The sequence below is a fragment of the Lepidochelys kempii genome, chromosome 9 (genome assembly GCF_965140265.1).
Source record: "Lepidochelys kempii isolate rLepKem1 chromosome 9, rLepKem1.hap2, whole genome shotgun sequence".
NCBI classification, from domain to species: domain Eukaryota; kingdom Metazoa; phylum Chordata; order Testudines; family Cheloniidae; genus Lepidochelys; species Lepidochelys kempii.
The window spans coordinates 26540448-26828805 of NC_133264.1; the positions used below are offsets into that span (position 1 = coordinate 26540448).

A 288358-nucleotide genomic window follows, 5' to 3' on the forward strand; every position below is an offset into this window, starting at 1 on the left:
GGACAGAGTCCTTTAGTCCCCACTCCAATACAACATCAGAACAAGAGTCTCCTGCCCCACTGGGCTCAGCCTTCAGCCCCCTACTTTACACAGGCTCCCAGTGGCAACACCTGGTCTCATTATCTAGCTACCACCTTCCAGGCTCCAATCAACTCAATCTTCTCATCAGCTTGACCCTCCTATCCAGGGTTTCTGGTAGGACACAGCCCTGTCATTTCCACGCTAGAGCCCAGCTTATTACCTCACAACAGAGCAGCCTGTCTACTCTCCTCCCAACATCTCTCAACTGCAAGGCTTTCCTCTGCCTCAGTCAGTCTGTCCACATCCCTCCCCAGCCAGGGGATTCTGCCCCACCTGGGCTCCTCTTCCAACTCAGGCTCCAAAGTTACCCTCTGTAGGTGCTTCACCCCAACTCAGCTGTGCAATCTTTTCCCCACTCTGCTTCCAGAGCAGTACCTTCCTCTGGAGGCCAGCCCCTCAGCTGTTAATCTTTAGGACTTCTCTTCTCTAGCTACAGGAAAGTCCCTACAACAGCTTTCCTCAGCCAGCATAATTTACTTGCTTCCTCTCCCTCTTCACTGGTAGCTTTGCCCAGGGATTTCCATGCCTGATGCCTTTTCCTCTTTTTAAGTCCCAAAACCTACAGAGACATAGCAGGGAAGGGCTAATTAAGGAGGGCTGACTGGCCCCAAGCCACCTGGGTCTTAAATGGCCATCCTGTTAGAGTTACGGGTATAAGTAGTTTGTATTTGAACCGGTTAAACATTCTCTGACTGGCCCTCCTGTGGCACTCACTGGAAATCAGCATTGTCAGCTGGTGGGCTGACTTGGCAGGGTCAAAACCAGTCACAGAGCATCAAGTCTTTTCCTCCAGGGATCAAGAGAATATAATCAGTTAACACAAATAGAACGTAAACAGAAAACTCCCCCAGCATGGGACTCAAGCCAGTCCTATGAACCCAGGTGTGAACCCATACTCTTCTTGCCTGCACCACTCTGATAGCTCTTGCCCTGAACACCTGCAGTGAAGCTCAGCTGAAGGTAACCTGTTCCTCACTAATGATGAAGTAGTACCCACGGGCCACCTCATATGCCGAAGGATAATTAGATGAATGTAAGCTCCCAGTATGATGCTGTGGCCAAAAGGACTAATGCCATCCATAGATGTTTAAACAGGGGAATTTCAGTAAAAGTAGGAAGGTTATACTACCTCTGTATTTGGCATGGGTGCAACTGCTGCTGGAATGTCTAGTTCTAGTGTTCACAATTCAAAATGTATGTTGATTGATTGGAGTGCGTTCAGAGAAGAGTTACAAGACCAATTAAGGGATTGGAAAACATGCCTTATAGTGATAGACTCAAGGAACTTTATTTAGCTTAACAAAGACCAGCTTAAGGGGTGTTTACTTGACTGCACTTCGTAAGTACCTATAGGGGAACCAGAAATTTGATAATGGGCTTTTCAACCCTGCAGATAAAGGTAAAATAAGATCCAACGGCTGGCAGCTGAAGTTAGATAAATTCAGACTAGAAATAAGGCACACATTTTTAAACAGTGAGGAGAATTAACCACTGGAATAACAGACCAAGGGTTGTGGGGGATTCTCCATCAATGGTGACTTTTTAAAATTAGCAGGAGGTGTTTTTCTAAGAGATCTACCCTAGTTTAAACAGGAATTAATTCAGGGAAGGTCTATGGTCTGTGTTATACAGGAGGTCAGACTAGATGATCACAATGGTACCTTCTGGCCTTAGAATTTTTGAATCTCTTGCCTTTAGCTGCGACTTCCAAACTTAGGCATTGAGTAAACAGGAGGTTTAGAACAGAGCTAAGCAACATAGTTGGTAAATTAACTCCCCTTTCACATAAGTTCAAATGTCAGCACATGTGAGACAAGGTGGGTGAGGTCCTATCTTTTATTGGACCAACTACTGCTGGAGAGAGAGAGAAGCTTTTGAGCTTACACAAGAGCTCTTCTACAGGTCTGCTGATTGTGTAAGCTCGAAAGCTTATCTTTCTTACCAACAGAAGTTGGTCCAGTAAAAGATAAACCTCACCCAATCTGTGTCTCTGATATCCTGGGACCAACATGACCACAACACTGCATAGCACAGGGTTGAGCAACTGACAAATAGAATGGGTGCAGTGGGTAGTGGAAATCTCTGTTTGTGAATCTGTTTGCAAGATGGAGCCCTGTTGGACAACAGCCAGATCACATCTCAAACTGATACATGACCAGATTTGGATGAGGGTTTCTGCAGTTAAGATGGAGGTGTAGTAGCTGAGCTAAGTGGGCAGATAATTCCACAGGCAATGGCCACATTCTGCTTGACTGTAGTCAGTCCTATTAGCCCTCGTTCCCAGGTGCCAAAAATTCACATAATTAAAAAAAACAAACCAAATTATTTAAAAATGAGTGCTTGGAAGGTTCTGCAGAGGTACAGTTAGGGTTTGCCCTCACGTGGGTAACTGGCAAGACATTGTTGGTATTTTCCTTGGGGGCACCAGTGCTGTATAATACCATCAATTTTTAAGTAGAATTTCCCACGGGGAATGCTACTCAAAAATGATTGGCATGATATGGCTTCATGTCTCCAATATATACAACACTGAATGGACAAAACCCTCAACAATTTAGTACTTTGCCTCCCTATATAAATATAAATTCTCAGAAGCAGAAATAACCTTCTTTAGGGAAATAATCTACTTTTAATATTTTGCTTTTATGAAGCGCCTGTGAACTGAAGCTGCACAAATAAGGTGTAAATAAGGTGTACAAAAATAAGGTGCACATTTTGAACCATTAGGGTAATTAACTATTGGAACTACTGAATTAGGGATTCCCCCTCACAGGAATCTTTAGATCTAGACAAGATATCTTTCTTAAATATACGCTATAGCTCCACCAGACGTTATGTGCTTTTTGCAGAACTTATTGGGTAAGGCTCTCAGGCCTGTGTTAGGCAGAAAGTTAGATCAGATGATCAAAACAGTATCTTCTGGCTTTAAAATCTATGAATCTATAAAGTCAGGAACTCAGAAAATGAATTTTCAGTAATGCATGGAACAGGTCTGTAAAGGATTGTACATGTCTGATTTGGATAGAATAGACTGTTTCATGGTCTGTATTGCATATGTAATATGGTGCACACTGTAAAATAAACATATGATAGCAGACAGTTAATCTTTTTCATTTAAATGATTCTCCCTTGGACATAATGTGTGAATCCATTAAAAATGCACACAAAACAAAACAATGTAATTTTTAATCTGAAATAGAAAAATATAATTAAGAAAGAGAAGTTTTATTAGGGCAATTTCACTTTATTTTTCCATACAGCAAGGTCAACTATAGCAGTAATAATAAAATAAGCATGGAAACAAATTGCAGCCCAGGACAGAGTACATAATTTGCAGCAACTACAAGCAAAAAGTAAGTCTGTGATTACATAATAGTAAAACCAAGCACATTTGTCCTTTCAGCAGATGAAAGTTGCAGGGTTGCAAGTAAGTGCAACGTTATTAATTAATCAGTGTGAATACTGAATATTCCAGATAAAATAATGGCCTAATTTCCACCTTTTGCTTATGTAATTACATGGTTTCTTGAGTGCTTTTCATTCAAAAGGTAACATTTGATAGGTTTTTGTTTTTCACCTGCTAAAAGAACAGGACCATTACAATAAAAAAATAATCACATAACTACAGCTACAGTGTGCTGTTTGGTTTGCCTGTTCATAATTTAATTTTTGTGAATGTCAATATCTGTTTTGAAGTTTCTTGTTTTGTGAACAATAAACCACTGAAATTGTCAGAAACTGCTTTGAATAGAATATATCCTTAATATAGTTGTTGGTTGTTGTTTTTTTTTGTCTTTTTGTTTTTTTTTTGTTTTTTTGTTTTTGATACTTTAAACATGCAGTAGTTTTTGAATAATGTACGGAATATTTAATCCATGATTTCACCTTGATGGTCTGAAATACCTGCTTTTTTAAAAAAATTTTTTTTTAAAGTAATGATTTTCAGGCAGATTTGAACCGGTGGAGCTTTTTTGTCAGTCATGAGATCTTGGAAGGATGGCATATCTTTCCAGCTGAAAAAATCCTGGCAAACTACAAGCTGTCCACATAAAGCAAAGCAACTTTTTTGAAGGGGTATGGAGTGCTAACTCTGTGCCACTTTTGCAAGCAATTTTGTTCAGCCTGTCATTTTATTAGCCTTAACAAAACTCCTTGTAATTATAGACATTTTTATTCAAAATAAGATCTTACTATTATACAGGTTTCTCTCTTTTTTGACTATATACAGAAGTGCAAAAAGTCAACCTTCTCTCTATACGTTCCCACATGCTAAACTGCAGCATAATCAACCCTCAAGAGTTTGCACACACGCTTTAATTCTTGTTACGTAAACTTTGAGTATTTGGATTATCAACAAAAAGTCCCTTGATCTATTGATTATGCAGCTTATTTATAACAAGGCCTGATATTCAGGGATTTCAAAAAATATTTAAACAATATTTTAACATTTGAAATGGATACAGTAGAAAATAAATTTTATTCTAATATCTAGGAACTAGATTTTCTTATAATAACTAATTACAAACAAAATAAATCATCAAAATATTATTCAATTGTCTGCCAGGATTGTTGCGATAGCAACAACTGAACCTCTTACTTAGCAATGATTATATAATTATAAGATATCCATATAAAAGATCTTTGTTCTTTTAATGAAAACTAGACAAGAACTAACGATGACTGACGTTCTTACATTGTAATATTAAATCAGTAAAATATAAATCATTTAGTTAACAATAATACAAATACTCATGACACTACATGTAAATTCAAAACTGAATATGTTATGAAGAAAAAAACCTACTTTTTATTTTTTATTTTTTTTTTGTATTTTGAAAAAGTCATCAGTATAATCTAATAAAACAAAATTCTATAAACTGAAATGGTATTCAACTGGTAATAGAAAATGAAAATGATCTAATAAATGTAAGAAATAAAAACTACATTTTAAAAAGAAAAAATAAGTAATATTCTGTAATGTAAGTAACTACAATAACACGTGAAGTCATCTATACTTTCTTAACATGATTGAAATTACATTGGTATGGGTTTTAACCCGTAATGTAATAATCTAAGGCTTTAATAGATGTACAGTACAATCAGTAAAATCAACACATCATTCTTATACTAGAAAGCATCTCTCTCAAGCATAAAAACTTGCAGTAAACTTGGAAGTATGGAAAGTTCTATAACTGAACTCACACTTCTTCCACTCCATGCTATACTACCAGTGACCTGGCCCCCACTTCAGCAGTTTGCTGAACAGAGCAAAAATATCCTTTACTAACTGCAACATCCAAACCACAAAAAGGAATTCCTTTGGATGAATCCATTCTTAAAAACTTGAATGCACATCTATTTTTTTATTATTATTATTTTGTAAAGGCTTTCTAAGGCTATAAGCAGTTAATCTGAACCAAAAACAAAACAAAACAAAACAAACAAACAAAAAAAACTCACAAAACTCACCCAGGTATTTAACCCACCCAATTCTATGCTAATTAACATCTCAGTTTTTTCATATTTTGGTTTATCATGCATCTGATGTCAGTGCTTCTTTCTTCTTTGTTTAGAGTCACTATTTTGAAGTGTGACTTTGATGAAACATTTAAGCAAAAGTGAAATCCATCTCTGCAAAGCATTTATAGTCTTTTGACAGAGGCTATAAATAGAAGCAAAATAAGTTCCTCAAACATTTTTGTTATTGTGTCTCAGAAATGGCTTTTCCCTTTTGTATATTGAGTTATTCAGTAATAATATGCATAAATTTTACACTACAATGCCTTAAAATAGTTTATATATATTTATATGTCCAGTATGTGTTACGTTAATCTGTACTGATAGTTTGTTTTTCTGTTGTCTACTTTTATTATAGGTTGAATTGGCCATTTCTGAGACAGCTTTGGTTTTGGAAACAGAATGGTGCCTTTGACTGAATAGTACTAACAAAATAAGCAAAAATGTGGCTCTGAAAATAACACTGCAGAAATAATACTCTAATCTGATGTACAGTCTATGGCACTTCATGAGAATCCTTAACAACATGGTACTTAAAGCCACTGATGTGCTTTAAAATATACACAGTTGTGGTTTTGCTTGGCACATTCATCTCTGTCAGATACCTCTCTTACCACGTCTTACAATCTATTACATTAAAAATATTACTCTTAAACAAAAATTACTGTGCATGCACGCTCTCATCTATAATGGCAATTTTAAATACAAGGTGCACCTTTGTTATTTGTAAACCTTGAAAGAAATAAACTTACTTTAAAAAATTATATCTTGGTCTACAGACGTACCAATACATAATAGATTTATGATTACATCATAGTCTGTCTTTTCAAGATGACATACATGATTATGTAGGAAATAGACTATGTATGCATATTTAAATATATAGGCATACCTCTGTGCTAGAAAAGATAGACAATGTTGTAGATTTAGACAATAAGATCACCTCAGCACAAATATCAATTAAATGTACAAAGTATATAGGCAACAGTGTGCAGTGGATTTCCAAGTTGTCGTTTCATCTTGTTAACATGCAGTATGTGGATGTCTTACTGCTGAGGGAATTTTTGTGTGTGGCTTGACGGTATATACATTATGGCTAATGCTCATGTCCTTTTCTCCATCCAAGCACACTGTCCTTTTCTCTTTAGTATGATCTAGAAAGGGAAGCAGGCAGAAAGAAAATTAATTTAGCATTTTCATTCATTTTCTTAAAGCAATCTCAACATGAGGCGAATCAGTCATTGAAGTCAAGAGGAATTTTGTTTACAAAAAAGGCTACAGGATTGACCCTCAAACAATTTCTTCACAGAAAAGATTTTCTTTGCAGACATGTTAGACATACTATACATATTGACCATGTATAATAAAATAGTATTCTGTTGCTCTTGAACAGTGGTTCTCAAACTTTTGCATTGGTGACCCTTTTCACAGAGCAAGCCATTGAGTGCAACCCCCCCTTAACAAATTGAAAACACATTTTTTTATATTTAACTCTATTATAAATGGTGGAGGAAAAGCGTGGTTTGGGGGTGCAGGCTGATGGCTCATGACCCCAAGGGGTCACGACCCCCAGTTTGAGAACCCCTGCTCTTGAATTTTACAGCCTCCTCTACCTAGTAGGATTGACAGTATACCACTCACTTACTGGCTTCGTGTTAGGGGCCATGTCCTGGTCCCACTGGAGTATATGGAGTCAGTAGACGGTATTCCCACCCACTTCATCGGAACCAAGATTTTGGGGTAACATTTTCCAAAGTGCCTAAGCAACTTAGGAGCCAAAATCCCAGTGACTTTTAATCAGACGTAAACACTTAAATCCCATTTGCAAAATGACAGACAATTAGGCCATTAAGGGATTAAGATCCATTGAAATCACTGGGAGTTAGGTGCCTGAGGCCTTAGGCCTAAGTCACTTAGGTGCTTTTGAAAATTTGAAAAAATTGGCCTAACAGAATAATAAGGAACTTGTATGATTCCATATATTAAACCAATAGTACAGTCTCACCTTAAAAATGCATTCTGTTTTGGCACATCATTTCATTAAGGTCATAGCAGAAATAGAAAAGGCCCAGAGAATGGCAATAAAAAGTAGAAACTGAGAAGGGGAAGGTGGTGTTTTATACAAGGAGAAATAAAATAGATGATATAATTGAGTGAGGAGACAAGTAAGGGGAGAGGAATAACTGGAAGTAGTTTTTAATGCAATAATAAATTAACCTGTGGAAGTCACTGTTGTAGGATAATGCTAAGGCAAATAGCTTAGTGTGAATTTTTTTAAAAAGGACTGGACTATGACTACAATATCTGAAATCACTCCAGCTAGGATAAAAGTTACAAGGGGGTATCAATCCTTTTCCTTCAGGACTGATCATCAACTAGTGTCAAGAATAAATTTCCTCCTCTGCTGAAGAAAGATTACAATGAAGGGGCTATGAAAATCATTGATAAAAATGGGAACGAGGTACCTAAATACTACAGAGGATCTTGGCCAAAGTGAATGATAAGTTTTTTACAGCTTGAACCTGACTAGTAGACAGTACCTCTGTCGTGGGATAGGGGGTGGGATTGAAGTGGTATATTTACTTGCTGCAGCTATTAAGCTAGCCTAGTGTAGTTGGGTAAGATACTATATCAGACAGAAAGAAAAATGAACAGCCCAAATCATAAATTTAAACTAGGATTTCATCATAGAAAGGTCGGTGGGGAACTCGCTACAGGTAAGTCAAGTAAAAGTCTTTCTTTGTGAAGAAAGGTTAAATTATAAAGATCTGACACATAATATCTAGGGCTGTAGTTCAAGCCAAACATATGCAAGTAGAAACTGAGCTTGTATTCTCAGCATGACCTCTCTCTACTAAGTACCCTATTTCACAAAAATACCACACATAATTTATCATAATTTGGCAGTCTGTGCTCAAGAGAAGCCACAGGCTGAGTTAGGCTGATGACTAAATTCTCATTCTCAGTTACAGAGGCTGGCTTAGCAGACACTGCAATTTAATAGGTCTTTCTAAAGCAACTCTCAGTAAAGTGACTTGTCCCACATACGGCCCCCGGGGCATAGGAGCTAGTGGTGCCTCTGCCAGTCTCAAACAAAAGTTAAATTCTCATTGACTAAACTCTGGTTTTATTAACGAAATAATACTATACGAGCCCCACCCTAAGCTTGGCCGGTCCCAGGGTTACTTTCCCCAGCAGGGCAGCAAGATGGCAGTACAAGCTGAAGCCCACTCTCATGAGATGGCAGCACTCTCCAGTTACCTCACCCTGTTAGAAGGTGTTGGAACCTTACAGGGAGCTGCAGGTCAATTATTGCTAAATCACTGGGGTAGATGTGGCCTATCAGACTCCACCTCCCTACACCTGCCACAGTGTGTCAACAGTAATTAACGTGGCACTCCCTGCAGGTTTCCAATGCCAGCGAACAAAGTGGGGCTATTAGAGCCAATACTGGTGCCCCAGCACAGTGACTGTCAGTGCCAACAACCTGGGGCCTCCCCTCCCCAAAGGCCTTTCATGTACTTGGGGTACAAACAGCGTTAATTTAAAGTTGATAACTGCTGTATCTTTTGGAGGGGACAAACACAGGGCAGATAAAAAGAAAACTGAGTTTGCTACATCCTGAGCCCCCTGAAAATGGGAGGCTGATGTTTTAAGAAGCAGATCACATAATTAAGGGTGAAATGCAGAAGGCTGGAAGCAAGACTCTCATAATCACTTAAGCCCAATGGTTGAGGAATGATCTCCTCACCATTCACACACATATGAAAAGAGTCTCTGCACCAACTCCAAATAGGCTGGCATAAAGGGTTTGGTCGCAGGTGGGATGGGGAAGAGATTATTGTTTCCACCATCATGTACATCACCTGCACAAGTAGAGTGGGGGGAACTCTGGTAAGTATTGTAGATTACAGGCTACTGAGTAGCTGCTGTGAAGAATCTGTGTGATCTGTTTCTGGGAAGAGGGGAATTCAGCTTTCTGCCAGTTCAACCCTTGGCCTCTGCTGAGAGTGTCACAAAGGTGACTGTTCATGCCAGATGCAGCAGCCTTGTGATTTTGTTGACTAGGATCGACTGAAATCACCAACTCATTTCACATACACACTTGTCTGTTTCTGTAATATTTTTTAAAAATCATTTCTATATGAATGCTGTGACTGACATGTGCCAGAAGTTCGGTAATGTCAAAGAAACCCATATCAATTCTTTCACAACATTTTTCCATAGCTTTTATTTTTTAAAAATCCAATATGTCCCTGAAAATGCCAAGTTATACACATACACAAAGAGAGTTTGAAAACTATGCAAGCAATACATTGGAAACTTACTGTTTGATGACAAAATGTCTACATCTGTGTAACATACTTGTGGCTAGTCAGATGTTCGGCAGATATTATGGGTATCTATAGGTAAAAATGTAAACAATGAATAACATGTGCAACAAATCAACCAAGAGAGAGAACATTTTATTAAAGAACATAACAGTTCAGAAAAGTGGGGATCAGCTGTGAGGTGGTGGACTTTATACTATAAGTTAAAGTAAACTGAAGTGCTAAAGTAGCAACTTAAAACTGAAAAACGTTGTGGTAAGTACTGTTTGACCAATGTACATAAGTATTGTTTGTTTAGAAAGTAAAAGAAGTTAAAATCTACAAAAGTTCATGCAGTGCAGTAATTGAGAAGAGCCCTTTTTGTTGGCCTACACAAACTTTTGTGATTTGGGTATTTCACTTAATCATTTGAAACAATAAATTCTACAGTTAAACAACCTCAGCCAAATTTTGCAGTGATCATTAACTTTGGGTGTCTCCATTTTTGGGTGCCAAATTTAAGATGCCTCGTATGCTGATTTCACAAAGGGTGATGACCCACAGTTGAGTTGAGCTGAGCTGTGGGTCCTTGTCCCCTATAAAAAAGTGGTACAAAGTGTCAAAGTTTGGTACCAAAAAAGGAAGGCACCCCAAACTAGTGAACAATTCTCAAAACGTTGTCAATAGAATTTGCAATGGCTCCTAAAGTTTATCAACTCATTTTCCATAGTATTTTTTTTAAAATTAAAACCACAAGATAATATTTAGAAGTAGCAAAGAAGCACACTAGTCAACCATCTCTCTGGAGCCCAATCCTGCAAGCCCTCCAATGAGTGGCACATAGTTGAAGTCCATGGGAGTGCATGTACACAGGCCTTGCAGAATAGGGCCCTCAATCAGGGAAAACAGTACTGTATTTTCATTGAACTACAAATGTGAAAGGAATTGTACATAAACTTTCATCACAAACAGGACTGGGAAGTGGAAAGACGCACTTATGTACAGAAAAACAAGCCCTGCAATATGATGTGATACTGATTTTTTCAAGGTTAACAGCTATTTACAGTCATACAAGTAATATTTCCCATCAGCTAATAAACCTGCAAAAGAAAGGGAGGGTGGAAATATTTCTCTAAAACAAATTTAATGTTTTTAGTGTTTTTTTTCCACCTCTAATGCCCTCTCTTTACCTGTCATCTTTATACAGTTTTACAGCATTGCCAACTTGCACAGAAATGTGCTCCAAGCATAATGAAGCTTCTCATACCATTCTGTCTACTGCTGCAGGAGAAGATGTTGCACCCAACTGTGTAGAAGCATCAGGGATAGTGCTGTCGAAACATACCAAGGACCTTCAACACCAGTCAATGAAGATGAAGGGCCAGATCTTAAGACCTTCTGCATGCATGCGCATTGCATTGTGTGGCATTAAGCAATTTCAGCATTGCTTATATACTATATACATATATTAATTATATATGTATATATTGAGGTTTGGCTGCAATACTTTACTGAAGTGTGTTATGAGGGTCCAGGGAGGATATGCATGAAATGGTCAGATTCTACAACAGAAAGTTTCCCTACAATCTCTTTGGGCAAGCGCAGGGTACCTCACATAGAGAACAGGCATTTTGTGGTTTTGCTCACGCCAGCAATTCTCAGGGGTTTGCAGGCTTTAAAATCAAAATTATTTAAATTGTGCAGTAAATGACTCATGCAGTTAAGATATGTCTGACATACAGTATATTTATTTAGCGGACGCTTATTTACAAGAATGATAACTTCTCCATGAGTATTCCTGGATATTATTCTTATTCTGGGCTAAATCTGTGAGAGACTTTTAGTTATTCACTGAAAAACAAAATTAAGCCTTTTTTCCTCTAGCACAAAGAGGTAGGTGGTGAGAAATTACATTCAGCTTCTGTGAAAACTGACCAGATTATTCTGGTTTGGGTTTTTAAAATATCTAAATAACACAAGGGAATCTGATGTGCACACTTATAAATCATTATAACAGTGTGATTTTCAGGCATGATGGCTGAGATGCCAATTGCTGCATATGCCACCAAAAAGTTTACAGTTGGCTTAGCAAAGAAGGTGGTGTGTAGCAAGCAACAATGGAGATACTCCAGGACAAATACTAAGGCTCTTGGCCTGACCCCATAAAAGGCTCAGAACTCTCAACGAAAAATGTATAGTGCTCAACACTTTGCAGGAACAGGCTCCTGATTTCTAGAACTAGCATCCTATTTTACAAGTGCAGTTGCCTGCAGGTTTAGAGGTGCAGCTGCAACAGATTTCAGGCACAAGTACTACTGTTCATAGCTCTGACTACCTGACTGGATTTTTAAAAAGTGCTCAGAGTTTAATGGAAGCAGAGTTAGGTCAAAGGTTAGCACTTTTGAAAATCCTGGCCTTAAATACTAGCATTTACCCCTGAAATTAACTGTGAATGCAAAACATCCCCCACAAAATTGGAAACTGAGTTAAGGACATTTTAAAAAACAAACAAAAAACCCTGAAGACACTTGTGGGCCTCTCAGTGAATTGACTGAGAGCACTACTTGCATCTTAGCACAGTATTTGGTGCTATGTTTTTAGCACAATGATAATGTGCAGGAATTCTAAATTTGCAGTATGGCTTATAAAATTTATTTCTCGGTACATTTAAATAAAAGAGAAAGGAAATGGTCTTTTAGAATGTTTTTATTCTTTCTAGTTAATGTTCCAACTATGATGTAGTAGAAAACAACTGAATTTTTAACAATCTAGTGAGCTAAAACACTGGGCCAAATTCCATCCTCATTTATGTAAGTGCAATTTCCATTGGAGTAAATGGGAGATGCACCCATGTAAATGTGGCCCACAACATTTATCTTTACAGAGTTGTTTGTGGCAGTGCAAGGAGAAGTTTAACTTACAGTTTAGCTTGTTAAGCATTAATTTTCATCCTCATTTTATACCCAGATAAAACAACATTCATAGTGGTAGTTTAGAAAGAGTTTAGTCAGGTTTTGAATGGACATTCAGTTAGTTAAAGTTTGTCCATTATAAAATTAATGAGGCCTCTCCTAACTAATTCACAAGTTGAGACAAAGATTTACAAGTGTGCCTCTGGCTTGCGTAAGCACAAATATTTTTGTTTTGTTTTTGAAGAGATTCAAAACACGTCCAGACTCTTAAATTCCTGATCCTGTAATCCCTCCACGCACAGCTCCCACTGGCTTTGACCAGAGTTTTGCATGCAAAAGAACTGTAGGCTTTATGTGCACAGAAAAATTGGATTCTGTGTACTATCCCTGTCTCTCTTTAGATCTATGAAAAGATAAATAAGCTACATGGCCTATGAAATGTCAAGAGTGCATCAGAAAGTCTCATGTAAAATACTTTTAGCATCAGAAATGGAGCTGTAGCACCTTCTGAGCCTGGACAAAAGCTTTCTAAGCTATGCTACAACTCTTAGAGAGAATGTGTAGGCCAACAAGAAGTAAAATCAAAACCCCCATGCTCATTAAAAGCACCAATTTCAAGTTGTTTTTAAGGAACAAAGCTGTAAATTAGCAAACCTGGTTGGCTGTGGCTGTTGCAGCGAAGGGGACACTTGTGGCAGATGTTGTTGCTGCAGACACAGTGGCTGGCGTAGCACCGTGCACCATGGGAACTTTCGGAAGGAAAATCACATAAGCCAACATACAGAAGAGTGTAGCAGTAGGGGAACCATGGCAACATGTGATAGAATAATTGAGCATGGTATTTATCATAGCAATAAGCCATGTGACGAGACATCATTGCCAGCGAGTGACATGCAATCACAGTGCAAAGCAGGACAACATTCCAGGGAGAAAGGGAGAAAGGGAAATGAAAGAGGAAAAAAAGGGAAAAATGCTTGTTACCATCAAATCAAGAAAATCAACACGAACAAGTTCAATTGTTTCAATATGAAATCAACAAAAGTATTTTAAAAATGTCCTTATGTTTACATTTTTATGTCTAAACAAAAACACAAACAAGAAAATCCAACCCAAGTATTTACCACACAAAAGTAAATCAGTTTGAATGAAAGTATGTTTTATATTACTATAGTAAGACACAGTATGTTACTTAATACAAGACAGTTTCTAAACACAAACTCATAGTCCAATCAAAATCCACCAAGGAAAAATGTGCAATTCAGAACACTACTATCCAACTTCTAGGTGTCCATGTCAATTAAATAAAACAACTGCATTTAATTGACAGGTGTTAGTGCAGAGGGTGTGATGGGGGGATGGACTGGCACAAGAGCTGCAAGTTAAAACCTAGCAGTGGATTTTGAGGGTCTGTGAGCTGCACCACAGGTTTAAGATAATCAAGAAACAAAGCTGGCACCTACCAACACTTGTAGCGGGTGTCATGCACAATATTGAGCCTGCCCATCATGCATTGCAACAGGAAGGTGGATTTGAAAAGGGAAAAGAATTAAAACAACCCATCACACGTGTAATTAGAAAATTTCATTTGAACAAAGAAGAAAAATTGTTATTATGGGAACAGTGGCATGTAACTGTCAGCACAATCAAATCATACAATAGCACAGTGATCAAGTAGAACTAGTCTTAAGTGAAGAAAAAAAGCTGATTGAACTGTGTGCTGGTACATTTTGTTTGCCTTTATTTCTATATAGTTTCATTTGTCTATGAAATATTACTAGAAAAGGTCTCATGGCTTATTTCAAAATTCAGTTTTAATCTGATTGATTTATCTTTCTGACAAACTTTGTTAGCATAAAAATAAACGTATATTTCTTTTTAACTATATTTTATTAAGATTAGAGGAAATGATCAAACATGTTATTTATCTTTAACACTCTCAGGGTAAGCCAGCACCCAAATTTATGTTAATCCTAGCACTAAGATTATACGGAGATATGCAGGATAATAAAGAATGAAGGAGTGGGATTGTTTCACCCGTTATCCAATCCATATGCACAGGGGATCCTCCACACAGAGTTTTCTCCCTGCCTAAGCCCATCAGTCTCTGATGCTGCTGAAGAAGGAAGCAGAGAGTGCACAGGTTGAGAGTTGGTGCAGGCTAAGTGAAACGTTCTCTTTTCTGCAGTTGTCCCAGGAAGAGATGGGGCCAGGGACAGTTGTAGGGGGCCTGCCAGGGGCCAGAGCTAGTGTGGAACCCCAGCAGTTCTTCTGAGTATTCACCACATTTGCCAGCTGAATAATAGGGGAGAAGAACCACATGAGGGGATGGATCCTCATGGAGTTTCCACTCAGGGCTACCTTGTGTGGGTTTTCCCATAGGAAGGGATGGATCGACCCAGAGTTAGTCTTGTGTCTTTTCCTCCAACCCCTCTAGAGGAATCTCATGTGTCTTGGTACTGCATAGGTGTTAGTTGGGTTGTGTGAAGAAATGGTTTCTCAGTTAACTGGCAGTTCCAAAAATTAAAACAAACCCATCATTTTGGGTCCAATGATGAGTTTTGTTTGAAATGAAACATTTTATTTTGATTTAGAGTTTTTAAACAAACATTTTGATTTTTTTTCTTTTTTAACAACTGAAACAATTTGGCAAATCAACCCAAATTCATGAAATGTTTTGGTCGACCCAAATCTGCATTTTTTGCCAAATGTTTGCTCAGCTGTAGTAAGGACAGTGGTAATTTTGCACACAGTATTATTTACAATACGTAGACACTGTGGGGTAAGCTGAAGATGAAGTGTCAGCTTCAACTCTGATTTTTCCTCACACTGTTTATTTTGTATTTTAAATGCAGGATAAGAAATGCAGGTCTCCCACATAGCTCCCAGCATGAGCTAAGCACACTTGATTGGCATTGTTTCTACACTGTAGGTCACACTTTAACTGACCATATGTTGTTGGGTCTGTGGACCCATTGGCCTTTGTAGAACATCAACAGTTCTTAGATAATTGTTCAGTTGAGAGAGACAATCTTGTAGCCTGTCACTCTCCTTGTGCTATATAAATAATAATTAATTAATAAGAAATCAATTCTCCAAAGAGACATCAATGTCAATAGAAGCACTGCATTTTTAGGCATGCTCAACTCCCAGTTTTCAAATTCCAGTACTTGGGCAATCTCATTTATTTTAGCTAGCTCCATATTGAGAAATCAGTATTTGCATGTTTTTTGTTTCCTACCCGAAGCTTAAAAATTAAACATTATAAACAAAGGGCCCAATTCTTCATAATCCATCATACTGAACATTTTTTGAAAAGACTTTCTTCCCTATTTAATCATATTGTTAGATAAATTTACTCTGATATGAATCAATATAAACGAAATAATGAAGTCCTGAAGATGGGGACCATATGAAACTGGAAACAGACTCTGAGTGACTGTCTGTGGGAGCTACTGCTATACTATTACCTTAGAGAGACAAGGTGGGTGAGGTAATATCTTTCATTGGACCAACTTCTGTTGGTGAGAGAGACACAGGCTTTCGAGCTGACACAGAGCTCTTCTTCAGCTCTGCATAAGCTCACAAGTTGTCTCTCTCACCAACAAAAGTTGCTCCAGTAAAAGATATTACCTCACGTACCTTTTCTGTCTAATGTCCTGAGACCAACACAGCTACACCACCACTGCACACTATTACCTTGATACCATATGGCGATAACAAAAGGAAATTATTGCGCCTGAATGGTGATGCATGTTATCTTCCTAGCTTGTGCTATGTGGTGTATAGATTTATAAGCCATGTTGCACCAACTTGTACAATGCCAAAGCCATGAGCTTTTGGAGAAATAAAATAGTAATTACTATCATTAATGCTGGGGATAACATGGACGTTAATGCCTGTAATTACTAGAAGACACATTTAAGGTTATTGGGAAAATGGCATAATTAATCCTTCTAATTATTTTACTATTTCTATTAAACAAAAAAGAATGTAATTATTCATGAAAGATGTTTAAAAGGAGGGCTATTTAAAGGAAAGGCCTCATCCCGCTTGCTTTACTCACAGGTGAATTGCTACTGAAGTCAATGGAACTACTTGTCGGAGCGAATATGTGGCCCCAGATTTGACCCTGAACTACAGACTATGTGCTAAACACATTGCTCTCAATAACACCCACACAACCGTCATGATGTCAATGAAGTTGCATGAGTATAACTGAAAGCTGTGCCACTCTATGTTATTAGACAAGTACAAATGCCCTTATGTTTTACATATTTTATTATACCTAGTATATTACATCAGTCCATGCATAATTAAGTCTACATGCTAAAAACAAGAGTTAGCTTTTTGTAATGATTCTCTGAAATATAACTGTAAAGCTTTCACCTTAAATTTTAGTTTGAGTTATCATCATCATTAATGTTATAACCAGTACACACAGTTTTGAGAGGGATTTGCAGCAAATGAACGTAAGGCAGCAATGAAAATACTAGCTAGGGTGCAATAACTTGCAAATATGAAGACATAATGCAGTAGGACCCACTTGCCAATAATAAAAATCACTTTTGCTATGACCTAAATATTAATCTTGACTTCAAAAGCTTTGATTTACCAATAAGAATGTATGAATAGTGAATTTGCTAGTTCAAATGTTCCTTGGCTTTGCAGCACACGGCAGCATTTGATTTCAAGCATGTGCTAATTTAACTGATTGTAATTTCTCAGATAAATTATGTCTAGAGAGAATGCAGTAATTTTGATGGATACTCTGTTTTCACTGGGATTTTAAGCAGTTCCTTTTCCTCTTTATATATATTTCCTACTCCTGATTCGCTGTTTCACTCAGTTTTTTTATTCAATTAAATCTAGAAAGCACCACCACATAGACCAGATTATTAGTAGAGAACATAAGTGCTTCAATCTGTATGAAGAATTAGTGTTACAGAGCCTGATCCTGCTCCCGTTAACATTTCAAGGGGAGCAAAATTAGTCCCCAGAGCCAGAGGCCCCAATTAAGGAAAATGCTTAGGTATGTGTCTAAATCCATCTCTAGTTAGGAAAGCACTTAGGGCTTGATCCTGCTCACACTGAAGTCAGTGGCAAAACTCCCATTGTTTCAGAGTGGTGCAGGATCAGACCTTTAAACACATACTTTTTAAAGGAGTTTAGCTAACTAATAATTCAGCTAGGCACCTAGTGGGATTTTCACAAGCGCTTTTTAGGCCTCTATCTCTTGTTGGTTTCAAGGAGATGAACACACCTAAGCTTCTGAAAATCTGAATGGGTGTGCCTCTGCTTCTTTAAATTCCTAAATTATTTTAAAAGTCTGGTCCATTATGCTTTCCTGAATTAGGGCCTCATTTGGAACTTTATACATTGATCTAAGGTCATGCTAAAGATGCACTAATCCGAACCAAACTAGTAAGATGGTACCAATTTAGCACAAACGGTGCAGTGCATCCACGCTGGATGTGACAGACTCATGGTGTGACGTGTTGCAGTTTTGTCCCACATCTATACTAGAGCTGTTCCAAACTGTTTCAGGTGAAATGCCCTCTGAGTACTTATCCCACAGTTCCTGAGACAGCTCCCGGAAGCAACAGATTCTGGAAGACTTCAAAAGGTCAGAGGTTCACAGTAGGAGGACTATCTGAACCATTTCAATCTCAAGTGTTTTAGGTCCAGATCCTCAAAGAGATTTACGTGTCTAACATGCACAGAAATCAGACACACCTGTGTCAGTTTACTGACACATGACACCACACCCTGCCAGTACTTCACCTGCAATGACATTATTACTAGGGACCTACCAAATTCATGGTCTATTTTGATCAATTTCATGGTCATAGGATTTAAAAAATAATAAATGTAATGATTTCGGCTATTTAAATTCCATGGTGTTGTAACTGTAGGAGTTCTGACCCAAAAAGGAGTTGGAGAGGGGACGGGGGGGTTGCGGTTCTGATATCCTTACTTCTGCAGGCGGGGCGCTCAGCCACCAGCTGCCGCTCTCCGGCTACCAACCACCACTCTCCTGCCTCCACTGGAGGCAGCGCAGAAGTAAAGGTGGCAGTACTGTGGCTCCCCTAAAATAACCTTGCAACCCCCCCCGCAACTCCCTTTTGGGTCAGGACCCCCAGTTTGAGAAAAGCTGGTCTCCCCATGAAATCTGTATAGTGTAGGGACAAAGCACACAAAAGACCAGACTTCACGGGGGGAGACCAGACTTCACGGTCTGTGATGCGTTTTTCATGGCTGTGACTTTGGTAGGACCCTAATGCTTACAGCTGAATTCTCACAGGGAGCATTACCACTGCTCTTTATTAGTACCAACTCCTGACAAAAGGCCGGAAAGCAATAAGACCTTGGCCCCATCCTTTACACTGGCCAGGCCTGAGGGGAAGCATGTGCTGCACCTGTTTAAAGGGCAGCAGAGCCGCCACTCCAGCATGCACTTTCCAAAGCCTGCAAAGGCAGGTGTAGTTATCTGTGTGAGACACAAGGGATGTATGCTAAAATGCTCCAGTCGCCCCTGCAGCAGACCTGTCCCACAAGAGTCTGGGCATAGCTCTAACCATGGAGGACAGGGCTTGGAGGCACTTGGAGATTTAGGTACTAGATGTGTCCCCTTTTCTCCTCCATGCACCTTTCCATGCAAGGCAGCTAAATCTGAGCTCTAGAATGTGGAGGGGTCTCTAGGTATGTCTAGGTATGTTTGAAACACAAATCCAACATTGTTGCCAAAGATGAAATTCAGCCCAGATCAGAGGACCCATGTAAGGGCCTCCAGACCACATACACCCTTAATGTGCAAGTCCTGGGGAGAGTCTTGCCTTCTGGGCCCTCTTCTCTCTGGTGAATTTCATCAAGACATTAAAAAAAACCCCAGTCATTACTCTTTGGGGCCTGATCCTGAATGGTGCTGAGCCCCCTCGACTCCCCTTAAAGGACTTAATGTTGAAATGTGGCAAGTGCCTTTTGGGAGGTGCCGGGCATCCTCAACTCCATGTGAAGTCAAGACAACAAGCCTGAGAACACCCAACACCTCTCAGGACTGGGACTGTTGTGTGAGCCTCCCAAAAATATGCTGTAAGTTCCCTTCCTGGTTCTGCTGGAAATTGATTGAAAAGTACTATTTCCACAGCTGCGCTGCTCTCACTAATGATAATGATGCACAAACAAGAATTAAACTAATTTAACTCCATAAAAACTGGGGGCCATAAAGAAAAGTGAAAAGTGTTATTTTAGTGGGAAATGTTGTTTTAAAGTTTCTGTGAAGGCATCAGATCAATGGAAAACTAAAATGGATGCTAGTCTGCCCCTTAACAGTAATTTTTAATAAAAAAAAAAATGAAAAACAGAATTGGTACAGTAGCCTGTGCAGGCTAAATCCTGAAACTACTAGCCTGTCCCCTCTGAATTCAGCATCCAGAGTCCCAATGGAGTTTCAATGAGTCCTGAAGTTCTTACTTAGGCCAAATGCCCACTGACTTCAATATGAAGTTGCCTGAGTAAGGTCTGAGAAAGGCCCCATGTAACTATTGACATTCCCTGTCAGTTATGTGATGCAAATTATAAATTTTATTTACACAAATGACGTTAATGATCCCAATGGTAATGGGCCCGATTCTGTGGAGGCTGAAAGTGCCAAGGTGCCAAACCCCCATTTATTTAAGGGAAGCTGAGGGGCTCCTTACCAGAGATGCACAGCTCCAACCAAGATCAGGGGAGCTTTTAAAATATGTGAAGCCTGCAAGTTGGACTGTGATGGTCTACTATGTAAATACATTTGAAATGTCTCTTTTAAATATGTATATTAGAGGCCTGATCCAAAGACCATTGACTTTCCACTGATTTGTCTTTCCATTGACTTCAATGGGCTTTGAATCAGACCCTAGACGCCCAATGGGCTACAGTGGCTCTAGAGAAGTTATATCTCATGTCAAGCAGCTATTCCATATGTGTAAATTACATGTATACATGTTGATTGAATGACAGACCACACCACCAAAAATGGAACGGTAAAAGTCAATCATGCTGATGTGGCTGAAACACATGTCAAAAATGGTTAGGAAATGATTTTTCTGTTTCTGATAGGCAGTGTTCTCATTTTTGTTACCTACATTTTTTAAAATGCTAGTTCTCTGCAGTTAAAATTTGACTTTCACAATTTAACTAAAAAAGTTATAGCAGAGTTTTAAACAAACTGGAAATACGGATTTTTATGAAGCAAGTAGTGATACAAACTTCTTATAGATCCAGTCCTGCAGACTTTATGCAACAAAAATTGACTGCAGCGAGATTTCTTTAGAAGTAATGAGTGCAGGTTTGGGCTCTGAAACAATCAAACTAAAATATTAGCTATCTTTTTATCACTCTTTACTAAAAGCAACTGAGGGTTCTATCTTTCTCACACTGAAACTAATGGAAAAATTTTGGTGTCTGATCCTCTGATTCCTTTTACAGTTACATCTTCCGTGTGCTTCCATATTAGTTTAGCTGTAATGCCATCTAACTGTGCATTTCATGATCACTAAGTAAAATTCAAAACCTCACCCTTTACAAAGTGATATGGTTCAGAAGTACTGTTGCTAAATAAGTTAAGGCAAAGGGGTCTTACAGCAAAAAGGAGTAATACAAAATAGCTCAATAGATGTGTAAAAAAGTATTAATTAGGAAAAAAGAAAGAAGAGAACAGATTTAAGAATCTGTTTTGAAATAATAGATCATGTGCTTCCAAAATATTGATTTTCACATTAGATTGGAGAACATCTACCCAGCTTCCAAGACAAGCATACACAGAAACAGCATTCTATATGATCCCTACCTGATCCTTAACACCTTAATTCCTAGACTTCCTTTCCTCAGTCTAAGCAAAAAATATCCTACTACAACTGTGCATATATCAATGACTATCAATACAGATACCTGCAGAAGTGTATTACAAATGCTGAATACAAATTTCGTAGCATACTTTGCTCTACAAAAAACTAAAGAAATACTTACCTGGTGGGAGGAAGGCTGTATGCTGTTGTAATTGCATGTTGGCAAGAGCTTGTTGGTATTGGAAAATACCAGTATTAAAGACTGCGGTGGCACCATTGGTTTTTTCAAGCGCAGGCCTCTTTGGTAATGGGGGAAGTACAGCTTGAGGAATTCCCTGAACGGTGGATGAGTATAAAAAAATAAATCCAATCCAAAAAAAAAGAAAAAAAGAAAAAGAAAAATCAGTAGAAGGCAAAAAAGAGGCAGGCAGCAAGCACCATGTTTATCCATGAGCAAGCAAGCACCAGAGCAGACTGAACTACCAGGTAAAAAGGCAAGGTGACAGCTTTAAAAGGACGCATTACTTTAGTTTAACCATCAAGTAATGTAAGTAAATGTATTGGAGCTCTATGTTATAATAATGTGCTAAAATACTGTATAAAGCTTCAGGTTTTCCGTAAGAAGCAACAATATTGGGAAAAAAGAAAGCTGCACTGCTAGCTCCATGAGGATTGACAAATAAAAGCAATGTTAATAGTAATCTCACAGAGTGAATGAAACAAGATAATATTAAAAATTATACCCACAGTTCCCAAAGTCTAACTAGACATGCAAAAATGTACCAAAGCATGCTGGTACTTTAACATTGCATTACAAATGTTAAATCTACATAAGAATATCGCTAAGCCATGCCAAGCAAACAGATACATAAAAATACAGTAATAAATACAATTTTAATGTCCTCAAAATGTACTTCATTTACAACAGTCTAAAAGGTGGTCAAACTGAATGTGGGCTGCTGCGCTTTAGGAACATTTGTTTGGCATATACATTTATGTGTATATTGTATTCTTTCCCACTAATTGGAACAGGAAACCACACTCAGTTTTCCATTGTATTTAAATGTTTACAAATTAATAAAAAAAGTGTATCTACAATAAAGCTACATGCCAAGCTAAAAGGTGAAAGGTCATAGTACCAGGTCAAAGGTTGCCTCGAGGGGTCGCTTCAGTGATTTGACAGCCGACTGAGTCTTAATTAGCAGGCAGCGAGCACATGATGGCAATGGGCCAGTGGGGTTCAAGCGCATTAACATAAACAGCAAGCAGAGGTGCATCATGGGGGCAGCAGTGCATTTTTGGGTAGGTGAGAAAAAACAAATAAAAAACAAATCATCGGAATGCCATATACAACGAATAACAAGACTAAGCATGCACAATAAAGGCACTACTAAGTTGTTATTGTGAGGATACAACCTCTATGTAGTTAATTACAAACAAGATAATCTAACAGAAAAGAGTGAAAGGCAAGAGAAAGAGAGTCTGCCTTCTGTATTTTTGCTCAAGTATCCATAAACAAACATAGAAAAAGGCCTCTCTCATGTTTATTGTACTATGCTACGGATAGCAAACCATGTGTTACATGAAGTAGTATTTTAATGGTCACATCATGTAGTTATGTAAAAATGTAGGACAATATTAACAGCTAAGCAAAGAACAAAGACTGGACCCATTAAAATCAGTTTTAGATCACGTTAAAAATTTACTTTAAGAATACATTTTAGCAAATAGCCTGTTTGTACTCATTTCTAATACCTTCAAATGTGCTGTAGTTTTCCTACTCCATGTAATTGCCATATTCAAGCATCCCTAGTTGTGCAATTATTCATCCACACCGTAATATTTAAGATGAACAAAATATGATTAAATCTCCCTCAAATAATGTTACAGTCTATTTGCTTGAAAACCTACTCTTAAGAAGTTTCAGATCTTATTTTTTAAATTAAGTAATTTTTAAGCATATTACTGGTGATACAAAAAACCTCCAAGATTAAAGAAGAGGAAAACAAAGTTTAGTGTAGAAACAGGAATACCATTAATGGTAATTTAGATGGATATACTTAAAGACAGAAATAACGATCCCTATAAATGGAGATTTATAGCAATACACTCACACACACACTATCTATATCCATCTATATAAATAGATAGATACATATTTTGAGTCTACATATAAGTACACACATGTATGTATACATACACACACACGCGCACACACCCCTGTATACATCGGCTACCAAAAATTAGTAAAATATTTTAAGTCTGAAACTATTTAAGAGTAGATCTGGCTGTAAATGCTGTAAAAGCTCATTACACTGTGTAGTGAATGGGATACCTGAACAAACATATCTTCAGCAAGAATAGTTAATAAATTAATCATTTTTTATCATCAATGTTACATTTTGAAGGTGTTTTCTGGACTCACCATGGCAGCTGCAGTAGCTGCTGCTTGGGCAGCTGCAGCTTGGTTGACCTGGTACTGGGCAGCCTTGATCTTGGCTTGCAAATGTGCAGGAGGGTGAAAATATTTGCACTTTTCCCGTGAACACCTCCCTTTGATGTAATCCATGCAGACAGTAACTGTGTTGTCGTTGGTATCGATCATTGCACTGTCAGCAGGATGAGCAAACCGGCAATCATTTTCTCCTCTATTACAATTGCCACGCTGATACTCTCGACATACCTGCAGCATCATTAAATGAAAACCAGTTCATGTGCCTGGATATCACACAACATTGTTGACTTGAGAAAAGTGATCACAGAGAAGGTGTAAAATATAGTCAGCATTTTCAAGGAACTCTTTCAAAAACAAAAACTGGTAGCGCAAAAGGGCCTTGAAGTTTGGCATCTTGAACTCACTTTACAGATCCCTTTTTACTGCCAATCTGGTATAAAAGAGCCTGAGTAAAGGTGAATCAAGCCCAGAGAGTCCAAATCCACTGATTTCTATAATTGGCTACATTTGGTCCAATTCATCAACGTGTACTAGTTTTGAAAAAATGGGTTTATGATGTTAATCTTGAATGATAATTGAAACAATAAGCCAAGGTCAAAACTACTTCACTGTCAAATACATTTCTAAAGTGAACTATTTGTTAAGAATTGCCTTATTAAGCTAAATATGGTACAATTATTGTCAAAATGACCTTCCTAATCCTTTGAGATCAATCCCATGAGCTACATTTTTGGCTTCAATGCATTACATACTTTTACCTCTATCATTTATAAATATTTATATAGAGGTATGTCAGCCATGAGCATCAACAGAAATACAGCATTTAATGCATTCTCTCAGCTATTCCATCCTTTTAACACAAGAGGGCAACCGAAAACACACAACAACCCACAGTCTGATTTTTCTGAACCTCCCTCTTGTTCCACAGTCTGCCAGCTAAACAACCCCTGGGTTTATCCCATGTGTGAGTAAGAGTAGGTAGGTAACCCTTAGGAAAACAATACAGGTGCAGCCAAGCAGTCAGAGGTCTCGCTGGCGTGTGTTTATGTTGCACAATCAAAACAAAAGCTTAAAGAATCAGAAATCCAGATATTCCTTTTGGCAGAGGAGAACAGCCACCCTACCTAGTTGGTCCAATTACAAAAACTTCCACTGGATGCCAGAAACTACGAAAATCTTTCATTGGATGTACAACGCCCACTAACAGAACAGTAACTTCTGTAAATGGTAACCCCCCTCTCACTTATTGCATCAAAACGTTGGGCTTATTTCTCAGTAACTTTGCAAATCCTAAATTTAAGGGAACTACATTCAAACTTTAGTTTTATTGTCAGCTCTTTACAAATCATGACCAATAATAATCACAGCAATGAGTTTTACATACTAACTTCCAACAGCCTTTAGAAAATGCAAAGGTTGCACACTGAACAAAACTAACATAACAGATAGAATTTTCTTTACAATGAGTTTGGAACATTTGCTTTTCCTCAGGAAGTCTGGTTCTGAACTTTACAACAACCCAAATAGTGTTCTTTGGTTTTCATCTACACTAGCTCTCCAGATACACTTTAATTCACTGTACTCCTTAAAACCTCAATCAGATGTCATCTAAGACTCCTATCTACAGTTCATGAAACTGAGCAAGTGGCTCTATTCGAGGGCGATAGCAGCACTATTGTGAGTTTGCCAGCTTGGAGCATACATTTTGTCTGGCCATTGTCTCAGACGTATTTGGAAAGTCCTCCATTTGGTGGCAGACTTGCCATCTGTGCATCTCGCATATTTTTATAGTCAAGGCCACAAATGAGACTCTCTTTATCTTTATGTTCATATTTAGGCAGTTATTCTACCGAAGTGATGATGTCAGGCCATATCTAATAGTTTCCCTTTGTTTGCTTCTTTACACTGAGTAGCGACTTTACCAACCTACTGCACATTTTACATGTAAAAAAATCTGTATTTTTCCACTTTGATCTCCCAGGTACCTATGCCCTTAAAATCGACAATGATCTCTGGGTTACATTTTTCTGGTAATAAAAAACACTGTGTCATAAGAAAATTCTCTCTCTTTCTCAGATAAGAAGCAGTGGCTCAAGGGAGCCCGATGTATCAATTCAGCCAGATCTGCAATGTTTGGATAAAATTTAAAATGATCCACACTGAAACCAAACAAACTTTTCTGAAATTCAGAAAAGTTCAGTCAACCCTTTCCTTATTTTTTCCTTTTCTGTTTCATGTTCTTTTCTACTTTGTGATTTCTGCCAGGATCAGAAGTAGAAATACAGAGAGGGGCAGCTTCTACTCAAGGTATTTTCAGCTAAATGTATGGTATACTGGAAATCTCCTGGGAAAGTTTAATCTCATGAAATCTCCATCTTGATTTCCAGATTGACTGGTATGGTTAAATCTAGCTAAACATCCAAACTTCTGCATGATTAGCTGAACCAAACACAACCTCCAAAACATTTCAAGTTGATCCTTTTACTAGTAACAATCATCCGCTTTATTGCAGGGATATTCACATTGATTCAAGGGCTCCCATGAATTGCACAGCATACAGTTGTGTTTTAGATTTGTCTTAAAACCAGATAGTTTTAATTTCCTTTGATGAATGTAGTCAAAGTAATAAAAGCTTTCAGTTATAGAACATCCTTAATTTAAGCTTCCCAGGCCATGTGTGTTAACTTAATGAACAATGTAGTATATTACTTCTGAAAATATATTTTTAAAATTGAAAACAGAACAAATAATGTTCAAGTTCTGACACTAAAATCCCATCTGTTTTTTTTTACTGGACAATGCCAAGGGCAGAGAGCTAAGCCACGAACCACTCTATAATCATATAATTTCAAATGATATTAAATGATAGTAAGAAATTCACTTAAAGAACCAGTACATGCCGTACAGATAAAGCACCTTTTTTCACTGAGTAGAATCAAAGACATGTGAAGATTTACAAGTCAGGAGAGCATTTTTATAGTCAATAAGGTGCTAACTAGGAAAGATTTGCCTTGTGAGTGTTCACATTGCAAAAGCTAGATATTCTAGAAGCCAGACCAAAATAAGTTCATGTCCTTACATTCTACAAGAAGAATAAATCAGATTCTATAAGAATAGTTTCTGGTTTTGTGAAGGAGAGAAGGGAAGGTCAGTATATAATTGTAGAGAAACCACTAAGTGAACTCAGATATAGTCTGAATCACAGTCAAAACAAAACAAAAATATCCAAAGATGGGAAGCACCTGGATAAAAAAAGAACACTGTCCTGAAATATCTCAACAAATCCACCGGAAAGACAGAAAACTGGCTTAACTAGCAGATGTTTGCTTTCAGGAGCAGTGAAAATAGCAGAGGTAGCAGAATTACTAGCAATCCTATTTCCCATTTAACACAAATAGCTAGTCTCCTTTGTACAGATGGCTCCCTGAGTCCAACCGAACAAAGTGTGGCATATCAGATTTGTCTAATGAGTCTGAGAAGGCAGGGACACCTCCAGGCATTTCTCCTCCATTCTGCTCTCTCATTCTGAACTTCACCACATCTCTCCACTCAGATCAACGCAGCAGTAGCTCCACTGCAAGCAGACAGCACAAAAACTCTTAACGACAGGTTTCAGAGTAGCAGCCGTGTTAGTCTGTATCCGCAAAAAAAGAAAAGGAGGACTTGTGCCACCTTAGAGACTAACCAATTTATTTGAGTATAAGCTTTCGTGAGCTACAGCTTACTTCATCGGATGCAAGTGAGCTGTACCTCACGAAAGCTTATGCTCAAATACATTTGTTAGTCTCTAAGGTGCCACAAGTCCTCCTTTTCTTTTTGTAAAAAACTCTTAAGTGTCTCTGGGCTGATGTAATACAGACACATAACTAGGGGCTTGTCCGCACAAGAAAATTGTAGCAATTTAACTAAATCAGTTTAAAAACTATTTAGTTAAATTGATTTAGCCAACACCCTTATGTTCACTTATTTCACTCTTATTTCACTTTTGCAAAAGCTGGTAAGGAATTTACTTCCACTAAATTGAGCATATAAAAACTAAATGCTTTGCTGGAGCAGGCTGTAATGTTGTTATTTGTAACAGACAGCAAAGGTGGAGAAGAGAACAGGAAGGCAGACAGTAGATTTGAAGCGAGGGGTGGAGGATTATTTCTTCCAAGCTCCATGGGCAGGGAATGAGTGGGCATCTGTGAAGAACTGAGCAGGGACAGAGGTAAAAGCTCTGGTTCAAATGGCCATTGTTTCAGAACAGGATTCTCCTGTTTTGTGCCACTGAATATGGGGGATGTGGCTGAAATGTGAGTAATCCATGCGACTGTCTAGGGTTCCTTAGAGGGCTCCCTGAAACATCAACATTCATGTAACTTTTGAGAAGCACCATCAATACGGTGGTGTTACTTCACAAGTGACTGTTATCAGAGGGAAAGAAGCTCTGCTCTCTCCTCCGTTTGTAAAAGTTTTCTCAGGTCAAAGTGAAGACCTATCCAGGACAAGTCCTCAAACAATTAATATTTTCCATCAGAAAACTTGTGACAAATGAGAAATTTCTTAAGCCCCAATGCCTATTTCCAGGGGTTTGTAACTTGGCCGTAACTTTTCTTTCCTTTTCTTTTTTTTCATCCAAAGTTCAAAGGAAACCTGCTTGGCCATTTTTTAAAGTTTATTGCTTTCAGATGCTTTCTGGGGCTTTTTAAATTTTGAAAATGGCTCTTAGTTCAGACTGAGGTTAGTGTCGTTGGGTGTTCTGGGAGGAGAACAGTCCTCTGTTGTAGAAGAATTTGGTTTGTCACTTTGCTAATGTTTTTAAACAAAAATGGCATAAGAACTGTAACAAACACATTCTGACCAAAAGCTCCATTTTGAAGATCCGCTGACTTTAGCTCCAAATTTCAGCAGCTTCCGAAATGTTATGGGTCACATTGTATCATTAAGGCACCATGCCTTCTGGAACTTCCTGAATGTGAAAAGAGTGCAGCATGCTTATGACACAACCAAGTAGATCAGCAGATCTTGGCCAGCACTCTGAAGGAGATTCCACAATAATTCTCACAGTAGCACTCTCTTATCTGAGATTCATTTTAGATTCCTGCATTGTTTATTTATCTATCTTCATTGGTCTTAATTCATCCCTGGCAAGTATCCACTATGATGTAAAAGTCATCAAAAGAAAGCCCTTGATGTTTTGGAAGTAACAGAAGAGTCAACATTGCATGAATAGGTCTAAAATTGCTACACCAGTTATCTGGCTGGGTTTCTGAAAGCTCTCCCCCCGCTTAAAAAAAAAAAAGAAAAAAAAAGAAATAAGCCTCCAAAAAGGGAAGTGAAGTGATCTTTCCAAAGAGGAAACTGTGGTGATCTAAACTCTTGTTATAGTTCAGACAGGCTTGGGAAACATTCAGAGCGTGATGACACTCCGGATGATATTCTACATTGCTTCTAACTTGCAACTTTCTACATTGCAATTTGGCAATCATGAGATGAGTTTGGGGAAGGGAATTAATTTCCATATAAGGAGACAGATCTCCTCCAGATGCAGGTCCCAAACATGGCAGAAAAGCACAAAAGTTATGAATCCCCTTATTTTAAAATGTTTGGAATGGCAATACATCATTTTTACCTCTCACATTTTTTCCAAGTACTGTTATTGAAGGGCCAGATTCAAAACTGGTCTAAATTGATTTAGAGAAGCTGAGGCTCTACTCCCCAAATTTTAACTTACATGAACATCAGTCTCTCTTAATTTAAAGAATATTACCTGAGTGATTAAAGATCTATCATGTGATTAAGCGCTTGCAGGACTGAGAGTTACAGATTTATTTTTCTATCTGTAAGATAATATAGAGATTGGTACTAAAAAGTTCTCATTTGTCAAAGTTACTGCACAACATAGGAAAGAATTGGGGTTACAGATATTATTGTGTGCTAACTATGGCTAAATGTTGCCTTTTTAGGGTGGGACCACAATATCTGAATACCCTATTAAAAGCATGAAACAGAACAACAAAGCAAATGATATGTTGCTAACATGGTCTTTTAACCTTTCTAAACATTTAATTATAAATATCAAGTCTGTGCAATTTGGGATTATAAACACCAGCCTGCAGACTATGCTGATAACTACAGTTAAGAGGAAAGCCATCTTTCAGCATATTTTGACAGTCGGCAGCACAGTGCTGGCTCAGGGCCTATGTCGCCACAGACATCATAAGGTGTTGAAAACACTGTCAGGCATTTCAGATAAGAAAAGATTCAGGGCAAGGGAGAAGAACAGCTACAGAGAACTAGAATTTATTAGGCCTGTAGCAAAAGATAAACAGGAGGCCTCTGAGGGAATTCAAGCAGCATATACACCCAGAATGGAAATAAGCTAGAAACTGAAGAAGATCTCTTATACAGGTAGCTAAAGTATCATTATACCAAGTCCTGACTATCAATATCTATCCATCACACCCATTAACATAGTTCTTAGGTGCTGCTACTCTTGTGTTTGGTTTAGCAAATCTTAAAAGGTTTCAGTGGTACCTATTTCCTTTTGTGTTAGTGAGAAAAGTGTATGTGTTATTAAGTGATTGCATGAGGGTCATGTCACATTCTGTTCAGAGGCTTTTATCAAGACATCGTATTAACCATCTGGATCAGAAGCATGCGCAGGGATTTAAATTTGACCCTTTTAGAGGAGCACGTTCTGTGACTGCACTGAGGCCCAGGGCTGGAGGAGCTAGCTGTCAGTTCCTGCCACAGCCCAGGATCTGGAGCTTGCTTCCCCCGCTGCGGCCCCAGGGCCTGGAGGAGCTCGCTCTCCCCCTCCCCCACCACAGTCCCAGGGCCTCCCTGCTTGCCCCAGCGCACCCTCCCCCACCTGGCCTTGTGCACACCCCTGGTCTGGATTGTAATTTATGTGCTGTTAGTTTCCTTCACAAGCACAGAACTGAAGATGCAGGAGACTAATGCATAAGATTAATAATACGAAATAAAGCATATTACTTCCTACCTCCAGCCTGTCCGTCCTCATTAATTTCTGTGCAGCAGCAGCAGCAGCTGCAGGAACGGGGACACCAGGATTCCCTGCAACCAGCATCGGTGCAGTTGGTAGGATCTCTGCTGGGACCAAGCCTGGGGAGACAGGCCCCAGGTAGGGATTAAAGGCTGCTGATGCATTGGTGGCTAAACTTGGTGCAACTGAAAACATTGGCTGGAAAAAAAAAGAAGAAACAACTCTTTAATGTTTATACTAGTCAGTATATTAAGTTCTACCATATACTCTAAAGTGGCTGGTTCTGGATGTCTTTTTACCCATGATAGCAGTGTATTTTTGCTATTAATACAAACAAAACATTTGTTCTAGCTAAGAAATATACAGCAAATATATGGAATCTTAATACACTCATTTAGTAAAAATTCCATTAAGATGGAATTCAATTTTAAGACTCCACTCATTTTTTTCTATAAATGGTCATTCCAACACGCATATGACATGTGGCAGTAGTATGACTGACCTTCGACTATCACCCCTTCATTTGCCCAGCCACAAGTCAGCACTTCCACATGGCCGTGTAAGAAAAGCATCTTACAACTGTGATATCAGATACCGTCATGTGCAGGTTTGAGGTGTGTACAAACAACCACAAATGAGAAAGGAATCTCAGTGGGTGAGAAAAGGCATCCTTCCATTCAGTCATTGTTAAACAGCACAGACATAGATTCTCCTTTTATTTTCTCAACTGTAAATAAGTACTGAGGCAGTGGAATTACACCAGTGTAAAAGAGGTCCAAGATCAGAATATAACAGCAACAACAAAAATTCTTTTTGGTAAAACTAAACAGGTTGCCCATCCAGAAATTCCGTATGAAACAAACAATCTCACTGTCCTGGATACTGAAGCCAACAACTGAAGTCTTTATAGGCTCCTTCAAGTTCATCTGTCACGAGAGAACTTAAAAAGGTCCAGAAGCTCAACGAAGACTATAAGACCAAATTCTGTGCTGTTACACTGGTGTAAAACTGAAGTAACTCTACTGCTTCACTGAATTTAATGGAATTGCTCCATCAGTATAACTGACAGGAGAATTTAACCCAGAGTCCGTACTTTTGATATCTGAGTAGAATAGCTGGTAAACGCACCATGAAAGCTCTCTTCAAACCTGTCCTCTTAGGCTACAAATGAATATGTACCTAAAAGCCTAAAGGATCTCCCTTTCTCTTTCTCGACTGTTTTCTCTTAGCCAGGCATGCTACACAAGGATATGTTTTTGTATTCTCTAAGAAGTCACTCAATTGCTTAGCAAGCCTGGAGCTAAAAATATCGGAAAAGGGCACAATATTTACAAAGATCGTTTACAAAGCATGGTGGTGTAAACTGGGAGTAAATCCCAGTGTCTGGATCTTCATCAATGTCAATGAGAAGAGAATCAGGCAAATTTAGTGTAAGTAGCAGCATATTAATTACATTTTGACAAATTCCATCTAATGTACAATGTACTTTCATTAAATATACTGTTAGTAGATGGATAAATTAGTACGAGAGATCAAGCAACAAAACCGGCCAGTTAGTGCTGTGACTATATGGATACCAATGTATGGCTAGAAGAGTCCCTCCTTCAGCTCAATATGCCAACTATAGGGTAAATAATATTTTTTCTATTCGTTTTCTATTTAGATAATTAGGAATAAACTGCAGGCTTTAGATCACTGCAACGAGAAGTGTAGCAGCTTTTACAAAAGCAGTAATTGCACAAAAAAAAGCACAAAAGCCTCAAATCATTCTGAACCTTGTCTTACAGGTATTTTGCAAAGTGCTGTATACATTTGTTGTATCAGATTAATAATTAATTACACTGACCCAGCCTGAGGTCCCTTTGCACTCTTGTGGTGCAAAGGTGACTTCAAGCTGCGATAAGCAGGCAGCACAGCATTTCCCCTGGATTGGGGAATTCGCAGGTGGTGTGTAAATCCAGCTCTATACATTAAGAGCAATTCTCAGACAGTGCAGGGGCCGCAGAGAACCATTAAGAGTAGGCATAACTTACAGCACCCGTGAGACTGCTCTCAGTTACACCAAGGCTAAATTATCTCTTAGCTGACCTCACGATGAAGTAGGGTAAAGATGGTATTAAGCCACCTTTGCTACCTAGATGAGCTGAAGGCATTTCTGTTACACCTGAGAACTGCACACACAGAAGATTATATATATAAATTATCATGCAAAGAGATATTTGTCCATTTTTGTACTCTAAAAACTAATTCTAACATCTAATTTTCTCCAAAGAGTTCTCCAAAGAATAAGTTTGTATTACTTACAATAACTATTTTCTCCAGGTCCCAGAGATTTCAGTTTATTCATTTCTTTCTACCACAATATTTCCATAAACTTTATGTGTAGTTAATATAGGAAATATATCCAACAAAACCTGGTACTAATTGTTTCTGATTAAACTAGGTAAATAAACTATGATGCAGTTGATCAACATACACAGTATCTGATAGTATGATACAGAAACAAGGTAAAAAATATACAAACCATAACTTCTTTGAAAAAGTTCACATTTTGTAACTGTGCCATAATAAATGGAAATAAAATATTAATTCACATTCTGTAATTAAACAAACTGAGGGAAGGGGATACAGGGTAGAGGCAAAATATTTCTAAATGCTTCACAACATGTCAAGGAAACTCCTTGGGTTCCCACAAAGCTTCAGCTTCAATTGCTCAGAACATTTCATTAAATCCTTTATACAAGGATTTACTGCGATCCAGAGTAAGTCAGAAGAGGGGTTTGTGGGCAAGGAGGTTATATAGTTTGTTAGAGCAGAGGAATGGGAGTTGGGACTCCTATATTTTATTTCCATCTCTGCTACTGACTCATCGTGTGCTATTGGGGAAGCCACTGGTTTACCAAGATATATCTTAATTTTCTCATCTGTAAAGTGTACATAATACTATGCAGTGTTGTTGTAGCCATGTTGCTCTCAGGATATTAGAGAGAGAAGGTGTGTGAGGTAATAGCACTTACTGGACCAACTTCTGTTGGTGAAAGACAAGCTTTTGAGCTTACACAGAGCTCTTCCTTCATTGTCTGCGGTTTGTGTTGCACTGAAACACTTTGACACAGAGTACTATGGACTGGTCACGAAATAATGTAAAATCATAAATATTATATAAAAATAAAAAAAATTAGAATAAAAAAAACCTGAAATTTTGAAATTATTCAAAATGAAAAATTTTCCCAAAGTTTCTTTTTATTCTGAAATTTTGTTCTATGGGAATTTTCATCACAATAGACACTTTTTTTCAAAATATTTTTGTATGATGAAAATGGCATTTTTCAGTGAAAAAACATTTCAAAAAAAAATTTCCAACCGGCTCCACCCACAATGATTAATTGCTCTCATTACATATCCCATAAATCTTAATGATCTCGTACATTAAAAACAAACAATAAATACATGAAGGTTTACAGTGAACAAGGAAAACAGGAAGACTTGATTTTCAGACAGAACTGGGCCTCTCCCTTTATGCATCTAATTTTGTGGCTTCAAACAGCAATTTTACCCAGATATCTAAACACCTGATTGTGCCTATATGTCATGTAGATGGATATTATGAGCAACAGAAACTGTTCATACAAATAAAAGCAGGGACAAAATATTTCCTGCAACTATTTGCACAACATGTTTCAAAATCTGGCAATGATCGCACAGCACCTCAAGCCGGGGGGAACTTGTCTAGCCTGTCAGGGGAAGGTGTGTACCTCTTTAAGGGTAGAGGCATGGAAGTTGCTGCAGACACAGATCAGGTCAGCATGAGGATGCTGACTCATCTCCTTCCCCCCTCCCCCGGCCCCCAGGGGGCTGGAAGAGCAGGGAAAGTACACAGGTGCAAGCTGGGAGGGCTTGTACAGAAGGAATACAATGATCAGATAAATGACTTGGTAAGGGATTTAAAAGGAGGTATTTGTTAAAGGAACGGAAACATTGGGGGTTCTGGGCTCCTATGACTGCAATAGTAGGGAGCCAGCCACCCCTCCATTACAGACCATCTCTTCACCCTCAGTTAAGGTGTGGGGGAGGATAAGGTCATAGCAGCTGGTTGGCTGGGGAGCAGGATGGACAGGGAGGGTGGGCGGACAGAAGCCCCTAGGTAGCTATTGAAATGATCATGGAGTTATCTGCACTGTACACTTTTATCTATCTATCTAACCCCCAGACAGTTAATAATAAAGTTGAAGCCTAATTAAAGCACATCCAGTGTCTCCTGCTCTCCTTCTGGTGAAGCCGGATAATGAGGCTGCCTTAACATTGTATGAATAACCTTTACTTTGGAAATTTCATGACTTTTGAGAGCTTAATTTTTCTAACCTTGGTATTTAGTTATTTCTATTTTTTTATCTTTACATTTAATTTCCTTGGCGCCTCAAAGCAAAAATAAATAAATAAAACATAGAACTATTTGACTTAAATTTGTTTATGCCAATAAATTCCAGGATCTGTAGGTACGATAAACTCATTTGTAATCCAACACGCTCCAATACAGCTGCCTGCAACTGACTGGGTTCCTTGAACGCTATTCCGATTGCAAATGTTACAGGCTTTAGTACAATGTCCCTTAATAAACATGTCTTTAACCCATGTTAATAAAGAGTTCAGAAAACTTCTAGTATACACATACAAAATTGCCAGTTTTGATCAAAACACATATGAAATGTGTTCTCAAGCTCATATACTTCAAAATTGGCTGAACTGGCTCACTTTTCAACACAAAAACAAAAAACAAATAAAAAAAAACCCCAACACCTCCGCACTGAAACCAAACATGGCAATTTTCATAAAAAAGGAATCTGAGAAAGTTATGAGAAAGAAAACCTATAATATAGCTTTCAGTAGCTACTACCTGTGCCTGGAATATTAAGTTATTACTTTAACAACAAAAAGGGGATTTCTTTAATCAAGAAGCCACCGAAAGTAAAGGTGCTGGCTGGCACACTCTGCTGAGAACTTCCCTTGTGGCTACATCAGTGAAAGAGAGGTCCAAGAACCAAACTTCACACTGTTTCAAAACTTAGAATAAATTCCCAGGCAGCTTTATGGAATGCACCGTTGCCTGACAATTATAGTCAAATCAAGGGACACAACTTTCTGGCAGTGTATAAGCAGTGGACCCTCAGGTGACTGAGAAAAGCCACACACACTAGATCAGGAAGTTTGCAGCACAAACTTGCTCCCACTGAAACTTCACTGGAAGCAAAATTTGTGCCCAGCACTGGCAGCACTCATAGGCTAGAGGCTCTGCCTGGTTTACAAGCACAAATCAATAATTTAAGAATCTTAGGCAATCCTGATAAATACAAGGAGGATGCTCTGAGAAGGCTGAAAGAATTAGTATATTTCTGTGGGGTTTGCAGATGTGGTTCTTTCTGACTCTCCACTGTGTTGAGTCTTGTGTAGTCACATACTTTACCCATGTAGAATGTAAGCAAGTCAAAACAGCAGTGTTTTATACGTAGTTAGACTGTAAGTGCCTCAGGGCAAGGACGGTGTCACGTTATGTATTTGTACAGTGTCTATCAAAATGAGACCTCAATCCTGCCTGGAGCTTCTAGGCACTAATTGTAATAATACTTTTTATTCACTTTGCACAGATATGACTATCTGTAGTCATAACTATAACTATAATAAACTATATAAACTATAATTTTAGCTCCTGATGCTGTAAATACTTATGCACATATTTAACTTTAAGCACATGAAATTGATGGGAATAAAGTTATATACTTTCTTAAGTGTTTACAGAATCAATTCATTTTCAATATTTTTGGCTATCGCAGTTTGTAAAATTCCAAAAAGATACCTTACTAGCAGTGGCCCCATCATCGAACATTTAGTTTATTATAAATTTTAATCTGAAGTTGTAAGAGCTCAAATTTTCAAATTAGTTTTATAAAACCTCAGCCTGATTTTAACCAATGATTTTTAAAAATCATGTGATATAAATGATTTACCTTGATTTAAATCTCTTCACTTTGGGGAAACTGACTATATCAGAGGAAATAGATTATACATAAAGGCTGACAAAAGAATGAAGTAAATAAACTGAAAAAGAGAGAGAGAATGTTTTTCCTCTAATCTCTTCCAGTTATAGTATTCACAGCCATTACTGGTATCAAAAATAATTAAAAACATTTGTCAAACAGAAGTATGGTTTTTGAATTGATCCTATCTCTTTACTTCCTCACTTCAGGTTCTTCGCTAAGTTAGTTCATTTCACTTTTGTTAAATCATATGTTATTGATTTTTAGTAAACAGAACACAAGGCAACAAGAACCAGAGTCAAATGTGATCATATATATTTTTCCTACAATACTCTGTAATAACATCAGTTTCAATTATGCTCAGGAAACCATTAAACAATTTTAGGGCCAGATTATTAGAGTGGCATCCATTTGCAGACAATATCGCTGGTGCACCAAAATCCCCTATTGTACATGCACATATTGAATGCACATGGCCTTTGAAAAAATAAATTCTATTGTTTTTGCACTCAAGTGATTACATATAAAAATTGCACATGTAAGAGTTTTGTCCCTTAATATAAAGGGCTTTTTGGAACATAAACAGACGCCTTTGTGCTATGGGTTAAAATACATTGATCCAAATTCTGCTCCCGATTTGGGACTGCATGGATCTAAGAAAAGGCAGAATTTGACCTACCAACTTTAATATTAAAGTAAATGTTACTTCCATTTGTTTATCTTGCAGAAAATTATTGTTCTAGTATTGTTTTAAAATAGAAATGTCATTGCAGCTTAGCTATAGCATCTATATATTAGTATGCGCAAAGCAAAGGACAAGTGGAAGCTATGTTTGGTTATACTGCATTATACAAATAAATTATGTGTTATGGACAATATTTTTCCAAAGCACCCTCCTAAACTTGCACAGCCAAGTTCTTGCATGGTCCAAAACTTGGATTTGCACAAATACATCTATGGTTTTGGATGTTCAAAAACTTGGATGACCAGTTTGGGGCTATTTTGAATATACAACCCAGAAGACATATTCTACATTTGAGCTATTTGACTGGTACAAAGAATGGAATTATTTCATATAAGAAAGCAGGCAAAAGTCAGGGGGCACCAACTCACAGGTTGAGGCCTTTGGTAGGCCACATTGTAGAGTACTGTCTGGGTTATATTTTGATAACATTATATCATCTCCACTGTTAGTATGGTACCTTAACATTCTGGAGTTAGTATGCTGTTATCAGTCTACTGAATTTCCTTGCTTTAACTAGTACTACTTTTAATTTGAAGAAAGGCCTATCACAACACAGCAAAAATTAAAATGTAATATTTTCTCACCTTGAACGTATGGTATTGATAATTGGTATCAATGTCGATGTAATATGGAGATCCCTCCCCCCCTCTTTTTTGGAATGACTGAGGCATATAGTTCTATGAGAGAATAATAATTGTATTGAGTTAACTAATTAAAATATGTTTAAAAGATTACTGATATTTTTAAACCCAGCAAGCGTGGGACCTTGCAACTGTTTTACACAACTATGATAATTCTTGCTACTGCTCTGATTTTTGCAATCTCTACTTTTACATTTAGGAATTTTAAATTATTACTACATTATTTTAAAATAAAAACCAAGTTAAAAAGACAAATCACAAATTATTAATGCAGTCTGCGAGGCAAGCAGGCAAGAGGAAGGTATCCAAGGGTGAATTCTATTTCATCAAGTTACCCACAACGAAGACAGGATGCTTGGGGAACAAACAGGGGAAAGTGCAGATGTAGGGTTTTCCATCCATTCACTTCTCATAGGCTATCACTTTACCTCCCTTCATCCCCTATATATGAAGTAAAAGAACCCCTGCAACTGGCAGTGCAGTGGACTGCCTTGTGTACTTTTTTGCATAGAACACACCAGTCCTGTTCATCTTTACTGGTGCCCTCCAGTAATTGAGTTAGTGGCTTGGACCTGAAGGATTGGGGGCCAAATTTATTCTCAGTTTAACTCAACTGACTTCAGTGGAATTAAATCAGTGATGTGTCCTGCACTGTGTGTTCAGCTCTCAACTGCGTACGTATATAATTGGCTGATGACAGTCATATTTATATACACTGAGGCTGTGGATCATTGCAGCAATATAAACTAACTCATCCCCTTGGAGACCAGCTTATGGGATACACTGCCATGTGCATATTAAGCAAGGTATCAGAAAAGTAGGACAGGCAATATTAATGCTTAGGTCATGTTGTAACCAGAAAACAGATTTCTGATAGGTTTTCCTGATTATTCCCATTTTTAAAAATGGGATTAATTTACTGATCCTTCTGCCTGACAAGCCTGATGTGTTGACCTGGCGTATCAAATTTACATTAAACACACAGGTCTAACTGACAGCTTTGAACTTTGTCTAACAGTGCACTGTGAAAATGTAATAATTTTAAAATTCCTATAGCATGTGAACTGTGCAAACGAAATCTATTTTGCTGGCACTCTGGATGGACATACATTTTTTCAAATTAAAATTAATATAATTAAATCAACAAAACAAGAATAATATTATTCCAAGTACAGTTCAAACAAGGTAAAATAAAGCACTATAAATGGTTACAGAAAAGCACTTTATTGTATTTGATTTCTCCATCATTTAGAGGTTGATGCCAAATTTTACTGGCATCTTACTATATATCTGATACTGGATATCTTACAGCATCAGTCTTAGTCTATTTGCCAGAACTTGTTTTATAATTATCAGTGGCTCTTCACTATGTTGCCCTGTTGATAAGTAAGAGTTGAAAACATGCTTACCACAGGTTGTAATGGGGCACCAGGCATCATGGCATTGGCTAGTTGCATTTGCTGGGCCAGCATGGCCATGTTCTTCTGCTGAATCAGGTTATTGCGTCCATTTATCTCCAACTGTGTTTTTAAGTGTGGGGGTGGGTGAAGATATTTGCAGTTCTCCCTTGAGCATCGACCCTAAACATAGGAGAAATGAGCATAACTGGTGTTAAAACAGCCACAGGAATATCCACCTTCATTATGTCACTTACCAAACAAAGTGACATATGGATAACCAAATATTTATAAGAGCAACAATAAATAAAGAATGATAACATTAAAGTAGTATCAATAAACTATATGTTTTTACAGCATGTCCTCAGAGAACTACTGTTGCTAAAGGTGAGCAAAATGCTGTTCCCTTGAAAAGAAAACAACTGTTTTCTGTGGTTACAAAATCTTTTTCAATTAAAAATACCCTAGCCAAAGCACTCATGTAGCCCACAGACCTGCCTCCACAAGTCTCCACATTGGCAAAAGGCTGTACAGCCAGACATCCAACTACTGGAGTGCAGTCCAACTTTAGAAGTGAGCCCAAGAAAGTACAAATACTACTCTGAACATGCTAAAGACGGATCTGTTTGCATTATAATAAGGGGAACAGGAAGCAATGAAAGGTTAGGCTAGCATTCAAGGGTAGAAATATTACTAGGGAAATAACACTGCAAACCAATAAGGTTCTACAGCTCTGATTATTGCCACCACATGGCACTCCTGGGAAAAGGTGATCATATCAAATACATTTTTTTTCTTTTTTGCAATGGCACACACCATCTATGAGAGGCAGAAACCAATTGTGGCGGTAATATGCATGTTCTATGCAACAAATTTGACATGCTAATTTTGTCTAGATTAAAAGGATGCATCAATGTGAACTTCAGTCATATTTTTTTTAAAATGAGGTAGAAGTAATTTCAGGTACATCACCTACCCCAGAGTCCTCCTGACAAGAAGACAACTTTGCCTGTTATTTCAGAACCGTTTCTCTCTTCCCTGGTGCTGTGTGAAAGACCCCACACGTAACAAAGGAAACTTACTTCAGAAAATGTTTTCAAAAGTGACCTCTGATTTCTGGGTACCTTCCTTAAAATCTGGGTTCCCAGCTTGTGAAACTATGAGGCCTCATTTTGGGGAGTGCTGAGCACTCAAGGCTCCAGCTGAAGTCACTGGAAACCGTGCAAGCGCTGCACTCTGAAAAGCTAGGCTGAAGGTTTCCCGCGTTGGACATCCAAAAAGGTGGCACCAAAAATCACAGGTCACTTTGGAAAATGCTGGTTTTACTAAATATACAGGAGAAGGAGTAAAAATGCTGCCAAATGCGAAAAGCAGGAAAAGCAGGGAAAACAATTTCCCCCAGTAAATCTCTGTTATAGTAATTATTGTAACAATACATATCACAACACTAGATAAAACATTACCAGAGAGAAGTATGATTTTTAAGATGATGGTATCCCTTTAACATTTCATAGGACTGAGGTTAGAAAACATCGTCATTCATTAGCAATATGAAAAACTCTATGCAATAATTGTTCTTAAACTTTCAACAATGAAGACCGTTCTTCCACTGAGACACTAAATCAACTGAAAAAACACAAATACAAGGAGAATAAAATCAATTGTTGGGAGAACCGATCTCTTAAACTGTAAGTTTTTGCTTCCTCTCTTAATCTTTGAAATGAATCCAAGCAGGAGCAGAGACAGAGCCTTAATTTAAGCTGTTTTCATCTGGCTTGGTTTTGCTTTTTCAGGAAACAAATTAACTCAATATAGTTTGACCTTACACTGAATTTTGCTCAAAAAACCACAAAGCTAATTTGAACTCTCTTTTTTAGTCAAAACCCCCCTTTTTTTCCTACCTATCTTTTTCTACTCTTGGCAGCTCAACATATATGAACCTCGTTTTCACAGCAAGCCAACTGGCATTTCAATGATCTTTGCATAAGGCAGTATGTCTGATAATGGGATTATACATAATTCTTGAAATTGCTTTGGGGTTATGTACCCATTGCAGTCACTCTAAAGAATACTGCACTAAAATATATTTTTCAGAGCACCTATTTATAATTATTTAGAACATTTCCATGAGTGAAGTATAGTTTCCATTACAAGGTGCAATCTACCAAATCCTGTTTATCCAGAACAAGGATGGATAAACATATCTACCAATTTATTACAGTCACAATAGAAAAAATGCAGGATGCAGGTATTGAACAAACAATAGCACTACCATGCTGGTCAAGCTGAGAGACATACTTGCAGCTTCTTGAGCAAGCAGCCCTCAGAAGGTCATGGACGATGGTTCTGTGACAGGCTGAGGCATATTAGGGAAAGGATACGTTGCTACAGAAAGCCAAAAATACTTCCATGATGAGGAGCTGTGGACCTGTCTGGAGGAAGAAGAACTTATACTCCCAACCTCCCAATTGTGCATCTATCCATACCCCCAGAAGGGATCACAATAGCTGTGGGAGTTAATACAGCCTCAGCAAATTCCCAGAGTATCCCTTCCCATGGTAAAACCTGTGGCATGGGGATCAGGTGGAGGAAATCTGAATGAGAATTCCCCTCACAGAGTTCCTTCCTTATTGCTCTGCTGTGTGGTTTACCCTCATTTAGAATGAGTCACAGGGCCTGCCCCCAAGTCCCATGGATCTCCTGGGATCTGCCGGAGGCCCTGACATCCATATGTAGGCAGAGAAAGCAACTCTCTGTGGCATGTATTCTTTGGAGCCACACTACTCCATGAGCTTTCCTCAGCTACAGCTGCCTTACGGACCCCTTTTGGGGGAAGGAGTAGGGGACTGTGGAAGTGGCTCTAGAGAAAAGCTCCAGATAATACAGCCCCAGATCTTTTCCAGGTAAAGTCCACAGAGACAGAGTGGGACACTCCTGCCCCTGGCTTACCCAGTCCTTGCCCTTTTTCTCTTTCCCTCCCAGTCTTCCACAGAGATCTCAGGAGCAGAGAGCCCTCTTTGAAGTCTGAAAGAAGGCCATTCCTTGTAGGAAGCTCACCTTCCTTACCAGATGGGAGGAGACAATCCATGCCTCAGAGGATTCCCTCTGCATGCAGATCTGGGGGACACAGTCCTCCATCATTTCCATTAGCCTTACACCTACGTAAGGCAATTGGATTGGGCTGAGACAGTGAGAAAGCAGACTTTGCAAGGCCATTTTGCAGCCCCCAAATATACACTTTAATATTAAAAATACCTTGTTATTCTTTTTTGAAACACATGAATGGAAGGCTATATTAAGAATGTACCCATACTGTACCTGAACTCTTAAATTAACTCAAGGTTAAATTTGAATAAATTGAAGAAATCTAATTTTAGTACCTTTATGACTTTTTTAGAGTTCCCTGTCCATCTCAGAGAAGAACACGTCTCATCCTTAAATAGCAAAACCCGGTATTTCCTAATATTCAACATTTACACACACACCCCTAAATTATATTACATCTGGCTTATGGACTGCATTTTTTTTTAAACAAACCTCCACAAAAAAAGTTCCTTCAATGATGTTTTTGCTAAGCCATCTAATCAATGAAGATCTCACATAGAGAACGTATGTATCCACACAGTGCATACGCTGTGGCATAAATACAACTTAATTCCCTCATGATGTTCCAAGCCACCATAAGGAGGATCTAATTGGCGAAATATCATATCTAACTAAAAACTGCAGAAATTTAACAAGACTGTGATGATCTGTAAAACAGTTTGCATCGAAAACCAAATAAAGTTCCCTCTGCCAAAAAGAAATTCTAATCTGAAATTGCACGCTAGGGTGGCAGGAAAGTGAGATATTTCTTATTCATCTTTGACACCTAGAGATAATCCTGTCTAATGCTACAACAGGACATGGCTTTATCTAGAAGACATAATGTATGGGCAGCATTAAACACAAGTCCGTGTTTAATGACACAAGGACTGCAGTGTGTCAGTTTTGTTTTGCTGAGTCACTTTATGTAATCCTCCTTTCTTTCATTAGTTTAAAGTCTGACTCAATGTTGTTTTAACTCTTTTTTTTTAAGTTTAGCAGAATGTTGAGAAAAAAGATGTAAGGGTTAAAAAGGTCACAGGACAGAGACTGGGGAGCCCACAAACTAAATTTTACAGTTTCCTTGCAATTTTTTCCTCAGGCAGGAAGGTTTGGACTAGTTTTGAAGGCAGCAGAGTACTGTAGTGCAGCCTTCTAACTCTTTGCATCCTGGGAATCCTCTGGGAAAGGAATCCTCATTCCCAAGAAAAGGCTGCCCTAAGATGCATCTCTGATTCCTCCCTCCCCAGCAGCATGGCTCTTATAGCTGGGAGGTGACTCCAATCCAGTGAGCTGCATTATCCACTTTAGAATCTGACTAGAAGCTCTGGATGGACTGTAAGAATACATATAATTCTGAGATTGCAGAAGACAGGCAAGCAAGCCAAAAAGAAGCTCCACTTGGAGGTTCTTCATATGTTAAAAGTAATTAATTTCACAGTAAGTAATTTCATATAATCACTTCTGTACTTTTATGTACAATACAAGGTCACTGTAGCAGGTCTTTAGCACAACACTACAGATCAGAATACAGTGGTGATAGAGAGCTAGGTAGAAGAAGAGGCAAATGGAGGGTGAGTGGTAAAGCACACAAAGAGAGCTTTCAGGCCAGATCCTCCACTAGTATAAAGTGCCATAGCTGCACTGACTTCAATAAAGCTGTACCCATTTACTCAAGTTGAGGATCTGGTCTCTAATGAACACAGTCAGGGGCTTCATTCCTTTGGCATAAACAATTGCTGGAGCATACATATTTGGAGTGAGAGGCCCATGCATAGCCTGCTTCTTGTCCTATACTATGTAAGTGTAACTGATTTGCTAGATTGCATTTGGTACATCTCCAGCCATTGTGAAGATTTTGTGAGATTCTTATTTACACATCTTTGTAGTGTGCCAGACAAGCTGGCCACAGATCCCTGCACTTGGCCAGAGTACAAATGGAGTCAGTGGGACTGTGTAAGGGCAGCGTCTGGGCTAGAATCAGGGTCTAAAGCTATCGGGTCAGATTCTGTTATCACTTATACTGGTTTCAAAGCCACCTAACTTCTTTTAGGTCAATGGACTCATACCTGAGTTAGTCCACTCAGAGCAGAATCAGCCTGTTAGTCCTTGTCCTCCATAATTGTGTGATACAGTTAAATGACAATTGGGAAAGTCTCAGTTAATGGCTATATGTAATGTTATGATTCTACTATGAATAAAAGGATTTTCTTGTTAGCCTGTAAAAGTGACAGCATACGTTTGATCAAATTAAGGCAGATGACAATTTAGCTGAAAACATCTGTTCTCAAACAGTTAAAAATTTGTTAAAACTTTAAAAAACAGGCCAATGGTACACATAGTAAGCTGTGCTTGGCGTCATCTTCCCTTGCAATATATCCTCAAATGTCAGCAGCAGGTAAAAAAATAAAGTCAGGGTGCAGTTAACGGAGAAAAATGCAACAATTACATTGTAGATAAGATATGAAATACTGTGTGTAATCTGACCAAATAATGTAGCATTTTGACACTGACTATCTGGGGGGACCCAGTTTAATATTTCAAATAAAGATTCGAACACTATGTGATAATCAAATCCTACGTAATAAATAAGAGATTTGTGGGGGGAGGGAGGTACATTAAAAGCATAAAAATAAAAAAATCCATAAATGAGCAAAGTGTTGAATTTTAGCTTGTTATTTCAAGCATAAAATGAGTACATACATCTCAATATTCAACATTACTATAAATACAGCTGGAAAAAAACATGCCCTCAAATCTGATATATTCTATCCTTCTGCACAGGACTATATATCATGCATGTGCAGAAGGATGCAATTGGTTTAGTAGGTCTTTATAATCTTCAACTCCTGTGATCTTATGACATTACAGCAGTCCTGAAACACCTTTGAAGCTGGAGTAATATCATCACCCCACATAACTGCAACTTTCACTCTGAAGTCCAATGGACAGATTTTAAAAAGATATTTAGGTGCCTAACTGCCATTGAAATAAATCAAACATCTGCCCCTAAGTCAACAAGTGATAGTGCTTGTGGGGTTTAGTTGCATAATTCTCAAAGACTTAATGGGAAGGCATAACTACTACATTTCCAGATGATTATGGGCCAGATTCTAGTTTGCAGTCTGGCTCCTTTACACTAAGTAACACAAAGGAGCCAGAATCTGACCATGATTACCAAGCTGAGAATTCCCCTAGCAGATGGGAACTTCCAACAGGCATAAAAGCTGGTGGGGCTGGCTCCTCTGCCAACTGCAATGCCCCAGGACAGAGCTTTGTCAAAGGAGGGAGGGGAAGAGCCAGTAATGGAACAGAGCTCTGCTCCTTTGGGACCATAATCAGCTGTCAGAAGTACAGAGTAGCCCCGAGGCTGCTATAATTGTCAGAAGGATCAGGAGAACTTAAGACTCATGGAGTTGTAACCAGCAACCAGAGTCCCCCTCTCTCCTGTACCAAGCTATCTTGGCTCAGGAGGGAATATGGCCCTTAATCTTGAAAGATTCTTTAGAACTGATTAATCCTGATTGATTTTTTAGCAACACACTGACAGCATGGACAGGTATTTAAATCAAATTTGCACAAATAAACCAACTTCATTTCAACACATGACTTTCCAATCATATTTAATATAAGTTGCAATATTCTGTAAAAGAACCAGAGTCTTTGGACCATATTTAGTTTGGTCTAACTTTTTTATATTAAAATCCATGTTAATAATCCCTGCTGATGATTTACAGAAAAAAACAACAGATCTTTACTAGCTGCCTGAAAGATGACATTTTACACTAAAGCAGTGTAGAAAATCAGACTTAATTACTGTCAAATGAGTGAAGTGAAACTACAGTATGAGCACTCTGTGAGTTACCCCATTTTTAGACTAAAGAAGAACTTGATTCACAGATACAATGTGGACACAGATTAGTCTCCTACCTTCCTATTTTCCCTATAGATTTTCATTGTCTCTTGCCCACTCCTTCCATTTTATGGGGGATTTTTATGAGATGAGCTACAAATAGGGAAATGTCACTGATTCACCTTGTGATGCTGACAGCCCAGGTGCCAGCTCATGCCAAGGCCCCATGTTCCAGGTGGACACTGACAGCTGGAATCTGTCTAGATCACTTATGGGTTAATATTGATAAAATCAATATTAGCATTCTAAGAAAATGTTTAATGTTTAGACTCTATTAAATGACTGTGACGTACTTGTAATAATATTTGTGTTCCATATTGTAACATAGTATTTGAGCGGTTGTATTGTGACTGTATGAATCGCCATACAGGAAAGGGACATTAATTTGTGTGAAGAGCTGCTCTACAGTAATTGTTATGCCCCTTTCAAAAGAGGAAGTCCATCAAAACCTGACAGGCTATGGGTGGATCTTACAACTGAAACTGTCCTATATCTGGACTAAGCAATGGTCAACAAAAGAACTAAAGACTTATTTTTTTCTGCACTCCTCCCCATTAAGATGAGTCATGCAAGTGGACTCCTCCCATCAGCCAAGTTTGCAGCTCAAAGCACATGGAAGGATGAGATTAAAAACCCCAAACAAACTCTACGCTGCTTGGACTCTGCAGGGACAAGGTGTTTCTAGGCATAAGCAAGAGATCCCCAGCTGCTTAGCCTGGATTAGCCCTAAAGGTCAAAAAGAGCCTGCTGATTATAGAAACCTGTATTTCCTTTTGAAACCTGAGACTGTAAACTCATTGGTTTGTCTATGTTTGTTTGCTTGCTTTAATCTTATAAACAACTCCCTACTTTCCTTTATCTATTTAATAAATCGTCATATAGTTTACTATAGAATTGCCTACAAGCATTATCTTTGGTGTGAGACTTAAAGTGCAACTGACCTGGGTAAACTACTCGTCCTTTGAGATTAGGAGTAAACTGAACGTTGCTGTGATTCTGGTGATTGGTGATTCTGACAACAGCTGTCAGTCAGTGCCCCTGGGAAGGACCCCTCCCGCCCAGGGCTGGGAGCCGGGGCCTGGGTGAGTGGGATTTGGCAGCTGTGGCTGCAGGGGAATGGACCAATCAACTGCAGATGCTGGGGAGGGACCAACAGCAAAGTGGATCAATCGTGGCTCTTTCTGAACCGCAGCCTCTGATCTGCAAAAACCCTGGACATTTCCTGTTATTTGAAAATATGCCCAGACAGAGGACGGAGACTCAAAAAGGAGGCAATGTCCAGAAAAACCCAGACATATAGTAATCCTAACTCTAAGTGTACTGGTACTGTGTTCTCCAACAGTCTCAATTTGGATATTATGGTACTTCAACAAAATGCATTTGGATGACAGTAAATGAGGAGCTACCAGGAAAAAGTTCCCCCTCCTTCTGCCCTCAGATGTTAGGGACAAGCAGAGATGTCAGGCAAAGAACTTATTTATGGTATTGCTACTGGAATGCAAGCATAGCGGTGCTTCAATATGTGAACCATCAGAATACATGCATCTTGGCCAAGTTTATTACTAAAATGTTCTCATCCATTAGGGCTGTAGTGAAGTCTTGAGGGTCTGGCCATAATAACCAAAGAACGTCTCCTGATTCAGGACACCATCTGTGTATCAGCAGTGATAAAAGTTTTTTCTGCACATTTCCTCTCCATGCAAAGTCAGTATTCTTAACTAAAATATATTTGGGATTAAATAACACAAAACAATGCTACCATCTGACTCTTAAAAATAATTTAAGAAATTTGTTAAGGAGGGAAGAGCAACTCTTCTATAACTGATGCCATCTATTTTTACTCCAAAGAAAAGCTATCACATTTCAGGTGCATTAGCAATTTAACATATCTAATCATGTTGCATCCTTTTCAGAGTTTGGAAGAGGTCAAATTACTGTTAGGCAATTAGCAAACATATTCATGCTAAGGAATACCGATAGCGCTGCTGTGACACTGGCAGGCCAGATGCCAGCTCGTGCCCAGGCGGCAGTCGTTAGTTAAGAACTGACAAACTTATAGCTGGAGACCAGACCAGTTCACCCATACGTTAGTTTTGCTCAGAATAGGTATTAGCCTAATAAGAATGTATTTAACATTTAGAGTCTGTGAAATGCTTGTTGGCTGCTGCATGCATTAATCACACTTATAATGTCTGTATTCTGTGTTATAAGAAAATTTGTACGTTTTGCTTTATAACTTTGAAAATGTTTGCTCTGAACTTGTGAACTGACGCATGGGAATTGACACCTCCCCAGCCAATCCAGAAGGAATTAATGGTTAATGGCCCTATCACACCCACAGAGGACTATGTGCTGGAGGCTTCCTCCCATCGCTTTTAATGCTGGAAGAAGGAAATAAAAATAGCTGATGAGATCTTTTTCACTGTTTGAACTGTGACAGGTCTGGAGACACCAAACTGAAGTCAGAGATCCCCAGGGGGTCCCCCCTGGGTCTGCCCTGAAACACACATTGAATAGACAGATCTCTGCAGCTCTGTCAGTCTTTAGATGTTAACTCCTTTGTGTGTATATGTTTGCTTGTTTGAATATGTAAATAACTCTCTTATTGCTAGCTAATAAACCTTTAGATGGTTTATTCCAGGACTGGCTACAGGCATGGTCTTTGGTGTAAGATCTAGGTTACCAGTTGATCTGGGTTAAGTGATAGGTCTCTTGGGACTGGAAGCAACCTGATGTGGTGTGATTGACCATTTATCACTAAGTCCAGTTTGTCTAGGTGGCATGATAGACTGGAGATCATACCTGAGGGACTGCCCGTGACTCCATGATAAGACTGTTATAGTGATCCAGATGTTCACAAGTGTTGCTGGCTTGGTTAAATCTAATTTCAGAACACACCACCAGTTTGGGGTGTCTGACCTTTTCTGACAATCTACCCTGAGGTAGGACTCACAGTTGTGATCCACTGCAGACAACGTGACACCCCAAAAAACAACATATAAAGCAAACCAATCAGACAGATTTTACTGTCAATTTACATTACTCATATAGTTAAAACACAAGCATTGTATATGTTACTTGGTCAAAATATGATATTTCTTCATCATTGCATAATTTTTCATAAAACCATAAGGCTACTGTATCACAATATATAATTTGGCTCCCATAAACCAGATCATCCGTATTATAACACCACTTTACAACACTCAAAGTGCTTGACTCCTGACAACAGTGTTACAAAGATAGTGCAATGTTTGATATTATAATTAGACTTTCTATGCAGACTATTCATAAATATGCATTAAAACAAGAGAGAAAAAATACGGAGCTGTTGTGAGCCATGGTAATGTCAGCCATGGTAACAATGTATCTTAATAAGTAGGAATGTGAAAGTGAGAGGGGAAAGCACAGACAGCTATCACATGATGTTTTTCTCCTGCTATCATATCAACGACATTTAGGCTGAAAGCCCAGGCTGTGCTAAACAACCAGCCTGAGTGTCATTAAATTAGGGCAGCGTTATGTCTGCAATATTTTTAACTGTCTAGCCTTGGCAAAAGTAGGTGACTGGGATTAGAAGTAGCTGGCCTGCATTTGCCCAGTCCAAGAGAATACTATAATACCTCTGCAGAGTTGCTTTTCCCTCGTGTATTTACAATGTTATACTTGGGCACTGTTGTGTATATTTTATCATGCTAAAGGGGAGGGAAAAATCAAGTCGCCAGTCAGTTGCTGAGTGCGTTACTTGCCCCACCTCCCTGCATAGGGAATGCATGCTTCTGTTGAATGTCTACAGTTACAGATGATTTAGGAGCAGGTTACTTTATGCATCCCACAAAAAGCAAGTTCATTGTAACAGCCTTGACTGATCAGGAATATTATCTTGGGCAATAGGTGCTGCAACCTCGACCCTTAAGGATCCAATCCTGTGAGAGGCTGAGTAACGCTTGAGAGACACTGTGCTCCCTCAATTCCCAATGAGTGGGACTTGTGTTGAGAGCATTTGGTACTTCTCAGGATAGGAGCTTATGCATAAAGGGCCTGATCCAAAGCCCACTGTCAATAGAATGATTCCCATTGATTTGGCTTGGCTTTGGATCAGGCCCATGTTGTGTATATTTACATAATTTCTAGTGTTTAAATGCCTGATTTATGTAGAATTGAAGAAGACTGAGTAGGGGCTGGAAGAGGAAATATATTTTCTGTATAACACTGAAATATTGACATTGGTTGACTAATCTTTTTTTTTTTAACGTCATAAATCACTCCATTTTCTTTCCTCACAGAGATTCAACAATATCCTATGAGATGCCATTTCACACCAGTAAGTGACACTTGGCCAAAAAGCTGACATCTCTGTCCACAACACACTTTCCAGGAGATGTGGATGGCACTCAGAAGAATTGGTTTATAACCCAATGACATGCTAAGCCCTTGAAACAAAAAAAGTACTTATGTCCACATCAGTCTTTCACTTTATGCCTGTTAACAGCCAGTTAAATTAAGTCAGTGGGACATCTGCCATTGACTTAAGTCAGTGGGAGATAAGGCCCTGCATGCACCTTCTCCGAAGTATGGCTTTCATTTGCACTGGGGCACAAAATATAGCAAACCGTGCTACTAGTATTGAGAGAAAACAGAAGTTACCATGCTGCCCAAACAGAAGTTGCACAATGTTTGGTGTTGCTAGCAATTCTAGAGCACATAGGCATGATGACATCATTCAAAGGGAGCTGGATTTGCATCAAGGCCAAAAATACAAGCATCAAATAAATGAAAAGGCACGCGCAGGAACAGCTGCAAAGACAGCAACAGCCAGAGGGTGAGATCTAGAAGAAGAGTCCAGTTCAAAGCTCAACCACAGGGTGCGGGGAGAACGACCCAGAACGGCCAGAGGCACTTATAGTAGAATCCTACATGAGAGCAAACGGCACTGTTGACCTATTTCTACCCTTTCTTGGCCGGGTATAATTGCCTAAGAAATTTTTTTTAAAGCCAACATACATGCAGACCTGAAAGTATTAAGAACAGGTTTTTGATCCGTTTAGTTATAAGAGCTATAACCTACCCACAAAAATCACAGGTCTTTTGTTGCGTATTATCATTATCAACAATGCCAGTAAAAATATTTTTAGTTGAAAAATTAGGTTTGTCAAAAATGAATGTTTCCCCACAAAAGAAAATTTATAATGAATTTTTCCATATTTAAAAAAAAAATCACCCCAAAACCCTGTTGAGATGGAAATAATTTTTTTACATATTTTAAAAACACTTTTGTTTCAAATAGTTGGGAAATGCCTAACTTTTCTCAGGGTTTTGTAACATGAAGTAATACTGGCTTCTTTTTTTTCCACTTGGAAAACAGTCAGAAAGTGGGGAAAAGCCCATTTTTCCACACTTTGTACCTGTTCTCCAATGGTCCAAAAAAATGGAAAAGAGTCAGAAAATGGACTTCCATACTTCCATAACTTTTCAAATTGTCTAGTGGGAAAACCATTATAATCTGACATGAACATTTTGAATGGACTTTTTTCCTGTTAAAATTTTCACAGGGAAAATTCTCATTTTCTGGCCAGCTCTAGTTATAGCATAATGTCATACTTTTAAATTAAAAAAACACAGGAAAGTAAATAGCTGTACATGCCACCAGTACAGAACTGATTTTATTTCTTTTTTACTCAACTTGTCTGTCTATCTTGCGTCGCCTCTCTTTTTGGTAAAAATGAAAAATATTTATTTAAAATTTTATAATTTTCCCCCCATTCTTAGTATTTTACTGTGAGTGTGAGTAAGGGGAAAAGAAAGGAAAACAATCAATGGGATTCAAGCTGAAGTAAACAGGAAAGGCCAGTTCTTTGACCAGAGAAGATAACGGTTATAATGTAAATGCAGTCGGGGCTTGATCTGAAATCCATATGTCTTTCTATCGACTTCAGTGGGTTTTGGATCAGGTCCATAAAGCTCACAGACCACATTTCAGTGTAAGCTGCCACTTTACAGGATTTTCAGAAGCACCTCTCCATTGCTATAGCATTTGGATATATGTTTGCTTATTCCTCAATAATCAAATGCTATTTGTGAGGAAAGGTTTCCAAGTAAGTGAAATATGTGTTAGGGTGAAGTTGGAACAATTAAAAGCTTGTTTTAAAAGTTCAAAGAATCCACGCAGATACATGCATAAAAATCCCATTGAAGCCATTTCTTAAATATGATTCACTTTAGTAGAATCACAGAACTGGAAGGGACCTCAAGAGGTCACCTAGTCCAGTCCCCTGAGCTCATGACTGGACTATTATCTAGACCATCCCGACAGGTGTTTGTCTAACCTGCTCTTAAAAATCTCCAGTGAGGGAGATTCCACAACTTCACTAGGCAATTTATACGACCGCTTAACTACCCTGACAGTCTAGGAAGTTGTTATTAAAGTTCAACCTAATTGCCCTTGCTGCATTTTAAGTCCATTGCTTCTTGTCCTAACCTCAGAGGTTAAGGAGAACAATTTTTCTCCTTCCTCCTTGTACCAACCTATGTACTTGAAAACTGTTAAGTCCTCTCCTCAGTCTTCTCTTCTCCAGACTAAACAAACCCATGTTTTTCAATCTGCCTTCAGTGATCATGTTTTCTAGAACTTCAGTCATTTTTGTTGCTCTTCTCTAGACTTTCTCCAATTTGTCCACATATTTCCGGAACCAGCGCAGAGTAGAATGGAAGAATTACTTCTCGTGTCTTCCTTAGAACATTCCTGCTAATACATCCCAGAATGATGTCTGCTTTTTTTTGCAATGGTATTACACTGTTGACTCATATTTAGCTTGTGATCCACTATGACTCCTAGATCCCTTTCCACAGTACTCCTTCCTAGGCAGTCATTTCCCATTTTGTATTTGTGCAACTGATTGTTCCTTTTTTTGTTGAGTTTCATCCTATATATTTCAGACCAATTCTCCAGTTTGTCCAGATCATTTTGCATTTTAATCCTATCCTCCAAAGCACTTGCAACCTCTCCCAGCTTGGTATCATCTGCAAACTTTGTAAGTGTACTCTCTATGCCATTATCTAAATAACTGATGAAGATATTGAACAGAACTGGACCTAGAACTGATACCTGTGGGACCCCACTTGATATGCCCTTCCAGCTTGACTGTGAACCACTAATAACTACTCTCTGGGAATGGTTTTCCAACCAATTATGCAGCCACCTTATAGTAGCTCCATCTAGGATGTATTTTCTTAGTTTGTTTGAGTAGGTAGAAAAGCCTTACTAAAGTCAAGATATACACATCTACTGCTTCCCCCCATCACAGGGCTTGTTGCTAAATTAATACTGTGTGTATCTACTAATTTACAAGGCCAAAGGAGTGTGCATGTCTGAAGGCAAACTATGGCCCATTATGCTTTCTCCAAGATGTACATACGCAATACTTTCTTCTATCCCACCCAAGCAACCTGGTGAAGGGGAGATTCTGGACAATGCCAATGTCATTCTGAGGGAAAAGCACCAGAAGGGTTACTCAAGACAGGACAGACAAGACCAAAGCTTTCTTAGATAAACCAGACCAGGAAGTTCACGAGTGTCTGGGGAGAATGGGAAGGGCCAGCTGTGGGGCAACTCTGTTGACACCATTGAGTGTCAGTATGACTCTTGTATTCGGGAAATGTAAATATTGAAGTTTGATATTTCTATCTCATTTCTTCACTGATGTTCACTGAATAAAAAGGGTAGATCTGTTGTTAACCCTAGTGAGTGGCTAGTAATGTTCTCAGAGGGTATGTCTACCCAGCAAAGAAACCCCAGGGCTGGCCCGTGCCAGCTAACTCAGGCTTGTGGGGCTCACGTTGTGGGGCTATTTCATTGCTGTGTAGTCTTCCAGGCATGGGCTGGAGCCTGAGCTCTGGGACCCTCCCACCTCACAGGGTCCTAGACCCTGGGCTCCAGCCCAAGCCTAGAAGTCTATGCAGCAATGAAACAGCCCCACAACCTGAGCCCCGCAAGCCTGAGTTAGCTGGCACAGGCCAGCCACAGGTTTCTCTTTGCTGTGTAGACATACCCAGGGGTCTCAGTAACTCTTGCTCTGAACCACAGGTGAACAACAGGCCACAAATGCCCCTTACAAATAACTGAATACTAAAAATAAAGATGATATATTTTGGGGTGGAGAAAATAAAGTTACTTCTCTTTATGTGTGTTATATCCCACAAACATTACTTAATAATGCTTTATATTTCTACTGTGCCTGACAGTAAAGGATCTCAAGACATTTTACAAACATTAATTTAGTCTTTGCACACCGTACTAACATGAGTCAGAGAAGTGGGAATACAACCCAGATCCCCTGATTTACAGCCCTGTACTTCAACCACAAGTTTGCCCTGTCTGGCTTTTTTACGAATACTGTATATGCACTGAACACTAAACAAACCCTGTTTGCCTAGAAACAAAAACTGTGTTCTCTATTATGTGCAGTTTTCCTTTTAGGAGTGTTTAGTCACTGCTTCAGCCTGCAATGTGGACAACATGAAGCTGAAGAATTTGACGTTTGTTTTGAGGCAGTGAGGAGGCACCTCTGAAGAATCCATAATTAGGCAGTCTGCACCATAAGACTGTTTAAGAAACAGACTTGGCTGACAGGAAATGTGGGCTAGACAATCTCAGTACAATCCAGTAGTGTCCCTTCTAAATCACTGAAAGCTGCAACCTCAGTAAACTGGGCTTCCAACACCAGTGCATGCTGAAAATGAGAAAAAGGCTCCCTCTGGATTTTCACATACCAAGATAAAGATAATCTAACTCACCTCCAACACACACCCACACAAAACAGCTCCTGATGAAAAGAGCAATAATGTCAACAGCTGCAAAGGCATTATAGCATTGAAAGCTAGAGGTATTTGTAAGAGGCCCAATCCAACTCCAATTTAAGTCAATGGGCAAGTTCTCATTAACTTCAATAAGAGCTGGATTGGCCCAGCTGGAGGGGGAAGAAAGGAGAAATCAAACATTAGGAGTGGGATTTTCCAGGCCAGGCCTCAATAAAATGTGTGTATTTGCCAAACACTTTTGTGCCTGACTATTCCAAACGTGCACACACACAAAAGACAAAAATAAGTGCAACCTTCTCCTTTGGAGCAACTCCTTCCCACTTTCATGCTTTCTCTCTCCTCCTTTAATGTACCACACTTCCTAGTATGCAGTACACGGCTGTTTTCCAGAACCAGCACTATGTTTTAGAAGTGATTCTGATTTTCACATTTGACGGCAAACAAACCTGCCATTCACTTCTGCAACTGCCAACAACGGGGCCAATTGTAGTCATGTTTCTGTAACATGGGGACTGAAAGCTTTTCCTTTTTTCTTGAGTGAACGTTTCGAAGAATATCCACAGATATCAGTATCTGATTAACAGCATCATAAACAGAAAACAATTCCTGCTTAGTGTTTACAGAACCCTCTCTGTCACTGTGCTACCGTAGACGACAAAAATATATATCATTAATGATTCTACAACGCATTCTGTATATTATCACAACTGTACCCTAAGACTCAAGGGAATCCTACGTTTAGCTTTTGCAAAACTGTGCGTCATGTAAAAATCTTCAAAGGACATTTATAAGTCCTCCTCATATTCCCTGAAACAACATTAGAGCAACAGAGATATCAGCAATCTCACTGTTGAAACCAGCCTCAGGCTCAGATTTATAAACTAATGGCACCCAAATGGCCCTGCTCCTACTATGTGCTTTTAATGAATCATTTCAGACTGGATCAATTCTAGTTCCTTTAAATGTGGCATCTATCTCTCCGGCATATATTGACGTATACTTACATCTGAGAGTGACCCGGAGGCTTGCTGGTTCTGCTTCCCTATCTGTTTCCTTTAATAAGTTTATGCACCAAAAATTCACCACTAGCTTAGAGGCTGGGTTGAGGCCACTTAGAAAATGCAGGTGAAAATTTTCATACTTGGGTGAATAAATCCATCTTTGAGCATCTAAATTAAAGCTTTTATTTTGGAGCCTAAATTTAGATACCCAAGTTTGAAAAGTCTGGACACAGGACTTAAAGATGGCTCCAAAATCTCACAAACATTTATTGTTTTCAGTGACTGGATAAGGTAGGGGCTGTTCAGACATATCCCTTGAGATGCATGAGGGGCAAAAAGTTAAAAAGGTACTAGCACTGTATGCTCAAATTGCAAAGGGAAGAATAGCAAATTGATCATGCTGATGATCTTGACTTCTTATTAAAACTTTCTTGGCAGTCCCTGTGTGTTTATATAAAAAATGAGTTCTAATTAGCAATCTGATATCACAGCTCATTCAGTCCTGTGGGTACAAATTATCTGTACCCACGGGAACAGCTTTACTGGAGCAGAAATTCACTTCTGCCACTCTCCCATAGGGATTTCATCAGCAGAAAGCAGGTGTAAACGCCACCTGAGGTGCCACAAGAGTCTCATGGCAGTGACTACCCTGGCAGTGACTACCCTGGAGTTCTGCTAAATTAGTGACTGTATTCCTTTCAGGGGTCTGATCTGACTTAAGTATCCCAAGTTTGACCTCACTTAAAAACTGCTTGTTTACAAAATCAGTCCTAAAAATACAAAAGTGTCACAGCATACTGTTACTGAAAAATTGCTTTCTCATTTTTACCATATAACTATAAAATAAATCAATTGGAATAGAAATATTGTATTTACATTTCAGTGTATAGTGCAGAGAGCAGTATAAACAAGTCATTGTCTATATGAAATTTTAGTTTGTACTAACTTTGCTGGTGCTTTTTAGGTAGCCTGTTGTAAAACTAGGCAAATATCTAGATGAGCTGATGTACCCACTAGAAGACCTCTGTGTACCCCCATGGGTATGTGTAGCCCCGGTGGAGAACCACTGTGATAGATCAACACATCTTTTGCTGGCCTGGCCACACCCCCTTTTCCTCTGGCCACTCCACGTTGGGGGTTCTCACCAGGCTTAAGTCCCTTAGCAGAATGTGTGTGTGTGTGTGGGGGGGGGTTACATATACTTTGTGCCATTACACCCCCATTTTTCAGGCAAACTTAGTGTTGCCAGAGGTTTGTCGTGTGGGTTCTTCGAGCATAAATTAAGCTCATTGTCCCGTATAGAAGTGAGCTCAAATTGAGTTCACACTGCACAATAACGTCATCCAAGTCGTACAAAATATCATTCTTGGCTCAGAGGAATGGTAGAGTCCACTTCAGAGTCCATTCATTCACCCTTTCCAGCTACCCTGCCCAGTTCCTGCGCCCCCATTCTCTTGCAATGGCTCAGGTTAGTAATAACAGGTTTTTGCCTTGAATCTATCCTATAGTATAGATAGATAGATATATTTTTATTATTATTATTATTCATTAGTGTTATTTGTATTCTAGTAGCCCTCGTAGAGAGGAGGTTATACTGCAATCATTCATACATAGAACACAGTATTTTTAGCTGGTAGCAGTTTATAGATAGATAAATGTGTGGTTATTCATTCATCTTTTTGGGGGCTATGTGAAGGGGCATTCTGAAATTTGCAAACATCAGGTGGGACAGAACAATAATACAAAGGCACTTGTATGATTTAGAAACAAGGACTGAAAATAACAATTAGATTCAGCTAGGAAAACTGTAAGCTAACATACAGGGGATAATCCGAAAAAGGACAAAATCTGGGAATCAGTTATGCTGAAAGAGACCTCAGAATTATCAAATGAAACATGAGTTTGCAAGGTGATCCGGATGCAAAAAAAAAAGCCTAAGCAATTTTGGACTGACTACCCAAAGACATACTGTCACGCTGCAGGAAGGTAACAGACCCTCTCTACATGGCGCCTGAATGATTGCACCTGGACCACTGCATTCAATTCTGAGCACCACATTACCAAAAATGAATTTTATTACTTTAGAAGAACTTAGAAAAAAAGACAAGCATCACACGGAGGGAATCATTTCTGAGGCAAGACTCAGAGAGTTAAAATACATATAGCTGGGAAAGACGACAACAGATCAAGTGTGTAACCATTTATAAATACACTAAGGGAGTAAAACTCAAGATTACAGAGGATTTTTGTAGAATGGTACACGTAAGTGTAAGCAGTGTCAGGATGAGCTCCACCCTGACATCTGGTGGTGAGGTGTGGCAAGTTGTGGAAAAGAACTTCAGGGGCTGAGCTCATTTGCATAGGCACACCCATCCCGCCTAGAATGAGGCCATAGCTGCCCAAATGGTCACTTTGGCTGCTGTGGGATCCCCAGTGTCTCTGTTATTGGGGCAGGAAGAATAAATTGTTATTACCCTGATTATGGGAACTGTGCTTGGAACTGTACTTGGCCTTTTGTTATGATGGAGGGACTCACCATCAACTAAGTAGCACTCGCTAGGCAAGGGTCATGGGTTCCAAAACTCTGTGAATAGAGAGAGGTTGGGGACAAGTAATAATACTTGGTGGCATGGGCCCCTTGGTGAGGGCCTTACATGCTAATTGCACTTCATCCTCTCTCCACTGTGGAATATCAGAGCTAATTTTGATTTCATTAGGAGTCTAGTTACGGGCTACTGAGCTCACTTTGGGCTAATGGTGCACCAGCACTGAGGCTCCCCTACTACAAGCTGAATTCACCAACGAGCTGAACTGACTAAGAGCTGAAATCACTGAGCGTTGTGTTAAGTAGTGTGGGAGCCTGAAGACAAATTGTGGAGAAGTTTGCGGGACGGCTGGAGTGCCTTGTGGACAGGCTGGTGGAGCAGTTCATAGGACGGCGGGAACTGCTGGTGGGATGCGGAGTAGTTCGTGGACTGGCTGGTGGAGCAGTTCGTGGGACAGCAGGAGCTCCTTGTGGGCTGCGGAGCGGAGCGGAGCTGAGCAAAGCAGTTCGTGGAGTGGCTGGTGGAGCGGAACGGAGCGAAGGCCTATGGAGCTGTGGGGCGGTCAACTTCAGATCATGTAAGGTGCCTTTTACCCCCGCCCCCATCTCCATCCAGGTTGGGAGGTAAAGCTCTGCAGATAAACTTTTGAACTCTGGGGCTGCCCTGACCAGGGACAGAGACTTTTGGGTCATTGGACTTTTGGGACTTTGGGTGATTTGGGGTTGCCGGACTCAAGAACCAAAGGGAAAGGGCATGCCCCAATTTGCTTGGGGTGGGTTTTTTGCTCATGGGTTGTGTTATGAATCCTGTTGCTGGTGTTTCCCCAACATAATGCCACATTGTTTCTCTCTGTTATTAAAAGGCTTTTTGCTACACTCAGACTAGGTGCTTGCGAGAGGGGAAGTATTGCCTCTTGGAGGCGCCCAGCGGGGGTGGTATATATTTGTCCCAGGTCACTGGGTGGGGGCTCGAGCCGGTTTGCATTGTGTTATTGGAATGGATCCCCTAGATATTGAACCCGGCCCTTGTTGCTGCCAACTCTGACCGGCAGAAGGGTTACATAAGTATAAACAGGAACAACTGAATGAAATTAAGAAAAGAAAATTTTAGGATAAGCATCCGAAAATACATCCTGACTCTGAGCTGCATTAGTCTATGGTGTCATCTCCTCATGGAAGAGGTGGAAGCCCATTGCTTGGCATTCTTAAAACTAGACTGGATAACACAACAGAAAATGTACCAATGCAAACAATCATGCATCAGCAAGGAGGGACTAGATGATTTAGTAAATCTCTTCCATCTCTAAGGTGTATATCAGAGTTTATGATAAATGGAGAAAATGACCTTGCTCAACCTTGGACAAATGGAGAAAATGCCTCATTAAAAAGACAAATGATAAAGATAAATGTGGGCATTTTTAAGTGAAGAAAGCTTCAGTGACTGCTTTCAGTTTGTGCTCTGCACAGCTTTCCCTTTTAAACCAGATTCTAGAGGATCTACCTCTAGATGAGGATTATTATTTCACAAGATCACAGTAATGGGGTTTGATTTTGTAAACACTGTACAGTGCACATAAAGCATAACATTACTGCAAGTATCATATAAGGTTTTGCTACTGAAGTGATATAAAAACAGCAAAAATAAAACAGACAGCAAGCTGGTGCACTGTATGCTTTGCAACCTTAAAATACAGCTCAGCTTGTTCATTTTAAACTTGAGTATCCAATGTGTAATATTTATTTATTCTGCTATAATTAGGTAATATTTACTTTATAATCACATATAAGAACACATTTCATAGCTGTATTTGGTCTGGGAAGGTCTTAAAATTAAGCTGCGCCTGCGCCTGCCTGCTGGGTCTGTTTACTTATGCTATTTTTAAAACACTGCAGTAGCATAATCCAAATCACAGAATACTTGCTATACCATTCTGCTCTGTGTTTATTCAAGAAACATTGCTTATAAAAAGCAAATCAGAAAGCATCTTGTTTTTCATAAGTCAACCAACACTGTACCATTAAAGTACCTCTATAGATGTTCACAGACATAAGAGAACTAAAGAGCACAAATATGCTATTTATTAAGGGTTGAAGCATTATTTGAATAGTCGCTTGTTCTTTCCCTAAGGTATTAGGCTCAACCTCTTTGCCCATATGGAGTAACTCAATTAGCCATTCACACAATTTCAGGGAACAGTCTGAAGTGACCGTACTAATTCTGTGCATCTTGTTAGACATATAACAGGTTGCTAGAGTAAGTTTAGACTAAGAGGGCCCAATCCAGCAAAACCTTACTCACACAAATAGCCCCACTGGAGCTATTCACTTGCGAGAGAACTACTCCACTCAGTAAAAAGAAAAGGAGGACTTGTGGCACTTTAGAGACTAACAAATTTATCTGAGCATAAGTTTTCGTGAGCTACAGCCGATGAAGTGAGCTGTAGCTCACGAAAGCTTATGCTCAAGTAAATGTGTTAGTCTCTAAGGTGCCACAAGTCCTCCTTTTCTTTTTCTGGATACAGACTAACACGGCTGCTACTCTGAATCCACTCAGTAAAGAGTTTTGGGGCCTATGTTCTTCTTAGTTTGAAACAATATGCAGTGCTTTCAAGTACACAAGAGTAAAATTATTAGCAAAACAATTCCTTAACCATAAACATCTTGTACATAAAGAATGATGCACACACACACAAAAACCCTACCTTTCCATTCTATCTGAGATTCTTAATATAGCACCATACTCAAAGAAAACACGCTGCTGGCATGATAATTCTCCAATTAAAAGTTGTTGCCTTAGCAACAGGTTTTAATACGTACTATAGAACATATGAGCTGGCTATGCTAACAATTCGGTCATTTGCATGCTAGCACAAAAATAAGAAAATGTATTGTGTGAAGAGAGGCGCTATCCTAAGGAACATTGGGACAGGTCCATATTTGGTATACATGCATCAAAAATGCTGAAGTGAATGGAGCTACGTTAATTTATACCAGCTGAGGCCATGATCTATCAAGTATATCCCCTTGTTCATAAGAAGTAGAAATAAAGTCCAGAAGAACATAAGGATGTGGCCAATGCCAGATGCTTCGAAGGGAATGAACAAAACAGGGCAATTATCAAGTGATCCATCCCCTGCTGTCAAGTCTTAGCATCTGGCAGTCAGAGGCTTAGGGACACCCTTGACTATCTTTGCTGATGGCCATTAACTGACCTATCCCTACATGAACTTATCTCTTTTCCTAATTGCAACAAATGTAAACGGAAATGTGGGCCAACTATTTTTCTCAATTATAACAGTACAAATCTAGATTTTACACCCCTCCCCCACTTTAATGCTTTGTTATCTTATGGTTAAATATATTACTCTGCACACAACAACATTTAGGGTCATTAGTGTTACCACTGAAATCAATGTGAAAACCTCTATATACTTCAATAGGGACAGAATCAGCCCATTAAACATTTTAAAAAGGCTTTCTCCTGAAAACACATTATCATCATATATACTTCATTATTCTTTTTGCTTTTCTCCCTTCCGCCCACACTCTGTGTTGAGATTCGTTCTAGGGAAAAACAATGCTACCCAAATCAAGGAAATGTTTGAGTCAATTGGGATGGAAAATATTCTCTTTTTTACTAATCCTGGGGAAGAAAAAGCTGATTGATTTGCTCATCTGGAGAACAAAGGAGGCAAACAATTTTAAAATCTAGAATAGAAATAAATATTTTCTGATCTCCAGTGCTAAAAACACTGTAGCTCTGATTCTAATCTCATTCATGCTAGTATAACTCTACTGACTTCCGTGGGGCTACTCCTGATTTAAACCAGCATATGTGAAATCAGAATCAGGCACAGTTTATCAAAGTCCTCTTCAAAACAGTAATCATGCTAAAACATGGACCCTTCTCCAAGAGGTCAGACACCTTGGTTTGTTTGAAGCAAATACACCCAAAGATAGCTCTCTAACTCCACTCCTATCACAGCCAGGAAAAAGAGGCCCAGTTAAATCCATCCTACATCTTTCAAAAACACTCCAGATTATCACTGGTGGTTCTGTCATTAACAGAAATAAATAATTATATGATATTCTAACACAGTGGTTCATTATGTATTCTGAATCAGTCATCAACTAAAATCTGGACTCACTCAACTTCACACCTGGATCTTTAGATGTCTGTATCAAAATCAAGTTGGTTTAGAAATAACTGGGGAAAAACCCAAGAGAGCAGCTTGTTGCCACACCCCTAAATTCTTTTGTTGAAGAACAGTAATCTCATCACACTGTAGCTGTACAATGTTAAACATTTTTGACCCAATACAAAAGAATCTCTGTTTTAGCAAGCAAAAGTGCCTTCTGCCAACAGAGATCTCAGTCATTAAAACCAAAAATTGGAAAATGGACACCATATAAAATCTGCAGTTTGCCTGTAAATTGTAAAACCACCTGTATAGATGCATATCTGTTTTGGTTCATAGAAAAGCACTTTAACAGACATGTCTCTTGTTGTGGATGTAGAGGACAGAGAGTACAATCTAATACTTTTTTTTTGTATAATAAATTGCTATCCTTTTACTATTGAGGCAGTTGTTCTGATGTCCCTGATCTTCTGAGCATACATTTTCCAAATGAATTTTTAGTTAAACAAAAATAATTACTTGAATGTGTTTTATTGACATTGGCTGGATATGAAAGGTACAAATTCCATTCTGAGTGAGTAAGCGGACATGCTTATGACTCCAAAGCAAGCAAATATCCAAAAGCCACACCTTTTTTGGATAAAGAAATATTGTATGTATGAAACAGATTTAAAAAAATCCCCACACCTAAATATTTTAGGGCCAGATTAATAACACCTTACTTTCCAGCATTCCCATTGATTTTATTGACTTACTGAAGTCAACAGGACTGGTTAGAAATGAAGGTGTTATTAAGTGCAGGTATTCACATTGAAAGGGTATCAGGATTTTGCCCTTAGTTTGCAGTTCTGGGGTACAATAGCAGCATTAGCATCATGAAGGTCTAGAGGGCTTTTTTTTTTTCTTTTTAAGCAGAGGGGATTCACATCAACAAAAAATGAAGGGAGAAAAATGAAGCTTGTTACATGCCCCACGCATTTATATATTTTGGGTAACCATATATGAGTCCATGAAAATATTAATCCTAAATAAACTACAGCTATTTTGTTTTGTTATCCAGTAGTAGTGGATGACAACAATATCTTTGCTTTAATTTATTTTTGTAAACCTAAAAAGATACAGTGAGCTCATTTATAACAGCTTTTTAAAAATCTTTCCATTGCTCATTTCCCAACTTCCCCCCCTTTTTTCCCTTGAATTTCCACTGGAGCTGGAGTTTGTAGACACAACAGAAGGGGAAGTTGACATGCATTTTTTTTTTGTTTTTCCTACAAAAATAATGGCTTTTCTAAAATAATAAATCCTCATCAGTGTTGTATATATTAAAATAAGACACACATTTATAGCCCCTCCCAAAATGCAATTACAATATACGAAGGTGCAAAATTTCACGCTGGCATGTGCAAAGGGCATTTGGATATGCACAATAATTGTAAAGATATATTCAACAGTCATGCATAAATATGTTTTTCTCCACATGTAACTGAGTGTGCTGCAAATACTACTTGTGTATGTTCAAAATTCCCTTGAAACTGTAAACTTGGAATCTTAAGGATACTCCTTATCAGATAGCAATTGCAAATATATAGTATGTCCTACTTTATGTTTGGTTTCCTTATAAAGTAGCATGTTTTGAGTCAAATTCTCCTATTAGTTATACCAGTGCAAATCCAAAATAACTGAGGACAGAATTAGACCCATAATCTTAAAAAAAAACCAACCAAAAAAAAAAAAACCCAGAAAAAAAATCCTGCTCATTAAAAACTGCTGCATATTTATCAACAGTGACACTCCGTAGTGTAACAAATTAGTGTAGCAAAACAGGCTGCCTGAGAACTTCATATTGGTAGAATTTCTGCTCCTGTTCCAAAAGTATAGACTCTAAATACTTGAACATTTTAGTACTTACGACAAACAGCTGAAGAGCTCTGATTCTACTTAACGGTGGGTAGGAGATATACATATTTAATAGCCAGTTCATTACATACTCCCTTAGTTTAGACAAAGCTCATCTGCAAGCATCTGGGATTCAATGGAATACAAATCCCATAGCAAAAGCCAATACTGTATAACTAATCTGGGCCACGTGGGGTGTGTCTACATTGCAATAAAACACACGTGGCTGGCCTTTGTCAGGTGACTCAGGCTTGTAGGGCTCAGGCTGAGGGGCTATAAAGTTAGAGAGTAAATGTTCAGAATCAGGCTGAAGCCCGGGATTGGGGACCTTCCCCCATCACAGGGTTCCAGAGCCTGGGTTCCAGCCCAAGCCCAAATCAGCTGACGTGCTAGCCCTGGGGTGTTTTATTGCAATGCAGACCTACCCCTAGAAACTTCCTGGTTATCGCTACATTGTACAACATAGCCATTTATAAAATCACAGTGCTAGCATGGCTAGAACTCAGACCCTGCTTCTCCAAAAGCAAAGGCCCTTAGCATTTGAGCTAAAGAAGTATCTCCATTAGCTATTAGCTGTATATGGCCCATATGACACACAGTTCTGATTCCATCTAGCAGAATCACACGCAGTCTATTACAGTATGATGGACTGTATTGTGATTGATAGCACAGGTGGACTAAAGATGCAGAAGCTTATTTTAAGACGTATACTTGTGAATTACAACACACAAAAGCGCTGTGTTAATATACTTGAACAACTTAATGTAAAATATAACCCTGCAATCTACTTGTAACGTGGTCCAAATCCAGATAACAGGTTCCTTTTAATTTCTGCTTCAGGCAGCATTATCTCTGTTGATTTTGCATGCTAATCTACCACCATTTTGATAGGAAACATGCTACTGCAAGCTCCTCCCCACTGCTAACCTGCCTAATTTTTCTTGCCCTGCCTATGGGTCATATGCCTATTTGGCAGACAGAAAGATGGCCTTGTGGAGAACAGGACAATGTTCCCCACTGCAGATCCCTAACAGGTTTTCTCTGCAGCTTTGTTCCCACAGCAAGTGAAAGTATATGGGCCAAAGTTACTATCCACTTTCAGCAGAAATCAACACTGAAAGAGCTGCAGAGAGCCCGTAGGGAAAACTTGAGTAACAAAAGACTGTAAACCTACACTTTAACACTCTATCACTGTTGCCAGCTTTTCCTCTTGGACTTTGGAGTCTATTCTCTGTTCTCCAGTGAACAAAAATCTTCCTTCCCCAAACCCCCATTGCTTGCTTCAGCATGTAACCTACTAGCAAACTTCATCCATTCCTCTCCAGAAGAAACGTGTGTGTTCCATTTCAAAACTCACTACTCTGTCCCGGGAAACATTGTTTCAAGTTCCATTTAGTTAAAGGGATTAAGCTTTAAAGGACTGGACAACTCAGGAGATGGACAAAGATATGGAGCCTTCCTTCCTTTCATTCTTGCCCAGAGAAGTGGTGGCCTATCTGACCTAATTATCTGTGGCCTACATGTACGGAATTGCTGGACTACGATCAGTTCTTAGCAAGAGTGTCCAAATTAAAAAAACCCACACTCACTATCATAATTGGCACTATTAGGCACACTTCTTGGCAGTCTCAGTAGAGAGGTCAAGCAATGAATGCACAGTGGAGACTGAATTACCTTTTCCTCCTTAGAAATGGCTCTTCCAGGGCAAGGCTGAAACACACTGGCATGACATTATGGGAAAATATGCACAGCTGATTGTATGAAACTGATCTGTGGATAATATATCACAGATCTTCAGTTTCCAGTGGAATCAGTCCATATCTTTGATGAATGCTACACTCATTTAGAAGGTTTAATAACTGTCCCCTTAACTCGTCCTGGGAATCCTGCCCCCTCCCCCAGTTTCTCTCTCTCTCTCTTTTGGCCCATGGTATGGTTTACCTCCTATCCAATATACCTACATGGCCTCTAGCCATTCAGCTTCCCATTTCCAGAGTGCCTCTGCACTGCAGCCCTCACTTCCTTCTGGTATTATCCACTCTTATACTTTCCCTGTTTGAGTAAGTAATTTATCCAATTACCATAATTTTTCCTAGTATCCAAGTAAATATTTTTTGCTATTGCTGCATGTTGTAAATTCAGAGCAATCACAATTTAACTGCAGTCAGCCTATATACCAGAGACCCAAACTGTGCCCTAGCACTAATTGCTTAGGCAGGTTATCATGAAATTTAATCTGCACTGATCAATTTTAATTGAGGGGAGCTAGAAATAAACAATGAGTCTTGCTTTTTATAGTACATGTATTTGGCAGAAGAAAACTGAGAGTTTTGGAAGACTGTTGCCATTCCTAATTCTGCATTGGTACAGCTAAGGCTCCACTTGATTTTTTTGAAGCGGGGGAAGATTTCCTACTGGCTTTGCTTAAAACTACTGTAGGTTTACATCTCTCCAGCTAAGAGGATTTAAGGTCAAATTATTTCATACTGGTATTTGTCTATTCTGTTATACATTAAGCCTACTGTTCAGTAAATAAGATTATATAAATCCTCTCTTATTCTGTTACTCTAATGTGTTGTACTATGCAACTGAACTACTCTGGTAAGTCTCAAGCACAATCTCTCTTTTACTCAACTCAGAAAATTCATGCTAACCATGAACTAGTCTCAGGCAAAGACCTGAGTAAAGGGTATTACATAAGCTGAGTTGCCTGAGTAGTAACCCCCAGGGATGTTGTTTCCCAGGGACTTCCCATTCAGGCACAATTCATCTGGTGCTCTCCTCTTGCACTGACAAGGAATAATCTACATTAGCCCTTTATAGGGTACAGCATATTTCCCCTGCCAGGTCCACTGGCCTGCATGCAAGAGGAAACTGAGCCATGGCTTTGTCCATTTGCTCATGCAGGGAGCATTTGGTGTGCCTGGTGCTGCAGTCACAGTAGTACAGAGTGGGTCAACTGCCCTCCTTCAACTGCCCTGCACATCCGCATTCAGCCACGGCACAATCTAGCCCCATCTCTGGATCTCTGTGAGCAGGTGGAGTTCCCACTGTGCTTTAAAAACAGAGCATGCACAGCCCATACATAGCCCAATCTTACCATCTACTTGTGCTTTGGCTTTATTGGTAGTTGAAAAACCACCACCACAAAGTAATACTCCCCAAGACTGTCTGCTGCAAGGATTTCCCTGCTCAGACATTGCTGCTCCAGACCCTAATTTTCTTTGGGGTGCCAACTTTCTAGTTGCACAAAACTGAACACCCTAGCCCTGCCCCTTCCTGAGGCCCTGGCCCCTGCTCACTACATGCTCCCTCCCTTCGTGGCTCCCCGTCCACAGGCACTGCCCCACCCCCTCCCCAGCTCCTATTGGCCTGACAGCCTGGTGGAGTTATAGGCTTCTACGGTCACGAGTCAGCAGAATTCACTCAGCAGCTTTATGCAACGTTCTTTTAGCAATTGCTAACAGGGTGGGTCAATAGCAAAGCCCTGCCATCCTGTTTGCCATCCTTTTTATTAAACGAAAGATAACACCACTCTCAAAATGTCTTTAGGTCAAGGAGTTCAGAAGAGCTCTTGTTCTCCATAGAATAAAAATTCATTTAGCAGATGTTCCTCAATATGTACTGTTAAGAGCTAACTTTATACACTGCAAGCCCCTTCCTACCCCCCCTCACAAACAGCCCTTGCCCTGAAACAACTGATGTTAGTAAGCTCTTAGCATCTGAATGTAACTGAAAATAAACATGTTCATCCCAGAAGAGTCTCTTCAGTGATGCTCATACAGGACTTGCTGAATCCGGTATGAGATAGTAATTTTATCAATATTTATTGTATTTAAAATTTTGGGGTTACCTCCTCTGGTCACCACCCAGTCTGAGCAGCTGTGTGCTGGGCAGATATGGAGTAAGACACTATCCTTACCACTAGCTATGGAACAGCTACAGAGCTGTGCCCCATGTGAGGCTTTTCAGAGAATCCTGTACACTTGCCAGTTTCTGCTATTTTAAATGACACTGATCTCACTTCTGTAGATTGCAGGAAGGAAGAATCCCATGTACTGCTGCAGACTAGACCGAGTAGCTAGGCAGCAGTTCTGCAGAAAAGGACCTAAGGGTTATGGTGGACGAGAAGCTCGATATGAGTCTACAGTGTGCCCTTGTCACCAAGAAGGTTAATGGCCTTTTGGGCTGTATAAGTAGGAGTATTGCCAGCAGATCGAGGGACGAGATCATTCCCCTCTATTCGGCATTGATGAGGCCTCATCTGGAGTACTGTATCCAGTTTTGGGCACCACACTACAAGAAGGATGTGGAAAAATTGGAAAGCGTCCAGCAGAAGGCAACAAAAATGATCAGGGGCTAGAGCACATAATTTATGAGGAGAGGCTGAGGGAACGGGGATTATTTAATCTACAGAAGAGAAGAAAGGACCGGGGGAAGTGGGCAGAATTTGATAGCTGCTTTCAACTACCTGAAAGGGGGTTCCAAAGAGGATGGATCTAGACTGTTCTCATTGGTACCAGATGACAGAACAAGGAGTAATGGTCTCAAGTTGCAGTGGGGGAGGTTTAGGTTGGATGTTAGGAAAAACTTTTTCACTAGGAGGGTGGTGAAGAACTGGAATGGGTTACCTAGGGAGGCGTGGAATCTCCTTCCTTAGAGATTTTTAAGGTCAGGCTTGACAAAGTCCTGGCTGGGATGAATAAATTGGGGATTAGGTCCTGCTGTGAGCAGGGGGTTGGACTAGATGACCTCCTGAGGTCCCTTCCAACCCTGAGATTCTATGATTCTACGTACACAGGCATAAACCTGGAGAAGTTCCACTGCTATCAGCTGTATGACTAGATCTGTGCTAGTGCAAAATCAGTGTAAGCAAGATCAGAATTGGAACCACAGAGCTTAGTTTTCAAATGTGGATGCTAAAATCCCACATTTGTGCATGTAAATGAGTACTGAGGCATACAAAACAAGTATTTGTATCAGGAGTTAAGTATGAAAGCAGAGCACCTGGTTTAGCTGCCTAAATTTGAAAACTGGGCCCACCGTGGAAATAGTTTATTTAACATGATATCACCTTGGGGTTACCTTTGTTTCCTTTGCAATTAGTATTTAATTACTTTACTACACACTTGTTATTTGGATCTCTAGACAGATTCACAGTAAATTACTGACTAACCTCAGTCAACTCTGAAGAGGAATTTGATTACGTTTTCACTAGTTTTGAAACACATCTGTGCAAAGCCTGTGGTATCCAGATGCTTGCACATCCTTCCTTTCATTTAGCATTTTCCAAGCTTATCAGTGGTATGCCCCAGCACAAGTAAAGCCTATGTCATTCTGCACAGAACCTTTTTGAAGACTGTCATTAAAGTAAGAGACACACAGCAGTGGAATGAAGCAGAGTGAAGGAAGGCAGTGTCCAAATTTCTCTACGCAGCTCTGCTGATGCACTTTAGACCTCACTTGCAGCAACACACCTACTACTCCAGTCCTGGGCCTCTCTTTAGTGGACACGAAACAGTGTGGTTACTTTGTAAGACCCATGGACAGGTATCTGGATGTTCCAAACAGTCATTTTCACATGTGACCTAAATCCAGATAGTGAATTCAGGTCTCCAGAGAGAAAAGGCTGTGCACTCATCTCCTAAATGCCATTTACCTTATCCCAGTTATGTGTCTGGCACACAAGGATGTCAATAGGTGTTCTCAGTGCACTGGCTTCTCCACTGGAGAAAATCTAGGTTCAAATTCTGCATTAAGGTCTCAAGAGGAAATGGGTTTGGAGACCTCATCCTTTTGTCAAAGTCACAAAACCAGCACAAAGTTTCGCAAGATCAGAAGTGAAGCCAAGGACTAGATTGGCAGGGATTTTTCAGTTCATGGCTAGAGCACTCCCAGCACCTACCTACACTTTGTCTGGAGCGATGACAGATTTATTCTCATGAGCAATGAATTCACACAAATGTTTTTGAAAGGACAACAAAAAACTTGTTACTCATGTTAAGAGATTTTGATTAAGTGAGCATTCTTTGTTGAGAGCATGATCACTCATCCTGTATATTAAGGCAGTGGTCCTCAACCAGGGGTACACAGAGGTCTTCGAGGGGGTACACCAACTCATCTAGATATTTGCCTAGTTTTACAACAGGCTACATAAAAAGCACTAGCAAAGTCAGTACAAACTAAAATTTCATACAGACAAAATGAGAAAGTAAATAATTTTTCAGTGATAGTGTGCTGTGATACTTTTGTATTTTTATGTATGAGTCTGTAAGCACATAGCTTTTAAGTGAAGTGAAATTTGGGTGTATGCAAGACAAATCCGACTCCTAAAAAGGGTACAATAGTTTGGAAAGGTGAGAACCACTGTTTTAAGGACTTCTATTATCTGATGTGATGAAACATGGCCAGTTGGGAGCATTTGATCAGATAAAAAAGCATGTTTCCAAGCAGGAAGCATGCAACAGATCAGACACCGTAATGCAAATGTGTGATTTTATACTGTTAACAAAACACTGTAGAGAGCTGTCCCTTAACTTTTTTATGTTGACCAGCTGCCTGATCTCTACATGCCAATGACCCTTCAGTAATGAAAACAGATGCATACCCAATATAGTGGGTGCAAGCACCTGGACATGCAAAAGTGGAGGGCTGGGACTGAAACTCTGGTCCCATCACTGAAATACAATACTTGCAAAAGCACTTTCTCAGAACCACAGGTGACAGTAATAACCTCTAAAAAAATACAATCAACTGAATCTGATTATTAAGATTAGTAATACTGGCTGTATTAGTAATACTGAATATTCTTGCAGACAATTTATTTTGATTCAGTATTGTTTGCACCAATTAAGAAAGGAGCACTTTAGTAACTGGAGATAATTTATCAGGATTCTGGAACTGAGCTACAGTTCCAACTGCGTAGATAAACAATTGAGGCTGCCTCAGGGAATCACTGAATTAGTAAAATAGAAATAAGAAATATTTCAAACCAGCTAATTTCATTCTGTGAAAAGTATTTCTCCATTAACTAAAATGAACTCTCCTGTGATATGCAAGAAGTCAAAGGACTTGCTGGCAGAAAAGAGAGTGGATGATGATAGATGTGGCAATCTATGTCTATCTGTCTTGTTAACAGCTCAAAAAGCCCTTCAAGACCTCATCTGTTTTCACAATTATCACCACCACATTCTGATCCACCCTAGACACACTTCTCTTGTTTGGTAAATTGTATCTAAATTGTCCAGTGAATGACAGATCCATTTCACTTCCCTGACAATAGCATCCTGCCCATTTTCAGCCTGTATCCTCTGATCTCAAGTTGACACCACAGGCTAGCTGATCAAAGCAAATATGGGAGCTGTCACTGTGGATCTGTCACCACGACAGGCTTGAGTGACTGTAGTGTTGCTCTCTGATAATCTATAATAGAGCTGAGGAAATACTGCTCTCAATGCTGTTGCTTACTCCTTGAGATATTGGTCTCTGACACAGCTTGCAGAAATCTGCACAGACATTTTCCAGCAGAAGATGTCTCCGAACATTTTTGTTTTCTGTTGATGTAACAGGAGGAGACAGCTGAACTAATCATACACATCCAGGAGTCAAATAGGGCAGGGGGGAAGACAATGAGGTTCTAGGTGATAACTTTTACTGGACTAAGCAAGCTAAGGAAGTTTCTTATTTGTAATAACTAGGAGCATAATCCTGCAATGCCTTCAAAAGCTCTCAGGAGCTTGAAAAGAGGTGCTCAGAAGCTTGCAGGATCCTGCTTGAATTACTGGAAAACATACTAAATAGCATGCTTAGTACATTCATTAACACACGGAGGAGACAAGCTGCATTTTATAACCTGTCAACATTCATGGCTTTTAGAATTTCTGAGTTGGCAGGAATGTTACATGGTATGTTACACCAGAAAAATAAAAATGACAGGAAGCTAGATTAAATATATTTTTTCAGATACCCCCAACTCTGTGCTGATTAAACTCAACTTTGTTTTAAGCCCCAGGGACATGAGTTTGCTTGGCCTCTGTCTTTATGTATTACATCAGTTGAGCTCATGGCAAATACTCCATTCAATAAGGTTCTTTGACCTGGTCTACACCTAAAACTTAGGTTGATCTAGCTACGTTGCTGTGCCCTGAGCTCTGTAGTTAGGTCAACTTAACACCTGCTTCCTCCTGGATGTAGCTGCAGCTAGGTGTAGGTTCTTCCATCATCCTTCCTAGTACCTCTAGGAGAGGAGGATTACCTAGATTGACAGAAAAACTCTTTTGTTGATGTAGGAAGCATCTACACTATGGCATTTACAATGGCACACAAGCAGCACCATACCTGTGCCACAGACACACCCTGACAGCATGAGATGCTGAGTCACTGATTCCAGTGAATGGTTTGAATAATCAGCAGCAGATAAATCAGTTCTTAAATCCTTAGCCAAAGAGGGAAAAGAGGAAAACGTGAAGGACTGATGAAATAATATGAGAAATATGATGATTAATGTAGACTCAGAATTTAAAAAAAGAAAAACCCACAAAAATAGTACAGTATTGTGAATTTCTACTAAACAAATGTTTTCACAGAATGACGGCAAAGCTATTCAGAGTGCTCTTGCTGAATATTTTCTTTTTAAATGCTGAAACTGAGTAGCACACGACTGTTTATTTTATGGTAGCTGCATAAAATCATAGAATGGTGATGAGCTATTTTCTAATAGTATCTGTCTACTTAAATTACTTTTTACCATGTTCTATGACATGACGCTTCTCATATTCCTTAAATGGATGCCAGAGGCACAGCTGCCGTCTCTAAACTGTAAAGTATCATATTATTTCTGTTAATTAATGGCAAAAATATGAAGCCCTACCTGCAGATAATTTTCCTTAACAACTCAACAACCAAAATAAGTGACATTACTGAATAAGGAATTTAATGTTACTCATTTTTATCACAAGTAGAAAATCTACAGAGAATGACTGGAAGATGGCATTCAAGAGCTTGTTCACCTGCCTAACTGAAAGCAATATTTTTTTGTTCATTATTATTCATATAAACTCTAATTTGATTTTGCACCTTCAGTTATATCCCCAATTATATCAGATTTTGGCATTTACCAATAATAATAATAAACTATAAGCTAACTACTTCCTTAACATTTAGATATGTCCCCACTTAAAAATAAATGTAGCATAACAAGACAATTTACAGAGCCCTTCAGATGAATGATCACTCTATGCTTTATGGAGACAGGTGGGAAACAGGAAGATGATGCTTTTGCAAAGTATAATATCTCACATAGGCAGAAAAGAAAAAAATGTTAATAACCATCATATTTTGCATGTTTATACCTCATCTCTCTCTGAGAATCTCAAAGTATTTACAAACATTAATGAACAGTGGCCGGATCCATTGTCCATTGAATTTATTGGAAAGACTCCCACTGGATCTGGTCTTAAGACTCAGAAAAACCCTGACAGGGAGGTATTATTAACTCCATTTTTTAAAGGGATAGAGAGGTTGAGGGAAGCATAGGCAGTGTGTCACAGAAATGGGAACATAACCCAGCTCTCCTGATTCCCCGTTCTATGCTTTAGTTTAGCCCCAAGATAGTACTTCCACATCCATATGTCAGAAAGATCCATGAAGATCTTTGTGTATGTTACTGAGCGAAGGGGAAAGGGGGAGGTAGCAGGGGTGGGTGGGGACACATCTGTCAAATTTCAGAGTAACAGCCGTGTTAGTCTGTATTCGCAAAAAGAAAAGGAGTACTTGTGGCACCTTAGAGACTAACCAATTTATTTGAGCATGAGCTTTCATGAGCTACAGCTCACTTCACCGATGAAGTGAGCTGTAGCTCACGAAAGCTCATGCTGAAATAAATTGGTTAGTCTCTAAGGTGCCACAAGTACTCCTTTTCTATCTGTCAAATTGTGCATACTTTATATAAATGTAAAAACCAAACTAAGTGTCCAAAAGTACAGTCCTTACTCAGGTATAACTTGAGAGATTGGGACTGGTGAATGAGTGAAGACTACAGGACTGAGCCCTAGGTGACATAAGAGAGCAGTCGTGGGATAGTCTGCAGTACAACTCAGAGATGACATTTAAATTTGAGCTGCAGAAGGCTGTTTATATGAGTCGAACCTTGGCGTAACACTCTGTGCAAGATTGCTAGCTGACAACTGCTTACCTAATAGGTTCCCTTCCTCATAATAATCTTAAAACTGCTGCTTGCCCATTCAACTGGTAATGAAAAGTTGTTCCAAAGCACACATCACCTAGTAAGGAGACTGGAATGGCTCCAAGTGCAGGAACAAAGGAAACTACTGAAACCATAAAGTAAGATTAAAAATGAAATGACTGCATCATGATCTCATTAGGAATGTAATTTTTTTTTGTCTGTGTGAGAGTATGGACTGAGTCAGAAAAGGGGCAATTACAGTTTTTCTTTTTAAAATATTTGAACCTGGTGCTCAGTTTGGGATTGTTAGCATTGACACATGGTCAATAGTGACTGAAAGTCTTTATCTTCTGGTGACCTGGCACAATAACTTCAACAGGTATCCTCAAGGAACAAAAATGAATATCAAGGCCCACTAATTGGCCCTTTCATTAGCTGTCCTTGCAGAGACGCCAAGAAATGAATGGGTATGGGGACTGATTTACCCTCTCGTCTTGAGTGATAGTCCCATTGGTACAAGACTGCAGCACATTCCATAGAGCACTCTCTGTTGACAGTGCAAGACTACAATCTGTTGCTGAGATAGCAAGAACTTAAGAACTTGCAGCAGCTGTTCAGCACTTCAGTGTGTGTTAGGACATTACAGTGCCTTTGCCTTTTGACTTCCAGCCACATTAGTTGTGGAGAAAGGCAGGGAACCTGATAATGACTCAGCACGGGGTGAGGGAAGGGATAATGATTCTGATTTGTGCTCAGGTAATGAGCCTGTTAAGGAAAAGGCTTGTCAGTGAAAGTGTTTCTCTATACAACAATTGTATGCACAGTAATCCCATTGCTTACCTTACGATCTTAAGAGTGTGTCTGCTCTTCACTAGTAAAAAAATCAGATCCCTGTATAGCAGCTATATATTATGTATATTTGACCTGTTAATATACGAACAGTATATGCCCAAGGGGTTACATTATCAGGGAGATTTATTTGATATGTTTCAATATATCAGTAAGAATCTTTTTTTCAGAGGCTATTTTTATAATCAGTTCTCCTCTACTTCATGAAGTTCTTGGAGGCCTAACTTCTTCCTTGTTTTTATTTTTCATTGACTTTAAGTTCTCCCTAAAAATCAAACTTTTTAACATAAGCAATAAATAACAAAACACAAAAAACCCTCAAAACAGAGCCTGCTTATCAGACTGACTTTCTCAAACCCTCACACCGGTTTAAATCTGTGTCTTTTAAGGGAGTCTAAGTCTGTAATATAGTGTTATATATTTCACCACAGAAAAGAAGAAAACAGTTTTGACCGAAAAAAACCCCAAACCAATAAAACGCACTCTGAGTTTTAATTAAGTGGTTGAAGTATGTATGTATTCTGTTCCTAAAGAAAAGTACCAAATTAAAAGTACTTTATTCATGATGATGGCCCTGAGAATTTCACAACTGAAACTGATTTTTATAGCCCTGTACTTCTTTAAAATTGCAGAAATGCAATAATATCTATTGACTGGTACAACAAGATAAACAGCAACATACAGATTTTCTCAAAGATATTTGAACTTGTTTACAAATCTGTGGCACAAAACCAATACATTAGTCACAGTGTTAACAATGCAAGGTTTTAAAGTATTAACACAACTTTTGCCTTTGTTGATTTTATCACATTTATATAATTTCAGTAAATTCCTTCAGTAAACAGTAAGGGTTCTATTGTGCCTTTAGCCCCTGATTCAGTAAACCATTCTTGTTTAGAAAGACCACAGAAGCAAGAAATCACCTTTAAACTATTCTTTTCTGGATCTCAGCAGTAAAGAGTAAGAAATTCTGCCCCTGCTGCCTCCCCACCAATTCTGGGGATCAAGCACTGGCACTGGCTCAAACTGTGTTCTCTTTGCGCTTCCTAGAAACTAGGACTGCCGCTGTGTCCCGCATTTGCACAAGGAGCTCCAACTTGTGCACTTATTTAAGGCCAGGCACAGCTGAGTCCAAACCCTAAGGGACCCAGAACACAAGACACATTCAAACAAAACCATCCAGTTGGTGCCTGCACACTTATTTAGACACTAATTGAAGAAATCCTGTACAAGAATGATTTTTCCTTTCAAAAAATTACAGAGAGTCAGCAGATACAGCACAACACATAAGGCCAAATCCTGCTTCCAGGAATGTCAATGGAAGTCCTGTCATGACTTCAGTAGGAGCAGGCATTAAGCTGCCTTTAAAGGGCTTTTAAGCTCAGCAAATTTTGTTATTTTTATGAGGCTCAATCCTGCTACCCTCAGTCACTGATTAATTCTGCTTGGCTAAAATCTGTGCTCATTTAGGACTTGATGTTGATGCCACTGAAGTTAATGGCAAATCTCCCATTGACTTCTTTAGTACAGGATCAGGCTCTTATATCCAATGCAACCTGAATGAAGTCAGTGGGTGTGTAACGGCCACAAGGGCTCAATCCTGCAAGGTGCTGAGCACAATGGCCTGATCCTACAAAGTGTGTGTTTAATTTTAAACAGAGGAAAAGTCTCATTAAAGTCAGTGGGACTAGATGTGTGCTTAACTACTTTGTTGAATTGGGACTTTAATGTCTCATTTAAGCTTAAAACAAACAGCAAATAGTTGCCCCCCAAAGAATTTTCCTAACTCTTCTCAGTTAATATATAACAAGTGGTGCTAACTGCTCCACAAAGCCATGCTAGTCTCACTCTGCTGCTAAAGTACCACTGAATTAAGAAAGGTTACTATAATTAGTAACTCGGCTTTGCAAAGCAGTGAATGGTATCCAAAACATATCACTTCTTGGTGCAAAACTGTCTCTCTCTTGGGTAAATGAGAAGGAACTAATCAATGAAAACATGACAGTGAAGGTGGGAATTTTATAATTGAGGCATGTTTTTATTTATTAGGCCAATTAAGTGTGATTAACTTGCAGACTACCCCAGCTCAGCCCTGGTCTACACTAGGACTTTAGGTCGAATTTAGCAGTGTTAAATCGATGTAAACCTGCACCCGTCCACACGATGAAGCCCTTTATTTCGACTTAAAGGGCTCTTAAAATCGATTTCCTTACTCCACCTCTGACAAGTGGATTAGCGCTTAAATCGGCCTTGCCGGCTCGAATTTGGGGTACTGTGGACACAATTCGATGGTATTGGCCTCTGGGAGCTATCCCAGAGTGCTCCATTGTGACCGCTCTGGACAGCACTCTCAACTCAGATGCACTGGCCAGGTAGACAGGAAAAGAACCGTGAACTTTTGAATCTCATTTCCTGTTTGACCAGCGTGGCAAGCTGCAGGTGACCATGCAGAGCTCATCAGCAGAGGTGACCATGATGGAGTCCCAGAATCGCAAAAGAGCTCCCGCATGGACCGAACGGGAGGTACGGGATCTGATCGCTGTTTGGGGAGAGGAATCCGCGCTATCAGAACTCCGTTCCAGTTTTCGAAATGCCAAAACCTTTGTCAAAATCTCCCAGGGCATGAAGGACAGAGGCCAAAATAGGGACCCGAAGCAGTACCGCATGAAACTGAAGGAGCTGAGGCAAGCCTACCAGAAAACCAGAGAGGCGAACGGCCGCTCCGGGTCGGAGCCCCAAACATGCCGCTTCTATGATGAGCTGCATGCCATTTTAGGGGGTTCAGCCACCACTACCCCAGCCATGTTGTTTGACTCCTTCAATGGAGATGGAGGCAACACGGAAGCAGGTTTTGGGAACGAAGAAGAAGATGATGATGATGATGATGATGATGAGGTTGTACATAGCTCACAGCAAGCAAGCGGAGAAACCAGTTTTCCCGACAGCCAGGAACTGTTTCTCACCCTGGACCTGGAGCCACTACCCCCTGAACCCACCCAAGGCTGCTTCCTGGACCCGGCAGGCAGAGAAGGGACCTCCGGTGAGTGTACCTTTTAAAATACTATGGTTTAAAAGCAAGCATGTGAAAGGATTACTTTGCCCTGGCATTCACGGCTCTCCTGGATGTACTCCCAAAGCCTTTGCAAAAGGTTTCTGGGGAGGGCAGCCTTATTGCGTCCTTCATGGTAGGACACTTTACCACTCCAGGCCAGTAACACATACTCGGGAATCATTGTACAACAAAGCATTGCAGTGTATGTTTGCTGGTGTTCAAACAACATCCATTCTTTATCTCTCTGAGTTATCCTCAGAAGAGTGAGATATAATTCATGGTCACCTGGTTGAAATAGAGTGCTTTTCTTCAGGGGACACTCAGAGGAGCCCGTTCCCACTGGGCTGTTTGCCTGTGGCTAAACAGAAATGTTCCCCGCTGTTAGCCACAGGGAGGTGGGAGGGTTGAGGGGGTAGCCACGCGGTGGGGGGAGGCAAAATGCGACCTTGTAACGAAAGCACATGTGCTCTGTACGTAATGTTAACACCAAGGTATACCCTAAAAGAGTGTAGCCACTGTTTTATAAAATGTGTCTTTTTAAATACCGCTGTCCCTTTTTTTTTCTCCACCAGCTGCATGTGTTTCAATGATCACAGGATCTTCTCCTTCCCAGAGGCTAGTGAAGATTAGAAAGAAAAAAAAACACACTCAAGATGAAATGTTCTCCGAGCTCATGCTGTCCTCCCGCACTGACAAAGCACAGACAAATGCGTGGAGGCAAATAATGTCAGAGTGCAGGAAAGCACAAAATGACCGGGAGGAAAGGTGGCATGCTGAAGAGAGTAAGTGGCGGGTTGAAAACAGGGCTGAAGCTCAAATGTGGTGGGATCGTGATGAGAGGAGGCAGAATTCAATGCTGAGGCTGCTGGAGGACCAAACCAGTATGCTCCAGTGTATGGTTGAGCTGCAGCAAAGGCAGCTGGAGCACAGACTGCCACTACAGCTCCTGTGTAACCAACCGCCCTCCTCCCCAAGTTTCATAGCCTCCACACCCAGATGCCCAAGAACGCGGTGGGGAGGCCACCGGCCAACCAGCCACTGCGCCACAGAGGATTGCCCCAAAAAAAGAAGGCTGGCATTCAATAAATTTTAAAGTTGTAAACTGTTAAAGTGCTGTGTGGCATTTTCCTTCCCTCCTCCACCACCCCTCCTGGGCTACCTTGGTAGTCATCCCCCTATTTGTGTGATGAATGAATAAAGAATGCATGAATGTGAAGCAACAATGACTTTATTGCCTCTGCAAGCAGTGATCGAAGGGAGGAGGGGAGAGTGGTTAGCTTACAGGGAAGTAGAGTGAACCAAGGGGCGGGGGGTTTCATCAAGGAGAAACAAACAGAAGTTCACACCGTAGCCTGGACAGTCATGAAACTGGTTTTCAAAGCTTCTCTGATGCGTACCGCGCCCTCCTGTGCTCTTCTAACTGCCCTGGTGTCTGGCTGCGCGTAACCAGCAGCCAGGCGATTTGCCTCAACCTCCCACCCCGCCATAAACGTCTCCCCCTTACTCTCACAGATATTGTGGAGCACACAGCAAGCAGTAATAACAGTGGGAATATTGGTTTCGCTGAGGTCTAAGCGAGTCAGTAAACTGCGCCAGCGCGCCTTTAAACGTCCAAATGCACATTCTACCACCATTCTGCACTTGCTCAGCCTGTAGTTCAACAGCTCCTGACTACTGTCCAGGCTGCCTGTGTATGGCTTTATGAGCCATGGCATTAAGGGGTAGGCTGGGTCCCCAAGGATACATATAGGCATTTCAACATCCCCAACAGTTATTTTCTGGTCTGGGAAGAAAGTCCCTTCCTGCAGCTTTTGAAACAGACCAGAGTTCCTGAAGATGCGAGCGTCATGTACCTTTCCTGGCCATCCCACTTTGATGTTGGTGAAACGTCCCTTGTGATCCACCAGAGCTTGCAGCACTATTGAAAAGTACCCCTTGCGGTTTATGTACTTGGCGGTTTGGTGCTCCGGTGCCAAGATAGGGATATGGGTTCCGTCTATGGCCCCACCACAGTTAGGGAATCCCATTGCAGCAAAGCCATCCACTATGACCTGCACATTTCCCAGGGTCACTACCCTTGATATCAGCAGATCTTTGATTGCGTGGGCTACTTGCATCACAGCAGCCCCAACAGTAGATTTGCCCACTCCAAATTGAGTCCTAACTGACCGGTAGGTGTCTGGCGTTGCAAGCTTCCACAGGGCTATCGCCACTCGCTTCTCAACTGTGAGGGATGCTCTCATCTTGGTATTCATGCGCTTCAGGGCAGGGGAAAGCAAGTCACAAAGTTCCATGAAAGTGCCCTTACGCATGCAAAAGTTTCGCAGCCACTGGGAATCGTCCCAGACCTGCAACACTATGCGGTCCCACCAGTCTGTGCTTGTTTCCCGAGCCCAGAATCGGCGTTCCACAGCATGAACCTGCCCCATTAGCACCATGATGCATGCATTGGCAGGGCCCATGCTTTCAGAGAAATCTGTGTCCATGTCCTGATCACTCACGTGACCGCGCTGACGTCGTCTCCTCGCCCAGTATCGCTTTGCCAGGTTCTGGTGCTGCATATACTGCTGGATAATGCGTGTGGTGTTGAATGTGCTCCTAATTGCCAAAGTGAGCTGAGCGGCCTCCATGCTTGCCTTGGTATGGTGTCCGCACAGAAAAAAGGCGCGGAACGATTGTCTGCCGTTGCTCTGACGGAGGGAGGGGCGACTGACGACATGGCTTACAGGGTTGGCTTCAGGGAGCTAAAATCAACAAAGGGGGTGGCTTTACACCAAGGAGTATTTCAGGCAGGACTTCACGGAGGGTTCCAATAAGAATTGGTGCACCTAAGTTATTGTTCTTATTGGAACAAGGAGGTTAGTCTGGCCTCTGATTGATACATGGCTAGATTTACCTCGCTGCACCTTCTCTGTGAGTGACTACAGTGTGACCTAGAGGAATGAGTCCCCTAGACAGGGGAGGGGGGGAAGCAAACGAGTACAAAACAAATCTGGTCTATTTCTTGTTTTGATCCACTCCATCTATCTTTTACATCTTTGGCTGGCAGCAGACGGTGCAGGAGGACTGCATGCCATCCACATCTCCTGGCTGCTCGGCAGAAGATGGTACAGTACGACTGCTAGACATCCTCATCTCTTGCCTGCCCGGCAGAAGATGGTACAATACGACTGCTAGCAATCCGTATCGCCTGCCTGCTCACCATAAGACGGTTCAATAGGACTGACTGCAGGACTAAAGAGAATGACCTGGTCAAGTCACTCCAAATTTAGTCCCTGCGCCCATGTCTGCCCAGGCGCTCCCAGCCGACGTGGCCAGGAGCACCTCGGACACGACGATGACGGCTACCAGTCATATTGCACCGTCTGCTGCCACAAGGCAAGGGTTTGCTGCTTCTGTGTAGCAATGCCGTACCGCGTCTGCCAGCACCCAGGAGACATATGGTGATGGTTACCTGAGCGGGCTCCATGCTTGCCGTGGTATGGCGTCTGCACAGGTAACTCAGGAAAAAAGGCGCGAAACTATTGTCTGCCCTTGCTTTCACGGAGGGAGGGAGTGAACGGGGGCCTGACGATATGTACCCAGAACCACCCGCGACAATGTTTTAGCCCCATCAGGCATTAGGATCTCAACCCAGAATTCCAATGGGCAGCGGAGACTGCGGGAACTGTGGGATAGCTACTCACAGTGCAACGCTCCGCAAGTCGACTCTAGCCTCGGTACTGTGGAAGTACTCCGCCGAGTTAATGCACTTAGAGCATTTTCTGTGGGGACACACACACTCAAATATATAAAAACGATTTCTAAAAAACCGACTTCTATAAATTCGACCTTATTCCGTAGTGTAGACATACCCTCAGACTCTCACCATTTCAGTTCACTCTGGTGCTCTGCTGCAGTGCAGAAACGCTGCTTGAAAGAACGGGTTTGTTCAGTTTTATTTAAGGTATGTCATTATGAACAGCTTGCTCATGCCACGGTTTCAACCAGCTGATCCCACCCACAATAAAACAAAACAACCACCACCACCACACATTATTTTATCTATGAAAAGCTGCAGTCAGCTATTCTCATTTATACAGTTAAGTGAGCTAAGCAATGTTATTACCAAATTTCAATCATTGATTTAATACTTTTTCCTTATTGAAGGTTTTTATGTTTTATTAGTGAGGTGAAAATGGGCCTTTTTGTGCCACTGCTGCCCAGTGAGGGTCATTTTACATTCATAACCCAAATTTATACCAGTATAAACGGATATAAAAACATAAGCAAGCATTTCTGAATTTGGATCAGCATATAACATAGTGGAAAAATAATAGGCTATGATCAGAGATCATCACATTTTAAAAGTTAGTGTCTATATTGACCAGTAACGCTACTGAATTAAAAATCTTGACTAACTTCCATTTATCCTTGACCTGTGTATTTTGAGGAAGATTCTTGCTTTGTTTGTAAATGCTGTTTTTCCTTTTTGGGATGGCTCAGAGAAAAGCCAGGCAAGTTATACCAACCACTAAACGGGCTTAAAATATTTATATACATTGTTTTCTCTGAATTAATTTAATGAATTTAGTACTCAGGAAAAGTGCAAGCCTTGGAGAATGAAATCCTTATTAATCTGGAGAAATGTAGTCTAGACAAAATTACTATCAGGTGGGTGCCCAGCTGATTTAAAGACCATATTTGGAGAGTAGTTATCAATGGTTCACTGTCAAACTGGAAGGGTGTAACTAATGGGGCCCCACAAGAGCCAGTTCTGGGTCCAGTACTATTCAATATTTTCATTAACGACTTGTATAATGGAGTAGGATCTGGAGGTTATAGTAGCTCACAAATTGAATACGAGTCAACAATGTGCTGCAGTTGCAACAAAGGCTAATATTCTGGAGTGCATTAACAGGAGTGTTGTATATAAGACACAGAGGTAATTGTTCCATTCTGCTAAGCACTGGTGAGGCCTTAGCTGGAATACTATGTCCAATTCTGGCACCACATTTAGGAAAGATGTGGGACAAATTGAGAGAATCCAGAGCAGAGCAACAAAAATGATAAATGGTTTAGAAAACCTGACCTACAAGGAAAGGCTAAAAAACACCTGGGCACAGTTAATCTCCAGAAAAGAAGACTAAGGAGGGACCTGATAACAGTTTTCAAATACCTTAAGGGTTGTTATAAAAAGGAATGCAATCAAATGTTCTGCATGTCCACTTAAGGTGGGAACAAGAAGTAATAGGCTTAATCTGCAGCAAGGAAGATTTAGGTTAGATATTAGGAAAAACTTTCTGACTGAAAGGATAGTTAAGGTCTGGAATAGGCTTCCAAGGAAGGTTTTGGAATCCACATTATTGGAGGTTTTTAAGAACAGTTTAGACAAACATCTATCAGGAAGAAGTCTAGGTTTACTTGGTCCAGCCTCAGTACAGGAGGCTGGACATCATGATTTCTCAAGTTCCCTTCCAGCCCTACATTTCTATGATTCTATGGTTTCAGTGGAGTTTCACCAAGAATACATTTGGCCCAATGTTTCTTAAAATGATCATCATCTCTTGCAGTGAAGTAATGTCCTTAATTCTGCCCTCCAATATGCATGCACCACTCCTTTTGACGGGATGTATCAGAGGATAGTACTAGGCTCAAGATCCAAGCCTGCTGCTAAACTGTTATTTTCCATAAGCTAATGTCTAAGGCCCAGTGAGTAAAAGGTAGAAGCATCTGATCAGTATTTTACAAATCATGCATGCATTTCTTTGGTGTCTCCACATCCATTCCCCCATTTTGAACAGGCTATATGGTTCCATGATGTATTTATAATTGCTGTGGAGCTTTCTGCTTTCATCAGGTTAGTTCGGCTCTAGGAACCACTCCATTCCAATGAAAAATGCAAGACACATGAGAGAATGATCCCTGACTGGTGCAACAGCTTTAGTGTACCTAGTCCATTACCTTGAACAAGAACAAATTAGCACATACCTGACTGAAAACAGTAGGCCAAACTCATCCTTCAAGTGACTCCATTAACTCCAGGGATGAATTTTGTTTGTTCTGCCTTCTCAGCCCTCATTTTCATAGCAATTTGGTAGTTTCAAAATCTTTAAAAATTGATATTTGTAAAGTAATGTTGAATATATTTCCAAAATAAATTAACATTAACATTCAGCTTGTGAAGCAGGAATTGCAAAGGTTACAGCCTCTGTAAATGCAGGTTTTGGAAATGAGAAAAAGCAGGTTTCTGTGAAGCATGGAAGAGTAGCTCATGCTTGCTAGTGCTACGCAGTTGATACGTCCTTAAAAACCAAGGAACAAATCCTGCTCTGTGTTACACCCATCTTGATCTAGAGATCACTGGAGAGTTATGCAAATTTCACAGAAAACATAACTAACTCAACTGTATCTAGCAAAGTATTAGACCCAAATTTATCTCCATCACACAGAAACCTAATGGCATCTCACTGTTTTATTAATGTAAGTTAATGAGATGATGAATTCTAAAAATGTGATAAAAGAAACATTTCTTCTCAAAACCTGTATTCCTTACTGAGTCAATGTGGACATTAATGGTGGGATGGCAAGATCTGCCCTGCCTGAAACCCACATCATTTCAAGCTTCTTGGCCAGCTATACTCTGTCTGGTATGCCAGTGGGAATATATTTAAATAAGATTGACAAATCTGTAGACCAGATTGTGTCCCTTGTATCTGTGAACTGTGAGACCCCTCCACATGTAGATCTTGCCCATTTGTGCATTTCCCTTTCACTCAGCCACACAGAGGGTGCTCTCTGGCTCCAAGGATCTGTGTGGGAGGGAAGGGGAAGGCAGCAGATGATGACATTCCTACCCGCTAATCCCATGGTGCTCAGGGCAGAAATACAGCCTTTGCGGGATGTGCCATTTAAAGTGGGCTGTGGATAGACCTGGTCAGGAACAATGTGATTAAATGTTTTTCTGTCAAAAACGCTGATTTGTCATATCTGAAACTTGTCTTGGGAAAGGGTCTGTTTTGAGGAGTTTCCCATTTTGAAAAAGTTTTGAAATGTTCTGTTTTGGTGTTTAAAAAAAACCTGTTTTTCGATTCAAAACAACAACTTTTTGTTTAAAAATTTAAGTTAATGCTGGTAAAGAAAATAAAAATAAAAAAATCAAAATCAAAATGAAAGGTTTCAATTGACTGGAGCTGAGGGGTTTTTTTCCGGGGGGAGGGGGGATTTTTGATACATGAACATTTTTGAGATTTTGATTTTTCATCCCGATTTAGGACAAGAAAACAGTTTTCCACCCAGTTCTGGTTGTGTGAGCTGCCATCAATTGTGGAAGCCATGGCAGCGCAGCTTGACACCAGCATGTATGGGTGTCACAATGTATATAAGAAAAGCAATCTGTGTCTTTTGATTCAAAATATATTTTGATTGTGCAGCTCTGATAAGGACAAGTGATTTATTCACCAGTCGTGATAAATTATAAGTCACATTACTTTGAAATATGATCAATTGTGTATGTGAGTTTTCTTAAATTCCACTGTAATAGTAGTTCTGCAGCAATCTACCTCCATGGGTTTTGTTAGCACCGCATAAGAACTGAACTCCCATTTAAAATCTTAATTTGTTTTTAGTTCAATCTTTGCAAAATTATTTTTCTTTCTTCCTGATATAAGGCACATTGCAGAGCAAATAATGCCAGCGCTACAACTATATTATCTAAAACATAAATAATTGAGCATTGCCCATGCAATCATGAAATAAATCAGATAAAACAGTAGGATGTGCAGGCTTCCCAGTGATAACAAAACCTAATTTTATTCCATATTGCAAACACAGGAATATTTCAATATATTTAGGTATCAGACATGGAATTAACCATTTCCATACAAATGAATGGACAGATATTTCATTTGTTAAGAGCAGACTTGTTTAGTCTGCAAATTTGCTAAAATAGTTTGTCTCACATTTTTGTCATGCTATTATCTCTGTTACAACAGTTACATAGATTCAGCTATGATTTTTATATTTTGTCATTATTTGTGTGCCATAATCAGGTTACCATAAAATATACTAAAGTGACCATTTAATGACATCTTTCTGTTTGTTTGTTTTTTAATATACTGTAAATAAAAATATTAAATCTTCTTTATTACAGTTTGGATTGCACTGCTAATGGGACCTTTATAGGTTTTTAAATACAAAAGGTTTCGTTCCATATTGGAGAAATATTAGAAGTGTCTTCTGGCATCTTTTAGTTAAGTCAATTATTCAAAATATTCATGGTCCACACTATATTTCAAGACAATCCATTATTTTTCTTCCCTTTCATCTATTTAAAACTAGCAAGGTTGTAGGCATGTTAGCTATATTTTCAGTTCCTCTCATGAAACACAAAGCCAAATCTTTTGGTCCTTCTTAGGCAAAACACCAAGAGAGTCAACAGAAGTTCCTCTTTTGTACGTACTGCAGGTCTGATCCCTTTATCACCTAGTATAACTGCTCAGAGCCTGATACTGCAAAACAAAGAATATCTCCAACTCCCACTGTACTGTCAGTAGCTCACAGAACAGAGAGCCCTTAGACCATGGGGAAAATTATGAAGAAACACACATATATTAATGATTCTATGGGAGTTTTGCTGGTGCCAGTAGTAGTCTGTTACATCAATCTTGCAGGGATTTGCATTGAATAACACTGAAATCTTGTTAAAAATTCTGGTTAAAAAAACAAACAACAAAATACATCCAGTCCTGCAGGAGAGGTGGGATTTCAATGTTCCAGGTCTGTACAGAGTAAGAAAATCTAGTTTCCTACTACTTCTAAAATCCAAGTGCAATTTGTCAAGTTGGCTTATTTTGCCAACAGTTATGTGTATAGTTTCACACATGGATAATGACAGCAAATACTGGAAAACTATACAGATTTCCAAATAAATCTCTAGAAAATGGTTCCATGTTATACTTTTTACAGAAAAATAATCCTAAAGCCATACAGTCCTTTGGTAGCAATCTCTACTAATCCATATGATCCTTAACCTGATGTATTTGAGAACTATCATTTTACTAGTAAAAGCAGTGACTGTACTTCAAGGTCGAGTAAAACACATGAAGGATTTACTTCATTTATCATTAAAGCTTTGCACTGTACAGACCAGCAAGAGGCTCTGAACAAAGAAGCACTGTGCAAGGCTAAACCAGCTGCAGGTACTGTGGATTATTTTATCAACAATTCTGTCTACTGTCTACAGTTTCCCTGAGGATGACTCAACCCAGTTAACCATGAAATAGTCAACTGCTTTGAAAACTTGTTACTCAGTCTTTAGTCTTCTTTTAAGGTACCAACAGTTCTGAGAAAATGAGTAAAATTTGTACTAGGCAATTGAACTATCATTTCCGACTGATTGCAATTGTTTAACGGATGTTTTGCACAGAACATTTGCAATGCTGCTAACACTTATGCCACTTTTCTCCGGCTTCAGTATTTCATGAAGGAAAATACAGAAGTTCTACAGTACTGTGCCCAAAATAATCCTTTAAAGGATGGATACTGTGTGGTGTCTCAGAGATGTTTATTTTAAATTGTTTATTAGTACAATGGTGCTAGGTGCTTCATAAACAAATGAAAGAGAGCAGCTCCCTGCTCAGGAGAAGGGAACATATGGTTACAAAAGCAAGGCCATATATTTCTTCAAGGGAACAAATACTGGTCCTTCCATTGGACTTCAATGGACACTGGCTCAAACTCTAGGTAATGTGCACATCTTGATTATACTATATTCTCTATTTAATGTATCTACCCATATACATAATTTATACTCTTCCAGGAAAGCAGCAGCAAAATCATATTTTAGACTCCTCTGAAATTGTTATACAGTACTTTAAGAAGGGTCTAATTTAGTCAGTATATGTTAGGTATTTCTCTGAAACACATCACCAGTGCCAAGCTGCTATTGTGCCATAAGGTGTTTCCAAAAAGCGTGCCATGACAGCTTAGGGACTCATTGTTTTGAGTGTACATTTTAAACATTTGTCTTATAGTGTCATTTATTTTTAAAAAGTTTATATATTCATAAATGAGGTACAACAACATTTTAAGCTTGTTTTGGTCTCTTCTACCTGGGGACAAAAGTAAGATGGTTGTCATGGAAATCTGAATTGGATAATTAGTATCCTCACCCAAGTATAAATACACTGGAGAATTCTCTATTATAGAACTGCTACAGTTTAAAAATAAAAAATCTTGCTTGTATGATTTTAAAAGATCACTTTGCAGTGGACATATGTAAAATTTATAATTCTGGACCAAATTGTGCCATCCTTCCTCATGCTGAGTAGCACTTTACTCTGTGAGTAGTTCCATTCATCACTCTACATAAGTAACAGTATCACAGGCTGACCATTTATTTATAAAATCTTTCCCTTCCTGGAGATATTGCTCAGATGCAACACAATTATTATGTAATCCTCATAATAAACAATACTTAAAAGAAATGTACAGCTCAGAAAAGCAAACAAATGCCATACCTTGGGCCAGATGCTGATCACTCACTCTGGTGCCTTTGTGTCATTCCCTTAATGTGAAGGGGGCTGGGAAGTTCAGTTGCTAACGTTTTGACTACATAACTAGGTACTAGGGTCCAATCGTGATTTTTTTAAAAAAAGAAAGTTAATTTAATGCTTAGTAAAGATGCTGATGCCCTGGAAAAGGTCATTATTTCTTCTCTGAACAGAATGCATATACTTCAAGTATTCCAATATAGCAACAACCCTGAATGGGGGGAGAGGGCAACCAGCACCAGAAATGAGTTGAGTTTCCAAATCCTCTCACTTCTTGGTGTCTCTGTTGAAACTGAGATCACCACTATAAATTGGAGCCATTTGTGATCCATGGTTTGGTGATCCGGATACCTGGAGTGAAATTTTCAAAAGTGGTTAAGTGCTTTGAATGAAACTTACACTCCTAAATGGGTCAACAGCAACTAGACTGAGGACACTGATACATTTCGAATAAACCAAGAACAGCCATATGAGGGATGCATTTCAGCCACATCTGTCCTATGCTCAGTATAAATTTCTGACCTAGAGGTCAAAAACTATAACTCATTGTCAGTTCCTGAAACTATCCTTCTCCGTCTACCAGTTTCAGTTTGCTTTTCCAATATTAAAAAAACTGCGTGTCTGTCCAAAACATAAGCTCTCTGGCGCTCAGAACATTCCTATTTGACAGTGGCATAATTCAGTGCTTACTTTATATGCTTCATACCATACTGTTTTATTGGCACTACATATGTCAACGTATCTGCAGAACAGTAGAATATGCTCATCCCATTTTCCTCACAGCCCCTCAATAATCAAAAAGTTTCCATTTCAAAGATATATATTCTCTCTACACTATTTAGTTATGGTGTTTTTTCTCGTGTGCATACAAGCAGGACAATACATTTCTTAGAAGACTGCTAGTATACTTGAATATGCCAATGTCTCATCTAAGGCTGATGGTGTCTTAAGATCACTGCCTATTATGCTGACCACCATTGTTTCCTTGTATTCCTCCATTTGTCCATCTGTATCCCTCTGTTATCTTTGTCTTAGATTGTAAGTTCTCTGGGGCAGGAGCCATGTTTTTCTTGTTCTGTGTTTGTACAGCGCCTAGCACAATCAGGTTCTGGTCCTGGTCCTGAGTAGAGCTCCCAGATGCTATGATAATACAAATAAATAGTAATAAAAATAATAACAAAAATGAATAATAATAAAATAAAATAAAATCATAATAGCAGCGAACAACAACTACTAATTCCCATATCCTGCAGGCTTCTCTAGACCCTGCACTTACACCCATGTCCCACTCATGCTTATTCATACCCTTGTGTTACTGTGTTGGTACTCGTAGGAAGGGTTGTTTGAGCCAACTAAAGGGACTACAATTACCTCAGTATATAGGGTGACCAGATGTCCTGCTTTTATAGGGACAATCCCATTTTTTGGGACTTTCTCTTATATTGGCGCCTACTGCCCCCCACCCCTTGTCCTGTTTTTTCACAGTTGTTTTTTCACAGGTCACCCTAACAGTATGAGACCTAATCCTCCAGACTCTTATCCTGGGCCAGAGCACATTGAAATCAATGGGAATATTTCTTCCACTGAGTTCAGAGGGTCCCAGAACACTTATAGGTTTGATGGCACTATTTGCATGAGTAAGGACTAATGTAAAGAATTTGGCTCTAAAAGAATGCAAGAGCAACACAACTGTATTTTCAGCACAGCTCTTTCCAGTGGCTTGACCCTTCCAATCTATGAACAATGATTAAAATATATTTTGACATGGCTTAAGTGTTTGACTGATATCTTTAAGATATCTATAAATATATCAGAGGGATAAATACCGGAGAGGGAGATGAATTATTTAAGCTCAGTACCAATGTGGACCCCAGAACAAATGGATATAAACTGGTCATTGGGAAGTTCAGACTTGAAATTCGACGAAGGTTTCTAACCATCAGAGAATTGAAGTTTTGGAATAGCCTTCCAAGGGAAGCAGTGGGGGCAAAAGACCTATCTGGCTTTAAGATTAAACTCGATAAGTTTATGGAGGAGATGGTATGATGGGATAACATGATTTTGGTAATTAACTGATCTTTAAATATTCATGGTAAATAGGCCCAATGACCTGTGATGGGATGTTAGATGGGGTGGGATCTGAGTTACTACAGAAAATTCTTTCCTGGGTATCTGGCTGGTGAATCTTGCCCATCTGCTCAGGGTTTAGCTGATTGCCATACTTGGGGTCAGGAAGGAATTTTCCTCCAGGGCAGATTGGAAGGGCCCTGGAGGTTTTTCGCCTTCCTCTGTAGCATGGGGCACGGGTAACTTGCTGGAGGATTCTCTGCTCCTTGAAGTCTTTAAACCACGATTTGAGGACTTCAATAGCTCAGACATAGGTGAGAGGTTTATTACAGGAGTGGGTGGGTGAGATTCTGTGGCCTGTGTTGTACAGGATGTCGGACTAGATGATCATAATGGTCCCTTCTGACCTTAGTATCTATGAATCTATGTTTATATAGGGCTCGAGCTGTAATTTTTACAACAAAGTCTGGTGAAAAGGAAATAATTACTCATCCCATTTATAGTTAATTCTTTATTTAAAAGGGGGAAAACATTTTCCCCTACCTTAAGGTGCATACAGTATCTTGCTTGATTTTATGGCAATGATATGTCATTACATTGAAAATTACAGTATCAGAACACAAATAAATGTTAAGGTAATTACAGTTGCAAAATGCACTGTTCCTTTTTAATAGAAATCATTTGATGAATAGATTATAATGTCCTGGGTTAACTCCAAAAACAGAATGAATCCCTTTTAAAATATCTAACATACTTTTTCGATAATTTGATATTTTAATTATACATAAAATGAATTTCCCTCTTTAAGCTTTGTAGCTCACTATCTGTATGTTGTTCCAACAATTTTATATCTATGATGCTATAACTAAGCTCACAGCTGTGCTTGCCTGCATGTCTGCATAGTTCTATGAAATGACTTTTTATAAGAATAATAATTTGAAGGCAGTTCTTAAGATAATTCCATGTAATTGTCCATATTTTGATTTCCCAGTGCTTGAAAATGTTTATACTATATTCTTATTATAGCATACATTCATTTTAGATGTATCCGTATGGCAACTGAAGTGTCTACAGCTCTGATCCTACTATCATGGAAGTCAGTGAAAGCAGGATGTAGCCACTCGTGGTAATTGGCTATGAATAGAGGGCCAGATGAGATCCTCAGCTGTGCAAGCTTACACGGAGCAGCTGAGGAATGGGAAAATGTGGATCTAAGTCTCAGGGCTTCTCTCAGTTATTTTGGCTGTATGCTCTGGCCCTTTACAATCCTACTCTTTGCCCACCTGAGTCACTGGAAAGGAGTGGGTAGCTTTAGCAGGGGCCGAGGATCTGTCCCATTGTACGCAATCAAAAGGAGGTATCAGCAAGGACTTGTCTGTCCTTGAAAACGTCCTTGAGTGATCAAGTCAGAGCAATTAAAAACTTAATTATGAAAACATCTTTGTATTCGGAAAAGTGGAATGCTTCTCTTTGTCATTTTAGTCAAGATACTTTGTGGGCTGTATCAAAATTCAGCTATTTTTACTAATTATTGATGGTTGTTTGATTGTGACTAATGTACTGTATCTGAACTTTAGGTTCTTTCCTGAATTCCTATCGACAAGTGTTTGCAATTAAAACAGTGAGGCTGATTATTATTTTTCTTTTAGCTCTCAAATATTTTATTTGCTGTAAAATTAAACATAATTAACCACTGCACTTCCCTTTTCTACAGCCTCCCTCAGGAACATGCACTGTGCTGCTCCCTGCTTTCTCACACATACACATGAACAGGAAATTCATCAACATCCACTGTCGCAGTTCTACTGGCCTCCCAACCGTTTCCAGCTCAAAACTGTCCTTCAGACTCATTTTGTGCTCATTGAAGTCAATGGGAATTATGCTATTCTCTTCAAAAGGAGTAGAAATCATAGAAGATTAGGGTTGGAAGAGACCTCAGGAGGTCATCTAGTCCAACCCCCTGCTCAAAGCAGGACCAACCCCAACTAAATCATCCCAGCCAGGGCTTTGTCAAGCTGGGCCTTTAAAAACCTCTAAGGATGGAGATTCCACCACCTCCCTACATAACCCATTCCAGTGCTTCACCACCCTCCTAATGAAATACTTTTTCCTAATACCCAACCTAGATCTCCCACACTGCAACTTGAGATCATTGCTCCTTGTTCTGTCATCTGCCACCACTGAGAACAGCCTAACTCCATCCTCTTTGGAACCCCCCTTCAGGTAGTTGAAGGCTGCTACCAATCCCCCCTCATTCTTCCCTTCTGCAGACTAAATAAGCCCAGTTCCTTCAGCCTCTCCTCATAAGTCATGTGCCCCAGCCCCCTAATAATTTTCATTGCCCTCTGCTGGACTCTCTCCAATTTTTCCACATCCTTTCTGTAGTGGGGGGACCAAAACTGGACACAGTACTCCAGATGTGGCCTCAAGAGTGCCGAATAGAGGGGAATACTCACTTCTCTCGATCTGCAGGCAATGCTCCCACTAATACAGCCCAATATGCCATTGGCCTTCTTGGCAACAAGGGCACACTGTTGTCTCATATCCAGCGTCTTGTTCACTGTAATCCCCAGGTCCTTTTCTGCAGAACTGCCGCTTAGCCAGTCAGTCCCCAGCCTGTAGCAGTGCATGGGATTCTTCCGTCCTAAGTGCAGGACTCTGCACTTGTCCTTGTTGAACCTTACCAGATTTCTTTTAGCCCAATCCTCCAATTTGTCTAGGTCACTCTTGACCTATCCCTACACTCCAGCATATCTACCTCTCCCCACATCTTAGTGTCATCCGCAAACTTGCTGAGGGTGCAATCCATCCCATCATCCAGATCATTAATTAAGATGTTCAACAAAACTGGCCCCAGGACAGACTCAGGGGCACTCCACTTGATACTGGCTGCCAACTAGACATCGAGCCGTTGATCACTACCCATTGAGCTGACGATCTAGCCAGCCTTCTATCCACCTTACCATACAATCCATACTTTTTTAACTTGCTGGCAAGAGTACTGTGGGAGACCTATCAAAAGCTTTGCCGAAGTCAAGATACATCACGTCCACCGCTTTCCCCATAGCCACAGAGCCAGTTATCTCATCATAGAAGGCAATCAGGTTGGTCACGCATGACTTGCCCTTGGTGAATACATATTGACTGTTCCTGATCACCCTCCTCTCCTCCAAGTGCTTCAAAATGGATTCCTTGAGAACCTGTTCCATTATTTTTCAGGGACTGAGGTGAGGCTGACCAGCCTGCAGTTCCCCAGATTCTCCTTCTTCCGTTTTTTAAAAGATGGGCACTCTATTTGCCTTTTTTCCAATCATCTGGGACCTCCCCCGATAGCCACGAGTTTTCAAAGATAATGGCCAATGGCTCTGCAATCACATTCGCCAACTCCCTCAGCGCCCTCGGATGCATTAGATCCAGACCCATGGACTTGTACATGTCCAGCTTTTCTCAATAGTCCTTAACCTGTTCTTTCACCACTGAGGGCTGCTTACCTCCTCCCCATATTGTGCTGCCCAATGCAGCAGTCTGGGAGCTGACCTTGTCTGTGAAGACCAAGGCAAAAAAAGTATTGAGTATTTCAGCTTTTTCCACATCATCTGTCACTAGGTTGCCTCCCCCATTCAGTAAAGGTCCCACACTTTCCCCGACCTTGTTGCTAACATACCTGTAGAAACCCTTCTTGTTATCCTTCACATCCCTTGCTAGCTGCAACTCCAATTGTGCTTTGGCCTTCCTGATTACACCCCTGCATGTTTGAGCAATATTTTTATACTCCTCCCTAGTCAACTGTCCAAGTTTCCACTTCTTGTAAGCTTCAGCAAAGATTTTCCTGTTAAGCCAATCTGGTCACCTGCCATATTTGCTATTCTTTCTGTACGTTGGGTTAGTTTGTTCCTGCGCCCTCAGTAAGGTTTCTTTAAAATACAGTCAGGTCTGGGAGAAAGCCCCTTAACTTTTAAAATCTCCCAGAGACTCAGTTCCACCATACCCAACAGACCGCGCTTCTCTCTACCTCTCATACTGCTGATCTAGGGTGAAATTCTGTGCTTTGCCTCTAAGTCACAACACAGAATATGGAGCTACAATGTGGAACAGGGACAGACTATGGTGGCTTTACGCCACCTTTGCACCCACCTGACTCCAGGCGGCTCTCAGGACTGGAATGGCCCCCAGTATAGTTTAGAGTCCTGGGAGCCTGTCTTGATGTAATAGTCTTTTTCTATGCCTAGGCACACATTCTACACTTGAGCTAGGAGATCAGCCTGAAGCTGTAATGCCCAGTACCTGTGCTAGATTCTCTTGGCTGGATCTGGGGCTTGTAGATCTTCTTTACACTACTTCAGCCCTTTTACCCAGCATAAAGGAGCCAGAGCAGGAGTTCACATCTTTGCAAAAAGAGCTGATACACTTCCCATTAAAGTCAGTGGAAAGACTCCTTTTGACTTCAACAGGATCATGCCTCTAATACTGGGCTCCTCATTTTCTCTCCATCTCAATCCTTTCCCGCCAAAATACATACCAGCTTGCCATTGTTTGGCATGAGAGCTTTCCCCTTCCTGTTGTCTGGAACAGACTTCCCCTATCTCTCTTCCTCTATAACTCTGCATCTCATTTCAAATCCCTGTGGGAAATCCCATTTTTCTTTGCCTGTAACTCTTAATTTCTTTTTCTCCCACTCCTTTTTTTTTAAAACAAAACAAAACAATAATTTAACTCATTTGTTGTATTATTTAATTACACAAAGCATTTTGGAAAGAAACGCTGAGTGAGGAAATAGCTCAGACTAGAGCCCTCAGTGAAACTTTCCACAGTCCAGTCAAAGAAACAGAGCAAAACAAAACAAAAATCTTTCAGCAATTATAAGACAAATTATTTAATATTAATTATTTCACTCATAGAAAGAGTTAAAGGTGTATTTTTAGTTTCTGTGCCTACAGTAATGGTGCTAGGTAATGCATGTAGAATTAATGTAGTGTGACAGGGTCGGGCTAGATGGCTATAGGAGAGTAATAGAAGGCAGATATATTAGCCCCAGGCTAAGTGGGTCCCTTTTCCCTGGGTAAGGTAACAGGGAAGATTCCAGAACAATCAGGAACCTTCTGGAGACAATTAAGACAGGCTGATTAGAACACTTGCAGCCAATCAAGAAGCTGCTAGAATCAATTAAGGCAGGCTAATCAGGGCACCTGCATTTTAAAAAAGAGCTCACTTCAGTTTGTGGTGTGCGTGTGAGGAGCTGGAAGCAAGAGGCACTAGGAGCTGAGAGTGAGAATGCTGACTATTGGAGGACTGAGGTGTACAAGCATTATCAGACACCAGGAGGAAGGTCCTATGGTGAGGATAAAGAAGGTGTTGAGAGGAGGCCATGGGGAAGTAGCCCAGGGAGTTGTAGCTGTCGCACAGCTGTTCCAGGAAGCACTCGAGACAGCTGCATTCCACAGGGCCCTGGGCTGGAACCCGGAGTAGAGGGCTGGCCCGGGTTCCCCCAAATCCTCCCAACTCCTGGTCAGACACAGGAGGAGTCGACCTGGACTGTGGGTTCAGAAAAACGGCCAAGCTGAGGACTGCCATGAAGCTCCAAGGCGAGCAAATCCGCCAATAAGCGCAAGACCCACCAAGATAGAGCAGGAACTTTGTCACAGTAGCAAAGGAAATTGAGCAGAAAACATAACATTTCTCAGGGATAAAATAACAGTTGGATCTAAACTGCATTATGATTCTTGCTACAGCTGCCAAAATGTGTGCTTTCTTCTCTAGATATTGAAAAGCTTAGAGAATTGTATACCGAGGGTTCAATTAAGAAAACGATAACATACTGCTACATAATTCAAATAAGGGAAGATGTGTTAAGTATTGCAGAAAACGGGTTACTTATGCAGATGTCTTTGGCATGTAAGTGACTTTTATAAAAAAAACAACCAGAAATTTACAAAGGGAGGCACATGAGAAAGGGTTCCCGATCAACTAACAGGGCATGCCATTTAAAAACAGAAAACCTTTCAGGGTTGGCCCCTAAGCAATTTGGTTTGTTACATGATGTACATTTATATTTTATAATAACCTCACTGAAGGCTTGATCCTTCTCCCATTCAAGTCAATGAGAAAACTCCCACTGCCTTGAATGGGAACAGGAACAAGCCCTGAGTAAAACGAGGGTAGAGCTTGAAATCTTATGCTTTACTATATGTGGTAAGATGCAAATTAGAAACTATTTTTTCAAAATTGCACAGTACATGTTTGCATGTTGAATTAACAGCTTTGTTAAAAAAAAAAACTTTATGACGAATTGTTCTCCATTTTCACCCAATACATGGAGTGCTATTTAAATCTAAAGCTCAGTTATTTTTCTTTTTTTAATTTGGGCCTTTAATTAGCAGAAATTGATTTAAATCACAGCTGTCTACATTGCCAGTCACAAGCCAATACAACAGAACTGAAACCAGGCCCGCCAACAGGGAGGGGCAAAGGGGGCAATTGCCCAGGGGCCTGGGCGATTTAAAAGGGCCTGGGACCCCCAGCCACCACCACTGCTGCGGTAGCAGCATAAGCCCCTCCTCCCCACACAGCACCTCCCGCCAGCGGCAGTCACCACCGATCAGCTCGTTCCCTTCCCCCCACTGCCTCCCGCCCGCCGCCGTCAGCTGTTTGGCGGTGTGCCAGAGGCACTGGGAGAAGCAGCGGGAGGGGTGGGGAGGGTGGAAAGAGGTGGGGCAGGCCTGTGCGACGCATGGCCCAGATACCAGGAGTGGAAGTGGTGGGACCAGCCCCTTGCAGCCACTGAGGCGCTGCTTTGCAGCCCTGTGCAGCAGCTGCCTGAGAGAGCCTGGCTGGGGAGGTGATTTCCACTCCCTGCCCGGGCTTAGGTGCCAGGGTCCCTGGCAACCGAGCCAGGCAGGGAGCAGAAGCCGCCTCCTCCCCAGCCAGGCTCTCTCAGACAGCTGCCGGGCACAGCTGCAGAGCAATGACCGGGAGGGGCCAGTGTTAAAAGCGGCTCTGTCTTGGGCTCCTGCCTGCCAGGGAGCGTGACAGAACATGCCAGGAGGCACAGCGGGAGGATAAAGCACTCTCCCCTCCCCTGCAGGTAACATGGGGCAGGGAGAGCATGGTGGCCCTGGGCTGGGCACAGGAGGAACACGTGACCTGAGCTTTAAATTGTGCCCCTCCCCATTATGGGGAGGCACCAGTTCTATATGAGGTGCCCTCGGGGGAGGGGGCAAAGCATGGGTGGGAAGAGGTGGAGTGGGGCAATGGGGAAAGGGGCCTAGAACAGAGTGGGGGATCAAGCACCCCCAGGAAATCTAGAAGTCGGTGCCTTAGTCCTAGGCACGTGCGGGGTGGTACCGGCACAGGCAGCCAAGCAGGCATGTGGAAGCCCTGGCTGTGCTGGAAGAGAGCACCCAGTAGTGCAGCCAGCAGCTCGCTGGGCACCAGCGGGGGCCCATTGACTGTTCTGCCCTGGGGCCTGGAATTGCTGTCGGTGGGCCTGACTGAAACCATGCATATAATAGAGTCCTGAAAATACCAAGCCAATTTATTAGCATAATCCAAATAAAAACTATAAAGTTTTCTGTTTCCTTGCCTAGCAAGTAGAGATTTTAAAACTTGCTATGTATTCAAATAGCGTTATTTTCTGGTTCTGAAAAATTGCAGTATCTCAAGTACAGTAACAGATTTTAAATCTTCTCACTAGTTTATACATGATACGAAAGAAATCTGAGTGTTTACACTGCAACTTATACATTATTCATGCAGTAAATTTCCAACCTGCATAGAACAGCATAATTTATACAGAAACAGCCAAATCTAAATTGTCCTGGGGTATGACCCTCGCTTAGGCCCCAATGGTTTGACTAAGATTTGAACATGCAACCTGAAGCCCCAATCTGCAAGATCCTCTCAGCTGGCAGAACTCTCTGCCTACATGAAGGCGGGGGGCTCTGTGCAGCTGTAGGGGTCTCCTCATGCAGAGCAGCTTGCAGAATTGGGGCTTCAGGTCGCATGTTCAAATTGTAGTCAAACGGTTTGAGAGAACCAAATTTCTAACGCTTTAAGTAGAAACAGGGAGTGGGGAAAAGTTATTAAAAATAAGCCAACAAAACGTCTAGCCACGGAAATCAATGACAAGGCCCTTGAAATACAGGTGGCTGCAGTGGAAAGATCAGCACTTACTGCTATCCTGGGGCCCAATCCTATTGCAAGGTGCTGGCAATGAAAGTTGAGGAGGCTCAACACTTTGCACCAGGCACACAGCATCTGGCAGGATTGGACTCTAAATTCTCACCCATTGCTACTTTGGCTTTTGCACTTCCTTTCTTCTGTGCTCTCTGATTTCCTGCTCCTGGCAACATTCCACTCTCAGGCAAATGCTTTTCCTAAATGGGCATTTCTGACAGTTAAAAATTCATAGGTAAAAATGGAAGTGAGCCTTTTGCATAGGTTCAGAATCACTTTTGCAGCCACTCCTATCACTCCTGTCACCAGTTACCCACAAAATGGACTGTTTTGTCCTGTAGCACCTTGCTCTGAGCAGAGGCATACCAAGTTAACTTGGAAGGAGGGTGCAAAACATTTAATTTTAGTATTGGAACCACTGGAACTGCACTTCCCATATAAAAGAACAAAACCACATAGAACACATTTAGGACCTGATCCAAAGCTAATTAAAAATAATGGAGACTCCTGTTAACCTCAGTGAGTTTTGGATTAGGCCAGCAGCCTAATTACTCTGCCTAGTGGATGCTTCCACAATTCCCACTGAAATTAATGGAAGTTGAGGTCTCTCAGCACCTCACAGGAGGTGTTCAGCTCCTGGTAGGGTCAGGCCCTTAACATGTAGCATACCTGCAGGTTTCACTCATTTGGAGTAAAGTTCCACTCAACATACTCTAATTTCAAGTCAGCTGTTGTAAGTATCTCAAGCCTGTTTTGAATGGTTCTGTGGTGTTTTCCAACAAAGCAATATAAAATCTCACTCAGAATTTGAAAGAATCTTTCACCCAATGCAAACGGTCACAACTCTGCACTTCGATGCAGATGGCACATCTCAGCTGGCAGGAGCAATTGTTTTTGTGAACAGGCAGACTCTTGTAGGGGGAAAAGGAGATGATTTTAATATGCATCAACAGGGAACAACTAAAATGATCACTTTTATCTGCTGCATAACAGCAGTGCCTGCCCTGAGTTTTGGCATTCTAATACTAGGACTTTGATCCGAGTAAGCTTTACATTAGTTAACTTGTTATAAAGCACTACATAAATGCTTATTATTATTCCCCCTTGCCATGTACTGTAAATACAATTATAGGGTGAAATACTGGCCCCAGTGAATTCAGTGGGAGTTTGGTCATGGTCTTTAGTTATAGTTTCATGATCTTCCGATGTATTTTCTATAGGGTCAATGAATGACATAGAAACAGTAGTACCCTGCCAGACCTGTGCTACACTGCTGGTCAGTTTATGTTCTTCAGCCTTTTCCTTCCCTACTGCCTCTGTGGTAGCCTCTTCCCACTCTCCAAGCAGACAGCATTTGAATCTGCCGCTACAGTGTCAGATAATTGGCCAGCCAGAAGAACATGGGACTCTGTGACATCCTGCAATAGAGGATGTCTTGTGCTCATCTCAACCCTTAGTAGAAGGGTTTGTTGGCTGTGAAATGAGCACAACCCTTGGCTCTCCTAATAGACTGGGTACAGTCTTATGGGCCCACTCCATCTTCAAGAATGGCTTTTTAAGGTGGCTTGAAGATCTATTCCAGCACCCATTGTTGGCAATACTGGACTGAGTTAGGCTGTATTCTCTGTGATGATGTTGGGGTGGTCTGTCTGGCTCCCCAGGATTTTGGAGGGTTATCTTCAGGCACCTGGAAGATGCAGAAAGATAACCAATCAGCAGAAAAGGCTAGTGGCCAGTTCTTGCCTCTAGTTAGTCAGTATCATAGCAGACTGAATTATTCCATCCAAGTGACGTGCATCTGACAGACAAAGCTTTGGGATGTGTGAGGTCCAGGCAGGCATGTGTTTGAGGATGCAGCCAAGGGCTGTCAACAGAGCATGACCTGGAGAGGTAGATCAATCAAGTAACTCGTGCAAAAGCCATGGGTTAAACAATGGGTTAAACCTGCTTAACATCCAGAGAGTACAAGCCTCATTATTTACTCATGATGAGGAAAGTGCAACTACTTGAAGGCTCATATACCATACTGGATCATTGCCTGGGCATGAGTAGTCAATTCTGCGGTCAGAATCACCAGTTGTGCTGGCCTCAGGAAATCAGCATAGCTGACCCCACAACTCTGTAGGGGATCGTACTGTACAATGGTTCAGGGCAGGGTAGGGAAGGGACTTCTTGCCTGAGGGCCAGCTTCAATTGGCTATTGTCAAAAGCTGCAGCCGATTAGGATACACAGTTTGCTTGTAAGTAAAGAGAGTTAAATTGTCAGAAAAGTTTCTTTTCTCGAACCCAAGAATCACATGTGCATTTCTGATGCGTTATGATCCAGTTATTGAAAGTTAAGGATCTAGATCAAAAGGACAAAAGCAACAATATCTAAGTAATGCTAGACCTCTGCTCCCTCGTGCCATATAAACATCCCCAAACGCAGAGTGACCACACTTCCCATTTGTACTGGAAGAGTCAGGCTGCTCCCGCAACCCCCAAGGATTTTAGACTGACCAAATTTATTTCAATATAGTCCTAACAATTACATATACAGTTTTATAGAAGTATATAATGTATCAGAATCTTATGAAATTCTCTATGTAGGCTAAAGGGTGTTTTATATGAATTCAGTGCTCATAAAAATGTAGGGCTAATAGACATGACTTAAGGTAGGTATTGTGCAAGCTCTCTCAACACAGCTATCAACACATTGCAAACCCAACTCATCTTCAGCTGTGACATAACTAGAGTGAGAGGATAGAGTTGTGGGAAACTTGGGATATAAAACACAAAAAGCATGTGACGCTTGGTTGGTTCTGGGGCATATCACAAATATGAAATTTAGCTCAAGTTCACCGAAAGATTCCAAGCATCAGGGGGTAGCCGTGTTAGTCTGTATACACAAAAACAACAAGGAGTCCAGTGGCAACTTGAAGAGTAATAGATTTATTTGGGCATACGCTTTCGTGGGTAAAAAAACACTTCTTCAGATGCATGGAGTGAAAATGACAGACCAATTTTCATTCCATGCATCTGAAGAACTGGTTTTTTAGCCACAAAGGCTTATGCCCAAATAAATCTGTTAGTCTTTAAGGTGCCACCGGACTCCTTGTTATTTTTGAAAGATTCCAGTGAACCTGAGCCCAAATTCAGATAAATCTGAACCAATTTGTGAATCTCACACTGAAGCCGGGAGAAATTCAATGTCACACAATTTCAGCACCAAACCAGGGAAAATTGGTGCTTTCTAATGAGTTTTGCTTGCCTTTGAGATTCTAGTATTGTTTCAATCTAAAACTCAAAGTGAAACTGAGGAAGTGTGAATTTTTGTGGAGCAAATGCACAGAGGTTCAAATGAATCCCTGTACATAGATCTAGGTGGCTAAAGGAGACAGACTGTTCTTTTTACCTGGAAAAACAAATAGGTGCTTTCATTCAGATTAGTTTGGTTACAAAATAAGCCATGTGCTGAAAGTCCTTATAAAGTGTCCTAAGAAGTCATTGTTTATATTATATTAATTTAATATCAAACACAATTAGACAATGGATCTGATCCTGCACACACTGCATTTTGCAGAACTCCCATTTAAATTTAATGGAAATTCCATGCACACAAGACTTTCACCATCAGGCTCAATATTAGGAACCTATCTCTTACCAAAATTTCACTCTTCAAAAAGAAACAGTTTCAAAAAAAGAAATCTTAATCTCCTACTTTTAAAAGAGTGCTACTCAACTGAATTAAAGTCTCCAGTGAAATATGACTTGTGCTTCTCCTCACAGCTGTTTGAGAGCTTTCTAGCATTTTTAGTTCCAAGTAGACAAAATAAATCCAACACATTTTACTTGTTATAAAATCCCACCAAGTGCAGGGTATCACTATGTATTTTAAACTGCTGAACTGAAATAGAATGACATGACCTGAGTATATTTTTAGGAATACAAAGAACACACACGTGGCTAAACACCCACATGTGTTAGAAATTTTACAATAAAGTAAAACATATTGCTTCACTAACATCCAAAACATGCTACCTAATTCCAGTGCACATACTGTATTTGGAAAGTAAACTGAAGGCAGCCAATATGGAGGAAAAGGGGGAGAAATCTCGGGGACTGAAACATAGACAGTGTCTCTGGCATTATAATAGAAAAACAGTGCTTCTATGTCCATCAGAATAGCCAAATAGGTATCACTTGTACTGGCATACAACAACTAAATAATTATTCAGAACATGCTGTAAAACATTTTTTGTACTTTAACATGCAACTTGTGTTCTGCGTTCAACAATGCTAAAATGTTAACCCTTTTAGGACAGTCTGCTTATACTTAGAGCCCTGTACACATCTGATCCACAAAAATGGTTCATGGATCTCAAGCGGATAGCCACGGATTTGCAGGGCTCTACTTATACTGTTAAATTAAGGCAATTCAGTTTGCTCAGAAAAAATGATTTGACTGAAATGGAGGGTTTTTTCCCCCAAGATACTTAGCCATCAAATAAAGGTCTAGGTAGGATGCACTGGTCAAATTAATGCTGGCGTAACTGCACAGGGTTTTGGAGATTAATTTAGCCCATTGTAACTATACTACATAATACGTTACCTTAAAGCAGAGCACATGAATCATTGATAAAGTCTGTATCCTTTTTAGTTATGCTCATGTTATATTTGGGTTCTGTGCTTAAATAGCTTTCAACTCACTTTCAACTGTCCTTCACTAGAAACAGTAGACAAAGAAAGAGACAAAGAAATCAAAATAGTCGCTTAAAACTCATTGGATGCGATGGGGCAAGAGCTTTTCTGCAGCACTTTTTGCAGGGCATTAAACTGGAACATGTGTGACTGTGCCACCACCTCCTTGAAGAAACTTCAATAACTAAGTTAACTTCTTTGTTCAGAAGAAAATGCTTTCAGCTTGAAACAGCTGCTTCTGTTTTCACTGCTTAGTGTTAAATAGTTTTTATATTTTTTTAAAGGGAAAATGGAAGGGGCCCAACACAAATCAGCCTCAAACTGCCTTTTCATTATTTGTTCATCTAAGATTAGATTGTGCTCAGCTTCTCTGTGGGTGCCACCCTGCTGAGCAATCAGGCTGTCTGTACGCTTCCCAGTACAAACATTACAGGAGTCCAGTACTTTTGCTTTGGCTGGCGTAGGAATTTGTCAATGGTAATGGCTATCAAAGAATATTATTCTTTGGCCTTTTATTTTTTTCCATCAGCTTCAACGATGGAGAATCATGGCTAGTTTTCAAACAATGGCAATCTCTTACGGGCAAGATTGTTCTCAGGCTGAGCACTTAGTGGAGTAGTCCCACTGAAGTAAATTGGACTGCTTGTGCCAGTGAGTCCTCACCAAGATAAGGGGGCTGCCATCTTTAGCCCTAAACATTCTATTGTTTACATCCCTGAAAGCGCTTACTGCATGTGACAATGTCAAAATCCACCGGTCTCCAGTGTTGTGCTGCAATATGATTTTGTTGGACAAACAGAGGGACAGACCAAAATATAAGAGACTTTTCCAGCATTTTAAAAAGGAGCCAATTTTAAGGTTTTTAATCTTGAAGAGTTCATGCTCAATTTATTCAAAATTTCCAGAATAGATTGTCATGGAGACTCAGCTCTTAAAATCGGAAAGGATAAGGATTTAATCTTTTCGTTCTCTTTTGTTGGAGATGGAAGTTAGAAAAGGAAATCCAAAACTTGCCGTACAAAATGGAATCCTGCTTTCACCCTTAACTATAGAGAGGCTACTACACCTCTGCAATATACCGCACCCACCAGCAGGTCTAGAACCCTAGTCCTAAATCTCCAAAAAAACCAGAACATTACCACTTGAGCTAAAAGAAGACCTCCATTAACCGTAGAGAATCCTTATATCCTATCGAAGCAGCAACCAATCCAGAGAGAGCAACATGTTCACTCTCACACATTCACCTTTCATTTCATTAAGAGGCATGCCATATAGAACCATAGAATATCAGAGTTGGAAGGGACCTTTGGAGATCATCTAGTCCAATCCCCTTCTCAAAGAAGGACCAATCCCCAACTAAATCATCCCAGCCAGGGCTTTGTCAAGCCTGACCTTAAAAACTTCTAAGGAAGGGGATTCCATCACCTCCCTAGGTAACGCATTCCAGTGTTTCACCACCCTCCTAGTGAAAAAGTTTTTCCTAATATCCAACCTAAATCTCCCACACTGCAACTTGAGACCATTACTCCTTGTCCTGTCATCTGCTATCACTGAGAATAGTCTATATCCATCCTCTTTGGATCCACCTTTCAGGTAGTTGAAAGCAGCTATCAAATCCCCCTTCGTTCTTCTCTTCCGTAGACTAAACAATCCCAGTTCCCTCAGCCTCTCCTCATAAGTCATGTGTTCCAGACCCCTAATCATTTTTGTTGCCCTTCGCTGGACTCTTTCCAATTTATTCACATCCTTCTTGTAGTGTGGGGCCCAAAACTGGACACAGTACTCCAGATGAGGCCTCACCAATGTCGAATAGAGGGGAATGATCACGTCCCTCGATCTGCTGGCAATGCCCCTACTTATACACCCCAAAATGCCATTGGCCTTCTTGGCAACAAGGGCACACCGTTGACTCATATCCAGCTTCTCATCCACTGTCACCCCTAGGTCTTTCTCTGCAGAACTGCTGCCTAGCCATTCGGTCCCTAGTCTGCAGCGGTGCACTGGATTCTTCCGTCCTAAGTGCAGGACTCTGCACTTGTCCTTGTTGAACCTCATCAGATTTCTTTTGGCCCAGTTCTCCAATTTGTCTAGGTCCCTCTGTATCCTATCCCTACCCTCCAGCATATCTACCACTCCTCCCAGTTTAGTGTCAACCGCAAACTTGCTGAGAGTGCAATCCACACCATCCTCCAGATCATTAATGAAGATATTGAACAAAACCGGCTCCAGGACCGACCCTTGGGGCACTCCACTAGATACCGGCTGCCAACTAGACATGGAGCCATTGATCACTACCTGTTGGGCCCGACAATCTAGCCAACTTTCTACCCACCTTGTAGTGCATCCATCCAGCCCATACTTCTTTAACTTGCTGACAAGAATACTGTGGGAGACCGTGTCAAAAGCTTTGCTAAAGTCAAGGAATAACACGGCCACTGCTTTCCCTTCATTCACAGAACCAGTTATCTCATCATAGAAGGCAATTAGATTAGTCAGGCGTGACTTTCCCTTGGTGAATCCATGCTGACTGTTCCTGATCACTTTCCTCTCCTCTAAGTGCTTCAGAATTGATTCCTTGAGGACCTGCTCCATGATTTTTCCAGGGACTGAGGTGAGGCTGATTGGCCTGTAGTTCCCAGGATCCTCCTTCTTCCCTTTTTTAAAGATGGGCACTACATTAGCCTTTTTCCAGTCTTCCCCGGATCACCATGAGTTTTCATAGATAATGGCCAATGGCTCTGTAATCACATCCGCCAATTCCTTTAGCACTCTCGGATGCAACGCATCCGGCCCCATGGACAGCTTTTCTAAATAGTCCCGAACCACTTCTTTCTTCACAGAGGGCTGGCCACGTCCTCCCCATGCTGTGCTGCCCAGTGCAGTAGTCTGGGAGCTGACCTTGTTCGTGAAGACAGAGGCAAATAAAGCATTGAGTACATTAGCTTTTTCCACATCCTCTGTCACTAGGTTGCCTCCCTCACTCAGTAAGGAGCCCACACTTTCCTTGGCTTTCTTCTTGTTGCTAACATACCTGAAGAAACCCTTCTTGTTACTCTTAACATCTCTCGCTAGCTTCAACTCCAGGTGTGATTTAGCCTTCCTGATTTCACTCCTGCATGCCCGAGCAATATTTTTATACTCATCCCTGGTCATTTGTCCAATCTTCCACTTCTTGTAAGCTTCTTTTTTGTGTTTAAGATCAGCAAGGATTTCACTGTGAAGCCAAGCTGGTCGCCTGCCATATTTACTATTCTTTCTACACTTCGGGATGGTTTGTCCCTGTAACCTCAATAAGGATTCTTTAAAATACAGCCAGCTCTCCTGGACTCCTTTCCCCCTCATGTTATTCTCCCAGGGGATCTTGCCCATCAGTTCCCTGAGGGAGTCAAAGTCTGCTTTTCTGAAGTACAGGGTCCGTATTCTGCTGCTTTCCTTTCTTCCTTGTGTCAGGATCCTGAACTCGACCATCTCATGGTCGCTGCCTCCCAGGTTCCCATCCACTTTTGCTTCCCCTACTAAATCTTTCCAGTTTGTGAGCAGCAGGTCAAGAAGAGCTCCGCCCCTAGCTGGTTCCTCCAGCATATAATACAACTTCTCCTTACACTTTAAAAATGTGCCAGCAATTATTTTTATTTTGGCTTCCAGGTGCTTATCTGAAAAAGCTAAGCAAAATATAAATTCACAATGTCATCTATCACAGATATTACACTTATAGACCATGATAATCCATTTTTTGATATTGGGATCTGAGTTGCTCAGAGAGTGTTACAAACCCACACATTGTATCTCAATGTAAGATTTTCCATTGGATTTAGCTGACAGATTTGCAAAACCCAAGGAAGTCAGCCCCTGCAGCAGGTATATCACTGGGGAGGGCAAAAGGAATATTTCCCCCCCTTTATGTAGCAGAGAGGGGCTGGGCACCACGGCAGTCCCAGAATTCCTTTAAACAGATGGACTCCTTCTGGCTAGCTGTGCTATTTGAGTGGGGAAGGGCAGGGAGCAGACAGGGTTCTGAGGAAAGTACATGCGTTCTGAAAGTTGGTGAGGTGACTTTGCCTCCTGGGAACTCCATGCCTTAGGCTTCTTTGAGCTAACGCTTCAGCAATTCACTTTGTCACTGTCCCCAGCATGGGGCTGTGACCTCATGGCACATTTGAGCCCGAAGATCAAAACCAAATTCTGATCTAATTTACACCTGTGCAGCTCCACTACAGTGACTGGGATTGTAGAAAGTAGAATCTGAAAGTAGAATCTGACCCTTTGTGCCTTATTGGCAGAAAAGGGCTATGCATCACGAAATAAGTTATCAAAGTTAAGTAACAGTTCAGAGATATCACATACTGTGGGGGAGAAGTAAACAGAGAACCTGGGCTGATGAACTATAGAAGCCAGACAGATGTTTCAGATTTCCAGTAATGAATGACTTCACTTTGTTAATAATTAACATTCTGATGATCAGTATCAAGTACCAATCAAAGAGACAGACAGAAATCATGAATCTACCTTATAGTGCAGTGTGCCATTTTTTTCTCTTAATTATGAAGCTTTGACTATTTCACTAAAGCCAAAATCCAGCTCTCACCTCTACTCCCCAAGGAGTAGGGCCAATGCTGTTCTGCTGAGCAAGGAGGAGGAGGTCAGAGCTTGATGGGGATACACATAGGTAACATGCACACCTGGCCTGGCTCAGCTATATGTGGGCTTCCTGCATGGCAGCAGCTGCTGTACAAACCCTCCAGTTCTCCACTCAGGGTATGGGTATGCCATGGAGCCTACTCCAGCTAAAGGAGGAGGCTCCACCCTGCACCTCAGATGATACTCTGCAGCCTGGGAAAATGGATTACTTTTATCCTTAGCTCCCGCAGTGCATTTGCTCAGCTCCCATCCCAGCAACTCGGAGGATTTTAGCCAAAGCGAACTGTCATGAGCTCTGTCTTAGACAACGATATGAGACCATTAACATAGCTAAATGTTTGTTTAAGTAAAGACAGAAGAAAAAGAAACACTTGGCAAGTGGAAAGGAATTGAGGAAGTATACAAATTTCACATATTGTGAGTACACAGTTCAGCTGCTGACAGCTACAGATGACCCCATATCAGATAGGAAGGTGTCTCAGTAATATAGCCAGTCTTATATTATCCATTAGTGACTAAAAACATATAGGATGAAAACTGGCAGTTGACACAGTATTCACGAGCTAGAATTCTGAATGGGGAGTTGATTTGTGCCTTGTGATGAGACAGCCAAATCAACCAAGACATGTGGATACTATTTCATGTTAAGCACTGATTTTGCATATGTATATTGTTATGGTACTACAATACATACTCAGTCCCCACATTCTCTTTAGAAGGTATATCTCATACGTAGCCAACTAAATTTCACATTTTGGTTGATTCACAAATTAAACACAAATTAAAATTACCAGAAGGAAAACAAAAAGTCTGAGTCTTCTAGATGTTGTAATAAATGAAGGAAAATATTCTGCTGAGTATTTTTGTTGTTTTTGAGGTAAGGGGATACAAATCTCTAAGCACTGGTGGTGAAATCCTGACTCTACTGAAGTCAGCAAACCTCCCCTTGACATCCATGGGTGCAGGATTTCACCCTAAACGACCAGATACCTCACAGTAATGAACATCTTAAAGAGTGAGCCAGAGAGATCTACTTCAGATTTCTAAGTCCTTTGTAGATCTGTATACATTACTAGGTCCTAAGAATTATGCAGCATAGCTTTTAACAATGCAGCACTCCCAGATAGTTTAGCAGAATCAGTTCACCATGCATCAGACTTTACATGAGCTGATATCAATTTAATGTATACCTTCTACTTACCCGAATGAACAGTTCAGCTAGTTGGTATAAATATTAGAATCATGGCCCATGCGTGTACGTTAAGGAATACATCATGTTGCAAAATGAACTGTATCACACTGGGTTTTCCACTGTTTTATCCTTTGGTCCTTACTGTTGTTGTATTAGGAGCAAACAAACTTTATTCAGTATTTTATAAGTTAGTCACTTGTTTAAAATTTATCAGGGACAAAGCAGACATTGATCACACAGGTCTGCCATGCTTTGATTAAAGAAACCAGGAGATGCACTGCAAATATTGGCTTTTTGACTTTGGGTGTTAAGAGGCATATGTTATGTTACGTTAGATAGCGAAGATGCACTGGAGATGTTGTACTGGGTATATTTTATGGATCTATAAATAAAAACTGGTTTAAAGTTCCTCTGTTAATTTGAATTGTGTAAAACCCTGTTAAATCTCCTATGGGTCTCCTACAACTTGGGTGGGTCAGAGCAATTCTGTTTTTGCCCAAAACATAAATATCTAGTTCTGAAAAAGACAGCATTAGAACTTATTTCCAAAGATGCCAGATCAAGAAAGAGGTATTTAACAGCAACAGTGAATGTTAATTGGTCACATTTTACTCCAATATGGGTGTGCGTCTCCCACTGACTTCAAAAGGAGCTCCACAGATCCAACAGAACATTTTAGCCCACAGTGATTTCTACCACAGCTGTCTGAACAATGAACATGCTAATTAAATTAATTCAAGACAGTCACTGAGGAAAGAACAAAGCAATTCCAGGTGAAAAGGAATGATGTAAACTGAAATGTAGGTAACACCACACTAGCTCTGCCACTGGAAAACTTAATGTAAGCAGTTTTGTGATATCTAAAACTCTTCCACGCACAATCATACATCAGATTGAACAATGGATTATATAAAAAGTACCATAAAAAGGATTAACTGTTACATAAGTTGCTTTACTTTGCAGAACGGTAAGTGGGATCCTATTGGAGTCAGTAGTAACTTCACTGTCCATTTCAGTTGCAAAGATAAGAAATTTATGTAACAATTTTTATAGATTCTGTAGTATCCCTGCAGCATTTGCACGGTGGGCCCAGAATTCACTGTTTTGTAGGTTGCAGCACTTCAGAAAACCCGAGAGCAGCTGATGTTCTTTTTATTTCATATGGATCTATTTACACCTGTAAATGTCTATTTAGTAGAACTGCTGTAGTTAAAAGTACTCAGTTTGCTATAGACAAAACACTTGAGGAACAGTCAAGTGGGCTGTGTGTTAAAATAGGTTATCTAATTGTGCACTTGCAATTTTGTACACACACTCACATGGCACTATAATTGGATAACTAACTAAGGTCCCTCTATATTCAAGGTCCATTGTGAATCCAGCTCTGCAAGCCTTATTCACACCAGTAGATCAACTGAAGTCAAAGAAACTAGTAGTGTGAACATATGAGATAGAATTACTCTTGCGATTAAAGCCCATAGTTGTCCATATATTAGTCACGTTTTGTTTTAAAGTCATATTTCATTGCTGCAACATCAGCAGAAGCTTGTAATGTGTCTCTGAAGCCTTTCCCCTTCATTTTATACTGAAAAAAAATGCTGCTGACTATGGAGCTTTATAATAAATCCCCTTGACTTCTTTTAATTTTTCTCATTTGATTTTAAAAAAAGCTTAATTCTATGGTTTTGAACACAGAATCCAATGGCAATAGTAAAAAGAAAAAAGACTACGCTGTCAGAAAACTGGACTTGCATTCCTCCTGTAATGTGCAAGAGAAGAAAGCTCTCTGTGGCCAAACATTGTTCTTCTTTTGTGTCCTTCCTACTGCACATGAAACAATAACATGGCTCTAGCCTCTTTTATGTGGGTGTGTGCATGCACACTGTTGGAGTTTCATGTTCCACAGTGGTGTTAAGGCTCAAAGACAGATTTGCTCAGTACTGCAATTCTTGGATAAGATTGGATTTTACTTAAAGTATTGAATAAATACATTTTAGAAAAAAACTGAAGAACAGGTTATCTAAGTATATCATGTGTAAGAATTCTCAAGGTGCCACAAGTCCTCCTTTTCTTTTTGCGGATACAGATTAACACGGCTGCTACTCTGAAACTTTTCAGATAAAATAAATGAAAAGATTTCACTATCTACCAGTTTTTTGTGGGGCAAACAATTCTTTTGGTTCTTCATTTTACACACACACACACACATGGCTAAAATTATTTAGATTTTGTAAGCTTTTGTTTGGGGGCAAGGATTGTTTTTTTGGTAAGTGCGTGTATAGTGCTCAGCACAGCCTCTAGGCATCATCACAAATATATCAATTATAAATCATAAAAAAGCGTGGGAAGTATTCCCCAATTCTGGCTTGTTATGTACTAACAGAATAATTTGGTGAGCAACACACACTCACCAACACTTCCAGCTTATTCCCAGGTCTAAGACACAAACCATGGTTGTGAAATAGCTGTGAAGCAAAAGGCACAGGCATGCAATGCTTCCTCCTGTTTCTTCCGTTTAGGAACCCTGTGGGCAGCCTGAGTAAGACTCTATTTAACTGCTCCCCTCTCCCCCACACACCCACTCCCAACAAGAGAAAAGGAAAAATGGATGTTTTTGGCTGGGAGGAGAGGCTGGTCAGTGTGATTTTTTTCTGGGCAAGAGAGTGTGTGAGAGAGAAACTTGAGAGGAGGCAGAGAAAGCTAGTGATAATGCAGGGAGCTAGATCTGGTTCCACAATTGTTGAAGCCTCCTGAACCTGTTAGCTTTTTTTTTTCCTATGAAGAACTAATCACTAAGCTGACGAAATTACAGAGGAAATGGTGAAGGGGGAAAAAAAACAAGACAAAAAGGATGGAAGGACTGATGTGGATAGAGAAGACCAGAGCGGGACGAAAGGAATGATAGACATGGATGAGTGAAGGATTGAAAGAATGTGCAAGACAGCAAAACACAAGAAAAGTGAGGGGGAAGGGAAGATGCTAGATGGAGGAGAAAGAAAGAAAGAAAGAAAGAAAGAAAGAAAGAAAGAAAGAAAGAAAAGGATGAGGATGGGAGAGCATGCCTACGGGCCAGAGTCTGCAACCTTCACTCACCATAAAGAGGTCAACACTTTTCAAATAGTCCCACTGATTTCAAGGGGACTAGTTAAGTAGTACAGCTCTAATTGTAGTGAGTAAGGTTATGACAACATAGTCTCAGGGTATTAGAACATAACTTGTTTAAATGAAAAAAAACCCAGAAAATACAGACTGGGCAACTTACTGTAAACTATGTGAAGAATAAAGACAGCGGGTAAAATTCTGGCCTTACTGAAGTATGACAACACTCCTGTTGATGTCAGTCAAAAACTTCTGGGACTAGGATTTCACCCAGTTTGCCTAAATGTAATTAAAATTGTCCCAGATGGGATTGTGTAACATCAGTTAGGGCACTCTAAAGGAAGGTAGAATTGTAAGCCTAAAGGATGTTGTTTTGACTTCCTTCCTTCCACCTGACTCTGCCCTAAAAGCCGTTCCACAGAGTCTGGATATTTTCCCCAACCTATTATTCAATAAGCCCTAGCCACTCACCAACATCCATTAGCTATCTCTGTTCCTTACCTTCAGTAGATAGGAGACGGCTTCCTCTTGCTCTGGTAAAGATCCAGATGTCACCCATTACTCATGTCTTGAATGTTTGCAATACTATCAGTTGCAAAGGATGCCAAGTCAGCAGCTTTTCCTTGGCCAGCAAAAATGGAAGCAGCAACAGCAGAAGCGAGAGCAGACTCTGGGGAGGCAACTCCTTGCATAATACTAGCCAAAGCATTCTTGGTTACTATACATACAGAGAACAGCTATTTATAAGTTTACAAATAACAAATTATAAGGACTTGTGCTATTACCTTTTATGGTCAAAAGGAGGTGTTTCCCTCTGATCATATTTGAAATCTGCAGTCAGTCAAACTCTAGCCAAAATGGAGCTATACACCTGCATATATTTTAGCTTGCTTAGCAACGAACAATATGCAGGCAAATGCTCTTATGCAGCCATGTAGAAAATGTAGTATTAAGAAAGATATGTCTGTGTAAGCAAAACATGGATAAAAATTAAATCTGAAACGTGATCTCCATGTAAGAAGCAGTAACAAGTTTAAAACACTGACTTCCTTTATGAAAAAGTCCTATTGAATTCAAAAAGGAAGGAAGCCAACATAAACTGAAGATCATGCCATTGAAATTAGCTATGACAAATAATCTATTAAATTCTGTAGGTTAATTTAAAAATTATCTAAGAAAGATCTAATTTGCTATTAAATTCTACAAGACTTCTCCTATGGGATTTTCCTTTTGTTTAACTGATAGGCTGGATTTTTAAATATTACTATAGCCATTCACAGTCAATGAATTCAGGTTAAGATTTTCAGTTAAGGTCCTAAATAAGTGGGCTGATTTTCAGAAGCGCTGAGTACCAACCACACCCATTAGCTTCACTGAAATGGCATGACATAGTTAATTATGCATCAAATACATATCAATACATTTCGAATTTATTGGTGGGTGTGGGTGAATGAACATCAGCTGTGTAACGTAAACCCCAGACTGGGTTAACTCCAAGGAGGCACACTTTCAACATTTACGTTATCCTGCTTATTCTAAAAGTTGTAATATTATTCTAACTTTTATTGTCCATATTATTAACTACTTGCTTAAGCACGTTGCTGAAAACAATGATTTGGAGCATTTCCTTTTAGAGAGCAGACAGTCCAATCAACTGGAAGACAGTACTAGATTCCAGCGGTTCAACAGTGCTCAAATGTGATTCTCTCCATTAAGTCTATGGAACTTCCTAGCTGATTTGAAGAATTCTTTCTAGAGCCGGTTCTGTCATGTGGCACAGGTCACTATGCAGTGACAGCACAGTTTAAAAGTCTTATCATGATAACCATGTTAATTTAGTTAGTAAGATATAAACAAGCAAAATAACATTTGTGATAGAAAATAATTATCTTGTAATGCAGATTGCACAAAATGGGGAGCATAAAAAAGTTATTTTTATGTGCTGGGGATGACTGCGTAAGTCATAAGTAGCAGAGCAAAGCAGAGCCACGAGTCATTTATGCATGGTCATCCCTAATATACAAAAATAACTTGTTGATTCTTCCCCTGTGTGTTATATTTATACCCTAGACAGCTCTGTTTTACTTAGGTTATTTGCTGTTGCTGATTTTAGTGAAAACATACATTCGGAATGGAAGGCACATTTGCTTTTACAAAGTAATTAACTGTAAATTTGATTAGGGAGGCTCTTCCACCTACGTGAATGAAACCTCCCCTGGTATCAACAGGAGTTTGTGTGCATAGAGACTCTAAGTGAGTAAGGTACCTAAACACATGCCTAATTTTAAGTGTGGATGCAGACTTATTGAAGTCAATGGAACTCACAGGCTTAAAGATAGGCATGTGCTTAGATTCTTTGCCAAATCTTGGCTCGATTAAGCTCTGGAGAGTAATCCCCTCTGGTGAAGGGACAACATCAGCAAGCTCCACCACTAGTCTCCATGCCCAGTTCAGTCTTCAGCCTCTTTGCTGAGATGGCCAGTTGAGGCCGATTAAGGCTGTAGCTGATTTTGTTATCAGACAGAACTGGACTGGGCTACCAGTTCATTGTACATGGAACCCAGCTATCAGACAGTATCAACTTTCAGTCACTACCAATCTAGGTCAGATTTGTGCTAGTGACCTTAAAGCTAAATCAAAATATGCTCAGGTCTTTTTTACAGGCAGAGACACAAGGTTTTTTCTTTTGTACATAAAAACATTATCAGTTCCTGGTTGTACTTTGCTTTGACCATCTAATATGTACTTTTCACCAGGCATTTGTACTTTTACCCTGACCAGGGTTTCTCAAATTTTTTCATAGCACGGACCACATCCCCTCCCATAACTTCCCTGTGGCAACCATATCAATGGATTACAAGGAATACAAAATGTTTTAAACACGTTAAACATGCATCTGTTGTTAACGCAATGCTCTGCATTTCATCCTGCTCTCTCTCACCTCTTCTGCTCTCCCACCTGTTCTCTTGCACATGTTTCATTACCAACTGGTCATCTTCTCCTTACTTCCCCTTGCACATATGTTCCTTCCCCTTTGAACCCGTTTTCCTTGACACGCTGTTCAGCTATCTGGTATTCTTCTCCATTTACTCAGCCTGCCTGGCTACCTAATTCCTTCCACCCCTGGACAGTCTTATCCCACTCCTGGCTGGCAGCTGTACTCCCACTGGTCCAGAGCATCTCCTGTTTCCTATTCTCTTCTTATGTAGCAATTGCCTCTATCAGAGATGGCTAGGCTGGATCCTGCTCCTTGTTTACAGCGCTCCACAATTCTTTGTTGCAGTGAGTAGCCTGGTCATCAACAGGAGCAGCTGGAAACGAGGGCAGCCAGCACCATGTGACCAGCCAGCTCTCCAGAGACTATCAGCAAATCTGCTAAATCTAGGGATGAACACTGTTCACAAGACCAGAAGCAGAAGGAGGGTAAAGGTGGCTTTACAACACATTTTTGGCATCAGGATTCTTTAACTGATCTGCACTAAGGCTGGCTGCTCTAACTTGTATTGACTGCCCATGGCTGCATAGAGACGCTCCAACCACAGGTCCTTTATCCTGATCACAACCCTTCCGTTGGGAGGGGAGTGGTATATAGCAGCCTCTATGGCAGGTATACACCATCCCGAGGATTCCCCAAAAGAGGGGTTAGTTAAGCTCGTTTTTGAGCTGCTGGAATGAGTTGGCTTTGGGATGCTAGAGTGGGGCTGATAATCTGGCTCCTTTTCTCTATATGCATACATTTGTGCTATGTTTATATTTTCTGTGCACATACTGTTCTCCTATACTGTATGTATTTTAGAAGAGTGTACGAATATTTTGGAAGATATTTTATGTTCCCAAAATGTTCCCAAATAAATCAAACTCAATATGATTTAGAGTTTTATTACAAAATGGGTTTTGAACCGTGGGCCTATTTCTGGTTCTACAACAAAACCACACCTCCAAAATCATTATATTACATCTGATTTTGATGCAAACCAGCTGGAAATTCAGATGTTTCTTTGAGTTTTGGGGCTTGCTGAAACCCCAAACTTAAAGCAGAATTTATGGGATACACAACCACATGAAGACACGCTGAGTTTCACACAGGTTCATTAATGCCACACAGAGGTACACATAGTTCAAATTATGTGTTTCAATTCTAGCTACATATGTTTCTCTGGGTTTTTTTTCTGACCACTACAGTTCATCAACAGTATCTTGATTATTGCTTTGTTTTTTGTAGTTTGTCCTTGATGGTCTTTCTCCCTTTTAACAATGTGGAATTTTGTCATTGATTTCAACTAGAGCTGGATTATTTCAAGAAAAATTTTATCCTTAGCACATTTTCCAGTGTGGAAAAAGCTTGAGTGAATTCTCTGAGCTTTTAGGATTGAGATCTTGTGTGTGCAGAGGAGGCTTTCATTCTTGCTTTTAGGAAAGAAGTGCTTGTGGTGATTAAATTCTTAATTTTAATCTCTTGTGATCAGCTCTACATTTCAGAAAGCTAACTCTAATCTATAGTTGTGATGAGGATTCTACTAAATACCAAGGTTTTATGATAATTTAAGAGGCTAAAAGGTGTTAATTTCCGCACAAAGTCAGTAGTGCAGCGAGGAGAAGAAAAAAAAAAAAGTCTAGCAACACACAGACTTCTGTAAAGTCCTGAAGATGGTTAACGCTGAAAACAGCAAGTTCAGAATGAACAGTAGAAACTACATAGTTGTATTCTGGGGGCCAGGTCCAGCAAACTATTACACACAAGTAACTTTACACATCTGAGTAATCCCACTGAAGACAGAGTATATAAAACAGTGACAATGAAAGATCTGTTATATTAAAATGCAAAGTGTAATATCTTCAGGAGACTGAAAGTTGAGTTTTCTGAAAACACCCTCTGACAGTCTTTTCTGGGAGACTATGAATTTATGAGAAAAATAATTTCAGATTATTATTTTTCTTCTTCACTTTGGGACATGAGCTCAATTGAGTAACATAGGCATGGACATAATGTCTGCTAATAATAAAAAGTAATTGGCAAAAAAACAGAAATACAATGGAGACAGAGTAGGAAAACTCCAAAGGAAGCTGCTGGCAAATAAATATTGCTCAACATGAAAATAATATTGGGGGAAAAATTGACGGAGTGGAATAACAGGAAGCTTAGTCATTTCTGGAAGGAAAAAAAACAAAAGAGAAAGTTAGAGGGAAAGAGAAGTGGGTGGGGAAAGCAAGGTATTTAAAACAAGAATGCAGAACTGGAAGTGCAAGTGCTGAAAGATAGATAAGAACTAGGGCTGTCAATTAATCGCAGTTAATTCATGCGATTAACTCGAAAAAATTAATCATGATTAATTGCACTTATAATAATAGAATACCAATTGAAATGTATTAAATATTTTTGAATGTTTTTCTACATTTTCAATATTAATTTAAATTACAACACAGAATACAAACCGCACGGTGCTCACTTTATATTATTATTTTTTATTACAAATATATGCACTGTAAAAATAATAATCAAAAGAAACAGTATTTTTAATTCACCTCATACATGTACTGAAGTCCAATCTCTTTATCATGAAAGCGTAATTTACAAATGCCAATTTTTTTTTGGTTACGTAACTGCACTCAAAAACAAAACAATGTAAAACTTTAGAGCCTACAAGTCCACTCAGTCCTACTTCTTATTCTGCCAATCCCTAAGACAAACAAGTTTGTTTACATTGACGGGAGATACTGCTGCCTGCTTCTTATTTATAATGTCACCTGAAAGTGAGAACTGGCGTTCACATGGCACTTTTGTAGCTGGCGTTGCAAGGTATTTACATGCCAGATATTCTAAACATTCGTATGCTCCTTCCACGCTTCGGCCACCATTCCAGAGGACATGCTTCCATGCTGATGATGTTCATTCAAAAAAAAAAAAAAACCCACAACGCATTAAATTTGTGACTGTACTCCTTGGGGGGTGGGGAGGAATTGTATGTCTCCTGCTCTGTTTTACCTGCATTCTACATAGATTTCATGTTATAGCAGTCTCGGATAATGACCCAGCACATGTTTGTTTTAAGAACACTTCCACAGCAGATCTGATGAAACGCATAGAAGGAGGTGTACTTGTGGCACCTTAGAGCCACCAATTTATCTGAGCATGAGCTTTCGTGAGCTACAGCTCACTTCATCGGATTCACCTGTCATAGAAGGAGGTAACAATGTGAGATTTCTAAAAATAGCTACACCATTTAACCCAAGGTTTAAGACTCTGAAGCGCCGTTTAAAATCTGAGAGGGACGAGTGTGGAGCATGCTTTTAGAAGTCTTAAAAGATGTGGAAACTACAGAACCCAAACCACCAAAAAAGAAAATGAACCTTCTGCTGGTGGCATCTGACTCCGATGATGAAAATGAACATGCGTCAGTCTGCCCTGCTTTGGATCGTTAGCAAGCAGAATCCATCATCTGCATGGAAGCGTGTCCTCTGGGATGGTGGTTGAAACATGAAGGGACATAGGAATCTTTAGCGCACCTGGCACATAAATATCTTGCAATGCCAGCTACCACAGTGCCATGTAAACACCTGTTCTCACTTTCAGGTGACATTGTAAACAAGAAGCAGGCAGCATTATCTCCTGCAAATTGTAACCAACCTTGTTTGTCTGAGTGATTGGCTGACCAAGAAGTAGGACTGAGTGAACTTGAAAGCTCTAAGGGTTTACATTGTTTTGTTTTTCAATGCAGGGGTGTTTTTTGTACATAATTCTACATTTGTGAATTTGACTTTCAAGACAAAGAGACTGCACTACAGCAATGTTTTTCAAAGTTCAGGTCACGGAATGCAAGGCACTGGGTCACCTTGCTCAGCACCCAGGGACCCTGGTGGTCGGCCAGTAAAAACTAGTAGTTCCTATCTGTTCTGACACCGCGCTGCACCCCAGAAGGGGCCAGCAGCAGGTCCGGCTCGTAGGCAGGGGGCCATGGGTCTCCACATGCTGCTCCCGCCCCAAGCACCGGCTCTGCACTCCCACTAGCTGGTTCCCAGCCAATGGGAGCTGGGAGGGGGCCAATGCATGCAGGCAAGAGCCACGGGGACCACTTGCGTGTCTCTGTCTCGGAGCTGGACCTACTGTTGGCTGCTTCCAGGGTGCAGCATGGTCCACAGTAACAGGACAGGCAGGAAGCCTGCCTCTGCATCCTGGCTGTGCCGCTAACTGGGAGCTGCCAGAGGAAAGCCTGCACCACAATCTCCTGCCCCAGCTATGAGCACCCTCCCAAACCCAGAGCCCCTTCCTACACTCCAAACCCCTCATCCCCGGCCCCATCCCAGAGCCCTGACCCCCTCTTGCACCCCAACCCCTTGCCCCAGCCCAGAGCCCCTTCTCACACCCTGAACCCCTCATTCCTGGCCCCACCCCACAGCCCTCATCCCCGCATGCCAACCCTCTGCCCCAGCCCTGAGCCCCTCTCACACTCCAAACCCCTCATCCCCAGCGCCGTTGAGCCACGGGCATCAAGAATTTTCTTCAACTGGGTTGCCAGAAAAAAAGTTTGAAAACCACTGCACTACAGTACTTGTAATGAGGTGAATTGAAAAATACATTTTTTTTTGTTTTTTTTACAGTGCAAATATTTGTAACCAAAAATATATATAAAGTGAGCACTATACACTTTGTATTGTGTTGTAACTGAAATTGATATATTTGAAAATGTAGTAAACATCCAAAAATCTTTAAAATGAATGGTATTCCATTGTTAACACCATGATTAATCGCGATTAATTTTTTTAATCACTTGACAGCCCTAATAAGAACTAATTGGGCTAACTGAATTGAGCTAAAAAGGGTATCTGACTGGCATATGGAAATATCAACACAATTTATAAGAGGAATAAACAAAAACAGAACAGAAGGAAGTGTGCTGTTACAGATTAAAGACTGAAAAATTAAAAAAAAAATAAAAGGATGATATGCTGTATTGTATGTAGTGCAACAGACAAAACCTAGATCAATGTAAAAAGCAAAGCAAATGTAAAAAATAAGCAACTACTCAAAGTGACAGATTTTGGAGCAAGAGAAGAGATCAGATAGGAAATACTAAAGTAGATCAAGGAGGCCTTGAAATAAGCTATCGTGTTAATTAAGAGATAAGTTTAATTATGAAAATCTCAATGACCCTGGAATTAACTAGGATAGTGACTATGGAAGAACGGAGGAAGCAACATATTTCTATAGCTGAAACACAATCTTCTCATGCAATCTACTGAGTATCAGCAACATCCAAAACTACTGTGGAATAACTGTAGAAAGTGAATCATATATGACAAATGAGATATCATTCTTTAATCTGAAATAATTCCAAAGGTCTTTATAGACTACAGTATACAAAGAAATCACTTGACTCAATCTTGGAATGCAGTACACAGCAACAATACAAAATAATTCATGACGGGATGAAGAGTATTTTATGCAACTAAAAGTAACGGGAGATTTAAGGTAGGCCTAGTGTTCCTTAAGTCAAACAGTGGAATTTAGACAGAACCCCAGAGCTGATAAAGTTGGAGAATATGTCGGACCCTACATTTTTCATAAAGTTAACAGATTTGAAAAGGGTCTCAAGCAACATACTGATCAAATTGAACGGGTACGTCTTACAAGCATTGGAATTTGTGGGGGGGGAAGGTGTGTGTGTAAATGAAGTGAAATCAAATCAAATAGTCAGATAATCTTTTAAATTTGTGAAGCCTTAAAGATACAATGTGCAGTGACTTACAGAGTATAGATTATGCATAGGTATAGTAACAGATAGAAGAGGCACCAGAAACAAATCTTTAAAAAAGAACAGGATCAAAGATACTGCGGTAGCATTTTAACATATTATCTGGTTTGGTAAATGGAAAGAGTAGGTGTATTTGAGAAGGAAAAATAAATATTAAAAAATTATGGAAGTAAAACAAAAAATCTATGAAAATCAGAGCAGAGATTTCTCCAATAAATTGTGCTTATCTGCTAGGCAAATAATGCAAGAAAAGAACAGTCTATCATAAAGGAACAACTGGAAATTAGAGAAAGACAGATTTCACCATGCCTAACAATTACTCTATATCTAGTTAAAAATTAATATAATGAAGATTTGTCCAGATCTAGATTCAGCTTTCAGTGGTAAACAAAGTGGGAATCAGAAATACAAGTAACAGGAAGTAAACAGACTCTTAAACTTGAGAAACACTAGTTTTAAAGCATACGTAGCTGAGATTAAGAAAGAAATGAGCCACAATTATGGAAAAGTTCACAGATAAATGAAGGTTAATGTATAAAGAAACAAAAGCCTAACTGGGGAATGTCTGCTAATGCTAAAATACAATACATGCTTACTGACTAAATAAACAATCCTTCAAACCTCACTCTCTACCCCATAAACTGTGCACAGCTGTGGTAAAATCAAATAGCTGGCTGTATTGCCAGAGGGACAGACAATAAATCAGAGAGGAGGAGTTTTCACTTTGCCAAGTAAGACCTCACCTAATGCAACTATTCCACAAAAGCATATTGTAGTACACTGGCCATTACAGCTCTTCAAAAGACTGCCCCTGAAGGAATATAATGGACACAGGATAGAACAATAAGAATGAGATACAGCTACAAAGATTTAAGTCAGAAAGAGTAGTTCACTGGGAAACCACGTAGTCTTTCATTATAAATAACATACTGGAATAACACATTTAGAAAAACAACGAGGAGTCCGGTGGCACCTTAAAGACTAACAGATTTATTTGGGCATAAGTCTTTTACCCACGAAAGCTTATGCCCAAATAAATCTGTTAGTCTTTAAGGTGCCACTGGACTCCTTGTTGTTTTTGTGGATACAGACTAACACTCTGATACTAAGTTTATAAAAGTGATTGCTAAAAGCATCGATAATAACAAATTTGTACTACAAAAACACTAAAGAGGACAGTAAACCTGGCAACCTCAGCCTTGCATTAGCTTCATTTTTTGCATTTAAGAGTACAGTATTTACAAGGCCAATGATGGGTAAAAACTGACATAAATATACAGTTTTATAAAAATACAAGCTCAGTGTTTCTATAATTTACTGAGTTTATTTATTTATTAATGATTCCTTTTAGGAATTTAAAAATACGTTCATCTGCAGTGTTTGTAACGCAAACATTTCAATATTGTAGTGGTACAACCTGTGCACACATCAGCCCACTCTAACAATACTGTGTTAAAAAGGCTGGCATCCACGGGAACCTTGCCACCATTAGGATTTCTGTTTCCACCAGCACCCATGTTGGTGGGAAATCCTTGCAAATAAGCCACCTTGTTGATATAGCCTTACAGTCCCACTCCACACCCAGCTTCATTGGCTTCAATCCTCCAGCTGAGCATCTGGCCACATACAGTTAAAGACCAGAAGTGACTATTATGTGTCTGTCTTCCTTCACATAATTTCAATACAAACTTCACCGAAAGTTCTCAACCCTTTTCAGGAGCAACTGTCTCTAGGAGCGAATGAGTAGTTTAAATTCAGATCTCATTTAATCCTTTTGCCTTTCCGATTAAACTAATAATGAGGACCCCAACTAGTGGTGGTTCTGATGTAGACACCATCTCAGTAAGGAACTGGACTGAAGCAGCCAACTCACAACAACACACTGCTCAGTCATGATGTTAGTTAGCCAAATGGGCTGTATTAGAAGCAGTAGCCAGAGATGAAAAGCTATTGGCACAATACATTACAGTTTTTCACGGTTACTATTCTAAACTCTTTGTTTTAGAGATGCACTAATCACCAGCATACTAGTGCTCACACTTACCATCCAAGTTCCTAGCAAGAATGCAAATTCAAAATGAATACAGCAAATTATTTTTAAGTGTTAAAACATTCAGATTATACAAATAAAACAATTAATAGAAAGTGTAGATTATTTAGCTTAATGGAATTTAGATTTCTGCTGTCATTTTTTACTTTGCCAGCATTAGATGTAATGTGGATGAGCTTTTATTGATATTTATAAATACTTGTTAAACACCCAGGTCATTAACATCTAAAATTGGCTAGAACACCATGCACACATTCACAGTGATAGACCTACTGAAAGACATGGGTTCATTGTACTGGCTCCACTCTTCAGCACAACACAACATCTGGTAACGGCTTAGAAAGAGTATTTATAAAGTATCACATCAAAGATCTATGCAGTGATGGTGAACCAAAACTGCTCATTCCCAAGCATCTTCCAAGCACCATAAAAATGGAGCTCTGGACACCCTACAGCAATTAAAAGAAAAAAAATCTAAAAGAAAAATTAAACCACAAAACTGTTCAAAATGAAAACAAATTTATATCTACACATTCAAGTGAATTCAGAGTTAAAGCTCAAGCTCTTCTCTTACCTCATGTTATTGAATCTTGGTATAGTATAGGTTGCTAATGTCCCTTCCACAGCCTCAGAGTGAGAGGGGGCTTGGGCTGGGGGGGGAAAGGTAAATAATTGCTCCCTTTAAGGACTGCACCCATCTCTCCTGCTTTAGGATTACAATAGGACTGGGTATTTTGAGTCCTGCTGTGGGCATCATGGATTTGCCTCTTTGGGGCTGAGAAGGACTTTTTCCTCCCTGACAGACAGGCCAGGGTGGGGTGGGTTTTTACCTCCCTCTCAGCAGCCCGGGGTCCCAGTAGGGAAGTTAGGTTGTAACTTGGCAGGTGCCCAGTGTAGGTAATTGTTCAATACACATAAATACAATAAATGAATAATAATAGGGGTTCCAGCTCCCAGACCAACACAAACTGGAAGGAGATTAGAAGATGACATCTCCTAAAGAAGGCGGAGAACAGGCTGGGGCCCCTAACACTCCATCAGGGAGGAGACAATCCCCTTTTCCCAACCCTCCCCTTAACCTTCATACAAGGGGAGGGTGATGGAATCCCAGCAATGGCACTGGGACCAGGTTAACTGGGTGGGGGGCTCATGGCAGTCTTGCAGCAGGTGGTACAGATTACAAAGGAAGGATGGCCTGCATTGAATGAATTATTGCCAGATAGTTCCAGATGTTTAACTTATTCAAGCTCCAGCCAAGTGAAATCACATTCCTGGCATCTTGTTGTCTTCCTGCGGTACCCAGGACAGATATACCTATGGCCATAGTTTCCCCTGAATGTGCATGAGTGACTCCAACTAACATTAGTGGGAATCATATGTGGGGATTGAGCCAGGATACTCACACATTTGAAATGCCCACTTACTCAGGCTTAACTCTGAGGGCCAGATTCTGCTCTCAGATACTAGGGTATATCACAACCAGTATCTCCACTATTTTCAGTGGAGGTACTCATGAAGAAAGTAGAATTTGGCCTTTATATTTACTGTAATATATAGTCTGTGGGGATTTAACATGATTTTAGCTTCACCATAAAACAGTAAAATATGTATTCAGTTTAATTATCAAGCGCTGTTACATAATTCTGTGCCTTAGATCAGTGTTTCCTAAACGGTGGGTGATGACCTACCAGTGAGTCATAGGAAAGGTCTACACGGGTTGTGCATACCTTGGAAGTGCTTAAGCCCTCCATGCTCTCACTTTCCCAGGGAAGCAGGTAATGGCGTGGGGAGCAGGATCAAGGTGGCAGCAGCAGCGCAGAGGAAGCGGCTGGAGCCAGTGAGCACAGTCAGCAGCCTGTTAGCAACTGCGGCAAGCACATGGGGAGAGAAGGGCCTGTTGGGGATGCAGGCGGGGGCAGGGCTGGGAGAGTGACAGCAAGAGGGTATGGGGCAACGGTGGGTCCCCAAAAAAAGATAAAATGAAGTTGGTGGGTTGCCTCAGTAAAAAGTTCAGGAACTGCTGCCTTGGATTGATACCAGATTCACTGTTCCTAATCATTAAACATGTATTTTTTTTTAAGTTACTAATATAGAATGTTTCTATGATACTGATGCAGAAATTCTAGTTACAAGCTTATTTTTCTTTGGTTGCACAATTTAAAGTTGCAGTAAACCGGACCTGCTGTACTCAGCCATGCAGTCAGATTGATTGAGACAAGGTGAGTGAGGTAATGTCTTTTATTGGACCAACTTTTGTTGGTGGAAGGCACAAGTTTTCAAGCTACACAGAGCTCATCTTCAGGTTGACTGACAGGCTTTCTATCTTCCTACAGTTTTGTACATGACCTGAGAGTGATTTCCTATATTAAGTGCTTTCCAGACCTTATTGCCAGTTTTTGGATCAATATTTTACAAAGATAAAGCCATAGGACAGATGTCTCCACTGACTAATTAAACCATATGAAACAAGTACTGCTGTTGTAAACACACATCCTTTGTATCCTTTCATTGTTTACACCACTGATTCAGCCTTGCTTACTTGCTACATAAAACTGAATGATAATGAAATAGAAGAACAAAAATTCCACAGTAAGCTATGGTATGCAAATAAAGAAAATCAATACCAGGACAGTGTAATTACAATTCAGAAAGCAAGATGACATCAGCTTGTTTCACAGGTCTTCTTACTGTTGATTGCAAAGTCTCTGTATAGTCTTGGCTATAAAAATGGAGCTTCTATCTCAAGGTACATACATTATTTCTGGATTATTATTTAAATACTTAGGTAGAGGTTACATCAGCAATACTGGAACAACATCAATTCTGCTAATATTCACACTTATTATGGAGCTGGTAGACCTTGCTGCAACTAAGGCCTGGTCTACCCGAGGGGGGAGATCGATCTAAGTTACGCAACTTCAGCTACGTGAATAACGTAACTGAAGTCAACATACTTAGATCTACTTACCACGGTGTCTTCACTGTGGTAGGTCGACTGCTGACACTCCCCCGTCGACTCCGTCTGCGCCTCTCGCTCTGGTGGAGTTCCGGAGTCAACAGGAGAGTGCTCGGCGGTCGATTTATCTCATCTTCACTAGACGTGATAAATCTACCCCAGCTGGATCGATCGCTTGGGAGGTAAGTGTAGACATGCCCTAAGAGACCAAGGTTAGCCATAGAAAATTGTAGAAGTGTAAATAAGTTGTCCAAAGTTTTGTCTGTGAATTACACAAAACATGAGTGGAAGATTTTTGACAAAGTTGTCAGAATGATAAAACAATCTTTGTCTCACTGGTTTTTTGGGCTGGACCTTAAATGGTGCTTGTTCCAAAGAGAGGGGAAAATGAGTGTCACCTCTGAAAGTTGAAATATTTTTGTCATTTGTGGATAATAGAGTTGCTGCTTTTTTGAAAGGGGAACAACAGAAAGAAATGGAAGATGCTTAAAGAGCATTTTTTAATTGATGGGTGGAGTGGGGAAGTGGCCGTGTGCACGTGAATAAGAAATTGCATTGTCGGTAGAAGAGCTGTTTCTTTACAGAGATCATGTTTGTTACATTTTCTATCTACAGTGGTTAATCAAGAAACAAAACCAGAACTGTAACATGGAGTGTTCTAAACAGCAACATTCCCCATAAGGAAGCACATCTGCTAGAAGGCTAAACCTATTCAGCATCTCCAGCTGACAAAACTGGCTCATCAGGCTATACAATGTCCTATTCAGGAAGGGCTAGTCAGTGGTGGGCAACCTGCAGCCTATCAGAGTAATCTGGTTGCGGGCCACGAGACATTTTGCTGAGACACGGGGAAAACCATGGAATGTGCAAGAATGGCAACTCCATTCAGCCCCTTGCTTATTAGTGAGGCTGCTAACAGCTGTGGAGGTATTTTTTGTACCTAAAAAAACCACCCAGTTAACCCATAATAGCAGTGTGACGGTAACATCTTTTGGGAACTAGCACCTTGGCTGGATTTGAACTGTTGATGTAGAGGTGGACAGCTGCATAAGTCATCACTAATCCTCAGATTCATATTTATCCTATGGTATTAATGCCTGCCAACTGGAATGACTTATATAGACAAACACCAAATAATTGGAAATGCCATTCAGCCACAGTCAAATAAGAAGTCATATCAAGACGTGAGAAACAAAAAAGCAGTAATAAACCAATGGGTAGTCACCCTCATATCATCAGAAAGCAACATCTCACTTAGGTGTTATTTTTACTGTACTATTATATTAACAATTTTCTACTGTCATCCTAAGAAAATATGAAAAATAATACACTGCTAATAAATATCTATTTGCAGCACACAGGAATTTCTGTACTTATTCCCTAATTATAATGAGAATTTGTTATTACTCCTGTTACTTCGGAGGTTTTTTTTTTCAACTGCTGGTTGGAATGCGTGAGTGAGACAGACAATTATGGGTGTTTATATATTGCCATAGGTGGTGCACAGATTGTTACAACTACCACCCCTTCCGGCCCACATCCACTCTGCCACAGCCAAAATGGAAACTGGCTCTCTACTGCTCCGTAGACAACAACTCTAGCTGATTAGCCAAAAAGGGGCCTCCCTCAGCTTGAGCCAGTAAGAACTCTGCTAAACACATTGAACTTGCAAGTCACTCTTTCTATATTATACCCAGGCCAAGTATACAGATGTAGGGATGCCTAGAAACATGAGGCCCTCTCAGATAACTGTTTATGGAACACTATGCCTCATTCAGGATCAGATAGACAAATCAAAAAACCTGAATGCAATGGTATGAAAGGAAAGGATTTATTTCTGGGTAGCGCTGGCAATCATTTTGGGTGAGGGGGAGTCTATACAAACAGTGTGGCTTACATTTCACTGTAAAACATTTCAACACTTTCTTTTACTCCTCACCATTCAACGAAGAAAGATATTCAATCTTTGCTGATATTATCTATAGAACATGTACGTTCAAAAAGCTTTCTATAACCTAAAGGCTTGGACAGTTCTTGCTTAAAATATTCTGCCATGAAGATGTGGGAAATTAAAACTTTTCCATGTGTTGCAGCCAACTGAGCTGATGAAACAAGAATATTCAGAATGCGGATCAGTGTATCATGATCTCATTCAAAATGCAATACAGTGTGTGTGTGTGAGGTGAAATCAAAGCTGCAGAGATGAAAGTGTCAGCATTTTGGGATGAGCCCTAGGAAAGCATTTCAAGTGTTTGCTTTTTAAGAATCTAAATTCTCCTTTAATATGTTGGTTACAAATCAGTGAGAAAGGAGAATGCTCAATTCTGAGCCTAAAACTCAAATAAAACAGACTTCAAATAGCCTTTTGCCCTTTCAAATAGCCTTCCTCGTGGGACTGTTTTTGTATATTGTTTTACCGTATCTGGAGCCAGCCACAGAAAGACAAGGTGAGCAAGACCTCTCTACACTAAGACCTTGCTATATTGAAAACTGTGTAGGTGAACCTTTAGTTATAATGAGCAAAAGTCTTATCCAACATTTATCAGCAATATTGTTCTATAAATGGCTTTCAAGTAGGGAATGAAGAGGGGTAGTGCATCAGGCTGATGCACTGTACTGTCTGGTACAACCCTGGAAGCTTCATGTCTTCCTCCAGTGAAAGGAAGGGAGGCAATATGGGGCTTCAGAGGCAGTGCTGAACAAGATGACATCAGTACACCAACATCCAGTTCTCCCTTTCTCCTCACATGTATACAGTCACTCACCAAAAATACCCCTGGGCAGCAGGAATCTTTCTAGTGCCCTTGTATCCTGTACCTGCAGTAGGAGAGCTGACCTTTGGTATCCAGGCTCTGACAATCTCTACTCCTGGCACCTACGCAACAGCCAGAAACACACACCACAGGCACATTTTCCATAGAGGTCAGGATCAGATTTTCAAGTGCTCAAAACCCACCAATAAGAACAGATTTTTGGAGAGGTCAGCTTTAATTTAGGCACCTACTAAAGGTCAGATTTTCATAAATGCTCAGCAGCTGACATTCTGGGCTCTTGAAAATCTGGCCTCAACTGCAGTGCTGAGCATGACAGATAAGGCAATGTCCTGCCACATCCTTGGGAGACCTGAATTAAGTAACGTTGAGGCCCAGTGAATTAAATGAATGGTTACGTATCACTTCAGGTCAGGATTAGGTAGGCGTAACCTCTAGGGGCGAGATGTGACAGATATGAGACCTGGGAGTTCAAAGGACTATACTGGAAATGTTGCAGAGAAGCAGGGACTTTAGGGAGAATAACTGTTACGTAGATTTCCTGGAGAATATCTAGAGACGTTAATGCAGATCCCCCTCCTCCAATTATGCAAAAACCCAACCTTTTGAAGCTCAGCCCTGAGGAGTGGGTCATTATCTGCTGCCTACCTGTTCCTGAAGACTGGAGATCAAAGGCCCAAGCTGTATAAAGAAATGGCTAAACTGTCCAGCCTGGATTCTAGCTCTGAAGCTGAGACTTCAGACTGTTAGTACTACTTCCATTAGTAAGTGTGGAAAGAATCAGTCCCTACAGCAATATCCTCCAACTGGTGCTCACAAGGTCTGTTACTATTAACATACGGAAAGCACCATAACAATTTGTATAATTAGAATATCCAACAACCGCCACCCCCAAAAAACAGACTCCTGATTCAAGCCCACTGAAACAAACATAACAAAAAACAGTTAACCTATTGGACTGTGTATCAAATGATCAATACAGAACAGCCATATAAATAGAACAGAAATAAAAGGAGGGGGAGGAAAAAAGAAAGGGGAAAACACTTTCAGGCATAAGCAGTATTGGACAGATGACCTAGTTGCATTACTCCACAGAAATCAATCAAATCAGAAAGCATTTTCCAAATCTTGGGAAAAGTAATATTGTTCTACTTCTTGCAGCAGCCATTTTTCAAATTTGGGAATTAAGCAAACACTTCTGAAGCCTTTAGCAAAAGATCCTTCCTGCTGGCAAAGATACCCCTGAAGGATTCCTTTAAGTACAAATGCAAGGAAGCCAATTAGTCAGCATCTGTCATAAATATAAAGGGAAGGGTAAACCCCTTTGAAATCCCTCCCAGCCAGGGGAAAGCTCCTCTCACCTGTAAAGGGTTAAGAAGCTAAAGGTAACCTCGCTGGCACCTGACCTAAATGACCAATGAGGAGACAAGATACTTTCAAAAGCTAGGAGGAGGGAGAGAAACAAAGGGTCTGTGTGTCTGTCTATATACTGGTTTCTGCCGGGGATAGACCAGGAATGGAGTCTTAGAACTTTTAGTAAGTAATCTAGCTAGGTATGTGTTAGATTATGATTTCTTTAAATGGCTGAGAAAAGAATTGTGCTGAATAGAATAGCTATTTCTGTCTGTGTATCTTTTTTGTAACTTAAGGTTTTTGCCTAGAGGGGTTCTCTATGTTTTTGAATCTAATTACCCTGTAAGATATCTACCATCCTGATTTTACAGGGGGGATTTCTTTATTCCTATTTACTGCTATTTTTATTAAAAGTCTTCTTGTAAGAAAACTGAATGCTTTTTCATTGTTCTCAGATCCAAGGGTTTGGGTCTGTGGTCACCTATGCAAATTGGTGAGGCTTTTTATCCAACATTTCCCAGGAAAGGGGGGGTGCAAGTGTTGGGAGGATTGTTCATTGTTCTTAAGATCCAATGGTCTGGGTCTGTAGTCTCCTAGGCAAATTGGTGAGGCTTTTTACCAAACCTGGTCCAGGAAGTGGGGTGCAAGGTTTTGGGAAGTATTTTTGGGGGAAAGACGCATCCAAACAGCTCTTCCCCAGTAACCAGTATTAGTTTGGTGGTGGTAGCGGCCAATCCAAGGACAACGGGTGGAATATTTTGTACCTTGGGGAAGTTTTGACCTAAGTTGGTAAAAATAAGCTTAGGAGGTTTTTCATGCAGGTCCCCACATCTGTACCCTAGAGTTCAGAGTGGGGGAGGGACCTTGACAGCATCAAAAACACAACAAACTGCACAACCTAGATACGTTGACTGGTACCCGCTGCAAACATTACAAGTCTCAGCAGAGAGGCCACAGAAACTGAATTACAGGGGTCTTAAGATTCATAATGTTACATCTCTTAGTGATTCATGGTCATCACATCTCCACACAAGGAGGTCAGTCAGGATAGCATGATCATAAGAGAGCTCAGTTCCCTCTACTCCAAAACCACAGGCCTCACATGTCTTGGTGGAGATTCTCCTCCAGCAGCCAAAGTGCTAAGAAGTATCCTTCTACAGGATGCAGGAGAAGGTAGCGATATTACAAACAATATATTACAGAGTACTTTGAAGATATAAAATGCCATATATTATTGATAAATATACACTAAATTAGGTAATAGTAATGCCTTATGGATGCCACTGCTCTTATCCATACTGCACTTGTTCATGAATAATAACTTTAGTCTCAAAAGGCTGTCAATCCCACATCTTTCAAAAACACAAAGGCCAAATTCTGCTCTCATTTAAAGCACAGTAACTGGGAACAGAATTGGGCCATACATTGTCTTTTTTTAATACAAAGAAAGAAACTGCTACTGTGCTGGTGTTAATGAGAGCAGCTGCAGAAATAGAGGATCATGTACACAAATCAGAAAATGTCAGTAAGTGTACCAAGATAAATCAACCAAAAACCAAAAAAATACTGTATCAAGAATGCACACACAGAGAATGAGACAAAAAGAAAGGAAAGAGGTCTCCACATTGAAATTACAAGGATTACTGGAATCAGAAGAGAATCAAGCATAAAACTCTGAAAAATATCTTGATAGTAGCCCTTGCACAAAAATTTTTTAAAATGGTCATGTAAAATAAAAATAGATGAGCATCAAGCTCAGTTACTCTTGTCAGATCAGATGCATGAAGAATTCCTGTTCCATTCACAGGATAATAAGAACATGAAGCAGATTGCCAGGTAAGGTTGATGGGGCAAACACAAGAAAGACTAAGAAATAATCAGAATATATGCTCTGGAATATAATAAACTACAATGATGTAAGTGTGTATTTACTAATCAGCATGCAATTTTCAATTTCATCCTTCTTTAGTTTAAATATCTCTTGAGTCCAATATATCTAAAATATCAAAATGAGGTTGAGCACAAGAGAAAGGACAATCTGTTTACCCAATGACTACAGCAGGGGTCTACATCTGCAATGCGATCTGCAAGCTACTGTGTCGATGACCTGCATTGTGTCCTGAGCACACAATGTCTCAGAGAGGAGAAAGAAACAGTCTGCATTCTAGCTACAGTCTTGGCTTAGTGCTACACGCAGACTACAGTTTTTAAGAAACTTGTACTTCACGATATAAAAAATGTTCATAAAATGGATTACCCAACAAACATATTTCAGGTTGAGAATGAGAATCCATTGCTCTGATTCCAAATGCAAGACGCTAAGCTTTATGCAATAATTCACAGTGATACTTCTGGGTCCCTAAAATCCTTTGACTGTGCTGACTAACATGCCTAGCTACTCTAGCTTTTATAAAAAATAAAGCTTAAATTGTGTCAAACGGTAAGGTAAACCACAGAAATATCAATCTGCAAATACCAAGAATTAATGCAGGCTACAATAAATACAAAACTGCAAGAAAATATTACTGACAAGCATTAAATCTGGGGGAAAAAATCAGTTCAGTTAAACAGGCAAACATCGATGCTTATCTGACGTTTATTCCAAACTTTTGAATCCAGAAATCAGACAGGTTACCTTCTGAAAATTATAGTACTTCCCATTCTCAATTACACTGGAAATACAAAAATAGTTTTCTCTCATGGGGTAAAATTCCTCCTAATTCAGACAATTAACATGAAGCCTATGCACAACTTAAATCTCACTATTAGAAGACAACTGGTTCATAGGGCTTGCCATGGGCCTCTGCACAGAGGTGAGTTTTTCCAGTTCCAGGGTCAAATCCTGCTTGCCATACTGTACTCACACAAACTCACATTGACTTTGATAGGATGAGTTTAGCAAACAGGATCTGGCCTTTAGTCTTGGACATATCTAGGAAATGGAGTGCAAAAATTTAAATCAACCAAAACAAAATGAAAAGAAAAACTAAAACATATTTTGAAAGCTCATATAACAAACAGTCTGGATTTTATTTCATTCTGATTGGATCCTCTGTTCCTAAAAAATATAAAGTATTAATTATCATGCTAGAAATAGACTGGTTACAGGATGTTAGGAAAACCTCTTTCACTAAGAGGGTGGTGAAGCACTGGAATGGGTTACCTAGGGAGGTGGTGGAATCTCCTTCCTTAGAGGTTTTCAAGGTCAGGCTTGACAAAGCCCTGGCTGGGATGATTTAATTGGGGATTTGTCCTGCTTTGAGCAGGGGGTTGGACTAGATGACCTCCTGAGGTCCCTTCCAACCCTGATCTTCTATGATTCAGTATTTCCAGGCTCTGTTTACATCTGACAAATCCACCTTTCTACGGTTTCTGATGAAACACTGCTTTAACTACCGAACTGCATAGGACACAGTGAGCTTCTTGTAAATGTTTTCTACTCCAAACAATTGTAAATTTCCTGTTGTTAAGACTACACAGATGCTAGTTTTTCTAAATTACACTGCTATCTTTGTATAACTGCCTCCTACCTTCATTAAAAGGGTTGTGAAGATTTCCCCTCACCTTCCCAGATGAAGATTCGGTATTTGTGTGTGACAGTGAAAGTTGGAAATAAGCTTGTATAATTAACTTTTCACATTTTAAATGCAATATTTAATGGGACCATTGGGAAGGGGCTATTAATGAGAAAGCACAAGCTGTGGAGTTGTAGGTATGCTGATTACAGGCAGTTTATCTCCATCTCCTCCAAAGGTGCAGTGGTTTGATTTATCCGATGTCAAATTAAGAATGAGGCATTAATAAAAGCTAGCTGGCTGGATTAAGACTGAGATAATAGTTCTACAATGGGATGAGAAACACCTAGAGATATATTTGCAACCATTTCCTATGATTAACTACATCTTGTCATTTGTTGGGAGGGTCATATGGTGGAGGTATTATTGGATTTCCAGACAGTACGATTGCCAGGACTGCTTCTTATCATTTACACTTTACAATGAGGTTAAGTACTTTTCTTCCAGCTGTGACCTCACTATGGCTATCCCAGCTTTTGTCACATTGAAGTGAGATTACTGCAGTGTAGTGTACATGGGGCTACACCTTCAAACCATTCAGAAAACTGAGCTAGTGTAGATTATTACTACAATTACAATAGTGTGGTACATTTTGTTAGGCACTCTATGTACACATAAAAATCGACCCTTGCCCCCAAAGAGCTTGCAGTTTAAGAACAAGATGAGAGACAAGAGGTATATACAACTAACAATTGTGGAAAGCACGCGTCAACAGACTGTAGAAGTTTGTATGAACAACACTGATACTTTCAAATCTGCACCGGCTACTAACTGATTAGATCTGGTTGAAAATTTCCAGTGCAACACTTTTCCATTGGAAAAGGCTGACTTGACAGAATCTAAACATTACATGCTAATGTGTCCATTCTAGCTAAACTTTAGGTGGGTTTTGTGCCTGTCGCCCACCTGCCTACCTCTTCAGGCTCCCCAGCAGCTAGCCTAGGAACTCGGAGCCTGGGGAGACATAAAGCTTGGGAGCAGAGGAAGGTTGCACCAGAAATTTTCAAAGAGTTCCATTTCAATTGTTTAGAAACAGAGTATACTGAAACATCCCTCTCACAGGAAAATTTGCACCTCAGAACTTTTGTTCCAACTTAGAACTAATTTTTTTCTAGAAGTGTGAAATTTTCTGCGGAATAGAAATTCCAGCTCCCACACCGCACTACAACTGATTTCAGGGTGAAGGTTACGGTGCTTGTTTTGACCTCCCAACTTGAGAGAGAGCCTCTCCCCATGCGACACCCAGGCAGATGCGACTGTCAGACACTCAAGCTAACATTCCCGCTCCTGATAAAAGGAGGCTGGCAGTAGGGGGTATCTGTGCACTGCAACACACTTCAATTCATTAGATGCCACATTTGGCAACTTCAAAACATGCTGCAAGAGTCACCTGTTCTCCCAAGGCTTTCCTGGGAGGAAGGAAATAGTGGGTAATGAGTGGATGATTGTTAATGAATCTTGACCTTGCTGGTGGCCGAAAAGGTTTTTTTAGAAGCTCTTGCTTCAGATTTAAGCATTACTGATAAAGTTTTGTTTGTATATTTAGTATGTGATGAAAACGTTTTGTTTTACGTTCTGAGCCTTGATTTAAGATATATATTTGAAAACAAATTAAATACTAAATATATTTTATTACCTTATCGCGAGCATCAACAATGAAAAGGAGATACCAGCGGCCAAATTCTGCTCTTATTGGGAGTTTTGCTATTGACTCACTGGAAGCAAGTTTGCATCTTTATCCCAAAGCCCTGGGTTTCCAATTACTTTGTAACAGAGTTTTACAATATTTTGCATAGCTATTATTCATATGCTGTCAATTAGTTTCTGCATTTTTCACCCTAATAAATCCAATACCCAAAAGATAATTAAATATAGTTTTAAAAAGCGAGTAATACTCAAAATGCATACAGTTAGAAAAAACAATCAACTACCCAGAGCAACCACCCATGGGCTTCAATGTGTAAATTTATAAGTAACAATACAAACAGAATTATTTTTAGGTTGGAATATGCTTACTGCCATGTGTACCTGTAAAACATTACACAGATCATAAAATCAACCACTACCTTCCCACACATATACCTTACAAACAATGCAATAATGTGTACCCATATATCAAAGCCTAATTTCAAACTAAGAACAGCTATCAGCAGTTAAAAAACGTAACATATGTGCAAAATATTCACAGCAAAATCCTAAACCACAAACCTGTTTCAGAACAGCTTAAATGGAAGTTCCACTTAAAGTTTATGATACTTTCAAGTGAATTTGGGCCCATATTTGACCAAATCTGGGCCTCGTTATAATTTTGCATCCAAATCATAAGAAATTCACAGTTCTGAAGCCAAGACCAGGAGAAACCTGATGGCTCTGTTTTAATGTTTAACTTTGAAGTTTGGGGTTTGTCCCAACTAAAACTAAAACTGAAAGCCAAAGTTGAGGGATGCAAACACACGTCGATCAAACCAGAGAACATTTAAGCACGATCCTAAAGCTTCTGAGGTTTACACAGCTCTAGGGCTAGATCCTCAGCTGGTTTAAACTGCCACAGTTCCATTGTGTCAGTGACCGTGACGTGGACAGCCAGGGCAAGTGGTCAGAGCCAGACTCTGAAGTCAGGAAACCAAAGCCAAAGCTCAGGACCAGGTTATCTGGACTGAGGCAAGGCAAGAGCAGGACCGGTTCCAAGGCGGGAACAAGCAAGCACAGGAACAATCACAGCCACGGGCAAATTTCTTTGAGCAGCGACTGAGCTATTGCTGCTTCCTTGGTTTAAGAGCCATTATGCTGACTCTTCCAACCAACGAGGCAGTATAACCAATCAGGGAGCCTACCACAGGCCAGCTGCACTCATTAGGTTGCCCAGAGACTGGCTCTGTTGCAGGCCCCAATTCCTGACACATTGACTTCAAATCAATTGGCTCAGTGGTGCTATGAAGTCAATGGACTTTAAGAAATCACTTGGAAGTCAATGAAGCTATGACAATTTATACCAACTGAGGATCTGATGCCTAATATTTATCCCATAGGCCTGAATGACTGATTGTTTCCTATTACCGTGAATACTGAAAATGTTTAATTGAAATCTTTATCATGAGAAATTGCTTTAGACATGCAAGAGCCAGTTTTAAAGTGTAATCACTCAGGTATTTACATTTTTTGAAAAAACATCAGAAACAATTGACCAATATTACAAGCTAGTCATTTCTGAAATAATTTTTATATTGTTTTATTTCCGATGGCATACAAATATATTCCAACAAGTGAATGCAGCATTAAGTACAAGACAAAACCCTCCTTAATATTTTCAGTTTCTTAGACACTTAAATCAAATAGTGTTATGGATCAATCTTGTCCAAACTATGCACAAAGTAAGGAGAATGGACATATTTACCAAAGTAAAACTAGGCACACAGCTACTCTCCATAACCTATCAATAAAAAAATCACAGGTTTTTGTCTTCAGAGATATCTGAAAGCATACCAGCATTCATTTCAGCTAGCCATTAGGTATAATCATCTTTCTCAACTTCCTAATTGTTGGCAATATGTAAAAATTGAGAAGGCAATGTCCAAAATGCAATATATCACCTTTTCAAGTCAGTTAAGGCAGTAATATTTTCATAAACGATATCTAACTATTGAATTACCTTGAAGAATTTTAATCCTGAATGTCTTCTGTATTTCTCCTCTCTTTTTTCCTTCTGTCTCTTCAAGATTTTATAAAAGAGCATCTTCCCCCTCAATATCTTTCGAACATTATTAAATGGCTGCTTTCTCTTCAAATCCATCCTTTTAAACTTTTTTCCGCCCGATATAAACTTTTCCTTTAATTTCCTTATTTCCTTTCTACCTTTTTCAATATTAGTGCTTTCAACTTTTAGTTCCCTTCTTATATATTGTCAGTGCTTTACACTACATCTTCTGTTCGCCTTCTGAAAAAATATCATCCATCATCTCCCTCTTCCCCTTCTACTCAACCCCCATGTTCTTTCACTTCCCCCACAAATCTGTATTTCCCAGGCTTATGTGTAACCTATCTCTATTTCCCTTATGTGACCAAAACCTCTCTTTGAAGCCAATGAGAATCAGGATCTGGTCCAAAAAGTGAGTATAGCTCTTTGACCATAATGTAATTAAATTTAACATCCCTGTATGGGGGGAAAATACCAAAGAAACCCAACACAGTAGCATTTAACTTCAAGAAGGAGCTCTAAACAAAAAAGAGGAAGCTAGTTAAATGGAGGTTAAACGGAATAGTCACAAGAGTGAAAAGCCTGCAAGTTGCACGGAAATTATTTTAAAACACCAATAATACAGGCTCAAACTAAAAGTATACCCTAAACAAAACAAAACACAACACAGTAAGAGGACCAAAAAAATGAAGCCATTGCTAAACAGCAGAATAAAAGAAGCAGTTAGAGACAAAAAGGCATCTTTTAAAAATTGCAAGTCAAATTCTACTGAGGAAAAAAAAAAGGAGCATAAACTCTTACAACTTAAGTATAATTAGACCAAAAAAGAATCTGAAGAGCAACTAGAAAAAGACACAAAAACTAACAGAAAGGACTTTCAGAAAGCTTTTGACAAGGTCCCACAACAACAACTCTTACACAAAGTAAAGAGTCATGGGACAAGACAGAAGGTCCTCTCATGGATCAGTAACTGGTTAAAAGATAGGAAACAAAGGGTAGGAATAAATACTTAGTTTTCACAACAGAAAGTGGAATGTTGGCTAGTCTACCAATGGAACCTGTGCTGTTCAACATATTTATAAATGATCTGGAAAAGGAGGTAAATAGTGAGGTGGCAAAATTTTCAGATGATTCTAAATTACTCAAGATAGTTAAGTCCAACATCAACTTTGAAGAATTACAAAGGGATCTCACAAAACTGGATGACTAGGCAACAAAATGGCAGATGAATTCATTGTTGACAAATGCAAAGTAATGCACATTGGAAAATGTAATCCCAACTATACATACAAAATCATGGGTTATAAATCAGCTGTTAACACTCATGAAAGAGATCTTGGAGTCAGAGTGGATAGTTCTCTGAAAACAACTGCTCAGTGTGCAGCAGCAGCAGTCAAAAAAGCTAACAATTTTAAGAACCATTAGGAAAGTGTTAGGTAAGAAGACAGAAAATATGTCACTATATAAATCCATGGTACACCCTCTCCTTGAATGCTGCATGCAGTTCTCGTTGTCCCATCTCAGAAAAGATATTAGCATTGGAGAAGGTACAGAGAAGGGCAACAAAAATGACTGGGGGTATGAAACAGCTTCCATATTAGAGAGATTATAAAGACTGAGACTGGACATTTTAGAAAAATGACGACTAAAGGGGAATATTACAGAGGTCTGTAAAATCATGAATGGTGTAGAGAAAGTGAATAGGGAAGTGTTATTTACCCTTTCACCCAATACAAAAACCAGCAGTCACCCAATGAAATTAAGAGGCAGCAGATTTAAAACAAATGTAAGGAAGTACCATTTCTCAAAATGCACAGCTAACCTGTGTAACTTGTTGCCAGGGGATGTTGAAGGCCAAAAGTATAACTGTGTTCAAAAAAGAATTAGATAAATTCATGGCGCATAGGTTCATCAGTAGTTATTAGCCAAGATGGTCAAGGACCCATGCTCTGGGTGTCCCTAAACTCTGACTGCCAGAAGCTAGGATTGGATTACAGGGGATGGATCACTCAATAATTGCCCAGTTCTCTTCATTCCTTCTGAGGCATCTGGCAGTGTCCACTGTTAGAAGACCAAATACTGGGCTGGATGGACCACTGGTCTGACCCAGCATGGACATTCTTATGTTCTTAATCCCACTGACTTCAATGGGTTTTGGATGATTGACTTCGCTACACAGTATTCCTTCCCTGGTGCTCCGTATAATAAAGATATATGCCTGCAAACTCAGTGCCACACAGCAACCTTTTCAAAACGAAGTTAAAATGCAATACACTGAAAACAGGAGCTGATAATGGAAATGCTGGCAAAACTTCAACCGCAGAAGTGCAAAAGGAGCATTACAATAGATTCTTCCTCTCTTAGATCAGCCCCAGGATCATCCTTACCACTTGCAGGGCCACAAAAAAGTACATGGCCTCACAGGGCCGGAGAAAGAGAAATCAGATCATGAGCTGCCTCCATTTCCACCTCCATTACTACATGGGATGAAAGAATTTGACAATGATGCATCCGATGAAGTGAGCTGTAGCTCACGAAAGCTTATGCTCAAATAAATTTGTTAGTCTCTAAGGTGCCACAAGTACTCCTTTTCTTTTTGACAATGAGTTGTTTCTTCTGCCTTAATCCTACTGCTGAAGACTTGAAAGTTGCAGGGTTTGCATGGGATATAAAGTCACAAACAGCAGTTTGCTTTAATTATAATTAAGGCTGTCCCAGGGCACCAGGAACTAACATGACCGTAGTTTTCACAGATGGAAGTATTATAAAGAGGAGAATGTAACAAACACGAATTTGTGGGCTTTCTATTCCACAAATCCTCCTTTCTCTGTGCATAAATGACTAACAGTGATTCAAAAAGCTTAAAGGACTAAAAACTGAGGCTGATCTAGCGGTGTGAGCACAGGCACAGGCCCCAATAACTCCTGTTTTCTAATCACAACCCTAACAATGACTCACTGTGTGGCTTCGGGCAAGTCACTTCACCTCTATCCCTTAGTTTCCCCTTCAGTCAAATGGAGTTAACAGTAATAACCTACTAAACAAATCTGTGGTGAGAAGTCATTAGATAAGTAATGTGTTCTTGCTCCCACTTAGGTCAATCCTGAGACTCGCTATGACTCAAATGGCAGCAGAATCAGTCTGTGTTCATATAACACTTTGAACATAATAAGTACTAACAACAATATGACTACAGAAAGGTACTTGAATAGCAAAATGTTCTCAGTTAAAAACAGCACAGTAAATACTCTCTTATTGTTCCATCCTAAACTAAACTTATTAAAAACTGAGAAAATGTGCAGGCTTGGGACTTCATTAGGACAGCTTCTTATTTGCAAATTGCTCAGATGTTCCAGGATTACACACAAACTTTACTTGCGGTACTGTACTTCATCAATCCTATTCACCCAGTGACTTACAGAGAAGCACTGAATTCCTACGGCAAAATTCTGCAGGCATCCCCACTCTACGGTGCAGAGAGTGGTAAGCAATATACCGCACATGGAAGGATACTGCCTGGGTTACCCCATGATCCTGCTGCTGAGGACGGATGAAGCAGCCAGTAGACTTCTTTGAACAACTAGGTCACTGCAGAGTGAGAGAGAGCAGTCAGATACAAGTAGGATGTGAGTATGGTATACCACATTTTAGATAGATAGATATCTGTGTATGTGCTGTGCTGGTGATTCAGTTCACGGAAGGCCCTGTATAATAGTAGTTACTTGCCAGGCAACCTTGGCAAGTCATTTCACCTGTGTGTAACTCAGTTTCCACATCTGTAAAAGCACTATATAAAAGCTAGGTATTATTATTATTACATCTTCAGCAGCAGCAATGGTTCTGAACCAGCTGCCCTCCACTGTCCCAGCCCTCTTTCCAACATCAGAAGTGTTGGTTCTCATCACCAGTTCAACCTGGCACTCAGCCTGCCCTTGCAGATGGACAGCTGTCTTTCCCTGGTCTGCTCACACTCCTGATCCTCCACCTACGTCAGCACACTGCACAACCTGATCTGGATCCAGCTTCCACTTACCAGGCCTAAACCCCAGCCCTGGGATTCCCTCGTAAGTGCCTTGCTTGGAAGTGGAGGTTCAGCTCAGCACCTGTCCTCTACTCCCCCTTTCCACACACAGATATAGCCAGGCTTTTACCCTTTTTAAAGACAGAACTTTCAGACTGTGCTCATATCTTCCAAAGGTAGCAGACCTTGCAGAGATGATTCCTCATCTATCCTCCCATGGAAGTTTCTGCTCTTCTAGGCCAAGTCCATATACAGGTCCTGAACCAGCATTTAGTCTGCAGACTATCAGTCCTTCTGTTGCTAAATCATGGAAAGTGAAGAGGGGTGATTTGATGGGGAAATACAGCATCATGGAATGAAAAAGGAGCATGAGCCCACTGTGACCCAGGAAAATACAGAGAAAAGGAAAGGCCATTATTTTGTCTGCCTGTAGTTACCGCAGAAAATATTCCTTCTAGAGGATTTTAAAAAGAATTAACCCAGCCATTTTTACTAGGCAAGTTCTCTGGTTTAGATGATGTACAGCTTCCAGTTTGATTGTATTTTCCCACAATTGCAATAAGAATACATTTGCAAAGAACTGCTAACTGACAAGTGTGCAGATTGCTCTGGTTTCAAAGTGATTCACCCAGCTTCCTCATCAGTTCCCTCTTCCCCTGCATCTTATGTCTCATCCAATATCAAAATATATTCATTTTGTCCACTTTTACTGAAAATTGTTGGAACACACACATGGGCAGGGGGGCTGGCATTATCAGAACATCAGTGTTTTAATTATCTCTGACAGGGGGATGAGTTAAGTACAGACACACAAAAACTATAAGCATCTCTAAATCTTTTTTTTTTTTTTTTGCATCCTGGAATAAAATTTAAAAACCTCTCTTATGGACCTCTCTGTAGCGTGAGTTTGTTAATGTATAAAAAGTTATAGAAATCCAGATTTAAGGAAGATTAGTTGAATTTATTTTGCAATGAACATAAGATAAATACCAATTTCTGATTTTTAAAGATGTTGAAAACAGGACACAAGACTTAATTAACAGAGCTAGTACATTCAATATTCTATGCACAGCAACTGCAAATGACATTTTTCCCTTCTGTGCAAAGATTTTTTTTTAAAAGAAAACTCTTTATACCCCAATTTTGTTCTAAATACCGAAGGCCCCCATCCTGCAAACATTAGAACCGATGAATAACTTTATATATGCGAGTAATTCCACTGAATTCATTAATTAAGGACTTCAATGGGACTACTTACATGAGTAAATATGCTCTCATGTGTAAGTGTTTTCAAGACTGGAAGCCTTTGATTGCAGATTATTTGGGACAAGTACTGTCTCTTTATGTTTGTATAAAATAGAGTACAATGGAGCCCCAATCCTGACAGAGACTTTTTGGCATTACTGTAATAGGAGTATTAAACAACAACTTCTATTGCCCAGCACTCAAGATCAGGCCCTAAATCTGAATAAACAAGATTCAGATAATTAAATAAATGTAATTAATAAACATTTATTACGTGTTTTGAGTACCAGGGAATGTGGGGTAACTGAAATTATTGGCAAAAAGAAAAGGAGTACTTGTGGCACCTTAGAGACTAACCAATTTATTTGAGCATGAGCTTTCGTGAGCTACAGCTCACTGATGAAGTGAGCTGTAGCTCACGAAAGCTCATGCTCAAATAAATTGGTTAGTCTCTAAGGTGCCACAAGTACTCCTTTTCTTTTTGCGAATACAGACTAACACGGCTGTTCCTCTGAAACCTGAAATTATTGGATAACTGAAGTCGTACACATTTAAGATGTTTTTGCAAAAAATTTAAAATCAGAACCATGTATAGTCCAAATTATATCCCATTCAAATTGAAGTAAGATTTATACCTTTTGATACCATCAGATGTGTTTTTATATCACATCTGATATTCAGAACTGTGCATGTGATCATGAGCTAATGTAAATTCACTTACATTACATTCACTTAGCTTCACTGACTCCAAAGGAGCCATGTCAATTTACACCAGTTGAGAATCTGGTTCTGTACCATCATTTCAAGGAGTGTTTCAGACCCAAATAAGATATCATTTTAAAACAGCTTTATTCTCATCTTTTATTTGAAGTTATCATTTGTATTACTTATCATTTGTATACTATAGTCTAACACACAGAAGTTTTTAAAACAGAAACTGATGAATGCTGCATACAAATTATCCTTCGATACATTTGTCTCATGACTCACTCAACAAACCGCTCCCATTAAAATGGTTTAATTACTCATAGCTACTTTAAGTCATATCTCCCAGCTAGCAGTATATGTAGCTGTCATAGGTGACCGGTGACCAAAGAATTGTAAACACTAACCTTTACAAGTGTCTCTAACTGGTTAAATATAACCATACACCTATTTCTTAAAAGAATGTCTGAAAGGTATTATAGTTCCAAAATTCCATCTGGTGGACAGAAAAATGATTTCAAAGTAGCATGAATCACTCTAAGCCCTGGTCTACACAAGGACTTTAGGTCGAATTTAGCAGCGTTAAATCGATTTAAACCTGCACCCGTCCACACAATGAAGCCCTTTATTTCGACTTAAAGGGCTCTTAAAATCGATTTCCTTACTCCACCTCTGACAAGTGGATTAGCGCTTAAATCGACGTTGCCGGCTCGAATTTGGGGTACTGTGGACACAATTCGATGGTATTGGCCTCCGGGAGCTATCCCAGAGTGCTCCATTCTGACCGCTCTGGACAGCACTCTCAACTCAGATGCACTGGCCAGGTAGACAGGAAAAGAACCGCGAACTTTTGAATCTCATTTCCTGTTTGGCCAGCGTGGCAAGCTGCAGGTGACCATGCAGAGCTCATCAGCAGAGGTGACCATGATGGAGTCCCAGAATCGCAAAAGAGCTCCAGCATGGACCGAACGGGAGGTACGGGATCTGATCGCTGTATGGGGAGAGGAATCCGTGCTATCAGAACTCCATTCCAGTTTTCGAAATGCCAAAACCTTTGTGAAAATCTCCCAGGGCATGAAGGACAGAGGCCATAACAGGGACCCGAAGCAGTGCCATGTGAAACTGAAGGAGCTGAGGCAAGCCTACCAGAAAACCAGAGAGGCGAACAGCCGCTCTGGGTCAGAGCCCCAAACATGCCGCTTCTATGATGAGCTGCATGCCATTTTAGGGGGTTCAGCCACCACTACCCCAGCCGTGTTGTTTGACTCCTTCAATGGAGATGGAGGCAATACGGAAGTAGGTTTTGGGGACGAAGAAGATGATGATGAGGAGGAGGTTGTAGATAGCTCACAGCAAGCAAGCGGAGAAACCGGTTTTCCCAACAGCCAGGAACTGTTTCTCACCCTAGACCTGGAGCCAGTACCCCCCAAACCCACCCAAGGCTGCCTCCTGGACCCAGCAGGCGGAGAAGGGACCTCTGGTGAGTGTACCTTTTAAAATGCTATACATGGTTTAAAAGCAAGCATGTGAAAGGATTACTTTGCCCTGGCATTTGCGGTTCTCCTAGATGTAGTCCTAAAGCCTTTGCAAAAGGTTTCTGGGGAGGGCAGCCTTATTTCGTCCTTCATGGTAGGACACTTTACCACTCCAGGCCAGTAACACGTACTCGGGAATCACTGTAGAACAAAGCATTGCAGTGTATGTTTGCTGGCATTCAATCAAAATCCGTTCTTTATCTCTCTGTGTTATCCTCAGGAGAGTGAGATATAATTCATGGTCACCTGGTTGAAATAGAGTGCTTTACTTCAGGGGACACTCAGAGGAGCCCATTCCTGCTGGGCTGTTTGCCTGTGGCTAAACAGAAATGTTCCCCGCTGTTTGCCACAGGGAGGGGGGAAGGTTGAGGGGGTAGTCACGCGGTGGGAGGAGGCAAAATGCGACCTTGTAACGAAAGCACATGTGCTATGTATGTAATGTTAACAGCAAGGTTTACCCTGAAAGAGTGTAGCGACTGTTTTATAAAATGTGTCTTTTTAAATACCGCTGTGCCTTTTTTTTTCTCCACCAGCTGCATGTGTTTCAATGATCACAGGATCTTCTCCTTCCCAGAGGCTAGTGAAGCTTAGAAAGAAAAAAAAAAGCACTCGCGATGAAATGTTCTCCGAGCTCATGCTGTCCTCCCACACTGACAGAGCACAGACGAATGCGTGGAGGCAAATAATGTCAGAGTGCAGGAAAGCACAAAATGACCGGGAGGAGAGGTGGAGGGCTGAAGAGAGTAAGTGGCGGGCTGAAGAGAGTAAGTGGCGGGCTGAAGACAGGGCTGAAGCTCAAATGTGGCGGCAGCGTGATGAGAGGAGGCAGGATTCAATGCTGAGGCTGCTGCAGGACCAAACCAGTATGCTCCAGTGTATGGTTGAGCTGCAGCAAAGGCAGCTGGAGCACAGACTGCCACTGCTGCCCCTCTGTAACCAACCGCCCTCCTCCCCAAGTTCCATAGCCTCCACACCCAGATGCCCAAGAACACGGTGGGGGGGCCTCCGGCCAACCAGCCACTCCACCACAGAGGATTGCCCAAAAAAAAGAAGGCTGTCATTCAATAAATTTTAAAGTTGTAAACTTTTAAAGTGCTGTGCTTAAAGTGCTGTGTGGCATTTTCCTTCCCTCCTCCACCACCCTTCCTGGGATACCTTGGTAGTCATCTCCCTATTTGTGTGATGAATGAATAACGAATGCATGACTGTGAAGCAGCAATGACTTTATTGCCTCTGCAAGCAATGATTAAAGGGAGGAGGGGAGGGTGGTTAGCTTACAGTGAAGTAGAGTGAACCAAGGGGCGGGGGGTTTCATCAAGGAGAAACAAACAGAACTTTCACACCGTAGCCTGGACAGTCATGAAACTGGTTTTCAAAGCTTCTCTGATGCGTACCGCGCCCTCCTGTGCTCTTCTAACCGCCCTGGTGTCTGGCTGCGCGTAACCAGCAGCTAGGCGATTTGCCTCAGCCTCCCACCCCGCCATAAACGTCTCCCCCTTACTCTCACAGATATTGTGGAGCACACAGCAAGCAGTAATAACAGTGGGAATATTGGTTTTGCTGAGGTCTAAGCGAGTCAGTAAACTGCGCCAGCGCGCCTTTAAACGTCCAAATGCACATTCTACCACCATTCTGCACTTGCTCAGCCTGTAGCTGAACAGCTCCTGACTACTGTCCAGGCTGCCTGTGTACGGCTTCATGAGCCATGGCATGAAGGGGTAGGCTGGGTCCCCAAGGATACATATAGGCATTTCAACATCCCCAACAGTTATTTTCTGGTCTGGGAAGAAAGTCCCTTCCTGCAGCTTTTGAAACAGACCAGAGTTCCTGAAGATGCGAGCATCATGCACCTTTCCCGGCCATCCCACGTTGATGTTGGTGAAACGTCCCTTGTGATCCACCAGAGCTTGCAGCACTATCGAAAAGTACCCCTTGCGGTTTATGTACTCGGCGGCTTGGTGCTCCGGTGCCAAGGTAGGGATATGGGTTCTGTCTATAGCCCCACCACAGTTAGGGAATCCCATTGCAGCAAAGCCATCCACTATGACCTGCACATTTCCCAGGGTCACTACCCTTGATATCAGCAGATCTTTGATTGCGTGAGCTACTTGCATCACAGCAGCCCCCACAGTAGTTTTGCCCACTCCAAATTGATTCCCAACTGACCGGTAGCTGTCTGGCGTTGCAAGCTTCCACAGGGCTATCGCCACTCGCTTCTCAACTGTGAGGGCTGCTCTCATCTTGGTATTCATGCGCTTCAGGGCAGGGGAAAGCAAGTCACAAAGTTCCATGAAAGTGCCCCTACGCATGCGAAAGTTTCGCAGCCACTGGGAATCGTCCCAGACCTGCAACATTATGCGGTCCCACCAGTCTGTGCTTGTTTCCCGAGCCCAAAATCGACGTTCCACAGAATGAACCTGCCCCATTAGCACCATGATGCATGCATTGGCAGGGCCCATGCTTTCAGAGAAATCTGTGTCCATGTCCTGATCACTCACGGGACCGCGCTGACGTCGCCTCCTCGCCCGGTATCGCGTTGCCATGTTCTGGTGCTGCATATACTGCTGGATAATGCGTGTGGTGGTTAATGTGCTCCTAATTGCCAAAATGAGCTCAGCGGCCTCCATGCTTGCCTTGGTATGGCGTCTGCACAGAAAAAAGGCGCGGAACGATTGTCTGCCGTTGCTCTGACGGAGGGAGGGGCGACTGACGACACGGCTTACAGGGTTGGCTTCAGGGAGCTAAAATCAACAAAGGGTGTGCCTGTACATCAAGGAGTATTTCAGGCAGGACTGCACGGAGGGTTCCAATAAGAAATGGTGCACCTAAGTTATCGTTGTTATTGGAACAAGGAGGTTAGCCTGGCCTCTGATTGATACATGGCTAGATTTACCTCGCTGCTCCTTCTCTGTGAGTGACTGCAGTGTGATCTAGACAGGGGAGGAGGCAAATGAGTACAAAACAAATCTGGTCTATTTCTTGTTCTGACCCACTCCATCTATCTTTTACATCTTTGGCTGGCAGCAGACGGTGCAGAAGGACTGCATGCCATCCACATCTCATGGCTGCTCGGCAGAAGATGGTACAGTACGACTGCTAGCCATCTTCCTCTCTTGCCTGCCTGGCATAAGATGGTACAGTACGACTGCTAGCAGTCCGTATCGCCTGCCCGCTCACCATAAGACGGTTCAATAGGACTGCAGGACTAAAGAGAATGACCTGCTCAAGTCACTCCAAATTTAGTCCCTGCGCCCATGTCTGCCCAGGCGCTCCTGATCGACCTCACAGAGGCGACCAGGAGCACCTCAGACATGACGATGACGGCTACCAGTCGTACTGTACCGTCTGCTGCCACAAGGCAAGGGGTTGCTGCTACTGTGTAGCAATGCCATACCGCATCTGCCAGCACCCAGGAGACATAGGGTGACGGTTACCTGAGCAGGCTCCATGCTTGCCGTGGTATGGCGTCTGCATAGGTAACTCAGGAAAAAAGGCGCAAAACGATTGTCTGCCCTTTCTTTCACGGAGGGAGGGAGGGAATGGGGGCCTGACGACATGTACCCAGAACCACCCACGACAATGTTTTAGCCCCATCAGGCATTGGGATCTCAACCCAGAATTCCAATGGGCAGCAGAGACTGCGGGAACTGTGGGATAGCTACCCACAGTGCAACACTGCGGAAGTCAACACTTGCCTTGGTACTGTGGAAGCACTCCGCCGAGTTAATGCACTTAGAACATTTTCTGTGGGGACACAAACACTCAAATATATAAAACCGACTTCTAAAAAACCGACTTCTATAAATTCGACCTAATTTCGTAGTGTAGAGATACCCTAAGATTTCTGAACACAAAACATGTTATAGAATTATCCTGACCTCGTGTACTATTTAAGTTTGCTTGGCAGTTAATATCAAGGCTTTAGGAAGGTAATATTCAAGTGAAATCGCACACATCTTAGTCTCTGATCTCATAAACTGAGCAACCAAGTGAATTTGTAAAAGAAAAGTAATAGTGCCAGGAAAGGCAGGTATGCAACATTTTCACAATGGTATTTTTTGTTTGTCCCCTAACTGTATTCTAAGGACAAAAGTACTTTTACTAAATAGAAAAAAGCCATTTGGTGGCAACTGCATCCTATCTCCTATGGATGTACAATTTTGGCCTCATCTCTTGGTTTGGTCACTGTACTCTTCCGCCATTCCTCTATTCATATGAATGTCTAGCTGTCTCTTAAATTCATTTATTTAATTTGCTTCACTGGTCTTCTATGCTAATTTATGCCGTGTAGCCCAATCTGTCTCTTATTAAACCCAATGGCAAAAGTATTATTGATTTCAATAGGAACAAAACCAGTTCACATATATTTACTACGGTCTGAGTGAACATTCTACCTGAATTCCCTTTTATTAAAAAAATGCTGGGTTTTAAATTGGGCCCTGTCGTTTTTGTAATCATCCAGATAGTTCACTACATTCTGCTTCATGGACTCCTGACTCATTTAACTATTTTTTAATCAGTTTACCTCAAAAGTCTGCTGTTCTTTTGTGAGAACAAGATCATCTTCAGATGCAAGGTATACTGATAACAGACATTTTTCAAACCTACAGCAACCTTTCAGAGCAACACTGCTTTTCAGATCCTCTGAGAATATGACTTAAGCTAAAAACAATATTTGAGACGGCGTTTAACCAGGGTCAATAAATACTGTTTTGATCTTGATTCCATAACTATCCTGTCTATCTTTAGATGTAAGTTTTCACTTCAACCATCCAATAATGACCTTTTCCTTATTCTTCTGAAATAATCCCTATTTCCGTGGTGAGTACACTGATTTTCTTAACTATTTAGTTATATCCCAGCTGGATTTCTAGCCCTCTGAATCTTCGTTCTTCTTCAATGTTAAATTTCCTTCTTCAAATTTGCTATTTTCCATGTGACAAATACTGTTCTACCTACACTGCATAAAACACAAATAACTCCTGTTTGTGCATCAAATAATTAATAAAGATGCCAGGAGTGTGCACTAGGGTCTGGTGTGCAATCTGCGAATAGCCTTGCTGAAAAAGATGATTTTAAGATTTTTAACTCCAGTTCTCCCCCCCGCCCAGCAACAGTTAACACCATTCAGCCCGGTTCAAATCATGATTTTGGGGTAATCACCACCAAAAGAATGGCTATTTTTTCCTCAAGATTTCAAAATAACAAAAAGCTGGAATTCACCTTACAATCTGGTTACAGTTCTGCCACTATTTATAACTATTTAAAGAGGCTTTTAGCCAGGCTTTTAGCTGAAACCACTTGGTACCGTTCTTTTAAACGGCATTTTATATTAGTCCAGTCACCTAAAAAGATCTACAGATGTGGGCTTTGGTTGCACTGTACCTATATATTTGCTATGTATTACCAGTCTGTAGTACACATATATTGATCTCAGTGCAATAAAAGCTTATTAACATGAGAACTATCTCTGTCCAATAAACCATATCATGAGTTCCTCTGAGCTACCCTTCAGTTTAATTGGATTCCACTTAACTTGACAAAAGGGACCTGTTTCAGGCTAAACCAACAAAAGATAAAATATGAGTGTGCTTCAGTTACTCTCTTGGAGGTTTGTCTCAATTCCTTTTCCCTTAAAAGGGGCAATGTCTTAATTGGTAGGATTATGTGTTCCAGAATAAAGACGACAAGGCCCATGGGAGCTACTTAAGATAAACCCATCCAATAAGAATCTTGTGCATACTTTGATTCTCTCTCACTGTGACAACTAAAACCTCTTTCTTTCAGGCCTGTCCAGGTCTCAGCTCATCCCAGCTGCCACAGCCTTTTCAAAACGTTTCTGCTGAAATAATTTTCCTCTCCCACGGCTCTGAATTTGTTATTCCTTTCTTTGAATTCCCTTTATTAGCATCTTGCTTCCCAAATCAAACTCAATTTTCCTGTACTCACCTTTAACACCCTGGAAAACTCTGTCCCTGCATACATCTCTCCTCATATATCTTTCCCACTCAAGCTGACCTCATAAATCCCTCACTCATATCTACCGTCCATTCTCTCCTTCACATTCTCTTCCATGCATCTCTTTATGTTTGGAGCTTGCGCCTCTGGGGCATTGAATGACCATCTTTAAATAAACCCTTAAAACTCACTTTTTCTATGTAACAGTTCATCAATGCTCCAGCCAAAAAAAGGAATTTGTATTCTGTAATAAAAATATGTAGCACTTTGAGACTGGACATCCTGTGCATATATATATGAAGTGTATTTTCAGAGCTGATTGTAAAGAGGAAGTATTTATTTTTACATTCTGTACAGCATAATGTACACTAACTGTGCGCAATAAACACTAAAATAATATGTAATAAATAGGAAGGATCAGATTCATTTGTTTCCTGCAGTGTTTGGGAGGCCTAGGCTAGTTTGTATTTGGTCTCTTCAATCATTCAGTGCTCATAAGACAATGATGCTTTTCCAGCCCCAGGTATATTTCTGTGCAATTATAACAACTGCATAAACCTGAGAGAGCTCACCTGACTCATTTCAATGTAGCGAAGATTTTAACAGAGTATTGGACAAGCAGAGATATCTGAATGCAGATTACCTTTTGAATATGCACTAATACACAAACTGAATTACAGATGTAATTTATCCATCACAAGTTGGTTCTAAATACTGATTATATCAGTGCTTATGCAGAAAATTGGAAGTGATAGAAAAGCCAAGAAGTTTTTCAAACTTTAATTTGCCTTATTTCTCTTTGTGTAATCTACTCTAAACTAGTAACAGCTGATACAGTAAGGGCTAAATTCTGTTCTGTGGTAGAACAGAAATGGGTCCTAAGTGTCTAATTTTTTTTTTAATGAAAGCTATTGGTCGCAATAATAACAGTGAGTCCCATAAATATAGAATATGTCTTATAAAAGAGTCATTTATTTTATGCATTTTAAATTTGTTAACCTTTAAATTAAATGAGTCTTCTCTTGTTTTCATATTGTGGAATGGGGCCAGAATGTATGCCTGCGTTGCCACCATTATAGCAGTAGTTATTTTACACACAGCTAAAAATTTGTCAGGCTTCTGTGCAGCGAAAACCCTGTGACAGGCCATTCAGGCTCTGAAAGATTTAACTGGAAGGAGCTTTGTAGCCTTTTCCTAGCACTGCAGCCACAGAGAATTTTTTTATTGTACCTATCTCAGAAAACTGATCCACAGCATAAATACATTGTATCAGATATATTACAGCATACTGTATGGATAGGAGGTCTCTTATTAGCATAAATACATTGTGCATGGAATAACTGCATTTATTATACCCTTTGTCATACCAGCACCTGTTAGAGTTTTCCCAAATGTGGTATAATACACTTATCAAAATTCAGTCAAAGGTGATGATGCCTAATACTGTTTAACAAGTATAATTAACTGAGCTTTTAAAATTGATGATGCTGTCTTTCTGTTTTGAAGCAATCCCCTTTGGGGAGAGAAGAGATTGGTGTGGAAGTCCGGATACATGGGGAACCTCAACAACAGTAAGTAAGGCTGTGTCTACACTATGAACTAGGAATGTAATTTCCAGCTTACGTACACACACTCACACTAGCTCTCGAGTATGAATAGTGCAGCTGTGGTAGCACCGCAGCAGCAGCATGGCTTAGCTGTGCTGAGTACATACCCACGGAGTTCAGGCAGGTTTACACACGGCAGGCTTCCACTGCTGCTGCCCGTGTTACCATGACCACACTACTGTTTATACTAATGCTAGCTCAATGAGAGCTAGCATGAGCATGTGTACATAAGCTGGGAAACAAACACCTAGACCACAGTGTAGATGTAGCCTATGACTGCTAAGAGTCAAAACCTCAGTGTATTTTTTGCTTCCTTAAAGCTCTGATTGGGATACACCTGGATCCATTTGACAACAAGTCCATCAAAGGCAAAGAGCTGAGGGGAAAAATTTAAAGCCACCCCTATAGTACATTATGATTTCCATTGGAGATACCTTTTAACCGATATCAGATATGCTGATGACATGATGTTCTTTGCCACTGAAGCAATGCAACAAATGATGGAGTCTGTAAAAGCAGTTAGTGAGGAATAAGGAGTATTCCTGAATGTGATGACGACAAAATGCATGCACATTGACAGGACTAACAAAAACAGGATGCAAGTGTACATCACTATTAAAGAACAAGCTGTAGAGGCAGTAGCTTAATTTAATTATTTGGGTTCACATATATTCAACCAAGGAGGCTATTCCAAAGAAATCAGAAGATGACGAGGGATGTTCACTTGACTGCAGGCTCCTTTAAAGAAAGGATAGACAAACCATGGCATGTCAAAATCTATGAAGGTGCAAGTGGGGAAAAGCCTACAGTTTTCCATAGCAATTTATGGATGTGAATCACGGGAATGATGCTGGCAAGAAGAAGACTGAAGCTTTTGAAATGCGGTGCTGGCTAAGACTCTTGTGTATCTCCTGGATGGAAAAAAAGACTAATCCGTCAGTTAGAACTATTATTGGAGAAAAGCAGAACTGGATTTCAGAAATCAACAGATGCAAACTTATGTACTTTGGTCCCATTAGGCGTAAAGATGGAAATAACCTTGAGAAAGCTATTATAAAAGAAATGGTGGAGGGTTAACAAGCAGAGGATGAACAGCAATGAGATGGATGCATGCTGTGTGGCAGAATCACTGAATCGTTACCTGCTCAAAGTTACAATGGATCATGAAGGCTTCTACAACTTCTGCTGTGATGTCACCAATATTCAGACATAAATAAATGGATTTACTTTACTTACTTACTTTTATTAGAGTACAAAATGACCAATTAAATAAAATGCCATTTTATCAATATGCCCTTTCCCTTTTACAAACTTAGTCCCCAATCCTGCAAATACTTACACATGTGCTGAATTTTAAGTATGAGTCATCCCAGTGGAATCACTTGGGCTTAATAGTGTGACCTTTCCAAACAATTTATATTTTTCAAATAGTTATTCTTATAATTTTTTCTTGACTCTATATTATTTTAATAAATTAAGTCCTGAGCCACAGGCCACTGAAGCTAAAGGGGGTCTTTTCATGGATTTCAACAGGCTCAGACCTTTAAAGCCTATATAGTACTTCAGAGCCACCAGCACAACTAGACCCTTTAGACATTCTGTATTGGTCGAAGAGCTACCTTGTCTAAATATTTTAAGTAAACTCCTTCAATTACCAATAATGACACCAATCAAAATATCAATACCACCTCTGGAATCACAGGAAACTTTGTAACAGACTATACTTAGAAAACAATGTTTAATATATTTTACAGATTAAACATGCCAGATTTCAGTGCTGGCAAGAGTGCACTTAGTCTAGAATTCTCACTAACTACAAAAAAAAATTATACTGAAACTTTATGATGAAAAATAAAAGATGTGAAAACAGAGCCTCTTTATCACTCCAATATATTTGACATGTATCCATTAATGTGTCTAACTGCACTGGCATAACAGCATTGTGTCCTGAGACTCAGCACAAATTAAAAATAGTTCTATTTCTCTGGGATCAGGTTCCAGCTATCAGTTTTACCCCTTGGCACCAGCGGTTTGGGAGTTCCCATGTCAGTGCCAATGAATTTTGCCACAGCATAGCATGCTGGGAAATCCTACCTCCCAATATCCAAGGGATAATAATTGATCTAACAGATCTTGCTCAGACAAAAGGCAGTCAGGTCAACACATGCAAATTATTACTAAAGCAAAACTCCTACTGACTCGTTAACCCAATGGACGTTCTGGCTGAGGACTACTAAGTGGCAATTAAAGTAAATTATTAGCTTTTGGGGCTTCTAGCGCAACTGCATGACACAGTGGGTCTCTGGGGAGCCACTAGCACTGCTGATACTCCAGTTTCTTCTCCCACTGAAGCGAGAGCCCAAGGCTCACTGAAATTACTTCAGCCCTTAGGTTGGAGTGGCTACTATGGAGCAGCTCCAGTACTATTCTGCAGTTTCAAGGGAAGAGACTTTCCCCTCCCTATGCTCCACAGAGCTCCCACCATCCAGAGGACTTACTTGGGCTGAACACATAGAGAAGGATTTATCCTTTAGTTTTCCCATTAGATAAAATTCAGAGACTTTTTATATTGGTGACATTATTACACCAATTAAAATTAAGCTTAATGTTGATTTACCCTTAATCCTGGGCTGCCAAGAAAATTAAATATGTTAATCAGAAATACTGCTGCTATTAATATAATAGCTGGGTTCCAATATACTAACACTTTATCATTCATGATTGTAAAATCAGATTATTCCTTCCTCTCTATGTTTGCTTGGCCCAACATCTGAGGACCTGCATTCAACTACAAATCCATAGCTATAATTACTATTAAACTGAATATAACATCTAGAAATTCCCCACTGAATATAGCTGTGCCATGGGGGTTGTGAAATATTCTTCATGTCAATATTGCATACAGATTTCTCTATTGCCATCATTATAATTTTCTGTGAAAATAAATGGTGTTGTGCAAGTCCATGAAAAAAGCAAAAATTTGAGTCTGCACAATAGAATCTCTGTTAATTTTGTTTTTAAATGTATTTAATTTAAGTAAATATGGTGCTGGTGAAAGGAGCTGCATTCATACCATGGGAGATGGAAATGCTTTATTTATCCTCAGACCAGGTCCAGTACAGTCACTAGCAGTGAAAACTTCCACATACCACCCTGCCAACATGCTACTTCAAAAGGGCAGTTTCATCTTTAGGATCATTCAGTTCTTTGGCCTCTCTGCTGGGACACCCAATAAGCTTGCTAAATAGCATGGCCGGGCTTCAGTGAGGCAGACACGTGCCCACTAAGAACTTGAGACCATCATCTCATTTTCCACAGGCATTATGACAAAATTCTACTAGAAGAGGAAAGAGAACTATATTCAATATATTAAGTACAGCAATTGACACAGCCAAACAATTAGCATTTGTGAAAAACTTGTACAGTTTAAGCTCTAATGTGTTCTAGGCCTCTTTAAAAGTAAAGATGGCACCAGCAGGACTGGAGCACAGACATGCTTCTGAGATGCTCCACTCATTCTTTAATTTTATTTTTTCCTTTTTTTCCCCCACTTTGAAAGTGACTTAAGGGCAGAAGAAGCAGAGGAAACTTGCAGGATTCTCATGAATAAACGAAGTGCTTTCCAAGCAAGCCTTCTTTACTCCAAGAGGGCTGGCTGCCTTTGAGAACTGGGAACTGCTGTCTTTCCTCTCCATCTGAGAGGCTGGACTGTTTGACTTGAAGCAAGTCTGGAATTATTCTTCAAAAGACTAGATACTTAGTAAGATTCCATTTCCACCACAGATAGGAAACAAGTGAAATCTTTCTCCCAGTGATTACGTGGACATAAACAATGAAGTGAACTCCAAACCTCCTGTGCCATTTCATAAGGGACTTTCAGTTCTCTGCCCAAAGAGAACAAAGGCATGCCGTATAAAACAGGTGAGCTAGACTAACGCCAGGAATAAGAATTTGTGAGGTGCTGATTTTCCTACGAACAATAAATATTCTGGAAGCTTATTTTCAGCAAAAGCTAACTCATAAAATGTCAGTAGGATTGTAGATCAGTCATCTCGATCTTAACCAGGAGACTATCAGGGAAGAAATCATCTGATTCTAAGATTCCACAGACTGTCCTCACATTATGTGAATTTCTGGCAGTTAGGCATAAGTTCCTAACAAATGCAAGAGGTACTACTTCCTTGCTACTTCTCAAATTGAGTTCTAGCCTTACTAGTATAATTATTCTTCAGTGCTAACAAAGCGATGTTATTGCTTCTTTAAAGTTGAACAATATATGTAAGTTATTGGTCTTAATGCAACTTCTTGTATCCAGCAAAATTAAGAGTGAACTTGGAAACCAGACATTTTGTATTTAGAAAAGTATAAAAAGCTGAGATTTTGGTTCAGCAGAAAAGGACAGAGACTTCAGAGGCTGCTCCTGATCCCTCATATGAAGATTTAACTTTGGAGACAAGTTAGAGTATGTGAACTTTTGCTGTCAAAAGCCTTTTTATTTATTTATTTTTATTTTGTGTTTTTACAGTTTTCTCTCAGATGAGAAAGTGTTTTCCTCTTTACTGTTGTATCTGCATCTATTCAGAGTTTCTTCCATTTAGATGCTGTATAAATGTATTATTACAAGTTTTTAATTTCTTCCTGCAGATGTAGAGCTTAACAATTTAATATGAAACATGCCTTACTGAGCTATAACTCTGTCTGGGTTAGCTGGTAAGATTTTTGAATGGCATTGATATTCCCACAGTGGAACTTTTATGTATGCTTTTTTAAAGTGGGTTATTTCCCCCTCACACCCTATTTACCCACTTCATTTGCTTGTTTTGGTTTCCCAATTTCTTTCCCCCAATTGGGAGCTTGGACCATTATCAGATTTATACTGAAGAAGGAAAATAAATGTGTAACTATCTCCTACATGGCAATGATATTCTCTCTCTTTATATGTTATACTCAAATCAATAAATGAGGGCCTGATTCTGTGAATTTATACTGGTATAACCCATTGCAAAATCAGACCCCAAAAGTGTTGTTTTTCTTTTTAATTTAAGGAGACCAAGAGTGGAGATATGCATAATTAATAATTCCATCTCTCAGGCGATGGAGAATTGAGATTCTCTGCAGATTAATACAAAATGAATTCATATATTTTACAAGGTCAAAATATTTCCTCTAACATTTTGAAGCTTCTCAATAAATAAATGGAACATTGCTATGAATTTATGAAGAGTCTGAGAGTTCATATTGCAAAGGAGGTGTCTTTACAATGGAATGTAATTTTAAGCATTAAATTACTGTGTAATCTATTTATTTGAGCATAAGCTTTCGTGAGCTACAGCTCACTTCATCGGATGCGAAAGCTTATGCTCAAATAAATTGGTTAGTCTCTAAGGTGCCACAAGTACTCCTTTTCTTTTTGCGAATACAGACTAACACGGCTGTTACTCTGAAACCTGTGTAATCTATGGATCTCATATGCATAACTATACCATTAAAAATTCTATATAGATTATAAACACTGCAAGAATAACTGAACTTTCTAGCATCTAACTTTTACTGAAAATGTTCAAAAAAGAAGAAAAAAAGAGAAATGTATTTACAAGGGAATATGATTGCTCATGATTTTGCATCTGCTGAAGGCAAGTTTAGGTCCAAACCCATTTTATATCCCATCAGGATATAGAAATTTAGTATGAGGTAGCAAATCCTGGAGATGCTATAACAGTGGTTCTCAAACTTTTGTACTGGGGACCCCTTTCACATAACAAGGTTCTGAGTGCGACCCCCCTTATAAATTAAAAACACTTTTTTATATATTTAACGTCATTATAAGTGCTGGATGCAAAGCGGGGTTTGGGGTGGAAGCTGACAGCTCGCAACCCCCCATGTAATAACCTCATGACCCCCTGAGGGGTCCTGACCCCCAGTTTGAGAACCCCTGTGCTATAAGCTTAAGGGACCAAAGATTTATCAGCAAAGCAACAGCTTATGTGGTGAACATTAGCATTAAAAGGATAATCCTTTATTTGGCCCAAAGCCTGCAGTTCTTACCCAGTCCGTCGAAATCAAGGAGAGTTCACCTCAACGAGAACTGTAGGTTTTAATAATAGTGAACCAACATTCACTGCATACATTGAATGTTTCCTAAACTGGAGACCACTACTCCAAGCCCTTACTCACAGAAGCAGTCACATGACACCAATGGAAACAGTCTCAGGACTGGTTCCCTAATTCTCTCTTAACCACAAATTTAGACATCTATCATTTTCATTTATCAAAACAAACTCATTTTTGTCTAAACTGAAAAGGCCACAACTCAGAGATGATTTTCCTTTATATAAATGTACAATTTCTTCAGTATTTTTACTTCTTGTAATGAATTACATTTTCCTCTTGAAGCTAGAAACTCTTGTCCGATATATTAAATGTCAGGCATGTGGGAGTGTGGCCAAAGTCTGAAACTGCACAGCAGAATGGTACTGCCATTTCATGGGGTCCCCGTAGAAAGTATTTGCTTTGCCTGTCTAATGTTCTAAATATAGAAAAGCACACAGGCTCTATCCACCTTGTGCTCAAATACTCTTACTAGACAGACACTACAAGCATTCTGCAATACCTACTGCACATCTCATCACACAAGCTAGAAAGCTAGTAGAAACACCACGGTACTTGTCAGATGATTTTTTAAAATCATATGAATTAGAGATTTATTGCCAATTCACAAACAAGACTCCATAACTCTAAGGATCTGGCCTACTTCCAATATGTAATATGAGCTATTCAGATAATTGTTCATTACTAATTATTATTATTGTTATTATTTGCATTGATAAGGTGATTAATGATTCTATAACTGTTTAAAGGTTAATGGTTTTATAGTCAGCTTTTAGAGACACTGAGGCGTTAGTAAAGAGTAAGAATACTAAGTATATATTTAAATGTTTTAAATCTGGATATAAAGCCTGTAGTTTAATTTTTACTACATCTGTTTAAAAAGTCCACAGGATCAATAGGAATTGTGACTTTGGGGGAAAAAAACAGGGCCTTTTTAGCCCAGTACACACTCAAAAATGCAGGTGTTTTGCTGCTAGTTGAGTTGGTCAGGAACTTCAATGAAGATGTATATTTCATTTTCAAATTGCCAAAGGGATTTTCCTGCAGCTGTCAGAATAATCTAATTTAACCACATCTCAACTATCTGCTTATAAAACATATACTAGCCAGATTACACTATATGCGAGTTTACTAATGCAGTTTGGTCTACTCATGGGTGGTAATAATAGCCACGGAGCTACAGAACTGGTGCTCTGCAGCTTGCAGAAAGGGGAATTCCATCTGACACCTGCAGAGCCTTCCAGCAAAAAGCTTCGATCAGGATGCAGAGCGAGGTTCGGGCCACAGGAAGCCTTTTGGGGTTAACAGATGTAAACATGTAACTAGAGCAATACCAAATCCATGGCCATTAAAGATGTGTCATGGACCATGAAATCTGGTCTCTTTCCTGCTGAAATCTTGTCTTTTGTGTGCTTTTACCATATACTATGCTGATTTCACCAGAGCTTCTCAATCTGGGGTTCATGACCCAAAAGGTGGTTATGGAGGAAGGGGGGTTGCAAGGTTATTGTAGGGGGGGTCCACAGTATTGCCACCCTTACTTCTGCGCTGCCTTCAGAGCTGGGTGGCCAGAGAGTGGTGGTTCCTGGCCAGACACCCAGCTCTGAAGGCAGCACCATGCCGGTAGCAGCGCAGAAGTAAGGGTGGCAATACCATACCATTCCATCCTTACTTCTGCGCTGCTTCCTTCAAAGCTGGGCGGCTGGAGAGTTGCAGCTGCTGGCTGAGGGCCCACCTCTGAAGGCAGCAGTGCAGAAGTAAGGGTGGCAGTAGCATACCATGCCATCTCACTTCTGTGCTGCTGGTGGTGGTGGCTCTGCCTTCAGAGCTGGGCTCCTGGCCAGCAGCTGTTGCTCTCTGGATGACCAGCTCTGAAGGCAGCACTGCTGCCAGCAGCAGTGCAGAAGTAAGGGTGGCAATACTGTGACCCTCATACTTGCAACCTCCCCACAGTTCCCTTTTGGGTCAGGACCCCTACAGTTACAACCCTGTGAAATTTCAGATTTACATATCTGAAATAATGAAATTTACAATTTTTCAAATCCTATGACCATGAAATTGACCAAAATGGACTGTGAATTTGGTAGGCCCCAAATATAACTATTAAACAGTATGTTTTTCAATGGTAAAAGAATATTTGTAACAAATTCTGCCCCAGTTTACAACCCACTCAACTCTAATGATTCCACCTGGTCAACAAGAATAATCACCTCCACCTAGTATTTTGAAACGGAGTCATATACTACTTAGTCCTTTTCACCCCTGGATCTCATGGCTCTTTACAAAGGAGATAATTATCTAATTTACAAGGAAAGGGTAACTACTTGCCCAAAGTAATATGAGTCAGTAACACAGCCTGGAATAGAATAGACTCCTGATTTCTAGTCCTATGCCTTATTCCCCATAACACACTTCCTCTGGGCTGACTGCTGCCTTAAGCATGAAAGTTTTAAGGTATTTCTCTAACCTGGAAATCAGAGTTCTTTGGTGGCAATAGACTTGGAGGAAGCTTTCTATTATGAAGGTTTTCCATGTCAAGGTTTTCAAGGATTTCTTTTTAATGAACGCTGGTGTCTCATTTTCAACCTTTTAACATTTTTTCTGAACCTGCTGTATTTTAAATTTTCTTTTTTAAACTTAAGACTAGTAGAGCAACCCAGGAGTGGGGATGTGAAACTCTGCACAGTCAAATGAGTAGAAGCAATTAGCTAGGAAATTAAACTATATGTTGATGTTGTAGCTAGTTATGGTGTTTTAACAATAAATGAATTCCAATTCTTAAGTTCTTTTATACGGAGGCATTTTATTGAGTTCCATGAGCTAAACCTGAATATCAGATAGCTATGTTACAATATGAATATTTTTACAAAATAATAATAATACAGCTTCACTACTCACGACAAGTGCAGAAAATGGAGCTGGCTCAGCATGGTGGCAGGGACTAAGCCCATGCACAGAGCATATGCACTAGATCAAGCCCACCACGAAGAGGAAGCAGTATGTTGTATCCACTGCTACCCATATGCCCCGAAGCTGTGACTAGAGCTGGTTGGAAATTTTTTTGTGAAATGTTTTTCATAGGGAAATGCTGATTTGTCAAAAGTCAAACTTTTCGTGGGCAAGGGTCTATTCTGACAAATTACTCAACTTGAAAACATTTTGGAAAAAAAGCCTTAGAAATTGTTAAAATATTTTGTTTTAAATTTTAGAAATGATACAAATCCTGTTTGCCACATCAAAATTACTTTTCATCTCAAAATTTAAGCTATATGAAAAAAAAACAGTTTTTACATTAAAAAGGGCCACAACAAAAGGTTCAAATTTATTTATATGAAAATGCTTGATTGATCTGAACCACATTCTTTAGAATTTTTGGTTCACAGAAATTTTCAAGGTTTTGACATTTTGTTCCATTTTGGAACAGGAGAACTTGTTGAAATCTCATAATTTTTAGTGGGATGGGAAAACCATTTGCTGCCCTGCTCTAGCTGTGATCCTGATCTGGCTATACAATCGGCCTACAGTAGCTAGCTAAGGCAGAACATTCCCTCCTTCAGCCCATGACATTTTTGTCCACAGCAATGCCCATATGCTCAGGCTTCGCTCCCCTTCCTGGGATTTGGCCTTAAGAGCAGCAATATTATATTCTAGAGAAAACAAAGAGACATAATTTTTCTATCAGCCTCTGATTTATGACTCTGTGCTGTATTAAGTTACAGTCTGTAGGATGGCTATTTAAAGTCTGGGATTATTTAATTAATAAAGAATGAAGAGAAGGAACTGGAAATCTGTATGTTTCACAACTGACCCCTGAAACTAGAGACAGTTGAAAATACCAGTCCTATACTTTACACAGCTTGCCTAGCATATATTTTTTGGAAGTGGCAGTAAATCTGTAACTTCGCTATTATAGTCCTCCTTGCATGACTGGAGATACCTGGCTTTCAGTTAAGTTTTCCAAGGAATGCATCACTCCTTTCATTAAATAATTATATTTGTAAGAAGGAAGGAAAAAATCACGGAAGTCCAAAAAATGAAAAAAAAGATGCTTTCAGAAGTAGCCATGCTAATTTATGAAGGAAAATACTGATCTCAAATGCACTGCCTACCTGTCCAGAGCCAGCAACAATCCACATGCAGTTACAAGACAACAACAAATCATCATTTAGAACACATGGTTTGCATTTCCAGTCTCTTTTACTTATTTATTTATTTAAAAGAATCTTTACTATGACTTTGCTATTTCTAAACGAAATATACACTGCTTTTTACACCAGCTACAGACCAATAACAATTTAGGGTTAAGGAACCAGTAACTGTAAACACACCAATTCCAGAGAGCTTGAACTCTGTTACAATTATTTCCCCCTTGTTCTCCTCTCCCCCATCCCTTGAGAAAAACAAAACCAACAAATCAGCAATAAAAAAAGCCATAAATCTCCATTCTACAACAGACAGCAATCCATATCTCCCAGACGCTATGGTTCTGCCGATTATAATTGTTTCATTCATTAACTATTTATCCTTGAAAAGAATATAATATTTACTCACTTTCAATGAATCAAAGCAGGCGATTACTCGTCCATTTTCAACTTGGCAGCTTTTCGATGGATGTGCAAATTTACATTCCGTGTCTGGTCGTGAGCAAGTCCCTCTTTGGAACTCTCTACACACTTCCAGTGTTAGCCATTTTGTGTCCCGAATCGGTGTGACACTAACAGCCATGTTTAGATTTTTACAGGTAGTTACAATTTTCAGTGAAACAAACAAACAAACAGCCAAACTGATAGATTGGAAATGATGAAAATGTCACCTCCAAAATACTCTTTTCCCCGCTCCCTACTTTAAAAGTACATGTAAAATTGTGTTGTCACAATATCAAAGAAAAGGTTTCCAACTAGAAATTCACAGCATGAAACTGCTAATTGAAAGAGGTTTTGTATTTAAAGAAATGCTAGGTTCATAAGTAAGATGAATGTTAAAAAGTGTGGCCTGAAACTAGCCTTGTGCTCTCAGTAACCCATTCCGAGTGCCAATTTGGAGCCCAAAATGCAAGCATGAAAACGTGGCAGACCCTTTGACACAGAATTTCCAAGCTGCTTTCAGTAAAGTTGTCTGAAAGGTAATCTCCAACACAGCTGAATTTGCAATTGCGTTTTGTGGTGCAATCGGTATTGATTAGTTTGGCATAGACAGATGCAGCAGTTTAGAGCAACAATCGAGAATTTTTTTTTCTCTCCTTGATTTTCTGGCAGAAGATATCTTACTTTTTCAGCAAACTTATTTTTATACTAAAGCAGCCTAGGGCAATGCCTGATACTTAGAGCTTTTCTCTTGATTATAAGTAGAAATGGGGGTGTCTGGGCTAGAGGTGGAGGGTGGATGTGCTGTCGTCGCAGTCTAGCTGGCAGCAAGCAAGGCAAAAAGCAGAGACTGCTCTAGAAGCGGTTCCAAGCAGCAGAGACGTCAGGAAAGGCACTTCTTAGTACCAACCTGTAGAAAAAACAAATACGTTAAAATTTACCAAGCAGCATTCCACTGAGGTCCCACAGCATTACAGCCTTGCCATGTGCTCCTAGACTACTATGCAGAATTATAGTCTGTCTGTTTCTTTCACATAATATACTTACAGTGTAGCATATTGCAGCCAGCCATCGTAGATTTATTAAAAAAGGGGCCGTTTTCCCTTGTGAAGCAATGCATGATAGAGAGATAACCAATCACAGATAGTGTTGCAGCAATATTCTGGGCAGAAAGCCAATAGTGTGGGCTGTCTTATGAAAGGTCGCGCCTGTCAGACGTTCATTACTATGCTATAAGCACAGAAAATGTCCATCAGATGTGACTTATTCCACTGCAAGAGGACGAGCATGTGGGTTTTGAATTTACCCAACATGCAGTTAGTGGATTAAACCATGTTAGTTTTAAAACAGCTTCCAACACAAGCACAAGCGCCTGTAGAATCCCGACAGAAAAAAAAGCAAGCTTTCAAACTGCAGATCACTTTCAAGCTGCTTTCTCTCCAGTTCTGCCTTGAGCACAGCCAGCGTACCGTCTACTGTATCCGACACATGAATATAAAAGGAAAGGGGGAGTTCACAAATGGTACATTCTCCTGACCTAACCAATTCACTTCCTTCTAAACCCCCATAAGTCCTGCCTCTCCACAGAAATCAGCACTTGTTTAATACTGTAAAACTATTCCATTCAGCCAGCAGACACTTTGTCAATATATCACCGGCAGGCTAGATATGAACAAAAGCACCCTTTATTCTGACCTTTCTCAAGGAAAAGCCCAGGTCATACAGGGTATATAAGAATTGCAGTGTTGTCAGGATGTCTGGCAAAATGTAAGTTAACTTCAAGGGAGAAAGTGATTCCATCACAGTAACATTAAATATTAATCACAGAATTTGATTTAAGCAGCATGATGCACTTCAAAATGACACTCCTCTGAATTAAAGTAGTGGGGTGAGCTGATGCCTGCTGGTCTTAGCTTTACGTGTATGCTTCTAACTCTGCACCTCTGAGAAACTTATATTCAAATAATATCTTTGTGGAAACAGCTAACTTTGATGGTTTTATTATTATTATTATTTATAAAATCAAGACAACTGCACAAGTCTTGTTACAGACAAAAGCACATTAAAATTCATAACTTTATTTCCTGATGTTTAACAGTTTCAAGCACAATCTTCATAGTTTAAATGAAATATATATTTATTTCCCAGGATTTCGCTGTTGCTTCATGACAAAAACTTGTATTGAAGGCTATTAAATGTTTATTTATTCAAATGAACTCTGAGTTCTACTGGGAAAAAAACCTATGGTTATTTACTATGACCATCTTACTGTTTTAACAGACAGCAAAGTTTTCAGTGACATAAGACTACATTTCTTATTGTCTGAGTTTGCTTTATGGGCTGCCATAACATTAATAAAAAAACTACATATTGCAAGACATTATAAAACAATGTTACTGTAGGATACAACTGCAAGCTTTCATATGTTAATAGGGTAACTCAGCAGTTTTTTTGTTCGTTTCTATTCTGCCGGTCAGCAAGAAGAGAAGTATTGAGGAAAAATTCAGTTTGTCCATTTAACCTTATGTCCATGCTAAACAAGGTTTGCATTAGAAAACTAAGCTTTGAAACTTTGAGAAATGGACATTAGGAGTTGCTCCTTGTCAGCAGATGATATTTTGAGCATGCCAATAATTTATGAAGAGTCAGTCTGCTGAACATAAAAATAATTCAATTAATAAACAGAACCCTCTCCCTCTTCTCAAATCAGGAGACACAGAAATAGAGGAAGTTAAAATGACCATGAAAAAACTAACCTAAATATGGAAGACAAGCCCTGAAAACATCTTCCGAGATCCCTCAACTGACATCCTCAGGAAATGAGTTCCTGACTGGGTCCCTGCCCCCAGTCCTATTCAAACTGAACCTCAGCACAGTGAACAAGAACAACCCAGCTGATCTCAAATGACTTAATAAGACATAAAAGAAGGTCTTGCAAATAACTCAATTCTAAATTCTCTTCTTTTGCAGCATGAGCCCTAACACATCCTGCACTTATCCAATCTCTTTTAGGTGACAGAACTGCATACTTCTATGCTTCTGGTGCTATACTCCCATAAACAGCAAACTTTTCTCTTTCTACACTTGCATCATGGACATCATCAGCAGAAACGGAGCTCTGGAAACGTGCTTGTCAGTTTAGCATGGTTGCAAAGCAATAAGGAACAGAACGGTTGGTGGCGGAGTAGTTTGTTTTAAGCATACCAAAATAGAGGGGGAATAAAACTGAACTGGAGACTAGAAGATATACCCCAAAAAATCAATTGTAAATAGGGCTCGCTTTTCAGTGCATTCTTAACCAAGCCGGTATTTTGTACAAGCAACCAGAAATATGGAAACAATTTTGGAAACAAATATCCACAGACACTATTTTCATTTAGGATATATCTACACTCAGCAGGCTTGCCATGTGTTGTAGACCAAATCCATCAAGGTAACTTTTCTGTGGGCAGCACTAAATGTTTAGATGTCCAACTGAACTGAAATTCCGGGGCAAATAACCCTGGATGCAACTTTGTGCAATTATTTCCACTCAAACTTTGAGGGTGCAAAAAAGGCCAGGTTTTGATAATCTGGCAGATAACATATGTTGAGAGTATTCCCAATTTCTTTCTCACAATTTTATGGTAGATGAATTTGGCCCTAATCAAGTTGACATGGTATTGCCTTATCCATTTGCAAATCTACTGCCAACTGATTTGCCACTGTTTCATCATGTTATGACAGTCTTGTACAGAAGCGCATAATATTTTATGGGTGATATTTCATCACAGGCATTTCAGTCTCAGTATTACATGTGGGAATAAAGCTAAAAATGCTTGAGCCGAGATGCTGTAGATCCAGACGACAGGCACCCCACAAGTTATATTAAAAATGTGACACAGTCCTAACTATAAATTTTCCTGCTTTTGTCTATTTAACATAATACCCATAGTACAAACCATATGTGCCTAAATACTGAGGTGTATTAGAACATCAGCTGATATACTGTTTATGCCATACTATAAAGGGTCTAAGGGCCATGTTTTCAAAACTACTTGCTTAAATTGCCCCCCCTGAAACATGAGAGGACAGATGCAAATCAGTAAGTGTGCAGGAAAATATGTATTTGTGCATGAAGAATGGGCAATTGCTTATGCAAATGACTATTTGCATAGGAAAGTACCGTTTTGCGTGTACAAATCACGGAGAAATGATAATCTTGCAGCTAAAGCACGGGGCTCTGAGTTGGGAGATATGTGTTTTATTCCTAGTCTTGTAATGGACTTTTTGTGTGATCTTGGGAAAACCACTTATATTAATCTCTCTGGATGAAATCAGAGAGTCAATGGTAAAACTCCCACTGATCTTACCATCTGTAAAATGAAAGTAATAATACTTCCTGATCTCACAGAGGAGTTGTGAGACCTAATTCATTAATATTTGTAAATCTTTTGAGTGAAGGTGTTATACAAATGTCAAATAGTACTGGTATCAATGCACATTTTACCTGTACAATTACTTGCTTATGCACAAATTATTTTGGGTAGAATTTAATGAATATTTTTGAAAATACAACCCTCAGAGTCAGCCTTAAAAATAATCTGCAGAGCAAAAACAAAGAGCAAATTAAGGCCAGATTTATTTGCTGAATGTCGCCACTAAACAAGTGGGGGAGGGGAATGACACACAGCACAAAAATATATTTACCAACCCTTCCAAGCTATTTTCCCTCACAGTGTGAAATTCTTTTGGTATTTTCTGGTTCATGAAGATACCCAAGAAGGAATCACTGTGTGAAATTTCAAATACCAAAGGACTGCATGGGCTGCAATGAGACTTCACATATTTGTGATGGCTCTTTCTGGGCTATCTCCACTTAACCAGGAAATAACACAATAGCTTCAGAGAAGAAGAGTGAGAAATGTGGCTTAAATGTTTTTTTAAAGAACTTTAGTTAGACTTTTGCGGTGAAGCTCCTTAGTGGCCAGTTATTAGGGGATTCAGCACAAAAGGATGTGCTTTCTCATTTTTGATATGCACTTCACCTGTAAGTCTGAATTTTAATTGCCACAGTCTGTGAGAGTCATTACTTTTTGGCAATGTTTGGCAATTTTGTTGTTGTTTTTTGCTCATCAACTATTTGGAATTTAAATGGAAACCAAAGAAAAATATGAACAGGCTAGTTTAAAAAAAGCAGATGCAAGCTAAAGCAATGCAATAAAGGCAAATAAAAGATGTACTTCTCTGGACAGGTTTAAACACATATGTGGAGAGAAAATATCATATCCTTGAAAAATCATTCCTCAAGTGAAACTGATTTAACTGTCTGTTGAACTGGGTCAATGCAACTGGTTATGAATAGCTTCACAAATCAAAACAAGTATTCAAATGTTAACCGAAAATGCTTGAGAAAGTTAAAGTAACACAGAAGAGGACCATCCGATTATGATTTCCAGTTTATGACTGAATGTGTTCAATTTCTATCACTTCCTATTATTGTTACAAAGAAGTGTCATACGACTGGATTAATGATATGCTATTTTTCAATTCTCATTATAATTTGTCAAAAGAATAAGGTATCTGAATATGAATGCCTTATTTATACTGAAAAATACTCCATGGGGGACCATTGTTTTGACTCTTCCTGTAATTGGAGTAGCTAGACATTCCTGTTTTCTCCATTTGCAGCCACAGAAGCCTTACAGAAACAGATGTACAGGTCAGACACAATGAAAATGCACAACACTAAAAAAGGTTAGAGTAGTGAGGTACACTATTCTGGGCTCAAAGAAGCAAGAGAAACTAATCTCACTGTCATGAGAATTGTCAGCAAGAACAGAATTATGCAACATGAACCTATCTTTATGACAATGATTCTAGTAAGAATGGGAAATGGAGTTAAATTAATATATTATTTATATTGTTAATGTAATCTCACAGCCTGCAGTTTCCAAATTAGACTTAATTTAAATCAAGAAATATAAAAAACTGACCAAATTGTAGCATTTTCAAAATATCTCTGCCTTATCTAACTATTACCAATAAAATATCTAAACATAGATCTAAATAAATGTGAAAGAAATGCAATAATTACATCATGGACCAAGTGAGAGATGTGATTATAGCAATGTCACAAGATTAAGTGAAAACAAAAAATTAGGCTAATTATCAAATTTGCCACAGATTTCAGAGCTGAGAGAGTGAACAGCATGCATCTTCAGTGTGCTCTTTCACAGAACCTGAAGTTATTCTTGGTGCTCTTTCTAAGTCTGAAATTTTGAAGTAAACAAGTCTTGCAGAATGACCAGAGAGATACAACTCAAAGAACCTCGCATACTCACAACATTGTCAGACAAGCCAATGCCAAAAGAACATCAGAACTTCTTAGAAAATAGACATATCTGATAGGCATTGATTGGTCTGGAGTTGTAGAAATTTTAGTCACTAGACCCACAAGGCATCAGGTCCTAGAAAAATTAAGAGGCACATTTCTCATTTTGGCATTATGGAAAATATTGTTATTGAGAGCAGAACATAGTTTGCCAGCTCTGAATTCGAAGCTTTTCGGATGTAGTATGATTTCAAGTATATCGCTTTCAGCCCCTATCATCCACAAGGAAATGGGCTGGCAAAGAGAACAGTCAAGTTTTCTAAGAGAATTCGACAACAAAATGACCCCATATTAACTCTCTTGAGTTAAACAACAACCTCTGTACTAAATTTATCAGGAGGAGAATTGTAGGATCAGGTTCTATACTTGAGTCAGTTTGAATTGTAAATATACAACATATGCTATATTAGAAACAATTTTAATGTAAAATAGTTTCTGTATGGCACATAGGTATGATCCAGTGCCTTTTGAAGTTAATATAATTCAGTGGTTCTCAAACTTTTGCATTGGTGACCCCTTTCACACAGCAAGCCTTGAGTGTGACTCCCCCTTATAAATTAAAAACACATTTTTATATTTATTTTTTATATTATAAATGCTAGAGGTGAAGTGGAGTTTGAGGGTGCAGTCTGACAACTCGCAACCCCCACAATGCTCAGTTTGAGTACCCCGATATAATCCTAGGATGCATCAGGCAAGGTATTCCCAGTAGAGACAGGTAAGTGTTAGTACCATTATACAAGGCACTTGTGAAACCTCATCTGGAATAGTGTGAACTTACTCAGTCTGACTGAACTACAACAGATATATCATTTTGCTAATACAGAATTCCAATCAGGTTTATTTTTAAGACCAATTTTGGTAGTAGGTAAGAACATATTGGCAACATTATTTAAAAGCAAATTACCAAGATAGCAAAATATATCAATCAGGTATCGAGAATTATGGAACATCACCAGTCTGCCCATAAATGACATGCAGTTATTCATCTGAACATGTCATATGAGGCAGACATAGAAAAATAACATTCCACTATAAATTCTTTAAAACATTATATTCAAAAAGCAAAACTTTTATTAAATAGTATTAGAGATCTAAGAAAAAACAAATCATTTCCTTAGAACTGTTGGACATCCTTCCAACTGATTAGTCTAGCAGTTATAGCACGGAGTCAAGGGACCTGAGTTTTAGGGCTTGTCTACACAATATCTTGTGGACCCTGCGGTTCGCACTAAAAGTTCCCTAAATTAGTCCCGTTTCAAAGAGCACTACATTAACATACACTAGGGAAGTTTTACTGTGCACCAGGAGGGTCCACGCAGGCAGATTAGTGAGTGTGGTGGGTGTGGACTAAGGCACCATGTAAACAAGCCCTTATTCCCCACCCTTTGGCCTGATCCTGCACCATTACAGTTAATAGTAGCTTCCCTTTAACACAGAATTAAACCAATACCTTAGTTTGTGTCTAGAGGACGAAGTGCTGCTGGGGATGCTTTCATTTGGATGCTATATAACCCCAAGATTCTGACCCCCTATAATTATTTAAAATATTACTTTTCACAAGAGAAAAATCTGCTAATATCTAAGTGCTCATCAAAGAATTTATAAATTTCATTTAGAACTATTTGTTCAAATGTCCTCACTTAGCTGAAACTGAATCTGTTGCTCTCAACTTCCTTTCCTAAAAGGGTTGCCATTGTAGCATCGTTTGCACAGAATGGCTTTGTTTCATCCCAGAATGGCTGCAATCCAGTAAGAGGCAAAATGATCCTGAGGTGATCACCCTGGGGTCCCACTGGATTATGCAATATAAATGACAAAAATACTACTAATATTAGTACTTATTGCCAGTAGCATTTGCTCGAGCCAGCAAGCTTCTCCAGGTAGCTCTGCTAATGTGCCTGGCAACACCCACACTCTTCCAGTGCCAATCAGCATATTCCAGTCTTGCAGAATTGTGCCAAGTTGTGTATGGTGATATTGTTATGTGAATAAATATGAATTAGAGACTTGGATGAGACCACCAAACTCATTTATTTGTGATGTACTAGTAAACTGGAATTTGAACCTGGTCTCCCGAGGTTAAATGGGCTACTTGTCTAGCCTACCTGAAACCTATACATCTTTTCCCTTCCTTTACGTATTGTAATGAGCCAATTCCAGGCCTCTAATTACACAAATATGTACTATCTCCTTGTCTTCCAAATGTGGTACAGTTCACATGCTCTACTGGTCCTCTCTGGCTGCGGCCTTCCAGGTCAGGACCAGAGGTCATCAAAACATTTTAGTACATAGCGTATGATCAAGAGTCCTGGCAAGAGTGACGATTCATCACAGGTTCTTATGTGGGCAGCATTATTTTACATCTGCTTTGAGGGCAAAAGGAAAAAGGCCCTGAATTTGGTTATTAACAAATACAATGCAACACATTCTGCTCACACTCAATATATAAACAGAATCTTCAACGGTCCGGGCATTTAATTAAAGAACAAGGGGCAAATACTGTAGCAACTATATGATCCTACCAAAATATGGCAAAGTTACTTGAAAATAGGACAAACTAGTTGGTTGTCCAAACCGGTGCAAGCTAAATTTGTACTGCATTTATTGAACGAATCATTCAGCTCAATTTCCAAACTTTAGCATTTCTCAATGCTAACGCACTCAAATTGAACCAAAGCCCTAGTATTTGTAGAATATTAGGAATTGCCAAGGCTCAACTTGTCCAGTATCCTGTCTCCAACAGTGGCCAGCACCAGATGCTTCAGAGCAAGATGCAAGCAACACAACAGTAGGCAGATGTGTCGTAATCTGCCCTCCATGAAAGTCTGATCCTAATCCCTAATATGTACCAGTATTTCAGCAGCTGTAGTTCATACTGTAGTATGTATGTACTGTAGTGCATCGTTCAAATTAAAAACTGAAATGAAATATTGACACTAGATTAATAGATTCTGAGACCAGAAGTGACCATGGTGATCATCGAGTCTGACCTCCTGTTAAGCACAGGCCATAAAACGTCCCCAAATTAATTTTAGAGCATGCCTTTTAGAATAACATCCTATCTTGATTTAAAAATGGTCAGTGATGGAGAATCCACCATGACCCTTGGTACATTGTTCCAATGATTAATGATTCTCACCATTTAAAAAATGACATTTTATTTCCAGTCTGAATATGTCTAGTATCAACTTCCAACCCCTGGGTTGTTATATGTTTCTCTGCTAGATGGAACAGCCCATTATTAATATTTGTTTCCTGTGTAAATACTTATAGACTGTAATCAAGACTTATTGAAAATTGACATTAACAGCCCAGCAAGCTCCTCTGCCAGCTCTTATAAAACTCTTCGATACTGTACTACTCACATTCTTTTTACACCCATTTGATGTATTTGTTTCAATTTTAAAAACTGCAAACATTTCAGTAGCTGGAACGTTTTACATAGGACACACTAAGTCGGTACAAAACATTTTCAGTTTAATGTATGGAGATATATAGCTGTATGACTCCCATTAACGTTAACAGGAGTCACAAGGCTAAATGTTCTGAATGAAATTTACCCCAGCAGCTGTGGTAGGGTATAATATGGGGATGAACGCATGTTAGCTCAGAACTTCAATTTCTCTAAGTATGACAATTTCTGAAGTGGAATATTTTGTATGTTACAATAACTACTGTCCTTTCATTATCATATATTCTATTTCATATTGTTAGTTGTACTCAATATACCCTTCCAGCATATTAAAAACCCTATTTGTGGATTAAGAAAAAAATACTGGGATCCTGAAATCAACATCTGTATAAGACTCTACAGCCTAGATAGGACTTCTTTGTTTTTTAAATTTCCTTTAGTTGATTCTTAGGTATATTGAGAGGCTATTGATATTTGAGTACAGTCATAAATATTCGTTTCCACTGGCTGAACAGAGTTCAGTCCAAACATAGGCTACATTATTATATAAAGACCTACTCGTATGTTTAACTTTGAAAACAGGAGTAGTTTCACTGATTTCAGTTGAACGCATGAGTAAGTGCTTTCAAGATCAGGGTCTAAGTATTTTAGGGAGTCGGGATAGAGCTCTTAATTAGTCAACACTGCTAAGGAACAAAAGAACTAAGAGATGGGACTGTTCTTTTTTGAGATGAAAAAAATCTATGGGACTCAGTCCATCAAGACTCAGCCACTTCAGTTTGAAAAGTTAGAGATCTGGCTAATTAATACATTTATATTTATTATATAGCAATATAAAATTTATATATATAAACTGATTTGAGGAGCAAAACATCACTTTGTATTAGACCCACATCATTTGTGTATTACACAAAATCACCCCTAGGCTCATATCTGGAAGTCGGTTTATATTTAAGTTGCACTACTTAATAAATGAAACATGTGCCAAAAGAAAGGGAAAGCACAGTGTAAGGCAAAGTCCAGTGCCAACACCGTCCCTCCCCACCCCCATGTCAGTATTAAGCACACAAAATCTCCTGCTTGTGCCTTCCAGGTCTCTGCTAACAGCCATTTCCAGGTTATGGATCTGGATGGTTGTAACCAGCTGCACTGATCTATTTATGGTAGCAGTATGGCAGGGAGCCATCTGAACTATCTTCTGAGCTTCTCACAGTATTGCTCAGATCAGAATATCCTGCTCAATCAGAGGTACTTCTCAGCCAAAAGCAACATGAATACCCCACACATTTTTCCCTATATCTTTGCATCCCTTGTAGTCGAATACAACAGCATTGTTGTGTCGCTTCTGCTTGTTTATTTCTCAGGACAATTTATGTTTTGGAATTCATCATTTTGACACGTAGCTGTGTTTGTCCCTGGTAATAGTACTCACTTACAGTTTGCTTTAAAACAGGATACCTGTACGCAAGACTCTCATGGTCTCAATAACACCAAGATATTGTTTCCAAACAGCCTGTCTTTTGATAGACATAAGCAGACTGCGTTCTCCCCCTCTCCACACAGATACTCTGTAGGTAATCTTTTTTGTAGTCCACAACCAAGATACAATGCATGTCACCCTAGTGTAACATAGATGTAGGGCCTTCCTGCAGAAGAAATGGACCTTGCAGCTTCATATAAATTATGGATTTATCACATTTCTTAGTGAAATGGGCCACCTAAAGTTATATTCATTAACGTAAACTTGCCATAGGATCATGCATAGAAATCAAATATAAAGAACTTGAAAGAAATATCTAAAAACTAAAGGTTACATTACACAAGTACTATTAAAGTATTATTAATTTATTAGCACTTTATTAATATTGTTAATGTTCTATGCCATTTGCAATCTAGTTCCTGGCTAGACTGATTTATTAAAATACTGTAATTGAAAAGATAGCATTTTAAGATGCTAATGCAGAAAAGCACTTAGGACCAGATTCTGGAATTGTTGCATTCAGCATTGCAAGGGTGTCTAAATCCCCTGACAGTCAATGTGATTTAGGCTCCTATGTGCCCAAATCCTTTCAAAATAAAGGATTTGGGCTCTTAAATCAGTTAGGTAATGCAACATTGAGCACAGGACCAGCTAAATACCTTTAAAAATCCTGGCCTTTAGCCCACTGAATGGGAATACTCACGTGCTTAAAGTTAAGCCTACATTTAAATGCTCTGGATCAGGGCCTCTTATAAAAGATTTATGTCTTGCTTAATTTTGCATGGATGGTGGGAAAGGGCATCTTAAGCGTATAACATCTGTAACCTCTTTCTTCCAAGAAGCCATTGCAAAATGGTGTTACCTGCATTACTGTTCAATAGAGGATTCTCTGCTGAACAGATTGACAGGGTGTGGGTCCATGTTCTTTATAGCCATGTTCAAACAGCACAACTGGCCATCAGATGATACTCAACTAAACAATTGCAAACTCGCCAGTATTGTCAATTAATGTTCTTACAATTTCACTCTATTTTTATAAAGGTCACATTGCACCTTGGAAGGAATCTGCACTAAGTCCAAAGTATTTTCTGCCCTCCCTATTGTCTACCTCTGCTATATTTATCAAATTTTCCATAGTGTTTTCCCTATAGGAAAATGAAATTAGCTTTTATATTCTGTTTGAATTCTTCTTAATTAAAAAGTTTTTTTGATGAAAGTTAACTGCGGAGAATACAGAAACTTAACAATACAGTAAATTTATTCAGTATAAATCCAGTTGAACTTGTGCTCTCTCAGCTTTAAAAATCTGCTATTTGAAAAATGGAATTTGATGCAATCTTAATCATTACACGGGAAAGTGGAGTATTCTTAAGTACTATCTAAAAAGATTGAACAAGAACAAAGCAGGCTTTAGTACATATCTTGACTGTGGAAGACTGAGAGACAGAATACCAAACAGCAAAAACACGAAGTAAAAATATAGCAAAAGAATCTCACACCCTGTATTTAAACACTGATTCTGCCAGTGGCACAGTACTTACAAAACAACAGCAACAAAAGGGTCAGATCCTTTAATTTTTGCCTTCACTATTTAAAAAGAAAAACAAACAAAGATCAGAAATAAGTCCTCTACTTCTTCAGGAAAAAAAATAACAGTGCGTTTATTAAAAAAAAAAGTTTTCTTATAGAGCTTGGTAGGCTATTTATAAAATATAGGAGTTTGATCCAACACCCATAGGAGTCAGCAAGAGTCTTTCCTTCAGTGGAGATACAAACTAAAAAATGTTTATTTTAAAACCAGCAAACGCTAATCTCTTCTTCGATTTGTCAGATGTTTTTTATTTTATTTTATATACCTATAGTATATACTATGTTATTACTAGAATTGATTCACTGTCATTCGTTTGTCATTGCACTATGAATAAAATCCTGAGTTTGTCTTGAGTAAGCGCTAAGGGTTGCAGGATTTTCCCTACAAGGTTATGTATAAAAGAAGATTTTTTTTTAAAGCTAACTATACAAAACCAAGAATTCTGTGTAGACTTCCAAATACTTGAAAAATGTATTTCCTTGCAGCTTCATGTATCCCTAGGCAAAACACTATTTACTTATTCTCATATGTAAATCATTCTGTGTTTATCACTGTGTTTAGACTTTTGTTCCCTGGAAACTGAATGGCATGGGTAAAGTGGTACCTTGCCTGAAATAGCCAGTGTAAGTTTTCAGACTGTAAGTGCATGTCATCAGACAAATGCCAAGGCACTCATCAATGAAGATGAGTGGTGTAAACTTTCTGAATAGAACTTAAAGCAAAGAGGCCCTTATACCCAAATTCGTAAGATGAATATTAAACAAAATGTTGGAATGGTAGCATATATTTTTAAGGTGAGTCCAGGTCTAATTACTGTTGTTTCGAGCTTGGCAATCTACTTGGAAAACTTGACAAATCTGCCTGGTTCACAAAGCTTCTGAAGCCTGAATAGTACTTTATGGTACCCCTGGGAAAAATGGAATTTAAAGGCTTTAGAAGACTGTGATGCATCTAGACCCAATTAATAAAGCAAACTTATTTTCCTTCTAAAGCAATTTATTCAGGTTTTAAAAGAAATGCATGTTTTATTCTGAAACAGGCATAATTGTATTGCCTTATAGCAAAGACAGCGCTACTGTTAATATGTAAAGCTAGAGTTATTTATAAATGGTATTACTGAGCACTCATTTCTATATTCATATTCCTCCACCTCCATAAAGTAGTCCAGATTAAAAACAAAATCAACTTTAAGTATGGAGCACACACATATGCGTAAGACAAGTGAAGCCTCCCTTAAAGTGAAGCCCCAATTTGGGTTAATTCTAATATGCTAGTCAATTCTGAGAGATTTCAGAGTAACAGCCGTGTTAGTCTGTATTCGCAAAAAGAAAAGGAGTACTTGTGGCACCTTAGAGACTAACCAATTTATTTGAGCATGAGCTTTCGTGAGAGAGTTTCTCATTCTTCAATCTTTAGTTCACTTCCTGGTTGAGTGAGTGGTTGGGAGACTGAAGCTCTGATGAAACCACAGGCAGGAGATCTTAACAGCTGCAGGGAGACAGTCAGAGTTCCCAGCTTCTCCCCTTATGACTCAGATGGAGATATCTCCTATTCTTTCACAGATAATAACTCCAGCATGGGGTGAGAAGAGTAGGCAGGGACCACAAAAAATTTCACAGACGACCAGCAGTGGGGAGAGAGAGCAGCAGGGAAGGGCAGTTTCTCTTCAGAACTCCCAAACAGGGAAAATAGCTCTTCTCTCCACCACGTTGGTAGCATAGGTGAGTTTTTACCTCTCCTTCAGATGGTCAAGCTTAAAGTACCACAAGCAAAGACAACACCCAGCCACCTCTCATAGAGCAAAGCCCAGTGGCATATACCACCCTCAGATACCTCAGACAAGTTGCAATGGTCCTCTGTAAAGTAGTTACGTACCATGTAGATTAATTCCCCAAACACACTGAATTTCAAAGCCATAACTTTGAAACCCTATGGAACCTTGTAGTATGGTTTGCAGGACTGTTTGGGATAACCCTCTAAGATTTTGTGGGGTTATTTCTGGATTTTGCTATTTTCTATATTACTATATTCAACTTCTCTAGAACGTTTTGCAGATCGTTTTGGGCAAATTCCAGATATATTTACTCTACTTTTCAGAGCTGACACAGCAGTTGGTACATGATGTTATTTGCAAGAAGAATGTCCACAACTAAATATTTTTATAACACAAAAGTATATTTTGTGTACAAATACATATGCATATATGTGTATATGCATGCACATACACATATATTCCCAATAAAAAATTACATTGAAATTGGGTTAAGGTTGAGAATACATATCAATAATATGTATTAAAGGGATGTGGTATTTATAAAATTAAATTTAAAAAAAAATCCAAACAAACCAACATTATGAACCCAGGATATTCAGAATTAAAGTTAAACTTAAAAGAAATCCTGTTAAGTTATGCAAATGCACAGTTAGGAAACCCAAAATAACCTTAGCTTTGCCCTCAGTACAAATAATTTACACTGATACAATGCAATAACAATATAATTTTAATTAAGACATCTTAGTGTTTGTGGACCCAGGTTGGATTAAATTGATTTTTAAAGATTTTTTTTTAGTTCCCTACCACCTCATGGTGTCATTACAGGGCAGAGTTCAAGTGATTTGATAAATGGGTAGTTTTGAAAAAGAAATATTTAAAATTAGTGGTCATTTTTGCTGTCATATTTCATAATTGAAAGTTCTTAATTCAGCAGAAGGTGGTACACAAAATCTTCTTCAGATAATTCACAAAGGATTACCTTCTTTTTAAATTGCCAACATCATCCTACAGCAGAACCTCAGAGTTACGAACTGACTAGTTAACCACACACCTCATTTGGAACCAGAAGTATACCATCAGGCAGCAGCAGAGATTAAAAAAATCCAATTACAGTACAGTGTTACACATAAAGTACTAAAAAAAGGGAGGGGTGGGGGGAAGCAGCATTTTTCTTTTGCATAGTCAAGTTTCAAAGCTGTATTAAGTTAATGTTCAGTTGTAAACTTTTGAAAGAACAACCATTAACAGATTACAAGGTTACGAACATTTCAGAGTTATGAAAAAACTCCATTCCTGAGCTGTTCATAACTCTGAGGTTATACTGAATTGTTCTCAATGGGATTGAAACTATAAGATACCTCAGTTAAGATTTCAAAATGGCCACTACTTCCCACAGTTCCCAAAAAAAGTGAAGCTAAGGTCCCTTAGGGAAGATGGTGGCCCCTACTGCTGTCAGGAAACAGACAGAAAGGCCACATGGAATGGGTGAACAGAGACAATAGCCATCTTTGCTAAAAATAGCCGATGCCTTAGTCCCACTGAGAACAATGGAAGATGGTAGCTATTTTTTTAAAAGGTCAGTTATTTGTGAAATTCTCTGTGGTAGACCCTTATTCCTCAGCCTGTGCCGAAGGAGAATCTTTCGGTTACAAAAAAAATAATGGGGAAAATGATGAGTAATCCTAAACAAATTTTTCAACATACCCTATGCACAATTTTTAATTTTTGAATTTTAACCATATGGGAAGTTTGAAGAGTTTCTGTTGTTCCATTATTAAGATCATTAGGGCCAAACAAAAGGTCTGATACTAGGTGCTACACTTCTTAAAGGATCAATCTTTAACTAATTTTAACTTGTAAACAAACTAACAGATGTATATTCTCAGAAAAATTCATTTTATTCTCAAAGAGCAAGTGCAAAAATTTTGAGGATACAGAGATGTATTTTCATACATCATATAGTATTGAGCTTTTCATTTGCTTTAAGTGAAAAGCTTAACTAATCCTTAACTATGGAGCCACAACCGGTGTTTCTCTCTCACACACCCACTCCCACCAAGTAGCATGTACAATACAGATATTTGAAATGAAAGCCTTGTGGACTCAGAACTTGGGGGATGACCTCTCTCACTCTCTCTCAGCAAGAAGTGCTGTATCTCATGACTTAGTATTACATCTCTTGAGAAATAGTGTCAATTTTGCCAAACTCTACAAAATTAGGTAGTTAGTCTGGTGATCTGTAGTACTGAGTCTATGAAATACATTCCATTTAATACCCTAAACTATAGGTGAACTGTGGTCTCTCTCAAAGACCAGTGCTCTGCTGAATAAACCTATGTTAAAAGTTAATGTAAGTAGCATTTGAAGTAAATCTTTGTTCATTTACCACACGATTGGATCTCTTGACTGAATCATTGCTACTTTATTATTCTAGACCTTGAAGTTTAATTTTGAAGGGTGATGCAAAAAGACATCAGACACTGTAAAACTTTTATGTTCTGAAGCAATCATCTGCATTTAGCTTATGTTTTATGAAGCCGTGGACTGTTTTCAAAACCTTCATAATCTATGTGTTATCTGTTTCTGACAGAAATTATCATGAACAATTTTAGGGCTTGAATCAGCAAGGTGCTGAGCGCCCTGAGCCACAAGACAGCCAGGCACTTAATTATGTGACTAATTATTAATCGTTAATGTGTGTAGTGCCACTGAAGTCTATTCACAAGGTTAAGGTTAAGCAGCATGTGCATACTTTCCAGGATTTGGAATATGGTCCATTTTTAGGCTCTAGGTCCAATACTGCTCCCAGGGAAGCTAGTAGGAGTTTTACCCTCTAAGTAAAGCGTTTTCCTTAGTAAATATTCTTACCTGTTCAGATAATGAATGCAATTCATAACTCGTTTTACTCACTTTTTAAAATCAGGCAAACTCCCACTGAAGCCGATCATAGATAAAAATATATAGAACTACCAAGGTCAATAACAGCTTGCCTGACTAAGGGCCTCAGGATTTCTCTATATTGACTTTATGAAATTCAGAAGCCGGCCTAATGTAAAAACTAAGGGCTATGTATGGTCCTAAGCTAGGCATGTGAATTCCTATTTATACCACTTGGACTTGCACATGTGTTTAACTGAGGGAACACTTTTGCTAGTTATCTTCACTCTATTAAATGTCTATCGAATGCACGATAAATCTTTTGAACTTCCTATACAAGCACTGCAGACCACATGAACATATGATTAGCTAGCAAAGTCAGGGAATGTTATCTATAACATTTGATTAGTCTTTCAAAAAATGCCTGTTCCAAATTCAACTCTGATGCATATTTTGCTTCACCAAATGATCTGTGACCATTTCTTGACTTATTACATTATCATCAATAAGCTTAACAAACAAGTCTGCTAAGTCTATTAATCTTTTGGCACACAAAATCTAAAGCTTTAGAAACTAAACTTCTTACTACAAGATATAGAAAATGTGGTGTAGAAGTTAAAAGAAAAATTCAGTGCATATTCTGTTAAAAAACTTCATTTTGTGTATCAAAGTGTAACTGACACACTTATCAGAACCCAACTATGAATGTGATGTTAATGACCAGTCTCTATTTGGAAGGGAGGGGTATCCTTTTGCAACAGAAGCTTCTCCCACTGCCAAACAATGCATTCATATAGCTTCTAACAGAAAAAATACTGAACATATTCAAATGTAAATTACCATCCATACACCTAAGAAAAGCATCGTTACTCTCTGCATAAATGAATGGATACAAGAAATGCCATCCGTATGGGACCTGAGTACTTTCAGGACTCATACTGCATTTCACATTTTAAACTGCACAGCTGTATAAAATACAGAGTTTAGGCTTTTCAATACTAATTTATCAGGGTGGATAAAAATCAATGATTTAAAAAAAATTTTAAAAATCGGATTTTTTTGATAAAATGCTTTTTGAGGAAAAAACCTATCTAAAATCGTTTTAATTACTATACATTGTAGCTCAAAGATATCTCATCATGGAATACGGATTATAAATTCTAATTCTATAGTATGAGACAATATATTCATGTACTGTTTAAGAAAAAATTTGTAAATGAGTTCCAATAGTTCATGGATTAGGGACCCAATCTTATGGGGTTCCAGGGACTTCTGTATAGATTATTTAGGTTAATCTTTCTATCTACCTAATGGGACTCAGAGCTCAGTCTAGAAAATACCATCAGAGATGCTTAGCTTTGCAGTTCTAAAACTGAGGATTTGTGTCTCTAGAGGTAACATGCTTGTTAACAGCAAAAATGTTTTAAAATAAATAAATAACATATAGAGATGAGAAATACCAGACCTCAACCCTATTGTCCCTCTGCAAATGTGTGTACACAGAGTCAGTGCCTTACCTCTCTCTAAAAGTGCAAAGTTTCAAAAAGTTCAATGAATAGAAGATTGTTGGGGGCAGAACAGGTCTGGACAAGGAGAAGAAGTCTGGAGATAAATGTGAGAAGAGAGGGACAGGCAGTAGAAACAACAGTGAAACTCTTTGAGCAGCATATTCCAGAAGTCTTGAGGTCTTTTTGAGTGAAGCCTTCATTGATTTGAGATCTACCATACCATTCTCTCACTAGAAGGGAAAACCTGTAATGGCAGCAGGCCGTAAGAAAGATCCAATTTGGGTCTCATCTGTCTCTGAGTTGTGAAGAATATGTATTAAGGTTATAACAACCAACAAGAATGCACGTTTATGTAGAAATCCATGATTAAATCAAGTCTTCCGGACTAGTGATTTAAATCATGATTTAAATCAAATCCACCCTGTAATTTATCATGCTAAAACTGGTTCTGATTCAAATACAAAATTATGTCCAGCTTGCTTTTACACTGGAGGTGTCCACAATATTAATTTTCTATGAATCTCTTATCGGGGGGCCACCAAATCATCTAGTCTGATCTTCTGTATATCACAGGCCAAAGCTTGAAATCTCAAATATATACGTGCATAAGCAAAGACATACATATACACACACAATTCATTGATATGTGGGCTGAATTCTCATTTACATTAAGGCACCTTTACGCTTCTCTGGCAATGACTAAGAGCCTCAACAGTCAGAAGAACTAACATTGTTTAAACTGGCTGTTAAGGGCCCAGCCATAAAACATATCTGTATGCACAGATGATAACTCCACTGCCTTTAGAGATCTTCTGTGAGAATGTAAGGGTGCAGCCATGCAAATCTCATAGGATCAGGCCACCCTATGACACAAAATTCCCCCAAATCCCATAAAGAGGAGACACAATTCAAGCTGAATTCCTCTTGAAAGCAGGAAAAGAGGTAGAATGCTGCCTCTGTTGCATTGACCCACTCCTGCCATCCACACGTGCACCAAGACTTTAGGAGTAGGGGCTTAAAAGTGAGTAGCTGAGAATAATCCAGCCTCCACTGCATCGTCCCCAGCTGACCACTTGCATATGCATACAGCCATAGCATTAACTCTTGAGATGTTCTCTTCAGAGCTGCTAGTGCGAAGTTGTGGGTGATTTGACCAGTAAAAACATGGCTCCTGAGGAATCAGTGCTGCCGGGGAGACTGTGGGTGACTAGACTGAAGAAGCATCTCAGTGACTGCTAATATATGAGAGGGCATATTCACGGTAGAACAGATGGCTGGCAGCCATATAGCCCTGTCCACTCTCTGGACCTCAAAACCTATTCCATTTTAAGGGACCAAGTGTTAATTTTTGCCCCTCTTTTCCCTCTCTTCTGCAGTTATTTTTTTTAATTCAGGAAGGGTTAATCCAGCCCTACACTAATTTTACAGTACAATAAAGTTACCTAATATATTAGAAATGTTTTTATCTTTTAAATTTGCTAATGATGTTTTGAATTAACATCAAGTAGCAATCATCCCATTGAAAACAAACAAGAATTAGAACAGTAACACTAATTTATTTATTTGTGTTTTATACTGAGTGTGAAATATTGCTTTATGTACACACACACACATATATATGGGAAACTATTAACTTTACCTTTTTTTAAAGATTCAGTTATCCCAGCTTGCTGCACTAGAGTCAGACTTTACAGGCAATCTTCTGTAGTGATAATATAATACAGAACATAATTTGAGGGAATATTTCAGAGATATAGAAGCAGACAGTATGTAGACTTTTTAAAAATAATTTATCTCAGTGGAAAAATAATTCTCCTGATACATCCCTGTATTTTATCATGAGTTTAATGTACACTGAACTCTTACAACAATAACCATATAAATACATGGACTCACAGAAACTATCCACTAACGGTCTAATGTACATAAACTTCAAGGGGAGCTATATACGCCCAGAATCACTGATGTATATGCTATAGAACCATATACAATTGAAACAGTTGGGTTTGTTTGACAGTTGTCACAGACATATGTTGTGTAGCAAGACAGCTTCTTTTGAAAACATGAATGAACATTTCAGAGATGCCTCAGAGAGCAGCAGAAAAACATTACCAGCATTAGCCAGCACACATTTTAAAAACAGATTAGTCAGTTTCCTTAGTATTTAAACAAAATGTTGAATAAGGAGATGTCCACATACTGCTCTCCTGTACAGATTACTTATGGTAAAAGCAGAAGTCTGATACCAGGACAAGAGCTAGTATTCATTATTTATTTTAATACACAAAAACCAGAAACTAAATTCCTGGATGACATGTCGTGCCCAAATCCTCACCTTTTCAATTTATAATCCTTTACCAACTAGACATATGTTAAAAGTTGCATCACATACAAAATATAGCAGTAATGGGCTCAGCTCTTTCCCTTACTAAATGTACAAACTCCCATTGATGCAAATGGAGTAATACTTGTATATTGGTGACAGAACAGATGCCAAATGTCATGAAGATGGCAATAAAAGGGAAGACATATGTTTATGCCTTTGGTAAGTAATCATGGCCCTAATAGAAAGAAAATGTTCTTTTCATGTTGTTTTTCTTATTGAATTAGTTAGAAAAATAATTTTAAAATGTTTCTGTATCAACAGCGAGCAGTCTCCATGGTCCCCAGGGAGCAGAAAGTATAGAGACCAGTAATGTGAGCATCCATGTAAACATGGGGAAGCTTCTTGGTCATCCCTATAGCCACTAACATAGGAGATGGCATGTAAAATCCTGGATCTGAACATTGTTCACCTGGGCAGGGAGAGAGGATTTGAATCTGTGCCTGGTTATGGAAACCAAATGTCATGACTAACCATTATTACCTCTATAATTAAGCAAATCAAAATCCTGGATCTGAATATCTTAGTACTTTGCAATCCAATTCTTGTACATCAGGCTGCTCTCTCTAACAGACAGATAGGCTTCATTACAGTATCTGAGTGCATAACACATGCATAGATAAAATTTCATTATGCCCTTTACACTGACCCCTTACTCAGAAGGAATAAGAGATTATGAGATTGGACCCATTCTTTGATATTATACTATAATGCCACTGTCCTAGAGGAGTGAAAATATACAGTACTAAACAAAATTACATCAAACTGGATAACATCTAGAGATCACAGAAGATCTTATTAAAAAAGGAAGGACTTTTCCCCAGTTTTAGCAGAATGTACTGGCCTTTGCTAACAGAAAATTTTTTTCTTTACAGCAATCTTCATAGCATTTTCATTAAAACACATACTAAGCCTTTAAAGAGAATGAATATTTACGACAAGGTCTATTTGTATACCAATTAATATGACTATCTTCGCTTTAGCTCTTTTAGGAGTATGACAGTTGTAGTTTCTCCAAAGAGCTCCTAAGTAGCAATCATACACTATTCTGGTCATCAAGAGGTGTAAAGTCTCATCCTCCTAATTATAGGTCTTTCCTGTGTTATTACCATCTCTGTATTAACTATCCAGAAGCAGAACTCAAGCAGTACTTGTAAGCAAATAAAAACAGAGAATAGGAGGTGGTTAGCCTGTATATTGGCTGCTATACCCTGATACAAAACAAGAAAACATGGAGCTCTCTTTAATTATTCTCCTTCTGGCTGCAGACAATAAATTACATCTTGCCCACCTCTCCGTTCTGTGGATTAGTATTTTTTAGTCCATAAAGCCTGTTTTTCCTGGACTTTCAGTGGCCCCTCTGAGTAACATTCTCATAGATCAATGCTCCTTGGAGGGTTGTCTAACGAAGCACATATTTAGCATACATCAATCCCCTTTTCCTGTAGATCAAGTTTACTTTTAAAAGCTTCTAAGTTCCATGGGTCTAAAGTGCAAGTGAGTGAGCTAGCCTTGAAGCATTAATCGAGAGTGCTACTGCTAAACTACTAACCCAGACAACCTGAAGTCCCAGAGCCTTAAAATTTATCAGTCCAATAGAAGTTCCCTGCTCTCCAGGATGGATTCCATTGAATAATATTAAGTGCATGTAAACATGGCCCTCCCTTCCTCTACAAAGGGTGACATTTTTAAGTGCTCGTGAAAGGTATGCAAGATGGAAGAGTGTAAAGCCACCAATTTATTCACAGAACATGTAGTACCGGTCAGTGTTCTGGTGAGGATCAATGTTTAAGAGATGAAAAGGGAATTCAGCCTCCTTGCTGATTCAGTCCTTGCTCTCTCTACACTAGGCAGAATAATGGCGAGATTACAGCTTGATATTTATATTAATTACTATTCAGTGTTAGTTACTGATCACACAGTGAACTGTACTTTTTTTGTGTGTTATTGCCTTTAGCTATGAAACTTGACAAAATTAAAAACAGACTCAAAACAGGATAACATGGAGAATTTCTAGTTGTGGAGGGTCTCTAATTTACCTGAGTAACAAATTATCATTAAAGGGGAAGAATAAGGCAAAATAAAAACCAATCTGAATCTTCAACTGACACGAAAACCAAATTACGCCTGAATTATTTGTCAGCTACAAAAATATATGGTATTTTCATTTTTTACAAATTTTATTGTTCAAGTTTCCCAAGTTTAGCTGGAAATAGGAAAAAATACACTATAATAAGATGAGAGACTGTTGACTTCACATTATATGGGAGAATACAGCTGTCAAAACAGGAGTGAAGGGAGCCTCTGTACTTCCCAAATGTGATACAGCTGGGCTCAAGAACACCTCTGTGAAGGTGCGGAGAGGGATGTGCATAAGGAGGGATTTCTGGGGATGAGTCGAGAAAAGGCAGCAATGTTGCCATTGTGGTCACTCTTATATTGGCCACAAACTGCTATAAGAACATAAGAACAGCCATACTGGATCAGACCAATGGTCCACCTAACCCAGTATCCTGCTTTCAGACAGTGGCCACTGCCAGCTGCTTCAGAGTGAATTAACAGAATTGGGCAATAATCAAGTAATCCACCCCTGTGGTCCAGTCCCAGTTTCAGAGGTTATGGGGCAGCTGGAGCATGGAGTTGCATCCCTGAATCAACGTGACTAATAGCCATTGATGGACCTATCCTCCATTAACTTATCATCTATTTCTTTTCTTACCACAGTTTCGACCTTCACAACATCCTTTGGCAACAAATTCCACAGGTTGACTGGTTGTGTGAAGAACTTCTTTCTTTTGTTTCTTTTAAACCCGCTGCCTGTTAATTTCACTGGGTGACCCCTGGTTCTTGTTATAGGTGTTATAAATAACACTTCCCTATTCACTTTCTCCACACCATTCATGATTTTATAGACCTCTATCGTATCCCCCCATTAGTTGTCTCTTTTCCAAGCTGAACAGTGCCAGTCTTTTTAATCTCTCCTCATATAGATCTGTTCTATACCCTTAATCATTTTGTTTGTTTTCTCTGTACTTGTTCCAATTCTAATATATCTTTTTTGAGATGGGGTAACCAGAAGTGCATGCAGTACTCAAGGTGCGGGTATACCATGGATTTATACACTGGCATTATGTTTTCTCTTATTTTGTCTCCTTTTCATAATGGTTCTTAACACTGTTAGCTTTTTTGATTGCTGATGCACATTGAGCAGATGTTTTCAAAGATCTATACACAATAACGCCAAGATCTCTTTCTTGAATGGTAACAGCTAATTTAGACCCCATCATTTTGTATGTATAACTGGGATTATGTTTTCCTATGTGCGTTACTTTGCACTTATCAATATTGAATTTCATTTGCCATTTTGTTGCCCAGTCACCCACTTTTGTGAGATCCCCTTGTAACTCTTCGCAATCTGTTTTGGATTTAACTATCTTGAGTAATTTTGTATCATCTGCAAACTTTGCTAGCTCACTCTTTACCCTCTTTTCCAGATCATTTATGAATATGCTGAACAGCACAGACCACAATACTGATCTCTGGGCGACTCCACTATTTACCTCACTCCACTGTGAAAACTGACCATTTATTCCTCACCTTTGTTCCTATTTTTTAACCAGCTACTGATCCATGAAAGGACCTTCTATCTTACCCCATGATTCCTTATTTTACTTAAGAGCTTTTAGTAAGGGACCTTATCAAAGGCTATCTGAAAGTCCAAGTGCACTATCTCGACTTGTCCATGTTTGTTGACCCCCTCAAAGAATTCTAATAGACTGGGGAGACATGTTTTCCATTTACAAAAGCTGTGTTGACTCTTCTGCAACATATCACATTCATCTATGTTTCTGATAATTCTGTTCTTTAATATAGTTTCAACCAGTTTGCCTAGCACTGAAATTAGGTTTACTGGCCTGTAATATCCAGGATCGCCTCTGGAGCCTTTAAAAAAAATAAATCGGTCCTCCAGCCATCTGGTACAGAGGCTGATTTAAGAAATAGGTTATATACCACAGTTAGTAGTTCTGCAATTTCATATTTGAGTTCCTTCAGAACTCTTCAGTGAATATCATCTGGTGACTTATTACTCTTTAACTGATTAATTTGTTCAAAGCCTCTTGTGTTGACAGCTCAATCTGATACAATTCCTCAGATCTGTCACCTAAAAAGAATGGCTCACGTCTGCAGTAAAGAATGGCCACATCCTCTACAGTAAAGACCAATGCAAAGAATTCATTTAGCTTCTGTGCAACAGCCTTGTCTTCCTTCAGTGCTCTTTTAGCACCTAGATCATCCAGTGACCCCCACTGATTATTTGGCACGCTTCCTGCTTCTGATGTACTTCAAATAACTGCTGTTAGTTTTTGTGTCTTTTGCAAGTTGCTCTTCAAATTCTTTTTTTGGCCTGCCTAATTATACTTTTACACTTAATTTGCCAGAGTTTATGCTCATTTAATTTAGGATTTGACTTCCAATTTTAAAAATATGTCTTTTTATCTTTAACTGCCTCTTTTACTCTGTTATTTAGCCATGGTGGCATTTTTTGATCCTCTGGTTTTTTTTATTTGAGGTATACATTTAATTTGAGCCTCTCTGGTGATTTTAGATAGTTTCCATGCAGCTTGCAGGCATTTCACTTCTGTATCTTTTAATTTCCATTTAACTAGCCTCCTCATTTTTGTGTAGTTCCCTTTTTTTAAGTTAAATGCTACTGTGATGGGTTTCTTTTGTATTTTACCCTTCAGAGATGTTAAATTTAATTATATTATGGCCACTATTACTTAGTAGTTCAGCTATATTCACCTCTTGGACATGATCCTATACTCCACTTAGGACTCTATCGAGAATTTCACACCCATAGAGTAGGTGTACAGGGACCAGGGCCTCTATTCCAGCCTCGAGGCTGTTTTAGCAACCATAGAGTTTCATGGATTCAAGGGCCAGAAGGGACCATTATGATCATCTAGTCCTGCCTCCTCTATAACATACACCATAGAACTTCCCCAAAAAGCACAGTTTCTACCATGAGCTGTTGCATTTCCCTATGCTTCACCTGTGGATTAGGAGTGGATTTAGTCCTGGACTTCCAACGCCCACATAATTCTCCTGCCCTGCCCGCCAATTGATCTGCTTCTTAGTACAAGACAATCATCCTGAACACATCTGCTCCTGAAGACCCATTTCTGCCACACAGACTACAGTGCATATAATGGTAATTTTATTTATTAAGGAAACAAGGTGGTGAGGTCCAATAAAAGATATTCCCTTACCCACCTTGTGTCTCCAATATCTTGGGATTGACACGGCTACAACTACACAGCACACAATTTTAATTGTTGTTCCATTTTCTTCTAACCGGTCTACTTGTTTGTCTTTCTGTTCTTAGACTGGAAGCTCCTTGGGGGAGGGACCAAGCTTTGTTATCTGTGTGTCTGTCTGCAACGTGCCTAGCCCATGGTAGATGTTACCATAAAAATAAACAAAAACAATCACACAAAAACATTTACTTTAGGATTTGTGTGTGCTGAGCTTGAGTGCACAGATTTACCATCAACTCATTGCATATATAATGCATGTGCTTATATATTTTGCTCTAAAAGGGAGTAGCTTGACACTATTTTTTTTTTTAAATGTGACAGAGTCCAGTCTTACTTCCACTGAAATCAGGAGCTCTGCCATTGGTTTAAATGGCAGCAGAAACAGTTATTCACTTTATACAGTTTACTTTTCACTGTCATCTACAAAAAACATGGGAACTGTCATAGTTTCATACCAACAGAATGCTCAGTTCTGGACCCTATCTCTGACCGTGGCCAATACCAGAAAATGCAAATAAATCCCATAATGGACAGCTATGCAATAACCTGCTCATAGGTGAAGTTTCTTCCTAATCCTTCTAAAAACAGGAGATTTTTTTCTATCAAATGTAGCTGTGTAAGTCCTCTTCGTCCATAGAAGTGTCCAATTTTTTTCTGAATTCTACTAACCTCTTGGCCTCAATCATATCTTGCAGTAATAAGTTCCATGGGTTAATTATTATTGTGTAAAAAGAGGGTTTCCTTTTATCAATTTTTCTATTTCGATGATTATCTCTTCTCATGTTCCCCGTGAAGGAAAACCCAATTTACCTTCCCTATTTCATATCATGTCCTCTCTTATTAATCTTCCATCTAAAGTAAACATACTGAATCTTTTCACTCTGTCCTCACACAGAAGTCTCTCCGTGCCTCCAATCATTTGTCTGTCACTTGCCTCTCCTGCTTCTGTTACATGATTTTGGGGTAAAGTGGCCAGAACCAAATGCACAATTCCTGGTGAAGGTGCTGCATTGATTAATATAAAATGTCATTATAATATTTCTATCCCATTATTTATACATCCTAATATTTTGTTTTGTTGGTCAAAAAACAATCTCTGTATACCGAACACAGATTTTCATCCAAAGGCTGTCCCCAGTAACCTTCAGGTTTTGAGCCAAAGTCGCTGTGATTAATCTAGAACCTCACAAAGTGTGTGAATGGTTCAAATTATTCCTTTCAATGTATATTTAACAATACTGAACTTCATCTGCCAATGTGCATTCCATTCACCTAGATTTATTAAAGCCCTCTGAAGTTCTTCACAGTCTTCTCTAGTCTTTCCTAAATTGTGTCATCTACAGACTTTGTATCTTTATGGTTCACTGCCTTTTCCAGGCCACTAATAATATATTAAACTACCATAGCCCTAGTACAGAGGTAGGCAACCTATGGCATACGTGCCAAAGGCGGCACACGAGCTGATTTTCAGTGGCACTCACGCTGCCCGGGTCCTGGCTACCGGGTCTGGGGGGCTCTGCATGTTAATTTAATTTTAAATGAAGTTTCTTAAAATTTTAAAAACCTTATTTACTATATATACAACAATACTTTAGTTATATATTAAAGACTTATAGAAAGAGACCTTCTAAAAATGTTAAAATGTATTACTGGCATGCGAAAACTTAAATTAGAGTGAATAAATGAAGACTCGGCACACCACTTCTGAAAGGCTGCCGACTCCTGCCCTAGTATGTAACCTTGAAACAAGCAATGGTTTTTATCTTTTGCCATGTTGAAAACTGACCATTTTTTTCAATTTCTTTTTCCACCTCTAAGCTAGTTTCAAATCTGCAACAGTACTTTTCCTCCCACGGTATGACTGCTTAATTTCCTTAGCAGCCCCTTGAGATGTGTCGAAGATTTTTTTCTGAAAGTCCTCATAAATTATGTCAACTGATTTTCCTTTATCCATTATGTTGGCAAGAGATATTACACTGACAGATGCTCTAGAAATAACTTGGATAGATCTAATTTTTTTCTTTACCTGATAATTTTCAAAGGATTATAATAATTTTATATGTACACATACATACATGTATATATTAAATATGACCAGGACATTTAGGAGTGGATGTATTTATATACATACACACACTATATTTACATATGCACACTATATATATTAATATGCTGCTGTATAGATATAATGTGCACTTGTATGCATGTACCTATATACCTACACACAGTTACTGAACTTTTCAGCTATTCCTACCATTTCAGGTTTGGTAGACCAAACCATGTAATTGTTTAATTTACAATTTAGAAGAATGATTATTTTCAATGGGACTTGGCAGCTTCTAAGTACAAGTTGGTTCCATTAGTTTCTCTACACCCAAATGACAGTAAACTAGTTGGGAGATAAAAAATTAAACTGAATCAGCACCACATTGCTACCGTTACAGAATTCTGTATCAAAATATTTCCTTATGGCATAGTGCTAATCTTAAAAAATTCCAGCCCAACAGAAAACAAGACTCGTTATTTCCTTCTTTGAATGAAAACCAAAATCAAAGTAGTTTTTTTAAGTTTCACACTTAGTGAATGGTACTATGCAAACCGAACTTTAGCTGCTAAACACCAGTGTGCGCACTCACTTTTCCTACAGTTTGAGTGACGCACTACAAAACAGAATAAATAAATAAATAAATAAATAAATAAAAAGAACCTCTTATGCAGGGCGTCCTCCACCCTGCGAACTTGGCAAAAGACATCCAGTACTGAAATACAGCACTCTCCATATAAGGAAACAGAGCTAAACATGTCATGCGTAATTTATGTGCAGTAGGCAGAGAATTAACCTTTCCCTGAACATATTTGGCCCATATGAAAACCAAGCTAGACGGTAGACTGAGAAGAAGTGATGAGACTTTTCCCTCTGCAAAAATCTTTGCAAGCGATTAGGAGCCCCTGCTGTTCGATCGTCTGTTCCCTTCAAACAAAGATCATGAAGCGATTATGACACTTTATATGCACCTGTTTGTTTGTTTTTTTCCTATTCTCTCTTCCTCCTCCCCCGCCTTTTTCTTTTTTGAGGACTGCAAGGCCCCCTGCGATCTGACAGAGCGTGCAGAACCCGCACAGGAAGGCGGCTGCTTTCAGCAGAACTGCAATTGCGACCGACGGCTTTCTTTTTAGCTCTAGATGGTGTGCGATATGAAACCATAAACCCTGGCAACCCAGCCCCTGCCTGACCAACTGAAAGTCAGTGAAAGCCTAATCTCACTTCCTCATTCAGCCAGCTACATTTTGCACAGCGAAAAAGATATTCATTAATTAATTAAAGACTGTATTTAACAACCACAAAAAGAGAGAGAGAGAGAGACACACAGAGAGAGACACGGTGGAAATGGAAACTTACCTCTCACATTTTTTTTTTTTCAGAGGCAACCAGGCTGTGGACAGATTGCCCCAGGCATTGTGGGATTCATTATTACAGGATGACAAAAGACTGGGGGGGAAAATGTCCCTGGTCACAGTAGCATTATGATAGCCACAACTCACTCAGCTGCCGTGAAAGGACTGTGGCATCTAGCTGTGCAGACTCTTATCTCTAATGTCTGGTTTCCGCTGCTGCCTGCACTGCCCCCTCCCCCATTCACCCAAACCTACCAGGAAGCGCTGGGCGTACTTGCCGAGCCTTAAGAATGCAAAGGGGGAAGGGGGGGGGGGGGGAAATGCTTTCATGCTACTGCAGCGTTTTGCCTTCGTGAAACCCGAGGGACTGACACACATACATAACCGTGGGCCACTGAAGACCGGCTTTACTTGGCAGGACGTTCACCAAAATGTGGTACAAAAAGGTATCTGGATAAAAATCATCCCCGAAAAGCCAGTGTTGGTATGTGCCATCTTATATGTAAAACATTATAACCCCTGAACTATATTGAAAATGTGACACATGCACGCTACTGTGCCTGAGGACCGCCTGTTCAGACAATGAGTAAATCCCTTTGCACAAAGGCTCTCAAAGACACAGGGAGGACCAGGCTGCAAGGTTAGACTGAAGGTTAGATGCAGAATATAACCAAGCTCTCAGACTTTGCCCGGTTTAGTAAAGTGTTGCTGCTTAATATTCACTGTACAGTGGACCAATGTGCTTAGTTAAGCACAGGCACGGTCTGCAAAAGACTGTCTTTCTGTTGCAACTAATTGGCTTCAGCTCTGCAAATTTCCAGGAAATGGATTTATGAGTACCCACTGCAAGTATGCAACACTTTTGCACAAATAATGTAAAATATTCCCAACCTTACAGATTCTGGTAACAACAACAAAAACTTTAAAAATGGCAGCTGTTGTAGTTTGTATCCTTTTTTCCTAGGTCTCAGGAGTATTTACTGTATTTTTCCAGGGCTCAAAAGATTTTCTGTTTGTTTAAATAATCACACCCTTAGCCCTATTGTATTCCACTACACACACTTTCTAAGTCATAGTGCGTTCCATGATCCAACCCTTTTCATAATTCTGGAAGAAAATTACAAAAAACTTCCAGCTTAAAGCCCAATTCCTCCCTAAAATGACCAGTCATTATAAACTTTGATTTGGCCTGGAATTTTTAATTCAGCTTGTACTTATAATGTTTTTAAAATCCCTTTTATGTTGGTCTATGTTGCTGTTACAATTTTTTCCCCCTGAAAACTCAACAATGTAATTCTAATGAGATAACACACACATTTCTTTCCACATTCAGTGAAAAAGGAAAAACAGTAACCCCACTCCAGAACTAGAGTCAAGGTGAATTTTTGTTTTTCTACTAAGAGTTCTTCTGATCCTTCCTCAGTGTGAAGAAAGAGCCCTGTGTATGCTTCTATTTCTGGGCCACTGGATCTTAGCTAGGTGTTTCCATTGCTCCTGAAGAGAGCAAGTTCAGGTAATTTTGGAGTAGGGAACAACACATTAGCAAAGGAAAAATAATCTTTACGGTGATCTTGTATGATATTGTAGAGTAACACTACCTACAAGTGTCAATCCACTGCCCCTAGGTTTCAGGAAATAGCGCAATGGTGCCACTACCCCATGCATGAGTAAAGAGTAAGTAAAATGAATAGTGAAAGCAATTACTCTCTAATTTTGTATTTGAAACATTTCCTGAATTTCAAAAAATTATTCATTTGATGAATATTGCCGTTTGACCATTGCTAGCAAAGAGTGCAAGGCCCTGACACAACAACCTATGTGGCTGGTCCCTGCTCCTATGCAGAGCCCAGTTGATTTAATCAGATCTCCACATTTGCACAAGGATTTGCCTGAATAGATCAGGGTCTTAGTTATTGCAGAATTAGTTTGCCTGTGCCACCAGAGAATCAATTTATTACCAAAAAAGCTACAACTTCAGTTTTCGTCACTAACCATGGAAGAAGCAGATAAGCCCTGCCACAGCTATTGACTAAATACCCCAAGGATTACTCCAACACCTAAGGTATCCAAACTGGAATCTGGGCTATGGGGCTAAACAAATTAACTTAAACCTCACCATGGCATCAGTCTCCTTTTGAACCTTTCCGAACTTTATGTACTTGCACAAAGTCAGACACTATCTAGCCCCAAGTGCTTTAAAATACGACAGCATTCTAATTCACAAAGCTGTGTACCGTCATATTTTACCAACACACAATAAGGGTGCAACCCTTGAAGTCAACAGGAGTTTTGACTTCAGTGGGGGTAGCATTTCACCCAGAGAGTTTAGTGTACGTGGCTTGTGCAGTATCATACATACGGTATTGTATATGCAATATAAAAATGTGTGAGTGACTGACCGTGGAGTCAGTTTTCAAACATGAATGTCTATTTTAGGACACCCAGCTCCACACTTGGATGCTCACATCAACACAAAGTATGTCTACACTATGCTACTGTAGTGTTGTATTATAGACACGTTATAGCAACGGAAGGTTTTTTCCCCATTGCTGTAGTAAATCTACCCCCTCAAGAGGCGGTAGCTTCGTAGAATTATTCCATTGCCTATCTGTGTCTGTACCAGGGCTTAGATCAGCTTAACTACGTCTCTCACTCAATTCACACCCGAGTACTGTAACCAAGTCAAGCTAAGTTTTAGGTGTAGATCAGGCCTTAGGAAGCTATTTTTATTATTGCATGCATTTTTAAGTCACCCACCATCATAGTATATAGGGGCCATTGCATAAGTTCATCATGATTCTTCAAAACAAGGCATGATTTCTGAGCCTCTCCCCTATATTATGTGTAATTGGATCATGGTGGCTCATTCTGAAGCATGTATTCAAAGACATATGGAAACTTCATTGCTAGTTTGAATGTCCACATACGGAATTGGGTGTTTAACTCTGAAAACTGGACTGTATGGATATGTAAATAAGTATTTATTGATGGGCACAGGGATGGTGTGATAAATACAAACCCAGGAATTCTTCTGGCACCACCCACAATTAACTATAGATATATGACATAACTTAAAGCTACTTCATGTCAAAATTTCCACTTCAGATTTTTTGGCATTTACTTATTTTTTGAAAGAGGGAAACCAGCTGAAGTTATTCAGGTTTCAGAGTAGCAGCCGTGTTAGTCTGTATTCGCAAAAAGAAAAGGAGTACTTGTGGCACCTTAGAGACTAACCAATTTATTTGAGCATAAGCTTTCGTGAGCTACAGCTCACTTCATAACCAATTTATTTGAGCATAAGCTTTCGTGAGCTATAAATTGGTTAGTCTCTAAGGTGCCACAAGTACTCCTTTTCTTTTTGAAGTTATTCAGGTGATTCACACTCTACCCATCTAGCTATCCATTTACTCTGCCCATCACAATGGTATTTAAGACTCAAACACATAGGTAGGAATCTTATGCAGTTTTACCCTTTTCCTTGATCTGCACTGCTTTTTTAGGACATGCATCCTACTCCATTCCCAGTAACATTTTCTGTATTTCTACAGTCTTTGTCACTCAACTAAATGATAGGCCAATTAGTCAAAGACAAAAGGTGGAGTCAGAGTGCAGAGGTCTTTAATATTGGTAGGTTCCTTATTATTCAGGGATTTAAAAATCAGCAGGGCCATATTAGCGGACCGGTTTAGGCCTGATCTTGCTTCTAATGAAGTCTATGGCAAAACTGTCAATGAACAGAATCAGGCCCTACGTAGTGGGGATTTTTAGTGGATTTTCAGGGGGTGTTTTTTTGTAAAAACAGAACAAAAATATCCCATAATGGTTTAAATGCATAAACTTATGTAATCACTGATTCAGTAAAGCACTTAAGCTCATGCACATAAAGTGTGTTAAGTGCTTTATGAAGGGTCATAATTTGTATATTTTATAATGCCTTGCATATTTAAAATGTAAAGTCTTTAATTATATGATTATTGTTTTTAAATTACTTAATACTATTTAATTTGTCTATTAATTTCCATTTTTGGAGAAGGTAATCTAGTCATTTATCAAATATATGTAAAAGAATAAGTGTGTATACACTCAAAGACATATGTGTAGTGCATTATTGTATTAGCACGGTCTTTGTAGCAATCCAAGTGCATGAGTGAGGGAGAGGAGATACTTTATAAGTAAACTTATTATGTATGGTTATGGCAACATCTTGGAAAAGGATGAGAATTTGATGTCTTAAACTTTGTTTCTTTAAAATAAAGGAAAATAGAACAAAAGAAACTCTGTCAATGATGCATGTACATTACAAACCTCAAAAATGACTAAATCTCACATCAGAACCTGTAATATTCTGAGACTGCAGCAATATCTACTTTAGGCAGAAACCCCCCACAAAGTGGCTGCTTTAATGCAGATGTTCCTAGTTTTGCTGGTTTAAGTCATTAACAGTCCGTAATATCATTTTAGGTAAGGTTGGCCTGGTCCTTACTTCTAGCTGAAGGTTCAGGTCATTATTTTAGACTAATTCAGCTATTATAACATGGAGTGGGTACGTTTCCACATTTTCCCCTGCATTTTTGAGGGCCTTTCAGTGCCCTTGATTGTACCAGCCATCCTATCCTCCTTTTATTTGGAAGAATTTGATGAGTAGCTTTCTGAATGACTTTGTCACCTGTATCGGATGATGTTTGATGATTTTTATTCTGCATTTTTATCATTCCTCTATTCCTACTATTCTGAATTTTAACCCCCTTACTAGATTCTGTTAACTTGAAGTGATTGGTTACCACAGCAACACACTCAGCTGGATACCATTACCACTTGTGGATCATGTAGTGGTGCCCTGATGAATTCCTTTCAAAGAACAATCTCCCATTTTCAGGCCATACATTTATTTTCATCTCTATCCCTTTTCTTCAGACTGCAGCTCCTGTGACCAATTTTTTTGGTCTTAACAAGAAGTATTAATATTGCTATTGTTTCGCTTGAGGAAAAAAGAAGTGGATCCAGAGGTGTCTCCCATGGACTATCCATGGATAAGTCATAAGAAAAATAGAGATTAGAACAAAGTACCCGTAGGGCATAGTCAACACATTAGGTCTCAAACTTTGAAAGCCCACAGCAATGTCATTTTGATTTACCCCTTTCTACTGCTGTTGATGACTTGCTTCATCTTTAGAAAAGTTTTCCACCAAATGAGCTGGAGAAGCCGGCTCCTCTGACTTGTAGGTCACCTAGGACTTGCCCGTCTCAACCTTGCCTTTTCCTTTGAACATCGGTGTTTCCTTTCCTCATTCTGATCAGTGCTGGTTATAACTCAGATCCAACTGACCTGAGCATATTTTCATACAACCTTATAAATGGAAAAGAATAGTTCCTCTCGTGGTAACTCAGCAGTTGTTTAATAGATTTTTGATTTATTTGCATATCTTAACCCTTGGTGACTTTTTGAAATTTTTAAATCATTGCGTAACACAACTTCCTCTCGGTACTTCCATTCAGTTTCTTTGCACAAGCCAAAGAGGTTTGCTACTTTCTCTGATTAAATTAGCAGGACTTGGTGGTACTGTTTTTTTCTCAGCAGTACTCATTAGGTTGTCTCCCTATTTTCCCATATATTCCTTGTTAGCTCACTCTCTTCAATTTTGATCAGGAATTCTGCTGTATTGATTCTCTCAGACCAATAACACAATCTGTTCAACCAATCCTATCTCCTTCTGCTCTCTTAAGACTTTACCTTCTTTTAAAGGTCCTGTCACTAATACTGATAATTCATCTTTGCTTCTTTCCTTTAGATTTTTGACGTGTTCTAGTTTACTCCTTGTGACAGGTTGCAGGGGCATAACCACATCCTTGGTGAACAAGGGGTTAACCTCAGTTTAATTCCCTTTCACAGGTGCTCTGGTGATGGTCTATCAGAGCAGCTGCTTGGAAGCAGAATGCTTTCAGGAAGGTCAGGCACTACACCAAGGGTCCTAGAAAGCTTAGTTGGGGAGTTTTCTGTTCTTTTCCGTTTATTTGACATCCTTATTATAAAAGCTGATATGTAATCACTTGAGGAAAAAACCTTGCTGACTGCATGCTTTCTGACTGTTTATTTTCCAACTAAGTTACAACACCAGTTTATACCTGTGTCTTCAAGAAGCTTAATTTAGATCTGTGCATTATTTTTTATTTGTTTTATACCGTAATTACCCTTTGTCTAGAAACTAAGGCAGTTTTCTCACCTTTTGGATGCTTTATTTTAAGGTAAACTGATTGCTCCCATTTTTACAATATGAAATCTGGGTAGAACATTTGACTCTCATTTGTAGTTTCATCTACATATTAATATAAATCAAGAAAGATCTAGTGGTTAGATGTAACTAAGATGGGTATATCCAGCTATTTATCTTATTACCAACATCTCCAAAGTTGGCAGATATTCTGCTCCAGCTTACCTCTCTACTCACGTGTCTTTTCGCTCACTCCCCTTTAATGCCCCATGATGACTAGCCACCTCCTTTGTGTCCTTCTTCCACTCCTGTCTCTGAATCTACTTCAGTACAGCCCTGCACACTTTTATTACGAACTGGTATAGGAACACATGAATACTAGGAGCTTTAGAAAGAGGCAGACAAGGTTCCTACTCCAAAGAGTTTACAATTTAAATACTTCATTGCCCATGTTTCTCTTAGATGACTTGTGTGCTCAGGTGTCTACACTGATTAATCTCTTTTACAAACATATTCAGCTTTAAGAGTTAACTCTGACAATTAAGATCTGATTTTCAGTGATGTCTGACCAGCACCCACAAAGCAGGTTCTTAGATATCTAATGACAAACTGCCTCTGCAAGTAACTGGCAGCAAAGAGTAATTAATTTTTTAAAGTAGTAACATATTTAGACAAATGTCCACTAGTCTACAACATATAAGTGAGCAAAGTGCACCCTATCAATATTATAGTGCATAATTATGCTATACACTGTGTCCCTTGTGTTCTCTGTGAAGGTGGTTTCTTTATTACCCTTTAATTAGCACTGGAATTCAGCTGTCAGAAATGGGGGGTCCACTTCCATTTAGTTTGACTTCCCGTCATGAGACGTGCAAGAGTTCAGCCCAGGTGGACTCTGGCTTCATTCCAACACAGTATTTAGTCACCAAATACTGGTGGGACATTCATTGGCAGTGAAATATTTCATACCAGGAAATTAGGAGCTCAGGTGCCAAGGGATTAATGTCTTTTTAATTTATATTAGATTTTACAAATGTACTTGGAACAGTATCTACATCTCATACCAACTCCTGCTTACCCTATTCCTGCCACTTAATCATTGGGGTCAACAGGATGTAGCCCCATTATGAAAAGGAGGAATAAAATAACCCTATCTTAATACCTCAAGGCAGCTATGTTCTCATCTTAAATATAAAACTATACTCCAAATACTACTACTAAGTAGTAAAAGTGGAAACTATTGTGAAACAGTCAGCTCATCGGTTTAAACACATCAGAAAACTTGCTTGGAGACTTCCAGAGAAGTAAAAGACAAGGAAGACAAAAATAATGCTCAGTGAAAAAGCCACCAAAATGGTTTTTTGCTTGTTTGTTTTAAGCCGGGATCCTTCAATCAGATTATGCAGGTGGCCCCTTTGCCTGTCCAGAACCCCAAATGGACTCTACATGGGTGCCCGGATCTGCCCACAGAAATGCAATGGCAAGAGCAGGACTTCATTTGCAAATAGTGTTTGGAAAGTATAATTTAAACAGATTATCCACAAGTAAAATTTTTCAGTACTGATATAAAAATGAATATAATTTTTTAGTTAGTTATAGTTTTCACATCAAAAAAAGTTTCCTTTCCAAATAGATAGTGCCAATTTCTTGTCTATAATAAATTATTATTAAAATCTTCACTCATTTAAGATAAATCACCAAGATGCAAAATGACAACGTTCCATTCAATACAAAGAGTCCAGAATTACTTACTGAAGCTTAGTAGACAGTTTTCCATAATTCTAATGCCAACTTACACAATCAAACAAACATGGGAGAGCTCAGTTCTTACCTGTTTTGCCTCAAGTGTAAGTTAGGTCTTAAAGCTGCTTAAATAATACAGTGACACAGCTACCACCTCGAAGAGCTCTGTTCTGCTGTGCACTCTGGGCTAATTACAACATTCTTTCTTCGCAGTAGAAGGATGGTGGCCTAACTAAAGGGGAAATAGTGAAAGACCAGAATAATTATGCTTCCCCAACCCTATAGGTTTAAGAACGTGAAATAAGCTATTCACATTAGCATACAGTAGTAACCATGGCAACAGGCTATGGTTTGCATATGTATTTTTTGAAGAACCAAAAATTACTTCCCGCTATTAAAAAAAAAAAAGAGAGAGATGCTAGAGGAAGTACTTTTGTATTTAAAGCCACATCCCTAATTTGAAGCAGCTACTGTAATTTAACATGTACAGTTCACATTAAAAGAACGATCTCTTGGTCTTGTGTTTTAAAATCTACCAGTTAAAAATGTTTAGTGTCTGGCCTAACTGCTAATCTGACTACTGACATCTGGCCTAAAAGACAGACTTGCCCTGCCTGGCAAGAAAATCAACAAGTGTTCCTGGAAACTTGGTGGTAATGGCGGGGGGGTGTTTGTTTTTTGTCCTCAGGTCTTGTACTTCCTTCCTCTTGAAGAGCTGTCTGTTAGCAACCGATAAAGCCTTGCAAAACTGAAACTGCTACTATCTACAGACTATCATTTCACCCTGCTTCAGCCACCAACATCACAGGGCAGGTGCAAAGTCTTAAGTATGACAGACTTTTGCAGGCAAGATATATTAGAACCTCTTTTGTTAATTTTATTACAGCTACTATAGTCTTTGGGCTTCCTGCACAAATGACAGCTTACTTCCACTGCAAACATTTGTATAGTAGCCACATTTTAGACATTATAAAATGAGCTGAATGAACTGATCATCACTCTTATGAATTCACTTCTGGAATTCTACAAGACTTTCACAAATAGATGGACAGCAGCCTAATGAATTACTGGAGTTAACAAAATTAATGCTTCCACTGTTCAGTCTAAAAAATAAGGAGCTATGTGAAAACTATTGTTTCTTTGTAAACGTGTGCAAATATTTATTGTTTACGTATAAAGGGGAAATAATGTGTACAGGCAATCTAATGTCTTGGGCACTAAGTAGGTTTATAAAACTACAGACTTTTTAATTAAACTCCAAGTTCAAGGGGATGTTACCGAAAATGATGACGCTATGCTAAGTACCAGAGCAAGAATACACAGCACAATAAACAATCACTCAATGACAAAGCCAGATGTTGGCCTCCTGTGGAAAAATCTGGAAGGAGGGGTTGTGAGGAGGGACCGCTCCATTGGGAATTTTGTGTGGTTCTCCTTGCTAAATTTCCTCAACATTCTCCCATCTAGTAGGAGGGATTTATGGCCTTGCAGGGTAAGGTGAAAGTGAGGGTGATTGATTTGCAGATGGCAACACAGTTGCCAAATTCTGATTCTGTTGCATTCTGCAGTAGAGTGTAGTGGTGGCTGGATCTCTGCATCCTAGCATAGCTCTGAAGATGCTCAGCACTACACATAACCTGAGGTAGAAAACACTTCCCACAAACACAGAAGGATGGTCTTGTGGTTAAGGTGCTGGACTGAGACTGAGGCATCTGGCTTAATTTCTGCCCCTGCCACTGTCAAGATTCCTTCCCCACTCTGAACTCTAGGGTACAGATGTGGGGACCTGCATGAAAACCTCCTAAGCTTACTTTTACCAACTTAGGTTAAAACTTCCCCAAGGTACAAACTATTTTACCCTTGGACTTCCACTGCCACCACCAAACTTTATCTGGGTTCCTGAAAAAATGTAGTTTGGAAACGTCTTTCCCCCCAAAATCCTCCCAACCCTTGCACCCCACTTCCTGGGGAAGGTTTGGTAAAAATCCTCACCAATTTGCATAGGTGAGCACAGACCCAAACCCTTGGATCTTAGAACAATGAAAAATCATTCAGTTTTCTTACAAGAAGACTTTTAATAGAAGTAAAAAGAAATCACTTCTGTAAAATCAGGATGGTAGATACCTTACAGGGTAATTAGATTCAAACATAGAGAATCCCTCTAGGCAAAACCTTACGTTACAAAAAAGACACACAGACAGGAATATTCATTCTGTTCAGCACTGCAATTTTCTCAGCCATTTAAAGAAATCATAATCTAACACATACCTAGCTAGATTACTTACTAAGTTCTAAGACTCCATTCCTGTTCTGTCTCCGGCAAAAGCATCACACAGACAGACACAGACCCTTTTTTTTTCTCCCTCCTCCTAGCTTTTGAAAGTATCTTGTCTCCTCATTGGTCATTTTGGTCAGGTGCCAGCGAGGTTACCTTTAGCTTTTTAACCCTTTACAGGTGAGAGGATTTTTCCTCTGGCCAGGAGGGATTTTAATGGAGTTTACCCTTCCCTTTATATTTATGACAGCCACAAACTTCCAATGTGACCTTGGGCAGGTCAAATCTCTCTGTTCATCATTGTCCCGTAAAATGGGGATAATAAAACTCACTCACTTTGTTAGTCTTCCCTAATTACACTGTGCTCATGATGGGACTGTCTCTAATTAAAGGTTTGTACAGTGCCTCGCACAATGGAGCCTTTGGCTGGGACTCCTTAATTTCTATCATACAAATACATCAATCATCATCATAGGCAACTACATAACAATTATGTGGCTGCCAAACCATAGCCTCTGCCTACAGGCTCTTGAAGACAATGTCTGGAAGACCTTGCACATACTTAGTCTCTATGGCTGAATATAAGGGGCTGTGCACTCAGAACATAACTACAAAACAGAGCCAACACCTGCGTCAGGCAAATGGGACCACCAGGCTAACGTTCCTTCACCCCCTCCACAGATACATGGAGGTGAGCAGAGTGTAAATACCTAAGTGATAAACTAGAAACGGAGGCAAGGCTATGATAGAGATGGAAAAGAAGGAAATAGATGCCTAGCTGTCCTCCTTCAAGCATCCCAGTTCACAAAGGTGCTTTATTTTTATTTTTTTAGTAGCAGTGTAAGGACATGTTCTTTCTTCACATTTCTGTGTCTCTCTCCCTAGCTCTCCCATGTCAGAATGCTGGTTTGTTACATGAAGGCTTATGCACATGAGCTCCCCACTTAACCACTGGGGGTATAAGATACCGTAATCAATGGAATATTCAGAATGAAAATCCATAATATAGTTCAAATTCTTCCCTCCATGCAGACGTGCCCACATACCAAAACCACATACTTGGCAGAATGTGTTGATTGAAATCTGTTCTTTTTTAAAATAATTGGGTTAAGTTGCAATAAAGAGTCATGTTGCTACAAGGGATCACTAAATGCAGTCTCTGTGATTATAAGTCAGTTCATCCAGGTATTTAGCCACAGGCCTCTGCAGTGCTGGCTACAGCAAAGAGTATTTACAGGGTTCCAGACTGATGTAGCATTGCATAAAACATTCCAGTAACTGAAAAGGATAAGAAAAGCCTGCAGGACTTCTTCACTGTGGATATGGCAAATTCGCCTCAGTTACACTGGTGCAATTAGTAACTTCCACAGAGTTACTCATTTACTCATCATATAAGTTACCAGATTTAGTCATTCATAATGAGCATAACTGCGATCCAAGCTATTGGCAGAGGGCCAAAAACATGGGCTATACATGCCACTTCTGTTGCACTATTTCCTTCTTCCTCTGGAGCTCACAGAAGCAGTGTCTTGGCGGGGGCTGCATATGAGGAAAGGGTCAGGAAGCATAGCCAAGTTGTTATTAATTATTTGTGCAAATCCCCACCATGCTGTGGAAACAGCCTAGGTGGGTATTTGGGGATGTCTAAGGGAAAGTTTCCAAAAAGAGAGAGTCCAAAGGAGTACAGGAGAAGAGAAATCGGGGACAAATTGCCTCTAGCAGAACTCCATGAAGTCCCATTTACTTGAAGAAAATAAGCTTTATTTTAACCCTTGCAGGTGGTTTGAAGCTTTCACCAAATATTTTGAGTGCTAGGAATGCCTTACTTCAAATATCTGTTATCAAGAAATTATACGTCGTATATACAGTAGAAATAAATAGGCTTCTTCACACAATGCATTTATAATAAACATTTGCTCTTATTTCACAGGAAGAGGGGTTTAACTGTAAATTCACAAAATTAGGTGTCCAAGACAATGGCTTCTGTAGAAGGTGGGAGGTTCAAAGTATTAGATTGTTGGCATCTAGTATTACACAACTTTTCTATTTCACTGTTGAATATGGTTTAATGGTCAGAGCTTGGATCTGAGTCAGCAGCCCTGGCTTTTGCTCCTTCCTCTGCCACACGTTGTGTCTTCAGGCAAGTCAAAAAACTTCTCTCTGCCTCTGTTTACTGGTGTTTACAATGGATGATGTTAAATATTTCCTATTTAAGTTGTGAGACATAATTATTGAAGTGAAGCACTTTGAGATCCCTTATTATTATTGATTTTGTGAATGGGCTAAAAGCACAAACGGTACAAAGCACAAAGATAAAGGCTATCCCAAAAGCTTACAGTCTAAAAGACAGAACACAATGGAAAGTTCTAAGAGGAAATACTGTAGATGGGGGAGGAGGGGCAGATGGGTTTGGTTTTGGTTTTATTTTAAATTATTATTATTATTTAAACTTTATTATTCATGTGCTTTTCAAAAGGGATTGTTAGGATGTATTTGAATGAGAAAAGGGTGTTGACTTGCATGAGAAATACTATATACCCTGCATCTTTTTATATTTATATAACTAAAAGCTTGAATAATTTAACTGTTAAAGTATCTTTGGCCATGCTTCCTATTTCTGTCACTGTGCTCTTGTGAACAGATGTTCTTGGCCAATTTTTTTTGCGAGCATAACCCCACTGACTTCAATGGAGTTATATCAGCAGAAAATGTGACCCTCTGTACCTACCCACTAGGTATATTGAATTTCCTTTTAAGGGCCTGATCCAAAGCTTGCTGATGTCAATGAGGTCTTCAGTAGGGTCTGGATCAGATTCAAAGAGAATAATCTCTGGGTATTCTAAGAGGCTTGGTATACAAGGAGTTAATGAAAGATAGCACTATTCAGAATTATTTAGCCAGATCCATAGCTGGTGTAATTAGGCCAATTTTTACAAGCTGAGGATCTGCCCTATAGTACAGAAACTTGGAAGGTTTCAGAGTAGCAGCCATGTTAGTCTGTGTGAAAGTAGAACGAATTATATTGAAATTATAATTCATTAAAGAAATGCTACTTGAAGGGTTTGTTGAAATATAGTTGTCAGGAAGAGAAACATTAAGGAGTGTGAGACAATGGATCCTCAAACTAATTAACTTAGAGCTCCTACTGAGCTAGGAGATTGGTAAACGTTAGTATGCAAATAAGATATGTATGTATATTTGTCAGTTTCTGCTTTCTTTTGTCTCTTATGTTAAATTGGCTTTGGCTTAGCTGTATAAATAAGTTATCTTGAGCCTCAGAGAGGGGCTCACATCTGGGTGCATTAGCAAAGCGCTTTGCTAATAAACAGAGTGTTTGACAAATTATGTGAGTCCTGAATCTGACTTTGACATCTGTATTCGCAAAAGGAAAAGGAGTACTTGTGGCACCTTAGAGACTAACAAATCTATTTGAGCATAAGCTTTCGTGAGCTACAGCTCACTTCATCGGATGCATTCAGTGGAAAATACAGTGGGGAGATTTATATACATAGAGAACATGAAACAATGGGTGTTACCATACACACTGTAACCAGAGTGATCACTTAAGGTGAGCTATTACCAGCAGGAGAGCCGGGGGGGGTGGGGGGGGAACCTTTTGTAGTGATAATCAAGGTGGGCCATTTCCAGCAGTTGACAAGAACATCTGAGGAACAGTGGGGGGGGGGCGAATAAACATGGGGAAATACTTTTACTTTGTGTAATGACACATCCACTCCCAGTCTTTATTCAAGCCTAATGTAATGGTGTCCAGTTTGCAAATTAATTCCAATTCAGCAGTCTCTCATTGGAGTCTGTTTTTGAAGTTTTTTTGTTGAAGAATTGCAACTTTTAGGTCTGTAATCGAGTGACCATAGAGATTGAAGTGTTATCCAACTGGTTTTTGAATGTTATAATTCTTGACATCTGATTTGTGTCCATTTATTCTTTTACATTGAGACTGTCCAGTTTGACCAATGTACATGGCAGAGGGGCATTGCTGGCACAAGATGGCATATATCACATTGGTAGATGTGCAGGTGAATGAGCCTCTGATAGTGTAGCTGATGTGATTAGGCCCTATGATGGTGTCCCCTGAATAGATATGTGGACACAGTTGGCAACGGGCTTTGTTGCAAGGATAGGTTCCTGGGTTAGTGGTTCTGTTGTGTGGTTGCTGGTGAGTATTTGCTTCAGGTTGGGGGGCTGTCTGTAAGCGAGGACTGGCCTGTCTCCCAAGATCTGTGATCGTGATGGGTCGTCCTTCAGGATAGGTTGTAGATCCTTGATGATGTGTTGGAGAGGTTTTAGTTGGGGGCTGAAGGTGATGGCTAGTGGCGCTCTGTTATTTTCTTTGTTTGGCCTGTCCTGTAGTAGGTGACTTCTGGGTACTCTTCTGGCTTTGTCAGTCTGTTTCTTCACTTCAGCAGGTGGGTATTGTAGTTGTAAAAATGCTTGACAGAGATCTTTTAGGTGTTTGTCTCTGTCTGAGGGGTTGGAGCAAATGCGATTGTATCGTAGAGCTTGGCTGTAGACGATGGATCGTGTGGTGTGGTCTGGGTGAAGGGCTGACTCTTCAGTGGTTGCACGCTGCTTGAATTTTACACTGTTTGTAATCAGAGCTGGGTGAAAAAAATTTGCACAAAACTTTTTCCCCCCCACAAAAACGTGGATTTGGATGGACCGAAACAATTCGTGAATTTGGGTTGAATTAAAATTGTTTTGGTCAAAAAAACCCAAACAAACAAAAACAATCCAGAATGAAAAATATGTTGTGACTTTCTTCAATTTGTAACTCCTTTCTGGTTTTGAATTCTACTGCAGTCTTCTTTTTTAAAAGGTTAAATATAAAACTGTCTTTTGTTTTGGGTTAAACAAAACATTTTGTTCAAACTGAAACAAAATATTGTTTACTTTATCAGTTTGCCAAAAAAGGAGAGGGGAAATTGTTTTTGGTTGACCAAATTGGATTTTTTCAATTCGGCCACTGAATTGAAAAATAAGTTATTAACACAGCCCTATTTGTAGACAAAATCCATGCTGAAAAATGATGCACACAGTGAGTTACGTTAGTGCATGCCCCTTGAAAACCATGGGAATACCTGTGTGAGGAGTGGCTTTGAACCTCTGTGCTGGCATACCTTACTTATCAAGGCAATATGTAGTATCTTAATCACAGGGGAAAGATTGAGTGTACTGAACCAGACAGTAGTGAGCAGGACGTGGGGGAGGAAATCTCAAACTTGGTGGCCTATTTATCTTTCAGTGACTGTAAGGTAAAAGATTAGACATGAACATGTCATCTTTGGAGCTGTCCTTTGAGATAAGAGCAGCATGCTGAGACGCTGACATACATCAGCTGCCCATACTCCCTTTGCAAGCAACTCAATAAACTCCAGGTATCTAAGATTTTTTTGTCATTGCACATTACTCCAGTTTGCCTCTTAAGCAGTTCAGCTTAGTGTGCAGACAATACAGCTTTCTAGGATTTGCCTGCCCCAGAAGGCTGCATATATTTTCACCTTGATAGGGCCCTTTATTAGTAGTATAGAGAGCTATAAAAGGAGAGCTTAATTCAGAAAAAAGGGAACCTCCCCATATTTAATTATAGAGTCAGACTCTAAGCACATAGTATGACTCTCTTCCAAGTTTCTCAAAAATAAAAAGAGGCATTCAAATCAATTTAAGAGCATCTGGACAAGGGGGCTGTACCAGTTTCATAGGCCATGGAGCAGGGGGGCCACTGTGCCATGACCCAACCACTTTTAAACACTCAGTGTTGCCACCTTGTTACTTTTTGACCAGCCTACCCAGTTTTTTTAAAGCCTTGTGTGTTGCCAGTTGCAATGTTCACATTTATAGGGGGTGGAAGAAAAACAAAAAAACCCTGGCACATTGCAACCAGAAACCATAAACAGCAAGCACGCCAGGGACACCAGCAGCCATGCAGCATTCTTCTAACTACAGCACGTAAGTCACATGGCTGGGAGCGCTGCTGGCACATCACCCAGGTCCCACTCTGTGGGACAGGCCAAAACCACAGTGGCTGAGCCTCCTGCTCCTCTCAGTGCCGGGGTCAGAGGCAGGACAGATGGACCCAAGGTTTGCCAGCAGGGAGGAGTAAGGAGGAGGCAGGGGCTCCAGGCAAGAGCTAGTAGGGGGCCCTCCTCAGTGGCTCAGGCTCCTGGGAGGAGGTAGGGGTAGGGACTCATGAGGGGAAAGGCGGAGCTTGTGTGTCAATGATCGCAGGGAAGCTTCCTCTCCTCAAGGGCTGAGGGAGGTTCCTGGAACGGGGTGGGTGTAGGGCCTCATGGGAAGGTAAGAGGCAAAGAGGCTTTGAAGTACTCCTAACCCCCCTCACCTGCACTGCCACCTGTGTGCATGGGGGGGAGGGGCACAGAGTCATCAGACTGTTGATGGGGGGTGGGTACCTGAGCGGGGAAGAAGAGGATCAGACTAGTGGGGGCAGTGTACTGTATGGAGCAAATCTATGCTCCCCCAAACACCCACACCCACACTTTAAATGGCACTCCGCAACGCCTGAATTTAATTCAGTTGTTAGGGGGCTTATTCCTTCATCCACTTACTTCCCTGGTCCTTCTCGCATGAACAGAGAGCAACAATACCCGAAGTCCAAAGGTGCAAACAATTTGATGTTTATTGGGGTGAACTTCCAGCAAGCATGATTCCAGTTTCCTTCCTTAGTGTCTGCCTTCCCAGCTCTGACACCACAGAGCCTTACACCTGTGTCCCTGTTCCCATTCCTGCCCTTAGCCAAACATGATTCCAATTTCCCCACCCCCATTCCCTGTTCCCATCTCCCTACCCACCCACCCACCCACTTCCTCATTGACTGCAGACTATATAGTAAAACTTGAGTTCTGCTTAGCTGTACCTTAACCAATCATTTTATTGAAATTTAACTAACCAATCCTAACATACTGTAACATGATTATTTAACCAATTATATCCCACCACCTTAATTAGTTCACACCCAGCAAAATTAATTTACAGCAGACAGAAACAATCAAAGAACCAGACAGAGATTATACAGACAAACAATAGGGAAATGGGGACTACAGTGATAGAACAACAAAGAAATGAGGAAAAAGAAAAGGAGTACTTGTGGCACCTTAGAGACTAAGGGTATGTCTACACTACGGAATAAGGTCGAATTTATAGAAGTTGGTTTTTTAGAAATCGGTTTTATATATTCGAGTGTGTGTGTCCCCACAGAAAATGCTCTAAGTGCATTAAGTGCATTAACTCGACGGAGTGCTTCCACAATACCGAGGCTAGAGTCGACTTCCAGAGCGTTGCACTGTGGATAGCTATCCCACAGTTCCCGCAGTCTCCGCTGCCCATTGGAATTCTGGATTGAGATCCCAATGCCTGATGGGGCTAAAACATTGTCGCGGGTGGTTCTGGGTACATATCATCAGGCCCCCCTTCCCTCCCTCCCTCCATGAAAGCAAGGGCAGACAATCGTTTCGCGCCTTTTTTCCTGAGTTATCTGTGCAGACGCCATACCACGGCAAGCATGGAGCCCGCTCAGGTAACCGTCACCGTATGTCTCCTGGGTGCTGGCAGACCCAGTATGGCATTGCTACACAGTAGCAGCAACCCATTGCCTTCTGGCAGCAGACGGTGCAGTACGACTGGTAGCCGTCCTCGTCATGTCCGAGGTGCTCCTGGCCACGTCGGCTGGGAGCGCCTGGGCAGACATGGGCGCAGGGACTAAATTTGCAGTGACTTGACCAGGTCATTCTCTTTAGTCCTGCAGTCAGTTCTATTGAACCGTCTTATGGTGAGCAGGCAGGTGATACGGATTGCTAGCAGTCATACTGTACCATCTTCTGCCGGGCAGGCAAGAGATGAGGATGGCTAGCAGTCGTACTGTACCATCTTCTGCCGAGCAGCCATGAGATGTGGATGACATGCAGTCCTTCTGCACGGTCTGCTGCCAGCCAAAGATGTAAAAGATAGATGGAGTGGATCAAAACAAGAAATAGACCAGATTTCTTTTGTACTCATTTGCTTCCCCCCCTACCCTGTCTAGGGGACTCATTCCTCTAGGTCACACTGCAGTCACTCACAGAGAAGGTGCAGCAAGGTAAATCTAGCCATGTATCAATCAGAGGCCAGGCTAACCTCCTTGTTCCAATAAGAACAATAACTTAGGTGCACCATTTCTTATTGGAACCCTCCGTGAAGTCCTCCCTGAAATACTCCTTGATGTAAAGCCACCCCCTTTGTTGATTTTAGCTCCCTGAAGCCAACCCTGTAAGCCATGTCCTCAGTCGCCCCTCCCTCTGTCAGAGCAATGGTAAACAATCGTGCATCTGAGTTGAGAGTGCTGTCCAGAGCAGTCACAATGGAGCACTCTGATGGGGCTAAAACATTGTCGCGGGTGGTTCTGGGTACATATTGTCAGGCCCCCATTCCCTCCCTCCCTCCGTGAAAGCAAGGGCAGACAATCGTTTCATGCCTTTTTTCCTGAGTTACCTGTGCAGACGTCATACCATGGCAAGCATGGAGCCCGCTCAGGTAACCGTCATCGTATGTCTCCTGGGTGCTGGCAGATGCGGTACGGCATGCTACACAGTCGCAGCAACCCATTGCCTTGTGGCAGCAGATGGTACAGTACGACTGGTAGCCGTCCTCGTCATGTCCGAGGTGCTCCTGGCCACGTCGGCTGGGAGCGCCTGGGCAGACATGGGCGCAGGGACTAAATTTGGAGTGACTTGACCAGGTCATTCTCTTTAGTCCTGCAGTCAGTCCTATTGAACTGTCTTATGGTGAGCAGGCAGGCAATACGGATTGCTAGCAGTCCTATTGCACCATCTTCTGCTGAGCAGTCATGAGATGTGGATGGCATGCAGTCCTTCTGCACCGTCTGCTGCCAGCCAAAGATGTAAAAGATAGATGGAGTGGATCAAAACAAGAAATAGACCAGATTTGTTTTGTACTCATTTGCCTACTCCCCCGTCTAGGGGACTCATTCGTCTAGGTCACACTGCAGTCACTCACAGAGAAGGTGCAGCGAGGTAAATCTAGCCATGTATCAATCAGAGGCCAGGCTAACCTCCTTGTTCCAATAAGAACAATAACTTAGGTGCACCATTTCTTATTGGAACCCTCCATGAAGTCCTGCCTGAAATACTCCTTGATGTAAAGCTATCCCCTTTGTTGATTTTAGCTCCCTGAAGCCAACCCTATAAGCCATGTCGTCAGTCGCCCCTCCCTCCGTCAGAGCAACGGCAGACAATCGTTCCGCGCCTTTTTTCTGTGCGGACACCATACCAAGGCAAGCATGGAGGCCGCTCAGCTCACTTTGGCAATTAGGAGCACATTCAACACCACACGCATTATCCAGCATACATGCAGCACCAGAACCTGGCAAAGCGATACTGGGCGAGGAGACGACGTCAGCGCGGTCACGTGAGTGATCAGGACATGGACACAGATTTCTCTGAAAGCATGGGCCCTGCCAATGCATGCATCATGGTGCTAATGGGGCAGGTTCATGCTGTGGAACGCCGATTCTGGGCTCGGGAAACAAGCACAGACTGATGGGACCACACAGTGTTGCAGGTCTGGGACAATTCCCAGTGGCTGCGAAACTTTCGCATGCGTAAGGGCACTTTCATGGAACTTTGTGACTTGCTTTCCCCTGCCCTGAAGCCCATGAATACCAAGATGAGAGCAGCCCTCACAGTTGAGAAGCGAGTGGCAATAGCCCTGTGGAAGCTTGCAACGCCAGACAGCTACCGGTCAGTTGGGAATCAATTTGGAATGGGCAAATCTACTGTGGGGGCTGCTGTGATGCAAGTAGCCCACGCAATCAAAGATCTGCTGATATCAAGGGTAGTGACCCTGGGAAATGTGCAGGTCATAGTGGATGGCTTTGCTGCAATGGGATTCCCTAACTGTGGTGGGGCCATAGACGGAACTCATATCCCTATCTTGGCACCGGAGCACCAAGCCGCCGAGTACATAAACCGCAAGGGGTACTTTTCAATAGTGCTGCAAGCTCTGGTGGATCACAAGGGACGTTTCACCAACATCAACGTGGGATGGCCGGGAAAGGTACATGACGCTCGCATCTTCAGGAACTCTGGTCTGTTTCAAAAGCTGCAGGAAGGGACTTTCTTCCCAGACCAGAAAATAACTGTTGGGGATGTTGAAATGCCTGTATGTATCCTTGGGGACCCCACCTAACCCTTAATGCTATGGCTCATGAAGCCGTACACAGGCAGTCTGGACAGTAGTCAGGAGCTGTTGAACTACAGGCTGAGCAAGTGCAGAATGGTGGTAGAATGTGCATTTGGACGTTTAAAGGCGCGCTGGCGCAGTTTACTGACTCGCTTAGACCTCAGCAAAACCAATATTCCCACTGTTATTACTGCTTGCTGTGTGCTCCACAATATCTGTGAGAGTAAGGGGGAGACGTTTATGGCGGGGTGGGAGGTTGAGGCAAATCGCCTGGCTGCTGGTTATGCGCAGCCAGACACCAGGGCGGTTAGAGGAGCACAGGAGGACGCGGTACGCATCAGAGAAGCTTTGAAAACCAGTTTCATGACTGTCCAGGCTACGGTGTGAAAGTTCTGTTTGTTTCTCCTTGATGAAACCCCCCGCCCCTTGGTTCACTCTAATTCCCTGTAAGCTAACCACCCTTCCCTCCTCCCTTCGATCACTGCTTGCAGAGGCAATAAAGTCATTGTTGCTTCACATTCATGCATTCTTTATTCATTCATCACACAAATAGGGGGATGACTACCAAGGTAGCCCAGGAGGGGTGGTGGAGGAGGGAAGGAAAATGCCACAAAGCACTTTAAAAGTTTACAACTTTAAAATTTATTGAATGCCAGCCTTCTTTTTTTGGGGCAATCCTCTGTGGCGGAGTAGCTGGTTGGCCGGTGGCTCCCCCACCGTGTTCTTGGGCGTCTGGGTGTGGAGGCTATGGAACTTGGGGAGGAGGGCGGTTGGTTACACAGGGGCTGTAGTGGCAGTCTGTGCTTCAGCTGCCTTTGCTGCAGCTCAGCCATACACTGGAGCATACTGGTTTGGTCCTCCAGCAGCCTCAGCATTGAATCCTGCCTCCTCTCATCACGCTGCCGCCACATTTGAGCTTCAGCCCTGTCTTCAGCCCGCCACTTACTCTCTTCAGCCCACCACCTCTCCTTCCGGTCATTTTGTGCTTTCCTGCACTCTGACATTATTTGCCTCCACGCATTCATCTCTGCTCTGTCAGTGTGGGAGGACAGCATGAGCTCGGAGAACATTTCATCTCGAGTGCGTTTTTTTTTCTTTCTAAGCTTCACTAGCCTCTGGGAAAGAGAAGATCCTGTGATCATTGAAACACATGCAGCTGGTGGAGAAAAAAAAAGGCACAGCGGTATTTAAAAAGACACATTTCATAAAACAGTGGCTACACTCTTTCAGGGTAAAAGAGTGGGTGTGGGGGGTTGGGGGTGGGAGAAAACCTGGATTTGTGCTGGAAATGGCCCACCTTGATTATCATACACATTGTAAGGAGAGTGATCACTTTAGATAAGCTATTACCAGCAGGAGAGTGGGGTGGGGGGAAAGAAAACCTTTTGTAATGGTAAAAACCCATTTTTTCATGCTTTGTGTGTATAAAAAGATCTTCTATACTTTCCACAGTATGCATCCGATGAAGTGAGCTGTAGTTCACGAAAGCTTATGCTCAAATAAATTGGTTAGCCCTGGTCTACACTAGGACTTTAGGTCGAATTTAGCAGCATTAAATCGATGTAAACCTGTCCACACGATGAAGCCCTTTATTTCGACTTAAAGGGCTCTTAAAATCTATTTCCGTACTCCACCCCTGACAAGTGTATTAGCGCTTAAATCGGCCTTGCCGGCTCGAATTTGGGGTACTGTGGACACAATTCGACGGTACTGGCCTCTGGGAGCTATCCCAGAGTGCTCCATTGTGACCGCTCTGGATAGCACTCTCAACTCAGATGCACTGGCCAGGTAGACAGGAAAAGAACCGTGAACTTTTGAATCTCATTTCCTGTTTGGCCAGCGTGGCAAGCTGCAGGTGACCATGCAGAGCTCATCAGCAGAGGTGACCATGATGGAGTCCCAGAATTGCAAAGAGCTCCAGCATGGACCGAACGGGAGGTACGGGATCTGATCACTGTATGGGGAGAGGAATCCGTGCTATCAGAACTCCGTTCCAGTTTTCGAAATGCCAAAACCTTTGTCAAAATCTCCCAGGGCATGAAGGACAGAGACCATAACAGGGACCCGAAGCAGTGCCACGTGAAACTGAAGGAGCTGAGGCAAGCCTACCAGAAAACCAGAGAGGCGAATGGCCGCTCCGGGTCAGAGCCCCAAACATGCCGCTTCTATGATGACCTGCATGCCATTTTAGGGGGTTCAGCCACCACTACCCCAGCCATGTTGTTTGACTCCTTCAATGGAGATGGAGGCAACACGGAAGCAGGTTTTGGGGACGAAGAAGATGATGAGGAGGAGGAGGTTGTACATAGCTCACAGCAAGCAAGCAGAGAAACCGGTTTTCCCGACAGCCAGGAACTGTTTCTCACCCTGGACCTGGAGCCAGTACCCCCCAAACCCACCCAAGGCTGCCTCCTGGACCCAGCAGGTGGAGAAGGGACCTCCGGTGAGTGTACCTTTTAAAATACTATACATGGTTTAAAAGCAAGCATGTGAAAGGATTACTTTGCCCTGGCATTCGCAGCTCTCCTGGATGTACTCCCAAAGCCTTTGCAAAAGGTTTCTGGGGAGGGCAGCCTTATTGCGTCCTTCATGGTAGGACACTTTACCACTCCAGGCCAGTAACACATACTCGGGAATCATTGTACAACAAAGCATTGCAGTGTATGTTTGCTGGTGTTCAAACAACATCCATTCTTTATCTCTCTGTGTTATCCTCAGGAGAGTGAGATATAATTCATGGTCACCTGGTTGAAACAGAGTGCTTTTCTTCGGGGGACACTCAGAGGAGCCCATTCCTGCTGGGCTATTTGCCTGGGGCTAAACAGAAATGTTCCCCGCTGTTAGCCACAGGGAGGGGGGAGGGTTGAGGGAGTAGCCTTAACGCATTATTAAGGATCTACAACCTATTCTGAAGGATGACCCAGCACTCTCACAAATCTTGGGAGACAGGCCAGTCCTTGCCTACAGACAGCCCCCCAACCTGAAGCAAATACTCACCAGCAACCACATACCACACAACAGAACCACTAACCCAGGAACCTATCCTTGCAACAAAGCCCATTGCCAACTGTGCCCACATATCTATTCAGGGGACACCATCACAGGACCTAATAACATCGGCCACACTATCAGACGCTCGTTCACCTGCACATCCACCAATGTGATATATGCCATCATGTGCCAGCAATGCCCCTCTGCCATGTACATTGGTCAAACTGGACAGTCTCTACGTAAAAGAATAAATGGACACAAATCAGATGTCAAGAATTATAACATTCATAAACCAGTCGGAGAACACTTCAATTTCTCTGGTCACGTGATTACAGACATGAAAGTTGCGATATTACAACAAAAATAGTTCAAATCCAGACTCCAGCGAGAAACTGTTGAATTGGAATTCATTTGCAAATTGGATACAATTAACTTAGGCTTGAATAGAGCCTGGGAGTGGCTAAGTCATTATGCAAGGTAACCTATTTCCCCTTGTTTTTTCCTACCCACCCCCTCAAACGTTCTTGTTAAACCCTGGATTTGTGCTGGAAATGGCCCACCTTGATTATCATACACATTGTCAGGAGAGTGATCACTTTAGATAAGCTATTACCAACAGGAGAGTGGGGTGGGGGGAGAGAAAACCTTTTGTAGTGGTAAACACCCATTTTTTCATGCTTTGTGTGTATAAAAAGATCTTCTATACTTTCCACAGTATGCATCCAATGAAGTGAGCTGTAGCTCACGAAAGCTTATGCTCAAATAAATTGGTTAGTCTCTAAGGTGCCACAAGTACTCCTTTTCTTTTTGCGAATACAGACTAACACGGCTGTTACTCTGAAAAAAATGAGGATTTCACATCCCAGCTATTGATAAGTGAGTTCTTGCCAGACAGGATGCTATCAAACTAAGTTTCCTTTTACATTTTCTAGGCACTTCCCTTTCTCTAGAGGTGATAGGCATTATCAGGACAGGAGTGTATTCCTAACAGCCCAATAGCACCTTCTTTCAATGTGACTAGTTTGGAATGTGAGGATGTGTCCGGTCGCTTCCCAGCTTATGGCTGCCTCTGTTGCTTAGCCAAAGATCTTAGCCTAAGAACAGGGCCTCAGACTGTCTCAGTAAGAGAAGGCTCTTACACTGGCAGAGAGTGATTTTGATTCTTTCTTTTAAACCTCTATAACTAGCCAAGTGATAAGAATACACCTAAATTCTTAGAGTATAGGCCTTTACAGATAGGTCTGAATAGCTATATCCTATCATCAGTTTCTAAACCAATTTAGTTAAACCAGTACAACCTGTGTGTGTAGACATGTCCTAGACCCAAAGATTTTAAAGCTCTTTGATACTAGATTGTCAGCTACAAAATGAAAAGACAATGTAGTGGTGAACAAATTATAGCCCATGAGATAACTGCAAAGAGAAATAGAGGGAATGGGACTGGTGGGAGGAGGGAGAGGAAGAGAGGGAAGAGAAATGCCATCTGTCCCACACTGTATCCCCAGCAAGGTGAATACAACTTTTATATTCTGACATGCTAATCCAATCTACTCATGCATCTCTGTTTTAAAAAGATATGACAAAGTACTCCTGTCTGTTCTGCCCATGTCTCATGCTACTGTCTGTTAATGAAACACAACCCTATCTATTTCATGCAGTCCTTGTAAGGGACAAAATTTCTTTTAGCTCATGAATCTGTTTAAGTCACGTCTTCTGACTGGATCCTGAAGATCCTTATTTAAAACAAATGGTGCTCTCTCTCCCCCCATTCCTCAATGTATACATGCATATATGCACGCACCTATTTAGATATGTTACATTCATTTCTTTAAAAAATGTAATTAATAGATATCCTGTACTATTGTGGAGTAATTTTCACCTCCAACCACAAATGGGGAGAGAATACATTGACCAGATAGCAAGTATGAAAAATTGGGACAGGGGATGAGGGTAATAGGTGTCTATGTAAGAAAAAGCTCCAAAAATTGGGACTGTCCCTAGAAAATCAGGACATCAGGTCACCCGAGGAGAGAGAATGATGAGGCACTGAGTAGGGTTTCAGGATGTAGCCCTTACTGAGTAATTTTCCTGAGCATTCCCTACCTGATTTTTCTTCTTCCGCAGATCACATGTAGCCGGGTTTTATGGGATTTCGTTACTTTTGCCCAAGTCAGGATTTGGTACTGCGGGCGCAGCATTTCTTACCCAAGCGACGTACGATGTCTTCAGTGGAAATTCACCTGAAAAAGGACGGACTAAATCCCAATCAAGAACTTCACTTTTGTCCTTGTGTTCGTACTGAAACGAAACCTTTGTTGCTTGGCAGCCCATCATTGATTTCTACATGTTCCTCACTAGAAGTCATAATGCTCCGTTTGTGACCTGTTGCTGTGGAGATATCTTGTCACAAACACAGGAGCATGATTTCAGAAGGCAAAAACAAAACAAAACAAAAGTCACCCAAAGCAGATGAACTCCTGACCAAGAACAATCCTTTTTTTATGCAAATGTCATTAATAATTAATACTGTGAGGGGAAGGGAGTAAGGGAGAAACTGATAGGATGGTTTTTAAAAGTCATGTGAATATGCTTATATGAACACACCGGCATGTAAAGCAGCTATTTGTGAACTCAACAGTTAGTGAGACGTACAAAAGCAAAGGGATATTACAGATTATATTTATACCCTCAGGTTTGTTCCACCTCATGGAGATAAAGATATTGAGATGTTCAGTCTATAAACCACTTGTCCAAACCTCAGAGATTAGATTTCAGGGGATGTCAATCTTTTTTGTAAACCCCAGAGTCAGAAAGCCAGGTCTGCATCCCCCCCGCATATAAGAAAGAGGAAAGTCAAGCTCTTGGCAGATCTTATTTATATAAAATACAATTTTGCTTACCTACAGTTGCATATAGTGTGTTGTGTTGCATGATCTGGAGTTTATGTTCTGATTTTATGAACGATAATGGTTTTTTAATGTGAATGTATTTATGAAAGGGTACATGCATTGTATAACATATACCTTTCACTGGTCACCCTAAGCTGATAGGCAATGGATTCTGGCTGAGAAGGGAACCCCTATTCAACTATGAGACCTGCAGGGCTCCACCCTGGGGTCCTAAGTTGCTCTGCGTTTCCCACCCAGAGGTTCTGATCCCTGTACATAGCTGACCTTCTGTGACTGGACTGGCTGTAGCAGAGTTGATGTTGTGGGACTGGACCCAGTTGCTGGTGCAGCTGACTTTCTGAGAACAGAATGGGTAGCTGCAATTCAGAGCAGGACTTAGTGGTACAAGATTTGCTGAGAACTGCCAGAGGGCAACCACCCCATGATGCCTACTTGACCACCATTGAATTCATGAATGAAGTTTCAGGTAGGTGGGGTTGTCTTCTGAATAAGAATTCTGGGCCTCAATAGTTGGGCAATTAATAATTGGGAGTGTGGGATTGGTCATAGCCCAGCACACTGCTGGGGTTTTGCTAATGTTTTTTTTCTTTAATGTAAATATATGGTAATTATGTTTTCCCAAATAAAAGGTAATAACGGTTTCATATTGCCAGGAATTCTTGAGTATTTGCCAATGGAGAAGAAACACCTGGCGAGGTGACCAAAAGATTTAAATTGCAAGCACCTAAAGCTAAGGAGAAAGTTTTTAGGTGGGAGTTTGATTTACTTCACTAATTTTAGCAAGGATCCCCCCTACAGAAATCATGAGTCTGACCCTAGTAACTGTCATTGATACCTGGCAGTAGCATTACAATTCTGTTTATTAGTAGCAGTATCATCGTAGCATCTAGGAGCCCTAGCCATAGACCAGGACAATGACTCCAAGATCGTAAGCAATATCTGGAATACAGAAAGAACTACTAAAGGTAGCTAATAAACATATTTGCCATCTTATTTCTGGGAAGCAACTCATTATTGCTTTTGTTAAGAAAATGTGATTGAGTCAAACAAATATAATGCATAAGAATAATCTTCCTTATAGGGTTTGTACAGTATGAACAGTATAACTGGATATTATCTGCACATACATGATACTGAAAACTCTGAAAAGAAAACATTTTAATTCTGAACAAAATAGAGCCTAAAACAGAGCATGGCACATCCCAAGCAGTAACTAGAAATAAAACTGAAAAATTCCGTAGGGAGTATGCTGAAGCCAAGAAGATTTAAGCCAGTTCAAGAAGTACCAACTCAAAAGTCCAAATTAAATAGAAAAAGGTCAACAGCATCAAAACAAGATCATATTATATGCTTTCATTTTTCTTCATTCTGTAAGTGGCTTATATTCTCCCACATCTTTTTTTAAAATTATTTTTGTTGCCTCACAAATCAGCAGTAGCAACTATCGTCACAAGTTGACTCTGATGAATGCCAAATAGGCGATACTTCTGAATCCAATACATCTCTGAAGGTTACTTGGCCAGAGAGGGCTAGAAAGCTCAACATACTTGTGATACAGTTTGTCTGTCACCCCCAACGCCCCTAATTCTATTGTGTGCCTCTTAAACGACAGCATACAATTATAGTCTTTCAATATTCATCATTATGAAATGCACAAAACTGATCAAAAGCTTCAATTCTTTAAACATTTCTTTGCTTGACATAATCCCTAACTGTAATTTCATGGTATTTAAATATTGCATATTCAGTTTCTCTGAGCAACAAAAAAATTGCTGTGATTTCTCTTCCTTTCCTGGCTGCTGATTTATTCATGTAACACCAAGTTATTGTCTGTGTGTCATAGCATTTTTCAACCTACCTATTTGTTATCACTCATGTGTTTCAAAAAATTAGTTGTCTGCTAGGACTGTCATACCACAGAATGATGTCTATATGGCAGATTATATGGCAGAAGTTGACTTCAGGATATTCTTGCTAATACCTTCCTTAAAAAACAAATCAAATTCGAGTGCTGTAAATTTTAATGCTTATAAACTACTATAAAATAATGTACATTTTTCCTTTCTTCATTTATCATTGGACAGTGTTAGCAGGGAAGGGCCTTGGCATACCAAAAGCACTTTTAATTTAACATTTCTGCTACCACAAATTTCTCAGCCCCGGAGCCTCTTTCCACTTCCTGATGTCTCTGTTGTCATGGTACTAAAAGCAATGACATGGCCTTGTCAGATCGTTTGCTGTATGGAACATAATTTATGAGTATAACCAGCAGCCATGCTTGAATAATATGCCCACAGTACTGTACAAATTCCAAGACAAAAAAAAAGTTTAAGATAGGGTCATGGTTAAGGATATATTGTCCCTTAAAACATCATCAGAATATGTTATAACATATGTAATGGCACAAACTAGATATTAAGGAAACACAGTTAAATTTCCTCACTTCCAGAACACTTGAGGGAATGTGGAAGGAGCACAGCTGGGAGTTTCTTGAATATTTGAATTTAAGGCCAAGTCCTCTGAGGTGTTTAGCATCCCCACTGCTTGATGAATTCAATAGGAGTTGGCAGGTAGCGAGCATCCTCAGGATGCTTCAAGCAGCTTGCAGGATCAGATCTTTATTTGGACAAGTGAAGCAAGGCCCCACACAAAACTCAATGGAAACTAACTTTGTTATGAGATCACTTTTGAATACCACTTCTGATCAAAATTTCAGGGACTGTTCCATGCATCAATGTGCAGAACCCTATTGATTTTGGTGAAAATTGGAAAACTGGAGAAGCCCAATTTCCACTGGTGTAAGAGGAAAATCAGTCCCATGTGGTGCCCATTTGGTGCTTTTCTATACTATTTTCTATACGTTCTTGTACCGCTCATCGCCTTAGTATCTGAGCGCCTTCCAGTAGCGCATTAAGCAACATGACTACACATCTAGCACCTGTTTCTGTGTGTGCTTGCGGCAGAGGAATCTCTTTGGCACCCCCTGCTGCCTACACATATCACAGGCAACAATATACTGCTCAACCCACATCAGTAAAGAAGAGTGCTGCAGTCTAATACCTAAACACCTATTAGGAAGATTTCATACAGGCTCCTGTGAAAGGCCGTTTTGATACTGTTGAACCTATGACCAATCCTTAGGGCTCCGATTTTGCAGTAGGACAAGAATCCTTACTTAAGGATATACTCAAACACATTCTGAGACTGGCCCTACACAGGCATGCAAGTTGGGGAACAATGGCACAAAAATCCTTTGACCCTGTGCATCCCCACACAGAGGCCAGACACAGTTCCAGTACTTTGGTTCAGGGAGCAAGGATTGCTCCAGGCTTATGCCAACACTGGTGCTAACTTCCACAAAGCAGTTAGGAAGGGGAGAGATGATGGATGACCCGATCTCCCTTTACCCTTGTCAGTAAGCCTGGTCCTAGGTGTGGGGAGAACGTGCACCATGGCCCAAATTCCCCCAAAAGAATTCTACCAGCCTCAGACCCACCAAGGCAGTGCTGTAAAGGGCAGTCTAATCCACAGAATATAAAAAGAAGCAAATTAACTTCTTTCTGAAATACAGAACCCATTATCTAAATGATAAAATAAATTCTTCTTTGAATACAGAAGATATTTCTGGACTTAAACACAAGAAACAACTTTGCTGGCCAGGTTGAGGGTAAAATACAGAAACCAGTTCAATATCTTTTCACATAAGAAATTAGCTGATAGCTTTGGAAAGTGCAAATTAACAACACAGTAGCTTCTTAGCTTAGACAAGGAAGAGGATGTGACCCAATATATGTTATATGGAAGCTTAATATTCAGCGTGTCTATGTGTAGGGGAGGGTATGTGAGAGAGAGTGAGCATGCACAAGCGTGGATCAGAGAGAGATTATTCACATGACAGTAAAAAAAGGGAAGAACATTTGTGTGTTCAAATTACAAGTTAATATGTTGAATTTTCAGTGTTTTTTTTCTTTGAACAATAAAAAAAAGGAGCACTGCACAGTTTCAGAGTTAAAAATGTAACTTGACTCTGAATGAAGTAAATGTTCAGAGCTAAGCAAATATTTCCTTGTAACTTGTTTTATTTCGAATTCTCTTCCCGCAGTGAGGATGGAAGGAAAAAAACCTCAGCCTGTCATCACCAGCAAGAAATTGAGCCTGGACTGTTCATTTTTTTTCTGTTCTTAATAGATAGATCAATGTCCTTAGTATTTTCTTTAAAAAACAAACAAACTGAGTGCTGTATGCTGGTCTGATTGCTGATCCCTGCTTTTTAAAAAACAGTTTATATTGTATTCTGTCTCTCTCCACTTACGCACCAACAATTAACAATAATCAGTTAGGGAGGCTTGTTTGGTTTTTTTTTTTTTTTTTGTAAAAAAATAGAAGGGACTCCTTGATTTAATTTGGAAACAATTATCTGAATGAGAGGAAATGTGGGAAACATATGGATAATCTCTTTTCTCTTCAGTCTAGAGATAAAGCAACCCTTTTCAATCATTTTCATCTCAATGTTTTGAGACAACAGCTTTTGTCTTCCTGCTCCATCTCATGTCAAGCAGACCCAAAATTAGGAACAAAGTTTTCCTTTCTTGGTAAATGAACTGATAGCAGGAACCAGTGATTTTATTAAAAAAACAAAACAGAATTTTTAACACTAATTTGGGGGCAGAATATAACTTTCTTGTACTGCCTTTTCTTGTTTAAGTAATTGTTGCACTGTCCACACTCATAAATCCATGTGCTGAATACCTATATAGACATCATAGTCATCAGCTATACCATGGCGGTCTGCATCTAATATATTACAGACTGGGACTCAATTGTGGGATTTGAATCTGGTCAAGGATGTGATTTGCTGAAATGAGAGGACTGTGTAAGAGCTTTGAGATATTGAGATGGAAAGCATACTATAAGGTCAATTATTGTAAGTACCACTGCCCTCTTGTGATTTGTATTTTAGAAGGTAAATTGCTTACGACCACTGATACCTATTGGAGATTTTCTTTTAGCTCAACTGGTATAGCATTTGGAGGCAAAGGGATTGGGTATATTCTATGTACAATTTAAATAGCGACTACTGTTGTTTTTCAGCACATGGATTCTGAGCGAGAGGGAGCTTTGCAGTAACTGAGTGAAACCCCTCCTAACAGCTAATACTTCTAATCTGTTTATACTCAAGGTGACTTTCTCCTTGAACAAATGCCATTGTAAGTGTAGGGTTTAAAAGAGGCAACCCAGTCTTTTTTTGAGGCATCTATTTCTTAATAATACTGGAGAAGGCAAGTAAAAGGTGAAATCAAGATAATGCGTGTCGTCGGATATTCTAACTAAATTGGCTTGTGAATTCCAAGCTACAAAATTTTTCTAATTTGTATTTATTATTTGCTGTTGCAGTAGTAAATGTTGAAGGGCTCTGTTAATATTAAGATGCTATGAGAGAGACGGGTAAGAATACTCAGCAATCTGTCCCTTAGGTATTTATTAGTATCAAAACAACAGTATCTGACCTACCACAACAGCTCGCTCCCACTGAGATATCCTTTTCAAACTGCAATATTGTCTGACACTTCTCTAAAATTATCTCTCTCTTAGTCATTGGGACATTGAGGGTAATCATTTATGAGTGCACCATAAATCCTAGAAATTCTAATTCTTTCTGAGAAACCATAATTTATTTCTTTTAATTTCTCTGAAATACCAAGGACTTTAAACAAATGGATTGTCAAACAAATGCATATTTATTATTTCCTGAGGAATATTGTGTGGTTATTACAACAGCACTGTCGCTGCTAGACTTCTGAAGGAAGAGTTTTCAACCATTTAGTGGTCTCATTCTCCTTTACACCAAGGCCCCTTTACACTGCTCTGGCAATGCAATTACATACTGCTGAATTTAGACGCTTAGAATCATAGATATGAAAGATGCTATCCAAAAATATATTAAGCAATGTAATCCATCCCGATGCCAAGAACAATTGTTTCCTGGAGTACACTTTCTATTGCTTTGTTCAGTCTTCTTTTAGATGTGCCAAATGATGGGCTTTTCATCACTTCCTTGAGGAGATTCAGTACATCTTACTCAGGAAGTATTTCCAGGTATTCAGTCTAAAAGTTCCTTTTTTAGTTTTACCCTCACACTGCTAGTTTTCCCCCATGCAACAACTTACATAAATCTTCTCCTTCTTTGATGTTCAAACCTTTCATATACTTCTAGACAGCTTTCATGTTCCCCTTTAGTCTTTGCTTAGCCAAGTTAAATATTAACTCCTGCAAACTTTCCTCAGTCCTGCTAACCATTATCTTTTTAATTTTCTCTTCTCTGATCTCCCTCTAATTTGTTAATATATTTCTGGTTTTGTTGTGCCCAAAACTCAACCCAATATTCCAGCTACCCTTCCACTATAAGTACAGAGGAGAAACTTTCACCTGCCTACTGCCACATGCCCCGAGAATGCAGCCAAAAACCACGTTGGCCTTTTTGGCTGCTTTATTGCACTGCAAATTAATATCTAACCTGGTGATTACTATCAGCCTTAGATCTGTTTCAGAATTGCTGCTTTCCAAACCAGTGTAGAAAAGTTGACTCACCATTGGCATGGAACCTAATGGCCAGGGGTGGTATAACAACTGCTTTCTCTCTCTCTGTTGCTCCACTCCTGCGGTGGTCTGCCTTCTCCCGACTCGGCCCTCTGTCTGGGTCATGTTGAAGTCCACCCCTTCTCAGGTAATAAAGTCAAACAAACCAGAGTTCAACAAACAATTCTAAGACCTTCTGCCAAGTCTTTTGCCCCTGACTTTGGGTCAATTGCCCTTATCCCCTTACATCGGGGGGCATCACTCCACCTTCCCAGTGGAAGGTAGGGGAACCCATGCCCACTGTCTACACTTCATTCCAGTCCAGGGACCCTGAGATGAGTAGCCAAAGTCTGCTCTGTTAGAAACTTTGCTGCTGCCAGGTTGGACTCCTGCCATTAGCCTTTCTTCAGGTCTTTCTCCCCGCCCCTTCCTGGTCTCTTTGTAACAACCAACACTTCCCAGAGCTTCTCCCCACAGATCCGATTCCTACCCTGGTCCTAGGGTCAGCCACAGGAACTTCCTCCGATCCTGTATCTTCCCTCCCCAGGCTTCCTCCTCACCCTACAGGCCTTCCTTCCAAAAGTCTTTCCTACTAACCTACTTCCCCAAAGAGTGACTGCACAGTGATTCTCTTTCTCTTTGAAAGTCTCTCAAGCTTCAGTTCCAAATGCCCCTTAGGCTTTACTATTTCAGCCTTTTGGGCTTTACTGCCTCCTAGCCCAGGCTTCACTGCCCCTGGCCACCCACATGTCCTTCTGGCTTAGGATTCTCTAGTTCAAGCTCCAGGCTTCAAGTCTCCTAGGCTTCTCTCTTCATCTTCATTAATTATGCCTAAAAACCCTCCAGGTGCCACCTACTGGACTCAGGCTCTGTTAACCCATGGTTAACTAGTGTTGTGTTTATACAACCCCATCACAGTAGGTTTCTCTTTGCCATGGAGCATCTGTGTCTGATCATTTACCCTTAGATATCTTAGCTTATGTTTTTCAAGTTGAATCTTAGTTTGCTACCATCTCCATGTTTCAAATTTTCCTGGCCCAACACACAAGTATTCATTGGTGTTACCCAGTTAGTATCGTCTGATAATTTCATCAACCCTCCACCTCCAGAGCATGAATAAAGATGTCAGACAAGGTTGGACCTAGCCCACACTACTGTGGCACCACGCTGAATAGCCACTGATAGTTAGCCATGGTTTACGGTCCATCATTCACATTTTAATCTATGTGCAAGTTTTCATAGCCCTAGCAAATTATACATATTTTGCAAGTAGGATTTCATGAGACAATATCAAATGCCTGAAAAGAATACAAATATATTATTCATTATAATATAATATAATATTGTTCATTATAAACACTTGTTGCTTATTGCTTATGGGTCCATTTTCTCTTAATACTTAAGTATTTTTCCTGTCTTAATATTTGTTCCATTATTTTACTAGGGACTGGACTTAAATTTACTAGAGACAAGGATAATTCTTTCTTTCTTTCTTTTTCTTTCTTTCTTTCCTTCCAATTGAATATTGGTACTATATTTGCTTTTCTGCAGCCAAGCACCTGCCCAGTTTCAGATGTTATTGTTAACAATTCAGCAAGTTCACCAGCAAATTTCCTTAACAGAGTGAAATGCACATTTTCCAGCCCTCCTGATATGTTTCTGATAGGTCTGAGTTTCCCAAGTATTCCCTCCATATCTCTTTAATATGAGTAGCTTATTTGAGATCTTCATTATATCTTTTATTTTTCCTGATAAAAACAGATTGTAAAAAATGTCAGTATCTCAATGATTTTAGAAACATCATTAATTTCATATCCTTACATTTTTATTTCCTTAATCCCTTTCATTAGCATTAATCAAATTAATCCCAAAATTTCTACTACCCTTAAAGTCGTCCCTCATGTTTCATCCATCACAGTTCATTAATGAACTACGATGATTGCTAATGCGGAAGTTGGCAGAGAGAGCATTTAGGGCCACTGTATCAACAATGGAGTACAAAAGTTGATTATACAGTCGTACTAAACCATGAATAGGGTGGTCTGAAGACTGAACTGTACTCTTCCTTATAGCCACCTGGAATTGCCCAAGTTTCTTCAGCCTCCAAGGGCAGACCATCAAAACAGGCAGGAAACATGCCTCTCAAGCCCACACAAGCCCTGCAACCATGAAAACAAACTGGTCCAGAATAACCATCATCTGTGTGGACACTGGAGGACTCCCACCATCACCACAGTGAAAATAACTGAAATTAGTGATCGGTGAAATGATAATAAATGGTCAAACAATGTTTCACATATGTATATATTTCCACTAGAGTTAGTTCAAAGTGCAAATGGAGGAGGGAGTGGAAAATTGCAACAACAAAAAATCCACAAACATTTTTCATTCTCTTCCTCCCCCATGACCCCCACCCCCCACCATTTTTTTCACATTTTCTAATGGTTGCAAGTTTTTTTGGACAGTTCTAATTCTTAATGACTAGCTTGGTGGCTGCTGCCATAAGCCTACTATAGCTTTTTCTGCCAAATGGATATTCCAGGCTAGCAATTAAAAGTTTGGTTACAGCATTATGGGACTTTTATGCGCTACAGAGAATGTTTTCTCAACCAGATGCATTTCCCATATTTGGCTGCATATTTGTCTTTATTGCAACTTAAATTCTCTAATAGAAGTGGACAAATATGGATGCATAGACCATCTCTTGCACAAAATGCCACAATATGTAATTCCGAGTTGCAAACATGTAGCCTAGTTTTTGCAATTTCAATTTCAGAAGAGACTCTTAAAGAGAATTTTGGTTACAACATAGCAGAACTAGTTCAGGCACCAAAGAGACTGGTAGACTTTCCACCAGTATTAGCTGCCAGAGAATATATTCTTTGGCAAACTTCATGCATACACATCTTCACTTATCCTCTGAAGAGTTAACATAACAATAAGTAGTGGATAGATTAACAGAGTTTCTGGGTTACTCCCAAGTACTGAGTTAGGTTGGCGTAAATAACATTTTCAGACATATACCATATCTATCACAAAAGCTTCATTGGGTTATGTTAATTAGAGATAGCTTCATAGGCCCTTCTAAAAAGGAAATATCATCAGAAAGAAAAAGAGAAAAGTATCTCATGCTTGTTTCTCTTTTTATGTTCATGTCCACTAATCTAACAATTTAAATTTACAGCCTTCTTCAGTCATCCAGTACATTTAAGCCAAAGCCCCAGTATAAACAATATACTCTACAACTGCTGAACAGCTTTCATATGGCTACTAAATAAGGGAAAGAATATGATAAAACTATAACAAATATCAAGCTATTTACCCATCAATTTGTACCAAAATCATAACTCTAGCATTTAAGCACCTAAAATGGTTACTATGAGCCAAATCCTGGAGACCTTATTTTCTAAAAAAATAAGTTTTAGTATTCTCCAAGAAATAAATGAATAAAGGATTCCAAGTATCAGGCCCTCAATATATGATGAGTAGAAAGTTCGTTTCAATAGACAGCTTTTAGCCTAGCAACAAATGCATAATATTAGATAAAAATATTTTCTGTGGTCACATTTTATTCAAATTTCCCCCTGCCCAAAAGATGTTAAGTACCTATTTTTCATGCCAGGAATATCCTATTGTTAATCATAACAAACAGAAATAAATGCAATTATGTTCTTATAATGACTTTTTAAAAAATAAGATGAACACTTGAGCAGTAATACTAATAAACCATCAATGATGAAGACAAAAGTCCTCTTTTGGTCTATAGGACAATACACACACAACTGCATGTGAGATTCATATGTTCCCTGCATAGAATACTATACAGTCTTTCCAGAGGCTAAAACATATGCCAGAGTATGATGAATCGTATCAGTTAATCTGGGGATTTTCTTCATGGTCTAATAACTTAATTTCATTTAGACACTCACACTGGAATTGGATAAATAAAGGTGCTTTTGTGCCCCAAATGCCAGAGGTTTTTTTTAAAAGTTATTCTTTAGCCAAAATACTAGGTCAAATAATGGGTGACCACATTATTAGAAGTAACTGATCTGAATTAGCATGCTACAGTCTTGTTTGGTACTTCTTGGACATTATGAGTTACTGTTCTGAAAGTACCCTCAGAAATACAGCCTGCACCTTCAGGCCATGTCGAGGAAGTTCTAGGGTCAGCCATATCTCTGGTAGCATGGCATCAATGTAGTTTTGCTGCCATAGCCAAGGAAGAGGGGACGAACATGGAAAATGCTCGGGTGTCTGACTCAGTGTGGGAGTACATTGGCTCTGCATACAGGTGGCCCTGGGCTTCAGTAAATGCCCTGGAATCTGTGCAGCTCCCTGAGGACACACCAGGTCACAGGGTGCCAAGTCCCCTTCCTCTCCTATCATGGGATGATGTTGCAGAACCTCCATAAGTGGCTCTTCGAGAAGACTCCTTCTCCAGATCCCTCACAAGAATATTATGACAAGAAGGGTGATCTGGCCCCATATTAAGGGACAGCTTCTTCCCTCTACAGTTCTTCCAGTTAAGAATAGGCCCTTAATCAATAGATGTTGGTGGAGGGGCAAGGCGGAGGAGGCAGGAAAGAGAGTACTGCCAGCTTCATATTAAATAGAAGGCAGGATGGGCTCAGAGCCAGGATGGTCCAATGACACAATATTGCACAATATTGCATGTACAATGAAATGACACAATATTGCATGTACCTTATTTCCTCTTTCAACAGGATTAGCATTCAGTTGCCTAACACCTGTGTGGAGTTGGCTGGGGATGTGGCCTCCTCCCCAGCTGGCAGACGACAACCCTTGAGAATCATTGTGCATCAACCATCATGGAAACTGAGCTGCATTCCTCCTGGTGATCTCCTGAGGACTCAGAAGTAAATGTGTCCTGATGTTGCAATGAAGGAATAGGAAGAAAAAGATTCTTTTTTTCTCTCTCTCTCCTACACACACAGATCCATGCAGCCCAGGGCAGCATATGGCCCACACTGACTAAACAGCTATACTTTGGATTTCACTCCTGTTTTGAAATGTAAAGTTTAGCATTTCCTTCCCCTGCCCATTCCCCTTTAGAGTAAATACAAAATTTAAAAAACTAAACACAAACATGTCTGGTCAAAAGTTCTGACTTTTTTTTTTTTAAAAAAGTAAAATAAGATGCCGCTGTGTACTTTAGGGGTTAAATAGACTTTTACATTGTAATTAGAGTGTAAGTGACAAATAGGTTAATAGCCATATTTAGAAACTAACAAAATACTTCATGATATGACATTGTACCCAGGCACTTGTTAGTCACTTCTAGTATTTAACTAATAGTATTAATGCTGCTGTGTTAACAATAAAATAAGTAAATGTTATATTCTGTTTAAAAGCTCTCACATGTTATCATCTGTTTCCCTTGCTTCACATGACCTTATTTTTATGTGATCCAAAGCAATCAAATTTTACAAAGAATTTTGTTGCAAAACTGTCAGCTGCATTCTGAAAAGTACATAGCAACTATTTCTATATACAGCACTTTCAAGAAACAAGACGTTTGCTAATGGATCTTAACTATCATAATTTAAAACACAACAATAATTTGTGTACTGATTTTAACACTTTAACCGTGTTTTATTGCCTTCTAACAACAGCAGAGTAAGTATAAGTTCATTTACTATAAAATACATGGCATTTAATGTATAGTAATACTAAAGGAACTTACACAATAGTATATTGCTAGTAAGCATAATTCTTGTCAATGAGGAAGATTGACACTAACGTCAGAATTAAAGTGTAATCTTAAAGTGAAAAAAAGCCGGTAGAAAATTACAATGTAATTTCATTTTCATGTACAAAACATAAATGTACTTCTAAGTAACCCAAGTGTTTTAAACTAAAAGTAATCAAGAGAGAATACCATATTTTTTTAATGTGGAAGTTCAGAAGGTCTCATGATAGTAGCATTATCACTCCAGCTAAAGAAAATGCTACATTAACTTACATGTTTTGTATATATGGTTTCACACTCCTCTGTCAGATCTGGCAGACACAATTTCTGTTACTCTCTCATTTTAGCATTTCAGCGGTATGAGCCAGCAAATGAAATTATATTCCTTCCCTTTTATGGCTCTCTGCACAGTCCTGGCTTGAATAGGAGAGTTTTGGTAGATTGTGATGAATCTTTAGCAAGCTAATGTTGAACATCTTAAGTTTCTGTTACAAATGTTTTACCAGGCTGAAATACATGCTTTTGCATACTGTACAGTACTCTGCAGCAGCAAAAGTAACACAATATTTCTAGGACAATTGTTTATACTGTTAAGTACTTCAAAGTCTTTTCACTGCTACCGTAGATGTCATTTAACACATATTTTTGTAAATAGCCAAGTTCTACCCTCATTCCATCTGTGGCATGTCTGTTGAGCTCAACAGGAGTTCTACACAAAGATCAAGAGGAAAAGATGACCTTTTGTTTGGAAAATCAACAAAGGATATTATACAGATGATTACAACTAAATGTTTAGACATATTCTTCCTTTTTTGTTCTCACCAGTTTAGAGAACAAAACGCAATCCATGCTCTGTGCCAAAATTTGGGTATTTTGGGAGCTCTAGTATCAGAGGATAGACATAAACACTTTAACAGGAAAATGATCAAAATGCCTGCCCCAAAAGAAGTAGTAGTTTTATTTTGTTTTGTTTTTTTAAAGCTGACATGTTTACTTGCCATAAAAAGGAATTAGTCTTTAGAGATCCATTTGCCTAGTAACACACTTTATTACCAGAGGAATAAAAAATTAAGTTTAAAAAATGTGGTTAGTAGAATGTTTCCACATTTCTGCATATTTCTTCCCTTTTCAAGGTACGACAGCCAAATATTCTTGCAAAAATGGGTCTACAGAACAACAAATCACTGGATAATATTAATTCCTGATGATGTCCTGTTGGAACTCCTGAAGTGGCTCTGTATAAATGCCACCAGTTGAACGGGTACACTTATGTCAACAAACAAATAAATGGGGGGTGGGATATTCAGACAAAGTGAAATAATTGGAACCGAGAGACAATAAAAAGAATACATAGTGGCACTGATACAGAACCACACAGAATTACTGATGGGAAATCATGATAGGGATTAACAATGTAGTGTGATTTGCTAGACTGTTCTTGTAGGAATACTTAGCTGTCCTTCTTTACGAGGGAAGAAATATGCAGAAGCTGAAACACTGAGCCGTTCTGCTTCCCACATTTTTCTTTCCCTGATAATAAATGTCACTACTTGCTATGCATTGAGGCAACTTTTTAAGTTTTCCTTCTACGATCCCTATTTCAGCATTAGAAATTCTCTACATACGTTATACATCCCTCCCCCCACCCTTTTATGGACAACATGTCTATTTTTTATTCATAGTCAGTGCAATGATGATAAATTTGGGCCCTCAAACAAACTATGCAAGATGTTTAAAAAAGGGTCCTTTGACCCAACACACAGGCTCCTGTTCACTGTAACAAATTGGCATTCATTTTGCCGCACATAAGCCTATTGGTATAAATAAGTTAGGTCCCACTTTTTTGCAATATTTTTCCTGAGTACTAAAAGCTCTTTGGTAATTCTTTTATTCATGTGTAGTGTTACTAAGGATTGTTTAAAAGCTACTGCATTCCATCCCATTGGGAATGAGGGTAAAGTAATTTCTATATATGTATTTGCAGCTTGTTTAGGACTTTGGGATCTTCTTTGGGACAGTTGGGGAAAGGCACTTCATAAAAATGAGATTTTATCGGGCCTAATTTTAAAAATAAAGTAAAATTTCACTCCTTTCCTATTCAGACAGAACTCTCATGGATTCTAATGGGAGTTTTGCCCAAGTCATGATGTAACAGGAACTGGTTAAGGACCTTAGGATTTGGCCCATTATTATTAATGCTCTGTAGGATATTAGAGAAAGATATTAAAAGAAGAAAAGTTAAAATATATGCAACTTTGAAAACAAAATGGGAGTTACCTTCCTTCTAAGTTCTAGTCTCCAAGTTCAGTGGTGGATATGACATGAAGCTGGGGTCAATATAAAAATAACTGGATGAATTTCTATGGGTTGTGTTAGATAGGAGGTCATACTAGATGATTTAATGGCCCCTTCAAGAATTGTTAGCAGGATGGAGCTGGCAATATTTGGTATGTTCACAACTCAGCACCTAGAAAAAATAACAAAGTTTATTAACTTTAGAGATAATCTTGCCTGTCCCGTTATATTCTACTTATCTGGAGCATTTAGTAAATAAACCAAAACATTTTAAAAAAAATTTTCAGAATGTATCTGGAGACTGACTCATAAGTGCCTTGATAATGTAGCTCTATTAGAGACACAGAAGAGTTGGCAGTATTAAAGTATATGCTGCAAGATGTCATACCTTAGCGTTACAAGGTGAGGTAGCACTGACAGTCTGTATTGTGAATTTCCCATGTTCAATTCCATCAGATACTAAACTTTATTTTAAAGCAGTTTTTTAAATTTGCATTTTATTTTCTTTACTGCTAACACATCACTCAGCGCAGAAAAATGGCCTTACACATGAACATGCTACTCTTCAGTAAAGTACCCAAAATATCTGCAATGTACCAATTAAGTCAGAGGAATGGGATTATGAAAAGTGAAAGTATAAAAATAAAAATAACAATAATTATCTTTTAGCCAAGCAGCTTTGATATCCTAACTTTCTGAAGTGCTCTTTCCTTACCATGTCTGCTACTATCCAAAATACTTGACAGATGCCCTTCTTATTTAAAGAAGCCAGAAACAGTGTTATTGTTTCAGAGTAACAGCCGTGTTAGTCTGTATTCGCAAAAAGAAAAGGAGGACTTGTGGCACCTTAGAGACTAACCAATTTATTAGAGCATAAGCTTTCGTGAGCTACAGCTCACTTCCTCAGATGCATATCATGGAAACTGCAGCAGGCTTTATATATACACAGAGAATATGAAACAATACCTATTCCCACCCCACTGTCCTGCTGGTAATAGCTTATCTAAAGTGATTTCCAGCACAAATCCAGGTTTTCTCACCCTCCACCCCCCCACACAAATTCACTCTCCTGCTGGTGATAGCCCATCCAAAGTGACAACTCTTTACACAATGTGCATGACAATCAAGCTGGGCTATTTCCTGCATAAATCCAGGTTCTCACATCCCCCCCACCCCCATACACACACAAACTCACTCTCCTGCTGGTAATAGCTCATCCAAACTGACCACTCTTCAAGTTAAAATCCAAGTTAAACCAGAACATCGGGGGGGGAGTAGGAAAAAACAAGAGGAAACAGGCTACCTTGCATAATGACTTAGCCACTCCAAGTCTCTATTTAAGCCTAAATTAATAGTATCCAATTTGCAAATGAATTCCAATTCAGCAGTTTCTCGCTGGAGTCTGGATTTGAAGTTTTTTTGTTTTAAGATAGCGACCTTCATGTCTGTGATCGCGTGACCAGAGAGATTGAAGTGTTCTCCGACTGGTTTATGAATGTTATAATTCTTGACATCTGATTTGTGTCCATTTATTCTTTTACGTAGAGACTGTCCAGTTTGACCAATGTACATGGCAGAGGGGCATTGCTGGCACATGATGGCATATATCACATTGGTGGATGTGCAGGTGAACGAGCCTCTGATAGTGTGGCTGATGTTATTAGGCCCTGTGATGGTGTCCCCTGAATAGATATGTGGGCACAGTTGGCAACGGGCTTTGTTGCAAGGATAAGTTCCTGGGTTAGTGGTTCTGTTGTGTGGTATGTGGTTGTTGGTGAGTATTTGCTTCAGGTTGCGGGGCTGTCTGTAGGCAAGGACTGGCCTGTCTCCCAAGATTTGTGAGAGTGTTGGGTCATCCTTTAGGATAGGTTGTAGATCCTTAATAATGCGTTGGAGGGGTTTTAGTTGGGGGCTGAAGGTGATGGCTAGTGGCGTTCTGTTATTTTCTTTGTTAGGCCTGTCCTGTAGTAGGTAACTTCTGGGAACTCTTCTGGCTCTATCAATCTGTTTCTTTACTTCTGCAGGTGGGTATTGTAGTTGTAAGAAAGCTTGACAGAGATCTTGTAGGTGTTTGTCTCTGTCTGAGGGGTTGGAGCAAATGCGGTTGTATCGCAGAGCTTGGCTGTAGACGATGGATCGTGTGGTGTGGTCAGGGTGAAAGCTGGAGGCATGCAGGTAGGAATAGCGGTCAGTAGGTTTCCGGTATAGGGTGGTGTTTATGTGACCATTGTTTATTAGCACTGTAGTGTCCAGGAAGTGGATCTCTTGTGTGGACTGGACCAGGCTGAGGTTGGTGGTGGGATGGAAATTGTTGAAATCATGGTGGAATTCCTCAAGGGCTTCTTTTCCATGGGTCCAGATGATGAAGATGTCATCAATATAGCGCAAGTAGAGTAGGGGCTTTAGGGGACGAGAGCTGAGGAAGCGTTGTTCTAAATCAGCCATAAAAATGTTGGCATACTGTGGGGCCATGCGGGTACCCATAGCAGTGCCGCTGATCTGAAGGTATACATTGTCCCCAAATGTGAAGTAGTTATGGGTAAGGACAAAGTCACAAAGTTCAGCCACCAGGTTAGCCGTGACATTATCGGGGATAGTGTTCTTGACGGCTTGTAGTCCATCTTTGTGTGGAATGTTGGTGTCGAGGGCTTCTACATCCATAGTGGCCAGACTCCAGCGAGAAACTGCTGAATTGGAATTCATTTGCAAATTGGATACTATTAATTTAGGCTTAAATAGAGACTTGGAGTGGCTAAGTCATTATGCAAGGTAGCCTGTTTCCTCTTGTTTTTTCCTACCCCCCCCCCCAGATGTTCTGGTTTAACTTGGATTTTAACTTGAAGAGTGGTCAGTTTGGATGAGCTATTACCAGCAGGAGAGTGAGTTTGTGTGTGTATGGGGGTGGGGGGGATGTGAGAACCTGGATTTATGCAGGAAATAGCCCAGCTTGATTGTCATGCACATTGTGTAAAGAGTTGTCACTTTGGATGGGCTATCACCAGCAGGAGAGTGAATTTGTGTGGGGGGGTGGAGGGTGAGAAAACCTGGATTTGTGCTGGAAATCACTTTAGATAAGCTATTACCAGCAGGACAGTGGGGTGGGAATAGGTATTGTTTCATATTCTCTGTGTATATATAAAGCCTGCTGCAGTTTCCACGATATGCATCTGAGGAAGTGAGCTGTAGCTCACGAAAGCTTATGCTCCAATAAATTGGTTAGTGTTATTGTTGATACCATGTACTTTACCAAACATGGATACTGCATTGTTATTACAACTCAGCCTTATCAAGCTGATAAAAACTTTTAGTTTTTAAAAACTAATGTTTGCACTATACTGAATACTGATTTTAAACAGATATGAAGCCTGAGCACTTGGGCCTTTTACCATTCAGACCTAAAATTTGGTGCCAGTCACTAGTATATAGTAGTGATACATTCAGTATATCATCTTACCGACAGTAGATATCTTGTTACACAGCATATTATGTTCAGTTAGATACCATTTAGATTTTAAGTGTTCAATTTGCTTGACAAAATCTGTCTAGATGAGCTATCAGCTAATTCTTTGAAGATCTGTGCCAAATTTTCATCTCTCTCTCTCTCACACACACACACACATTTCATTGGAGACATTTTGCATATCATCTGTTCATTTCCTCTTAAGCAGGCCTTAAATTCAGCTGGAGCTATCCAGAGGTGGAGCACCGCTAAATATTTTCAAACCCCCTGGAGATTTTATAGCATGTTGGTAGGGGGAGGTGGGGGAGTGGGGAAGGAAATGTGAGTAGCTCCAGGAAATACTCTATAAGAATGTAAGCCCTGCCCTTAAGGATGGTGTAGCTTGTGCACCCCTCCTACACACTAAGAAGCTCAATGAGGGGTTGTGCCTTCCTGAGGACCAGTTTTTCCTTGAACTCCCTTGAGGTGGTGCAAACATCCTCATTGCAGGGCTGCACTTCTCAGGCACAAGAGAGCCAATTGTGATTGGTGCCTAAACTTTATGGCTATTCATAGCATATATATACACACTGGAAAAGATCACATGCATTAGATTAGATAGTAAAGGTAATACATAGCTCTTGTATAGACCTTTTCCCCTGAAAAGCCCCCAAGCTTTTTGCAAATATGGGTAAGTATCATTATCCCCCTATTATTAGGGGGAAGCCGAGATAGAGAGGTTAAATCACTTGCCCAAATTCACATTGCTATTCATTAGCTAAGCCGGGAGTTGAACCCAGGTTTTTGACACGCAGATCCCCACACAAATCTATGCTTTTAAGATAGATTAGAAAATGGTATAATAACCCAGCAAAACTGATAACTCACATTGATATTAGAGAATTTACTTACTTTCTATTAAAAGAGAATGATTTTCTCAAGGTCACATTAACCACACGGAGAACCATTATGTAGACGTTTCTCCATCCATCTTTCACACTGTCTCCCAAGGGCTTTCTACATGTGATTTCATAAAAAACTATGCTGTGACAATTTAGTACAGTTGTGGCCAAACTGGCTCATGAGCTGCATGCAACTCTTTTACAGTTAAAGTGCAGCTCCCATAGCCCCCCATACACCCTCCCCCAGTCTCCGCTGCAAGACTGGAGCTCAGGGCGTCTGCCCTGTGGCAGGGTGGTGGAACTAGGGGATTTTGCCCTGCATGGAGGGGTATCTAAGGGCGTTAGCCCAGCCGGGGGGCATCAGGGCAGAAGCCCCGCACCCCAGCAGGTGCTGACCCATGGGGCAGGTTGTGCATGTCTTGCGGCTCTCAAACTTCTGAAGATTATTGCATGTGGCTTGGAGGATCAGTAAGTTTGGCCGCTCCTGATTTAGTATATTCTGTAGGCATCTACACCATTTTGTTTTGTGAGCATCTTTCGTTTGTAAGACTGTCCTATACCTTCCCTGTTATCTTTTTGCCTCCATCTTGGACTAAAATTACAAGGGGTATTTACACAAAGCGAACAATGCTGAGCAATGAAGCATTGTTACCATGGAATGACTTTGCCCTGGCAATACAATGGGTATGCTAAAGAGTATGGGCAAAGCTGCAAGACCAGTTTTTCCAGTCCAGATTGACAATAACCAAGCAGCAGATCACCTGGTAAAGGCTTTGAGGCTGACCAGGAAAGTCACATGGCAGAGGGAACTAAAAGATATAAAAGGAGAAGGAGCACTCTTGGTAGCAGGCTAACCATCCAGAACAAGAAGGCAAGACGGGGCATGAGGAAAGAAAGAAGAGAGGAGGGTCTTGGGAGCCTGAAAAAACAGTGATTAAATCCCAAAGAACACTTAATAGTGGTGAGGAGACTGAGGAGGGGTTAGTGTGCAGTTTTTATCTTCCATGGGTAAGTCACTTGTGATTTGTCTATGTGTAAAGTGTGTTTGTGTTAGAAATCTCTCTGCAAAGTCTTTGTGTGTTACTTGCTCCAACTATCACATGTTCCTGAAGGGCTAAACTATAATCCAGAGAACCTGCAAATGTGGAAGGCTGGGGAGGCTGCATGATCAGGGCAGCCAGGTCCCATGCCCTAGAAGTGATACCAGCCAGGGAATCTACAATGCAGGACTGAGCCTGAGAGGTCAGAGCCTGTACCTGCACATTAAGCACACTGGATCCAGTGCTGAAATCGAAATACAGCCACCTGGTGAGTGGCCAGCAGGGGGAGTTCAACTAGGATTATGACCAATGCATTTTATTCTATTTTTACTGCGCCTTCTTCTATTTCCTAAATAGAGTGCCATGAGTTTTTATCCTTGTGGAATCTCTTCTTGTCTGGTTTTAATCATAAAGTCAGCAAGCACTTTCTTGCCAAAGTTGGAAGTGTTCTGGCCACTGTATAAATGCCAAAGCTCATCTATTGCTTTCTTCACTTATATGTGTCTCTAGCTGAGCACACACAAATATTTCTGGATTAATAATAAATTAGCTTCAGTTGAAATAATAATTTTACATAATTTGCTCACTCAGAAAAGAGGGCAGTGTTCTGGTTTCAGACACTGTTTTCCACCTCTATATCTTAAAAATGACAGTTAGAGTTGATTAGTCTATAAAGTACATTAATACCTTTGGGTACTTTTTAAAAATGTATGTAATATGTGTTAGAAAAGCGACCAACAGAGTTACTTTTCATCAGCAATTCAATAATAGTCCATCATAATGGCATGGTGATAGCGTCCTATGCCGATACAAAAAGAGCAAGGCATGGATTTTTCAAAGTCTCTTACACATAAATCAGGAAAGTCTAGGAGAACTGCAGATCCAGGATGCTTACTCTGGGGAAGGTAGTGTTAAATTGACCCTGTAAAACATTAAGGAGTAGAGTTGGCAAGTCCAGGAGGAAATTCCCCTGCTGCTCCCCCTCCCCCCCCAGTTAACCATTTAAATGGGCCTCAAGGAAGGGGATACATTATGATCATCTTCAACATTAATACCTGACATTTATTCATTTATTTTCAAAGTGCTTTACAAACAATAATTAATGCTCATAAAATTCTTGAAACACTGTTAGATATTATGAGCCCATTACAAGAGCTAGTCGAATAGCAGAACATCTCATTCACAAGTATTTTTGCAAGTAAAACCCTTAAGTTCAGTTGTTATGAATGTTGCAATCATATTAGTCAGTCACGACAATTTGCACTTTTGCCAAGTATCCATGAAAATATTCATCAAATTTAATTTGTCTAAAACTTAGTATCATATATGCATTTTTTTTATTTGTGGTTCAGTATTTGTCTTTTTAAAGAGCAGCACCATTCTTATGTGACTTGGACAATCGACCACAAAACACAAACAGCGGGCCAGATTGTGACCTCACCTGTGCACAAGTGCAGGGAAATAAAAGGGATGTAAAACACCAACTTACTCCCTTGTGTCTATCTGCCATTCTGTGTGCTGCTATGTTTCTCCCCACATGCACATGGCCAGGAAGGAGCAGAACCTTGACCCCAGCCCCTCAGCAGGCCTCACAGCATAGTAAACCTGTCATAATTTACTGGGGGTAATTTAATAACTAATGGTTGAACCAGCTCTACCCATTTTACAGATGGAGAGTTTGGCTGAAAGGGCAGATTCTGTCCTCAAGTGCAAATTGATAGTTCTTCTTTGTGCTGATGGCAGAATTTGGACCAATACAAAAAAAGCACATAATCATGCAAATCCCATTGACTTCAGTGACTATTCACCTGCTTAAAGTTAGGCACATGCTTAGTGACCTTGCTGAGTCAGGCCCTTCTTGATTTGTTCATGGCTATGAATGGAGCCAGCGTCAGTAATGTCAGAGAAACCTTAAGTCCACCTCCTAGTGCATATGTGTTAGAACACAGGCATTAATCACACCACCACATGCTATTCTTTCCACTAATTTGACAAAGAATATGCTTTTTGTAAACGTGTTTTTAACATAAAACAATACCCAGATATTTGAGTGGATAACTTCAGAAAGGTGTTTTTTATTTCAGAGATCACATACTGAGTTGTTACAAAATATTAAAAGGCTGCTTTGGGCTTTAAGTATAAATTGTCAAAGCCCGAGGCAATATGGACACCAACTCCAAAAATCCAGTAAATTGAATGTACGCCTCCCATTGGCTGTAAGGTTCCTGCTGCATTGATAAAGCATTTCCAGGACTATAGTTGTTACTCTTGTCAGTTATTCAGAGGAAGTGCCCAAACTCAAGAAACCTCAAGAAAAGTCAGTTGAGCACAACAAGAACTAATGGCTCAACTAGTTCAAAACACATCTTAGAACTTTCAATCCAACAAAATCGATGCCAAATCTTTTAAGAAAAGGAGGACTTGTGGCACCTTAGAGACTAACCAATTTATTTGAGCTTAAGCTTTTGTGAGCTACAGCTCACTTCATCGGATCGAAAGCTTATGCTCAAATAAATTGGTTAGTCTCTAAGGTGCCACAAGTCCTCCTTTTCTTTTTGCGAATACAGACTAACAAGGCTGCTACTCTGAAACAAATCTTTTAAGCTTTGTCTTTAACATTCCTGTTAAAAGAAAAGGAGTACTTGTGGCACCTTAGAGACTAACCAATTTATTTGAGCATGAGGTTTTCTCACCCTCCACCCCCCCACACACAAATTCACTCTCCTGCTGGTAATAGCCCATCCAAAGTGACAACTCTCTACACAAACCTGGATTTGTGCTGGAAATGGCCCAACTTGATGACCACTTTAGATAAGCTATTACCAGCAGGACAGTGGGGTGGGAGAAGGTATTGTTTCATATTCTCTGTGTGTATATAAAGTCTGTTGCAGTTTCCACGGTATGCATCCGATGAAGTGAGCTGTAGCTCACGAAAGCTCATGCTCAAATAAATTGGTTAGTCTCTAAGGTGCCACAAGTCCTTCTTTTCTTTTTGCGAATACAGACTAACACGGCTGTTACTCTGATTCCTGTTAAAGATTCCTAACTTCCTACTATCTGAGAAAGTTCTAGCAGGCATACTAGAACTGCTCTGAGGAAAGTATGTAAGCCGCATTCTCCTTTTTGGCTAGGTGGTTCTTAAGGCACCTGAGGTAGGAATGAATATTTTTCATATCTCCATTTCTATGCTTGCACAACTCTAGGTGGCACTGTGCCAAAACAGTCATTTATACATAAGGTAGAAGGCTTTGCATACTTTTCTGGCCCACAGCTGAAGAATGTTCTTATAAACAAAACTAATACAAACAGTACTTTCTCCTCCATCTTTCTTCCTTGTAGCCATCTAAAGAAAGTTACAATTCAACCAGGTTCCTGAGAAAACATACAATATATGTCTACAAAACAATGAGGAAATCACAGCTGCAAACACAGTGGTAGCGTAATAAAGTTTAGTATTGGATTTGTGAACCCAATACAGTATACTGGATGGGTTAAACTAGGTTTTTGCTTGATATTAGACAACTCATGCCAAATTCCATGACTGTTAAAAATGGAAGACTATTTGCACAATTACACGCCTCTGTCCATGAGAAGATATTTTCATTTACTGAAGATTGAGGAGGCAGAGCTTTTATTTTTGGCAAAGCAGTGATTAACCACTTGAGTAAAACAGAAGTGTTTGTCCAGAAGTCAGCTAGCACTTCGAATGGATGAGACTATTGCAAAATAAATAAAAAGATACTGGGTGAAATGATACTTGACCTTGTGATATTTTTACATTAGGTTCCCAGGGAGGACGGGGAAAGGGAGAGGAAAGAGTGCAAAGAACCTCTTCTAGTCAGTGTCCCTGCAGAAACTGGGCACAACGGTAGCCCTAGATCTCCAGATTTAAAATTGTGCATGAGTCATGTGAAAGCAATAGGTACAATATTACAAAATGTTAATTTGATAGATTTTTAAAACTACATATTCTGTAACACATGTGCCTACAAGAAAGCAGCATCAAAAACTGAATACCAAGTTTTCAGAGTTCTGACATCATGTACAGAATTCACCAGTAACCAATTAACGCTCTTTGTGGGTCCATTTTGTATTTATAACTGAACGAATTTTCACTTAATTCTACATTTCAGTGTTTCACCAAAGTTAAAAGACAAAGTTTCAAACATTACAGGCAGAGTATAATTGCACACTTAAGTTGATACACATACACACCACTCAAACCAGAGATGCCAGATGAACTGCTGAGTTAAGTTGCTATGCATGCCCCAATACCGCAGCAGGGTGGAATTCAAACCCTACTTCTTTTTGCTAGTTATGTTTTAATATTAGCTGTAGCTAACAGAGTTTAAAGCAGTATAGAGCAGTCCTACTGAATAATTATTCTATTGCAGGAGGAATCCGTGTATTATAGTTTATAGGTTCATAGCTGAAAATAGGATATTGTGGTTTAACCCAAATATTTAGACATTACTTAAGCTTACTATTACAGGCTTGAAATAAAGTCTTGTAATGTTATGACTGGAACCATATTTATATTTCCAGAGATTTTTAGACTCATCCATACAAATAGCTCCCAGAGCATAGTTACTTTACAAACTAATATGTACAGGAAGTCTCATTGATAAGGATATATTCCTCATTTAGCTTTTATGAGGATAAATTCACCAGTGCATTTGCAATATATTTCTAATGTGTTGTCTCTTCCAACCCAGATTACTCATGTCTAGCCCCTTTAATGACTGCCTGTATCTTAAGTAAACATCTCAATTCCTAACTTTTCATTGCTTTAAATTACACCATTAATCCTATTAGACCCAGATCGTGACCTATCTTGAAATTGTCATTCTGTGTTATGAAATGTCCTCCGAACACATGCATTTAAAAAAAATCTATGTTGCTTTTTCCAAGAACTTAAATAGCTAACATCTATCAAAATCCTGAACAACCAAAATTCTCACAGAAATCAAGAGAAGTTTTGGGTGTACAAACAAACCGAATGAGATCCCCATCTCTATTCATTTTATTTGACAGAGGACATTGGGGGCGGAGGTGGGAATTGCAAGTTTGCCATTACCAACTAACATTAACAACTTTGAAGCTTAGCACATACCTCATGATCATCTACTGTTGACCAAAAGACTTGAGTCAGATTTTTAATTTCATATGAATATTTTAGAATTGTTTTTGGTATTTGTCAAGTATTTCACATTAAGGTAATTTTATATTCCTGTCAAAGACAAAAGGTATTTAATCTAAATTGCTGTATTTTGAGATATGATTCATATTTTTACATTAGCAGAATTTAATTTTTCTTCTTTTGCATTTGCAGGGTATAATTTAAAAGCACTGTATATACATATTCTACTCAAGGAATAACTGTTATCCTAGATTTCAACAGTCATGTTACTTGAGGTTCAAAAGTAATTTCTTCAAATACTATTTCATAGGGAGATAAGTCTTGAGAATTCTGCATCCCCTCCACAATAAATAATAAATAACAAACATGATTTTCAGATGTGCTAAGGACAAACAGTTCAAATTTACGTCTGTGGAGCTGTAGGTGCTCAGTGCTTCTGAAAATCAGACTAATTCACCCCAGTCTAGAAGCATCTAATTGGTCTAAGACAGTGGTTCCCAAACTTGTTTCACCGCTTGTGCAGGGAAAGCCCCTGGCGGGCCGGGCCGGTTTGTTTACCTGCCGCGTCCGCAGGTTTGGCCGATTGCGGCTCCCAGTGGCTGCGGTTCACTGCTCCTGGCCAATGGGAGCTGCTGGAAGCAGCGCGGGCCAAGGGACGTACTGGCTGCCACTTCCAGCAGCTCCCATTGGCCTGGAGCAGCGAACCTTGGCCACTGGGAACCGCGATCGGCCAAACCTGCGGACACGGCAGGTAAACAAACTGGCCCGGCCCGCCAGAGGCTTTCCCTGCACAAGTAGCAGAACAAGTTTGGGAACCATTGGTCTAAGAAATACTTACATTGGATCATGCCTCCTGTAGGCAGTGATGTGGCAATAAAGTAATGTTTCTTGGCAAATACAGTCACACACAAGAACATTTAAGCTATGTAACAGTACATAGGATTTGACTTCACTCAAGTACTTCGATAATTTAACAATGAAGAACTCCCATTTGAATTTCCTGCCAAATAGCTCTCATTCATACTTTTCTCTCTCAGGCTATGTCTACACTACAGCTTATATCGGCATAACTTATGTCGCTCAGTGGTGTGCATAACCCCCTCTGATAGACATCAGTTACACCGACATACACACTCCTGTGCACAACACTGTGTAGACAGGAGAGCTTCTTTTATGATGTTGATGGGAGAGCTCCCGTTGGCACTGACCGTCTTCACCAGATGCCCTGCAGTGGCACAGTGGCATCAATACAACAGCACCACGGCACATGTAGACATACTCAGAGAGAGAGATATGACATTATAATAAAAACTTTAAATCAAGGAAAAAGGAAAATGAGAAAAACTGAAACTGTGCTTTTATTAAGGGCCACATAGTCAAACAGAACGAACCAAGACAGGAGATGGGTACAGGTTACAGAAGAGAAGTAGTACTGAGAGAAGCAGCGTTCTTTTTATCATTACCAAACAAAGGCACGTAGAATGCTGTGCTTAAAATAATTATTCCTTCCTCAGAGGCCAAAACGCACTGCACCTGACTAAAACCTGAGTAATTAGACGTTATATGGGTGAAGGATAGTGATCGGCTTGGAGAGGCTAAATCCATCCCATCATCAGGAGATCAGTGTGTAAGCCTGTAGAGCAACCACCCTGGGGTTACTGGTCCAGCCTATTGGTGGAAATAGCAGCCACAGATCATTTACCCTACTCATGAGGCAAGTTAGAGTCTGTGAACATAGATTCTGTGGTCCTTCTTCTAGCTTATGGTATCACTAGCCTATTCGGGAGCAAGTGTGGAGACCCCTTTCACAATGCACATGAAGTGCAGAGGTCCCACTGCATTGCCGCTCAGTCAGCAGCCCGTTACCCTTCTCAGTCCCACCACAGGGTTTAAGTGTTGTGGGAGCCTGACACCAGCCTCCACCGCACCAAGATGATTTTGACTACAGCACATGCTCAGCCATGAGCCTACATAAGCACTTACAGCTCTGAAAATAGGCCCACTCCTCCTTCACACAGATATTTGTAAGTTTAAGCACCTTCTCATACCATAGTTACTGTGTAGAAAGAAACACAGTATAGACTCTTCCTCTGACCATAACCTGACAGAAGGCTGAACTGTACTTACTATTTCCACAGTGTGTTAGGGAACCTCAGAAGTGTCATAAAAATCAGGTGTAAACTGATGCTCCCTTGTGCATACATGGGGAGAAAAACAAAGATATATTCCTGCTATTTCCCAGCAGGACCTTGTCTTTTAAGGTAGAACACATTAAAATCTTAACGACTAAATCCAGCCCACCGTATTGGTGCAGAGCAATAGCATGTACATCCAACATCAGAGTCTGGTGATGAAAACTCCAGCCACCAGCAGAAAACTTTCCACTGTCCCAATTATTTCTGAAGTTTTTTCACTATTTTGCTAAAATATTGTATTTCCACTGAGAGCCCGAACCACATCCTTGCTTCAGCTAATGGAACCACTGGCAACACAACTCTCTCTCTCGCTCTCAGATACACATACACACTCACATTGTGATTTGTGATAACTACAAATGTGTGCCATGTCTTTTGTGCATTTGCATTTATATGCCATTGCCACAGTTCCTGAGTTAACTGCCTTCATGATCTTTCTTAGGACATCCCACTTAAAAGTCTTAGACAATGCTTAATTTGTAATGAAAGAGGTGCCAGGGTTTAAGCAATTAGGTGCTGGGGCTCAAGCTATTTTTTTTTTTTTACATTCATAACTGATGCAACAAGCTGGGACTATGAATTGCCAAGCCTAGAGGTGCCAGGGCTCAGCCCCTGCAATTCACCTCAGCAAATCTGACTTCATTTCAGCACTTGGGGCTTTGTTCTCTTAGGGGCAATGACAGGGTTATTCAGTGACCAGCCAGCTCTCATAAAGCAAAGTACTACTTATTCAGAATAAAAACATGCCCGAGAAAACATATCTGAAAAGCAATAAACAGCATATAGACATGCTTATAGATATCTTCTGCACAGAGACTCTGGCAGGTTTTAAAGTACTTCAGGTACTCTCACTGGGCTTGTCTCCGGTCACAGACTCATGTCAGGTCTTGGATCGAGTGTCAGACCATCTCTACCAGGTCAGGGCTCTTACTTTATACAGTTCCAAGTCCTTTTACTTTTAGGCTGCCTGAACCAGGGAGCACAACTCCAGAAATATTGTTACCTGCATTGTTTCAGCATTGGGAATTTGCATTAATTACTCCTCCCCCCCCGACTTGAATTCCTGCAGGACACACCTGTGAACTCATCCACTGAGCCAGGAATATAATCACTAAAAAGTGATTTATAAACATTTATAAAAGTGATGCAATACTCTTTGAATTTTTCATGTGTCCATAGCATTGGGTCAAACATCTCAATCCAGTAGATTTTGAATATTCCATGTTTCCAAAGCCTCACAACTATCACAGGCATTTTATGCATTCATATTTGCTTCCGGATCATACTGAACTTTGATTTATATGCCGAGGAAGTTGAAAAGAACTCTGAAATTGTACCTTTCCTAATGAATTGTACTACGCTCTCTCAGACAGCACTGTGTGATACTTGTTGACTTCTTAACAGTGACTACAGTAGTAAACATCTATTGAAGAAAAACTACAGGCAATTAGGTGCATGGAGATAGTATGTTAAATGTAACAGAAGTGTAAAGAATACTGGAAAAGCTTTCTGGTGTAGAATGGAGGGCTCCAGAGGTGGTGGCTGTTTCTGTGCACTGAAGTTCGTTTGTTTTCTTAATTCCCAAAGCTGAAGCCACTTGAGGTTCCCCGTGGCCAATTTGAAAGCCCAGTTACTTGATTCTTTCATTATTGGAGTCTCAAAGTTTACAGAGAATAATAAATGTGTGAATATCACTATAGTGAGGTCAAGAAATAAAATAGGAAGAATTGTTCATATGTAATTTGTATATTTGACATATAAATATTAGTATTCATACAATATATCCACATACACAAATTATATGCAATATTCTAACAGCAAGAACTAAAGTTGATTTCATATCCTATATTTAAACCACAGGAAATTCATTGTGTAAGATGCCATTAGCTCACAACATTAAGCAAGACTTTGTAGGCAAATGTAATGTAACCCTTCTGCCCGTCAGAGTTGGCAGCAACAAGGGCCGGGTTCAATATCTAGGGGATCCATTCCAATAACACAATGCAAACCGGCTCGAGCCCCCACCCAGTGACCTGGGACAAATATATACCACCCCCGCTGGGCGCCTCCAAGAGGCAATACTTCCCCTCTCGCAAGCACATAGTCTGAGTGTAGCAAAAGCCTTTTAATAACAGAGAGAAACAATCTGGCATTATGTTGGGGAAACACCACCAACAGGATTCATAACACAACCCATGAGCAAAAAAAAACCCACCCCAAGCAAATTGGGGCATGCCCTTTTCTCTTTGGTTCTTGAGTCCAGCAACCCCAAATCACCCAAAGTCCCAAAAGTCCAATGCCCCAAAAGTCTCTGTCCCTGGTCAGGGCAGCCCCAGAGTTCGAAAGTTTATCTGCGGAGCTTTACCTTCCAACCTGGGTGGAAATGGGACGTGGGTAAGAGGCACCTTACATGATCTGAAGCTGACCGCCCCATAACTCCATAGCGGCGCTCCGCTCCGCCAGCCGCCCCACGAACTCCTTCGCTCAGCTCCACGGCCCACAAGCAGCTCCTGCCATCCACAAACTGCTCCGCGTCGAACTGCTCCACCAGCCGGTCCGCAAGGCACTCCAGCCGTCCCGCAAACTGCTCCACAATATATCTTCAGGCTCCCCCACTACTTAACACAACACTCAGTGATTTCAGCTCTTAGGTGAATTCAGCTTGTAGTAGGGGAGCCCCAGTGCTGGTGCACTGTCAGCCCAAAGTGAGCTCAGCAGCCTATAACTAGACTTCTAATGAAATCAAAATTAGCTCTGATATTCCACAGTGGAGAGAAGAGGAAGTGCAATTAGCATGTAAAGCCCTCACCAAGGGGCCCATACCACCAAGTATTAATACTTGTCCCCAGCCTCTCTCCATTCACACAGTTTTGGAACCCATGACCCTTGCCTAGCGAGTGCTACTTAGTTGATGGTGAATCCCTCCATCATAACAAAAGGCCACGTACAGTTCCAAGCACAGTTCCCATAATCAGGGTAATAACAATTTATTCTTCCTGCCCCAATAACAGAGACACTGGAGATCCCACAGCAGCCAAAGTGACCATTTGGGCAGCTATGGTCTCATTCTAGGCGTGGTGGGTGTGCCTATGCAAATGAGATTGGCCCCTGAAGTTCTTTTCCACAACTTGCCACACCTCACCACCAGATGTCAGGGTGAAGCTAATCCTGACACTGCTTACATTAATATGATGGAGGAAGAATACTTTAAGTAACAACGAGGAGTACATTTCTTTCCTTTTAAATTGAAGATGCATGAAGGCAACAGGTGGATCATAGAAAATAAGGAAAAAAATTATGGGCATCTCCGACTGATCCAAAAATCAGGAAGAGTGAGTTGTCCTATGAAGGGATAAAAATACATATCAAGATTTTAAAAAGCAATTAGTGATTTTGTGTGCCTGACCTGAGACAACTTCCTATTCAAATAATGCCTCTTTAAAAGAGTTTAAAAGTGGGCACGCAGAAACTGAGGCACCCAAAATCAGCCATTTTTTAAAAAGCTCAGTCATGAGGTCCCTTTTCATTAAGCTCTTGAGAAAACATTCCTTGGTGTCAGCTCTGAAGGTATGCAGTCTAGCTAGATCTCAACCTTATTACTTTTGAATTCCAGACTGCCCAATTCTTGAGAGTTTTTGAATTCTATAGCTCACAGTCACATTTTTGCAAGATGATTAAAACAATTTGGAAGAGGGTGGGTGAAATTATTTCCTGTATTCAGCTCTCCTAGATAAAAGTACCAAATAAAATCTACCAAAAGAAACAGTACCAGTATTTCCTTCATCCATGTTTTAAAGCAACCATCTCTCCCTCTGGCACGCCAATCTGTCTGAGGTTTGTCTTCCTGGCTCTGTTTTCTAACTTGTCAACCCTGTTGCTCCGCATTTTATTATCTTTAAAAGCTAGGGCAATCAGTGTCTTATGAATAGAAGCTATATTTTCACAGCATGAATTTTTCATCTGATTTGAAGAAACTGTTATTCTTTTATCAACAGTGGACAACATTTTTAAATGTGTCAAACACACATATGCAGAAGTGACATTTTGGTAATAGTTGAATTAAACTCTTAACCAGTAACAATATCCTTCACCAGTGTTCCTGAAGATCAAGAGAGCAGCTTCTTCACTGAATCGGGATGCAGGAATACATCATAATTTTGGTGTACTGCACTGAGTGTTGCAATATTTGTTTCACATATTTGCTACAGTGAACGAAATCAATCTCTGGTGTAAAGCCATTTGAATCAGTGGTAAATCAGGGATGAATCTGCCTCATTAGCTATATTCTCTTCCTCCCCATCCCTCCCCTTGTGTCGAGAAAGATCATGATGAAACCCTAGAAATGCCGGTATTCTTTACTCGCTGCCTCTCAGGTTACCTACACAGTTGGTCAATTCTGTACTCAGCACCTTGCTTAAAACAAAGTGTGAGGAGCTTATATCATACTCATGGACTACACAAGAACTACATGCAAAGTCCCAAAGAACTGAGATCAAAACCCATGTCCATGCTGGTTGTATGTGAAATAGAGGAAATTGAGCAAAGGAAGCCTTCTTTGATGTCGCTAACATTGGTTTCAAAGCTTCTCTTGGCATTGCCTGATTTCTTGTAGGAGATTCCACGTTCAGAACTATCCAGAAAACAGACTCAAAAACTGACACTGGAAAAACTCCAAAAGCCAGAATATTAAGAATGAAAAGAGTTTAAGGTGATATAGAGCACACTGAGGCACACTAGATCTCACATACACTTCTCCCCAATCATGCATTTTGTGCAGTTTTCCTATTCTAAAACCCGGGGGTTTTATTCCTTGAAAAAAGCAGCATTAAAAAGTTGGGTTTTCTCTAGATAGATGATATGAAGAATGGGGTTGCTGGGAAATGCATGGATGTTTCTTTTCTTACTGCTTTTTGCAGCACAGATACTTCAAAAATGCAAAGTCTGAAAAAGGTTTAATGAGACCATGAATAGTCAACACCCCTTACAGAAAAGATAACATCTTTAACAACACAGTGCCTCCAAGAGCAAATGGGATGTTGATTTAACAGTGATCTGTACCTTGGCTTATCCTTTGAGGTCTCCCAACCAAGGCCCAACCAGCCCCAACCCTGATTAGCTAGGAGATCTCACAAAATCACAGTCTACGGCTATAAATATTTAGAGTTATAGAGCCTTTACCTGCCATTTAACAACAATTTTGCCTCCTTTTAAAATGATCATTTACCTCTTGTTTTAATGCTTCGGGTTTTTTATTGTGACTAACTTTTGTTGGCAACCAAGTGTTCAGCATCTAACCCTAACTTAAACCCAAGTTGGTCTAAATCATTGAACACAATGGTAGTGTTACAATCCAAAAAGGGGGGGAAATCTCTGTTATTCTGAAAGGAAAGGCAAAAAGAAGCAGCTTTCCCAGCAAACGAAAAGCTGCAGAAAGAATAGTGGAGTAGTGAAGGGGTGCATCTAATAGATGCATAAAGGATCAGCTCAATATAGAGAACTTCGGAGTTGAGGCAGAAGGACCTTGTTCTGATGATTTGAAGAACTGCTATGAGTAAACATAATACTATTTGGTGTGTTTTTCATGAAGAAGTGTATAATTTAGTTGGCAGCTGTAATGACATTGATGTAAAATTCCATGTTTTTAAAATATTGTGGAAGTGTAAATGTAAGTTCAGACCTATTGGCACTTGGAAAGATTTAAGCATTGTAGAATACATCAGATGTTCTATGACTTTATGTATTTTAACATATAGACACAAAAAGGGGGAGAGAGTATGAACATTCATATAAAATTCTCTCACCATTAGTCCAGTTTTATTTGTGGGGTATAATTCCTGATTTTTGTGAACTGCTTGGAAGAGAGGTTGGTTTGGATCACCCTTACACTTACACCCTTACACAGGCAATCCTTTTTGCAAGATTTGTTATACTATAAACTTCTTTGAAGAACAGTTTAAATGTCTCTGTTAGAGTTGCAGAAAGTTTCAAAATGAAACTGAAGGTCTGCATAACTGAGTAGAGACAGTGGTTCCTGCTAACATGCATTGACATAGTTAGCTATTGGTAGGATTCGTCTTCTCCGCTTTATATTCATATACTATCGTGCAATTAACAAGAAAACATCCTGCTGTTAGACATCCTTCACAACTTGGATATAATCTTGAAAATCGGAGCCAAGACTTTCTCTGTCAAGAACTCTCAAGTTTGGAAAGCTCTTCTCATTTAGGTGTGTAAAACTCCATCAGTGACATCCTTCTAGTGAAAACTTTTTTCATCCTTTTTTATGTCTGCATTTTGTGCACTTTTAAAAAAAATTATGTTGGATTTTGGGTTATGATGATTTTGTATGCCAGTTCAAGCCCTTGATTTGATTGATGGACCTCTTTGGAAACATCCTGGTTTTCATTATACACTTTGTGCGCCACTCAACTGAATTTGACAAGTAAAATATTTTTTATGATGATGATGATGACAATGATGTGGATTTGGAACGCCCATCTTTCAGCAGCCATGGTAACAGTAACACTGCCATCAGGTATGAGTGACCCAAAGGAGAACCTGGTTCGAAGTGCTAGGATACCAGATTAGTAGTGCTTATCCAACAGAAAAGAGAGAGCTTCCAAGAACATTGTTCCTGGAGCTGCATACATATAGCAGTATGCTACGCTGGGAATTAACAGCTCTATCTCTGGCATCTGCAGCCTATTTGCTATCATGCTAAGAACAAGGAGAATGCACAATAGCGATCACTTCCATGTCACTATTAGGTTGGCTTCACCAACTGCTTGAGATGGTCTTTGTTCAAAGCTGAAATCCATACTACTTCTGTCAGCATTGTAAGAACAGTTTGCACTTTCCTGAATTGTGTTCAGGTGAACAAGCATATGGTGTAGTTTTGGGCACTGTTTTAATATATATTGTAAATGATCTTTTCTGAAACTTTTCCCCCCCCCCATTTTTCATCATAGTTTATCATTATCAAATCACAAGAATGTAGAGTCATAAAGGTAGTTTTCAGATTATAAAAATAGGCTATTCTACCTCAAGTGTCTACATCCAAGAAGAGGTGATCCCCTGCAGAGCTTGGGAAAGAAGTATTCTCTTCCCCACATCCTATAGCCATCAAAACCTATATAATACTACACAACTGTCTGAATATACTGTGGGTTTCAGGAGAGGCTACCCTTTCCTAAAGTATCGGGTACTAATGTTGGTGGCCAGAAAATGGATCAGATAGACCCATCTTTTATGTTACTCATTATGTTCCTAAAGTATTTTTTTCCTCAAAAAAGTAGACTATAAACATTGCTGATATATTCATCATTGCACTCCCACTTGACACATTGTTTTGTGTGATTTACATCTCTGCTGTTTAACATCAAATGTGGGTGGTTTCTAGTTAAACACATTTTTTACTATTAATTATATTTGTTGCTTGTTTGGGCATTTTCAAGTTGTTCACAAATCCGATAACTGCATCTTTATTTGTTATTCATAGCTATTGTTTAAATGAGTTGCTTGTGAACTATGCATTTCAGCTCCAATTTATTGTGCAGAATTGGTCACGTAAGTCATAAGGCTGTTTCTGCTCTCTCATTAGAAAACTTTTTATAAAGGAGAAAAATAAATAGGAGCAGGAACAGGACTGGCTCTAGGCCAGGGGTGGCATTCTGGGTGGGGGTTTGTTTTTTTTTCCTTTTCTTCAGGAGTTGCACTCTCTGAGATTTGTTTTTTGTTTTTTGGTTGCTTGGGGTGGCAAAAAACCTAGAGCCGGCCCTGAATAGGAAATAGAAAACAAACAGTGCATACCCTTGTTCACACAAATACCTTTGCTGATGTGTAAATATAGGTATTCATATGGAGTGAAATCCTATCCCCCTGGAAGTCAATGGAAAACTCCCCTTGATTTCACTTGGGCCAGGATTGCATTCATGAAGAAGAGCCATTCTGCAAAATTCCAAGCCAACAAAATCTGTACATACAATGATCACAAAAAAGGAATTGTAATATGGCATGAATCAAAGAGTTGTTTGAGATTCAAATTAATGGTTGGAAACAGTATTTGTCAGGATTCAAAAGGTTGTAGTAACAAGAGCCATTGCACACCATGTTATACTCATTATCAGAATAGTTGATGTAGGGGGGGGGAATTACCTTCTGTTGCACTTTACGGATCAGAGAATGGGAAGGGATCATGTATGTTAGCACTTGGGATTGGAAAGCAGATTCTTTCTCCAACTCATAGACCAAAGTCTCTCTGAACCTGCTGTAGAATCTCTCTTTTCAGCCTAAAGATGGTGTGAGTCTCCCATCGTAGTAGACAAAAGAGAAACAGTTTTATTCAATGTGCCTTCTTGTGCGAATGAAAACCGAAGAGTGATCTGCAGATGTGTCCACATGTTGGGAAGACATGGCCGCATGTTTGAACCAAAGCCTGTTTTCTTTGCTTCTCTTTGTTTTTTTCTGTTTTGCTATTCTTGATGGCTTTAACTGCAGAGCAAGAGGTCTGCCGCAATCCTGATCTATCAACAGCAGCAGTTTCCCATGTGCTAGAGTAAGCACTAACTCTGAACAGATCCATTCTCTAGATACTACATGCATTTAAGATCTCCTGGAATACTCATGTTTTGAAAGAACACTGCCAGGCAACAGCCTCTGGAAACTGATCCTGTCTCCCTGATCCCTCTCTTACCCGCAGATGTGTCAGCCTCAAGGATTTAAGGAAAGATTCTACCTAGGACAGAAGATACCTTCAGAACTACTGTCCAGCTCCTGGACCCAACTTACTTCTTGATAGAAGACACACCAGTACAGTTTTCCAGATGAAAACTGTGTGGTGGTGTCTCTACCTCTCAAAGGCCAGAGAAAAGCTAAGGACAGCTCTTCTCCTTTCTAGTCCATGATCCCAGAGCTGTCTCCTAATGAGCCATCAGTACACAGCTTCTCAGAGTAGTGACTGTAGTGTGTTGGAATTTCCCTGTGAGATTTCTCTTTCTAGGGCTGGAGAGGGATCCCTTTAGAACAGAGATGGTCTGACACTGTTTTGTTAGAGAAACATTGCTTTCGGGTTTCCATTTTGAGTTTCCACCATCATAACAACCTTTCACCAGTACACAACAGTAAAAGCAGACCCAGCTCTGGCAGCTGTGTAATTATCTGCAAGACTTGTAGAAATTTCCCACTAGAAGGAGAAGAATTAGAACTCATTTGAGCTATTAGTTATTCTACTACCATGGGAATATATGCTTGGGAAGTAGATACAGGCTGGATATTGAATAGACAGCCAGACCGATCAGTTTCTTACCAAGATCAAGATATTATTTTCCAAGTTCACAACAAATCCTACTGTAAAGCTTCAATGTGATTGCCTCCACTCTGGACTTACTCCAGACAACTGTTGAGATTCTGGATGCCATGGAGCGATTGCTGCCTTAATTAAGGCAGCATATCTTGACTTTAGTAAGGTTTTCGATACTGTCTCGCATGACCTACTCATAAACAAACTAGGGAAATACAACCTAGATGGAGCTACTATAAGGTGGGTGCATAGCTGGTCGGAAAATTGTTCCCAGAGAGTAGTTATCAGTGGTTCACAGTCAAGCTGGAATGGCAAATCAAGTGGGGTCCCACAGGAATCAATTCTGGGTCCAGTTCTTTCCAATATTTTCATCAATGATTTAAATAATGGCAAAAAGAGTACACTTAGAAAGTTTGCAGATAATACCAAGTTGGGAGGGGTTGCAAATGCTTTGGAGGATAGGATTAAAATTCAAAATGATCTGGACAAACTGGAGAAATGGTCTGAAGTAAACAAGATGAAATTCAATAAGAACAAATGCAAAGAACTCCCCTTAGGAAGGAACAATCAGTTGCACACATAAAAATGGAAAATGACTGCATGGGAAGGAGTACTGTAGAAAGGGATCTGAGGATCATAGTGGATCACAAGCTAAATATGAGTCCACAGTGTAACCCTGTTGCAAAAAAAGAAAAAGTCATTCTGGGATGTATTAGCAAAAGTGTTGTAATTAAGACACGAGAAGTAATTCTTCCACTCTACTCCACGCCTTAGCTGGAGTATTATGTCCAGTTCTGGGAGCCACATTTCAGGAAAGATGTGGACAAATTGGAGAAAGTCCAGAGGAGAACAACAAAAATGATTAAAGGTCTAGAAAACATGACCTATAAGGGAAGATTGAAAAAACTGGATTTGTTTAGTCTGGAGAAGAGAAGACTGACAGGGGATATGATAACAGTTTTCAAGTACATAAAAGTTAATTACAAGGAGGAGGTAGGTAAATTATTCTCATTAACCTCTGAGGATAGGACAAGAGGCAATGGGCTTAAATTGCAGCAACAGCAGTTTAGGTTGCACATTAGGAAAAACTTCCTAATTGTCAGGGTAGTTAAGCACTAGAATAAATTGTCTAGGCAAATTGTGGAATCTCCATCATTGGAGATTTTTAAGAGCAGGTTAGACAAACACCTGTCAGGGATAGTCTAGAATACTTAGCTGACCTCTTGAGGTCAGTCCTACAATTATTTGTTGCTGAGTAGGGCACTCCTCAACACAAGGAGAACAGAGCTGGATTCCAATATTCTTCTCTCAGATTGCTGTCCTTTGAGAAATAGTGATATTTGAGGAAAACCCAGTTCATACAGCCTTGCTTTCTTGTAACAGCCATCAAGTTTCTAATGATTCTATAACCAGATAGATGTTAAGGTATACTTCTCCCATATGAGCTTCACAGCCAGGTCTTTTCACATACAGTAACTTGGACCCCTATGAGTGACTAAAGGAAACTAAAAGAAAATCTATGTTAGGTTTAGTAATTTGAGTTTATAGCCTCTATGGACCAGCCACGAGAGAGGTAAATGAACATAAATAGTGCCTCCAGTAAAGGACAATAGTACACATACAGTATTTGCCATTAGAAAGTCAGTATTTAGAGACTTTAAATTGTATTACATACATAGTAAAGCACTACTCAACCTGAGTAAGTAATTGAAACTCTGGTCTTCACTGATGGGAGAAAATAAGCTAAAGCATTTTCATCTTCTCTTCATGATTTTAAGCAAATATTTTACAAAGCACATAGCAAGATTGTTGGTCACATATACAGAAATTACATTTTTTCTCTAGGCTACCTTGAAAAAGTATACTTTCTGTGCTAAATCAGCAGAGGACAAAGTGGAGGATAACAATATGAAGCAATTACATATTTCCAAGGTCTACCCTGGGACAGTACACAAGAAAAGTCTGTACCAAGGCTAAAACATGGAACATGGGGGATATTAATTATCCAAGTGTGACTGGAAAAACAACTGTGGTAACATCAACAAAAAGGAGGTAAGAGAGTATTATATTTATTTTAACTAAATCGCATGGGGATAACACTTATGGAAGCACTTCTTAAAATACATTGTTTCAGGAAAGGAAGGTCATGCCTGACTACACTTCAGGAATTCTGTGAACTCTGAGGGTAGATAAAGGGATATAGTTGGGGAAGCAGATACAACACAGATATTCTGAATGGACTCATGAATTTTTAAATTTACCATTCAGTTTTTGAACCATAGAATATCAGGGTTTGAAGGGACCTCAGGAGGTCATCTAGTCCAACCCTCTGCTCAAAGCAGGACCAATCCCCAATTTTTGCCTCAGATCCCTAAATGGCCCCCTCAAGGATTGAGCTCACAACCCTGGGTTTAGCAGGCCAATGCTCAAACCACCGGGCTACTCCTCCCCCTGCAAAGTCTAGACTCATAGGATAAATAAAAAGGTGTCTCACCAAACTGAACTAAAAAATTGGTTGGAGGACAAGATCATCATGAACAGTCATTTGCAGAATTTATCAAGCTGAGAAGATGTTAATGGTGAAACACCACAGGGATGAGTGCTGCATCCTCAGCTTTTTAATCACTAATATAATGGATGATTGATTGAGAAGGAAAAAAAATCTTAATTAGAAGAAGAGATGTAATGAAAAATAATGTAGACAGACAGAGAACTTAGAGCACATGAGCTAATTTGTGAAGAGTGCATTTCAGTGGAGATGGCTATAAACAAGTCTAACTGCAAAGAATACAAAGAGAGGTCAAACATTTGAAACATGCAAATTTAAGTCAACTGTTACGAAAGGCAGAGAGGCCTGTATAAGTACCCAGCATTACCACATGCAGGAGTTCCTGAGACAGTTTCCAATGCACGGCATCTATAATGAACCAGTTTCAACATTATGAAAAATATGTAACACTTTCACTGCCAAAGACAGTTATAAAAACTTACAAGTGAAAATGCTGATGGAAGGTGTGTGAAAAAGCAAAGGCATGCTTTGTGTCTTAAAAGTATTTCCATTTTACCTCCTATTATATTGTAAGTATAAAAGACTGTGTATAAAATCTTCAAAAGCACCTAACTGCCTTGGACCCCTAAGTGCCTAAGTCATGTCTGAAAATAGGAATTGGGCACTTCTGAAAATTTTATCCAATAACTACTGTAGAAAATAGCAAAATATATGGCTGAATTTGTTGCACGGAAGAAAGCGATCATAGTTTAAACTTTACACAAGGCTGCATTTAAAGTGCAATACTGGCAAAAAGATTTAATCTCTTGATAACACTATGTTCCCACAGAAACTACAGTACACAGCATTTCTTGCTGTGTGTGTATATAATAAAGAAAGTCTTTTTTATTTTCTTATTTTTAATAACATTAGCCTTTGAACTTAAATAAGATGCCCCTATTCCCAGTAGGGCAGTTATAGTTTGCAAAATATACTTTAAAAACGTGTTCTGCTATAAATTAAAAGTCCTCCCTTCATGGTCAAGAATTTTAGACACAGATATTCAGAAGTGTACATGTACATTTGCACAATGGTAACCCCAAACTGCATGTTGATGTTTTTTGCATGCATGCATCTATATAGCGCAACCCTAACTTGTGTGCACACAAGTCAGGTGCACATGTCTGTTCTCACAGACTTTGTGCATGTGCTTTTAAAGATATGGGGCTTAGGATATGTCTTACACTGGAATTAAACACCCGCAGCTGGCCCATCAGCTGACTCGGGCTTGTGGAGCTGAGGCTGCAGGGCTGTAAAATTTCAGTGTAAATGTTCAGGTTTGGGCTGGAGCTCTCATGATGTCCCAGAGCTCAGGCAAGCCCAAATGTCTACTTCACAGTTTTACAGCCCCACAGCCTGAGCCCAGTAAGCCTGAGTCAGCAGACATGGACCAGCTGCGGGTGTCTAACTGCATCATAAACATACCGAGTGTCCAAATCTGATCTACCTAAGAATTGCTATAGTTTCAGTTACCAAGAATTTAAGAAGATGCTTCATAGCCACTGAACATGTAGGACCTACCTAAAACCCATAAAGGTAGAGTGGTCACCAACAAATAATCAACATTTGTGAACAGATAACTCATTTACCATACTTATTTCCTGCTCTAGAAAAGGGGAAAATAATATTTTCAGATGCCACTGTCTAGTAACTGAGAGTAAATACTGTCTTTTAAAAACTAATGGACATGTCCTCCACAAGTTTTCTTGATGCATAAGTAGTGCTATTATTTGAAATCAATTTTGAATCCTATGGCCAAACGGTGAGGTTTTACTGGCCCTGTTGAAGCCTCATCTAATGGCTGCCATTTTCAATTCACTCCCCATATCCAGTTCTAAAGACTGCAAGCTTTGGTAACCAGAATGCACATTTGAACCTATAAAATAAACTCCTACAAAAACTACAGCCACAAATTGCATAGCAGGACTACGCATCGCCTGCAATAAAGTGGGTTATGACTCCACCACACTTTTATGATTCTGCATTGACTATGTTCCTGTCCATTTGTTTGATAATGGTACTTCCTTACATCTTTTTTCTGAACCATGGTTCTTCTAAATAAAAATATGCAATCAGGAATGGTTTTCTTTATAATCTGGTTCTTATTCACATGCTAGTGAGGAGAACCTTGTCATAGGACTTCGATTACAGACTTCTCGCATAACAAATTAAGTGGTATCTCTCTAGCAGGAAGAACTGCCCTGAACTACTAGTTTCACATGCATTTGACACATTATTAATCATGTCTGTTGATAGTTAACATGCCTGACTCAAAATACTTGAACCGTTAAGTGAACTTCTAGATCTGCATATGTCCTTAGGGTTTCAGTAGACAAGGTTACTGGGCAGACATAGCAAGATCAGACAAATAGTTGCCGTGCTCATGAAATTTGATTTACTGTGTAGATAAAAACCTTTAGAGGGACTTCATTCTCTTTTGCACAGTTGCTAATAAATTCTACCCTCATTATTGGTCTTCCAGTATTGCTCTCTTCCATATTACCTGTGCTGCCTCCAAGTTACATAACTCCCTCTGCCCCTGTATTGTTCTTTTAACCACTTATTTTTTAGAAGCCAAACAGTGTTTATCTTGAGATAATGGAGTAAATTATACTTTTGACTGCTGCTTAAGCCAAACAAAGTAAATTTTATTTTGCAGTGTTTCAGACTTTTCAACAGCTTAACGACTAAATGATTGTGACTCTAAGTAATGTACTACCCACCCTCAACTGAAATGTAAGACATTGAGGAATGACGTGTTGAAGTTTCTTTGCCATATTCAGCTTTACAATAAACATTTGCAAATGTAAGAAATGTTTTCTTTAATGGCATTTATTGCTTCTACAGGAAAAAATATAAATTTCTTGCCTCATAAACTTGATTAATACTTACACTTTGACCTATAACCATGTTATGTCAATAAGGAACACCCAGATGTCAAGGTGTTTGTAAAGACATAGACATTAAAAAAAGAGTGTCTAGCAAGATCAGTTTCTATAAGCACCCCTTGTTAAAACTAGTACTCTGGCACTCCAAAAAGTTAGAGACAAGATCATGTGATCCATTCAGGTATTTTGCAAAATACAGTTCCTTTTCTCTCATTCTAGTTCAGAGGCAGTTACTCACTGAGGGCTTGTCTTCACTACAGGGGGTAAGTCGACCTAAGCTAGGCTACTCCAGCTATGTGAATAACATAGCTGGAGTCGACGTAGCTTAGGTCAACTTACCCTGGTGTCTTCACTACGCTGCATTGACAGGAGACGCTCTCCGGTCAACTTCCCTTACTCTTCTTGGAAAGCTGAGTACCAGGGTCGACCCGAGAGTGCTCTGCCATCGATTTAGAAGGTCTTCACTGCAGCAGCATCCCCTGTAGTGAAGACCAGCCCTTAGAAGTCTTGTTTTTAACCTTAAATAGCTGGATCCAAATGTATACATCCTCTAAGTACCTATCCTCAGTGCTCTGAACAGGAAGTGCAGAGAGGACTACACATGTATGCTCCAGAGAAAAAAGTCTTAAAGGGAAAAGAATCTCTCTGCTCCCCCTATAGAAGAAAGAGGAAAAACTGTCTGTAGCAGGCTTAATTTATAATTTCACCTCAGTGCATTTCTGTAGAGTGTTTCATTTGTTTGTTTGCACTTTTTGTAAAGGATGTTAAACGGTGCATGTAAGTAAGTGAGGAAAAACTGAAAGGCGGTAGACAGGTAGTAGATTATTCAGCAAGAGAGAGCAGGGACTCAAGCCAGGAGTTGTGCTTTGCTTTGGTTTTCCCACCTAGATACATAGGACCTGGATTGGAGCTGACTTCGCAGGGCTGGACCTCGTAGCAACAAAGCTGAATTTATGGAAGTAGAACAGGCAGGGATGGAGCTGACTTTGTGGGTCCAAACTTGGCTGTGGTGGCGCTCATTTCCTGGAACTTAACCTGGCACAGTGGGGGTGACTTTCCTCAACCACGACCTGGAAGCCTCAGAGTGGAGTGGGACCTGGGGGTAATGGACTTTACAGGACAAGAGCTGACAGGCTGACAAGAGCATCTCTTGGCACCCATTTGACTTAGAGGTCTAATTGAATCTATGAGAGGGGTTCAGGTGAGTGGAGAATAGGTTTTGTGCCCAAAACAAGCCTGGAAATTAGTAACTGAGACTGTGGGGTCAGTCATAACCCTCATACACTGTTTAGATTTTGCTGATTCCATTTTATTATGTACATAGATATTGCTTATTTTTCCGAATAAAGATTATGTGGTTTCATATTCCTAACGCTCCTGAGTGCTTGTAGGTGGGGAAGAAAAACCAGGAAAGGCACCTAGGATGGGTGTGAGGGTATGCTAAACTTTAAGTGTTAAGTTTCTCAAAGCTAGACTGGGTCTGGTTTTAGGTGGGGACTTAAGCTACTTACTTATTTTAAATAGCACCTGTATAGGTCATCTTAGTATTGCTATGCCATCTGGCAGATGGGTTATATTTGTTTTCAACCCTTCTGTTTCCTTCTTCCTAGCTCCTGCTATCTCTCATTCCCTTCTGTGATCAACATAGAGCCCCTTTCTACACTTGTGCCTCTCACCGCAGCACTCTCAGAGAACCCAAACACCTCTATTTTACAGTCAAGCTGACTGCCATATATCTCAGCTCTACATTTTAAGAACATAAGAATGGTCCTACTGGGTCAGACCAAGGCTCCATCTAGCCCAGTATCCTGTCTTCCACAAGTGGCCAGTGCCAGGTGATTTTGCATAAGGACCAAGGGATCAATCAAATCAAATTACTTTGCGTAAGGACCATGGGATCTGTGATAGTACTGTCTACCTTCATCAGCTTTGTATAAGTAACACCATGTCCCTGCTAGTTCCTGGCCTGACAGGGGGAATGGGATTTGAGCAGGGAAAGAGGTGGCAGTCATGGTAAGAATGCAAATCATGCAAGGAGAAAGGTTCTCTACTGCAGGAAAGTGGCGGGAGCTAGTGAGACTAGCTTTGTCCCAAAGGTCTAAACCTGTCCTTTGTCCCAGCAGCTAGAAACCTGCAGCAACCTACATGAAACTTGGAGGGAGGAGCACAAGTTGCAGGATGGAAGAGTTTGAAGGAGGCACTAGGACTGTTCGCGTATGGTTTGAATGATAGCTGAAGTTGCAATATCTCTCTAAATAGTTCTCAATAAAGAGCCAGTTTAGTTTTAGAAACATGCAGTCCTCTCATGTTATTACCAACCACACAGTACATGAAAAATCTTTCCCTCCAACCCGAGCATCTGCATAAAAACCAAAACAAAATAGCTTCTCTTCAGGTGACTAAAACATGGAGTTTAGCTAGCTTTCTAAGGGTTAAAGTATGGTTGGACTCAAATGATCAACAGTTAAAAATCAGGAAGCACCACTGGAACATTTCAAACACTTGGGGAAAAAATTGGTGTGAGCTCTGTAGCTTTTTAACAACAGTAGAGCTTCCTGGTTGTAATTCTTTACATTTTCACCTAACTGAGTCCAGCTTCCCAAGTTGGTTGAGACTAAGACTACAATGAAAGCAAAGTATCTTGCATGATTTTACAGCCCAGTTCAAGCATGAAAAATATTGTAACATTGACATAATTTACAGGAAAAGAGCCCCATATTATAAATTAGAGAAAATGTCTAATAGTACACAATGTGCAAAGATTTACTGTTCTACTAACATTCTGGGTGTAGTGGTTTAATTAGGACTGACTTATTTCCTTGTTTAGTCCTGTTAGAAATAAAAGAAAAATCCTGCCTTGGTACCCATTGTATATTTAAACAAGCTATGTTTTGGTGGTTTTAGGTTTTGCAGCCTATCTTCGTAACTTTCATTAGCAATATTTATTTGAAAGTACAGAACTGAACTTTCATCTTGTCTGAAAAGTAGATGTGGGCATTTCAGTGTGTGCAGATTAGTTAAATAGAACTTACCTATCCCATTTGTTCACATAAATACCATTTGTACTTAAATACTATTTCCATGTGTACTCAGTGGCATGTGCAAAATGTGCATCCAAGTTTACAGATTTGCAGCTGGATAGCTGAAGTACCCTTTACAGTCTATTTATTCAGACTAACTAGAATACTACTGAGCTGCAATATGTGCAAAGATAGAAGGGGGAAATAGCTATATTGGGCAAAACTGTGCTCTGTTATGCTGGTGTAAATTTGGAGTAAATCCATCAACTTCAATTACCTTATTCCAGAATTACACCTGTGTAACTGAAACCAGAATTTGACCCCCTGTAAATAGATAGCAACACCACATCTGAGGAGACCTTTTTACCTAAATGTGTTTGAGGAGTTAAAATTAGCACAAAGACTTTAGACAGGAAGTTTTGCAAACTAAGTTTGTCATATAAAAAAAATTTCAATATGCAATCAGCCTGAAAACCAACCAACAACATACTCCCAGGAAGATATATAGTTGTAAGTTTAAGTACACCACTTAAAAGACATCAAAAGCAAAAATGCAAGTGTATCTTCAGTCTGCAAAAACCTACATTTATAGCTGTGAATGGACATTTGTACATACAAACTGGATGTCTGCCGGCTAAATGCCCATTTATGTGCACAGTTATCCAACATGCACGAACAAACATGGCGATTTCTCACAGCTGTGTGTGCATACATCCATTATCACAAAATATGGTCTTCAATATTTTTACTGTTTATATTCTATGTAAGTATATACAACATGAATAAAACCCTGCTCCCTCACAACGCAACTTTTCCTGCTTTGTCCTGAGGTAACGTCTCATTGCTGTGTTTAAAACTTAGCAATTTTGTGTTTTAAAACTGACTAATATCACAACTCTCTCCATCATGAGATTGTTGCAAGACTGAGTAGAAGAGCAGATGGGCTGTCAGAAAATACACTCATTTAAACATCTCTTCTGATAAGCAGCAAAAGTGGCAAGTAAATTTTTTTATTTTTAAATTAAGATGTGAGGTCAAATGGATCTTGGTTTCAAAGTAAGGTATACTTGAGTTTTCTCAGTACAAAAGTCCCTCCTTAAGAAAATCTTAGTGACTAAAGGACTAGAGTGATGCTACTCATAAGAGGAAAGTATGTGTAATTTTATATATTAAGGTACATAAATTTGTTAGCAAAAAGCATGTGTTTTAATATATTAACCTTTTTCTTATTGAAATGGAAACAGCAGTTAAAGATCATGAGCCAAATTCAGCCTAGTCTTAAAAACCCCTTTGCTGTCCCATTAAGGAGAATGGGATTGCAGAGAATGTAAAGTTTTAGAGTAGCAGCCGTGTTAGTCTGTATTCGCAAAAAGAAAAGGAGTACTTGTGGCACCTTACAGACTAACAAATTTATTTGAGCATAAGCTTTCATGAGCTACAGCTCACTTCATCGGATGCATTCAGAGAATGTAAGGGAGCAGTATGACTGCTCAGAGCTCAAGTATGAAACTGCAGAAAAACCTGAGAGTCTCTGGATTAAGTTTAGAAGTGTGAGCAACAAGGATGATGTCGTGGTGGGAATCTGCTATAGACCACTGGACCAGGGGGATGAGGTGGACGAGGCTTTCTTCTGGCAACTCACGGAAGTTACTAGATCACAGGCCCTGGTTCTCATGGGAGACTTCAATCACCCTGATATCTGCTGGGAGAGCAATACAGCGGTGCACAGACAATCCAGGAAGTTTTTGGAAAGTGTAGGGGACAATTTCCTGGTGCAAGTGCTGGAGGAACCAACTAGGGGCAGAGCTCTTCTTGACCTGCTGTTCACAAACCGGGAAGAATTAGTAGGGGAAGCAAAAGTGGATGGGAACCTGGGAGGCAGTGACCATGAGATGGTCGAGTTCAGGGTCCTGACACAGGGAAGAAAGAAGAGCAGCAGAATACGGACCCTGGACTTCAGAAAAGCAGACTTTGACTCTCTCAGGAAACTGATGGGCAGGATCCCCTGGAAGAATAACATGAGGGGGAAAGGAGTCCAGGAGAGCTTGGCTGTATTTTAAAGAATCCTTGTTGAGGTTACAGGGATAAACCATCCCGAAGTGTAGAAAGAATAGTAAATATGGCAGGCGACCAGCTTGGCTTCACAGTGAAATCCTTGCTGATCTTAAACACAAAAAAGAAGCCTACAAGAAGTGGAAGATTGGACAAATGACCAGGGATGAGTATAAAAATATTGCTCGGGCATGCAGGAGTGAAATCAGGAAGGCCAAATCACACTTGGAGTTGCAGCTAGCAAGAGATGTTAAGAGTAACAAGAAGGGTTTCTTCAGGTATGTTAGCAACAAGAAGAAAGCCAAAGAAAGTGTGGGCCCCTTACTGAATGAGGGAGGCAACCTAGTGACAGAGGATGTGGAAAAAGCTAATGTACTGAATGCTTTTTTTGCCTCTTTCTTCACGAATAAGGTCAGCTCCCAGACTACTGCACTGGACAGCACAGCATGGGAGGAGGTGACCAGCCCTCTGTGGAGAAAGAAGTGGTTCGGGACTATTTAGAAAAGCTGGACAAGCACAAGTCCATGGGGCCGGATGTGCTGCATCCGAGAGTGCTAAAGGAGTTGGCGGATGTGATTGCAGAGCCATTGGCCATTATCTTTGAAAACTCATGGCAATCGGGGGAAGTCCCAGATGACTGGAAAAAGGCTAATGTAGTGCCCATCTTTAAAAAAGGGAAGAAGGAGGATCCTGGAAACTACAGGCCAGTCAGCCTCACCTCAGTCCCTGGAAAAATCATGGAGCAGGTCCTCAAGGAATCTATTCTGAAGCATTTAGAGGAGAGGAAAGTGATCAGGAACAGTCAGCATGGATTCACCAAGGGCAAGTCATGCCTGACTAATCTAATTGCCTTTTATGACAAGATAACTGCCTCTGTGGATGAGGGGAAAGCATGGACATGTTGTTCCTTGACTTTAGCAAAGCTTTTGACACGGTCTCCCACAGTATTCTTGTCAGCAAGTTAAAGAAGTATGGGCTGGATGAATGGACGATAAGGTGGATAGAAAGTTGGCTAGATTGTTGGGCTCAATGGGTAGTGATCAATGGCTCCATGTCTAGTTGGCAGCCAGTATCAAGTGGAGTGCCCCAAGGGTCGGTCCTCGGGCCGGTTTTGTTCAATATCTTCATAAATGATCTGGAGGATGGTGTTGCACCCTCAACAAGTTTGCAGGTGACACTAAACTGGGAGGAGAGGTGGATACGCTGGAGGATAGGGATAGGATATAGAGGGCCCTAGACAAATTAGAGGACTGGGCCGAAAGAAATCTGATGAGGTTCAACAAGGACAAGGGAACCTGGGAGTCCTGCACTTAGGAAGGAAGAATCCAATGCACCGCTACAGACTAGGGACCGAATGGCTCGGCAGCAGTTCTGCAGAAAAGGACCTAGGGGTTACAGTGGACGAGAAGCTGGATATGAGTCAACAGTGTGCCCTTGTTGCCAAGAAGGCCAATGGCATTTTGGGATGTATAAGTAGGGGCATTGCCAGCAGATCGAGTGACGTGATCGTTTCCCCTCTATTCGACATTGGTGAGGCCTCATCTGGAGTACTGTGTCCAGTTTTGGGCCCCACACTACAAGAAGGATGTGGAAAAATTGGAAAACGTCCAGCGGAGGGCAACAAAAATTATTAGGGGACGGGAACACATGACTTATGAGGAGAGACTGAGGGAACTAGGATTGTTTAGTCTGCAGAAGAATGAGGGGGGATTTGATAGCTGCTTTCAACTACCTGAAAGGGGGTTCCAAAGAGGATGGCTCTAGACTGTTCTCAGTGGTAGCAGATGACAGAACAAGGAGTAATGGTCTCAAGTTGCAGTGGGGGAGGTTTAGGTTGGATATTAGGAAAAACTTTTTCACTAGGAGGGTGGTGAAACACTAGAATGCATTACCTAGGGAGGTGGTGGAATCTCCTTCCTTAGAAGTTTTTAAGGTCAGGCTTGACAAACCCCTGGCTGGGATGATTTAGTTGGGGATTGGTCCTTCTTTGAGAAGGGGATTGGACTAGATGACCTCCTGAGGTCCCTTCCAATCCTGATATTCTATAATTCTATGACTGCTGAATTTAGCCCACAGAGGTGTAATTTAGGGCCAGATCTTACCCTGAGATGCATGTAGAAAACTACTTTTAGCTTCAGTGGGAGCACTTTGGGGCATAATTTGGCCCATTGTGCAGAAATCTGCTCCAAAACTTTCTAGCACAAATCTACATATGTTATACTGCTAATTTTTGTACCTGTCTAGTGCTGCCCCATGAATCAAATATTCATCTCTGAAGTGCCAAATGGAATGCCACCGTGTTCTACTACAAAACAGAACAGAATGCAAGATCAGCAGACTCATCCATACTGAGTTTTGTGGAGCCAATTCAGGTTCCTTTCAGCATTCTAACACCAAATGGGCCAGTATGAAACATTCTGCTGCTGCTCGGGGCAGCATTTAGCAATGCTGGCCACCTGATAGGAAGATGGGCAAGGAGCAACCCTGTGCATAGCATAGCTCCTGTGTCTTCATGGTGACCCAAAAGGAGGCGCTATGAGCCCACCATGATCTGTTGCACATGTAGAAGCCTGACCTGAGGCAAAGGGAGGAATCAGGGAGAGGAAAAGATGGGGAGCTGTTTATTACACTGGTTTAACTCACACAGTGGGGAACCATCTTCAAAACACAGGTTCTGTAGTTTAAAAAAATTAAATCTGTTGAAATAGACACATCAGATCCAGATTTTCCATTATTTCTGAATTGCTTTGCTTTAGTGAAAGCCAAAATGGATATTATGTTAGTGCTGGAAATAAAACAATACACAAAATTTTACAAAGGAAAATACAGATATTTGCATGTTTTGTATTATCTTTCCTTTCCTAGAAACCAAGTTGTATTTAAGATGTAAGAAGCAATAGCGCAGTTTTCATTGTTACTGTGACGCTGTGGTTTGGTTTTTTTAAAAACTTTGCATGCCAATTTTGGCACAGAGGGCGGAAGACAGTTTCTTCCATTCCTTTCTGTCATTTGCTGCTGCTTCCAATTGCTCCATGGCATTGAGATGTACTATTCTGCCCTATCTACTAAGGGTCCTTCTTAAGGTTTCTAGGGAGCTCTCATTTCCTCACACTAGTTTCTACTTGACAACTTCATGTGGAAGTCTGTATGTTGGCATCTGGCATTTATGCCACAAATATGTCTAGTGATTCCTGTTGATTATGGTGTAAACTAGCTTCTGCCTGGTGATTTCTCAGTCTCTCTACATACTAGATTAAATTTTTCTCTACTCAGTTTTTTGTAACCTTTCCTCATAGATCAAATTTCTAAACCTTCTATTATTACTGTTGCCCTCATCTGGACTTTCTCCACTTTGTGCACATCTTTCTTAAAGTGATCTTAAAGTGATATACCCAAAACTGGACACAATACTCCATCTGAGGAGTATCTGAGTGGAAGAATTATCTCCCTCGTCTTATGTACAGGACTCCTGTTAGCCTTTCACATGGTCACATTATTGGTTCATATGCAATTCTTGATCCACTCTAACCTTTTCTGCAGTACTACTGATTAGTGAGTTATTCCCCATTTTGCATTTGATTTTTCTTTCCTCATCATTGTACTTTGTACTTGTCTTTATTGAATGTCATCTTATTTCAGACCAGACCAAATCTCCTATTTATCAAGGTCATTTCTGAATTCCAATCCTGTCCTCCAAAGTGCTTGCAACCACTTCTAGCTTGGCGTAATCTACAAATTTTATAAGCATACTCCCCACTCCATTATTCAAGTCACTAATGAAAATGTTTGACTAGTAATGGACCCAGGATAGATCCCAGAGGGACCCCACTAGATACATCCTCCCAGAATTTAGATAGCAAATTATTGGCAACTACTGAGTACATTTTTTCAACCAACTGTATACTCACTTTATAGTAATTTAATCTAGATCACATTTTCCTAGTTTGCATATGAGAATGTCATGTGGGACTGTCAAAACTTTACTAAAATCAAGGTATATCAAGTCTACTGCTTCCCTCTACCCACTAAACAAGGACTCTTGTCAAAGAAATAAATCAGGAGGAGTTGGCATGATTTATTCTTGACATATCCATATTGGTTATTACTTATTATCCTCTAAGTGCTTACAAATTGACTGTTTAATAATTTGTAATCTTTGTAATTTTTTTGTAATTTGTATCTTTCTAGGTATCTCAGATAGGCTGACTGGGGTATAGTTTCCCAGTAGTTCTTGTCCTAATGCCATTTTAGCAAGACTGAAATACTGTGATGCCTTCATCATAAACTGGATTGTAATCTAACTCAGACTTGGACTGTCTTAGAATTATTGTACTCTGTATGTAGGGTCTTGGGGTCTGAACCTGCACTACTGAACACAATGGTGCAACTACCATTCACTTCAGTGGGGCCAGGATTTCATCCTTGGCCCCTGTTATGTTACTATCTTTAGAGCCAATCTTCAAAAGGAAGTGATCTCTAGAGCCAATCTTCAAAAATTACTGAGAGATTTGAATTCCCAGTGAAGACAGTTATGGCTAAGGTGGTTTGTCATTTCTCAAGAGGTTCTTAGCACGTCATGAAAATGTCTATGGAGTCGGTAATGGTTTGTAACTTGCAACAAGTTATAATTTAATTGCTCTAGAAGATACTGAAAATATTGAAAGCTCAATCTGTTTAGGACTATGTTTGTTACCAGTAGTGGATTTCCTTTTTTCCTCCCTTCTTTTGTTCTTCATGCAGTACATCATAAACATTTATTCACCTATTCAGAATAATAATGGACACAATTCTCTAAGGAGATATAATTTTTTAACTTTGAAGTCATATTGATTTGGAATATACATGTCATTAAAATTCTAATTCATTATTCTGTGAAAAGTCACTTCATTATGAAAGTGACTTTCATATCTTCCTTGCAAGAGTCTCAAGAGAGATTTGAATTTCTACTTGATTTCTTGTTTCTATACAATTTCCTAGCTTGGATGTCAAATTCTTATCTCACTTGTGACTTTCATGAGGAAGATGAGAGCTGAGTCTCTTAATTCATAATTGTCAATGTTTTTACAGCAGCAAACCACACCATCCAAATATATGAAGTTTTTTTTTAATTTTTGCAATTAGAATATAATTTCTTATAGAGGTAGAATTTAAGTTCCCATTAGCCAAAGTTAGTCACTTGTGGCTTTATGTTCCTTTGTCATTGTACAATATAAGATAGTTCATTAAAATATTATGTGTTTGATATCAATGGTAAACTGAACAAAAGACACTTTTAAAAGGAAGAAAGCATTGCAAAGAGAAATGACATTTTATACACAGCATTCGTAAAATGAAGTATTGTAAGGGTCATGTTAATCCACAAAGCACAATGAAAATTTTATAGTTTGTTGTTAGTTGCTTTAATTTTGTTCTTCTCTGTGCAACTTCTATCTAACTAGCCAAGTTGCATGCTATACAGTAAAAGTGGTGTTTAATACTCCGTCTGCTTGGTTTTATTTACTATGGATCATGAATTCAGGGGTCACTGAAAGCTTTACTGATACAGGAATACATTCCTGAAGAGTTACAACTGCCCTGCAGAAAAGAAGGATTTAAAAAAACCCAAGAACTCAGTGTTATTCAATGAAACTCACACTGAAGTATTGGCAGAATATTAATGCTCCAGTATGAAGGGCTTGTCTACACAGGGAAATTGACCAGAATATTTCATGTGGAATACAGTATTCTGCAATGGCTATTCCAGAGTAGCTCCCCATGTGGGTACTCTATTCCAGAATTTAAAAAAAAAAATCACTTTATTCTGAAATAATTAGTGCACAAGACAGACTGTGTGGCAGCAGAAAGCGCCCAATGCAGACACTTCGGGTCTGCATCACTCCAACAGTGATTAAAACTTGTGCAAAGCGTTGAAAAAAGGTCACCTCTTCACTCATAATTCACAGCTCAGATTGGCAAAAGCTGCATCTTACTTTAAATATTTCTCACCTATTTTTTCGGGCACCTCTTCAGGAGATCTGACCACATGAAACAAAAATACCAGTCGGTGAACATTATGTATTTGCATTTAATTGATTATTAATACAAATGTAGGCCAACATTTTCAAAAGTTGTCTCTAAGTTTGCACCCCAAAGATTTGAGAGGGCAAATATTTTAAATGGTGTGTTCAAGCTGCATTTGTTCACACAAATCAGATAGGGTTTACCTAATTACAAATGACTGCATGGGGAAAAGTTATATGAACAAATACCAAAGTCTTTCCTTTTTTAAAATGTTGACATTATTTAATTAGGTATCTAGAAGTTAATCCTCTCTATTCGGATAAAACAAAGAAGCTGGTTATTATGCTGACTGGTAATTTTGCACCAGATTCATTATAATGCTCATCTAAATGAAGAGTCTTACTGCATAAAAGTCAGGATCTCTTTCAAAGTGTTCTACCAATGAAAATGTTAATTCAAGGTTAAAATAAGGGTCATGTCTCCTTTACTTTCCTTTAGTCAGGAGATTTGGCCCAATCCTATTCTCTACTTCCATTTGTAGGGCAGTTTCTTAAAGCTTTTCTAGTCTATTGCCATTTAGGGGAAGGTGCTGAAGTGGGTGATTAAAAAAATCACCCCCATTTCACACTTTTTGTTGTTGATATAGCATTTCAGGTGGTAAATTTGGGGGGTTTATAAGTTTGTTTTTGTTTTGTTTTTTGTCTGAATCAAGCTGCAAACAAAAAAGCTGGATAATGTATATTAAACCTAATATTTTTTTTTTTAAAAAAAGAAGTTATCAGACTTATCAGCCACTGTTGCACACACTGCAGCGTTTGTTATAACACCATCTAGTGATGCCCCCAGACAAGCCACAGACCTAGTGAGTGTCAGCACACTCACCTACCCACGGAATAAATATTTGCAGTGATGATGTAGCCATGTTAGCCCCAGGATATTAGAGACACAAGGTAGGTGATATTACTTCACCCATGATGTCTTCCTGTCAATGCAAAAAGGGCTGGAATTATGTAATTTATTCTGGAAAACCAACAGACAAATCAGGGTTTTGATGCTAACAGAGTAAAGGACAATGCAGATGTGATTCCTCCAGGATGAGAATGTTATGGAAGATGGGCTAAAGAAGGGGCAATGTAGCCTTTACGTAGAGAAGAGTTAGACTAAAAAGTAGAGCACACAGCTGTCCCTCCATCCTTTGAAAAGCACATCTAGAAGTAAAAGTCACTGCTGAACAATTGGAAGAACACATGGAAGGAGATCAGACAAAGAAGCTGCACCAGGTACCAGAATAAGCCAGATGCCATGAAACTTGTCAGATAGTCAAAAACACCACTGTAGTCTACTATTAAAGTGAAATATGTTTTAATCATTATCTCCCCCAGAATCCATCAGGCAAAACAAGAAAAAACAGTGAAAGAAGGTGGCTTTCAGGAGGTTCGGAGGGGGTGGGGGGGACAGGATAGTTGCGAAGAACTTTGCTGCATTAAAAGCTAGAAGGTGGTGAGCTGAGGTGGAGTAGAGCTGGTTGGAAAATGACCGCTTTCCCCTTCAGAAAACTGACTTTTCACTGAAAAATCAAAAGCTGGAAAAAAATTCATTTGGCAACCAAAAAAAGAAAGCAGAAACTTCCCACAGAAGTTTTTACTTACTTAAAAACCCAATTTTCTATTGAAAAAAAGTTTTGATGGAAAAATTTCAACCAGTTCTACTAAGTAGTAACAATGTCTCCTGTTTGGTAGCTAAGGCCCATAGTATCCTGCAAAATATATTATCAGCATTTTTGAAGTACTGATATAGGGTGCATGCCACTGTTCAAGACATAGCTAAGAGACAGGATTTTACAGACTAAACGACAGGCAGATCAGACAAAAAAAGAGACAGACACTGGGAAACACAGATGAGAACTATAACTTAAAATTGCACCTTAGTACATGTGAGGGGAGGGGATTCTTTTGAAAGGGAGGGTGAAGATACAATCCTGAGAGGACAATGGCATGTACAGTCGGGGGTTAGCATTTGTGGATGTCTCAGCAGAAGATTGTTGTCAGGAGGATTCTGAATGATGAGAGAGAAGGAGTACTGCACGCTAGGATACAAAAGTTGTTTCAGGCACAGGGGACAACATGGAAGAGGACATGGAGACAGAAGTGGGAGAAGGAAATTAACAGAACAGGAAGACTATCATTGTCTTTACTCTTAATCCACGGAGCAGCACAGTTACAATAAAGGCAATTAGTCTAGAAGAAAAAAATGGCTTCCTAAAATTAAAAAGAAGTTTAAAAGGATATTGTCATAGTATCTGCAGCCATGATTGGGGCAGTGACAATACTCAGGCAAATGTGGCTATATTTATAACAACCCACAGCAACTGCATTGAAGAACACGATGCTGAGACTGCTGTTAGAGAAACCCAGTGTGCTACAAACTCAATTTGCACAGGTTTTGGAACAACAGTAGGGGGTGGGGACTGAACATTTTACAGAGTGTGCAATATTATATTAGAAACTGAACAAGACACGTTTGTGAAAATGACACTGTACACTCTTGTGAGCAATAAGTAATGAAAAATATGCAAAGCGAGCTCACTCAATCCAAAAATTATTTATACTCTATGGAGAGATTTAAATTCATGAAGATATAGTTACTGTTGCAGATAGTCCACTGACATTACAAAATATTAAGCATTCATAATGATGCACCTTAAGTCTCATAGTTCACTGTTTGATTCTAATCCCACATTTCTCCTGCAAAATCAAAATCAACACTTCCTGCAAAAGCTATTAGAAAGGATGGTCACAGCTGAGTTGAAACTTGTATCAAGGAAAAGTCCAAAGAACTTGCATATCATTATGTGGTTGCAGGGACTGCTGTATAAAGTTTAACATTTGACTCTTGATTTGCAATTCTAACCTCAAAAAAAGTTATCCCACAGTGAATTATATTGAGGTTTAAAAAATGATAAAAATCAGAGCACTCTTTTTAAAGGGCTTTCTCACCCAAACTAAATAGATTTCTCTGAAAAAAAATGGCTGTAATATTTTTTCTGCTATTGTGATACACAAACATTCTCCAGAGTTATGTAGTTTCCATTAACTAGTTTGTGGGGCAGATTTAGTGAGTTCATTTAAAAAGGACGAGCATAGCAGATTTTATGTATTGTAGCAAATGCCTGTAGTTGCTAAAGTATCAGGGCCTACGAGCAAAAATATTTATGTCACAGTATATATACCTAGGGAAATATTGAGGGGGGAAAACCTGATCTATTAGTATTGGAAGTTTTTCCCCATGTCATAGAGTTGTATACTGAGAGACATTGTGCTGTGTGCAGGGACTGGGTAATTTTACTGTGTGATTAGGGAGGAGACAAATGATTGCCTGTGGACAGTGATTAGCAAAATGCAATGTTTTCATTTTAGCTTGGGGGAAACAAACTTATCCAGAGCACAGCCTGAGCAGCAGGGTTAGGTGACAGGAGATGCCTTATGGGCTGAGGGAGAGGAAAGAATCCTTCCTTTCCCAGGCTACCCAGTCTTTGCAGCTGCAGTAACCTCAGGACCCTAACACACCCATCCACAGCACAAGAGGACACCCTCGCCCTCATCCCCCTTCCCCCCCCTCCCAGACACCACAAAAAGCAGCAGTCAGTCAATCCCTGAGCCTGGCCCAAAGCATGGTGTGCTCTACACCAGGCAAAGAGATGTGTACTCCCAGTGAAGCCTCTGAAATCCTGCCTTCCACTGTGCAGCAGAACCAGACTAGTTCCACTGCTCGGATAACTGCCGCTGTCCCTAGTGAAAGATGAGCAGTTTAGAACAGTTCTTAAAAACATTATTATTTAATTTACTGTGGCAACCAAAGCTATCAGTCAGGATCAAGACCCCACTATCCTAGTCATGCTATAAACACAGCCAGATCAAGCCTCCTTCCCAAAACAATTATATTTGACATGACACACAAATGACAAAGCCAATATTGTACCACATGATACTCTTGGTGAGTATTTTAACATTGGCAGAGGGAGGGGATTCACAATAAATGAGGTAAAAATACATGGTCAAAAGTCAAAAGAAAAACAAAAAGGCTGCTATAGATCTCACACAATGGTGTCAGTCCCTCTTAAAGCTGGAGACACTTTTTCATTCCTCCAACCTCTCTCAAACTACACCAATCTGCAGCTCAGCTACTGAGCAAGGGGAAGTGCTTTCCATTACATTTGCAAAGCACCAGCCTGAGAGCCTCTCCCTCAAGTCCATTACCCTGTCCCATACTCTGTTACAGAGGGGTTGTTACTATTTAGATTTTTTTCATATTAAAAAAAAACACCCGTTCTGTTTACCAGTGCTGCCTTCAAGTTACCTGTTTGGATTCCTAGACATCCTGACTCCCCACTTTCCATGGCATTCACACAGGGAGGAGGCACTTTCCACACTATTTGCAAGGCATTCACAAGATGTAGCCCCTTAAAGGTGGGCTACGAGCCCCTGCTTAAGAATGCTCCTGCCAGCTCCATGTGGCTGCTGCACAGTGCTCATGAGCTTTAGTCCAGGTCTATACTAGAAACTTCTACTGGTATTATAATTTTGGTTAGGAGTGTGATTTTGTTTAAATGACAGTTCCATACCAGCAAAAGCCCTAGTGTAGACATGGTTATACTGGCAACAGAATGCTTTTGTAGGAAAAGTTTTTTGTTCAGGGAATCAGCATACCTCTTAGTGCACTCTGGTCTTGGAACGAAGAACATTGGCTGGCACGAAACGTCAAACAACGATTCCTCTGAAGTGGATGGGAGTTTCCTCACCAACTTCAGCAGGATTGTGACTGATGGGGGCGGGGGGAAGGGATGAGAATTGTTGGTCCCTTTTCACAAGGGAATGTGAAGCCAACAACTGCTGCCTGAAACAGCCCTTCCAAACTCCTTGTGAGTTATTCGGTCCCTTCTGCAGCTCTGCCTCCTTTAAAGGCCAACAGTTAAATTCTCTCTCAATTCCCACAAGTCAAAGAGTAATCTTTAAAGTGATGCAGTATTATTTGACCCTCTCCTTATATTACTTCCACTCATGTAGATTGCAAAGTAGCAAAGTAATGACTACATTGGGATTTCCACATCCAATTATCCAGTATATATACACAGAGGATGAAAAATAGCAATCTTCTATTTGTTTGCTTTTTTATTTTTGGAAATGTAATTTATCTGACATTTGATTGTTCCCCACTGAAATAAGTGGCAAGAAGAAAACACCAGCACTCGCTTTATAATGGAGATTTTATTCCTGCTATACAGTTCAGTGGGAGGAATTAAATTTCAATTAAATAGTTATATGAGGCCTAGGAGAAGACATCAGTAGCATTTCTATATCTCAAGGTGATGCTCCCATGGCCAGCTGTGTGCCAAACAGCCATTTTTTTAGATGTCACCCCCTGGGACAAAGTTGGCACAGTATGATGTAATGACAATTGTGTTGCAGTGTGATCCCTCGCAGCTGACGCTAGAGATACTTTTAATGACCAGCCTGCCAAGGTAGCACCATCATAACTAGGATAGGTAGCAATCCTCGGTCCAAGAGATGAGAGCTTGAGTTCCGTCAGCAACCAGCAACTCCCTCAAGACTCCAATAAATTGTCCCTGAACATTTTCCCCCAGTCACTTTAAAATTGCAAAATTCATGTTTATACTACTTACCTTCTGAGCACTTGCAGAGTGGCAAGAGCTCCTTTGGGCACTCAGTCTTCCTGTAGCTTTGTTTATTAATGTAGGATTATGAAAACCCAAATCTCTCCTCCAATTAAAAAGGAATCTATTGTATGAGAGAAATTTTGCATAAACATCACTTCCTTAACTGTCTTTGAGCTGTAAGAAGTTCCCACGACAGGTTTACATAACATGCTGTGAATCACTGTATTTGCTAGGCATGCACACGTAAAACTAAGCAGTCTTTATACGTCAATTTAACAGGTTCAAGGAGGGAACCAAAACAGTCATTCAAAAAAGATCAAGGCAAAGATATAACAATTCCTATACCGATCAGTCACCCAGTAGCTCTGAAGCCCTTGTTAGTGTTTCCTAATTAATTCTCTTCCATTTCTCTGAGGGACATTTCACTGGACTTCAAATGTGCATACCTTCAACTTGTATTTGGAATGTAAGGCTTCATGCTCCTCACTATTCTGCAGAACATTTTAGCACAGCAACACTTCTAAGCATTTCTGCCCCTTTAAGTAGTGGAATCAGGAAGCGTTCATCCCTTTGTGCTCTTTCCAACTTCCCAAGAGTCAGAGTCATTCCACCCTAAGCTACACAGTAAAATGTCCCCGAGTACAAGAAAGTGTACTGGGAAGGGCTTTTTCAGACAAACCAAAGAGGAAAGGCACAGAGACAGGTGGAGTGGTGGTGGTGGGAGCAAGGAGGAGTTGATTCGGGGCCAACGGAGAGGTGGAAGTGAAAGAGGACCCTCCAAAGGAAGGCAGCTGCTGGGGAGAATGGGAAAAAGAGAGTGCACCCTGGAAAACAGGGGCTGAAGGTGGGGAGGGGGAAGAAATGGGGGTGGAATTTGTCCTGGAGAGATTAATAAGTCTGGGAGGGATTCATGACACAAGAGGGGGCTAATAACTAACTGAACAGGCCAGGGGTGTAAGTTGGAGGTTACTATCATTAAGAGGGATCACTTGCAGAGGGGAACTGACACTTCACCACTTCAACTTTTTGTTCATTGTAGTCAAAACCTGTAGGACTGGCTCTGAGAGCCGTTGGAGCACCCAATCAAAACACCTGCCACAGTGGAATTTTTCTTATGTTGTGTTTTGTCCAACTTAGTTTTAAAAATTTCCAGGAATGGAACTTATTCTATTTCCCTTGGAAAACTATTCTATAGTATTAGAAGTCTCCCTGTCAGGAAGTTTGTGATACCAACTATGTTTTTGCTTGCTATGAAAAAAACAACTCAATGGAGTTCTGAGTACTATAGTAGCAGGACTCTCCACATCTATGTTTGTGGGAGAAGAGTAGGAAATTGTTTGCTCCTTGCAAAGAGAACTCATATACAATGACATTGGTTTTAAAACAAAAGAAGATTACAAAAACACGTATATTCTTGTCTTGGTTTATGTATATAATAATTTTAAAGATTCATTGGCAAAGATATGAAAAGATTTTCCAGACTAATTTTAAGATACCTGTGTTTAAATTTATGCAAACAATATTAGAATATTATTCTATTGATTCCATAAGGAACAAATCTCCCAAACAGATTTTAAGAAGTTATTGAGCTATATTATTGACTGCAGGCCAAATTCTCTGCTGGTGCAACTTCAATGGCTTCATTGGTGTGGCTTACATTACTTTAATGCTTTAATCCCAGATGATGTTTCTATTTCATTGTTATATTATTTTTTATGGCTATCTCTGAACTGCAACTTGCTAAAAAAAAGAGCACACAGTGAACAGTTGAAAAATTAAATTAGCATGCAAATATCCAAAATATAAAATGACTGCTATTTAGCTAGATGGAGGAGAGACAGTTACTAAAACATGTTGAAAAATAACTGCAATACATTTAATATCTTTTAAAGATTCATTTTGATATTTGACTAAGGAGATAGTGATTCTCTAGTAGTTCATTTCCACATCTAATTTATATGATTTTATTATCTGTCTGCTTAGGGCATTAAAATTAGGTTATAAAACTAGGGTAACAAACTTAGGAACAGGCTCAACACATCTTCTGGTGAAATGAACAACTATCTCACCACCCAAGAACAGAAGAGAATAGTCATGTCAGCTTAGAATCATAGAATCATAGAATATCAGGGTTGGAAGGGACCCCAGAAGGTCATCTAGTCCAACCCCCTGCTCAAAGCAGGACCAATTCCCAGTTAAATCATCCCAGCCAGGGCTTTGTCAAGCCTGACCTTAAAAACCTCTAAGGAAGGAGATTCTACCACCTCCCTAGGTAACGCATTCCAGTGTTTCACCACCCTCTTAGTGAAAAAGTTTTTCCTAATATCCAATCTTAATGACCTAATGGACAGTTTTAAGCATCACCATAAGGAATATAAAAAGTTGGAAGCATCCTTGTAAGCACTTGTCCTTGAAACAACTTGGCGGTGAGCTCTACAGACAGAGGGAGAAAGATTCCTATTTAATCATAAAACAGCATTTGCATTCTTGAAGGAGAATTATATTAGCTGCAGGATAAGGGAAGTGATCACACCTAGTATGAGGGTTAGGGTTATTATTCACAGAGTGCCCAAAGTGTGCACAGTGGTTTACAAGTCATGACATGCCTCCCCCAAAGAATTTACAGTCTAAAATTAAGTTTAATGCAGAATCAAGCAAAGACAATATTACACATGATGCAAAGGCTGAAGGTCTAACTTTCACTGTGTAAGGCAAACAGGATTTGGCCCACTGTATAACCACTACTGAATTAAGCAGAAACCCAAGGATCTGCAAACATGATATTCCTTCACCGCATCAAAGGAGATGTCTACTGCAGAAACTCAGGATGTTAACTAGCCTACGAAGGGGGACTCTCTTGACAGTAGAATCCCTTTCAGGGTTCATCCCCAATCACTGGGAAATATAAACAAAAATCACTGACTGCATGAAGTCTTTGTTTCCGGGCAATGCATCATGTATGTACAATATTCCTTTTTTGGAATGACACTATGTTGAATTCAGATTGCGAGCTCCTTAGTACAAAGACAGCAGCTCCCTCCATGTTTTCTACACTATTGAGCATATTTTAAAAGTTCCATGGAGTTGACCTATGGAATCCTGCAAAGCACACAACAGGAACTAGACATCTCAAAGCTAAAACCTGTTTTATTTGATATAAACAGTAAATATCTAAGTAAAAACCTCTTCCTTTTGAAGCTAGTCTCAGAAAGAGTTGAAAGTCTGTGTCTGAGTTTACCCAAATGTCAAGATAATTCACTAACCCCACAACATGAAAAGTCAACTATATTTGTGGAGAGGAAACAACTTTGTTGCAAGCCCACCCAAAATATGCTAAGGCTGCTATGACATTGTGTTAAGGTCAATGGGATACTTAAACCCAATAGGATCATTCACATGAGTTAAGTAAGCAGGATTAGCTCCAATAGGGCATAGTCTGTCCTCACTTATACCTACATACAGGTCCATGTTGGGGATAAGATCTCCTAGAGGCACAGTTACTTCAGGAGCTCCCAGCCACACAAAGGGAGCACATGGTGCACCACTACGCAGGAAGATGCAGCATCCTCTCTGTAACCATCCAGCTCCACAGGGTGGTCCACAAGGTGGGAGCTTTGGCTCCACTTTCTCCTCATCCCTTAAACAGTTGGATGCACAGAGGGGTGCAGTAAGATTGAAAGCTCTTTGAAGCCTTCCACACCCCCCCCTTGTACTTGGTTGTACATGGTGTACAATCCGGTACCTTCCTGGGCCAATATTTCATCGCATGTTATACTAGGATAATTTAAACAAATACATATATATATATCTACGTCTGTCTGATTCTCTTCCACCTTGTACAGTTTAATATACTGACTCTCATACCTCAAAAGTCAAGAAAAAAATTCTAATGCTTATTTTGTATATATATTTGCTATTTTCCCATCCATTTAAAAATATTAATAACTACTACAAAACCTCACGTACTAGTGGGAGGCAGGAGAACTTCTTACTAAGAAGGGTGGTTAGAGTAATACGCGGTACAGAAAGGCATCATTTACTAATGGACCATTATCCAACCACTATATGTTTTTCAACCTGTGATAGTGTGATATGTCTGTGTCCTAGTTACACCAGAGACAAACTTTCATAAAAAAATTCCACAATAGGTGAAATTGTCCTGGTTTCAGGTTACAAAATGGAATGCCAAGATTTGATTAAAGGTACGCAAGAACTCAATGAAAAAGTTAAATCAGCTTCAGCGTTTTTTGCACGAGACCTGAAATCTCAAGCCAGACAAGGGTTTGTATTATTGTCTAATATTCTTTGGGCTCTGCCCAGTCTGAACACACACACCTCTCCTTGACATCTGGCCATGTCTTCCTTCAGCTACTTGGTGCCATCTTCCGAGTGAAAAAAGCCTTTATCTGCTATTCCCACCTTTAATCTCCAGAGGTTTCCAAGAGCTGAGATAACAGGCTGGCTTGTTATCCCATTCTACATCTTCAGAGGGCATAGCAGTCTGCACTCCCTAATCCAATGTTGTCTTGGGAGACAAGTATTGACGAGAAACATCTGGATTGTAGGGCGGAAGAAGATCTAGGGTCACACAGGAAGTGTACTAAGTGTGGGCTGAGTCTGCAGGCCAGCCCAAATCTTCTCCCAAGATTCATCTTCTCATTGAAATTCAAAACTAAGAAAATTTGCTCAGATTTTGCATTTTGATTACAGCCATCTGACTGGGTACAATTTATACAGAGCTTTCAGCTAGCTCAGAATTTCAGATGCAAAATACAGTACTTGGGATATCATGTGCATTTGTGATATTCTAAGGGATTGTTGAAACATAAGATGATGATCATCACTCTCAGCCATGTTTGTTTGTTTTTTAAAGTCAGTAACAGATAAGTACTGTAAATAATAACAATATAAATTAGAAGTAATAATGATTCTAATATGCAGTTGATAGATTTCCACTCCATACGGCTAAATGCAGTGCCTTGCATAATGACAGGTTTCAGAGTAACAGCCGTGTTAGTCTGTATTCGCAAAAAGAAAAGGAGTACTTGTGGCATCTTAGAGACTAACCAATTTATTTGAGCATAAGCTTTCGTGAGCTACAGCTCACTTCATCGGATGCATACTGTGGAATGATTCTAATAGTTTCAGAACAGCGTGCGCTGGTGTCAAGGCTGATTCCCCACTCTGTCACTTTGAGTGCAGAAGGTGGGGGCCCACAAGGATAAAAATTAATACTGACCACTCCAGGCTTATATTAAACTCCCAAGGTTACAGTTTTTCTCTGACCTTGGATGGGTAGATGCTGAAACCATCCAAGTTCAAAACCGCTTTGAGGACCCAGGAAGGCACAATCCTTGGGAATTCCTTCCTGTGAGGTACCCTCAAACCCTTTCACCTCCTATCCGGGGAAGAGCTGACAAGAAAAACAAACGAAATCAGCTGTTGCCACCAGCTAATTTAAATGTGTGCACAAACCTCATAGGACACAAAAATTCAATCCTGTTCTTAAAAAAGGTAAATTTTATTAAAACAAAAAGAAAGAAAATACATCTGGAAACTCAGGCTATTGCTAGATTTAAAAAGACGACTTACAAGTATTAAACATCAAGAATAACGTTCTTGAGGTCCAGCTTAAAGGTTACAAGCAAAACAAAAGCATTTGGGGTTAGCACAGAGGAGTCCACAAGCCATAAAGAAATAAAAGGAGATAAACCTAATTGCGTCTTCCTAGACATTTCCTGATCTACTAATTACATATCTGGGATTTCAAATGAGTAGTTTCCAGGTAAGATACTGATTATTTTCATACCGGGCCCCAAGCTTCTTACAGCATAGTTCCAGGCCTGTCTCTGCTTCTCTCCGAGAACAACAACAGACAGACAAAAGGGGAGGCTTGTTTCAATTTCAAAAAGTTCTAGCCTTCCCATTGGCTCTTTTGGCCAGGTGCCCACTTACTTCCTTTTACCTATGCATCACAGCGAGCCTTTTAACCCTTTACAGGTAAACCAAGTAGAGAACAGCTACTAAGAGGGATTTTATAGCTAGCTGGCTGGGTCCATAAAAGGGAGCTAACCCCTCCCCACCCATTTATCACAACTGGAAACAAGAGGAATATCAACTGAATTAAAAATGCATTTACAAAACTTGGGAGGGGACTGCAACACTTTTTGACATGTATCCTGCTCCTCAGAAAGAAATAAGCATGATGTAGCCAAGGAAGTATGTTGCAGCTGAAAAGCCAGCTGTGAAATGATGCACCTGTCCTAAGTTACCAAATGCCACAACGCTAACTGTAAAATATGTGCACACACACATTGGTTTAGGACAGTGTATTCACTGCAGCACTGCTAATGGGCTTTATATAACTGATGCAACAGTAACGAATAGGAATGAGAAGTAGGGAAAAATGTTACCCATTCATTGTATTTCATGATCATACAAATGATGGCTAAGCTTTTGGATCCTGTATTTTAAAGACAAATGTTTATCCCTCATTCAGTTATAAGCTCAATTACTGTTCTGGACTGTTTGGCCTACTCAAAGGGAAGCTCACCTAAAATGAACAGTCAAAATAAGACATACTAGACCTAAAGCTCAAACAGAGATCTATACATAGTGATGCCTTAATTATTGCTTAAACATTGACCATGTTTTTCCAGAAGCAAAATAATGTAAAAAATTCCTACTAGATTGAGGCAACACATCTACCAGAACAAACAAAGAAAAGTATATGGCATGTTGCACTTTCAGGGCATGAAGTGAAACACCAAATTTATAAAAATAAAGATCAGAATTAAGTAAGTGCAAAGGGTTATACAGAGTTTTCATCCCAGGAAATGGTTACTTTCCAATGTAACATCAGTGACAAACCATGTGGTTTGAATAATGCTATAATATGCAGTAAGCCGCTCAGTTAGATAGGTGTTTCTTCCTTGATGTTTTTCCAAGATGGTGGCACAAGTTTCTGACATATAATAATTAAGGCACTGTTCATTTGGATTCCTATGCAGATCATGAGTTTTGTTTTAAGCAATGTGAAAGTTAATTTAAGGAGTTATGCAAAGCTTACTCCCTCTTCCTGCTACACAGAGTTCGCTTTTGAGAAACTTTTTTCATAAACGTAAACATAATGATCATTGTCATACAAAACTCCTTTTTTGTATTAAATGCAGCAGCTGTATGCTGACATAACTTAGGTCAGTGTAAGTTTGTAGTGTACACATGGCCCTAGTCTCACTCCTCTCAATCTCTATTAAATTTTCATTTTCATCTCTCATTCTAATTGCCTTCTGATTCCAGTATAATTGTTTTATTACTCAGAGTTTGTCTCCATCAATCCTTTCAGATCTAATATGGAGAGCAATTTGTAGTGGAATGTTCTGTTAAATGCTCTTTGGAAGTCAGTAAAAACACAAGTATACTGTTTTTCCCATTTCAATTGATCTCTCTAATATGAGTTTCAAGTTCAATTTGACGGAAGTACTAACAGGGTGTGGTGGAGCAGCAGATGCCACTGCTGCCCACACGTGTCCAAATATGGTATTGTGACAGTCAAGTGCAGGCCACCATTCAAAATGCCTGCTGTCAAAATCCCTGCTGCCTTGTGGGTCAAGCCTTTTGGCTAAAGACTAAGGTTCCAACCTGAAAAAAACTGACTGGACCTGACTCTTGGGGCCCTTATGCAGTACTGGCGCCAAAATTATTCCACGATAACCTGACCTAGTATTCCTCAACTGCTATGCAATCTGAGTGGTCCTCAGTGTGAACTGGTGCCCTGCATTGCCATATGCGTGAAATTGGCAACTGCAGGGATTGGAATGTAAGGGGACAGAATCAACCTGGGAAGCTAGCCAATATATGGAGAGAAATGACAATAATGTCACTAAGGGAGACATTCTGGAGAGGTCAAGATGACATTGTCACAAGTCTTCTGAGTTATCAGTGCAGGTGGATGTCAACGTATGAAAGAGGTATGAAAGAGCACAAGGATCAACAACAGGAATACCAAAGACTAAATAAAATGGTAAAGAATAAATGCAGATTGGTAAAGTCTGAATGGCTGAATGATAAATGCAAAAAAATTGGATCATTGGATAAAGAGAACAAACAAAATGAGATGTATCAAAAGATAAGAGCCTTCAATTACAGAAGAAAGGTGATCAAGATGATCTTTAAGGACAAAAATGGACAATATTTGACAGACAAGAATATAAACAAGAATAAGAGATGATGAGAATATATCAAGGAATATATCAAGGATAAGCCTGAAAAACCTCAGCTAGAGATGTATCAAATAAGCCAGTCAATAATAGATGAAGAAATCATGGCAGAAATAAAAAGACTTCCAAATGGAAAAGCACAAGGTTGTGATGGAATACCAGCTGAATTGTTAAAAAGCATAGGTGATGATGGCTTGAAAGCCCTGTCAGAGTTAATGAAGGATATGTT

At 39.9% G+C, this 288358-nt stretch overlaps 2 protein-coding genes across 24 annotated transcripts; one reads left to right on the top strand and one right to left on the bottom strand.

The window, feature by feature from the left end:
- Window positions 1-3809: 3809 nt before the first annotated feature.
- Window positions 3810-203336, bottom strand: MBNL1 (muscleblind like splicing regulator 1). Of its 23 annotated transcripts, XM_073359649.1 has the most exons (13): window positions 194796-195046; window positions 185334-185396; window positions 164645-165586; window positions 39919-40089; window positions 38453-38545; window positions 31089-31289; window positions 24071-24328; window positions 22785-22838; window positions 21827-21980; window positions 14281-14316; window positions 13475-13569; window positions 9927-10001; window positions 3810-6752 (listed from the first exon to the last, which is right to left on the bottom strand). In XM_073359649.1, exons 3-12 carry the CDS (start codon window positions 164816-164818, stop codon window positions 9945-9947), a joined length of 1293 nt encoding a protein of 430 aa, XP_073215750.1. In that variant the 5' UTR covers window positions 164819-165586; window positions 185334-185396; window positions 194796-195046; the 3' UTR covers window positions 3810-6752; window positions 9927-9944. The 23 variants fall into 23 exon arrangements, 22 of the variants coding, with proteins under 22 accessions (XP_073215750.1, XP_073215766.1, XP_073215749.1 ...); XM_073359665.1 differs by lacking the exons at window positions 164645-165586; window positions 194796-195046 and adding an exon at window positions 202832-203336; XM_073359648.1 differs by lacking the exons at window positions 185334-185396; window positions 194796-195046 and adding an exon at window positions 202832-203274.
- LOC140917251 (uncharacterized) lies at window positions 145495-147558 on the top strand. The gene is made up of 2 exons (XM_073359668.1): window positions 145495-146365; window positions 146954-147558. Exons 1-2 carry the CDS (start codon window positions 145783-145785, stop codon window positions 147493-147495), a joined length of 1125 nt encoding a protein of 374 aa, XP_073215769.1. The 5' UTR covers window positions 145495-145782; the 3' UTR covers window positions 147496-147558.
- Window positions 203337-288358: the final 85022 nt, after the last annotated feature.

Bases quoted from the DNA above. Each gene is read 5' to 3' on its own strand.
- LOC140917251 (XM_073359668.1), top strand. From the start codon at position 145,783: ATGCAGAGCTCATCAGCAGAGGTGACCATGATGGAGTCCCAGAATCGC. The intron at 146,366-146,953 runs GTGAGTGTACCT...TTTCTCCACCAG, and splicing joins AGGCGGAGAAGGGACCTCTG to CTGCATGTGTTTCAATGATC.